Source organism: Delphinapterus leucas, chromosome 5 (assembly GCF_059928025.1).
Source record: "Delphinapterus leucas isolate spDelLeu-1000000601 "Yukka" chromosome 5, BTC_Dleu_Yukka2, whole genome shotgun sequence".
In the NCBI taxonomy this organism is placed as follows: Eukaryota; Metazoa; Chordata; class Mammalia; order Artiodactyla; family Monodontidae; genus Delphinapterus; species Delphinapterus leucas.
In genome coordinates this window covers 1757649-1985488 of record NC_143133.1, presented here as the reverse complement: position 1 = coordinate 1985488, position 227840 = coordinate 1757649, and the positions used below count along the sequence as shown (strand labels likewise).

The 227840-nt window shown below is 46.7% G+C and overlaps 2 protein-coding genes across 11 annotated transcripts; one reads left to right on the top strand and one right to left on the bottom strand.

The window, feature by feature from the left end:
- The first annotated feature begins 12714 nt into the window (after nucleotides 1–12714).
- On the top strand, nucleotides 12715–40582 carry TNIP2 (TNFAIP3 interacting protein 2). Of its 5 annotated transcripts, none has more exons than XM_089911410.1 (6): nucleotides 12715–12819; nucleotides 35380–35664; nucleotides 37494–37583; nucleotides 38375–38641; nucleotides 38739–38858; nucleotides 40200–40582. In XM_089911410.1, exons 2-6 carry the CDS (start codon nucleotides 35437–35439, stop codon nucleotides 40461–40463), a joined length of 969 nt encoding a protein of 322 aa, XP_089767536.1. In that variant the 5' UTR covers nucleotides 12715–12819; nucleotides 35380–35436; the 3' UTR covers nucleotides 40464–40582. The 5 variants fall into 5 exon arrangements, 4 of the variants coding, with proteins under 4 accessions (XP_089767536.1, XP_022410516.2, XP_022410515.2 ...); XR_016393180.1 differs by lacking the exon at nucleotides 12715–12819 and adding an exon at nucleotides 13544–13918 and having other exon boundaries at nucleotides 38739–39958; nucleotides 40200–40283; XM_022554808.3 differs by lacking the exon at nucleotides 12715–12819 and adding an exon at nucleotides 13547–13918 and having other exon boundaries at nucleotides 38739–38843.
- Nucleotides 40583–50341: 9759 nt separating this feature from the next.
- On the bottom strand, nucleotides 50342–224497 carry FAM193A (family with sequence similarity 193 member A). 6 transcript variants are annotated; one of them, XM_089911406.1, is made up of 21 exons: nucleotides 223935–224494; nucleotides 151251–151496; nucleotides 126024–126169; nucleotides 125517–125684; nucleotides 122005–122239; nucleotides 116534–116658; nucleotides 111399–111546; nucleotides 101389–101466; nucleotides 99684–99796; nucleotides 99307–99549; nucleotides 96783–96963; nucleotides 96515–96694; nucleotides 90956–91207; nucleotides 79878–80076; nucleotides 78639–78911; nucleotides 76820–77093; nucleotides 76048–76231; nucleotides 74788–75018; nucleotides 71285–72131; nucleotides 61017–61098; nucleotides 50342–51098 (listed from the first exon to the last, which is right to left on the bottom strand). In XM_089911406.1, the coding sequence occupies exons 1-21, from the start codon at nucleotides 224160–224162 to the stop codon at nucleotides 51005–51007; spliced, it is 4527 nt and encodes a 1508-aa protein (XP_089767532.1). In that variant the 5' UTR covers nucleotides 224163–224494; the 3' UTR covers nucleotides 50342–51004. The 6 variants fall into 6 exon arrangements, with proteins under 6 accessions (XP_089767532.1, XP_089767533.1, XP_022410588.2 ...); XM_089911407.1 differs by having other exon boundaries at nucleotides 126024–126166; XM_022554880.2 differs by having other exon boundaries at nucleotides 96810–96963; nucleotides 223935–224493.
- Nucleotides 224498–227840: the final 3343 nt, after the last annotated feature.

The window sequence follows — 227840 nt, the reverse complement described above, 5'->3', positions numbered from 1 at the left end:
AGCTGCTCCTTGGCATGGGGGATCTTCCCGGACCAGGGATTGAACCTGTGCCCCCTGCGTTGGCAGGCAGATTCTTAAACACTGTGCCACCAAGGAAGTCCCTGGCCTGACTCTTGAAATCAGGCTGTTTCTACTGGAACTGTGACAGCCTTCGATCCGACTCCTTTTGGAACTGGGTGGTTTCTGTTGGAGCTGTGCTGGTATTCAGCCTGCAGGCTAAGAACTATTATTATTATTTTATGCTCTAGAGAAAAACCTCTGAAAAATGGGATTCCAGTTATGTAAATGTTTTGAGAGCACCCCCCATTCAGGGACCCCAGCCAATTTTGTTTTCTTTTTTGGCTGCACTGCACAGCTTGTGGGATCTTAGTTCCCCGACCAGGGATCGAATCCATGCCCCTTGCAGTGGAAGTGTGGAATCCTAACCACTGGACCACCAATTCCTCCAGCCAATTTTATCTTCAGAAAATGCGGTCCCTCCTGTGTGCATTTCTAACTAAATTGACTGATTTAACCAAAAGTAATTTAAAATATCTGTGACCGAATCAAACTTGGGTTCGCTTGCCCACGCAGTAAAGCCAATCTACTCACACGGGGTCATGGTGAAGGAAACTAAAGCGTTTATCGCAGGGCCAAGCAAGGAGTCCAGGGCAGCTGGTGCTTAAAAGACCTGAACTCCCCAAAGGTTTTCAGGGAAAGGTTTTTGAAGACAGAGTGAGGGAGGCAGGTCGCAGGAGTTTGTGATCAGCTGGTGGACATTCTTCTGATTGGTTGGTGGTGAGGTAACTAGGAGTCAACATCGTCAACCTTCCTGTTTCAACTGCTCTGGGGTCTACGTGATTATGAGAAGCAGACAGTTAACTTCTTCCACCTGGTGGGGGTTCTGTATCTGCAAAACAGCTCAAAGGACATGGCTCAGAATATTGTCTATAGCCCTTGAGGAGGGACTAAAGGTCCTTGACTTTGTTTAATGGCTAAACTATTATTATTTTGTCTTGCTTGACTGTTTTCCTTTCTCTACATTTCTCACTTCTGTGATTAAATTTATTCTTTGGAACGGGGGGAAGGCCTACGAGGCTAAAGTTTTTCTACAAACAAGAGGCAGGTTGAGGACATGGGGGCGGGTGTGTCCCAGGAAGGCCCCACAGGATCCTACTCGGTTACACATCAATGGCTCTTATGAGGAACTTTTGAACTCCCCAAACTTAACTTTCTTAAAACTGTGTTAGATAGCCGTGGCTCGGAAAGAGTCAAAACTGAATTGGATGCCTATTTTGATTGGCAGTTTGAGGCTTCCAAACATTATCAAGAGTTTAAAATGGACTTTCTATAAAATGCCGTAATTAAATTAACTGAGGCAAAGAAAGAATTAAAGAAAGACAAGGGCTTCCCTGGTGGCGCAGTGGTTGAGAGTCCGCCTGCCGTTGCAGGGGACACGGGTTCGTGCCCCGGTCTAGGAAGATCCCGCATTCCGCGGAGCGGCTGGGCCCGTGAGCCATAGCCGCTGAGCCTGCGCGTCCGGAGCCTGTGCTCCGCAACGGGAGAGGCCACGGCAGGGAGAGGCCACGGCAGGGAGAGGCCCGCGGACCGCAAAAAAGAAAAAAAAAAAAAAAGAGAGACGAAATGGCTTTTCATGTTCAGCTCTCCAATTTCTTTGCCTCAGGCTCCACTCTGGTGCCGTCTTCCTCCTCGGAACCTATCAGAACCTGCCTTTAAAGTTAAATCTTCTTAGGATCCAAATAAACCCGAGATTACTTACATCCCCCGGCCTAAGGCTGAATAGCAAACCATAATTAAAGTTTCCTAAAGTAACTGAGGACCCTATAGGTTTGCTGAAGATTTTAACACGGTTATTCAAACCTACCAACCTGGTTCCTCAGATCTATATCGGGCAGTCCACGTGCTTTTTGGTGAAGGTCAAGTCAAATATTGGGTGAAATTAGCCCAAAGGAAACATTCTGGAGGGGACTTAGAAGAGCAAACCCCTAACTTCTGGCAAGAGGCTGGAACCCTTGCTGGAGAACTCCACCAGCACTTACAGTAACTGTTCCCAAGGCTGTTGATCGGAACAAAATTCAGGCTTGCACACGAAAATCTGATGAACCTTCTCATGACTATTATAATCAACTTCAGATTACTTTTAAAGAAAATTCTGATCTTCCTTCAGATGTTGAGTCCCTTAAGATAGCCTTTAACACCATGTTTATTAACGGGCTGAACTGGGATCATTTCTAATAAAAAAAAGACCAGGATGGAATGGGAAACTAAGTACACTCCAGATTTAGTTAATTTGGCAAATCAGCTCATTCCAACACTGGATGAGTCACCAAAAGGAAAGACCGCCAAAATTCTTAGTGTTCAACACCAGCAAATGAAGGCTCCTAAATGAAACCAAAATTCTAGTTTCTGCTGTAATTGCAAAGAACCAGGACATTAAAAAAAAAAGATTACTGGGGCTTCCCTGGTGGCACAGTGGTTAAGAATCCGCCTGCCATGCAGGGGACACGGGTTCGAGCCCTGGTCCGGGAAGATCCCACATGCCGCGGAGCAACTGAGCCCGTGCACCACAACTACTGAAGCCCGCGCACCTAGAGCTCGTGCTCTGCAACAAGAGAAGCCACCGCAATGAGAAGCCCGCGCACCGCAACGAAGAGTAGCTTCCAATCGCCGCAACTACAGGAAGCCCACACACAGCAGTGAAGACCCAATGCAGCCCCAAATAAATAAATAAATAATTTATATGTATAAAAAAGATTATTGTTACAAATTAAAGCATTTCAGGCATCTCCAGCCCTTTAACCAGCCTTTCCAGGGGCCTCTTAATGAAGGGGGTTTTTGAGAAAATACAGGGGCTCTTCTCACCCCTCCCTCTTAATCAGCTCAGAAAAACAACTCTCCAGATTGGGGAGGAATGTCTCTGTGTCCTTAGTGACACCAGAGCCACACTCTTGGTGCTCAACCCCCCTGCTATAAAACAGTCCCTGCCTTGAAGTACTAAAATGACCCAAATAGTGGGAGGTCTCCAATAAGCATCAACAGGTTCCTGTGTGTGAACCTATTCCCTTTCGTTTAGGCCCTTTGAGAGATACACACACCTTTTTCTCCTTAGCTCCTCTGCCCCTATTAATTTTTTTGGCTGAGACTTCTTGGAAAGATATCATGCTAGAATTTCTTTCTCCCAAAAGGGGAAAACAATTGTAGAATATGACAATAGCCATCAAAATAGCCAATCAGGTGAATTAAATGACCCTTCTACATCTTTTACTTGCTCTGTCTCTGATGGCCCTGGAGCTGATGGGAAACACCGATCATTTATCCCTACTGAATCAGTTACCACCCTCCTTATGGGCAAAATCCACAGTGCACCTCCCATTTAGGCTCGAATAGATCTCTCAAAACTAGAATTAATCAATACCCTATAAGAAGTCCTTCAAGGTATAAAGCCTGTAATAGAAGATTCCAAGGCTCAAGGTCTCATTATCCCTGTACTAGTCCCTGCAACACTCGTACTTTATGTGCAAGAAAACCCAAGGGCCAAGGGTGGAGGTTTGTCCAGGACCTCCAAGCAATAAACAACATTGTTTTCCCTCGACAACCTGTTTTTACCAACCCCGACACACTACTGACGTCCATTCTCACTGGAAGCGAATTTTTCACTCTAACTGATCCAGGCAGTGATTTTTTTTTCTGTGTTCCAGTTGATAAGGCTAGCCAGTATCCTTTCACCTTCACCTGGAAAGGATAACAATACACATGTACAGTAATGCCCCAGGGTTTCACAGAAAGCTCTTCCTACTTTCCATAGGTCTTGAAAGCTGATTTGGATGATATAAAGTTTTCTCCAGGTTCTATGTTCTTACAATATACAGATGATTTGCTTCTATGTTCACCTTCTCAAACCTCCTTGCAGGACGACGGCATCCACCTGCTAAAACCTTTGGCTTTAAAGGGACATAAAGTCTCCAAAAAGAATTGCAGTTTGCTCAAACTCAGCATGGATATTGAGGGCACTTGATCTTGGAACAAGGACGACATGTGGATCTGGACAGGCCTCATGGCATCCTGACCTTCCCCAAACCTAAAACTAAGTGCCGATTACAAGGTTTTCTCGGGCTAGCTGGCTACTACTGACGGCTTTGCCCCTGTGGGCCTTATTAAGACCCAGCAAACCTGACCCTAATTAAGAGATCAAGATGACACAGCTTTTGAAGCCTTAAAGAAAAGCTTAATGAGACCACCTGCCCTTGGGCATCCTAATTACCAGCTTTGCTTTTTCCTTTTTGCACGGGAGAGGGAAGGCAATGCCCGTGGAATATTCACCCCAAAACATGGGGAAGGTCACCCACCCATCCATTTCTGATTAAGGCAGAAAGACAGTGACAGGAATTAAGGCCTTAATCAGAAAGGCCACCGAATAGTTAATCATGGGATCCCCTTTAGCCATCTTCACACCCCATGCAGTAGAAACCCTTGTGAATTCTCATCACGTTTAACACTTTCCGGTCAGTTGCCCCAGCTCCTATGAAATCCTGCTGCTAACAGCTCCTCACATGACTCTTTCACGTTGTAACAACCTCAACCCTGCTATTCTTTTCCCCTCCTTCTCTGACAAAACACCTCAGGACTGTCTAACACTGACAGGTCACCTTCTGACTCCCCGTAATAATTTATAGGGGACTCTTCTAACCAGTGCGGATTCTTCACGATTTACTGATGGCTCCTATTGAAGATGACAAAGGTAAACACCAAGCTGGGTGTGCTGTTACACCTCCCCTTGAAATTGTCAAGCCGGCACTTTTACCTTTGGCTACTTCAACCCAGCAGGCTGAACTATACGCTCTCATTTGGGCTTGTACTTTAGCCAAGGGCAAAACCGCCAACATTTATACCATTAGTCAGTATGCCTTTGGGGTAGATCATGAGCTTGGGATGCTATGGAAACAATGAGGTTTCCTTACCTCTAATGGGGAAAAGATTAAAAATGGCTCTTATATCCAAAATCTATTAGATGCCATGCTCCTGCCGGCAACCTTGGCTGTTATTAAGATCCCTGGCATATAAGCTTGACATAGAGGATAAAAACCTACGTCACTGATAATCCTACCAAAATACTACTCTCAGGAATTCCCTGGCAGTACAGTGGTTAGAACTCAGCGCTTTCACTGCCGGGGTCCGTGTTCAACCCCTGGTCAGGGAACTGATATCCCACAAGCTGTGCATTGTGGCAAAAACACACACACAAACAAACAAAAAACAACAAAAATGCTACTCTCAAAGGAAGTAGCCAAACCTCTGTCATCCAAAGAGATGCTCCCCAAGATAACAGACTAGGAATGCCCAAAAATTGGCCCCAGAAAAGGAAAAACGATATTGGAGCTCTAGTAACTGTTGGTTTGATAAAAAAAAAAAAAGAACTCTGGTTCGGGCCAAATAACAAACTGGTCCTACCGGAAATTCTAAGACTCCCACTCCTTGGCACTGTTCATGCATTGAACTGTTGGTCCACTGACAAATGATGGCTTGCATGAACTAATATTGGTGGGAAATATATATATTTTTTAAAATATTTATTTATTATTTACTTTTGGCTGCGCCCGGTCTTAGTTGCGGCACGTGGGATCTTTGATTTGGCATGCGGGATCCTTTAGTTGCGGCATGCACGCAGGATCTAGTTTGCAACCAGGGATCGAACCTGGGCCCCCTGCATTGGGAGCACAGAGCCTTATGCACCGGACTGCCAGGGAAGTCCCTGGTGGGAAATATTAATAAGGTCAAAATGAGTGCCGGTCTCACCTGCCCAAGTACAGTCCAGGGCAACCTGCTCTCATTTTGAATTGCCTTATGGGTCATTCGAGATTTGGCAAATGGAATTCATTACAGCTGCCCCATCTCATGGATATACAGTCATACCTTGTTTTATTATACTTTGTTTTATTGCACGTCACAGATACCGCATTTTTTACACACTGAAGGTTTGTGGCCACCCTGTGTCAGGCAAGTCTACCAGCACCATTTTCCCAACAACATTATTTTTTAAATTAAGGTATGTACATTTTTTTAGACATAGTGCTATTGCACACTTAATAGATTATAGTATAGTGTAAACATAACTTTTATACGCACTGGGAAGCCAGAAAAATTCATGTGACTTGCTTTATTGTGATATTTGCTTTAATTGTGGTGGTCTGGAACCAAACCCAAAATATCTCCAAGGTATGCATGCAAATATTTCAGTCATAGTCTGTATATTTTCTGATTGGACTAAAGCTTTCCGTTGTAGACAGGCCACTGCTTCTCTGTGGTTAAATTTTTGTTAGAAAAGATTATCCCTACCTGGGGAAACTCTTTTGAATTTCGTAGTGATCAAGGAACGCATTTTACTGGTCAAGTACTTTGGCAAATTTGTGATGTTTGGCCGGTTTTATAATACTTTCATTGTGGTTACCATCAGCAATCCTCAGGGTTAGTTGAACGTGCTAACAGTGCTATTAAGACCCGATTGGTGGGACCTCCCTGGTGGTCCAGTGGGTAAGACTCTGCGCTCCCAATGCAGGGAGCCCGAGTTCGATCCCTGGTGGGGGAACTAGATCCCCTATGCACACCGCAATTATGAGCCCGCATGCCACAACCAAAAGATCCTGCATGACACAACGAAGATCCCGAGTACCGCAACTAAGACCCGGCGCAGCCAAAATAACTAACTAACTAACTAATTAACTAACTAACCCAATTGGAAAAATTTGTAGATACCCTCCAAAGACTCTGGCCAAAGCCATTGCTGTTGGTCCTTCTAAATCTCAGAGCCACCCGTTTCGGAGCTCGTAAACTCTCACCCTCTGAGATAGTCAGAGGATGCCCAAAGTACCAGACCCCTCCCTCTTTTGACCTGCAGCTGATAAAAGGAGACACGCTTCAGCATTGTAAAGGCATAATCGCTTCTTCTAAGAGTAGCCATGCTCTTGGAGAGCAATCTTTTCAGTCTCAGGAGACGAATACCTTCAGCATCACACCGTGCAACCTGGAAATTTCTTCTATTGGAAAAGGCATCTCCAGAAGGACTCTCCTCAGTCTCACTGGAGAGGCCCTTAGCAAGTACTGCTAACCCACCCTTGTGCCACCAAACTCCGGGGAATAGACTCCTGGATTCATGTGACACATCGAAAGAAAGAATCAAGCCCTGACTGGACCCATACACTATTTGGTGACCTGAAGGTAAAGACTTCCTGGAAGTGAAGCTGATGGCATCTGAAGAGACAGCTTTCCCAAGGTGTCGAGATCAAGCCTGTTAGAAAGTTCAGAATTCGCAGAAGGCTCTCTCTTTCATCTGGACTATAAACTGACTCTGGATTTTTATCCAAACTTACAGTCTTTGAATTTGCAAACTACAGGCTATATTCTCTGATAGAACATTTAGTTCCAAACAGTGTCTTTTGAGACAACACTACTGTTTACTTACTCCGTGTTTATTCCGGCATTGTCTTCCCAAAGTGCTTGTTTAATTCCTGCAGTTTTGGTGTGCCCTTGCTGTATTTACTATTCTAAGGTACAGACTTTAGATGAGAAATGCCCGAGAGATCTCTGTCCTACCCATCCTTGTTACTAAAATGTAACCACAATAGGTTTCCAATCTGTGCACTCTCACTCCTACATGGGACACAACACCACGAAAGGTCCTTCCTGGTATCAGTGGACAAAAGGCCACTGAATGTTGGTAAAAAAACAAACAAAAACCCTGATTCTTTTTTTTTTTTTAATTTAATTAATTTATTTATTTTTGGCTGCGTTGGGTCTTTGTTGCTGTGCGCTGACAGGGCTTTCTCTAGTTGCGGCAAGTGGGGCTACTCTTTGTTGCAGTGCGCGTGGTTCTCGTTGCGGTGGCTTTTCTTGTTGTGGAGCACGGGCTCTAGGCGCGTGGGCTTCAGTAGTTGTGGTGCACGGGCTCAGTAGCTGTGGCTTGCAGGCTCTAGAGCCCAGGCTCAGTAGCTGTGGCACACAGGCTTAGTTGCTCTGCGACATATGGGATCTTCCCAGACCGGGGCACGAACCCGCGTCCCCCGCATCGGCAGGCGGACTCCCAACCACCGCGCCACCAGGGAAGCCCCTCAGAGAAAGATCTTGATCAAAGGGGGGAAGTGGTGAAAATTAATAAAATGAAACTTACTAAAATAGAGTCAGGAAGACAGAAGGGGAAGCTCTCACACACGTAACACTTAACATCAATACAGGCAGACCTAGGAGATATTGCGGGTTTGGTTCCAGACCACTGCAATAAAGCATATAGCACAATATAGTGAGTAACATGAATTTTTTGGTTTCCCGGTGCATATAAAATTCCGTTTACACTAATTATAGTCTATTAAGTGTGCAATAGCATTCTATCTAAAAACATAATGTTGGAAAAGCGGTGCTGATAGACTTGTTCAATACAGGGTTGCCACAAACCTTCAATTTGTAAGAAGTGCAACATCTGCAAAGTGAAGTAAAGCAAAGCGTAACAAAACAAGCTGTGAGTGTACAGAGCCCAACAGAAAGAGGCTCAGCTTGCGTCTCTGGCAAGAAGTGACGCTGTTTTTCTACTGCAGGCAGGAGGAAGAAAGATTTTCTCCTCACCTGGCAACACCTCAGCTACTGAGAGGCTGTCAGAATTCAGCCAATGAAAAGTCACTTTACTTTGAACTCCCAGTTCCCTCCAATGGACTGCTTGTTTAGAACAGCCCCTCCCAACTTCCCCTTCTCCTCTATAAAAGAGTGTCCTTTCCTTTGTTTTACTAGACTTGCATGTGGTTTGCCATAGTTGCATATCCTGAATTGCAGTTCTTTGCTGCTCATGAGTAAACCCATTTTACTGGTAAAAATAACTGACTTTTATTGTTTTAGGTTAACAGTAATTAATCCATTACTTCTGATGTACAAAAGAAAGTTTATTGGTGGGTAATTTTTAAGTAAAATATATTTTGTTGTTTAAAAACAGGGGGGGCCAGTTTTTTCTTTGGAGTGAACAGGGTTTGAACACAACAAACCTGCAGAGTTGACGCTTTACTGCACAAATCCAAACACCGCAGAGTTGTAGGATGGGGAAATCCAATGCTCCCTGTATCAGCTCCCACCCAGATTCATTCTGGGTCCCTTTGTGGAGCAGGCTTCTCATATCTTTATCTCAGGTTAACTGAGGAAGGACAGTGGATTTGGTTCTGGACATAGGAGAACCTGGGTAGCAGGTGAGGAGTTGGAGAGGGTCGGAGAAAGTGGCTGGACTGGGAGGCCAACTCACAGAGAGGGTAAGAATGGTGGGCAGTGGCCAAGCTGTCCCTAGAACTGAGGACTCTTTCCTCAACCTGGTGCTCTTTCTAACTCTCCAGTGCACCAGAAGCAAGGACATCACACACAAAAAGCAAACGGTATAAAGAGTACCCAGTGGAACAGCTCATCACTTGTGCCGTCTTGGCTGGGAAGGCGTGGAGACACTTGGGAGACTGAGGTTTGCTTGTTCTTCCATTTGCCATGGCAAGTATGTCAGTTCCATACAGGAGCTGGAATGGGCTCCACCCAGGCTCTCCAGGACCACCCTCTGTCCCCTAGTCCTTCTCTGTGTTCCACCTCTTCCAAGGGCAGAGGGGACATACCTTCATATGTCAGAGACCTTACTAAAAATATCTTTGTGCTACTCGGCAACATCCTCTCTGTTAGGGACTGAATTGTGTCCCCCACCCCTGCCCCAAATTCATATGTTGAAGCCCTAACCCCCACTGTGACTGTATTTGGATATATGGCCTTTACAGAGGTAATTAAGGCTAAATGAGGTCATAAGGGTGAGTCCTAATCCCATAGGACTTGTGTCCTTGTAAGAAGAGAGACACTGGGGATGTGCACAGAGAAGAGGCCCTGTGAGGACACAGCAAGAAGGCAGCTGTCTGCAAGCCAAGGAGGGAGGCCTCAGGAGAGACCAAACCTGCTGGCACCTTGAACTTCCAACTTGCAGACTGTGAGAAAATGAATGCCTGTTGTTTAAGTCTCCTTGTCTGTGGCATTTTGTTATGGCAGCCTGAATTGACTAATCCATTCACTTTCCTACAACTGGGAACTTTGCATTGTGAATACCTTGGGACCCATAGAAGGGAAGAGCTGGGTAGGGGAACATGACAGCAGGTACATGCATGTGTGAGGGTGGTTGCTGGCATAGGTGTGCCAGGGGTCAACCTCACTGGCTACTATTCAGTGGATGGGCTTGGCTCCTGGGGAGGCCCCTGGCCCCTCCACCACCTGCTTCTTGGCACAGCTGCTTCCAGAGGCTGATCACAGCAAGGGCTGAAGTCCCAGTGTCCAGACAAAGTGGGGGAAGGAGGCCAGGAAAAGGCCGCAGGCCCCGATAGGACCGAAAGTAAGACGCCAGGGGAGGGAGAATTTTGGAGGAATTTATATTTAGTAGTTTTCCATCAGGGGAGGAACCAGAGTTGAAGAAGCAACCCATCCCCAGTCTCTTCCTGTACTTTTCACCCCTCTCCCTCCTTCCTGGTCACCTTTGCAGGAAACCCCGTGGTTCTCACTGTTCTTAGAATAAGACCCAACCTCTGTGTAGGGCCTGACCCCTCCAGATCTGGCCCCTACCCCCTCCCTGCCCACCCTAGGCCGCAGTCTAGGGCGTCAGCCCCAGCACTCCCCACCAGGCCGACTCACGTGTCCTCCCTCTGCTCAGGACCCACTGACTCAATTCTGTGTGGGCTCCTTCTCATCATTCTGGTTGCAGCTGAGAGTCCCCTCCTCTCTGTTTCTGTCCCATCGTCCTGTTTCTCCTCCTAAGCCTCTTATATGCTTACTTAAAAAAATTTTTTTATTTATTTATTTTTGGCTGCGTTGGGTCTTTGTAGCTGTGCATGGGCTTTCTCTAGTTGTGGTGAGCAGGGGCTGCTCTTTGTTGCGGTGCACAGGCTTCTCATTGCAGTGGCTTCTCTTGTTGCAGAGCACAGGCTCTAGGCGCATGGGCTTCAGTAGTTGTGGCATGCGGGCTCAGTAGTTGTCGTACACGGGCTTAGTTGCTCCGCGGCATGTGGGATCTTCCCGGACCAGGGCTCAAAACTGTGTCCCCTGTATTGGCAGGCGGATTCTTAACCACTGAGCCACCAGGGAAGCCCCTTTGCTTACTTTAAAAAAATATTTATTGATTGATTGATTTGGCTGCAATGGATCTTAGTTGAGGCATGTGGGATCTTCGTTGTGGCATGGGGGCTCTTTGTTGCGGAGTGCAGGCTTCTCTCTAGTTGTGGCGCACAGGCTCCAGAGCACAGGGGCTCAGTAGCTGCAGAACGCAGGCTTAGTTGCCCCAAGGCATGTGGGATCTTAGTTCCCCGACCAGGGATTGAACCTGCGTCCCCTGCATTGGAAGGTGGATTCTTAACCACTGGACCACTAGGGAAGTCCCAAGATTCATTTATTTGTTTTCGTAAAGAATTTTTACCCCCCTTTCTTTCCTATACAAAGTTTCCTTATCTTGTAATGTTTTTTTTTTTTGAAGGGAGGTCTGTCTCTGTCCCTAGAATGTTTGCCCATTAACCCTGTGCTTGATTCAGCCCCTGGGTATTAGTTGAAGGCACAGGCATGTTGGGTACTTCCTACCTTAACTTACCGAATCCTCACAATGCCCTGTAAGGCACATGTTGCTTGAATTCTGCCATCCCTCATCCATAATTCTGAAATCCAAAAAGCTCAGAAACCCAAAATGTTTTTCTCAGACTGGGTCGACATCTGACTTGAACAGCTGTAAGGCTTTTCATGGTCTTTATCGCACTTAGTTTGAATGGTCATCCTGTCTTTGCAGCAATGTTAATGTATATGGTTTTGGGGTGCTGTCCAATGCCCCAGTGGGAGCACTGAGCAATATACTATTTGCTGGTTGCCTATTGTTGTGTAAAAAACGACTCCAAATGTTAGCAGCTTAAAACAATAAACATTTATGATGTCAGACAGCTTCTGTGGGCCAGGAGTGTGGAAGTAGCTTAGCTGGGTGCTTCTGGCCCAGGGTTTCCCATGAGGTCACGGTTAAGATGCGTGCTGGGGGTGGTCCCAAGGTAGCTCAATTACTATGGTGGGGAAGTTGATGCTGGCTACCGGCATGAAGTCTCATGTCCTCATCACATGGACCTCTTCACAGGGCTACTTGAGTGTCTTCACGATACGACAGGTAGCTTCCCCCCAGAGGGGATGATCTAAGAGAGGGCGAGGCAATGTCTTTTGTGACCCAGCTGCAGAAATCACTCCATCATTTCTGCAATATCCTCTTGCTTACACGGGTCAGCCCTATTCACTGTGTCAGAGGGTGAGATCACAAGAGCATGAATCCCAGGAGTGGGATCCTTTCTGGATGTTGGCGACCCCAATTATATGTACCTATCTCAAATCCAAAGATTCTGAATTTCGAAGTACGTGTGACCCCCAGAATGTTAGAGGAGAGACTGGGATGCCCATTTTACAAGTGAGAACCAGGTTCAAGGGCAGTTGAGTGACATGTGGGAGGTTACACTCACATCAATAGCAATGACGACTCACCTATCTCTAACAGCTCTGGGGCCAGTGCTACTTGGTTTTCTCCATCACTGCTCCAGCCAACAAGAGTGTGTCATTCCTAACCTTAGTCACGTGGACTGTGGGCTCGCAGGGGCAGGCACTCTGCACTCCATCCTCTAATCCCTACAGCACACCTGTGGGGTAAGCAGGGCAACTGCCTTTGACCTTCCCTCTGCAGCGGAGGAAGTGTGAGCTGTCTTCGCTTATACTTGTCTGATTCTACCAGCCTGCGGGTGTCTCCCCGGGCTCAGCCCAAGCTTGGTATGGGTTACAAAAATGGGAAAAAACGCCACGCTGCTCTCAGGGGATCTGGCGAGGAAGGCAGCTCTGGGTAGGGGCCAGCAGAGGGGTCTGTGGGAGGGAACCTTTGAAAGATCACAGGTGTGCTTGGGCATCATTGCCGAGGACACTCAGACTTTGAAAAAGAAAATAGCCGTGGAGCCACGGAAAAACCCTCGGAGTTGGTCTGGGGAGCTGGGGGGGAAGGAAAGGGATGGAGAAACGAGGACGGGAAAGGGCCAGCTCCCTCCTGCCTTCCGCCCTAAGAATAGTTCTTGCGACCTTAGAGAGGGGATGCGGGGCTCAGCTCGTGGAAGGTCGCCGTTTTCCTGGTGCTCGGCGTGGCCAGCCGGCCTGCAGCCCGGGGATTCGGACCCACGCTCGGGACTAACACTTGGGGTCGTCTTTGGCCCCTTCTTTCCCTTCCAACAGTAACTACATCGCAGGCCGTTTGACCCCTCTCCTCGCCCGGGCCCGAGTCTCCGAAAGCTCCCTGACTCGAGGCGATGGGGCGGGTGGGACACGCCAGTCACCCGCGGGCGGAGAGGCCGCGGGCCCCGGGCGGGATAGGACTGGGGCGGGGCCACGTTCCCGGCGGCGGGCAGGGCCTGGCATCTCGGCGGGGGCGGGGCTTGGCCTTTCGGCGGGGGGGCGGGGCCTGGCCTTCCGGCGGGGCGGGCGGGCCCGGGATCTCCGCGGGGGGCGGGGCGCGCCGGGAAAAGTTCCGGGAAGGTGGGCCTCCCGCCCAGACCCGGCGCGGAAGTTGCCGGTGGTCAGTGCCCTGTCGGCCAGGCCCGCAGCCATGTCGTCTGGGAACCCGGGGTCCGGCGGGCGGGAGGGCGCCCCGCGCGCTGCTGCCGCGCTCTGCGGCCTGTACCACGAGGCGGGGCAGAGCCTGAGGCGCCTGCAGGACCAGCTGGCCGCCCGGGACGTCCTCATAGCGCGCCTCCGCGCCCGTCTGGCCGCGCTCGAGGGGGACACGGCGCCGTCGCTCGTGGACGCGCTGCTGGAGCAGGTGGCGCGCTTCCGGGAGCAGCTGCGGCAGCGGGACGGCGGCGCCGCGGAGGCCGCGCTGCGCCAGGTGCGGGGCGGAGAGGGCGCAGGCGGCGGAGAGGCCGCACGGGGGCCGCGCGAGGCACGCTTCCTCGGCGCGCAGGCCGCGTGCCCGCCGTGTCCCCGGAGTGTGTGTGCCCGTCGGGCGTGAGGGCTGTGTGGTCTGGTTGGGTCTGAGCGGTTTGTGTCTGGGGGGTTCTGGGCGGGTGCGCGCCGCGTTAGGCGTAAGTGTGTCGTGTCGGGTTCTGAGGGTGTGTGTCTGGGTTGTGTTCCGAGGGGTCTGCTCCCGCGTTGGGTCTGAGGGCTGTCTGCCTGTTTGAATTCTGAGGGGGTTGTGCGCTTGTGTTGGGTGTGAGGAGTGTGTGCCTGTTGGGTTTTGAGGGGTCTGACCCTTGTTGCGTTTGAAGGGGTGTGTATTGCTGCCTCGGGTTCTGAGAGGTGTGTGTGCCAGTGTTCAGTCCGAGGGTTGTGTGTCCTTTCCGGTTATAAGGGAGGTGTGTCGAGTTGAATCTGAGGGGCGTGTGCGCGTGTTCGTGTGTGTGCGGTGTTACCATGTTGGGTCTGAGGGGTGTGTGTCCATATTGGTTATGAAGGGTGTGTTTGGTCCAACGTTGGGTCTGAGGGGTGGGTGCGGCCATGTTGGGTTCTTAGTGTTGCGTGTGTCTGTGTTATTTCTGAGGTGTGTATTTGTGTGTTAGCTTCGGAGGGGTATGTGTGCCTGTGTAGGGTCTGCTGGTCGTGTGTCCACGAAGGTTCTGAGGAGCGTGTGTGCCCGTGTTGGGTTCTAGGCTGTGCTTTGCACCTGTCTTGGGTTCTAAGGGGTCTGTGCACTTGTGTTAGTTACGGGCTGTGTGTCATGTGGGTTCTGAGGGGTGTGTGTTTGGGTTATGTAGAGGGGTCTGCTCCCTCGTTGGCTTCTGAGGGTTGTGTCTGTCCGTGTTGGTTCTGAGTGTCGTGTGGGCTCGTCACGTTGGGTTCTGAGGGCTGTGTGTGCCTGTGTGGGTGTGAGGCTTGTTTTGTCATTGTCGGTTCTCAGGGGTGTACCTGTCGGTTTTGGTTCTGAAGGCTGTGTATTTCTGCGTTGGTTCTGAGGAGTGTGTGTTTCTGCGTTGGGCGCTGGAGGGTGTGTATGCCCATTCCTGTTCCAGGGGGTTGTGCACCTGGGTCTAAGGGTTGTTGTGTCCGCGTTGGTTCTCGGGTGTGTGTCATTATCGGTTTCCGAGTGATCTGCTCCCATGTTAGGTCTGAGGGCTGTGTCTTGCCGTGTTCAGTTCTGAGAGGTTTGTGCCTGTATGGCTTCTCAAGGGTGTGTGTCTGTGTTGATTCCGGATGTGTTTATCCCTGTTGGGTCTGAGTTGTGTGTGTGCCCCTGTGTAGAGTCTGGGGCTGTGTCTGCGCCCATGGTGGGTTCTGAAGGGTGTGTTTCCCCAGTTGTGTTGAGGCGTGCGTGTATGTGTTGATTCTGAGGGTTATGTGCTCATTTTGGTTCTGAGGGCTGTGTGCCTGTGTTGTGTTTGAGGGTTATGTGTGTCCATGTTAATTCTAAGGGGTATGTGTTTGTGTTGGTTCTGAGGTATGTTTGTGTGTGTTGGAGTCTGAGGGGTGTGTTTGTTTGACTAGGGTCTGTGGGTTGTGTGTCTGTGTTGGTTCTGATGGGTGTGTGTTCATGGTGGGTCTGAGGGATATGTGTGCTTGTTGGCATTGAGGATTGTGTTTCCTAGTTGGGTTCTGAGTGGTGTGTGCCCACTTTTGGTATAAAGGGTATTTATTTGTTCGTATTGGTTCTGAGGCGTGTGTGCGCCTGTGTTGGATCTGAGGGGTGTGTGTCTCTGTGTTGGGTTGATGAGTGTGTGTCTATGTCGTGTCTGAGTGTGTGTTGCACATATTGGATCTCAAGTTTTTGCATCCGTGTTCGGTTGAGGAAGGTGTGCCATGTTGGTTCTGAGGAGTGGAGTCCTTGTTGGTTCTCAGGGGTGTGTGTGTTCATGTTGTGTCTGTGGGTTATGTGTCTGAGTGGTTCTCAGTGGTGTATCTGTGTTGGGTGTTGAGGAGTGTGTGTCTGTGTCTGTTCTGAAGGGCGTCTCTGCATGTGTTGGGTTCTGAGCAGTGTGTTCCCGTATGAGTCTGAGGAGCGTGTACCCCGCTGGTTTCTGAAGGGTGTGTGCCTCCATGTTGGGTTCTGAGTGGTGTGTGTGTGTGTGTGTGTGTGCACGCCTGTCTTGAGCTCTGAGGGTATGTGTGCCTGTTTGGACTCTGAGAGGTGTGTATGTGTGTTGGGTTCTGAAGGTTGCCTGTCTCTGATGGTTTTGAGGGTTGTGTGTGTGCTGGTGTTAAAACTGATGGTTGTGTACCAGGTGAGTTCAGAGGGGTCTGCTCCCATGTTGGGTAGGAGGGGAATGTGTGCCTGTCTTGGGTCTGAGGGTTGTGTGTCTGTGTTGGGTTGTGGCGTGTGTACCTGCGTGGTATATGAGGTGTGTGAGCACTTGAATTGGGTTCTGAGGGGTGTGTTCACGTGTGTTGGGTCTTCAGTTTGTGCCCATTTTGGGTTCTGAAGGATGTGTGTGCGTGATCACTTCTGAGGGGTCTGTTGCCGTGCTGGGTCTTGAAGAGTGTGAGTGCCTGCATTGGGCTCTCAGGGGTGTGCGCGTGTCCATGCTGGGTCTGAAAGGTGTGTGTACCTTTCTGAGGGGTGTGCGCCTGTGTTGGGTCTTAGGGATGAGTGTGCATGTTATTTGTATTTGGGGCGTGTGTGCACCTGGAAGGTTCTGTGTAAGTGTGTGTTCATGTTGAGTTCTGCATTGTGTGCGCAGACATTGGGCCTGGGTGTGTGTGCAGGACATGCGTATAGGCTCCTGGTGTGTGTGTCTGAGTTGGGTTCTTGGGTGTGTTTGTGTTGTGTTGGGTTCAGGGCCACATGAGCCATAGTTATGTTCTGGATCTCCTTTAGCCCCAGCTGTGAATGTATCTTTCAGTAGTAACACTCCTGCCCTGCTGGGAGTGGTGACAGAGCGGGAGCCTGCCAGAGTGTCTGATAATAGACTTAAATCCTTACTTTTCCTCCTTTGTATCCTTGTCAGCGATATTATGTCTATCTGTGTGAAATATTAAACACCCAGATCAGGAGCGAGAGTAACAGTATTTTTCTACAACAGTTTGGAAGTGCCCCAAACATTTTGGTGAACTCTGGTCTGTTATCCCATTCGGTGCATAGCTATTATCTGGGTTTTCCCAGGAAAGGAATTAGGCCTGCAAAAGACAATTTTCACTTCCAGGCTTGACCCTGCAGCCGGATTTTAGAGTGAAAAAGAGGCACGCCTTTTTTTCTTCTAATAAAAGTAATTTTGAATATCTGAAATATAGAGGAAAGAATAAAGAATAGAATAACCACCACAATCCCACCACAGAGAGATGACCACAGAGCATAATCTCTTGGCATGCCTCTTCCCTGTCTTTCATTTAACTATAGGGTATGTATCTACTTGGCGTGTTTGAGTTCAAGCTGTCTATACAGTTTTACTTAATATCATGTCAATATTTTCTTATCTGCATCATTTTAAATGCCTTTAGAAGCCAGATGTCTTCCTCGCTCCAGCTCTCTCCCTTTTCCTGGGCAAGATGGATTATTACTCATCAGGGCAGAAGGAAGTCACCTGGTCTGCACCACTGATCTTAGTGTCATGGACACCGGGAGCCATAGATGAGTGTAGATTGGGGACCAGAGCACATCCTACCCAGAACAGGACTCTGCTTGCAGTCTGGTGGCCATTGGTGCTCAGTTGACATGTGGCCCCAGAGCCTCTAACCAAAACCCAGACAGAGCCAGGTCTGTAATCCTAGTACTACTGGTCCTTTCAGCGTAGGTTTTTTTTTTTTCTGTCTGCGTTGGGTCTTCGTTGCTGCGTGCGGGCTTTTTCTGGTTGTGGCGAGCGGGGTCTACTCTTCGTTGCGGTGCGCGGGCTTCTCGTTGCAGTGGCCTCTCTTGTTGCAGAGCACGGGGTCTAGGAGTGTGGACCTCAGTAGTTGCAGCATGAGGGTTTAGTAGTTGCGGCATGCGGGCTCTAGAGCGTGCAGGCTTCAGTAGTTGTGGCTCATGGGCTCCAGAGCGCTGGCTCAGTAGTTGTGGCGCACGGGCTTAGTTGCTCCATGGCATTTGAGATCTTCCCGGCCTAGGACTCGAACCGGTGTCCCCTGCATTGGCAGGCAGATTCCTAACCACTGCACCACCAGGGAAGTCCCTCAATGTAAGTTATGCTTTAGGATTTTAAATTATTTCAGGAGTAATTTAATATCTGATATCTTATGCAATTAAATATTTGTTGCTTACCCCTACATCTTTCTGGGGTTGGTCAGAGAACCTGGGGAAGAATGGAGATGTTTATCACCTCCCAGAGGCCCTGGATTCACTGAAGTAGCTGTGCAGAGTGAAAACAATGAGAGGAATTGGTCAACGGGTTGGTCTCATCAGTGGCCATGTCCGCCAGCTGGTTAGGAGCAGGGACCCTGGATTGGTGAGGACCGAGGGCTCCCAAAGAGGATGCTGAGGCTCACAGGTGTGGATGGACTGCCAGGTGACCAGTGCATCTGTGGCCAAGGTGTAGCCAGTGTGTGATGGGACCAGATCAGTCTTGAGAATTCTGGTCTTTTTTGCCACCACAGTGGGACTCAAGACCTTGCCTTATTTGTAACATGAGGCCTGAATGGATGACTCTGCAAAGCTCTTCCAGTTAAGATTTTCTGGAATGATGGCACTGATTCGTTGTGCAGGCTGAAACTGCTCAACCCCATCTCACCACTGCCTTGGGGACTAGCCTCATGGACCCTGCTTGGTCCTGATATAGCAACTTGTGGCTTTTCTTTCCCTATGCTGCCATGCTCTCTGTAAGTGGAACAGCATACACTCTTTACAGTAGGTTATATTAGGTTTTGCGTGTGTGTGTGTGTGTGTGTGTGTGTATTGTGTGTTTATTGTGTGTTTGTTTTTACCATATATCATCGTACCTCTTTTGATCTTGTACAACTGAAACTCTATACCATTAAACATAATTCCCCACCTCCCTACTTTGTCCCCTACCGACCCCTCCCCTCCCCACCCCCCACTGGCAACCACCATTTTACTCTCTGTCTCTATGATTTTGACTACTGTAGATACCTCCTATAAGTAGAATCATGCAGTATTTGTCTTTTTGCGACTGGTTTATTTCACTTAGTGTGATGTCCTCAAGGTTCATCCATATTGTAACATGTGTCAGAATCTCCTTCCTTTTTAAGGTTGAATAATACTCCATTATAGGTATATACCACATTTTGCTTATCTACTCATCTGTTGATGGACACTTGGGTTGCTTCCATGTTTTAGCTCTTATGAATATCACTGCTGCTATGAGCATAGGTGTGCAAATATCTCTTCGAGATCCTGCTTTTAATTCTTTTGGGTGTATACCCAGAAGTGGAATTGCTGGATTATATAATAATTCTATTTTTAATTTTTTGAGGGACTTCCATTCTGTTTTTCCACAATGGCTGTACCACTTTACATTCCCACCGACAGTGCACAAGGGTTCAAATTTCTCCATATCCTCACCAATATTGTTATTTTCTGTGTTTTTGATAGAAGGCATCCTAATAGGTGCATGCTAATTTAGTACAAAATGATTGTAGTTTTGATCTGCAATTCCCTATAATGATTAGTGATGTTGAGCATCAATTCATGTGCTTACTGGCCATTTGTATATCTTCTCTGAAGAAATGTCAAGTCCTTTGCCCATTTTTGAATTGGGTTATTTTGTTGTTGAATTTTATGAGTACTCTACATTCTGGATACTAATTCTTATCAGATATATGATTTGTAAATATTTTATCTCATTCTGTAGGTTACCTTTTTACTTTTACTTGTCTTTTGATGTGCAAAATTTTCATTTTTATTTTCATTAAAAAACTTTCCAATTTGTCTGTTTTTTCTTTTGTTACCTGTGCCTTGGGTGCCATATCCAAGAAATCACTGCCAAATCCTGTGTTATGAAGCTTTTGCCCTGTGTTTCTTCTAGGAGTTTTGTAGTTTTAGGTCTTACATTTAAGTCTTGGATCCATTTTGAGGTAATTTTCATGTATGGTTTAGATAAGGGTCCAACTTCATTCTTTTGCATGTGGATATCCAGTTTTCCCAGCACCATTTTTAAAAAAGACTGTCCTTTCCCCACTGAATCGTCTTGGTACCCTTGTCAAAACCATTTGACTATCTATGCAAGGGTTTATTTCTGGGCTCTCTATTCTGTCTCTCTGGTCTGTATGTTTGTCTTTATGTCAGTGCCACAGTGTTTTGATTACTGTGGCTTTGTAGAAGTTTTGAAATTAGGAAATGTGAGTCTTTCAGCTTTGTTCTTTTTTTTGTTTTTTTTCCTTCTAAGATTGTTTTGGCTATTTGGGGTCCTTTGAGATTCCATATGAATTTTAGGATGAGTTCTTCTATTTCTGCAAAAAAAATGAGCTTTTGTTTTTTGGGGTTTTTTTTGGCTGCACTGCACAGCTTGTGGGATCTTAGTTCCCCAACCAGGAATTGAACCTGGGCCACGGCAGTGAAAACGCCAAGTCCTAACCACTGGACCACCAGAGAATTCCCTGGGATTTTGATAGGGATTGCATTGACTTTGTAGATCACTTTGAATAATATTGACATCTTAACAATATTAAGTTTTCCAATCTGTGAACATGGGATATGTTTCTATTTATTTATGTTTTCTTTAATTTCTTTTAGTAGTATTTCATAGTTTTCATTGTACGAGTCTTTCAGCTCCTTGATTAAATTAATTCCTAAGTATTTTATTCTTTTTGATGCTATTGTAAGTAGAATTGTTTTTGTGATTTCTTTTGCAGATTCTTCATTGTTACTGTATAGAAATACAACTGTTTTTCATGTGTTGATTTGTATTCTGCTCAATTGCTGAATTCATTTATTCTCTCCAGCAGGTTTGTGTGTATGTGTGTGTGTGTGTGTGATCTTAAGAGTTTTCTCCATGTGAGAGCATATCACCTGAAAACAGATACCGTTTTACTTCCTTTCTTATTTGGATGTGTTTTATTTCTTTTTCTTGCCTAATTGCTCTGGCTAGAACTTCCAGGGCTATGTTGAATAGAAGTGATGAAAGCCAATATCCTTTTCTTGTTCTTTTTTTCCCCCCAGCTGTGCCATGCAGGATCTTAGTTCCCTGACCAGGGATTGAACCCATGCCCCCTCCAGTGGAAGTCCTCCTTGTCTTGTTCTTGATCTTAGAGGAAAAGCTTTCAGTCTTTTACTATGGGGTATGATATTTGCTATGGGTTTTTCTTATGGCTTTTGTTATGTGGAGGTAGTTTACTTCTGTTCCTAGTTTGTTGTGTGTTTTTATTGTGAAAAAGTGTTGAATTTTGTCAAATGCCTTTCTGCATCGATTGATATGATCACGTGTTTTTCCCCCGTCATTCTGTTAATGTAGTGTATTACACTGAACAATCCCTCCCTTCCTTTTTTTTTTTGATGAAATACGTTTGTGAACTTAACCACAGCAGAGCAGTATATTACCTAAATCTATGTGGAACAAATCTGGTGAAAAATTTTCTGATTAGAAAAGTTTAATAATATCACTTTCATTTCATTCCAAGGGATTGATGCTGAGTCACAGAAAACAAACATCAAACACAAAATTGTGCTTCATGTCCCTCAGAAGGCCTCATCCTCATATCATTATTGTTTACTAGATATTTATCAACAATTATCTAATTGTCTTCAGATACTATAAGTGAGACTCCAATGATAAAGTTAGGAATGTCAAGAACATGATCAATTTGCAACATATAGAAAGTAGAACCAAAGTACAGATGGAAATAATTCAAGGCCTATCATACATAATGAAACTGATGCTCAAGAATTGCCTAGTCACTTTGCTGAAATTGGTCTCTGAACCTTCTATACAGCTGCCCAGAAGGTAAATATGCTGCACCTCTTATTCTTTTAAAAAGCCAAGGATAGCCTTAGTCACGTATCTAGTATTACCTTTTCACTGTCTTTAAGAAGAAACCATGATGAAGCTTGCTAAAATTTTCTTGTGAGAAGTTCACAGGGATGTGTAGAACTACTTTGGGCAACAAAACTGGCTCTTTATTAGGCACCAATGAAAAGCAAATATTACACTGAATGTTGAGAAGCTGTGCACTGAAATCTGGTTCTGCCACTTTCTTAGCCATGTTAATTTGGGCAGTCATTTAGTATTCTAGTTTTGTCATCAGTAAAACTGAAGTAATAATACATAGCTCATAGGGCTATTCATTCATTCATTCAGCCAGTAGTTATTTGTTGAATGCCTGTTGTATGCCAGATGTTTTGGTAGGCCCTGGAAATGCAGAAAGGATCGAGAAAGGCGGATTCCTGTCTTTAGGAAGCTTACATCTTAGTTGAGAAAACAGACATTGGAGAAATAATCCATTGCCTTTGTGGAAAATACGACGTAGGACAGATGTATGGGATGTTGTGAGGAACACATGATTTAACAGGTATATATGTATATATATAATAATCTCATGCACATAATGGGGACTCAGAAGATGTGAATGTCACCTACCATAGCCACTCAGGTGTTTATTTACTGAGCTTGCATTTACTGGGCGTGCTCTGTATGTAAGGGGAATATGTATAAGCAGGCATCATGGGTTATATTTTTCCATTTCTCCCAGTAAGTATAGTACATTCATTTCACAACGACGTGTACACTGTCAGGGTCGCACCAGTAGCAGTGTTGTCAGTTCAGTGTAATTAGAGTGAAGAGTGCGTAGAGAATAACACAGGAAGCGGCTGTAAAATTAGATTGGGGGCAAATTATGATGGCCTTTACTACCTTATAAAGTTGTTAATTGCACATTCTGTTAACCACTAGGCTAGGGGAATGCAAAGATGATCAATATCCAGTTCTTGCCCTCAAATTGTGGAATCATACATGGACATACATGATCACTGCTTGAAGCAGGTTGTAAAAGTGCTGGTGGGATGTGTAGTGGGGAAATACTGAACATAGTGTAAGTATGGAACTAAGCCAACTTCAGTCTCCAAATCAGAACACCGGTATCATAGTGTCAACTGCTATTTTTTTCCTTTAGCTATAATTGACATATAACATTATATTAGTTTTAAGTGTACAGCACAATGATTCAATATTTGTATATATTGTGAAATGACTACCGCAATAAGTCTAGTTAACATCCATTGATCATGTTTTGTATGTTTAACCACCCTTGCAGTCTGTGAAAAAAAATCCCACTTGTTCATGGTGTATAATCTTTTTAATATGCCATTGAATTTGCCCGCTAGTATTTCATTGAGAATTTTTGCATCAACATTCATAAGGGATATTGGTCTGTAGTTTTGTTGTAGTGTCTTTGTCTGGCTTTGGTATCAGGGTAATGCTGGCCTCATAGAATGAGTTAGGAAGTGTTCCTTCCTCTTCATTTTTTTTGGAACAGCTTAGGAAGAATTGGTATTAATTCTTCTTTAAATGTTTGATAGAATTCACCGGTGAAGCCATCAGTTCCAGGACTTGTTGTTGTTGGGAGATTTTTAATTACTGATTCAGTTTCCTTACTAGTTAGAGGTCTTTTCAGTTTTTATATTTCTCTGTGAGCTGGGCTTGGTAGGTGTTACGTTTCTATGAATTTGTTTCATCCAGGTTATCCAATTTGCTGGTGTACAGTTGTTCATAGTACTCATTTTATAATCATTTTTATTTTTGTAGAATTGTCAGTAATGTCTCTACTTGCATTTCTTTTTCTTTTTTTTTTTTTTGGGCCATGCCACGTGGCTTGTGGGATCTTAGTTCCCTGACCAGGAATTGAACCCGGGCCCTGGGCAGTGAAAGCGTGGAGTCCTAACCGCTGGACCGCCAGGGAATTCCCTCTACTTGCATTTCTGATTTTAGTAATTTGAATCTTCTGTATTGCTTTTTGTAGTCTGTCTAGCTAAAGGTTTATCCATTTTGCTGATCTTTTTGACGAACCAACTTTTGGTTTCATCAATTTCTCTAATAGTTTTTCTGTTCTCTATTTCATTTGTCTCTGCTCAAATCTTTATTCTTCCTTCCTTTTGCTAGCTTTGAGTTTAGTTTTTTCTTCTTTTTCTAGTTCCTTAAGTTGTAAAGTTAGGTTGTTGATTGGAGATTTTTCTTGTTTTTAAATGTAAGTTTTATATATATATATATATATATATATATATATATATATTTATTTATTTATTTATTTATTTGCGGTACGCGGGCCTCTCACTGCTGTGGCCTCTCCCGCTGTGGAGCACAGGCTCCGGACGCGCAGGCCCAGCGGCCATGGCTCACAGGCCCAGCCGCTCCGCGGCACGTGGGATCCTCCCGGACTGGGACACAAACTCGCGTCCCCCGCATCAGCAGGTGGACTCTCAACCCCTGCGCCACCAGGGAAGCCCGTAAGTTTTATATCTTTAGATTTCCCCCTTAACACTGCTTTCACTGGATCCTGCAAGTTTTGGTATGCTGTGTTTTCACTTTGAGTATTTGCCTTTAAGTATTTTCTAATTTCCTTGTGATTTCTTCTTCGATCCATTGGTTTAAGAGTGTGTTTTCTAATTTCCACAGTTTTGTGAATCTTCATTTTACTTCTGTTGTTGATTTCTGACTTCATTCTGTTGTGGTTGGGGAGGAGATACTTTGTATGATGTCAGTCTTTTAAAATCTGTTGAGACTTAATATGTAACCTAACACATGGTCTGTCCTGGAAAATGTCCCATGTGCATTTGAGAAGAATGTGTATGTTGTTGGGTAGAGTGTTCTGTAGATGTCTGTTAGATCTAATTGATTTATTGTGTTAAGTTCTCTATTTCCTTACGTATATTCTGTTTGGTTGTTCTATCATTGAGAGTAGGGTTTTGAGGTCTCCAGCTGTTATTGTAGGATTGTCTATTTCTCCCTTCAGTTCTGTCAGTTTTTGCTTCATATATTTTGCCTGTCTGTTATTAGGTACATCAGTGTATATAATGGTTATATTTTCTTGCTGTATTAAAACTTTTATTAATGTGTAACATCCTTTTTTGTCTCTTGTAGCCTTTTTTGAAAAAAAGTCTATTTTGTCTGACATTAGTATAGCTACTCCTGTTCGCTTTTAGTTACTAATTGCATGGAATGTAAATATTTTTCCATCCTTCTGCTTTCTTCTTTATTTTTAAAATTTTTAAAATTTTATTTTTGGCTGCGTTGGGTCTTCATTGCTGCACGTGGGCTTTTCTCTAGTTGTGGTGAGCAGGGGCTACTCTTTGTTGCAGTGCATGGCCTTCTCATTGTGGTGGCTTCTCTTGTTGTGGAGCACGGGCTCTAGGCGCACGGGCTTCAGTAGTTGTGGCTCACAGTCTCTAGAGCGCAGGCTCAGTAGTTGTGGTGCATGGGCTTAGTTGCTCCGCGGCATGTGGGATCTTCCTGGACCAGGGATCAAACCCACGTCCCCTGCATTGGCAGGAGGATTCTTAACCACTGTGCCACCAGGGAAGTCCTCATCCTTTTACTTTCAATCTATATATGTCTTTGGATCTAAAGTGAGTCTCTTGTATATAGCATGTAGTTGGATCATATGCTTTTATCCATACTGCCAATCTCTGTCTTTTAATTGGAGATTTTAATCCACTTACATTTAAAGTAATTACTGATATGGATGAAATACTTGTTATTTTGCTGTTTGTTTTCTGTATAGCTTTTTTTGTTTCTCATTTTCTGCATTACTATGTCTTATGTTTTTTTTTTGTTTTTTTTTTGTGGTACGCGGGCCTCTCACTGTTGTGGCCTCTCCCGTTGCGGAGCACAGGCTCCGGAGCGCAGGCCCAGCGGCCATGGCTCACGGGCCCAGCTGCTCCGCGGCATGTGGGATCTTCCCAGACCGGGGCACGAACCCATGTCCCCTGCATCGGCAGGCGGACTCTCAACCACTGTGCCACCAGGGAAGCCCCACTATGTCTTAGGTTTGATTTTTTAAATTGTGAAATATTTAAATTCCTTTCTCATTTTTTTGTGGGTATATTCTGTAACTATTTTCTTTGTGTTTACCATGCGAATTACGTTTAACATCCGAAAGTTGTAACACTCTAATTTGAATTTATACCAGCTTAATTTCAATAACATACAAAACCCCTGCTCCCTTATAGCTAAACCCCACCCCTTTTGGTTGTTGATGTCACAGAATTAAATCTTCATACATTGTGTGCCCTCAAACATAAGTTAATCTTTTATATGCATTAGTCTCCTAAATTATGTAGGAAATAACGTGTGGAGTTACAAATCAAAATTACAGTAATACTAACTTGTAGACTAAAAATTTTTTAAATATATATATATATATTTATATTAGTCTCTTAAATCATGTGGAAAACAAAAAAGAAGAGTTAAAAACTGTTGTTACAATCATACTAGCTTTTATAATTGCCCAAGTCTTGACCTTTATTGACATCTTTATTTCTTCATATAGCTTTGAGTTACTGTGCTTTGAGTTAGTGTCATTTCATTTCACTCTACAGGGCTCCCTTGAGCATTTTTTGCAGGGTAGGTCTAGTGGTAACAAACTCCCTCAGCTTTGGTTTATGTGGGAATGTCTTAATTTCTCCCTTGCTTTTGAAAGACAGTTTTGCTGGATATAGGATTCTTTCTTTCTTTCTGTCTTTCTTTTTGGCCGTGTTGGGTCTTTGTTTCTGTGCAATGGCTTTCTCTAGTTGTGGCAAGCAGAGGCCACTCTTCATTGCGATGCGCAGGCCTCTCACTGTCGTGGCCTCTCTTGTTGCGGAGCACAGGCTCCAGACGTGCAGGCTCAGTAGTTGTGGCTCACGGGCCCAGTTGCTCTGTGGCATGTGGGATCTTCCCGGACCAGGGCTCGAACCCGTATCCCCAGCATTGGCAGGCAGATTCTCAACCACTGCGCCACCAGCGAAGCCCTGGATATAGGATTCTTGGTTGACAGTATTTTTTCTTTTTTAAAGTATTTATTTATTTATTTTATTTGGCTGCATCAGGTCTTAGTTGGAGCACGTGGGATCTTTGTTGCAGTGTATGGGCTTCTCTAGTTGTGATGTGCAGGTTTCTCTAGTTGCGACATGCGGGTTTCTCTAGTTGCAGCACGTGGGCTTCTCCCTAGTTGTGGTGCACGGGCTCCAGAGTGCGTGGGCTCAGTAGTTGTGGCACGTGGGCTCTCCAGTTGTGGCACACGGGCTCTAGAGTACATGGGCTCAGTAGTTGCTGCGTGTGGGCTTAGTTGCCCCACGGCATGTGGGATCTTAGTCCCCTGACCAGGTATCGAACCTGCGTCCCCTGCATTGGAAGGCAGATTCTTAACCACTGGACCACTAGGGAAGTCCCCAGCTGTTTTTTTTCTTTTAGCACTTGAATATATAGGCCCACTGCCTCTGGCTTCCAAAGTGTCTGATGAGAAATCTGCTAATCGTATTAAGGATCTCTTCTATGTGACATGTTGCTTCTCTCTTCTTTCAAGATTCCTCTTTTTATCTTTTGCTTTCTAAAGTTTGATTATAATGTGTCTTGGTCTTTTTGACTTCATCGTACTTAGAGTTTATTGAGCTTCTTGGATGTTTAGATTCATGTCTTTCATCACATTTGGGAAGTTTTCAACCATTATTTCTTATTTATTTATATGTATTTATTTCTGTGTTGTGTCTTCATTGCAGTGCACAGGCTTCTCATTGCTGTGGCTTCTTGTTGTGGAGCACAGGCTCTAAGTGCATGGGCTCAGTAGTTGTGGCTCACAGGCTCTAGAGTGCAGGCTCAGTAGTTGTGGCGCATAGGCTTAGTTGCTCTGTGGCATGTGGGATCTTCCCGGACCAGGGCTTGAACCCGTGTCCCCTGCATTGGCAGACGGATTCTTAACCACTGCGCCACCAGGGAAGCCCCAGCCATTATTTCTTCAAGTATTCTTTCTACCCCTCTCTCTCTCGCTTCTCCTTCTGGGACTCCCACAATGTGTATGTTGGTCTGCTTAATGGTGTCCCACAGGACCCTTAGGCTCTGTTTACTTTCCTTGAATCTTGATAATTTTCATTGTCCTGTTTTCAAGTTTGCTGATTCTTCTACTGATCAAATCTACCTTTGAGTACCTCCAGTGAATTTTAAAATTTCAGTTAATGTACTTTTTAGCTCCACAATTTTTTTGGTTTCTTTTTAGGTTTTCTATTTCTTTATTTGTATTTCCATTTTATTCCTACATTGCTTTCTTGACTTTCTCCATATCTTCTTTTAGTTTTCTGAGCATCTTTAACACGGTTGTTTTAGAGTCCTTGTCTAGAAGATCCACCATCAGGTCTTTTTCAGGGACAGCTTCTGTTGATTTTTTTCCTTTGAATGGGCCATATTTTCCTGTGTCTTTGAGTGCCTTGTGCTTTTTTTGTTGTTGTTTGTTTAAAACTGGACATTTGGGTGATTCCCTGGTGGCGCAGTGGTTGAGAACCTGCCTGCTAATACAGGGGACATGGGTTCGAGCCCTGGTCTGGGAGGATCCCACATGCCGCGGAGCAACTAGGCCCGAGAGCCACAACTACTGAGCCTGCGCGTCTGGAGCCTGTGCTCCGCAACAAGAGAGGCCGCGATAGTGAGAGGCCCACGCACCGCGATGAAGAGTGGCCCCCGCTTGCCACAACTAGAGAAAGCCCTCGCACAGAAACAAAGACCCAACACAGCAAAAATAAATAAATTAATTAATAAACTCCTACCCCCAACATCTAAAATAAATAAAACTGGACGTTTGGATCTAGTAATGTGGTATCTCTGGAAATCAGATTACTCTCCTTGCCTAGGATTTGCTGTTTTTGTTTTTCTTTGTTGTAGATTGTCTCTGTACCAAGGATCAGCCTGAGGCATCAATTAAGGTTTTTCTCAGACTGTAACTGGGAATGTGTGGTCACTTTCAAGTTTTCCCCTTTTATGTAGTTGCTTTTGAATATCATAATCTTTAATGTCTGGCTCCCTGAAGCAGAAAAAGAAAAATTAAAAGGGGAAGGAAAGGGCACTGGCCCTTTAAATCCAGTAGCACTTCAGCTGGAGTGGGAGGGTCCTATAGCAATGGGGGAGGTGCAACAATGGCCGCCTGCCTGTTTGGCCATACCTCTGTGATCAGAAGCAGGACGCAGAGGTGAGAGCAGATACCCAGTATTTGGAGGACAGGGTCTTTTTTGCCCACCTTGGCTCCTGCAAGCTGTGTGTAGGCTGTTCCAGAAACAGGTGTATGGCCTCCAGTGGCATGGCTAGGGGTGGGATGGGTAGCTGCTACTGTAGGAAGAGCTGAAATTGACTGAAATTAACCTCAATTTACTGTCCAAGTGCTCATATGGAAGTTGCAAGTCTTTAGGACTTGAGATCCAAAACAGTCACACTAGACAGATTTCTGCCAGTGCACTGTTTTTCAGGTGAGGAGAAGATTCTCGGTGCTCCCTCCTCTGCCATATTCCCAGAACCTTCCAGGCCGTGCTCCTTTTTGTCCTACCTGTTTGCCTGCTCCCGCCTGCACTCTTCCAGTGGGGAGGAGGTGTGCTGCGTCCTCATCAGTGCCTCCCCCGCTACACCTTCAGTGCACGGCACTTGTGGAGAAGGCCCAGTGAATTGACTTTTCTTAAATTCCCTGCTTGCCCCTGTTATCTCACTCCCCCTTCAGCTGCTGGTTTCAAGGTAACCATGGGCTTGGGCTGCAGTCTGCACATGGCCAGCCACTGAGAGCTGCCCGGGAAGTAGAGAGGAGAGGACTGTGCTGGGCTGGAGAGTGTCTCCCCCAGATTCCTTTCCACCTGGAACCTGTGATTATGACCTTATTTGGAAGTAGGGTCTTTGCAGGGGTAATAAATTTAAATGAAGTCATACTGGCCTGGGGTGGACCCTAATCCAGTGACTGGTGTCCTTATAAGACAGCCATGTGAAGTTGGGGGCAGAGATCGGAGTGAGGCATCTACAAGCCCAGGGTTACCAGCAACCAGCAGAAGCTGGAAGAGACGAGGAAGCATTCTTCCCTAGAGTCCCGGAAGGCACGTGGCCTGCTGACACCTGGATTTTGGACCTCTAACCTGTGAGAGGATACATTTCTGTTGTTTTAAGTTACCTAGGTTGTGGACTTTGTTACGGCAGCCCAAGCAGACTAATAAAGGGACGAAGTCCAAGAGGCTATGCCTCCTTTTTTTTTTTTTTTTTTTGCGGTACGCGGGCCTCTCACTGTTGTGGCCTCTCGCGTTGCGGCGCACAGGCTCCGGACGCGCAGGCTCAGCGGCCATGGCTCACGGGCCCAGCTGCTCCGCGGCACGTGGGATCCTCCCAGACTGGGGCACGAACCCGTGTCCCCTGCATCGGCAGGCAGACTCTGAACCACTGCGCCACCAGGGAAGCCCTACGCCTCTTATTTTTAAGGTTGAGCCACAAGACTATTAATAGAATTCCTCACACTTTTGTGTCCTGAGAGTGGAGCCATGGGGTTTAGGTCCCAGTGACAGGGTCTCCCAGGGGTCCTTGGCCACTTGCTGACTTCTGTGCATCACGTCTGTGTGTGTAATGCCGGGATTCTAGGACAGGCCTTGCTTTTTGACAACAGTGGTCTATGTTCTGTGTCCTAAGAACTGTTACTGATTGGACAAGGGCACTTAGCCAGATGAGCCATTACGTGTCTCTCCAATTTCAGAGCAAGCAGCGAGTGCCCCAAACCTGGGGGCTCCAGGGTCCTGGGGCCTCTCTCACTGCGGTGGGGAGGGCAGGTCAGGCAGCCCTTTTCGGGGCTGGGCTGCCCTACAGTGCAGGGCGCCGCCTCCCGGTGGTCTTACCTTGGTTTCTCTAGCTCTCCAGTTTCTCAGCGGTGAGGGAAAAAGCCAGCCCCAAGTATGGTATATGTTGCCACCCAGCAAGTCTCCGTGAGAGCCAGATCATTTCTAAACTGGTGTTTGAAACAAGATTTTTAAGACAGACAATAAGGGCCTGTGAGTCCTTCCGATTCAACTCATCTCACCACCAGAGTCAGCTGTGTGTTTGTGTTTTTCAGTCTCTGTGTTGTAAACAGGTTGAGAACAGGGCCCAGGTCCTGGCCATTGTACCCCCCAGTCTTCTTCTCAGACATTTACTGGGGATCCTCATGGGGCTGGGCTGGACCCAGGGCTGGGGTGTGGCGACGAGAGAGTGTGTCCTTGGGAAGCTCCATGAGCCCCCAAAGCCCAGGGACCTTCTGCCCCATTGTTTCTCTTCCTGTCTCCGTTTGACCCGCAAGGAAAGATGCTCGGAAATGAGGTGTTGCTTGAAGTCCCCCAGCCTCAGAGGGTGCGAGGGAGCTGTGGTAGGTGGAGGTGTCGAGGCTTGGGTGCCACTGCCTCCTTACCTGGGCACTCCAGCAGCCACCTGGATCCCGTGAGCCTCAGTTTGCCCATCTGTGGAATGGGAGACGTGATAGCAGCTGTCTCGTAGGATGTGTGGAGACTGAATGGTTGGTGCATTTGCTGCTGCTGCCGTCAGTGCGGTTATCGTAGGGACTTAGAAGTCTGTGAAATGTATGATTCCATGGGAGACCAGCCTTCACTGGTATTACAGACTTTCTGTGTTTGTATTGTACGTATTTGTATATATATTAATACCTCTTTTATGTGCATAACATGTATTTACTCTGAATACACTTCAGTATCAGACAAAGAGAAGGATAGAGACGTTTCTCTGTTGCGCTGCTGAAATCACAGCTTTTTTTTTTTTTTTTTTTTTTTGCGGTACGCGGGCCTCTCACTGTTGCGGCCTCTCCCGTTGTGGAGCACAGGCTCCGGACGCGCAGGCTCAGCGGCCATGGCTCACGGGCCCAGCCGCTCCGCGGCATGTGGGATCTTCCCGGACCGGAGCACGAACCCGTGTCCCCTGCATCGGCAGGCGGACTCTCAACCACTGCGCCACCAGGGAAGCCCTGAAATCACAGCTTTTGGTTTGAATAACTCTAAAATGTAGTGAAAGTCCACTCTCAGGGCAGGTCTCTCTTTACCATCCGTGTCTACTCCAGGTACACTTCTGAGCCACTGTGGAGGGCGACTAGGTCCAGCTCGGGGGAGTGTGGCATGTCTATCCCACCAGTAGTGACAAGGCCACCCCAGAGCTGTGATGCTGGCAGGGGAAGACGAGTCCAGGCGACGGGTGGGCCGCGGCGGGCCTGGCATCTGTGACACTGGAGGGAGGGGCTCCTGCTGCGTTTTCCACGGTAAGGACGTGGGACAGGGGCCTTGACCAGCTGGCACTGCCTTCAGAAGCGGCCAGTTTTTAAAGAGAACAAATAAATCCAAGGCCAGGAAACAATCAGCAGTGAGAGCCTGAGCTTTCGTTGGGGTTTGGCGTTCTTTTTCCTGTTTATGGTATTTTATGCTAAGAAGGCTGTAGTTGGTTCTCAGCTCTGTAAATGCCCCATCGCACTGTGTGGACGTGGCTTCACCCAGACCAAGTGACTTTGCACCAGCCGGCAGCCCCAGCTATGTGGACAGGCTCAGAAGGCCACGTGTGGTGGCCCCCAGCTCACCCTTCCCAGTCCTGCAGGTGCGGCCTGGTGCTGAAGGGTCGTCTGCTGGGAGGAGGTATGGATGCCGACCGGCCAGCTTGCAGAGAGAGGCCTCTTCTCCTCCTTTGGTTCAGGGGTGAGGTCGTCGGGGCCAAAAGGTGGAAAAATGAAAGTAATGACCTTCCAAGAGTGGGTCTCACCTGGCTTGACTGGTACCCCTGAGATTGTGACATCTGTGAGTCGAGGGCAGGGAGGTGTGATGGCGTGATGGAGTGCCAGCGCCACACGCCTTGGGGCGGAAGTCCCAGTTGACGGGCTCATTCCCAGTGATGTGTCACACCCGTCATCACCAGTCCTGCTACTTCTTCTGCACTTGGTGGTGGACATTTCCCACTTGCCGGGGCCTGACCTCCTCATCTCCCCCGCCGCCCTCACGGTCTGCCTCGCCATCTGCCAGGCCTCTGCTCTTTCCTGTTTTGAGTCCCTGTTGTGAAGTGCAGATCTAGAACAGCCTCTTCCTCTAGGCCTTTGCTAAGAGAGCCAAACCGGTCATTCTAACTGCAGTTTTTCTTCTTTTCTCTCTTTCTGTTCATTTCTAGAGCGAAGTCCAAGGAAAATGGGAAGGAGAGGAATCTTAAACATTCCCTGAGGGAATTCCCTGGGGGGCGTCCAGTGGTTAGGACTCGGCGCTTTCACTGCCAAGTGCCTGGGTTCGATCCCTGGTCGGGGAACTAAGATCCCGCAAGCCACGCAGTGCGGCCAAAAAAAAAAAAAAAAATTTCCTGAGAGAGGGAGAGGTTTCCAGAATGTTTTCTGGGTCACCTGGCTGGAGTGATTCGGTCACATGCTGGGCTTATCCATGGATTGGTTATCACAGGTGCACGGGGTGTCTGGGTGCAGGAGCGCGGGGAGCAGCCCTTGCCTCGTGGATGTGCGCGGGCCCAGGGAGCCAGGCTGGGACCCGGAGACTGGCTGTGTTCCTGAGGTCCACCACTTATTGTTTTATTAATTTATTTTGTTGAGGTATAGTTAATTTACAGTGTTGCATGAATTTCCACTATACAGCAAAGTGATTCAGTGACACGCACACACATACATATACACATTCTTTCGTGTATTCGCTTTCATTACGGTTTGTCACAGGATACTGACTATAGTTCCCTGTGCTCTACAGTAGGACCTGGTTGTTTACCCATTCTCTATATACTAATGTGCACCTGCTAATCCCAAACTCCCAATCCATCCCTCCCCCTTGGCCACCACGAGTCTGCTCTCTACGTCTGTGGGTCTGTTTCTGTTTCGTAGATAAGTTCACTTGTGCCATATTTTAGATTCCACATATAAAGTGGTATGATATGGTATTTGTCTTTCTCTTCCTGACTTTATTTATTATGATAATCTCTAGGTCCACCCCACCAATTACTTCTTAACCCCAGTCTTAACCCAGCCATCTGACCTCTGGGCATTTATCCCGTGGCTGTATTTGCATAAGGGCACAAGGAAGCAGCCACATGTCTGCCAGCTGGAGGTGTGTGTTCAGTAAATCTGGAATCTGTCGTGAAGCTCCAGGCTGTGGTTGAAAAGAACAAGGCAGGTTCTGTGCTGCTGTGGAATAAGGTATATTGCTGAGGAGGAGAAAAGCGTGTTGTAGCATCCGTTTGTGTAAAAGTACATGTGTTATAGATGCTTATAAACACTCTGGAAAGGTCCGTGCCCAAATAGTGAGTAGTTGCCTCTGGCGAGTGAAGCTGGGGGCAGAGGAGCTGCTGGGAGAAAGGAATTGAAGTTTTCATTTGCTTTCCTTCTGTATGTTTGAATTTTTTATAACCATGCACATGTTTTCATTTTAAAGCAGGTTAAGAGAGTAGTAATTCAGGGTTCCGTTAGTAATGTTGGCCCTGTATTCCATTCCACTGTGCTAAGAAGGTTCTCGGTTCCTGGGGTCCATCCCTCCTCGTGGGCACGCAGGAGGTGAGCTTGAGCGCCTCCCTGAGTGGAGCCCAGATCCTTCTCCTGCCACTTCCTCACGTGGAGCTCAGGCTCAACCTTGACTTTTCTGAAGCTGTTTTTTCATTTGTAGGATGGACTGGTTCATCCTGCTTCACCTCCCTTATGTACTGTTTATGCTGGTGATTACTTTGAAAATGGGAAAGCACAAAACTAAGGCTGGGTTTGAAGTAAATTGTAATTTTAAGGACTTTTTAAAAAAAATTAATTGGGGTTGGGTATCTTAGTTTCCTAGAACTGCTGTAACAAAGTACCATAAACTGGGTGGTTTACAACAACAGATGCTTCATCTTTCAGTGTTCTAGAGGCCAGAAGCCCCAAATCAGGGTGTTGCTGGCAGAGATGTGCTCCCTCCGAGGCTCTGGGGGAGGGGCCTTCTTTTTGTCTTTCGGCTTCCGGTGGCTGTCGGCATCCCTGGTTTTCATTGGCTTGCGGACACATCACTCCAGTCTCTGCCTCTGTCGACGTGCGGCCGTCTTCTGTATCTGTGTCCGTGTTTCCTCCTTCTTATGAGGACACCGGTCATTGGATTAGGGTCTATTCTAATCCAGTATGACTTCATTTTAGCTCAGTGCATCTTCACAGACCCTATTTCTAAGTAAAGTCACGTTCCCAAGTACCGGGGGTTAGGGCGTGGGCATATCTTTGGGGGCTACCCACTGCAGTGGAGTTTCCACCCTTCCCATCAAGAAGTACTCGGAATTGCCGCACTTAGTAACTTGGTGATGTAAAATCTAACATTACGAGTTTGCTCATGAAAATAGAATTTTAGATGAGGTTTCAGTTAGAACTTTATGGGCTGAAAACTCCAAAGTTAATTATTCGTTCAGAAGCCAACCTCCAAGTGAGCGCGTTGATCACCTACTGACGGGTGTCCGTGCTGGACTTTCTTCTGCTCTAGGAATGTTTGTTCCTGATATTGCTTCTTACAGTCAAATCAGCTGTGCTTCTGAATCTGCCCCTTAGGAAATCGAAAGACTTCCCGAGCAACTAGAAGAAAAAGAGAGGGAGACACAGCCGCTGATGAGCCAGCCGGAGCGGGAGCGGAAGGCAGTGGCCCTGCGGAGGAGAGGCGCGGCCCCGACGGGGCGGGCCCTGGCCGCCAGCGACGTCCTGTGCCGCTCCCTGGCCGACGAGACGCATCGGCTGCGCAGGACCCTGGCCGCCACCGCCCACATGTGCCAGCATCTGGCCCAGTGTCTGGATGCACGCCAGCGCGCAAAGGGGGACGTGGGGGAGAGGAGCCCCGAGGTAGGCTGTGGTGTCAGCACGCCACGGTGCGGACCGAGGTGCAGCAGGATCCCTCAGCCGTCACGGAGGTCGGGGGGCGCCCAGGGCCCCCCCTGCTCTCCATAGTGAGGGTTGCAGCAAAGCCCGCCCATCCAGGGATTTCTTCTAGCACGGTGGGAGGTGCAGAACATGACAGGGAAGCAGGTGGCCTGCGTCACCAGCTGCCACCCCCAGACCTGCAGGTGACCCTGGTCCTCGTGGGGAGATGGCACTGTGGTCTCGTCAGCCTTCGCCGAGGACGAAGCAGGCAGAGCAGGGGCGGGAGGGGTGTCCTGAGCAGGTGCTGGCACACGTGCAGGCGGGCGAGGGGCAGCGCCTCCAAAGGCCGCAGGTGGTGAGGAATCAGCCGGGCGGGCCGGGGCGGGGGAGGGCTCCACGTGTCTCAGCAGGGCTGTCCTCGCCGGGGCCCTCCTGCAGTGAAGGGAGGACACGGAGCCCTTCTGTGTACCTGGCGCTGTGACCCCTGGCCAGGCCGAAGGCAGGGTGGGGCCAGCAGGGAGGGAGCCGGGCGGGGGCCGGGGTCAGGGGCAGGCGGCCTACAGGACTGCGTGGAGCTGGGCTGTGGCTGTGTGTGCGGTCTGGTCGGGGAGGGGACAGTGTGGTTTCAGCATCAGGAATTCCCTACCTGGGAGGTCAGGGGGCTCCTGGCTGGGGGTGTTGGGAGCACGGGGCGAGGCCGCCTTCCCTGCCTGTCTGATCCCACGCAGTGCACACCCTGCCCCGCCCAGCCCAGATTACTCTTTTCCAGGCAGTTCTCTGATCCTCAGAGGCTGCAACCAGGATGACTCAGAAACGTGGGGGGAGGTGGGGACAGGCCCTCCAGCCCCTTAGCAGCAGCTCCACTGGGAAGCCCGCTGGGGAGAACCTTGGTCTGAGAACCGGTCTGAGAACTGCCCGTCTCCGCGGGTGGATTCCACGAAAAGGGAACCTCAGAAAGCACACAGGCACGTTTCAGGTACCACAGTGCTCTCTGGGGGCAGGCTGTGTTCTCGTCTGATTTTGAGTCACTGTGTCATTTCCCTCTGGGGACTTGAACACAGCCGCACGTCGTGTTTGGCCTGGGCAGGGGTGGGGCCGGAGCTCTTAACAGGCTCTACATCTGCGTCACTTCTCAGCCCTGGACTCGGCTGAGTCACCGGGGTTTCCGGTGCCCGCTGGGTTAGGACATGTAGTTCCTTTGTCATTCGAGGGGAATTCTCAAAAGTACGGCACCAGCATACAGCCCACTGTACGTACTGTTAAATGCACTGAATTCCTAGGATTCAGATGGACTTTTCGGCTAGCTCTGCCCACCGCCATTAGGGCTGGTTTGGCACGTGGGTTTCCAGGCATGAGTCCCGAGACCCCGAGTGAGGCACGGGTGGACTACCGTGTACAGAACCACTGAGGTCAACCCTGCTTGCGTGACGTGACACGACAGTGTGGTGGGCCCAGAGGGAGGGAGCCGGGTCCCTGGCCGGGCCTGCTCCTGGCGGCCCTGTGGCCCTGGGCTGGAAGGTTCTCTGGCGGACGGTGAGATTAAGCTTCCTGCCCTCCCGACTCCCGTGATGATGGAAAGTCTCAGGCATGAGAAGATTGAGCGAGGCTTGGCCCCAGCGTGGGGTGGGCTTGGGCGGGGCGAGGACCACCCCTCCCCCACCTTCGGGAAGGGGCCCGTCCCACCTGCCGCAGTGCGGGCTGCAGTGACCGTCTGCACCCTCGGTCTCCAGGTGTGGCTTCCTACCCTCTTGCCGCACACGACAGTCACGTTCGGTGACACGGTGTCTGCTCTCCGTTCCTTTCTTACGCAGCCAGCGTGTGCAGATGGGGACGGCTCTGTCCACGCGGTTGTTGAGAAGTTACGGGAGGAGAATCGACTGTTGAAGCAGAAGGTGACTCACGTGAGTGTCTGTTAGATGTCCCTCGGGAAGAACTTTCCCCTCACGGCCCGCAGATGAGGGTCCTCTCCTCGGCTGTGCCCAGGGGTTGCCCCTGCCCTCAGGCCACTTCGGCTGATACGCGCAGTCCCTATAGGCCCGACATATTTGCCTAAAAGGACGTGTAGAACACGCTTGTCGTTCTCCGGCCCCCAAGTTAATTCACATGTGGATAAATGAGGTACAAGAATTACTATCAAGTATAGCTTTTACGGTGGGAAATTGTAGCAAGTCTGCTTCTGTCTACGGTGGTTGTTTGTGGCCATTGTTGCCCACGTCCTAGTGTCCCCTCTGCACAGAGCAAACTGAGACTTCTTTTTTTTTTGGCCTTCATTCCTTTTATTTTTTTTAAATTAATTAATTAACGTATTTAGTTTTGGCTGCGTTGGGTCTTCGTTGCTGTGCGCGGGCTTCTCATTGCTGTGGCTTCTCTTGTTGCAGAGCACGGGCTCTACGCGCGCGGGCTTCAGTAGTTGTGGCTCGTGGGCTCTAGAGCGCAGGCTCAGTAGTTGTGGCTCATGGGCTTAGTTGCTCCGCGGCACGTGGGATCTTCCCGGACCAGGGCTCGAACCCGTGTCCCCTGCGTTGGCAGGCAGATCCTTAACCACTGTGCCACCAGGGAGGTCCCCTGAGGCAACTTTCATTTAAGGGGAGACTCACTCTGCTCCTTGTTGCTAGTGAATAGCTTCACAGTTCAGGTTGGCTTGAGAGCAGGTTCTCGGCCGCTGCCACCGTGAGCGTTCCGGCCTCCTTAGGTGGAAGACCTCAATGCCAAGTGGCAGCGCTACGACGCCAGCAGGGACGAGTACGTGAGGGGACTCCACGCACAGCTGAGAGGGCTGCAGGCCCCCCTCGAGCCCGAGAGGCCCTCCCCGCCCGACCTGATGAGGAAGGAGATCTCCCGGCTCAACACACAGCTGGAGGAGAAAATCAACGACTGTGCAGAAGCGAGGCGGGAGCTGGAGGCCGCGAGGAGGGCCCGGGATGCCGCGCTGGAGCGGGTGCAGATGTTGGAGCAGCAGGTGCCCCCCACCCCGGGGCCGGGTGCTGGGGGGCGCTGGGGGCCTTTCTCTGTGCAGAAACGGCGCTGCCGTCTGACGGTTGAGTGTCTCCTCACAGATCCTCGCGTACAAGGACGACTTCACGTTGGAGAGGGTTGACCGGGAGCGGGCTCAGAGTAGGATCCAGGAGTTGGAGGAACGGGTGGCCTTGCTGCAGCGCCAGGTACCCTGCAAACAGGTAGAACGGAGGCCCATCTCCTCCAGTCCAGGCTGGGCATTTTCTTCGTGTTTCTTTCATCGGTTTCAAGCTCTTTCTGCGTCTGCCGAGACCCTGATTCTGTGCTCCGGGCAGAGCCACGGTGCCCGGTGCCTGGGGCCTGGTGGCAGAAAACCTCCCTGTCGTACCGTGTGTGTCTGTAGAGGACGTTGGCGTGGTGGCGTGTGACCTCAGGGGTGGCTGTCGGGCCTGTCCTGCACCCAGAGGGCGCGTCCTGGGCCTCGGGCTCCCTACTGGGAGCTTCGTGCACGTGTGTCCCCTCCTCGCTGTGCGGCAGGGACCCTGGTCGCCCTGTCACACACACGCAGCCCCTGAGGCTCCAGGCGTCTGCTGGCGCCCCCCAGCTCACAGCCCCCGTGCACGGAGATGGGCCGTGCAGGCGGGCGGGCCGTGCAGGCGGGCAGGCCCCGCAGCTCACTCTGGGCTCCGTGCCGCCCTGCCACAGGGGGTGCTTCTTGGGAGGCCGGGCCTGGGTGGGAACTGACGGTTTCTCACTGCAGGACCCGGGCGCCCACACACCTCTTCCCTGCTCCTCCCTGGTTCCGCCCAGAGCACCCGATACACATCCTCCTGAGGGGCTAGCGCCCTGGTGGGGCGGGGATGCCGAGCTTACCCCGGAACCACCCTTCGTGGTTGGTGGGAGCCATCCTCAGTGCCCCATCCTGCGTGGCTGTGGACCCCACTGGTGGACAGAAGGGTGGCCCGGCCTGCTGAGGCCCGGGGCCTGTGCACCGAGTGGCCTCTGAGCCCCTTTCAAGCTGCGGCCTGTGGCCGTCGAGCTTTGGGAGCACTTGGGAGCACTGCTCGGCCCCTGGGCGACACCCCGGGGCGGGTGGTGGTGAAGCTGTGGGCCAGGAGCCAGGGTCCCGCCGCGTGGGCTGCGGCTCCCACACGAGGCGTGATGAGCACTGGGGGTCACGGCGCTTCGGGGCTGACGTCGGGGGCAAGCATGTCGGCCGTGCCACGGGCACCCCTGCTGCCTCTAGAGACACCCCCCCCCCCCCGCCCACCCAGGAGGGACGCAGTTTGCCAGGCTCCCTCTCTGCACGGCGGCGTGTGGGGTGAGTCTGTTGGGGCCGCGGCGGGGGTCGGGGTTGGGGGTAGTGCCGCCCCCCCCGCCCCCCCCCAGCTCGGGCCTGTTCCTCTGTGAGCACAGGCAGGAGGCTGTTCATGGGGCACGTCCTCATTTGGGCCCCAGCACCAGGCAGAGCGAAGGTGCACGTCCCACTGTGCAGCAGGTGTATCTCTAGTTGCTGGAGCCTGAGGCCAGCCTCGTAAGCTGACCCTTTGCCTTTTTTCCAGGATCCTCGAGAGCCAGGTTCTTGCCGGATTCACACTGGGGGCAAAACTCCCGGGTACTTGGAGACTGACGCTTCGGAGCTCGTGGCACCCGGTGGCTGGAGGCCTGGGACGGGATCCCAGCGGCCAGAGCTCCCTGCAGAGGGCGGGAGCCCTGGAGCGGCCCAGAGAGGCCAGGGGGACCTTCAGTGCCCTCACTGCCTGCAGTGCTTCAGCGACGAACAGGGGGAGGAGCTCTTCCGGCACGTGGCCGGCTGCTGCCAGTGAGCCTGCTGGCCGGCGGCCCGGCGGCGCTCCCAGCACGCAGCAGCGAGACGCGGGGCCGCCAGGACAGGCCGGGGGCGCTTCCGGTGGGGCTGGAGGGAGAGGTGGGGTTGGGAGCATTCGTGCCCAGGAGGGCTCAGCCTCGCCTCTGGTGTGGAGTTTGACGTCCGAAGCTGTCAGTCAGGCCGAGGCCGTGCGAGACGTGGCGCGGGGTTCTCCCAGGCCCGCAGGACAGACCTGTCCCAGCCGCACCTGGGGACGCTGCAGGTCACTGGGACGAGGTGGCTGCCCGTGGGAAGTGCGCCCACGCCCACCAGGAGGCGTGCACAGCTGAGCACTGTGCCTGCGCTGAAATAAGGCTGCACTGCAGGAGTGGGTGCTGCACATCCGGAACGTCAACGTGTTTATGTCCCGTGACTTATTTTTGTAATAAATGCACTTGCTACAGGGACTGCTGAGAGTGTGCGCTGGGGGCTGGGGTGCAGGGACCCGGCAGCATCGCCGTCCGGGCCTGAGTCACACCAGCCAGGGAGGAGAAACACACTTGCTTACTGTTGGTCTGTCACCTGTTTGTTTGTTTGTTAGGGCATCCCGAGGGGGGGGGGGGGTCGGCGGGAGTCCAGCCTGCCCAGCACTCTGCCGTCGGCCTGTTTCAGCTCCAGCCAGGATGTGAAGGGCTGGGGGTGAGGCGGGAGGAACCAGGCGCCTGGCGAAGGCAAGAGAGAGGCTTGCAGGGCAAGGACTGCGTGCATAGTCCTGGCGGGGTCAGGGCTGTGTGACTCAAGTTAACCCTCAGAACAGTCGCAGGAGATAAGTACTTCTATCGATCATCCTCAACACAGGTGTGGAAGATGAGGCACAGAGGGGTAAGGTCACTTGCCCAAGGTCACAGTAGCAGGGGACAAAGCTAGGATGTAAACCCAGGCCATCTGGCTCCTGAGCCCACATTCTACTTCCCAACGTGCAGGAGCTGCCGGCACGGTGAAGGGCCAGCATTGGGTGCATGTGCTGTCCCTCCTGCCTGGAACACTTGCTCACCCTCTCCGCTGGCTAAGTAAGTCCTCCTCCAGTTGTAGTTCAGGCGTCAACTCCTCTGTAGGATCCCCGCGCACCCCACTTTCCAGGAGCCCGACTGGAAGGGATCAGTCTGTGCAGCGTGGGTGCTAGAACGTCACAGGAAGCCTCCGTCTCACTCTCCTGAGGAGTTGGAGTTTGGAAATAGATGGGGACCTCCCGGAGAGAAGGGAGCTGCAGAAGGGGGAGCCCTCAAATCCTTGGCTGACCCCTGAACTGTGCGAGCTTAGCGTAGGACTCCAAGAATCCTGGGGCAGGAACAGCGGCTGGAAGGCAGGATGTGCTGAGCAGAGCTCCCAGCGGCTGTCCACCGTAGGGTGGCAGTTCTGAAGTTGAGTCCCTTGGGGTTAGAGGGGCTGGAAAACCTTGGTTTTCCTTTGAAACCCTCGAAGGGCCACATTTTAGGAGTAAAGTTGACATCTTAGGGCCAAAACAAAACAGCCCTGCTCTTCCAGGCAGCCAACCAGTAATTCACTGGCCTGTTGGAACAAAATCCGGCTTTCTTCAGAGCCAGTACCTTGTACTATATTAACCACAGTCCAATACACAGTAAAAAATACTAGACATATGGAAAAAAAGGCATAATGAAGATATATTCACACACACACAAAGATATATTCACACAAATAAATACAAGCTAACAAAAATTTATATCCAGCAGATTGTACGACAAGAAAAAAGTATACTATGGAAATTACTCAGGCTAGAGGGAAATGATTCTGGATAAAAACATAGAAAGGAATGAAAAGCATGGGAATGGGGACTTCCCTGCTGGCATAGTGGTTAAGACTCCATGCTTCCAATGTAGGGGGCCCGGGTTTGATCCCTGGTTAGGGAACTAGATCCCACACGCATGCTGAAACAAAGAGTTCGCATGCCACAACTAAGGAGCCTACGTGCCGCAACTAAGGAGCTGGCAAGCTACAACTAAGGAGCCTGCGACTAAGACCCGGCGCAACCAACCAGATAAATAAATATTAAAAAAAAAAAAAAGAGCATGGGAATGGGTAGATATGAATGAATATTGACTGTTTAAAACAATAATGTTGGGACTTCCCTGGTGGCGCAGTGGTTAAGAATCCGCCTGCCAATGCAGGGGACATGGGTTCGAGCCCTGGTCCGGGAAGATCCCACATGCTGCGGAGCAACTAAGCCCGTGCGCCACAACTACTGAGCCTGCACTCTAGAGCCCGTGAGCCACAATTACTGAGCCTGCGTGCCACAACTACTAAAGCCCGCGCGCCTAGAGCCCGTGCTCTGCAACAAGAGAAGACACTGCAATAAGAAGCCTGCACACCACAACCAAGAGCGGCCCCCGCTCGCCTCAACTAGAGAAAGCCCGCGCCCATCAACAAAGACGCAGTGCAGCAAAACAACAACAAAAACCCGATAATGTCTTGAGGGTTTTAAAACATGCAAACATGTGACCACAAGAACTTTCTAGGTGAGGGACGGGAGTGTTTAATGAACTTATACAAGTGTAGGGTTTTTGCATTGATTTGTGGTGGACTAGTGAACTAAGGAAGCATAATCTCTAGGGTAACCACTAAAGTAGTAATGAAAATATCGAATTAGAAAGTTAATAGAACAGAAAAATGTTTTTATTAATCCAAAGCAAGACAAGTTAGGAGAACCAAAGGGATAAAGGAGAGACGAGACAAAGAGAAAGCAGCTGGAAGATGGTAGACTTAACCAACTGTATCAGTAATTACATTAAAATAAAGGGACGGTGGGACAGGGAGGGTGGGAGACGCAAGAGGGAGGAGATAGAAATATGGGGATATATGTATAGCTGATTCACTTTGTTATATGGCAGAAACTAACACACCACTGTAGAACAATTATACTCCAATCAAGATGTTAATAAAAATAACTCTGATTGAAAGACAGTGACTGTCATACTGGATGAAAGTCTCACCTGTGTGCTCATTAGAAAAGATACACTTATGCCAACATTAACCAAGAAAATGAGAGTGATTATCAGACACAGTGGACTTTTAAGACAAAAAATATTACCAGAAATATAGAGCAACAGTGCATAATGATAAAAGGGTGAATTTATCAGGAATATACAATATACCTAAATTTGTGTAGAGCTAATAATATAAAGCAAAAGAACCAGACAAATGCATAATCATCGTTGGAGATTTTAGCATACCTTTCTCAGTAACTGATAGAAGCAGGGAAAAAAGTCAGTAAGGATACAGAAGATTAAACCTATCTACTTGGCCTAATTTCATATGTAGAACCTAAATTACACCCAAGGAAAGTTAACTATAATTCTTTTCAGGTGTACATGGAATGCTTCCAAAAGAGACAAATCTGTGGACCATAAATCAAGTCACAACATACTCCAAAGAACCTAATCATTGAATTCATGATCACTGACCACAGTGAAATGAAACCACAACTCAATAACCGAAAGATAGAACTACTAAATTCCCAACACAGTTCTAAATGATCCATGGGAAAAATAAACACAATGGAGATTAGAAAGTATTTTGAACTGAGTTAAAAATGAAAATACAACTTGCTAAAAATTATGGAATGCAGCTAAAGCAGTGATTAGGGGGAATGTATTAGCTCCAAAGGCATATATTGGAAATGAAGAGAGGTTAAACCTCAGGGATCCAAGTGTTCATCACAAGAAGCTAGGAAAAGAACCACAAATTAGGGACTTCCTTGGTGGTCCAGTGGTTAAGAATTCACCTTCTAATGCAGGGGACGCAGGTTCGATCCCTGGTCAGGGAGCTGATGCCAGCCACATGCTGTGGGGCAACTAAGTCCCTGCGCCACAACTACTGAGCCCGCATGCTCTGGAGCCTGCGCGCCACAACAAAGACCCGACGCAGCCAAATAATAAAATTTAAAAAATAAAAAGAAGTGCAGATTAAACCCAAAGAAAATGGAAGGAAATAATAAAAGAGCAGAATCAATGAAATGGAAAGCAGACAAAAATCAACAATGCCAAGAGTGAGTTCTTTTAAATAGTAATGAAACTGATAAACCCACAGCATGACTGACGGAGAGCAGGAGAAAACAAATTGCTAATTATCAGGAATGGAAGGTGGGCATCACCGTGGATCTCTCAGATATTGAAAAGAGTATATACTAGGAACAATTTATAAAACTGATAAATTTGACAACTTAGATGAAATGGATAAAATCCTTGAAACACACCACTTACTAAAATTGACATAATAGAAAACCCGAATAGCTCTATGTCCATTAAATTGAATCTGTAATTAAAAATCTGTTCACAAAGAAAATTACAGTCTCAGATGACTTCGCTGGTGAATTCTTCCAAACATCTAAGAAAGATATACCAATCTTACACTCAGGAAACAGAAAGTGGGAATGTCTCCCCATCTCATTTTATGACACCAAAACCCGAGAAGGACAAGGCAAGAAAGAAAATGACAGACCACTCTCTCTCCTGAACATAGAGGCAAAAGTCCTAAACAAAATATTAACAAATTGAACCCAGCAATATAAAATGGATAATACATTATAACCAAGTGGAATTTTTATTACAGGAATACAGGATTGGTTGACATAAAACAAAAACAAAGAAAACCCACAAAACTAATTCACCAGAGGAGAAACCATAGGATCATCTCAACAGAAGCAGAAAAAGCATATGACACGATTTAATACCCACTCACGAGAACACTGAGCAAACTAGGAATAGTAGGGATTTCCTCAATCTGATCAAGGTATATGTCCAAAAGACCTATGGCCAACTTTCTATGTGATGATGAAATACTGAGTGCTGCCCCTGCTGAATCCCATCAAGGCAAGGTGTTCACTTTTTAAAATTTTTATTTATTTACTTCTTGGCTGCGTCGAGTCTTCGTTGCTGCGTGCAGACTTTGTCCAGTTGTGGCGAGCGGGGGCTACTCTTCACTGCGGAGCTCAGGCTCTAGGCATGTGGGCTTCAGTAGCTGTGGCTCGTGGGCTCTAGAGCGCAGGCTCAGTAGTTGTGGCACACGGGCTTCATTGCTCCGCGGCACGTGGGATCTTCCCGGACCAGGGCTCGAACCCGTGTGCCCTGCATTGGCAGGCGGATTCTTAACCACTGTGCCGCCAGGGACGCCCCAAGGTGTTCACTCTTATTGCTGCAATTACACATTGTACAGGAGATACCCAGTGCAATCAGGCAATAAAAGGGAAAAAAGGACAAAAATTGGAAGAGAAAAAAATCAAACTGTCGCTATTCACAGATGACAGACTGTGGATATAGAAAATCCCTAGGGGATCTTAAGAAAAAAGTTTAGAATTAGTAAGTGAAGTTGACCATCTCAAGGTACAAAGACAATGTATGAAACATCTACTGTATTCCTGTATATCTGCAACAACTGGAAAAGCAAATCTATAAACCTGTTGCGGGTTGAATTGTGTCTCCCCCAAAAGATATGTTTACCCAAAAGATGTTGAAGTCCTAATCCCCAGAATGTGTGAATGTGACCTCATCTGGAAATAGGGTCTTTGCAGGTATAATCTCAGGTGATGTCCTGCTGGATTAGAGTGGGCCCCAAAATCCAATGACTGGTGTTCTTATAAGAAAAGGACAAGAGACAGACACAGGTGAGAATACACTGTATGAAAACAGAGGCAGAGATTGCAGTGATGCATGTATAAACCAAGGACTGCCAGTGACCACCAGAAGCCAGTAGTGAGGCATGGAAGAAATTTTTCCTCACAACCTCTAGAAGGAACCAATTCTACTGACACCTGGATCTTGGATTGTATCCTCCAGAACTGAGAGAATAAATTCCTAAGCCACCTAGTTTGTGGTACTTTTTTATGGGAGCCCCAGGAAACTAATGCATAACTCTACTTAGGTAATGTCAAAAACATAAAATGCTTAGAAAAAAATTATCAGAAGTGTGCAAAACCTTTACAATAAAAGCTGTAAAATATTGCTTAGAGAAATTCAAGAGCACACAAGTAAAAGATACCATGTTCATAGACTGGGAACTCAGTAGTCTTTAAGATGTCCGTTTTTCCCAAGTTGATCTATAGACTCAGTACAATCTCAGTCACAATCCCAGTAGGCCTCTATGACAAACTGATTTTAAAATGAGTACTTCCCCCATCCCCATTTCTTGGACTCCAGTTACATGTGTGTTAGAATGCCTGATATGGTCCCACAGGTCTTTATTTTTTGGCTGCACCGCACGGCACGCGAGATCTTAGTTCCCCGACCAGGGATCGAACCCGTGCCCCTGCAGTGGAAACTTGGAGTCCTAACCACTGGACTGCCAGGGAATTCCCTCCCACAGGTCATTTTTTTTCCCAGTCTCTTTTCTCTCAGTACTTCATTTCTGGTCGTTTCTATTTATATGCCATCAAGGTCACAGGTATTTTCTTCCAGCGTTTCTAATCTGCTGTTGTAGTGTTTTTCATTTTAGATATTGTTATCTTTTGTCCTTTGGATTTGGATCTTTTTTACATCTTTCAGTTCTCCATCTTGTTCATGTTTTCCTTTATATCCTTCAGCGTAGTCGTAAGATTTGTAATGGTCGTTTTAAAGTCCTTGCCTGCAAATTCACCATCTTTGGTTCTTTTTCTATTGCTTGTTCGATATTTCTTCCGATTTATGGTTTATATTTTCCTTCTTCTTGGGATGGCCTGCTAATTTTTTGCCTGGATTCCAACATTTTGAGTTTTACTTTATTTAGTGTGGGATGGTTTTGTATTTCTTTTAAAAGAACGTTGGACTCTGTTCTAGCAGGCAGTTAAGTTACTTAGGATCAGTTTGATCCTTCTGAGGCTTGCATTTAGCTTTAGATTCCATACTAGGGTAAGAGAAGCCCACTGCCGAGCTGAGACCCTTCTGAGGGCTCCACGCCAATACCCGTGTATCACCAGGTCTCTCCACCCTGGTTGGTGGAAACTTTCCCCCTGGCTTTATGGAACTTTATGCCACACGTGCACAGATGAGTAGATTCGAGGGGATTCTCTGCAGACCCGTGGGGCGCTCGAAGTGCAGCCCCTCCTGTCTGCATCTCTGCCCCACACACTCCAGCCACCCCACATGCTGGCCTCTGCTTCCTCTGCTCAGCAACCCTGCTGGGCTCCTCCCAGTGCTGGGGCCTGCAGGCTGCCTCCAGGCCGGAAGCTGGGGCCCTCGGAGGCTCACCTTGTTCCCTGCCCTTCACTCAGGAAACACTGCCACGTGCTGCCTCTGTTCCAACATCCAAGAACACCGGTAAAAAAACGTCCTTGGCTTCACAGTTGTTGACGGCAGGAGGATGGCTTCTGTAGCCACTCTTCCTCCACAGATGCTGCTGCTGCTGAGTTTAACGGTCCAGGCACATGGTTCTCACTCTCCAGACGACACCGCATTCTCCACCGAAGACAAGCCGGGGCTCCCAGGACCCAGCTGGCTCCACACACTCAGCTACGTGACTGGTCTTGACAGTTAAGTTCTTCACAGTCCAGAGCTGTCTGAAATCTCCTTCCGTGCTGCGTGTCTCCACCCCGCAGTGCTGTTTACTCTTAACACTTAGTATGGATCCAAAACGGACAGTGATCGCCTGTGACTGTCAAGATGAAGCAGCAGAACGTCACTCGCATTCTGTCATTCTCTGTGATGACTTGGAGGTTTTATTTTTATTTAAAACAGTATGAGCTGTGGGTTTTTTCTTCTCCTTTTAAAAAATATAGTAATGAAATTGAGAAGTATCAATCCTTTCTGGTACCATAACATTTTGATTTTTTAATGGCATGAGTATGTGGGCAAACTTCAATAAAAGAACATTTTGCTGTTTTTTTAGCTACTGTTATTTCATCGTAAGATTACTTATCAACGTGATCTGAAGAGGTTCCCCCAGAGGCTGACCCCAGGTCGGGGAGTGACCTCATCGGGAATCTGAGGGGCTCGCCTGGGGCTTTGGTGTCCCCATCTGTCAATGTATGGACTGGGGCGAGGGCCTGGCTCACACCTAGACCACAGTAACAAGTCACCAGAGCCCATGACCAGGGCCTGAGCCTCCCGGGGCCTGAATCCATCCTCTTTTTTGTTCCTGAGATGCCCCCTTGAGGAGTGATCCAAAGGAACATTAGGGTTGGGTCTTGCAGGTTGGGTGGAATTTCCAGGGAACTCGGGAAGTGCGTTCCCGGCAAGGAGAGAGGCCGGGTGGTCTGAGGGGCCAAGCGTGCAGACTCGGAACCAGGTATAGACGGCACGCCCACGTGCTGGGCGGAGCGGGGTGTGGAGGCAGCAGGGGCCCCTCAGGAGCCGCGTGTGGTGGGGTGGGTGGTGCTCAGTGCTGGGGCACACAGGGCTCCCCTCACCACGGCTCACCTCACAGCAGGGAACCTGTAGCTCTCAGCAGCCAACGCGGCCCACAGGGCAGACGAAGCGGAGGCCTACGGGTGGCTCGGCCCCCAGACAGCCTCAAGACTGTTCCCCGGGAGAACAGGGATGGGCACAGGCGGGTCTCGAGGCCTGAGCGGGAAGCTCCCCCTAAGGGGTCCAGCCTGGACTCGTCCCAGGGTTTGCTCCCTGGCCCTGCCTGTGCTCTCACCAAGTGCCCAGCCTCAGCGAGGCGGGGATGAGCCCAGCCCTGGGCTTGGGGTCCCGGGGGAACGTGGGGGGGTCTCTGCCCCTCCCGAGGACACCCTCTGGCGCGGTCGCGGCCCGGCCTCAGTTTCTTCCTTTGCTGGATCACCCCATCACCCAGAAAAACGAGCCGGCCTCTTGACCCCAAAGCCCCTCTGCCTGCTGTCCCTCCCCTACTCTCCTGTAAACCAGCTTCCACGGGGCGCCGGCCAAGGTCACCTCAGCAACAGAGCCACGTGGCCAGTCTCTCCCTGCCCCACAGCCTCCAGGCTGCCCTCATCCTCACCTGCTCTTGATGCCTGGTTCTGGGGCTCGAACCCTGGTCCCGTCTACACAGGTTCATGAACATTTCATCAGGCGCCTGATGGGTACTGAAGACGGGACCCCTCCAAGGACCGCAGCCCATCCTTCCCAGAGCTCAGACCACAGCCTTGGGGTCCTCCTTGCCCCCTCTCATCCTCCTACCTGCATCCCGTCTGTCAGGAAGCCCTGTGGGTCCAGCCGTCAGAATAATTCCGCAGGCCAGTCCCACTCACCCTCTCTCAGGCTAAGAGCCGGGCCGGGCACGGTCTCCACACAGAAGCGGGGCCCTCGCCGCTCCCCCTTCACTCAGGGACGAGCCATATCCTTGTATGTGCACAGAAGCAGCTTCACCAAGAGGCCGGGAACAGCAGGAGCTATGGAGTGTTCTAGGGGGTGAGTGGAAGCTAGGCTGTAACCAGGCGGCAGCTCCACGCCAGCTTTCTGTACACTGATGACAGAGCTCAGAAGAAAGGGACCACGCTGGGATTCCTTTTGTATTAGCACATTGTTGCCAGCTTACACCCAATTAAACATTTGTAGTTTTTCATTGCTGTATCAGAGATCACCCTCCCCGCGCCCCCGAGACTGGGAGGGGGCACCTGCCTACAAGGCCATATGGAAGCCCAGCCCACTCCCCACTCCCCTCTGCTGGGCCCCCCCAGCCCCTTCTCCACACCCCTGCTGTCCTCTTGGCACTTACCACTGTGGCCCACCGACAGCGCTGAGTCCCTGGCTGGGCTCTGTCCTGGGCACGCGAAGGCCCGGGTGACCTGCTAGATGGAGGAGGGTGAGGGCACCAGGAATCGAGAGCTGCCGCCGCCGGCGACCCTAGAGGTGCTCCAGGGCCAGGGCCCGGGGTCCCCTCAGGGGCACAGCCATCAGCTTGCCCGCCCCCTCCCCGCCGCAGCCCATCACAAAGCAACCAGACGAGGCCTCCTGCTGTACTAATGTATTCCATCTTTCAAAAAGAAAGACATGATTTTAATATTACTTAACAATATGTTAAAAAAGTAGCCAGGCAGGCCTCCGTGTTAATACAGCCGAACACTCTAACAGACTTGATGGTGTGAGTACTGGGTGGGTGCTTTGTGTTTGAACTTTCTCATTCTGCAAGGGATCTTACACAAGCTGGCTACAAGTCAGGGGGATCAGACACGGACAGCGCGACGTGTACACTCTTAAACAGTAGATTGTGGAGGAGAACGGAGAGTCCTGCCCTGCCCGGCCGCCTCGGGTGGGACGCAGGGCACAGAGAGCTGAGTGCAGCGACACCCCGGCAGGACAGGTGGCGGGACAGGGCGAGACACAGAGGCAACGGGCCACGTGGGGATGCGAACCCGTCCGGCCGCGGCCCAGGCCTCCGAGGCCGCGGCGGTGGAGAAGGTGGCAGAGCTACTGTTCCGATCCGACGGCAGAGCTACGGTCAAGGCGGCTCACTCACAGACTACACGCACACGAGCTAACAATGCGGGTCGAGCAGCAAGTTCTCGGTCGGGAGGGGGCTCGGGTGCGGCGGCCCACCCGCACAGCCCGGGGCAGGCACGGCAGCTCCGGGCCCGGCCCACCGCCCGTGTGTCCCTCTCCAGGCGGTCCTCGTTCAGTGGGCAGCAAAGGTGGCTTTTTTCAAGCTGAAATTGGACCAGTTGATGGACAGTCTCTGTCGGGTCTGCCTAGCGGAATCCAAACAGAACCTGTGAAGAAAAGAAGCCCAGCGGTCACGGGAGGAAGAGGCCCACACCCGGGATGCAGCCGGAGAAGCCCAGCACCCAACGGGGCTCAGCGTGCGGGACCCCGCTGGCGTCCACCGTCTCCCCACGCCTTGCTGCCGGAGGAACAGGTCCCACCTTCAGGACACTGGCCAGCACCCTGGACATCTCTGGGGCTCTGTGTCCTTTTCTCTCGTTCTTCAGGAAGCCGCCCGTCCCAGCCAAGCTCTGCCCACGGCCACCAGCCTGCCCTCATTTATCCACGAGGTCACAGTGAGTGTGATGTGAAACAAGCATTTGTATGAGACACAGTTACAACACTGGCCGGCCCCCCCCTTGCCCCCGCCCCCGCCCTCAGGGGCAGGTCGAATGCCCACAGGCCTCCAAGGCCAGCGCAGCCTCGCCGTCTGGCCGTGGAGCACCACCTCGTGCTGCCCCCTGCTTCCCAGGCAATGATGGCCGAGTTCCGTACTAGATGAAGCAAAGAACATTTTCTTTCAAAAGACTTTACTTTTGCCTAATTTCTGAAATTCTCACCCTTCCAGCACTAACGTGGGTAGCAGGAATTTGGATTAAACTAGAAAATGGCATTGTTGTCACTCGTCCAGCAGGTGAAATGAAGTGTTTCTGCTTCAGCTGTGGTTAAATCGCTGAACCAGTCGTCGGTGCTGTGTGCCTGGAGGACTGTGTCCAGGTAGATGAAGCCCCCGGCCACCCTGCCCCTCGGCGAAGGGCTGCACCGTCTCCCAGGATCCAAACTCTCTTTCCCTGGACACGGCTGGTCAACCCCAAGTCCTGGTGGTGTCGCCTTTTAAACCTTCTGGAAGCTTCTGCCTCCTCCGCCACTGTCCCTGCATCAGCACGTGGGTGTCCCCACCCTTCAGGCCGCAGCCAGAGCGCTCGGAAGCACCAACCACGTCCCTGCTCCAAGCCCGAGCCAAAGCAGGGTCTCCACGGGGCCCAGGCCACCTGGTCTGCGTCCTCCCCACACCCTGGCTCCACTCTAGACACCACCTCCCGTCAGGCCTCCGTACTGCCAGCCGTGGACTGGGTCACGCATACTTACATACACGTGTACAGAACACGCGAGTACAGGCAACTATAAGGCAAAAGCCCGGGTACCCGCCCCCCAGGTCAAGAAAACCAACACTGCCAACCCTGGGGCGCCATGCTGTACCCTCCCAAGCAGGGAGCCACCATCCCAGCCTTTGCAACCAGCAATCCTCATGGTTCTTTGTAGTTTCACGACTCGACGGTGGCTCGTGCTGATTCCTTTCTTTCTTTTTTTAACATTTAATTAATTAGTTACTTAATTAAGGCTGTGTCAAGTCTTTGTTGTGGCACGCAGGATCTTCGTTGAGGCACGTGGGATCTTTTGTTGTGGCGCACGGGTTCCAGGGCACGTGGGCTCTGTAGCTGCACCACACGGGCTCTCTAGTTGAGGCGCGCGAGCTCAGTAGTTGTGGCACGTGGGCTTAGCTGCCCCGCGGCATGTGGGATCTCAGTTCCCCGACCAGGGATCGAACCTGCGTCCCCTGCATTGGAAGGCGGATTCTTTACCACTGGACCTCCAGGTAAGTCTCTCATGTTGATTTCTAAACACACAGGAACAGAACTGTACTGTATGTTTTCATGTCGCTCCTTTCATTCAACAGTACGTTCGTGCGATTCCGCCGCAAGGCCACAGGCGCAGTGGGACTGTTTGCTGGAGTATGTGGGACGCACAACTTGGCCGCTGCAACTTCACATGAGCTCTTCTCCAAGGTGGTCTGACCTGCCCTGCTGCTCCTCGCCCGCAGAGGGAGTCGGGCCCAGCTGCTCCCCAGCGCCAGTCGGGCTGAGGCCCCCACAGTTAACTGGTCACAGGTTTTCTGTGACACCGACTGTTTCGTTTGCCCACTTGTCCACAGGTCTGTCTTTCCTTAATGGTCTGTAATGTTTACACATCTTGACACTAATCCTCTGTGATGTGCTGCAAATATTGTTTTCTCACTTTCTTTAAAGCAAGTTGTTGATTTTAATGTAGCTCAATTTATCAATCTTTTGTTTTATGGTTGGTGTTTCTAAGAAGTCTTTCCCTATGCTCAAAATTAAAAGGTTTGCATATGACACTTAAAATCTTAACCCATCTGAAGTCGACCCTGAGTGTGGTGTGATGCAGGGATAACACACTTGCACAGCTCCATTTATGGACACACCTTCTTCCCACAGTGATCAGCCAACCCATCTTTTGTCATACACCAAAGCTCAGTGTTCGTACAGGCCTGTTTCTGGGCACCAATGTCACCACATTTTAATAACCAGGGCTTTTCAAGTCTTTACAATGGGTAGGAAAAGGAGCCTTCCTTATTCTCCCTATTCTTCTAGGAGGATACTAGCGATCCTTGACAGTTTTTTTCTTTTGTGGGTCAATGTAACGCATTATAGCAGGGTGAATAAAACAAATGTATGACATGAAGAATCATTATAAAGCAAATAGTGTGGATCACCAGAGTTAAGCTGGGGACCCCCTGCCTGGTGTTTCCTCTCCTCCGAAGTAATCACCATTCTGGCTTTTTACGTTGATCACTTCCGTGTCTTTCTTTCAAGTCTTAACGCCTACGTACGCATCCCTGAACGTAGTTCACTTCTAAAAACATACTTTATTTAGGTATAATTTATGTACAGCAAATTGCAGTTAGTGTAGAGCCCACAGTGCTGACAAACATATACGTTTGGGAAACCATCACCTCAACCAGGACACAGAATGTTTCCGCGAAACCCCCAAGTCTCCTTGCCGCTCTGGCCCCAGGCAGGCAAACAGCGACCTCTTGGCCTGTGACCACAGATGAACCCGTGTGTTCTGGGATTCCGTGTCGGTGGAACGTCCGCGCGCATTCTGCGTCTGGCTTCTTGCACTAAGCGGGCCGCCTCTGAGGACGACTGTCCGTGTGCTGCGGCAGCAGCTCTTTACCGCCGAGGAGCATCCACTGGATGGACAGAGCACCGTTTTGTTTATCTGCTCATCTGTGTGGACCTCTGGGTTGATCCCAGTTTTGGGCTACAAATAAGACTTCTAGGAACATTCAGGAACAAGTCGTTGTGCAGGCATCCACTCTGCCTTCTCTTGGGCTTTTGGGCAGCCCCCAGCAGTAGAGCTGCTGGACTGAACAGCAGGCATATTAAACATTGTACTTTAGTTCTGCCTAATTTTTAGTTTATATAAACTGGATATCGCGTACATTCTTGAGCACTGGCTCTTGTTTAACGTCCAGTTTGTAAGGTGCATCTGTGCTGCGGACTGCTCTGGTTTGTTCCTTTCTGTTGCTATAACACTTCTCCTTTGACTGTACCACAATGTGTCCAACCCAACCAGTTTTAGAAACACTGTCTTAAGTTCCACAAAACCCTTCTTGGGTTTTTAATCCACAGATAAACTTACGGAAGCTGGAGAGCTTAAAGGTACTAATTGTTTTTTTTTTTTTTTTTTTTTTTTTTGCTGTGTAGTTCCATTTATATGAAGTTCAAAAATACGCAAAACTAATGTATGGTGAAAGATCACCTTTACTTTGGGGGTGCTGGTGATGACTGGGGACGTGTGAAGCAGGCTTCTGGGTGCTGATAACGCACACCTTGGCCAGGTGGTGGTTGCCTGGATGTGCTCACTTTGTTAAAGTTCACTGAGCTCAAAGGCACTAATTCTTCTATGAATGAACACGAAGAACCTGTGTGACCCGGGTCCTTCAGTGCTCTTCTGTGAAGTCTCATCGCCTTCTGTGCACGAGTCTTGTGCAACTCCTGCTAGATTTATTCATGGATGCTGCGCAGATCTTGCTGCCGTGATAAATGCTGTCTTCACGTAAACTACGTTTCTGAATTATTGGTGGTGTAGAGGAAAATAACTTCCGTACACTTATCCTACAGCCAGGCTCTTGCTAAACTGTCCTGTTTTCCGTCGTTTCCTATGTAGACAATGAGATCATCTGTAAAGTGAAATTCTACTTCCTCCTTTCCATGCCTCATGCCTTTAATGTCTTGTCTGTCTTACAGTGCTCGCCAGGAACCACGATTTAGGGTTGACCAGAAGAGGACATAAGAGGGCGGCAGGGCGGCTTTGTTTTTGCACATGCTTCCACATCTTTCCCATTTTGGAAAACGTTTCATGTAGCTTTCTTTTCTCTTCTTTCTCTCCCTCTTTTGGTAAATTCCTTTTTTAAGGTTAAAGATATTTTCTTCTATTGCTTACTATTTAAAAAAATAGTTATAAATGGGTGCTAAGATTTTAGCAGAGGTTTTTTCTGAACTCACTGAAATGATCACACGACTCTTCTCTACTGTGTTAATGTGCCAGGTAACACTGTGGATTTCCTACCATCAGAAACTCCTTGCATTCAGTCCTGGGTAAGCCGGTTTGGTAACATGCTGCTCTGTGAAAATACCGTACACTGTTGGATTTAGCACGTGAATATTTTCGTGATGATTTTTGCACCTAATATTCATGAGAGAAACAAATGTGTAATTTCCCATTTTTTTCTGGTATTGTTTTTGGCAGATTTTGGTATCAACATTTTACTTCTCTCATAAAACAAAGAGGGGAGCACGCTCCCGTGCTGTCTCATTTCAGTTCTCCGGTAGAATCTACAAGACCGAATAATCTTTCTTTGAAAGTCTTGGACAATTCTCTGTGAAACTGTCAGAATGTAGTTTTCTCACTGGGAAGACTCAGAACTGCTGCTTTAATCTAATAGTTACTGGACCATTCACGCTATTTTTCTATTGGGTTAATTTTGTGTCTTATTTAAGTTTTAAAGTTAATTGTTGTAAAGTTGCTTCCAGTCTCTGGAGTTACGTCCTCCTTTTCACTTACGTACTCACAAAATCAAAGAAACCTTTTATACTACAGAGAATTTCAAACACACCCAAAAGCAGAGAATGGTAAAATGAACAGAGCCACCATCCCACTTTGATAATTATCAACACTCTGTTTCTCCTTCCACCTAATTATGGTATTTTGGGTGTCTTTTTGCTACTTTTCTTGACTAGTCTCTCAAAGGTTTATTTATTTAATGTTTTCAAAGAATCAAATTTTGATGATCTTCTCTTTGTTTCCTATTTCATTATTGCTCTTATGTATTATCTCCTTCGTTTCACTTTCTTTGAGTTTATTCTATTGCTGTTTTCCTAATTTCTCAAATTAAATCCTAAACTCATTAATTTTCAGGTTTTTAATACTTAACTCCAGCATTTAAGGCTTCAGTGGAAGTGCTCCCAAGGGCAAGCCTTTTCTTTTTTTTTAAATTTTCTTCAAGTACAGTTGATTTATAATGTGGTGTTAATTTCTGCTGTACAGCAAAGTGACTCAGTTTTATATACATATGTATGTGTGTGTGTGTGTGTGTATGTCGTGTGTGAGTCTGTGTGTGTCTGTGTGTGTGTATGTCGTGTGTGTGTCTGTGTGTGTATATGTCGTGTGTGTCTGTGTATGTGTGTGTATCTGTGTGTGTATCTGTGTGTGTATATATGTATATATATATATATGTATATCCCTTTCCATTGTGGTTTATCATAGGGTATTGAATCTAGTTAGTTCCCTGTGCTCTACAGTAGGACCTTAGTTGTTTATCCATTCTCTATATAATAGCTAACATCTGCTAACCCCAAACTCCCACTCCATCCCTCCCCCAACCCCCTCCCCATCCCTCCCCCAACCCCCTCCCCCTTGGCAACTACAAGACTGTTCTCTGTGTCTGTGAGTCTGTTTCTGTTTCGTAGATGAGTTCATTTGTGTCGTAGTTTAGGTTCCACATATAAGTGACGTCATATGGTCTTTGTCTTTCTCTGACTTACTTCACTTAGTATGATAATCTCCAGTTGCATCCATGTTGCTGCAAATGGCATTATTTCGTTCTGTTTTATGGCTGAGTAATATTCCATCGTGTATATGTACCACATCTTCTTTATCCATTCATCTGTCGATGGACATTTAGGTTGTTTCCATGTTTTGGCTATTGTAAACAGTGCCATTACGAACATACGGGTACATGTCTCTTTTTGAATTATGGTTTTCTCAGGGTATATGCCCAGTAGTGGGATTGCTGGGTCATATGGTTGCTCTATTTTTAGTTTTTTGAGGAACCTCCATGCTGCTCTCCATAGTTGCTGTACCAATTTACATTCCCACCAACAGTGTAGGAGGGGTCCCTTTTCTCCACACCCATGAGCAAAACCTTTTCTGCATTCCACAGGTTTTCACATGCAATATTTTCCTTATCTTTTAGTTCTATATATTTTTAAATGTCCACTGTGGTTTCTTACTTGACCCATGAGTTATTTAAACTTACATACTTCCAGATTTCCAAATATTTAGGGACATAAAATGTATCTATTGTAAATATGCAACTTCAACATGTTGTGGTCAGAGAACACAAATTATACATCCTTCTTTGACATGTCTGAGCCTTGCTTTCTGTGGCCCAGCACATATCCCATTTCTGTGGATGGCCCCGTGTGTGTAAGAGCTCAGCTCTCTGTGTCTTGGATGCAGGGTTTCACCTACATCCGTTAGACTAAGCTTGCCGGTCAAGTTCACAGGGGGGCCTGGGCTGCTCACGCCAATCAGGACGCAGAGAGATGGTCTGAGACCTCCCACCAGGATGGTGGATTTGTTTGATTCTCTGTGAAGCCCAAATTGCTTTTTGTATCTTGAGGCTATTTTATTAAGTACTTGTGTTTAAAATTCCTATTTCTTCCTGACAAATTGAACATTTTATCATTATGTAGCAAACTTCATCTATCCCTTGTGTTAAAATATACTTCGTCTGAGAATAACAACTGTAACAGTTTCCTTTTTCCTTTCTCTTTATTTCCGCCTTTCTTTTCATTATAGTTTAGGTATGTTCTTGTAAACAGTATATATACATATGTGTGTGTGTGTGTGTGTGTGTATATATATATATATTTATTTATTAAAAAAATTTAACACAACCTGACAAACTACTTTTAATTTTGTCTGCTTACTGCCTATCATGGTTACTGACACAACTGGACTTGTGTCTATCATCTTTTTAAAATTTGTTTATTGTACTTTCTCTACATTTATTTTTTTTCTCTTTTTGTTTTGATTTTTTTTCCTTCTACTGATTAGCAATTTATACACCCTATTTCTATTCTTTTAATGCTTGCTCTTGAGACTGTGTCCTGCCCGTTTAGCTTAAAGTCTGAATAATGTTAACTACCTGAACAACAGAAGGACTTCAGGATGCTCAGCTCTGATGATTTCACACCTAACTGACATACTACTGCTGTTCAGTACTGGGGTTCTTTCAAACATAGTGTCAGTTAGATATTTACCTAGATTTATCAGGCTGTTTTTCATTCCTTCCTGTGTATGTTACAGTGATCTTCTGAGATCAATTTCCTTTTTCTTTTCTTTCTTCTTTTTATTTTTTTTGGGCCACGCTGCGCAGCTTGCAAGATCTTAATCCCCTGACCAGGGATTGAACCCATGTCTCCCGCAGTGGAAGCATGGAATCCTAACCGCTGGACCACCAGGGAATTCCCGATTTCCTTTTTCTTAAAGTATACTTGTAGATGTTTCCTTTTAAAACAGGTCTCTTTGCAGCAAGCTCCTACACTTTTTCTTTATTATGGGAAAGAACAGTTTTGTGGGATACATAATTACAGACTGACAATCTTCTTTCAACACTGTAAAGATCACTCCATGGTCTCTGGTTTCATATGCTATGTCTAGAAATGGATTTTTGTTTGTTTATCCTACTGGTATATGCTGTGCTTTTGAATTTGTAGATTCAAATTTCCCATTAGTTCTGCAAAATCCTCAGGCATCTTATCTCTTTAAATCCTGCTTTTCTGTGCTCTCCATTCTCTCTCAGAGGGGCTTCCGTTAGGTGTATGTCAGACTTAGCCACTCCTCCGTGTCTCTTAAGCCCTCTTTCACATTTTCTATTTTCCTTATAATCTTGGTGCATTCTGGGTACACTTTCCAGATATATCTTCCAGTTCATTAATTCCCTCTTCAGCAGTGTCTTATCTGTTTATCAGGTATCTATCTACTGAGGTCTTGACTTTAATAATTCTATTTTTCATTTCTAGATTTTTATTGTTGGTCTTGGGTGTTTGATAATCTTTGTTTATAAGGTCATGCATGATTTTAAGGTGTGTGAATCCTGCAGGTCTACCTTGGGAAAATATTCCTCCAAAGCTTTGCCTACATCCAAGAAATGCCCCTGTTCTATCCCCTGCTCCCCAGAATCCAGCTTCAGAGCAAACTGTGTTAATAATTCAAGTAATTTAGGGACCTCCCTGGTGGTCCAGGGGTTAAGAATCCTCCTTCCAATGCAGGGGATGCGGGTTTGATCCCTGGTTGGGGAGCCAGATCCCACATGCCGCGGGGCAACTAAGCCCACGCGCTCTAGAGCCTATGCACCGCAACTAGAGAGACCACGTGCGACAGCTACTGAGCCTGTGTGCCAAAACCAGAGAGCCTGCGCACTGCAACGATAGATCCTGCACGCCACAACGAAGATCCTGAGTGCCACAACTAAGCCCCGACACAGCCAAATAAAAAAATAAATAAGTCAATAGATAAATATTAAAAAAAAAAATTGGGGACTTCCTTGGTCGTCCGGTGGTTAAGAATCCACCTTCCAATGCAGGAGATGCGGGTTCAATCCCTGGCTGGGGAACTCAGATCCTACATGCCGCGGGGCAATTAAGCCCCCATGCCACAACTACTGAGCCCCCACATACCACAACTAGAGAGAAGCCCGCGCTCCACAATGAAGAGCCCACTCGCCACAACAAAGATCCCGCAGGCCGCAACTAAGACCCAATGCAGCCAAGTCAATCAATCAATCAATTTAAAAAAATAATTCAAGTAATTTAGCTACAGATTCTTTTGGACTTTGTACAAACACATTCACATCATCTGAGAATGACAATTCCACTTCTTCATTTGAATCCTTATCCCTTTTATTTCTTTAGAAATAGAAGTTGTGATAAGGGGCATCACTGTTATCACTTCTTTAATCTCAAGGAATGGCTTGTAATGTCTCACCATGACGTATGTAACATCTACTGATTTTATGGATGCCCTTCACCACGTTTAGGAGAGGCCCTTCTCATCCTAGTTAAGGGTTTTTACTATGAATGCTTAACTTTAGCAAATGCTGTACCATCTGCTAAGATTTAAACACACACACACATTATAAATATATTTAATTTTAAGAAACATTTAGAATTTTACAATACTTCATTTATGAATTAATGACTTTTTGTACTGCAAACTGCTTTTGTGAGTGTGTGTGTACACGTGTGCGTGCTTTCTGAAACCAAGAGATTAGAGTACTTCCAGAGAGAGAACAAGGCGCTTTAAAGAAAAATGTTCTTGTCATGACTCACATAGTAGATATTATTGAACATATTATGACAAATATTATTAAACAGGTGCTAATAAAGCCTGCATATCAGGAAAGCTGACTAAGTTAACCGAAGTGTTGCTTTTCTGCTCTAAAGCACGCCACGTCACTGTGTCCCAATGCCAGCGCATATAAAGCTCAGCTGGGAGGCTTGTGAGAACACGGATGTCGGGTCCCAAGTTCCTAGGCGGTGCTGCTGGTCCAGGACCACTCTGAGATACGCTGCTAGAAACCAGTCTTTACACACACGGGAAGGGACAAGTGAATGAAGTGTGAGAGTGTGGGCGAGAAGGCTAGTACGTGTGTGCTCGGGCTGTGGGTGGGATGTGCACGGCAGGCCTTCACGTGCTAGAATGCTACAAAGCAGCCAGGCTGCTTGGCTAGCTGACACAACTTCTGTCCAAGACAAGCAGCCGTGCTATGTGGGAGGGTCATGCGTGGTAACCACGAAACCATCCCTTTTTCGGACCACACTCCTAACAATTACCTTTTGAAATACTCCACTTCCCTCTCTGTCTCGTCCATGTCCACACTGTCTAGGTCGATATCTTTAGGCAGAAAGACGTCATCTGTAAGATGAAAGAAAAGAGGCAAGTCAGCTGAACAGCAGGCCACCTTAGCGGGACAGAGCAAAGCATCTGGTTTTACTTAATTTCAACAAGTTCACAAACTAAAGATCTTTTCTAAAATGAGATCTTGCATGGGACTTCCCAGGCGCTCCAGTGGGTAAAACTCCGCGCTTCCAACGCAGGGGACGTGGTTCCATCCCTGCTCGGGGAACTAAGATCCCGCATGCCGCGGGGTGCGGCCAAAAACAAAAAAAAAAGAAAGTGAGAACTTGTCTGATAAAATTTTTTTTAAAAATTAAAAAAATGAGATTTTGCAAATGGCCACAGGTGGGCAGACCTCTCTCATGCACTTGGGAACATCCAGGTCACGTGGAATTAGCGAACTCCTGTGCTGAGTGAAGGAACCACTGCTTCAGGTCCGAGAGAAGAGACGTACCTGCTGCCGCCGCCACCGGGAGAGCCCTTGAGAAGACAGAGGCTGTCTGCCCCAAGGCCCCGCTGGAGGCAGGGCAGGGGGGTGGGGGGAGCAGGGGCACGGCTGTCAACAGACGCCGCGGGCGTGTCTGTACCCAGGACCCAGATGTCAGCCTCTGGAGGAAGACGGCTCTTCTAGGCATTCAGTTTATCCAAGCAACATCCAGAGACTTCACCAAAAAGCTTTTCCGGCTGTCCCTACCAAACGCAAGGCTGTATTTCATTTTGCAGTTGAGCAACCCTCTTTGAAAATAGGCTACTGCAGGGAGAGACGACTGACGAGGGAGCCTCGGCACCTCTGAGGGTTTTAATGCCCTCTTCTGCTCTGCCCACCCTGTTTGGTACCTGCCAGGCGCTCAGAGGCTCCATCCGGGCACACATGGGTGCTGGGGGGCACTGGCGGTGTACGTACAGCACCCGGCTCCACTCACGGATGAGTGCAGACCACCGACAGCGCTCTGTTAAAGCCAGTCTCCATTCCCTGTCCCCACCTTAGCAAGGGACAATTTTTCGGAATCCTCGGTAAAGGACCCCCGTTCCTCCCATCACTGGGCATTTGCACAGCGGCGTAATGAAGGTGTGGTTTACCTGCATACCAGCAGCTAACACTGCTGAAGACTCCCAGCGCCATGCGGAGTGCCTTCACATCCACCAGCTCACGGCAACGCCGGCCACCGAGGAGACCCCGCACGCCCCCCTGCACGACCACAGCCCCTCCCGCACAGACAGCTCGGGGCCTGGGTCTTCCTCGACTCCGCCCCCTGCCGCTGTACCCCTGTGGTTTCAGCCACACCTGGATACCAACACCACCAAACCAACCCCGCCCCAGACCTCCTTCATGAGCGGCTCGTCCATAAAGCCACCTCCTCTGTACATCCACCCTTCAGGCAGCCGACCCCCAAGGCGGGCAAAGCCGCTGTGATCTGCTGCGGCCGCTCCCTTTCTGACAGTGATCTAGAAATGATCCTCCCCCCACCCCCTTCCTCACACTCACGTCCCACCTGTCGCCCCGTCACCATGTTGGGCACGTTCCTCGTCAACAGTTGCAGACGCCTGTCTCCATCCCACTGATGCTGCTTCTGGGATGCCCCCCCAGCCCCTGCCCAGGCTCCCTGGTCCAGGCCACCAGCCCGCACGAGTCACCCTCACAACACGCTCCTTCCCAGCCACTGAGACCGTTCGTTCATCAGGCCTCCGCTGCACACCTACCACAGGCATCTCCTGGAGGCCCACTGGCTGACCCTGATCAAGGAAACACTGATGCACGAGGAGAGGTGAGGTGGGCCAGGAGTGTTTACAGATGTAAAGAAGGTAAAGTCTTAGAAAGGCCAAACTCAAGTTATTCCATAAAAAAGTTCTAGAAGAGGCGTTGGTTCAACCACAGAAGCAAACACAGAGCAGACACATCTGCTGGGAGTGCTCTCATTATAAAGTGATTTCTAATACTCTTCTAATTAGAACTGATAACCGGTATTAAAAATCTTGGCACAAGAAAAAAATGGGACAGAACTATAACCAGATTCAGTATCAGACAGACATTTTTCACAACAAAACTGTTATTAACCAGCGTGGAAAGAAAGAGCGACCTAAAGAATTTCATACCCGCCAGGCTGTCTGTTCACTGTTCAGACCACAGGAAACAGCTTGCTTCGCCAGAGCTTGGAGGACTCTGTGCCCCTGACCCCTACTTGAGGACACGCGCCTGGGAACACCGCTACACGAGGACCAACACGGGCACCTAATGTATTCACGCGCAAACCTACAAATACTATGCGCTCTGACAAAGCAGAAACAAACGCAGCTGAAAAATGGGAAGAGAAAGGACAGCACAAGCGGGCAGAGGAGAGAAAACAGGGTCCGCGCACGGCTGTCCCCCAGGCAGTAGGTGGTGCCACAGGCCCCCATCTGGAGCAGGGATGGGGCACTAGAGGTGTAAGTGCAGGGGCAGCACCGGTACAGAGTCACAAACGTTCCTAAACACCAAGGATATACAGAAAGAAAGGCAAACATCTCACACAGAGAGAGAATCAGCGAATATAAAATATAAAATAGAGGACTTCCCTGGTGGCACAGTGGCTAAGATTCTACGCTCCCAATGCAGGGGGCCCGGGTTTGATCCCTGGTCAGGGAACTAGATCCTGCATGCATGCCGCAACTAAGAGTGCTCATGCCACAACTAAGGAGCCCACAGGCCACAACTAAGACACAGCACGGCCAAAAAATACACACACACACACACACACACACACATAATATATGTATGTATTAAAAAATTGATCTAATAATTACAAAATAATGTCAGGGCTGTCCTATCAATACATGGAAACAGGCTCACCTCACCTGTAGATAAGACTGTCAATGTGGCTCACACGGCAGGACTGAGGTGTCTCGGCTGTATGCAAGGGAATAACCTTTAAAACCAAGTGACTCAGGCAGACCAGAAATGAAGGGATGAGGACAAAGGTGCCCCACCAGGCAAACAGAAACAGAGAGAAGGGGTAGCAGTCACCATCTCAGACAAAGGAGAATTCGAGCCAAAAGTGTGAAACACAACAGAAAGGACATTTTTAAACAATAAAAACCAAATTCAATATAAGAAATTAGTTAGGAATATGTACCAAGTAACAAAGAAACCACCTTTATAAAGCAAAACTACAGGAAATGCAAGAAAACACAGAAACTCAATAATAAATAACAGAATATATGTCAAGAGGACAAAAAACAAGTAAGGATACAGAAGACCTAAACCTAAACCTAAATCAAAGATATATCATGGATATAAATATATATTTAGTTTAATACCATGATAGCAGAGAAAATACACTTGTATCTCAAGTGAACACAGAGCAGTCACAAAAACTAGTCACAAAGAAAATACCAGTAAGTTTCATGAAGCAGAAATATTACAAACAATACTCTCGGATCACAGTGTACAAAACGTAGAAATTATTAACATAAACGGGGCTCTCCCACCTGGAAACCTAAAAGCCACCTATTAAACTACTGGGTGAAAGGGGAAAAGAAAACCACATGGAAATTGCTGAATTTCTAAAAAAGAAACCAAACGGAAACATTATCATACACTGTGGGAACTACTTAAAGGAATGATCAGAGAAAATTCAAGGTGCTAAATACTTTGATCAGTAAAAATGAAGGAATGAAAAGAAATGAACTCAATTCCCAATCAAAAAGTTAGAAAGAACAATGAAGTAAAACAAAAGGAAGCACAGGAAAAAAAGATAAAAGTAGAGATTAATGAGGCAGAGAAACAAACAACAGTATACACCCAACTGATAAATCAAGAGCCTGGCTTTTGAAAATATTATATAGATAAACTATTAACTTTAACTGAGTCAAACAGAATAGGGAGAAAGAAGGCACAAACATACAAAATAAGAAATGACAAGAGGAAAATAACCACTGAAAGAAATTTTTTAAAAAGTATGTACTCGGGCTTCCCTGGTGGCGCAATGGTTAAGAATCTGCCTGCCAATGCAGGGGACACGGGTTCGAGCCCTGGTCTGGGAAGATCCCACATGCCGCGGAGCAACTAAGCCCGTGAGCCACAACTACTGAGCCCGCACGCTTACAGCCCGTGCTCCGCAACGGGAGAGGCCGCGACAGTGAGAGGCCCATGCACCGCGATGAAGAGTGGCCCCCGCTCGCTGCAACTGGAGAAAGCCCTCGCACAGAAACGAAGACCCAACACAGCCATAAATAAATAAATTAAAAAAAAAAAAGTATGTATTTTGCAGACACCTATGTGAACAAGCTGGAAAACTGGCTGAAAAGATAATTTACTACGGAAATACAGTTTAGCAAAATTAACCTCAGCGAAGAAAGAAATATTTAAATAGACCAATTACCATAGAGGACAGAGAGAATACCATCAGGCAACTTCCCCACGAAAAGCACCGGCCTGGGGGGCTGCACAGGAGATTCCTGTCAAATCATTAAAGCCTAAGTAGTCCCAATGGAAGGTGAATTGCTCTAGAATACTGAAAATGAAAAACAAACAAAAAAAGCTTCCTAATTCTTTACGAAGTATAACAGGTCTAAGAAGAAAAATTATGTTTAATCTCCGTAGATACTAGAAAACCTCTGACAAAATTCAACACTCATTCCTGATAAAATACTCAAGAAAAATAGGAATTGTTGGATATTTTCTTAACATGATAAAATATATAAACCTTACCCTAAAGCCAGAATCTTAATGTAGAAACACCAGACGTTTCCATTAAGTTCAAGAATGATGCAATTAAACAAGAGAAAACAAGAAGCATAAGAATTGGAAAAGGAGAAGTAAAGCTTTCTCTATTTGCAAGTAGATGATAGAGTAGCTGGAAAACCCCAGAGAATCAACAGTAAGACTCAAACAACGAAATAATTTGCTAAGGTAGGAGATATAAAGTTAACATACAGAAAGCAACAGCTGTCATACACACAAATGACCAGTTAGAGGAGCACCATCCAGCAGAAACACAACATGAGCCACATACATAACTTAAGATTTCATAGTAGCCACGCTGAAAAAATTGAAAAGAAACAACTGAAATTAATTTTAGTAATATACACTTTATTTAATTAAATATGTCCAAAAGATTATCATTTCAATATGTAATCGATGTAAAAAATTATACTGGGACTTCCCTGGTGGCACAATGGTGAAGGATCCACCTGCCACGGAAGACCTAAACAGACATTTCTCCAAAGTAGACATACAGATTGCCAACAAACACATGAAGAGATGGTCAACGTCACTAATCATTAGAGAAATGCAAATCAAAACCACAATGAGGTACCACCTCACACCGGTCAGAATGGCCATCATCAAAAAATCTACGAACAGTAAATGCTGTGGAGAAAAGGGAACCCTCTTGCACTGTTGGTGAGAATGTAAACTGATATAGTCACTACAGAGAACAGTATGGAGACTCCTTAAAAAAACTAAAAATAGAACTACTATACAACCCAGCAGTCCAGTCCCACTACTGGGCATAAACCCAGAGAAAACCATAATTCAAAAAGATACATGTACCACAATGTTCACTGCAGCACTATTTACAATAGCCAGGACATGGAAGCAACCTAAATGTCCATCGACAGATGAATGGATAAAGAAGACGTGGCACATATATACAATGGAATATTAGCCGTAAAAAGGAACGAAACTGAGTTATTTATAATGAGGTGGATGGACCTAGAGTCTGTCATACAGAGTGAACTAAGTCAGAAAGAGAAAAACAAATACCGTATGCTAACACACATATATGGAATCTAAAAAAAAAGGTACTGATGAACCTAGCGGGCAGGGCAACAATAAAGACACAGACGTAGAGAATGGACTTGAGGACACGGGGGGCGGGGGGAAGCTGGGATGAAATGAGAGAGTAGCCCTGACATACATAAACTACCAAGCGTAAAACAGACAGCTAGTGGGAAGCTGCTGCACAGCACAGGGAGATCAGCTTTGTGACCACCTAGAGGGGTGGGATAGGGAGGGCGGGAGGGAGGGAGATGCAAGAGGGAGGAGATATATGGATACGTATAGCTGATTCACTTTGTTGTACAGCAGAAACTAACACAGCATTGCAAAGCAATTATACTCCAATAAAGATATTAAAAAAAAAAAAAAAAAGGAATCCAATGCAGGGGACACGGGTTCAATCCCTGGTCCAGGAAGATCCCACATGCCATGGAGCAACTAAGCCTGTGTGCCACAACTACTGAGCCTGTGCGCTGTAACTATTGAAGCCCGCTCGCCTAGAGCCCGTGCTCCGCAACAAGAGAAGCCAACGCAATGAGAAGCCCGCGCACTGCAACGAAGAGTAGCCCCCGCTCGCCTGAACTAGAGAAAGCCCGCGTGCAGCAATGAAGACCCAGTGCAGCCACGCCCCCCCAATATATATACGTATATATATACTGAGTTATTTTACATTCCTTTTTTTTTCATACTAGGTTTTCAAAATCTGGTTATGTTTTTACACTCACAACCTGCACAATTTGGACCTTCCACACCTCGGTGCTCAGGGGTGACATGTGACTGGCTACTGCACTGGATGGAGTTGGAAGGTATGATTGTAGAAAACACCCCGTTAAAATTAAAAGCAAGGAAGATTAAATACTTAGGAATAAGCTCAATAAGAAATGTGAAAAACCTATAAAAGAAAATTTAAAATATTCCTAAAAGACATAAAGTAGACTTGAACAAATGGAAAAACTCCCCTTGTTCTTGGGAAGGACGAACAACATCACAGACACCAATTCTCCCTAAATTATCTTATAAATTTAATGCGATACCAATAAAAATACCAACAAGGTTGTTTTTTTCTTTTTTTTAAAGGGAGCTACGCACACTGACACCAAAGTTCTTATGGGAATACAAACATGAAAGAACAGCCAGGAAAACACTGAAAAAGGCTGTGAGGAGAGAAGAGTCCTGTAAGTCATTAACGTGTACAGAACCCCTGAAGTAGCAACTCAATGCAGTAATGGCGAGTGAATGAACACAGAGGGAAAGAAGAGAAATTCCAGAACAGACCTGAGGACACACGGTGCAGCACATGGTGGCATCCTGAGTCGCCGAGGCAAGATGAGCTTTTTAATAACTGGTGTTGGGACAACTGGCTAACTATTTGTAAAAGATAAAGCTGGATTCACGCATCACACGATACAAAAGAATAAACTCCAACTAAATGTGTCAGGGAGCTAAGTGAAACCACGCTAATACTAGAAAAAAACTTGGGCACATTCCTCCTTAACCTTCGTGTTAGTATAAACAATCACACCTGACAACTATTTAAAATCCAGAGTGAACTATGTAAAGTAAAAGAGAAAACTTGTGCTTGGCTAAAAAGCACTGGAAACAGAGTCAAAGACAACTTAACGACCTGGGGCAATATCCCCAATTCATAAGGAACTCTTAAAAAATGGAAGGAAAAGAGCAAAAACCCAATTAAAAAATGAGAAAAAGTTATGAATAGAAAATTCACAAAAGAGATATAGAAACAGCCCTTAAAAATATGACCTCACTATAATTAGAGAAAACTGCATATGACACTTCAGGAATAAGTGCGCCTAACAGATGGGCTCAAGTTACAAAGCCTGACAACACACTCTTTTGGTGAGGCTGTGGCCAAACAGGGGCTCGACAGGGTGGGAGTGCAATGCAGGGTTCAGAGGACCAGGCCACATCAACAAGCCCTGTCTGCACTGACCTCTGTGACCCAGCACTCCCGCAGAAACACCCACGCAGAGCACCTGCGCTCCGCCCCGCTGTGTGTCATTACAAACCCCGAGAGCGGGGCAGTGTCCAGCGGAGCCCACTCAGCACCTGAAAGCACAAGGAAGAGCTGCGGACGCACACGGAGGGCCTTTGGAATACAGGGTGTGGGGAAAAAGCCACGGGAAAAGGCGTCTCTAATATGCCAACCTTTTGTGTAAAGAACAGAAAAGCAAATAAGAAACTAAGTAGGAATGGGATAGGGAAAAAGAAATCAGGATTAAGGAGGGGAAACAAAACAAAATAGATACAATCAGAAACAAAGGAAGCCAGCTGCACTTCCTAGGAGTCCCCGTGGCTGTACTAAATGTGCCGCACTAGGTCCTGTGGGGGGAAGAGACCTACCAACCCTCAGGCTAGAGAAGGAACCCTGAACAGACACAGAGGGCAGGTGCACCGGCCGGTCTCCCACGCGGTGGGAGCAGGCAATTCTGAAGCTACCCGTGTGTCCCCCCAGGACCGCAAGGCAGGAGACACACTGTGGACTGCGGGGAGGGGGCTGCAGGGAGCGCAGTGGCACCGGAGCCGGACTGCAGTTGTCAGGGTGAACGGGTGGTTTTTACTGCAGAGATTAGATACCGAAAGACACAGATGTGTGTGTGTGTGTGGGGGGGGCACGAGGAGTGCACACGTGCCTGCGTACACACACTCGCTCCCCCTCCTAGGCCCTGCCAACCACACATCAGCTCTGGGTCTCAGAGCCGGGACATCTAACTGTGCACAGAAGTGCTCAAAGCACAACGGGGTGCAGAGGCCACGCAGAGGGGGCTCCCACCGACTGAATCTGGGGGCATCGAAATAGTGTTAGCAAAGGATTATAACCTATAGCATAAAGAAAGCATCTACTAACCCGCCCTTGTATAAATAATGAAGTAAATGAAAAAAATACGTGGGGAAGGAGAGCTCTTCCTACAGAATGCTGAGTAAGACAGGGAGAAGGAATGACATCAGAAAAGTCACCATTATGCAGGCAAAGAGCACAGTAATAATCCCCCTGGGCAACACTGTCGTCCACGGATGCTAAAAGTAGTGGATGAACGTCTGATACGGTGTAAGGGACTCGTCTCCCCATGAGACACTCCGGGTGAGCACAGGTCAGGTGTCAGCCTGGCAGAGGAGAGACAGGCCGACCGCACGCACCACGGCCCAGGAGGAGAGTTACCACCACCGGGCAGTGTGCCTCCTGACGGCAGGGCACCCACCAACACAGACCCGTCACCCCCAAGGCGCTGCCGCCAACGCTGCGTAATCTGAACCTGGCTGTGAAGGAACAGCACCAAACTGAAATTACTCCAGGTAGTCATTTACTCTAAAAAATGGATGGGTCATGCTCTCTAGAGATGTCAGGTTGTGAGAAAGTGAGGAACTGACCCATTAAAGGAAATTAAAGAGATATGACGCGTGACCCTGGGTTGGATCCTGTGTCAGGAGAAAACTTTGTTTCCTAGGACGTTAAAGGGATGAACGGAGAAACACGAATAAGCCTACAGCTAGGTAACAGTCTTGCGGCAGTGTTAATTTCTTGATTTTAACAACCACACTGCGCTCCCTGCAGCCCCCTCCCCGCGCTGCGCTCCCTGCAGCCCCCTCCCCGCGCTGCGCTCCCTGCAGCCCCCTCCCCGCGCTGCGCTCCCTGCAGCCCCCTCCCCGCGCTGCGCTCCCTGCAGCCCCCTCCCCGCGCTGCGCTCCCTGCAGCCCCCTCCCCGCGCTGCGCTCCCTGCAGCCCCCTCCCCGCGGTCCACAGTGTGTCTCCTGCCTTGCGGTCCTGGGGGGACACACGGGTGGCTTCAGAATTGCCTGCTCCCACCGCGGTGGGAGACCGGCCGGCGCACCTGCCCTCTGTGTCTGTTCAGGGTTCCTTCTCTAGCCTGAGGGTTGGTAGGTCTCTTCCCCACAGAGGACCTAGTGCAGCACATTTAGTACAGCCACAGGGACTCCTAGGAAATGCAGCCGGCTTCCTTTGTTTCCGACTGTAACCATTTTGTTTAGTTGTTAAAATCAACGACGACATCGTGCCCCCTCCCATCTGTATCTTGCTGTATCTAATCTCTTGTTTTGAGGAAATGCACACAGCAGTACTTCAGGGTAAAAGGGCACTCTCATTTGGTTCAGAAAAGTAACCAAGAGGGAGAGATAGGACACAGCAAGTGTGGTGACACGCTGAGCTGACGGGAGTATGTGGGAATCCTTCGTGCTCTTTCCTGTAGTTTGCGGGAAGTCTAAAATTATTTCAAGGTAACCAAATATAACAACAATGCCTACGCGTCCCTCATGGCTGGTGCAGAGGTCACACAAAGCACGAAGCCGCGACACGGACGGCAGCACCCACCTCCAGGAGGGTGGACCCTGAGAGGCACCCGACCCAGCGCCCTCCTCGTCCCACGATGCCCCAGCTACACACGCGCCCCCTTCTGCTCTGTGTTTATTTACCGATTGAACCGCTGCCTCTGTCTCCCTTCTTCTTCTTGCTTTTCTTGCTCTTGCCCTTGGGCTGCGGAGAGTCTGCTGGCACCGGCTTGCTGCTCTGCGGGTGCTCGCTGGGCGCGGCGGGCTCCGCGGGGCCCGGGCTCGGCTTCTCCTCCCGGACGTGGTTCAGCTGCTTTCTGTTGTTGTTGTTGCTGTTGACTTTCCTCTCCTCCCTTCTGTGCTCCGCCAGGGGCGTGAGGTCAAGCACTCTGGCCTTTGACTCAGCCTGGGGCCGGGGCCGGGGCTGGGCCTCCGAGGCTCTGGGCGGCTCCAGGGGCTTCCTCGCCGGCTCGCCGCCCGCTTTACTGCTGTGCTTCCGCTTCTGTTTGCTGTTTCCCTCCTTGTGCTGATGCATCATGTCCAGGAGGAAGGACAGCGGCTGCTGCTGCTTCCCGTTGACCCCCTTCGGCAGAAGGAGCCTGGAGTCTCTGGCGGCCACGGGGTCGGGGGCGTCCGCGTCGGCCCCCGGCCCCGGCCCCGTGTCTCTATGGTCCACGTGTCTGGAGGGGGAGCGAGAGGAGGTTTCCGGGTCTTCGCTCGGCTCCAGCGAGCCGTTGTGCATGCTCTCAGAGCCGGGCACAGCCTCCGCGGCCGCCTGCAGACTCCGAGCGAGCATGTCCAGCTCGGGACAGGCCTTCCTTGGCCTCTCCTTCTTCTTCTTCTTCACGGCCCTCAGCTTCTGAAGCTCCTGCAGCCTCTGGAGCTCCTCCTGCAGCCGCTGCTGCTCCTCCTCCCGCCGCCGCTCCTCCGCTCGCAGGTGCAGGTGCTCCCGGGCCCGGGCCTCCGCTTCCAGGCGTGCTTTCTCCTCCAGCTGCCGACGTGAAAGGAAAAGGCAACTTAGGACAACAGTAAGTGCTCTAAAAAAAGTAAGACACGCACACAAAAGTGAGATGAAACTGAATCGCGCGATAAGAATAGAAACACTGAAAGGGGCTGTGACAGGTCAAAAGCTTAAAACACACCTCCATCAAAGCAGGGGGTGGCAGTCAACAGAACATCCCTTGTAGCCTCCGACCTAGCCCCGGGCACAGAGGACCAGGTCAGAGCAGCTGCCGTGCTCCTGCCCTGCGTGGGCTCTCCCGTCGGTGCGCGGCGGCAGGCGGGGGATGAACTGGACAAGAACAAGACTGATCGCGAGGCAGCAGTTACACAGCCGCACAGGTGCCCCAGAACCTTTCCAGGTGGGGAATGCTGCTGATGCGTTCATGTGCGTCAAAGCGACATTCAAGAAAATGTGTACTGAAAAGCTCGAAATTTCTTTTTCCCACCCTAGCAGGTAAAATTCCCAATATATTTTCACTTGTGTGATAGAGCAAATGACTTCCTAAAATATTCAACATGACGTGGCAAATAGACAAAGGTTATTTCTGCTGTCCAACTGGCAGGAAATTAATTTTCAACTCAAGCGAAGATTGTATTTTTTTAGTGACACACATTGCAGGAGCACAAATGGAAAAGATTCCTTCTGATTAGAAAACAAACGAGGGACTTCCCTGGTGGTCCAGTGGTTAAGACTCCGCACTCCCAATGCAGGGGGCCGGAGTTCGATCCCTGGTCAGGGAACTAGATCCTGCGTGCCGCAACTAAGACCCGGGGCAGCCAAATAAATAAATATTAAAAAAAAAAAAAAAAAAAGAAAACAAACAAAAACCCACTGAGAATAAGGAGAACGGCTCCTCCATCACTGGGCTCCAGTAAGGCTCATGATCGTGAGAATCTCTGAAAATAACATTTTCCGTGGGAAAATGTAAAGGTCCTTCCGAATTTAAATATTTTTCATGATGTTTCAGAAGGCAATATTTGTTAAGAGACAGCTTGCTTGTTTTGCTAAATAACTTAAACATAAAATTAGGTTAAAAATTCAATGACAGGTTTCAGAAAAATGTAACTTGACAATTCAAGTAAAGATTATTTAAAATTCTTGCTCCATCTGTTAAAGGAAAGCTTTGCTGGAGGCAGCACCTGACAGACAAACTCCCACCGTGTCTCCCGCAGTGGCCCCTGCAGGCACTCCAGGGCCTCCAGTCTGCAGGCCCGACCTGCCACAGGACAGACTCTACAATGAATCCAACCCCGGGGTGCGCTGCCTTCATTTCAACAACTGGCCGGCCAACAAGAGACAAGGCAGCTTTGTGGGTCCCTCTGCAAACCAGGTGCTCGGCAGAGAGCACGAAGGGTGTGAGCGGGTGCCGAGGACGACCTGGGATGCACCTGCAGCATGGTCTGGATCCAGGCCGCCTGCAAGGACAGAGGATAGGAGTCCGGGTGGGGGCAGCCCTGAAAGCACCTGAGCCACTCCGGAGGCTTACCGACGAAGCCCAGTGGCGACAGTCTCCAGGGCCTCGGACCACCTGGGACCCCGGGCGCTGAAACACCCCTGGGTGGAGAACACACCTTCTCCCCACACCAGGTCTGGGGCAGAAGCAGGCCGCTCCCTCCAAGCCCCCTAGTTAGACCTGTGGCCAATCCAGACCTATCTCAGGACCGGGGGTGGGTACAACAGCGGCAGTGAATCCACTCAGTTCAATCACAGCTACCTTAGGGGTCACGGCAACGAAGTTGGAAGCAACACCACGCGACGAGTGGCCCGACCCTGGGTCCACTGTGGGCATGTCTCCTCCTTCACAGGGGCCTCACGCCCTCCCAAAGCAACCCATCCTACAGTCAGAGCCCTGTGGTCCTGACGAGTCCCCTCTGGGCACAGCCCACACCTGCCTGCTGAGGCGGGCTCGTGGAGCCTGACACGTCAGGGAGCTGAAACCGGGAAGAACCTCCAGGAGAACTGGCGGGGGCGGGGAGGAAGCCCTAGAGGAGATGCTGTTCCCATCACCTTCACCGTCGCAGGAAGTAACGGATACAATTTCTCGCCTAGCGGCACAGTCTGCGCATCACGCTCACGCGTTGAGACCACGCTCAGGTCCGGCCGCAGCTCACCACTGGGCCAGCCTGGCCAGTCTCGGCAGCTACTTGCTGTCGTGGCAGCCCCTGCCCTAACGGTGTGGTGGCCTCCTTACTCTCGACGTCACTGCCACGTGCAGGCCCTCCTTTGAGCGGTACCCCCGATCCCCCTCTGCCAGTGGGGCCGCTCGGGGCCCTGTACCAGCCTCGGGTCCAAGGCGCTTCTTCAGCCCCAGTCTCCAGAAGCCCACAGTGCCCCGGCCTCGACAGCCAGGGCTGCTTCCTCTGCTTTCCTGGGAAAGAAGTTCCTTCGACAGACAAGAGGCGGAGGGGCTGCTGCTGCCCCGACGCTGGCCAGCACAAGAACTGGAGGCCTGTTTTAGAGCCATTAACAAACCCCTGGCACAGGACGGGGCTCCACGGCCTGAAAATACAACCTGCGTCTTGAAGCAGCGTCCAGCTCAGGCTGGCAGGTGGTCAGGGGCTCTTGAAGCAACACTGGGAGGCTGTCGCCCAGCCCCGACCTCAGAGGCCCCCCGGAGGCCGCCTGGCGCAGACCCTCTGTTTACCTTTCTCTGCTTATGCCGTGCACGCTTGGCGGCCCGGGTGCTGCTCACGGGTTTGGTCTCCGAGCTGTTTATAAACTGGAGCAAGTCTTCCACCCTTCGATGGTCAACCACACTCTCCCTTTCTGAGAGCTGATCCGTTTTCTTAGGTTGCTCTTCTTTCCTCTTGGTCAGCCGTAAACGAAGCTTTTCCCTCATTTCTGCATAATTTCTACTTGTTGGCGCAGCGGGAGGCTAAGACAAACGGAAACATGACGAAATGCAAGTTTTAATGATTTTGAATATACCAAATTTCAGACCGTAGCATTAAAAGTGAAATTTTTATTGCTCAAGTGACACATGTTCATCAGGAAAAGTAACTAAGTAGAAGAAACAAATGGCGAGAAAAAGAAAAACCTTTCATCACCAATTACCCGAAGGTAGTATTTTGGCACTGACCTGTCAAGCTTTACATATTCACAAAAAAATCTGGCAGAGGATGTACAACTATGTACACAAATGGTTATTTTTAAACTAAAAAAGAAACTATTATACATGCTGTAACTGATCTACTTTTTATGTAATACGGTGTGACTATCTTCTCACATCAATAGATGTGTTTATAGCATTTTTCCATCCCCTCGCAGGTTTCCTCTTCAGAGCCGAAAAGCCTTCTCACTGACTACTAAAAACACCTGCGTGAGCTGAGGAAACGCGGAGAGACTAAAGCAGAAAAAGAACAGCTCCCGGCCCTGCTCTTCCCGCCGCCCAGCCCCAGACACCACGGCTGACACCTGCTTGTACGGATGAAGTGACTGTCCTGGCACACCACACAGCGTGGATGTGTCTCAATGTACTGTGCAGTCGAGCAAGAGGAATCCGCCTGTACAGGCTGTCCACTGTGTGGACTCAACAATTCCCACGCCTGGGCAGTTAGTAGGTCCTATCTAATCAGATGCAAAAATGCAGAGACGAAATACTCAAAACTACGTGTCATTATTTCTTTACGACAACTACAACCTAGAATTGGAACCACTGTTTTAGACCGTATCTTGATTTTAATTATGCTCGCAAATAACGCTTTACACACAGTGTAACCATACCCTGAATTCAACCTGGTACATTATTCTTGCAAAGGAGTTTGCACATTTTACAATTCTAATTTAAACACGCAATTTACAAACACCCATGGCGAAACACTAACTTTACGCACTTAAGTGCGCGCTCCGGCACCTGTCCCTCCCCCGAGGAGGCCCTCGGCAGAGGAGAGGCCAAGGCACTTACCCCGCCGTGCCCGAAGAACTCACAGTAGCAGCAGTCACAGTACTTGCCCTCCTTCTGGTTGGTGGAGGTGGAGGTGCTGGAGCTGTGCTCGGAGCAGCTGTCCTCATCCGCAGTCTCGTCTCCGTCGTCCTGCTGCGGGTCATAGACGCCGTTCTCGCAGCGATGCCCTTCACAGTCGGGGTCGCTGCAAAACCGCGCAGGGCCCGTCAGCAAGCAGCCTGCCCCTCAAGGGGTGCGAGCGTGGCGAGCGGTGGCCGAGGCGGTTCTTTCCAACCAGCCTGCCCTCGCCAACGAGGCGTGGGGCCTGCACGACCCAGGGGCCCCGCAGGCAGGACAGGCGCAGGCCGGCGGGCACACCCAGAGGGGCTTCTCAGGTGCACACACAAGGCCTCTCCACTGTCCCTCCCACCACCATTTCATCCTGGGGGATGTCAGGGCGGGGGAGTGGCGGCAAGTTCAAAGGTAACGAGCACTGACTTTTTAAAGAAAGCTGTTGAGTGTCCGTTGCATTGTTCTTTGCTCAGTGTGTAACAAACACGACTTCAAAACACCCACGGGCCCCCTGCCGCTGCCGGCGGTCTGCGCACAGACCCACAGTGGCCCTGTGCTCTGCGGAACCGGCCGAGACCGGAGCCCGCCCCTCCCCGCTGCCGTCCCCCGCTGGTGAGCTGCGAGGCCCCGGGCGCCGGAGTGTCTCCGGCGGTCCTGCAGGGTTAGGTCGCACAGCACCCATTCTGAAGCGCGCCGGCCTCCCCCGCCGGCCCGGGCTCACCTGCAGACGCTGGGAGGCGCGCTGACGGAGCCGTCTGTGGTGGGGGCCACGGGAGCAGGGCAGAAGCTCTTGCGTGAATCCGCAAACCCGGGAGAGGTGGCGGCCGTTTTGGGGAAGGACGGGGCTGCGAGACTGGCAAGGTGAGGCGCGGAGGCTGGAGAGAGGGCGGCGGGAGGGAGGGCAGGAAGCGGCACCAGACCTGTGGGGCTGTTCCTCGGGGCCGCCGGCACCCCGTGCCTGTGATCCTCCTTGTTGATGCCGTGAAAGACGTCACCTGCGTTCAGAGATGCCAGAGTCACTGCCAGTGGCCAAGGTCAGGCAGACGTTCAGGCTTCTCTAAGTTAAAACTTTTTTTTTTTAAACCAACTTTTGGTCTGAAAATGTTCAAATCTATAGAAAACTTGAAGGAATAGTACAAAGAATACCCATACACCCTTCACCTAGACTCAAGACTGTTTACTATTTTGTTATATTTACTTTCTGTCTGTCTCTCTCTCTCTCTCTCTCACACACACACACACACACACACACACACACACACTTTATTGGTGGCTTAACATGTGGAAGCAAGCTGCACTCACTCCTAAACATTCCAGCCTGGACTCCTGAGAACATGCACCCTTTGCCGTAAAACCTCGACACCAGCGCCAACTACAGACAGTTAACCTCGCGGTGACATTCTCATCTCACGTACAACCCCATCCAGACTTCCGGCCTCTCCCACAGTCCTTTGCGGCTTTTCCCCGAACCCAGCATCTTTTAAACTTTCTTGTTTTCCTTCCACAATACTGACATTTTTTGAGTTGAGGCCAGCTGTCCACAATTCTGGATTTACAGTCTCATGTCCTATTTAGCTGAAAATATTCTATGCATGAATCCTGCAAAGGTTACGTTGGATCTTCCCATCTGATTGCACAGGAAGCACCTAACGTGTTTGCTGCTGTCGGTGAGGCTACATCTGATCAGGTGTGCAGGGGGGCAGTCGGCACCTTATCTTCCCTTTGCAATCTGCCAGTCACCTGTGGGTGCTGCTCCCAGACACCGGCGCTACTGCATTCCCCAAACTGAGATCCAACGTCCTGACGCCCATGAGGACGCTTACCGGGCCCCCTGTCACCGGCTGGCTGCAGAGTGGCCTTCTATCTGTACCGGTCTTGCACACGTAGTCGGCAGCGAGCTTCCACCCAGACACCTTCCCACCCGACTCCCTCTTTTGAGGGTCCCGAAGGATTCTCGACTTTAGCTGCGTGCTACAATCCGTTCCTTTATTCTTTCTGATGCTCAGACGGTCCTAACTTTGGCTAGTGAGGTCTCTCTGACCCGGCTCCCGTGTCCCTTTGACATTTGCCACTGGTCTCTGACTGCCCCCCTTGCTTTCAAGCCCCCTCTTCGCTGTGCTCAGGGCAGTGTAACAGCGACACCACCTCCACACCAGTGACCTGCACGGCAGCAGGGGCTGCATCTCGGGCTGGTCAGCAGCCCCATCAGCTGACTCTCCATGAGGCTTCTACTTCCAGATGCCTAAAAATTCCTCCACGTGTTCAGGAAGCAGAGACCTCTCCCCACCACAGAACAAGAAGCGCAGAGAGCAAAGGCAGGACACACACAGTGTGGCAAAGCCCTGGAGGGTGTCAGTGTGACAGTAAAGTTCTCATCAGAGCCGCAGAGGACACGCTCTTTGTGCATGAGCGTTCTCAGGTGTTAATTACACTGACATCTCTGGCCAGGCCGAGTGAAAGGGAATTACAGAGCTGCTGAGGAAGAAGGAGCGAATACGCAGCGCCCACCCCGAGGGTTCCTGTGGGCTGGTGGGCCTTACCGAGGGAGGGCGGTCTCTTGGACGACACTCTGAACTGGCTGTTGCTCGACTGCACCGTGGTGGCCGTGCAGGACACGGAGGAGGTGGCTGACGACGTGGCCATCACAACTTTGTTTGCTTCCATAAAAGCATCTTGGAAATTGTACAAACATTTCTTTTTCGCAGCGTTTTTTTTCTCTTTACTATCCGGAACTGCAGGCGTTTCATTGCTAGATGGAGGTGGAAGAGCTTCAGGTCTTGTTTCTGAGAGTGTTGGCCCTAATATGTCATTCCCTTCAGAGAAGAATGGGAAAATTAAGGCTTCTAAAAGAAAGAGCATTTAGCTAAAACCTAAAGGACATCTGCTGAATAAACTATTAACACTGGGGCTGCTACTGAAGTTAGGATTCCAATGGGATGACACTAGTCAACTAGTTTTCATCTCAGAAGAAAAATTTATTGAGCACCTACTATGTGCCAATTCCTGTGCTAGGTGCTTTCCAAAAGTTATTTAATGTCTTAAAGTACTTTCTGAGCTTAGTACTATCATTCCTATCCTGAAGATGAAGAAACTGAGGCTCAGAGAGGCTAAGCAACTTGCCCAAGGTCACACAGTTAGAAACCCTTTCTAAGCACAGACCAGATGTCAAGTCTAGCTTGCTGTTCTGAGCACATGCAGGGGCGGGGGTGTGGGACCACCAGGGGCTCTGACCACATGAAGACAGAGATGAGGCAGAGGTACCAACCCCTCTTCAGGCATGCCCTGCCCTGCCACTGAAGAAACAGCTGCACCTCAGCAGTTGAGGCCGCAAGGAGGAAGGTGCTTGTTAGAGGGGACAGGTCCCATGTAGGGTCAGTGCAGAAAGAGAGAAAAGGAACGTAAGTCATAGCATTCAAGCCACACCACCCTGCTGCACCGGGTCGAGGTCTGCTGGTCACCAATGCTCAAGAACCAAAGGCCCAACACTGCACCCTGGAGCCAAGACGCTCAGCAGCCCTGGGGCGGGAAAGACCCAGTGTCCGAGGCCCGTCCGGCTCCTGTGCCGGCAATGGGCCGCCAAGCCCAGAGCCTTGCTCCGCTCCTGGCGGCAGACACGGGTGGCTGGAGCGGCCTGAAGGGGCCCAGGGGCCTCCTGCTAGAGGTGGAGGTGAGGGGAAGCAGCAGCCCGGGCCCCTACTGGGGAACTGCAGCAACAGAGAGGGCAATCCACTCAGCACAGATCATTTTAAACTTTAAGAAAGTTTTAATGAGTTCCTTACCAGAAATTGTATCTGGCAAGAAAGTGCCAGGATTCCAGTTCTTATCATTCATCACTTCTGATCCCCAAAGACTTATAAATTTAGAACTATTCCACTCTGGAGTATTCCCAAAACAGCTCGGATAAATATGGTCTTGAAGAGATGCATTGAATACCTGATGTTTATTTGTGTGATTCTGAACAGGTGCTGGCGGTAAAGCCTACAAAAAAAAATGTTCTAATCATATATCAAAATTAATATTCTATTTACCTAAGTAGTTAAACTACAAACAGACAAGTCATTACTGAAACCCTGTGGGATGCGCCTGCCGTGAACAGGTGTCCCGGGGAGCACATCCCGCAGAGGCTTCCTTGATTATTTATGAGGCTGTACGTGACGGGGCAAATCCGAACCACATGTAGATTTTAAAAGCAACTGATGCTCAAGGAATATATCAGACAAACTTCAGACAACTCAGTGACTTCTAACATTCCTCCCTAGTCACATTTTATTTTATTTTTTAAAATAAATTTACTTATTTGTTTTTATTTTTGGCTGTCTTGGGTCTTCCTTGCTGCGCGCGGGCTTTCTCTAGCTGCGGCGAGCAGGGGCTACTCTTCGCTGCGGTGCGTGGTCTTCTCATCGCGGTGGCTTCTCTTGTTGCAGAGCACGGGCTCTAGGCGTGTGTGCTCAGTAGTTGTGGCTCGTGGGCTCTAGAGTGGGCTCAGTAGTTGTGGCGCACGGGCTTAGTTGCTCCGCAGCATGTGGGATCTTCCCGGGCCAGGGATGGAACCCGTGTCCCCTGCATTGGTAGGCGGATTCTTAACCACTGCGCCACCAGGGAAGCCCCCAGTCTCATTTTAAATGAGGCCCATTTGCATGAGATCTGTTCCTGTGGTTTATTCTCATCTGACATTTTAAAAATCACCGTGCACCGCAAGGAAGAGTAGCCCCTGCTGGCCACAAAGTCAACTTTGGAATCACTCATAAAAATGGTCAGCTCTTACACTGTTCCCTCACACTTGGACAAAGTGCAGTGTAAGTGTGAAGAAAAGATGGATTCTACATTGAGCTCTAAACCCACCCTCCCCGGGGCGGGGAGGGGAAGACCCTTGTCTGAAGGTGCCAAGGGAGGGCGCTGGGTCCACACATTTATGGGGTGACTGGCCGTCAGCTGCTCCCTGCACACGTCCTGGGCCCTCCCTCCCCTTGGTCCCCCTGCTCCCGCCCCCCATACCCGCAACAGTCTTCCCCACCGCAGCCAGAGTGGGCTCATGGAATGTGAGTAGGAGGGCGTCACTCCCGCACTCCGGCTGTGCCACTGGTCTCCCACTGCTCTGACGTAAAACCCAGAGTCCTGAACGTGGCCGGCCGTCCCCGTCCTTCCTGCTCACGAAGCCCCTGGACACACGGGTCTTTCCTTGGTCCTCAAACTCCAAGCTACTTCTTGACCCACAACTTGGCTCACACTGTGTCCACTTTCTAGGAGGTCCTAATCTCAGCTCAGACCTTGCTGACTTGCATTTATCCTACTGGCTACAGCCTAGATGTCACGTCCTTGGAGAAGTCATCACTGCCTTTGCTCTCACCACCCAGCACCCAGACCACGGGGGGCCTTCCCATCAAACACACTGAAGTCCATTAGTTTTCCCTCTCAGCACTTACCACAGTCATAATTCAAGACTTATCTTTAACCTATTGGTTTAACGTCTGCCTTGCCTCGAGTTACATAAGCTGCAAGGGGATGGGGCCGCCTGGATCCTGGCCCTGCCGCCCCCAGCATCTCGCTGATGCAGCACACGGCCTCCCCTCTGCAGGTGTGTGCCCAGGCCCACCCAGAGGAGCTGCAGGTCTGTGCTGGGAGCGTCCCTGAGGACACAGGAATGAGCAGCGAGTGCTGTGAGCTCAAGTGGGAGGGTTTGGGGATGACTCCCAGGGGAGGTGATGGTCTGGCAGAACCCTGAGGGCCTGGCTGGGCAGAGGGTCGAAGGGAAGGGTCAGAGCACGGGGATGGCCAATGTCCAGGGACAAGTGTGCCACCACCTGACGGGCTGCAGGGGCCACAGCAGAGACAACCCCGTGTGACTTCCGTCCTGAAGGGGCTGGGAAGCCACAGAGGTTTCTGCGCAGCAGGGTGAGACGGTCTGGTCAGCTGATTAGAAACATGGATCTGTGGCAACCTGGTGAAGGAGCCAGAGGGGCAAGGATGACGCGGAGAGCAGTTAGTAAGGGGCCGGGGAGGGCTGGAGCGCTGGCGGGGCAGGTGGGGAGGAAGGAGAGGGTTCGGGAGCGCCAGGCCGGCCACGTCTGAGCTGAGACTGCGCTCAGGTCAGAGCTGCTGCCTCTGGCTCCACCCCTGGGAGGCGTGGCCAGTGACGGAGCTGGACGTCCGGGCTGCCCAGTCTGAGGGGTTCAGGGCCAGCCCGCCCTTTACTAGCTGTGTGACCTCAGGCAAATTACTCAATCTTTTTGTGCTTTAGTTTTCTCATCTGTAATTTGGAAATACCTACCTCCAGGGGACGCGCGGAAAGAATTAAACCAGACAGTGCATGTCAAGGGTTTAGCGTATGGCCGGGCCCAAAGGAGGCATTTCCCAAGTGCTAAGGTGGGTCTCCCTAGACACGAGCCAGGCCCCCACCCCACCCCCGCCCCCACTTCCCTCCCTCAGCTCGGGCCGCTGAGCAGCTTAGCGCACCTGCTGAACGGGCTCAGAGAGACGAAGGTGGAGGGTGAGGCTGGAGCGGATTCAGGATTTGAAAGTGGGAAGAAACAGGGCTAGACTGGACGCCCAGGACCAAAGCAGAAGCCTGGACCAGCTGTTCTGGCGGAGCAGCCCCAGGGGCAAAGGGCGAGGACAAGAAACCTGTATTTCAACAGATGTCAGTTTCCACAAAGAAGTGACAAACTAAGAGCTGCTCTGCTGAGAAGGGACGGATGAAAACTAACGATCAATTGGAAGAAGGTTTCTTAGTCTTGAAGACCTTCTGCTAAGGGCAGACATACCTGACAGGTGGGAAGCAGCCGCTTGCTCACCACGTCAGCTCTGAGAAGCAGCTCGGAACAGCAGAAGCACGTTGAGGGTTCGGAAGCTACTCAAGAACTTCGGAGACCCTCTGGGCACGGCCAAGCGTTGCTGGCTCCTCCCTCCCGGAGAAAGCCTGGCTGATGGCCGGGAGCCGCCGCTTGCGTCTTTCCAGAGAGCCTTTGCTCACCCTTCAGCACTCTGGATACCCGAGCATGACCTCTCTGCAAACCCACCCCCACAGGCTCGGGGAGTTCTCCTTCAGTGTTACTTTCCTACTCCGCATCTACAATTCCTATTAAGTTACGTCATAGTATTTTGAGTTTTCAAATTTGACTGTCTTTTTGTCTTCTCTTTAGACCGCGAGGTCTCTGAAAACAAGCACAAGGACTGACCAGTTTTATTTTTCTAGCGTGTAGCACAGGGCCTGGCACATACCGGATGTTCAATAAATGGGCAGAATTTAACCTGGCGGAGTAAGGGGATGCAGCCATGGAACTGTTATATTGGAGACATAAGTCAGCGATTCTATACATCTGATTCACACACTTCTTCAGAAGCCTGTCTACTCAAAACAGGAGGCCCAGCTGTAGAGAGCAAAGGGAGCAGGGGTCCGTAACAAGCAAGCTGTATTTGTACGAATGCTTCTGCACAAGACGCCTACTAACTTCCATAGCTACGGGTTTCCTTCAGGGAAAGAATAGGCACCTGTCACCCAGACCATTCTGGGGCCACGCCTCCATAAAAAACACTGACGACTTAAGCACCAAATCAGCCTCTCAATATGTGGCTAACGCTGTTAAACTGGAACACTGCTTTCAATCTTTACACAAATCCACATGGCTTCAATTAACAGAAGTTCTCAATTGTTCTCCTCTTTGAGACAAAACTGACTCACGGGAAAGCAAAATTTTGCTTCCAGTGGAAGCTCCGACACACACACTAACTGATGCCCTCACCACGCACGCCTCTGCGTTTATGCAGGAACCTAAGGCCCAGCCCGTCTCACACCCAGATGTCATCCCAGACGCCATGAGCACGGAGGCGAGAGAGCACAAGGCTGAGCCACTGAGCACGGGCGGGAGAGGCCGCTGACGCCCAGCGTGCAAACAAAAGGGTCCACTTATATCCCAGCGAACAAGAGAGTGACGACCCCTCTACTCTGCACTTCTTCTCAGAGGCTCTTCAGTACTCCTGCCAGAGGAGAAGAGGCAAGAGCCCCACCTCTGTTTCGCTGTTTCTTAGCGTCAGAAGAACTGAACTCTGCCTCCGAAATAAAACGCAGATCACAGGTCACAACATGACCCCCAGATGGCAATCTGTTTATGTCCCTATTTTCCACACAGCATTTTTCTCCCTCGAATTCCAATTGACCTTACACTTGTACCACGTTTAACTTTATGAGACACTTCTGCAGTGGTTGTACACAAGTAACCCGGTGAGGAGGTGACAGGTTCACAGGCCCACAGCCACGTGGGAGTCACGTCACCAGGCTCCGCTCAATGCACTGAACTCACTGACCGTTTCCAAATAACCCTTACGCTACCGTGGAGACTTCAAGACATGTGTCCACCTTCAGCTCCAGGCCCTCCCTAATGGGGCAACTGCTTCACAACACATTCTCCAGATGGAAAAGACACAGGACTTAAAGCTGGAAGCCTCGAGCACCGCTCCCGGGCCACGCGCAGCAGGGGAGCCTGCTCTGCTGGGGAGCAGGAGGTGTGGCCCATGCGCTCGTCTCCAAGGCCGCAAGTTCTCCCTCCCCAGGTGGGCGTGGTCCAGTGAGGGGGGACACTTCGCCCGACGTCCCAGATAACTGGCACCAAGCACTTTTGTAACAAAGGGCTGAGCTATGGAGAAAGCAAGGGAAACGGTCCACAAAGAACTGACAAGAACATGGCAAGAAAAACAGGACCCAGTGGAGGTGCGGGAAGGGATGGCTGCCCTGGGGACGTGTGCGCCATCGTCACCATGAGGAGGGGATGGGTCTGTGGTCCCACGGGAGGAAGGAGAGCTGGAGACAAGGGGAGCTGGAGGGTCCCAGAGGGTCAGCTCCCTGCTGGCACCTTTGCACCAGCAAATGCGAACCCTCTCTTGAGGAAGCATCCCCTATTCAGCACCTGCTGAACAAAACATGATCTCATGATAAAAAACAGATTTAGATCCTCAAGGTTTCATTCAAACACAGAATAACTGTGTGTAAAATGCTTAAAGAGAGGAAAGATGAAAGAAAAAGTGAGCAAGGAACAAGAGAATATAAAAAGTTTCTAACACATTTGAAAAATAAATAAATTAAAGCTTAGAAATAAGAATTACAGGTGGGATTAAAAACTCAAACTTAAGGGGCAGGTTAGACCCAATTATAGAGAACCACTTAACTGGAAGACTGATCCAAAAGAAGTTCCCAGAACAGACTGAGAGACACGGAGATGCATTTCAGGTACGGAGAGACCATCAGGTGTGACGTGCAGGATGAGAAGGTCTAACCAGAGGTCCAGGGAGAGACAGCAGAGCGGTTAAGAGGGAATACAAACAAGATAAAATGGCTGAGAATCACCAGACGGGGAATTTAAAATTACTCATACGCTGAGGGCTCTCACGGGAAAGGTACACAACATGCACGAACAAATGGGTAATATGGGCAGAGAGATTCTAAGAAAGAATCAAAAAGAAATGCTAGAAATAAAAAGCACTGTAAGAGAAACTAAGAATCAGTAGACTGGACACAGCCAAGAAAAGAATCAATGAGCTTCAAGATAGGTCAGGAGAAACTTTTCAAACTGAAATGCAAAGAGAAACAAGAATTTAAACAAACAAACAGAACCCCCAAAAAAACCACCACCAACAATGACCAAAAAAGTAGAACAAAATGTCCAAGAGCTGTGGGGCAATTTCAGAAGACATTTCAATGTGGTGCCTGGAGTCTGGAAGTAGAGGTGGAACAGGCAAGGAGGGACATCTGAAGGACTAACAGCCAAGAACGTCCCAAACTCACAACAGGCACCAAACCACAGACCCAGGAAGCGTGGAGGACACCAAACAGAATAGATGCCTGCAAAATCCACACCCGGGCATATCACATTCAAACTGCAGAAAACCAAAGACAATGAGAAAATCTTGAAAGCGGCCTAAGGGGGTGGAGTTGGGCGGGGTTAGAAACCCCTGCACCTACAGAAGGAGGAACGCAATCACAGAGGACATCTCATTTAAAACCATGCAAGCAAGAAGAGTGGAGTTAACTGTGTTTTAAGTGTTCAAAGAAAAAAAAACCCCACCAACCTAAAATTCTGTATCCAGCGAAATTATCCTTCAAAAGTGAAGGAGAAATAATGACTTCCTCAGACAAACAAAAACTGAGGGAGCTCATCTCCAGCAGACCTGCCCTGTGAGAAATGTTAAAAGATTCTCTTTAGGCAGAAGGAAAATAATATAGCTCAGAAATTTGGATCTACATAAAGAAAGGGAGAGCAATGGAGAAGGAATAAATACAAGTAAAATAAAATCTCTTATTTTTCTTATTATTAATTGATCTAAAAAATAACTTTGAAGTAATAACAGTGTACTAGGTGATTAATATATGGATAAATGAAAATAATGACAGCAATGTCACAAGGGATGGGAGGGAGGAATTGGGAATCATCTGTTAAAAAGTACCTATGCTACACAGAAAGCACAATAGTGGTCTCTGAACAGGGACTTAGATGAGTTAAAATGTATGTTCTAATACAACTGCTAAAATTGAAAGAAAGGCATAATCAATATACTAAGAGAAGAGATAAAATGGAATCAGAAAGTGCTCAATTAAAAGTGGAGAAGGCAGGGCTTCCCTGGTGGCGCAGTGGTTGAGAGTCCGCCTGCCGATGCAGGGGACACGGGTTCGTGCCCCGGTCTGGGAAGATCCCACATGCCGCGGAGCGGCTGGGCCCGTGAGCCATGGCCGCTGAGCCTGCGCGTCCGGAGCCTGTGCTCCTCAACGGGAGAGGCCACAACAGTGAGAGGCCCGCGTACCGCCAGAAAAAAAAAAGAAAAAAAAAAAAAAGTGGAGAAGGCAGAAAAAGAAGCCTCTGATAACAAACAGAAAACAGTTACAAACATGGTTGTTATTAACACGTAAAAGAATCACTTTAAAAGTGAATGGTCTAAAAAAAAAAAAAAAAAAAAAAAAAAAAGTGAATGGTCTAAATACACCAATGAAAATACAGAGATTATCAGTATATTAAACAACAAGAACCTTCCCCCCTCCCAAAAAACCCAAGATCCGAGGATACCTGTCTACAAGAAACCTACTGTAAGTGGTGGGAGGGGAGAGATACACCATGGAACACTAATCGAAAGATGGTGGAATGGCCATCATCAAAAAATCTAGAAACAATAAATGCTGGAGAGGGTGTGGAGAAAAGGGAACACTCTTGCACTGCCGGTGGGAATGTGAATTGGTTCAGCCACTATGGAGAACAGTATGGAGGTTCCTTAAAAAACTACAAATAGAGCTACCATACGACCCAGCAATCCCACTACTGGGCATACGCCCTGAGAAAACCATAATTCAAAAAGAGTCATGTACCAAAATGTTCACTGCGGCTCTATTTACAATAGCCCGGAGATGGAAACAACCTAAGTGCCCATCATCGGATGAACAGATAAAGAAGATGTGGCACATATATATAATGGAATATTACTCAGCCATAAAAAGAAACGAAATTGAGCTATTTGTAATGAGGTGGATAGACCTAGAGTCTGTCATACAGAGTGAAGTAAGTCAGAAGGAAAAAGACAAATACCGTATGCTAACACATATATATGGAATTTAAGAAAAAAAAATGTCATGAAGAACCTAGGGGTAAGACAGGAATAAAGACGCAGACCTACTGGAGAACGGACTTGAGGATATGGGGAGGGGGAAGGGTGAGCTGTGACAGGGCGGGAGAGAGCCATGGACATATACACACTAACAAACGTAGTAAGGTAGATAGCTAGTGGGAAGCAGCCGCATGGCACAGGGAGATCCGCTCGGTGCTTTGTGACCGCCTGGAGGGGTGGGATAGGGAGGGTGGGAGACGCAAGAGGGAAGAGATATGGGAACATATGTATATGTATAACTGTTCACTTTGTTATAAAGCAGAAACTAACACACCATTGGAAAGCAATTATACCCCAATAAAGATGTTAAAAAAAAAAAAAAAAGAAAGCTGGTGGAGCTACACTAACTGCAGACGGAGCCGACTGCAGAGCGAGGAAAGTTATCTGGGATAAAGAGGGCCATTACTTAATAATAAAGGGTCAGCTCTGCATGAACACATAACAATCCTAAACACGTGAGCGCCTAACAAAAGAGCATCAAACTACACGAGGCAAAGCCTGACAGAGCTGCCAGGAGAAACAGGCGGATCCACTATTATAGCTGCAGACCTCAACCTTCCCCCGTCAGAAATGGGGAGACCCAGCAGGGAGGGATCAGTAAGGACACACCCGAACTCAACAGCACCATCAATCAACTGCCGCTTCGTCCCAAACCAGCAGGCTGCGCTGCGTTCCTCTGAAGGAACACGGAGCATTCACCAGGGAGACCACTTTCTGGGCCACAAAGCACACTAACAAATTTGGAAGGACAGAAGTACAGTGTCTGCTCTCAGACCAGAATGTAATTAAAGTAGAAATCAGTAACAGAAAGATAGCTAGAGAATTCCCAAATATTTGGAAATTAAATTCCCTATCACAATTTTAATTTTTTTCTGGAGCATTTCATCACTATATTTACCGCCTGCAACTACTTTTAACTTTCAAATAACACATCTGAACACACAAATGAAATGTACCATTGGTACGAAGACATCTGAAAACAGAAATAGTCTTCAAGTTTTTCTAACTTCAGGAAAATAAAATTTTAACAGTGCTCATTCCAAGCATTTCAGGTCTTAAAATATATTTGCCCACGATGGCAAAAGTATGAATTAAAAGAATTACAACTACAGTGACATAAAGTCTTCAAGGCGACAGCTGTCATTTAACCAGAGCAGAAATTTCTAAAGGCCCTGACAACACAGAAACACCAGCCGGTCACACTCGGCACCACCTCCCTCCTCCCAGCTGTGCGTGGACCATCACGCTGAACGGTGCCGGCCTCTCTGAGAAACCTGCTCTGACGGAGCTGAGGATGAGTCTGTGTCCTTCTAATACAGCGCATTTCTTCTCTACCGTCTCCTACAGGGCTGGGAACACACGATGCATTTAGGTACAGACGCAGCCACAGTACTCAAGTAAGTCAAACTAACTCCAGTAACGCAAACCAACTTTGCAAAACCTGGTTAAGTGACAACGTAAGATTGTTTAGAAAAGCAAACATTTTTATACCAGGTACAAATGAAGTATTCTGTCAAATGCATCTCAGTTTTCCAAATAAAAATGGCATCCAACTAGTGTATTTTAAATGCATTTGAATAATCTTGACATTAATACTAAAGTGGCTGAAATACAGCTTAACGGCTTGTCCTCCACATTTGCCTTTCCAGCCACGAATCTTTCACACCTATCTACTGGATTACAGTTTAATTATTATCAAATAAATAGATCTCGATAGAGATGATGCTCCCCCCGAAATGTTCTCCTTCCCCTTTACCTTCTATAGACTACTTAAAATGTCCTGAGAAAAGGCCAAAATTCAGGGGCGGGGGGGAATATCAGTTTTAACTAGAGGTCCCAATAGCCTTTGGGGATAATCAATTTCACTACTTTACTTGAAGATTTTTAGGAACTAATTCTTGAACAGCTTCCACCAGCAAGAAAGTATGAGAGACCATTCTATACTCTTTTCTCTGGGTGGTTCCCTAGGGACTAGAAACTGGAGCTCTATTCAGGTAGGAACGGGGAGCCAACAGCTTCCCGAACTCATACCTTCACCCAGAGGGCAAGGGCTGTGGATCAGGGGGACCATGAAAATAGCCTGGCCTTGAATACATGCCTGAATAATGCTACTTAAAATCACCTGATTAACAAAGGTATCATTAAGTGTTCAAACTGAGCAATCCAACCTAATAAAATTTAAGCATAAACGTGAGGGGTCACCAAGCACTCATCATGAGAGAACAAGACAAGCTGATTACTCTGTTATAAACCAGTGGTTATAATCTCTCGCCTGTGCCCCTCCCCAGCTATGGCAACGTGTGGCCTTCTTGAGAAAGCCCCTTTCAGGCCACGTCCTCCCTTTCTCTCCCAGTGGAGAATCACTGCTTTAAGTAACGTTATCAGTAGAGTTTGGGGAAAATTCTACTTTTGACTGACTAGAACTAATAACACGAGGCAGAGTAAGTGACCAAAAAATAAAAATTCATGATAAGAGTCAATAAAGGTAAGTTCAAAATAGTTGGAGAGGCACAAAGAACGAAACTAACCTGAAAGTCTCACTGCAAAGTCTAAGATCCTGAACATAAACCTGAGGTTCTCGGAGAAGAAATGCACGCAAATCACACTTTCCCAGCCCCTCACTACTCTCCTGGCCAGGCCTCCCGGTCTGCCCCCAGCCCCTCCCACTCATCACCTGCCGGCACACAGGCTTGCACCGCATGGCACGCAGGGTCCCTCCTTCAAGCTTGTTCCTTTCTACATAAAAGTCCTCGGTCTCGTGCTTAGAGGACAGTCATTTTAGACCCTGTAGAGCCCAGCCAGTGTTAGAGAACTCATGTCACACTCAAATTATTTTACCCACCACACTGAGAAAAAGAGCCAGGCCTCGAAAAGCTGCTGGTAGAGAACTGACCTGCTCTCTGGGTGGGGAGAAGCCCTGTGTGGAAGGTCCCCGAGCACAACCCGTCACTCCGGCACCATCTGAAAAACTCTTCACGTACTAGTTAATTCTGGAGGAATAAACCATGACTTTCATGATTGTTTTTACAAGTGCAAAGGTTCAAAATTCTAAGAGTTGAAGGTATTACGGTAAAAGGAAACATTTACAGACCCTCCAATCAAGCGTGGATGCTGTCCTACACAAGCTGCCAATTTATGGGTTTCCGTTTGTTTCAACATGTACCCCTCAAGGTCTGAGTGACGGGTGAGCTTTCCAGCCCTTTCTGCCCTGACTTACCTTACTGTGTGTGAAGGGGGGCGCTGTGTACAAGGTGGGGTGGATGAGAGGGCGAGGCAGGTGTGGGACGGCGTGCAAGGGCACATGTCCATGGATGTGGGGGTAAAGATGCAGAGCGGGGTGTGTGGGCTTCTCGGGGCTCAGGAACTGGTGGCCGGGAGGAAGGGCTCCAGCCGTCACTGCCGACGGCGTCAATCCAGACGCCTCTTGTTTACAGACGTGACATTCACAAGTGTTTGGAGCTTGCTCTGCCTAAAGGGAAAGAAAAAAGAAGTATTTAGTAAATGAGTATTTAGTATTTAGGGAAACAAAGAATTGTATGGACTGAATTAGAGCCAGTCACACGGCAGATACAAAGGCAGCAGGGCCCGTCCTGACACCCCAGGTTGATGGGTCCCTCCTTGTGAGGTAAACGAGGGCCCCCAGGACTGGGACTGAAAAGACCTGAAAAGAGAAGGGGGTGCGCACCTCCCCCCAGCTGGGTGTCTGCTGAGCAGCAGCCACACCCATCCGCATCCCGCGCCTGTCTGAGCAGGGGCGAGGGGACTGGCAAGACGGCAGAGCGGAGAGAGGGGGCTGGGGCCAAGGACAACAAGACCACCGGTGCCACGCTCCGCCGGGCTCACACTGCTTAACGGACGGTTACACAGAGATTCTTCAAAATGCACCAGAGATGGGACTTCCGGCTAAGGTGGAATGAAGCAGTCGGTGACTCTTCTCCCTCAAAACAAGTGTAAAACTGAACACAATTGTCAAAGGCAATCGTTTTGAGGCTCTGGAAATCAACCAAAGGAAAAAAACAAATTGAGAAGCGTTTATTCATGCAAATCTGCTAGAACTTTCAGGTGAGAACAGAAGGGGTCTAGCCTTCTTGCCCAGGGCTCTTCCTGTTCCCAACTCCCCACACTCCTTAAAAAATTAAACTTTAAAACAAACAAACAAAAGAAACGTAACTCAAGAATCAATAGCAGAATTAAAATGGTACACTAAAATTTTCTTTGATGTGAAAAAAGGAAGTAAAGGAGGGACAGAGGTACAAAAAACATGAGACATATAGAAATAACCAGCAAAATGGCAAATGTAAATATTGTCAATAATTACATTAAATGTACATGACTCATTTCAAACAAAAGGCAAGGACTGATGGACAGGATAAAAATATGAGACCAAACTAAAGGACTGGAAGGCAAATTTTAGACTCAAAGACACAAAGAAGCTGAAATTAAGAGCTGAAAAAATATATAACAGTACTCCAAAGACAGGTGGAGTATTAGTATTGGACAGAACAGTCTAAGATAAGAAGTATTAGCAGGGAAACAGTTCATAATGACAAAAGGGCCAATATATTAGGGAGACAGAACAATAATCACATGGATACACATTCAACAACACTGCCCCAAAATGCATGAAACAAAAACTGGCAGATTTGAAAAAGGTACAGACAACCCAAAAGGTATACTTGAAGACTTCAATATGTCTCTCTCAAAAATTTTCAGAACTAGATAGAAAATCAGGAAGGATATAGAAGACTTGACTAACGCTATCAATCAACTTGACCCAACTTTCATTTACAGGCCGCTCCACCTAATAGGGGCAGAATACAAATTATTTTCAAGTGCACCTCTAGGACAGACCACGTGTTGGGCCATAAAACAAGTCTCAATAAATTTGGAAGCTCTAAAATCAGTAATCTAAGCTTTAGATTCAACAAGCTAGAAACAGAACAAACCAAACCCAAAGAATATAGAAAGAAACAATGGAGATCAGAACAGAAATCAATGAAAGAGAAAAGAGACAAACAGAGAAAAGTAACAAAACCAAAAATTGGTTATTTACAAAAATGGACAAACCTATAGCCAGACTGACTGAGGGGGTTAAAAAGGAGTAAACAACATTACCCAAATCAGGAATTAACATCACTACAGACTCTACAGAATTAAAAGAGAGTATAATAAACAACCATATGATATCAAATTAGACAATTTAGATGAAATGGATAAATTCCTAAAAAGACACAAATTATTAAACTCAACCCAAGAAGAAATAGAAAATCTGAATAAACCTGTAGTAAGTAAACAAAATTTGAATTAGTAATTACAAAATTTCCCACAAAAAGAGACCAGGCTCATGGGATTTCACTTGTGAATTCTATCAAATATTTAAGAAATCTCAATCTTAGACAAATTCCTTCAGAAAATATATGCAGAACAAACAATTCCCAACTCATTCTATGAGGCAGGCAGGTATCACCCTGATACCAAAGCCAGACAAAGACATCATAAGGATGGACAACTATAGACCAGTATCTTTTATTAGCACAGATGCAAAAACCCTAACAAAATAACCAATCAAGCAACATATGAAAAAGGGACTACATGCCATGAGCAAGTGGAATTTATCCCAGGAACACAAGGTTGGTTTAATATACGAAAATCACTTGATGAGATACACCACGGTAACAGAATAAAGGATGAAAACCACAGGGACATCTCAACAGATGCAGAGAAGGCATCTGAAAAACCCAAAGCATGTTCATGATAAAACTCCCAAGAAACTAGGAGTAGAACAGAATTTCCTCAACTTGACAAAGGACATCTATGAAAAACCTACAGCTAGCATCATACTTTACTGGTCAAAGACTGAATGCTTTCCCCCTAAGACTGGGAATAAGCAAAGACATCTGCTTTGCACCACTTCTATTCAACACTGTACTGGAGGTTCTAGCTAGCTCAATAAGGCAAGAGTAGGGAATTAAAAGAATCCAGATTGGAAAGGAAGAAGTAAAACTGTTTATTCACAGACAACATGATCTTGCATGTATCAAGTCCAAAGTAATCTACCAAAAAAAAAAAAACCCAAAAAACCCCAAAACCACAAAACTTCAACCCTTCTAAAACAAGTTTATTAGCAAAGCTGCAGAATTCAAGATCAATATATAAGAATCTATTGTATTTCTATATATTACCAACAGTCAATTGAAAATCGAAATTAGAAAACACCTTTACTATAGAATCAAAAGACATGTAATACTTAAGAATAAACTTAAGAAACATGTTTGAGAACCACAGACTAGAAATTTTTAAAAACTGCTGAGAGAAATTAAAGATGACCTAAATAAATGGAAGCAGCATGGTCACTGACTGACAGATTCAATTTTGTTGACTGTATTTTCCCAAAATTGATCCTTATCATCCCACAAATAAAAGATTAGGCCCAGAGAAGTTTGCTGATGAATTCTATCAAATATTCAAGAATTCAATGCAACCTCTATCAAAATCCAAGCAGGTCTTTTTGGAGAAGGTAACAAATTGTTCCTAAAATGTATACGGGGAATTCCCTGGTGGTTCAGTGGTTAGGACTCGGCGCTTTCACTGTGGTGGCCCAGGTTCAATCCCTGGTCGGGGAACTAAGATCCCACAAAGCCATGCAGTATGGCAAATAATAATAATAATAATAATAATAATAAATAAAACAAAAAATAAAATGTATATGGAAATGCACATAGATTTTGAATGCATTTAGACTTTGAAAAGGCTAAACAATTTTGAAAACGGCCCACCAAGCTGCAGGGCAGATCCTACCCGATTTCCAAACTTACAATAAAGCAATAGTCAAGTAGAGTATGGGTTTAAGGACGCAGAGATCAAATGAACAGGATCCTGAGTAAAGACATTAACCCATACATTTATAGTCAATTGATTTGCAATAAACAGCCAATGCAATTCAACAGGGGAAAGGATGGCCCTTTCATCAAATGGTACTGGGACAACTGGATACCCAAATATGCAAAAAGGTGAATTTGGACCCTAACCTCAGACCATAAGCAAAACTGAATCAAATGGACCACAGACCTAAGTAAGAGCTAAAATTATAAATATTATAGAGGAAACGAGAGTTTTGTATTAGGTAAAATTTTCTTGGATATGACTTCAAAAGCATGATTCATAAAAGAAAAAATTTATAAACTGGAATGCATCAAAATTAATAACTTCTGCTTTTCAAAAAACACCATAAAAATACTAAGACATACCACAGACCAAAAGAAAATATTTGTAGATCACATACTCGATAAATGACTTGTACCAATATATACCAATATATAAAGAACTCTTTTTTTTTTTCTTTTAATATTTATTTATTTGGAGGTGCTGGGTCTTAGTTGTGGCACACAGGATCTTCGTTTCAGTATGCGGGATCTTTAGTTGCAGTGTGTGGACACTTAGTTGAGGCATGCAGGATCTAGTTCCCCGACCAGGGATCGAACCCGGGCCCCCTGCATTGGGAGTGTGGAGTCTTAGCCAATGGACCACCAGGGAAGTCCCCACAAAGAATTATTAAACTCAAAAACAAGACAGAGAAGGAAATGCAACCCAAACGGCCCCTAAACATATGACAGAATGTGCTCACCTTTGCCCACAGAAAATGGAATGAAAACTGAAACCTCACGGGGTTACCATTTCTCATCTACCAGACTGGCAAGAGTTCAAAACTCTTCCAGGGGGAGGGGAGGGCACCACGCTCTGACCCGGTAAAGCCACTCCTGGTGACCGCTCCTAGGGACAGAACTGCCTACGTATAAAATGTCAGATATGTAAGGTTACTCACTGAATAGTTTATGATGGGGAAACAAACGGAAGCAAACACAAGTGTCCGTCAGCAGGGACTAAAAAGAAAAACAAAATGAAACTATGACACGTCCACACAATGGAATACAAAGAGACCAGCAGCGGAGCAAGAGGAAGTGCGCTCTGTACAGGTGAAGCTGGTCAGGACACACTGCTAGGCAGGGAAGAGAACAGAGTGTGCATTAGTATAAGCCTTTTTCATGAAAAGGCAAAGAATATTTGTATTTGCATAAATAAACACTGGAAGGACCTAGTTTTAAATAGGTAAAACTGGTTACGCATTGGGACTAGGGGCTGGGGGTGAGCAGGCGCTGCAGCCGGTAGATGAGGAAGGAGGTGGGAGCGAGACTTCTCAGGGTAGTAACACCTTCTGGTGTCCTTTCCTGCAGATTTACACCACCTACTAAAATGGTTTTAATCAGCCTGGACCTTCATTTGTTCTTTCTTTCATTTAAAAACTGCTTGAGTGCCTATTATAAAACTCTGAGTCTCTAAGAAAAAATAACAGTCTGGTAAGGTACCCGCACCTTTGGTTAACAGAAAAACAGATACCTATCAGGATAGAAAAGCTCCCTTACAAAACCAACCTTTTCTGAAATTTTAACATTCCACTGTTTCATTTTATTAAAAAAAAGCCCTTCCCTTGCTTCCCAGACAAGAAAACCTCCCCAACACTTAAATATCTGGAGCCACTGTGCGGTGCCGCAGAGTCAAGATGACATTGATCACAGATTCAGGAAAGAGGAACAGGACTGAAGTGAGGGTGCGAGTCACGTCTGCTTATTTGCAAGTATGCCTCGACTCTCTCCAGGCCTAATCTTCAGAAGTTTTTCGAAATAAAATAATTCTGTGTTCAATAACGCTCATGTTTAGAGAAACCAGAGGCAGAAAAGAGACCTCTGGCAAAACAAAGTTCGAAAAAATAAAATCATACCTGCTGAGTTGAGTAAGACGGGGGTGGACTGTCCACTTTACTTTCCTCCTTCCCAGGGCTCCCGTCTCCTAGAGCTGTGTCTTCCTTCGGGGCTCCCGGGGGCTCCCCACTACTTTCACCGTCTGCCTCCTCGTCATCAGCCTCTGAAGAACTACTGCTGGTACTGCTTACCTGAGGGGACTTTAAAAACAACCCTTTGTAATTTACACTTTTTGAAACAGAAGAATGGAGGCAACTGACACACCAGACACCGTCTGATGTCACTTACTGTCACTATGAAGACGCATGCCCATACCTCGTCCTTCAGGGCCATGTTTTCCCCGCCACCGTTCAGTTCGCCGTGGATTCCATTCATGCTGGCCACCACCTCGGCATCGTCATAGTTACTCAGCGGATAAATATCAGCAAACTTAGCTGACAAGGGCGCAACATCTTCATCGTCACTACAACTGAGAAAGCAGAGACGTCACCAGGAGGCCGCTCTCCACAAGCACAGTGAACGCACCACCCGCCAAGCAGACACCACGCTCGTTCACAGGAGTGCTGCGCTGAGTGCCACGCATGCCCCTCAGCATCTCCTCGTAACCTGAACGCACGAGGAAACGCCTGGAAGATTACCATTTGTGCTCTTTGGAAGAACGGAAAACAAGACTCCAGAAGGAGAAACATTAAGGAAACCACAAAATTTAATCAGATTAATTGATGTTGCACATCTATTCAAGTTGAAGTGCCCTGGTGTACAACTGTTCTCTCTGCCATTTCCAAGCAGACACAATTTTTGATTCTAATTAAAGGGGTACGGAGAACAACCGCAGGTCTTTACCGTTTGTTTTTATAACCGCCAAAATTTCAGACACAGCCAGCTCAACAAAACATTAAAGGCACTTATGTGACAAAATACTACAAGATTTTTCACTACAAGGCCAGCTGTGGCCAAGTCCAGTCATAATCTTAATTACCAGCTTTAGCAAGACATCCAAGCGATGGGCAAATGGAATATCTACCAAAAAAAAGTAAGAAGACTTCAAGGCTAGAGCCTATGAAGACCACTTAAGATGTATGACTTTCTGGTACATGAAAAGAGCTGGCGCAGAGCTCCTGGCTCAGTGTGCATGGTTCAAGGCATGACTGTAAATGGACACCCCACGGGTCCACGTAAACATGCCACCGCGTCTGCCTTGAGCCTCAACACTCAATGGCCTCCAGAAGGAACAAGCCTAAGAACTGGAGACCTTTTGGCTTTAGGGAAGAGTGTCCAGAATTGCCAAACTCAGGTTCTTTTCCACTTTTAGGAAAACAAGAGTCAATAGACTACAACGTGCTATCATCCGGAGCTCATCACAGCAAGCACGGACAGTGCCCAGCAGGCCTCCTGGGGTCCCACTGCACCTGAGGTAACAGCAGGCTTTGCCCTGGGCTGCACCCACACCTGCTCCCGAGGTGTTAGCATCACCACGACCCAGAGGAGGAAGCCAAGGTGCAGAGATGAAGGAACTAAACCACGTGCTCCATGCAATGGAGGCGACCCCAGAACCCGTGAAGTCCAGACAGCACTGCAGCCCAGCGACTAAACCGCCACGCTTCTATTTCACCAACTTAGAAGCGGCACCACGAGAGACAACACGAACCAGCGGCCACATGGAGCTCCTCGGATCACAGAGTGTCTACCGGGAAGACACGGATCACAAGGTGCTGGCGGCCAGAGGCCCAGAGCATCCGCACACGGCCCCGGCTCCGCCACTCAACGCAGCATGGGAGACCACGGCTGGCGCCAGCTGCCAGGACACAGGAGCTGGGCAAACTCTTCCAATGGAAGTTCTTATTCGACTGCACACGCTGAACTGCGGGATGCTCCTGTGATGAGCTAGCTGGCAGCTAGCTGTGAAGCCCTCAACACTCTGCACCGGCTCCGAGAGCACAGGGCTTCTACAGCTATGAAGCACCTTGAGTTCAGTGAAAGGAGTCACGGTGTTCAGGCCAATCCCTTTACTATTATTCTGTATTTGAGACCAAATCCATATTGAGAATTGAAAGACTCCGAAGGAAAGCCTCAGAGTCACCGTGCGAAATCCAGACGGGGGAAGCGAGAAGTCTGAGAAATGTGGGGCACCATCCCTCCACTGGGAGCCATGGCGGGGGGGCCGGTCACCTCCACAGGGCTCCCGGCACCCACACACACTGTGACATGCAGAGGGCATGTTTTATTTCTTAAAACATATACCCGCGTGCAGCCTGTCCAGAAGCTAGAGCAGGTAGCCTCAACACGAGACACGGCCACAAGTCCAAAGAAACATGGGCCCACTCCCCTCCCTGTGAACTGGCGACAGCTGCACAGCCACCTCGCTTGTACAAAACATCCTTCTAGGTAATGTGGGAACACGGAGAACAGAACCTTTCAGTCGCTTGCTAAAGTGATCATCTGAGTTCTTAGCAAGACATGGAACAAGCATGGATGCTGGGCTGACGATGAGGCGGAATGAGCAGCGGGCTGGCCACCCGTGATTCAGTGAGCGCGGGCCAGGCCGGCGATGGGAAACACTTCCCTGCAGACCAGCATGTGTTTGTTTGCCTCACTGCAGTTATTCATTCACCTTCTTTTAGGCAGGTCATGAAACAGTGTCAAAGTTTGGGCTTACTGATTCCATGTTTTAAAAGCTGTTTAAAAAAATGAAGGGTCCTTTTTCTTGAAAAGCACTATAATGCTATCCATACTTCTGCAGACATTACTGTCTCTATTTCTCATCACTGGATTAGTTAAATTTCTGAAACCTTATGACAAAGTCACGACTTACAAAGTTGGTGCAGAGCCATTGTCTGTGAGGATGAGTCTGGGATGTTGCTGAACTGTAATGGGAGAGCTGGAACCTGACCCTGAGCTTGCTGATGACACGCTAGGTGGGCGCATCTCAGAGAGATAGTCGGGAGCAGAGTCCACCTGGAGTGGTAGCTGGTGAATGTGGATGTCGCCAGTGACGGGGGGGTCCATGATACCACAAGTGAGGATGTGTGAGAGGCTGCAGTCATCGCAAGCACATCTGATTGGGAATTAAGGACAGTTACCGAGACAGCCAACAGAGAAGGGCAGACCGTGCTCTTCAGAGGTCGGTGCCGGCCCTCTGTGGGGTCAGCGAGGGTCCCGCAGGCCCGCTGCGCGCACACGCAGGCTCACCTCCTCCTGTAGTTGCAGTTGGGGCAGTCGGGCATGCTCAGTCGTGACGACAGCACGTGCCTCATGGTGTCCGTGAAGCTGTTCTCGCCAGCGACGGCCTTCTTGTTCGTCAACTGCAGGAAACCACGAGACAACGGGTTAGTTTTGTAAGACGCGCCGCCCCGTGACACAGCTTATATTTTCCAGTAATTGTGGTAGTGTGTGTCACACTCAGAACCAATGACCACAGCTTCCTAAGGTGGGGCAGGGCCAGGAAAAGGGGCCGCAGAGGTGTGAGGCACACAGCCGTGAGGCTGGGAGAGGCCCTGACACAGGCCAGGGACCAGTAACCCCTAATAGGCTTCCTCACCAGCAAACACGCTGCAGCACCCCTCACAGCAGACACCCAGCCTTTACCCTGAATCTGCCATGGGCTTTGTACTTGCTAGGTACCAGGAACGTAGAGATAATCACTGCCCTCAAGGAGCTTAGATTCTGGAAGAGGGGACAGGCAAGAAACCAAATTTGAAGACCGTGACGTAGAAGGTGACCCGGGAGATCTGCTCAGCATGCTGGAGGGGTGGGGAAGCTGCTCGGCAGGTGCCAAGCCTCAGCAAGGCCCAGGTGCAGTGCTGGTAATCCCGTCAGAGGCAAGGAGGGCGTCCGGGCCAGCGAAGAGCACTGAGCTGGGCATCCCCTCACGAGACCCTCGGCGGCTGCTGGGCCTGGGCTGAGCAGGAGTGCGTCTCGGGGAACAGCCTCACCGCCATCAGGCCTGTGCACACAGAGCCGTGGCACCCAGCGCCCACGAGTTGCACAGACGCTTATGAGGCACGATGGAAGCTGGACAGTCAGCACAAAAGGCTGCAGTGGGCGGGTGGGAAGGAACGCAGCAGTGAGGAAGGCCAGCTGGAGAGGACGCCAGTGGAGCATGGAGGAGGGGGGACCCGGGAACCACCTAGGAAGCGGCACCTCAACTTCCACTGGAGCGGGCGAGCCTCTGGATTTTAGAGAAGGAGCCTGTGGCCCGGCTTGGGCAATGGGATGGGTGGTGGCCAGGAGAGCCATGGGACAGGACAGAAGCCACACAGGTAAGCGAGCGGAGCACGGCTGCCCTCTGTCTACCTGTGGCGCCCAGAGGAGACCACGGGTGCGGGCGAGGCTGGGGCCACCGACACCTAGGGAAGGCCAAGGGAGCACACCCAGCAAGGGAGACTAACTGGGAGAGAAGCCAGCACATGCACGGGAAGCAAGTTTCCCAGTGAAGCCCAATGCCCTGAGACCACCACACCGCAGCCCCCGGGAGTTCTGCCAAAGCGGCAGGCAGAGGGGTGGGGGGAAGAGCCGCTGGAGGAAGGGGTGCGCCGGGGCCGCCAGCAGCCACGGCGAAGGCATGGCCCCTGGCACACGTGGCGCGCACCAAGTATCAGCCCTGCGACTTCACTGTATGCACCCTGGTGAGTAAACCGGGGACACGCCACCCGCCTAGGAGGAGTCCGTGGGGACTCCCGGGTGGCTGTGGCCCGAGCGGGTGGCTCTGTAAACGCGGGTGTCCCCTGAGGGATACAGGAGAGAAGGAAGTCGGAAGGAAAACCAGTTTACACCACTGCCACGCACAGTGAGCAGAACATGCAGTGTGGTGTTGAAGCGCCGGTCTTTTGGAGCCGTCCACCCGCAGGGAGCAATTCCCATTCCTGTGAACCGCCCCTCCGGCCCCCAGCCTCACCTGCTCTTCCATGAATCGCCTTTGTTTAAAAAGCTCCCAGTCTTCTGTTAGCATGCGCTGTTTGGTTTTCATTGTCATCTAATTCATGGGGGATGTAAAAAACAAAAAGTCTTAGTACCAGCAAGAGCTACCCCGGACATTTTCAAGGGGAGACTTTTAAAACGATACATACAAGAGACCGCGTCTGCGGACAGAAGCCGCAGCACTACAGAAACGCTACCTTATACTCGATCTCAGCGCCTCACGTGACTCGCTCAAAATCATCGCAAATACTTTTCTTGCATGAAAAACACAGCGAGGAGTTCAGGTTTTAAAGAGAAATTAACGTATCAGAGGTGGATCTGTCAATACGGTGAGTGGACAGTCACAGTTCACTGAACAACCACGAGGGGCCCTGCACGTGAAGTGTGAGCCCTGGGGAGGTCGCCCTGAGTGCCACAGCAGGCACCAGGGGCTGCGGAGGGAGGGGGCGGGGGCCGCTGTTTAAGCACGAGCTTCAGCTTGTGAAGATGAGAGAGTTCTGGAGCTGAACAGCGGTGACGGTCACAGCAATGTGAGCGCACTCAGTATGAATGAACTGTAGACGTAGAAACGGTTAAGGTAGTAAATTTTGAGTAACGCAGATTTTCCCACAACTAAAAAGAAATTGAGGGGAATAGGGAATTAAGAATGGGCTCAAGGCACTGCCTTATTTGAAGGAGGAGGCTACGAAATGATTAAATCTTGGTGTTTATATAAATGTATTCTTGTAAATTAACCACTGAAAGGATATGGGATACATATCTTCAAAATTATTAGAAGAAAAAAAAAAAACGGAAGAGGGCGTATATTCAGTCCTACAGGGAAGGACACACCACAACTGGCAGCGCTCCCAGCTGCTGGACAGAATGCTGCTCGACACAGGAACCACCTAATAAACAGCCTATTACATCTTCAAATTAAAACACACAAACAAAAAACTGCCCATTAAACCCTCCAAAATAAAACAAGAGTAACTTAATAAAATCAAATTCATGCACTTAAAATTTTTTAATAGTTTAAAAGTATTTGAGAAGAAACCAAAGTTGAAATTACAGTCTGTTTAGAAATAGCTGACAAGGAAAGCCCCACAAATCAAATTTTATAAGATGAGCCCAAGATGTAGAAGAAAATGTACAGTTTAGTGGCATTTATGAGAGAACAACAACAACAAAAGCCTGAAAAGTATGCGTTCAATGTAAGAAGCCCAAACAAAATGAAACAAGAAATCAACTAATAAGGAATTAAAGGTAAAAGCTGAAATTCGGAAAACCAAGAAGTAAATGTGATCAATAAACCCAAAAGTTGGTTCTCTGAACTTCCTCCCGGGCCGAACAAGGGAAGAAAAGGAACAGCAAAAATAGCGGGAGTGAGAAGGGACACGGACACATACAAAGATTTTCTAAAACCACAAGAGAAAACACCTGTACAATTCATGCCTTCCATATATAAAGAACAGCTGCCAACAGGTGGCTCGCGGCTACCTTGTTGGCCCTGCACAACGTGTTTTACAAGCTGAGCCAACATGAAAAACCCTTTGAGATTTCGCCTAACAGTCTAGGCTTCTGGCCTCTCTCGACGCTGGACAGCTCAGAGGGCAGGCTGTGGGCACAGCTGGGACGCCAGGGGCACTGGCCGGCCTCCTTTTAGGGGAGCGAGTGCTCTCATTACAGTGCGCAGTTAGAGGCAGGGGAGCTCTCCTGTAGCCGTCATGCACCCGTTTTCATCAGCTGTCCCATAAGCACAAGCTTAAGCCCGCCCTTTACATGAATGATGCGGATAATTTCCCAGGCAAGTATCAATCTGTAAACGCACTTAAGAAGTAGAAAACCCCAAGTAGGTTCATGAACACAATGTTTACTGAAAAGGCAGTAAAAGATACTGAGTCCTTGTTCCTTCCCCTGCAAAAATGAACCAGGCCCCAGAGTTTCATGGTGGGGTATCTATGCAAACCCTTTGTAGATTAGGAAAGTTGAACTATTCCTAAAAACTGGAAAAACATGGAAAGTTCTCAATTCATCCTATGAGATTAGCATAATTATCCTTTATACAAAACAAACAAGACCTCAAAGATGAAAACTCAGTAATACCTCAGAATACAGATATAAAAATCCTAAATAAAATACCTAATAATGGATTAAAGAATAATATATTATAATCTAGTAGGGTTTAATTCCAGGAACACAAGGATGTCTCAAAATTAGGAAGCCTAATCTAATTCATACAAAAACACGTAAAAAGAGAAAAAACATACAAATTTAATGTCTATTCCTGCTTTAAAAAAAATTTTTTTTTAATTAATTAATTTATTTTTAGCTGTGTTGGGTCTTCATTGCTGCACACAGGCTTTCCTAGTTACAGCGAGCGGGGGCTACTCTTCGTTGCAGTGCGCAGACTTCTCATTGCGGCGGCTTCTCTTGTTGCACAGCACGGGCTCTAGACGCACGGGCTTCAGTAGTTGTGGCACACGGGCTCAGCAGTTGTGGCGCGTGGGCTCTAGAACGCAGGCTCAGTAGTTGTGGCGCACGGGCTTAGTTACTCCGCGGCATGTGGGATCTTCCCAGACTGGGGCTCGAACCTGTGTCCCCTGCATTGGCAGGCAGATACTTAACCACTGCGCCACCAGGGAAGGGCTCTTTAATTTGCTAAAAAGTATCAAAAATTTGTATGGCAAGCATCAGACTTAATGTGAAACCTCCAAAGTGTTCCACAAAAGCCAAGAACTGAACAAGGATGCTGCTGCTAGTAACACTCTTACTCATGACGCTTTGAAGATTCTAGCTGAAGTGAAAAAACAAAACACAAAGTTCAAATGCTAATAAAGAGGATAAGACAAAACTATTATTATCTGTAAACGATGTCATGGTCTCCTAGAAAACTCAAAGCGATCAATTCCAGAACTATTTGAGAGATGATGACACGGTGGGATGACTGGACACAAAGCAGAACTCAGCTCGCCTATAAGGACCAGCAATAACTCCTTAGAAAATGTATTCCACCATCTAAGATGCCACTCGTGAGAGTCCCTAAGACTGTGAAACACCTACATATAAATTCAGTAAGAAATGTACAAACTATAAGACCATAATATAGGCTATAAAAGACAACCTGAAAAAGGAGATATATGCCATAGTTTTGGATGGGAAGATTCAATATTGGTGCTAATTCTCCCTTTACGTAACGTGGGTCTGCAGTTTTCAGGAGAAACATTTTTCTTTCGTGAGTAACTATTACTGTTGCAAATTTTAAATATGATTTAAAATGAGCTAAACTTTAGAAAAAGTAATCATTTCTTTATCTTATTACAGAGCTCAGTACAGAGTTGTTTGATAAATATAATCAACAGAAACCTCCTCTTTGACCTTCTCTTCGCAGCCTCTGGGATTAATTTTGTGGAACATTTGGGTACCTGTAGGCTTATATATGCGTCACACAACAAACAAAGGATAAATCTTTAAAAGCAAACAAGAACAACGGATTTCAAAGCTGTCAACTGTCTCCCCATGGCCATACTTATTTGTGAATACTAATTATTTTACAGATGTGCAACATTTTGCAATCTTGAATTACTATGTAGTTTCTAAAATGCGACTTGATTAGAAGAGACTGATATCCATTCCAAGGATTCTAGAATGACTGGTACCCTCTGGATGCAACTAAAATTGCTCGATTTCCCTAACTGGTATTAATGGCATCGTAGTTCCTTGACAAGTGAATGAAAATAAGAATGCACCTTTGGGTTGCTTTAATGAAAGAGGATGGCTTTCCACTGTGAAAAGACAGAGAGTGCTTTTTTTTTTTTTTTCCTTGTAAAATAAGTGTAACCTAAAATAAACCATCTGAACCATTTCAGTGGTATCCCCATCTCTCTTCATCTTGCAAAAGTGAAACGCAGTCCCCGTTAAACAATAACCGCCCGCCTCCCCTGGCCCCCGGCACCCACCCTTCTACTCTCTGTCTCTATGGACTTGCCTACTCTAGGGACCTCAGGCGAGTGGGATCAGACAGGAGGATGTCTTTTTGTGTGTCTGGCCTATTTCACTTAGAGAGTAATGTGTTTAAGTTCTTCCACGTTTTTAGGTCTTCCACGCAGGTCCTTGATTCACTTTGAGTTCCCTTTTCCATATGGTATTAGATAAGGGTACAACTTCATTCTTTTGCAGGTGGATACCCAATTTTCCCAGCACCATTTGTTGAAAAGACTGTCTTTTCCCCATCGAAGGGTCTTGGCACCCTTGTCAAAAATCACCTGACCATATACGCAAGGGTTTGTTTCTGGGCTTTCTACTGTTATCCACTGGTCTGTATGCCTGTCTTTATGCCAATACCACGCCGCTTTGATCACTGTGGCTTTGTAGTAAGCTTTCAAATCAAAAGTGTGAGCCTCCAGTTTTGCGCTTTTTTCCCCCAAGACTGTTCTGGCAATTCTGAGTTCCTTGAGATTCCATATGAATTTTAGGGTGGGTTTCTCTGTTCTTCAAAAAACATCACTGGGAGTCTGATAGAGATTGCACTGAATGTGTAGACCACTTTGGGTACTACTGACGTTTCAACAATATTAAGGTGTCCAATCCAGGAACACAGGAATGTGCTTCCATTTATTGATGCCCTCTTTATTTTCTTTCAGCAATGTTTTGTAGTTCTCACTGTACAAGTCCTCCACCTCCTTGAGTAAGTTAATTCCTAAGTATTTTACTCTTTTCAATGCCACTGTAAATAAAACTGTTTTCATAATTTCCTTTTCAGATTGTTCACTGTTTGTTTGTACAAATGCAATTAATTTTTGTGTGTGCACTCTGTATCCTGCTACTTTGCTGAACTCACTTACAGTTTTTAAATTCTAACAGTTTTTCTTTTTTGCAGAGTCGTTAGGATTTTCTACATATAAGATCACATCATTTGCGGAGACCGTTTTACTCTTCCTTTCCAATTTAAATGCCTTTTATATCTTTTTCTTGCCTAACTGCTGTGGCTAGATTTTCTAGTACTATGTTGAATAGAAGTGGTGAAAGCAAGCATCCTTGCCTTGTTCCTGATCTCAGAGGATTAAAGGCTTTCTTTTAATCTTTCATTTCTCTTAAAATTAATTTTTATTGGAGTATGGTTGCTTTACAATGTTGTGTTAGCCTCCACTGCACAACAAAATGAATCAGCCATACATATACAGATATCCCCTCCCTTTTGGACTTTAATCTTTCATTATTAAGGATGATGTTTGCTATAGGTTTATTATATTTGTGGCTTTTATTATATGGAGGTAGTTTCCTTCTATTCCCATTTTGTTGAGTGTTTTTAATCATGAACGATGGTGAATTTTGTCAAATGCTTTTGCTGCATCAACTGAGATGATCATGTGGTTTTTCCTTGTTGATGTGGTATGTTATATTAATCAATTTTCATACCTTGAAACACCTTTGCATTCCAGGAATAAATCCTACTTGATGATGGTGTATAATCCTTTAAATATGCTGAATTCTGTTTGCTAGTATTTTGTTAAGGATTTCTGCATCAATATTCATAAAGGACACTCACTGGTGCGTCGTTTTCTTTTCTTGTAGTGTCTTTGGCTTTGGTATCAGGCTTATGCTGGCCTCATAGAATGAGTTAGGAAGTGTTCCCTCCCCTTCAGTTTTCTGGAAAAGTCTGAGAAAGATGGGTATTAATTCTTCTTTAAATGTTTGCTAGAATTCACCTTTGAAGCCATTGGGTCCTGAACTTTTCTTTGTTGGGAGATTTTTGATTACTGATTCAATCTCCTTACTAGTTATAAGTCTATTCAGATTCTCTATTTCTTCATGATTTAGTCTTGGTTGGTTCTTTGTTTCTAGGAATTTGTCCACTTCATCTAGGTTATCCAATTTGTTGATGTACAATGGTTCATAGTACTCTCTGGTAATTCTTTTCATTTCTGTAGGACTGGTAGTAATGTCCCTACTTCATTTCCGATTTTAGTAATTTCAGTCGTTTTTCTTTTTCTCTTAGTCCATAAGCTAAAGGTCTGCCAATTTTGCTGTTCTTCTTGAAGAACCAACCTCTGGTTTCACTGATTCTCTCTTCTGTCTGTCTTTGTTTACCTCTGCTCTAATCTTTATTATTTCCTTCCTCCTGCTAGCTTTGGATTTAGTTTATCTTTTTCTTCTTTCTACAAGTTGCAAAGTTAGGTTGTTGATTCGAGATCTTTCTTTTTTAATGTAAACATTTATAGCTATAAGAACAAGTATTTTTAAAGAAATAAATTTGCTTTCAGTCTTACTTTTTAAGACCGTATTTTCCTTTTAGAAACAATATGTATATTGCTATTTTTACCCCCCCCATTTTATCACAATAGCAGTGATAACACTGTGTATTATATCCCTAATCATTATACTCCTAGCAGCAAGGAGATTACTGCTTACCACAGCGCCTAGCACACTGCACAGCAAGTCACCATTTATCTTCTTTCTCTTCCCCTGAATTATCATCTTAGTTACGCCGCTTTTCTGAAACCGTCTAAATAAGGCCACAAGCTATTGGTTATCATCAGAAGCTTCCACTGACACAGCAGGACGGAAAAGTCAGGGATAGATCGGACCCCACTCTAGTGGGTGGCACCAATCTCTGCAGCGGAAGCCCCTTCAGATCAACTCCGGACTGAAGGCTCCTCTGCGACAGACGGCGAGCCCCTGCTCGACACAAGGACCAGCGCTGCTTACATGCCCGCAGGCCTTCGTTTGCACTTGTACTCACGAATGAGCGTCTCCCCACTGCCACTATGGAACTCTGCAAACTCCCCGAGTAGCGCTCAGCATCAAACACAAAGTTCAACAAGCCCCACTGTCAGGGCCAGAGATGCAGGGGACCTCACAGGTCACCTAGTCCAGCCACATCTAAGATTCCGATGTCAGGACTCCCCTGGTGGTGCAGTGGTTAAGACTCCACGCTCCCAGTGCAGGGGGCCCGGGTTCGACCCCTGATCAGGGAACTAGATGATCCCACGTGCGTGCCGCAACTAAGAGTTTACATGCCACAACTAAGGAGCCCACATACCACAACTAAGGAGCCGGAGAGCCGCAACTAAGGAGCCCGCCTGCTGCAACTAAGACCCAGTGCAGCCAAATAAATAAATATTAAAATAAATAATTTAAAAAAAAAGACTGCTGTCAATTCACTTCTGCACGTCTCCTCTCACAGGGAGGGGGCAGCTCTGTCTTCCTGTGCTTCTCCCTGGGGTCAGACTTCAATCGCTGGGCTGGAGGCCTCTCTCTCCAGGCCTCCTCACAGCACTGAGGACAGGGGCTGCCCCAAGTTCCTGAGGCTGCACTGCCATTTCCTGTTGGGGTCTGGCCTGTTCGGAGATGCCTTGAGGACAGACAGCGCAGCCCTCACATCTGGACTCCAGAACTCTGTCTAGGACCCTCCCCAGCACAAGCTTCCAAGTGACAGTCTGTTTACTGCTGCCCATCAACCTTTCAGCATCTGATCTGCCCTCCAGCTGATTCGCCAGGACCCAGCTTCTCTCTACACGTCTGTTACTACTGTAGATACTAACGGGGTGGGAGAGGGGCCCAAGGCAGAGCTGCCAATGTCACTGTCCAGGCCCACAGCAAACACTGATGGGGGCGCCGTCTGGACGGACTGTCTGCTGTTGTCCTTGCAGCAGTTTATTGCCCACATGGACCCGGAAGGTTCTCAGGGGACGCGGCACATGGCTTGTGAGGTTCTAGGCTGTCCATACAAACGGTGCCTCCCTCCTCTCCTAGCCCAGGGACCCTGAAGACGAACTGGGGCCAGTCTAAGCAGCAACCCTTGGTGAGGACAGGCTCAGCCTCAGTCTGCTGGACGGGGGTATTTTCCTCAGCCTAACGCTGGGGACAGGGGTTCCGTGACCTGATGCAATCCACCCTTCCTGTAAGCCGAGCCGGCAGGACAGAGGCTTAGCAGGTGGCGTAACCTCGTGGGTTCCCACAGAGCGGCCCAGACCAGCTCCTGTTTCTCACACGTCTCTCTCCCTGAGAAGCCTTCGCACATCACTCGTTCTTTTAAAGCAAGAATGCCTCATCAAATTTCTTCCATCATCAGCTCGGACCCCGACGGCAAGAGTTTAGCCAGGGAGAGCCTGGCGTCTAGTCTTTGATTTTTTTCTGAAGGTCCCTCCTTCACAGAGAACTGATGCCCCAACGTCCCGGGAAACCAGGGCTCCCAATTCTCCCCTCTCCTCTGTACTCTGGATAAACCACCGCACTTAACTGACGTGGGGTTTCCTCTAAAGGTAACCCAGTAACCGGCTCGGTGCAGCTCAATTCAGAACACAAGGGACTGTTTACTGCGGTCCTCTTTTTAGTAACCACACACACACACAACTGATTCAGAATTATATAATACAAAGGCTCAAACAGAACCAAAATGTCATCTAATCTGATTCTGTCATTTCACAAGTGGGAGACTAAGTAAGGCCCAGGGGGAGGAAAGGCTTGAATGAGGCTCACAACCAATCTGGGGCAGGGCCTGGCGCCAAATGCCCCTCAGGGTCCTCCACAGGACCTGAGTCCAGAACACCCCGAGGAACAGGCAACAGCCCCTGTCCCCATGCAGCAGTCTCCCCTCCGGGCTCCTGTGCCCTCTGCTACCCGGACAGCAAACTCCTGCAAACGGGCTGGTGCACGTGCAGGCGGCAGGGGGGAGGGAGCTGTCTGCTCCCCTGCCTCGGAGTGACTCAGCTGCCGGCCGCCTGGCTGCACAGGCCTCAGGGGCCGAGCTGGCTGCAGGTCCAGGTGGAGGATGCACAGGTGGAGGATGCACAGCTCCCTGACCCCGTGCCTAGATTTGCCAGCCTCAGGCCAGCCAAGCAACCTGGGGCCAGCCCTGCCCCCACAGCGGCCGAAGCTGAGGCGGCAGTGGTCAGCAACGAGCCACAGCTGGAGAATTCGAGTGCCCCGGGGGCCCCAGAACAGCGGGGAGCGTGGGCCAGGCACAGAGTGGCTCCCGAGGCCACGTGCTACACATGCAGCAACTGTGGAAGAGGCCAAGCGCATGGCGCCGGCGGAGCCACCTGCCCAAGACAAGCTCAGCTCGACAGCGCCGAGTTGTCGCGTTGCCAAGGCGCACCTGACAGAGGGGAAGGCCAGGATCACGCGGGAGAATATGGTCGGAACCGCTCTCCTAGCTTCTGAATGAGAGACTACTTAGAGTAACGGTCCCTGAGGCTGCAGAGGGAGAACTGCCACACGAAACACCGAGCGAGGCTGGAACGAACAGTGACGTGGGCACACGCCAGTCCCTTCCTTCTTCCCAATCCCTCACCATGCTCAGGTGGCAACGCCGAGACGAAGCGTCACAGCCAGCGGCCAGGCGGCACCCAGGATCCCAGGCAGACACTGCACCAGCACCCGCCTTACGCCAGAACCAAGGTTCTGTTTTCCTACAGCCTCAAAAGTACAACACGGAGCTGTCACTGTTTCCTTATTACTCCTCACACCCTGCGGTAGCCTGGAAAAGATCCATGCTGAACGCCTCCCCTGCCCAACCCTCCTGGGGGTTTTAGAAAGGCGGGCTGGCCGGCCGGGATGCCGGCTGGAAGCCCTGCCCGCGGGCCCCATCCCCACAGCAGCGCCTGCCTTCTACCCTCCTCCACCCCTGCAGACCACCTGCCCAGCACAGCCGTGTGTGTTCGTGTCTGCGCTCCCGCTCGACATGCTTAGGGACGGGGGGAGAATGGGCTCTGAAGCTCACGTGTGGCCAGTGTTCAGTAAACGGGTCCTGACACGGCAAGGTTCAGCCATTTCCAAAGGCCTCAGAGGCCCCCGCCGGCAGCACCGAGTCTGGGCAGCAGCCTGTGCCCGTGACCGTGGCTGTACCCAGGCCAGCAGGGACCTGACCGGCAGCTGACCCTGAGGGCATGGCTGGGCGTCCCCTCCGGAGCAACAGCAGCTGGGAGCCCCCGCTCGCACCCCTCCCCTGGGCACATGGCCCCTCGCGGCGGGCTCCTTGCGGCCGTCCCAGCGGTGCGCACCCACCTGCTCGTCCACGTAGGCGTCGATCCTCTTCTGGCACTCCAGCCACTCCTCGGCCACCCCGCGCAGCTCCTCCTCGGAGCGCTGGTACCGCTGCAGCAGGGTGCTGTACGTGTCCTCGTTGCAGGTGTCGTGCGTCGTGGTCCCCAGCCTGGGGAGAGAGGCCTTTCAGCACCCTGGCCATCATCTCCCCTCCCGAGGTGGCAAATGGGGCACCACCACACACCCCACGAGGCTGCTGTGCGGGATGAGTTAAGCACACAGCCCAGGCACCCACGACAGAGTCTGGCCTAGAGAAGACGCTCCAGGAAGCAACAGCTCCTAAGAAAAAAAATGAGTGGTGAGTCACGCTGTTCTACAAAGACTAAGGTCCAGAGATTCAGTTCACTGGATGTGGGGTCGTAAACTGTTTTTCCCTACTGAGATTCACTGACACAGAGAGAACAAAACATTTAATGAGAAATACAAAATTTGCACCCGGTTTTCAAATCAAGTAAAACAGGAAATTCAGTTCAATAAAAAATATAATCATAGTCTTATTTACTCTGTGTATCTTGCTAAGAAAGATGGTAAGATGGCAGACGAGAAAATAAACAGAAAACAAAAGACACAAATAGAGGTAAACACCTGGGCTTCTCAAGAGGAGGGTGGCATGGGAGAGAAGCGGGAGAGTGGGGGAGGGGTGCAGGCTCACAGGCAGGTTATCTTCAGACACCGTTCCTTTTCCTAATACCTAAACGTGTCAACATTTGTACCAAAGCAATGGCGATAAAGCCCTCGTAACAAAGAATTTCAAAATCAAAGGCCCCATTTACAATCGCTGAGGAGCACCAAGTGGTGCGCAGGCTTAATAATCACTGCTGTTTACACGAAAGAACTGCACGTGACCCGCTGGGGTCAGCGATACCACACCAGACACGCCTTCTAATCACACACTAAGTTACACCTACGTGCTCACACTCAGACTCAGACACACATGCACTTACAGACACGTTTTGAAATGGAGACGCTCCCATGTTAAGTGAGGAGAGGACTACGTCACCACGTGTAAAGACGCACATGTGTGGGAGGCGTGGACACTGGAAAAAATCTGGAAGCAGCACCCAGTTGTTTATGGTACCTACCTTACCTACCTCTTCAGGGTTTCCTTTGCTTTCAGAATTGTATTGCAATGACAATCCAATAATTTTATAATGAAAATAAACAATAGCGATTTAAAAACAAGAACTTTTCCATGGGTGTAGACACCTTCCTTTCCACCCTGGTGACCACTGCATAAAGATGCACGTCGTGCGAATGGACTCATTCTTGCCGAAGCCGTCTACACCGGCTCCATCACTTCAAGGAGGGAGCACGCGGAAAACAGGGTCACTGAAAAGCTGTGCGGGAAAGCCCAGAGCCAGGAAAGGGCATGACGCGACCCACGCGGTGATGGGGCTGGCTCAGACACCGAGGCTGTCCCCAGGAAACAGAAGTCCTCAAGACCCAGAATCCAGGGCCTCTCGAGGCCCCCCTGGCTCCACCCAGCACGTGGGTGCCCCCAGGCCTGAGAGCACGGCAGCCCACGAGGCAGCGGTCTTCTCCTCAACCCCTGCCTCTGCAACCCTGCTTGTCACAAGCTGATTTCCACTCTTCGTGCAAACCCCACCTTGCCTGTTAGGCCACCCAGAAGACTGGGGTGGAGGCGGAGAGGACTCATGCTCTCCCCCGCTCCTGCCTGAGGTGAGAACCGCTCCCCTCCTGTCCTACGCGCAGACTCTACTTAGAGCCAGTGGAGGGCAAAGCAGCCGGGGGTCCTGGGACTTCTGTGGTGGGGCACTCAGAGCACAAGCTGTAGGCACAGGGCTGGAGTCCAGAGAGGAAACAGGGAGCTGCTAGACTGCAGAAAGTGTCCTCAGGGTCAACAGCATCAATGGGTCAGCAGACAGGTTACTACCTACATATTCACTCTGCAAACACATGACAGTTAACAGCTGGTAATATCTATTATGAATATTGTCTATGTGAAACAATAAGTGATAAGGAAAATGAGATAAAATCAGTTCAGGTACGTTTACTAAAAGCCTAATTAAACATTCCCCTAACAATGAATATATCAATATACTTAAAGACCAAATTGGGCAATAGCTACTAAAACCACCACAACAAATAAGGAGACACAACGGGGCTCCTGGTCTTGCCAGAGGGATGGAAGCAGAGTCTGACAGAGCTTCTGGTTTCACACGAACTCTCAGGCAGCACAGACAGTGGCCTGCTGGAGGACCCAGACCCTGGCATCGCTACACGACAAACGGAGCTGGTTCCTTAATGGGTAAGTTGTGAGGGAGAGTGGATAGGGGTGGGGGCCTGCATGTTAAAGCATCTCAAAAGGCACGGAGAAAAAGGGGCCAGGAGTGGAGGTCAGTGTTTAACGGTGACACAGTCTCTATCTGGGGTGACATCCAAGTTTTGGAAATAGTGGTGACAGTTGCCCAACGTTATAAATGTAATTAATGCTATTGAATTGTACACTTTAAACTAGTGAACTATATGGTGTGTGAATTCTATCTCAATAAAGCTGTTAAAAAACAGAGAGACATAACTTTCCTAAATTAAGTTAGTTCCTTGAATGAAGTCAACCTTTGGGTAGATCATCTGTATTTAAAAAAAGAGGAAAAAATACCGACAGCAAATAAAAAAGCAGGCAAGACTATGGAAATGCACATGAGTAATAAGAGAATAAAGAAAGGGGGACTTCCCTGGTGGTCCAGTGGTCTAAGACTCCACGCTTCCACTGCAGGGAGCACACGTTTGATCCCTGGTCGGGAAGCTAAGATCCCGCATGCCGGACAGTGTGGCCAAAAAAAACAAAAAGAGAGAGAATAAAGAAAGGGAATCACGGGATCGCTGTGCAAGACAACTGAGTGACAGCTCTGGGCGAGGCTCCTGGGCCCGGTGGGGCATGCAGACGGACTTGCTTCTAGGTGAGCACGCTGGGTTGGGGCTAAGGGATGTTCACCTGCTATCAATCCATTCAGCTTACATTTTATTTTGTGTAGTTTTCTGTATCTGTATTTTACTTTATAATAAAGTTAAACAAAATGCAGGCCCAGAGACAAAGTGTCAGTGTTAAGATACTCACAACTATGGATTTTGTGTGCCACAGACATAGTTATTACTTTAGGGGGTAGTGTTTGTATATAAGTTGTCACAAAATTTTTTGGAGTTGTTAACTAGGTATCTGTAAACTAGAAGCTCAAATCTGAATTGTTCTTGGGTCCAACAAAGGTGTCCCCTGGGGAACTCGAAGGAATGGCTCCTTCTGGCGCCCCAGACTCCTGGGGAACGCCCTGCTTGCCTTCTCCCCAGCTTCCATCCCCATCTCTATGCACCCTGTCCCTCACCCGCTCCTGGGAGCAACTCTGCAGCTTGGCCCCAGGATTAACACTGAAGACTCTAAACCGCTGCTGATCTTTGGAGACTGACCACCATTCGCAACGAGCAAGATGAGAAATCCAGAGCCAGGGCACAGGAAAAAGTGGGGTTCTACAACACGTTTCAGGTTTCTGCCACCCACCCATGGTTTGATGAGAGGCCCATCAAACTCCCTGGCTCACCAGAAAAAGAAAAAACAAGGCTAAATACCCTGGAATGCTGCTATGAGGGCCCCTACCCCCACCCCCCCACGCACACACAAGATGCACGTCTTTTTATAAGAAGTGTTCTTGCTGGATTTGAGCATCGTAACTGGGCACAATCTCCATGAGGGTCGCTCACGTCTCATGGAGACATGGACACTCGTACAGGACACGCATGTCTCTGTGCACCCACCATGGAACGTAACGGCGCTGTCGGAGTGGGCGGGACGCAGGCGGTGGTGCGGGAGCTGCTGGAAGCAGGGTGCGGGCCACACCAGTAACTCTTTGTCCTGACCACCTTGGCCCCAGTCCTCCTTCCCCAGCTGCTTTTAAGGTTATTCTTGCTCCGGAGGTAAGGGTGAGAAGTGGGAATGGCTAGGACCCCTCAAATAGGAGTTAGGAATACAGGAAACAAAGACTGGACTGAAACATGGATTTCAAGAGGAAAAAAGAAAAAGGTGACTACCGTGTAAGTTAACTACAACAATAATACAGTGACGTACAAATGAATCCCCTTCTCTGCGAATCTGGCCCAGCCGTATTTCGGTGTGGACCTTTACACCAAGATGACTGCAGTCCGTGCTGGTCTATGATGCGCCTACAGCCTGGGGACCTGTTCACAGGTGGTAGGCAGATGAGGAACAAAATGACCCGCTGCAGGGCTGAGGTAGCTCACACCTGGCTCTCTAGCACAGGGACAGCACATCCACCTGGGGACCTGTTCACAGGTGGTAAGCAGATGAGGAACAAAATGACCCGCTGCAGGGCTGAGGTAGCTCACACCTGGCTCTCTAGCACAGGGACAGCACATCCACCTGGGGACCTGTTCACAGGTGGTAAGCAGATGAGGAACAAAATGACCCGCTGCAGGGCTGAGGTAGCTCACACCTGGCTCTCTAGCACAGGGACAGCACATCCAAGGAGGGGCCCAATTTGCCAAGCCACCTCGGAGCAAGCACCCCCGGCTGCACTTTCCCCTTCCCCCTCACCAGGGCAAGCGACCTGAGGCTATACTTGGGACTCCGGGCTTGGCACACCTGATGAAGCCCCACGGAAGCTCTACAGCAGTAAGAAGAACCCAAGCCATGAGCCGCGATGTGGAGCGAATGCTTGAGAGACCTGACAGCGTGTCTAATACCTCCCCTAGCGGCCCAGAGCCCCTCAGCACCACCAGCCCTCCCTCGGCCCCCCAAGTGCCCCAGCACAGACCACACCACAGCCACCTGGCAAAGCCTGGGACTTGTCAAGTGAACTGCTATGTTTACCGCAGCTTTTCCTTATTCAGGAGAAATCTGTGATGCTAAACCTTAGTAGCAATGATACTGGGTTTATTATTTTAAAGTTCAATCGTATTACTCTTTGGGTTTTGAGCTTTCTACCCAAACTGTATTTTCCCCTAAGCCCGGTAATGTTCTGGCAAGAACTGCCCCTGCAGTGGCATTCAGGTGCGCACCTGCTGCACCCCAGGGACAGGAGCACGCCGTCACGCCAGCAGGACACATGCAGGTGAAGACCGAGTACCTGATCTGCGACACCAGTGCCGGCAGGCTGCTCTGGAGAAGCGGCTCCGAAAAGACCAGATCTTCAAAGAGGTGCTTATTGTGCAGCTCCCACGTCACCTGGAACTTTTTCAAGTGTTCATTTTCCTAGTTAGATAGATACACAGAAGATACATCCAATCAACGACTGAAAAATTCCCAGAAGGGTTTCTCCCCCCCGCCCCCAAACCCACATCCCTCTGTCCAGGCCCAGAACATTCTGCTCATGAGGGGTTGCTACTCCCTGTGCATCCAGCCTCCCTTCCAAATGACTCAACACAAAACAGAGGGGTGGCAAGATGCACACAGATGAGGGGACAGAAAAGAGAGAAACCAGCGCACACGTCCAGCAGCCATTTCTCATAACCATGCCTCCCAAATGTACTGCAAGCCCTACCTCTCAAACGACTTAAGTAAATGCATACAAATCCTCTACGCCGAAGGACCATCACTTCTGAGCCTGTCTGGAGAAGTCTCCCGTTCTGACAGACACAGTAACTTCCCTGCTAGTGACAATGCGTGGAAGGTCAGCTCTTTCTTTCCCTGCTAAACATGGGCAACCTCATCAGTTACTTTCGACAACAACTTTTGAACATTTGGAAGCATGCTGGCCATCACAGCGAGTGACCTCCAGAGAGGACAGGGTGACCGGGGCAGACAGCGCCACGACCTCCCCACGTGCAGCGTTCATATTCAACAGCTCTGGCCGCAACCACGCGTGTGTGAACCCACACGTCCGCCTGTCAGTCACACGTACACTACTCGTGGTGCATCACCTCGCACCTGGGGAAACATTCCTCACCTGAGTGACGGACAGTCTGGAGAGGCTTCACTGGGCATCACACTCCAGTCCCCTCTGAACAGGTGACTCATGCCACCCCATGTACTGGTCTGTTCCTATTTACTGTGTAGCCCCACTGAGCTGAAATTATGACACCTGGAGACGTCAGGACACGATCTACACGTGGAGAGCCCATTGCTCTGTGCCCTGATCACTGGTGGGCGGAGGGGCTGAAAGAGCAACTGAGGGTGAACACACACCTGCAGGACGCTGCCGAGCACGTGCGCTCCTGCCCTACCATGCACGCACACCTGCTCTCGGGTTGCACGCAGCCCTCTGCCTGTACTCAAGACCTGCACAGAGGCTCGGCAGGGCATCTATGACATCTGCAGGAGGGCATCTATGGCACCTGCAGGGAGCCTCAAGCCCTCGACTCTGGCAACGTTCCCAGTGCCTGTCCTCACTGCACGTTTAACCGAAACACCAGTGCCTCCCAGGTCTAAGTTTTATCATTCTTGTTTCACACACAGCACCTCTCGGAGCAATTACGATACAGGAAAGCTGGGTGGGGCAGAAGACCAGGGCCTGGGAACCGAAAAACTAGGCCCAAGGCCTGGAATGAGGCCTGATTACAAGCACATAATTTTAAGAACGGGCTTGTAATAATGACATAGCCACCGAGGCAGTGAGGAAAGGACATGTGTCACACACTTCAGCAGAGGCCACTCTGCACAGGCGCTGTGCCAGCACGAGGACACAGAGACTAGCGCAGCAGGTCCCTGACTGCCGGGAGTCCCCAGGGGACAGAGGATTGGCGACGGTCTGATTTATGATTTGTCTCCATGACAAAGGAGCTAAGGCAGCAGCCAGACTAGGCCCTCAGCCAGATGACAGAGGGTCCAGGGAAGGCGTCCAGGAGAGCCGAGGTCCTGCCTGGTCTCCCCTGCCAATCTCTGGGACAGAGCCAACAGTCCCTGCCCGCCAGCCTGTGAGCAACCCTGGGCACTGAGTTACAATACTTGCAAGGGTGGGACCACAGCTCTGGATTTGGGCTCACATTAACTAAAGGTAATAAAGGTAAAGACCGATTTATGAGGAAGATGTTTGACATTTTTTATGAAATCTGAAATTATACTTCCAGGTGAGTCATGCAAGAGCAACAGCAGACCCCAAGCTCGTTTCACAACCTCAGATCAACTTGGGACAACGACACACGCTAGTAGCGCGAGTACTTCCCGTGGGCCACCCTGAACTTGCTGCTGCCGTGCCCCATCCACAGGCCAGAAACAGTGCCTGGGGGGACGGGGTGTGCTGGGGGGGGGGGTGCTGCCACAGCTGCTACGAGAGACGAGACCCGGGGGTCGGCGGAGACTTGGTGCTGCCCCAGCCGGAGGCCAAAGAAAAAGCTCCCGGATGACCTGAGCCTAGGCACTTCCACCCAAACCACTCTCACTTCTCACTTCACCTGCAGGGAGGTGCTTGGGGGTTGGAAGAAGAAAGAGGAAGTGCGTACAGTCAAGTCCTACAGCAGAGCTTGAGAAACAGCTGGAGATTCAAGGTTCTTCTGGCCTTGTAAATGGAAATTCAGATTTCACAATTCTTACAGCCTGGGAAGGCATTTCCTAGGTGAATGGAGGCCTAACTTTGGTCCCAGCTTTATTTCAGTGTGTACAATCATTAGAAAACCTGTGGCCGGTTTGATGCCCAGGGGCACGAGCACATTTCCCAGGAAAGGCATGTGTTTGAAGACACCTCTCTACGCCCTGACACGGTCCGTGGTCCTGCGGCAGCAGGAGGGCCGGAGGGGCTGTCTCCAGAGAGGCTAAGGGAGTGAGCACAGCGTGAGCTGGCAAGGTGTGCACGGCGAGGGAGCTTGCTGCTTCAAGGACAACTGACCCCACTTGTGGCCAATCCCAAAATCCGAGCTCTCAAGCAAAAATCAGAACTTTGGAAAACTTACATCTGCCACTGTGGCCTTGAAGCTTCTCCACATTTAAAGATCTTTCTGAGGAGGGTCACAGGGATGGTGACAAAGGCCATTTTTTATATTGAATATCGTGTTGCCTAACATGATACTGAATATCTTCAGCAAGATCTGTGTAGCTCACTCAGTGAACCAGTGTTTTCAAAATGACCGAAGTCTGATGCTAGAAAACGACCTGAAGCGTGAGCTACACCAGTGGCCTGTGACGGAACAGAGCCGGCTCAGCTCAGTGACCTGGTTTCAGGTTCTACACTGCAGCCTACCATTAAGAAGCACTGGGACTCCGGTGTATTCTCTCAAAGAAGAATTTCCACAACAAACTGAAAAGTCTATTAGACTATTCTTCCAAATACATATCTGTGGGAGGCCCAATTTTCTTCAAAAACTTCAACCAAAGCCACCTATGAAGACACACGGAGCACAGAAGCAGATGTAAGAACACATATGTCCTCCGTTAAGCCAGACACTAAAGAGATGTGCAAACATGTAAACGGTACCCCTCTTCTTACTAAACGTTTTGTTTTGGAAAACAGTTTTTTTATTTAGAGATATGCTGTCTATGTTATGCAATGAGCTGTTATTTTAAAAGTGATTTAATGAATATCTTTAAATTTCTCCGTTTTAATTTCACCACAGTAAATATTGATAGATAAAATCTGCACAAACAAATGCTATTTGGGGCTCTCAGTTTTTAAACGGAAAGGCGTCCAAGTCCAAAAATGCTGAGACTCTGAGACACGGACTTGGAAGTTAAGCTCACCTCGGCTCTGTCAACTCCTACCCTGCTCAGATCACGGGGTAGACCTGGAAAGACGCTGTTATAAATCTGTGAACTGTTCTCAATCCGGTTTGAATACCCCAAACACAAAAAGAGATTTCTGAGATAACTGGGACATTTTTCTGAGCGCACAGAAATCACCATCAGTTTTCTCAGGTGTGACGACGGTACAGTGGTTACATGGGATGAAGTGAGCTCGCAGAGGGGATCTGCGTGTTGCCCGACTCACTGACTTCTAGGTTTGGGGGTTTTCACATCACATCAACAGCCCCCCACCCCTGCCAAGGTCACCCTAGGCACAGGACCTTGCTGTCCCTCCTGTCGGCAGGGTCTCTCCTGCCCCCTCACAGAAGCTGTGATCATCTGTGGTCCCAGCATTACGTGCTGGACCTAGGCTGTACCTCCTTTCTCCCAGGACGAGAAGAAATCTTTGGAGGGAATGCTGGCTTCTGAGCACATGACTTTCTCAGGATTCCACCAGCTTTCGATTTGTTTTTCCCTCCAAGGCTTCTTGCCTTTCATGCCAACTCAGCAATGCGTTTTAAAAGGTTCTACCTTGTTTTAGCCTGTGTTATCCAGAGCTCAGCTGTCTCCCCTGGAGGAAGGAAGAGTCCAGGTTACTGGTGTGGTGTCTCACTGGAAACCAAAGTGAGTATCTCCACGTGCAAAGCAAGTGAAATAGATCACTGACCAAACAGCTGTATTCTGAGCTTAGAGCTTATGCTCAATAAACACGGTTCAAATTATTTTCCGGTAGCTGAGTAAGATGGCGTGCACTCTAACCGGCCAAGGAGGGTGAGGCTGAGCTGGCCCTGGCTGGCTGGGGGGCAGCAGCAGCTCTCCGCACTGCTCTGTGCACCAGGCTCAGGCCAGTGCTGGCACAGGGGAAGCGGCAGGGGAGCTGGACTTCTGGAGGACGGGGAGACATTCAGTGAGCCAGGGGCGAGTGCTGCTTGGGACGCCCAGGAGTCAGCCCCTCAGGCTCGGTGCTGAAGAGGGTAGCCGCCCGCCCATGCATTCACCCGCTCATTTTCTCACGGTGGGTGCTTCCCTCGAGGTTTTCGGGACTCACTTGCGGGAACGGCAATGCTCTACTGAAGTGATGCCGCTTGAGGAGCTCTGTGAACCCCCCGAAACTACCTGCAAAATGGTTAATTTTTCTATCGAGGTCTCTCAACTTTAGAGTCACATAAAGACCTTATGCTTAAAACCTTCGGAACCACTGGTTACTGCATTTGTTTCAAAATGCAGTTTTACCACTAAGAAAGCGCCCAAAACCAGCCCAATGAACTCACTCAATAGTAAAATTTGAGTGATGATGAGAAACTCCACAGACTATTAGTAAGTCAAGAAAGCAAAGACGGCTCGTCCCTCTGTCCAGCCGGCAGGTGCACCTGAGGCTGTCGAGGACCAGGCCCAGGAGCTGAGTTTCTACCAGAGGCCTCCTTCCACCCCGCTGTGGTCATTTCCCTTCTGAGGCAGTCAGAGACCGCCCACAGGGGGTCAGCGTCTCACGTGGTTCTATGACCCTATCCTCAGTCCAGCGCTGGGCTGGTGAGTAGATCAGTAACAGCGAGCCGGGGGGCCGGACACAGGTGCCCTGCCGTCCCCATGCTCTGCACTCCACCTGAGAACACAGCCCCCATCTGCAGAATTCACAGCACAGCCACTCCTCTGTCTCCTTCCTACTGTCACCCACTCCGGCCCTCACCTCACACGGTCCCCACGCCGTGCCCCCAGGACCCAAGGTCCCCGAGCAGTATTTCGGCTTTCATCCAGCAGCCAAGTCCAGAGGGGAGAGAAAGAGGAGAGGAATCAGGCCCCCAGCCCCGCCTGCACATCTCGGAGGAGGGGACGGGCGTGACGGGCCTCCAGACCCCCCGCCCCGGGCAGGGGACGTAGCCGACTCACCAGGGTGCCGAGGAAGGTGCTGATGGTGCGCGCTGCCTGGCACAGGGCACCGTACTCCTCGAGGAGCAGGGAGATGAACTGGTGCGCTTGCGGGGGGCCCTGCAGGGCGGACGGCGACTTCACCCTGGACGCGGCCGACAGCTGCCGCAGAAGCCGGACCTTCATCTCTAGCACGTACTCTCTGGCCTGCTGCTCCAGCCGCTGGTACAGCTGGTAGGGGTCCCGCTCGCAGAGCCTGCACAGGAGAGAGAGTCACCACTCGCCCGCAGGGGGACCCTGGGAGCCTGGGGGTGCCCACCTAACGACGACCGCCATATTCTCACAGTCAGCCTGCTTGACAGAGGGGGAGCCCCCAGAGCCACTGGCCAAACGGCAGTGACCGGCGTCCACTGAGAGCTCGCTGTCAACCCCCGAGGCGACGCCGGGTCAGACGCGAAGCCACATGGCTGGGCGAGTCCCCGGACTCAGGCAGCCAGCAGGTAGCAGAGCAGGCACAGCGGAGCCGCGCAGGGGCCACAGAACTGCCAAGCCCGGGAGACCCCAGCACTCATCTCTGAACGCTTATATGCGGACAGCTGAAAAGCCACGGCCCCCAGAGGTGACACCTGGGCTGCAGCACGGGAGTGGGCTGCTCTTCCTTCTTCCTAGGAATTCAGTATCTGATCCAAATGGGCTTCTTCTACTATTTTCATAATCAGAAGAAACTTTACAGACAGTGTATCTCCTTTTAAATCATCCCACCAAAAGATAGTAAAGGCGGTAAGATAAAATGTGTAAGCTGAAGATCAGAGACAACAAATCAATACACGCCCCAATCAGGCCACACAGCAATGATCATTTTCATGAATTTCTTCCCTAACTTGGAGATCATCAACTTTTACAAACTTGTTCTATAGTAACTGGCATGACTGTGTTTCAAGTGACCACTCGTTTCAGCTATGCACTTCTGAGGAGCCTCCAGATGGAAACCTACATCGGATGAAGCGACAACTACAGCACCCGCCTGGAGCCCGTCACCAGGAGGAGCCGCTGAGACAACTACAGCACCCGCCTGGAGCCCGTCACCAGGAGGAGCCGCTGAGACAACTACAGCACCCGCCTGGAGCCCGTCACCAGGAGGAGCCGCTGAGACAACTACAGCACCCGCCTGGAGCCCGTCACCAGGAGGAGCCGCTGAGACAACTACAGCACCCGCCTGGAGCCCGTCACCAGGAGGAGCCGCTGTGACAACTACAGCACCCGCCTGGAGCCCGTCACCAGGAGGAGCCGCTGTGACTTCCGCACCCACGCTGTACAATACATTAGGCTGTAGCTCCTGGATTTGGGTAGTGGATCCTTTCACCCCTGGGCACCACGCTGGGTCAAAAGAGAAGACTGTAAGTTGTCACCTATTCCACTTTTAAGTGACCACACTACCTAGGTTGTAAAAGACAAGAGCTGAGTGAAAATGGAACTTGTGTAGCCTTACAAAAAACGTGGCCAGAGAAACAGTAAGAACTGATGGGACTCCCACTGTGGTGAGTCTACTTCACACAGATATATTAATTTTTTAGCTTAGCATGACAATCATAATTTTAATTACTAGTACAGCAACTGTTCTCTGAAACAGAAGGTATTTCATCTCTTAAAGGAAAGTCACAGAAGACTCAAAATGACACAGGGACAATCGAACTTACAAGGAGACTGGATGCCTCCTTCTTGGTTCTCTTCGCCTGCTGGAATTAGACATGGGTTGCATTTTATTTCTTTGTCCATTTCTGTATCTTATAAATTTAATGACTTGACCACATGGTACTTTTGCAAGTAGACTTGTAAAAAGCACTATGGCCAAGGGGCAGGAAGATGAAGATGCTGTGGAAGCTCACCCAGCCGTGCGTTCAACAAACACTGGGCCCAGGCGGCTGTGTCAAAGCCACAGCAGGAAGACGCCAGGAAAACAAACTCTCAGGCCGCTGGATGCTCGGAGCACACACACATACAGAGCGTAATTCCAGGTAGTGGCAGTAACACGATAAAAAAGAAGGGAAGGGTTGATAAGGAATGATGCGGGAGGCCCCTTGGAGTTTAGGTCAGGTGGTCTCTTTGAGATGGTGACTCTGAAGTCTAAAGTGAAGGATGGAAGGGAGGAAAAAAAACCCTGAGCAAGGAAGAACATTCCAGACCGAGCGAAGAGAAGAAACCAGCAGGTCTGTGGAGGACGGCATGAGAGCCAGTGTGGCTGAACGCAGTGATGATGTGCGAAAATGGGGGGCGGTGGGAGGGGGAGGCAGAGCGGCAGGATGCCAAGGGCCACGGAAAGGGGCAAAGGAGAATCGCCACCAGCTGTCAGGTCCTAGACACGGGCTTTACAGACGGCCCTTCCTGGTGTGTGCTGGCGTTCAGACAACATGAGAAGGATCCTTAGACATGGAGACCAGGAAAAGCGTAGGACGTGGAAAACACGCGACATACATATACCCGGACCTCAAATGGCGGCGTGGAATGTTTCCATTCTTAACGGTGTGTTTCGTTACTAGAATACTGCTGTTTCCCAAACCTCTCTGCCGTAACGTCCCATCTGAACAATCGTTTACTGAGCATTTCCTTCCAACTGTCTCTGATTTTACTCTGGCCTCTTCCGAAGCATTCACAAGCTGTGAAGCTCCAAGTGTGACATGCAGGTTATATGTACGTTCCTAATGTTCACTAGGAAACCTAACTTCTGAAAAAGGCACACACCACCTAGAGCCATTTCACGTAGTCAAACCCGAGACACACCGGCCGAATCACTAACTAGTTAATACAGCCCATAGCCAGTCACCACCCCCATCTGCAGGATGAACTCTACAGTACAGCGAACAAGAGGTTACAGAACCCCAAAGGGGCAGCATTCAAAACATGAAAAAAGGACCAAAATGAGAATCAGTTCATGGAACGTCTCGCTCAAATTTACTGCTTTTATTGGGAACACCTCCAAACAGAGGAAACAAATGGTACAAACTCTAAGGAAGAATAAAAATTACACCCACTTCAAACTCTGTGCCGTCACTGAGCACAAGGTCCCCGCCTGCGCGAGCGCCCTGCCGTGAGCCCCGCCCAGTGAGAAGCACCTGTGTGAACGGGCCTGTGACAAACGGCTCTCCATCCGCCACCGGACCTCACGGGGCCTGGGTTTCCTCATCTCCTAAGCGGCATAGCTGCCTCTCCTCCGCGGGGCAATAGAGCAGGAGTGCCTGAGAAAGTGCTCAGCGCCATCGCGGGCACAGCAAGTGCCCAGAAGGAGTCTTACTGTCAGCCTCAACACTAAGGAAGGAGACAAGTACGTCCGTTCGCTTTCATTACACAGGTAATAAGCCTTCCATCAGAATGAGAATCTGAGAGTTCACCCAGCCCGTCTGCTGCAGGCCTGCCACGTGCCCGGGGCCGAGCTCGCGGGACAAGCTCTCCCAACCCCGAGAGGGGAGTCCCCCCGAGCAGAGGGGAAGCCCGGGTGGGCGGCTGGTGGGGGAGGGCCGCGCCTGGGCAACACGCACCTGTCCACGAGCTCCTTCACCCCCTCCTTGTCGGGCACCAGAGACTGGTCCTGGTCGTCCGCCAGCGGGGTGCCCGCCTGCCGGTAGATGCAGCGGACCGTGTAGCGCACTTCCGACCAGTAGTTCTGCAGCTGCTGAGGTTCCCGCTCCGCCTCTGCCGAAATCTCCCTGAGGACAAACGCCCACAGGACCGGCGCCATCAGCCCCGGCACAACCCCCAGGGCCCTTGGCTGTCAAGGCTCCCATGGGCCCTGGTCCGCCTCGGCCGAGCCGGGACCCGAGACCAATCAGGACCCGCGCGTCCGGCTCCTCTTCCCAGGCCTCTGGCAGCGGCAGTGACGGCCTCCCCAGCCTCCAAGTCGGAGGCATCCATTGACCTGAGACCCTAACTATTTCGGGGAGGCTCCCGCCCTCTGTGAGGACGTGCCTCCTCCCACCAGTCGTCAAGGGCAGCAACGAAGGAGGACCCCACCCCCCGCAGGCGGAGGGCCCCCCCCATACCCGTACCTGCGCTCGCTGCAGGCCTCGCAGGCACACGCGGTGTCCGAGGGGGCGGCTGTGGGCAACGGCTGAGCGCCCAGGGTGAGCCTCCCGCCACCGGCCTCGGGCTGCGAGCTGCCGAGCGGGGAGTGAAGAAGGAAGTCTTGACCCTGCTTTAGAGAAAAGAGAACAGACTCATTATGAGTAATGCTCACGGCCCAAATTCGTTACTAAGTATTCAGGACAATGCCTTTTAGAAAAAACGTAAAACCTACACATCAAAAAGAAAATATTTCAACTGACACTACATAGGAAACTTTCTCTCTGACACCCAAGAATTTTGTCTGGAACCGATTATTTTTCTACCTTCTGATAGTCACATCATAACCACACGAGGACGGTCCATGAATCTCCTTCATACATTAAAAAAGAGCGATTCTACTCCCAGTGCCCTAACTGGTACCTGCAACCACCATCCCGGGGGACGCCGCTCAGCAGAAACCCGAGCCTCTGCCCCACAACGTCCAGGAGGAGGTGGGCTCAGACCTCGCCACCCAGCGGCCGCCATGGAGATCACGACCCCTCACCTCCCCCTGCCTAAGAACATGGTCCCACGACCCGCACAGCCGCCACCTGGTCCCTCGGGGACGTGGGCTCCAGGTTTAGGGCCGAGGACCCACACACAGTGCAGGAAGGTGCTTGCACGTCCCCCCAGGGCTCGTGAGCAGGGCAGCCAGCTCCGGCCAGCGCCCCAGTGGCCTGAAGAGAAGGGCCAAGTCACAGGAGAGGCTCCTGAAGGGAGGACAGCATCGCTCCTCCTCCCGTCACCGTCAGGTCAAGTGCAAAGGCTCTGAGACAAGCCCGGCTCAGCCCTCAGCCGGGTGCCAACGCCCCCACATGCGGCCCCACCCCACCACTGCTGGATGAAGCGCAAGAAAGTCCTCCAGTGGAGGGGCCGGGAGCAGGGGAGCCACTCCCAAGCCGAGGGTAGGGCTTGCGCCATCATCAAAGAACACCCCCAGCCCGAAAACGTTCCTGCTGGGTGAGCGGACCCCGGAGTTACACCGGGGGCAGAGGCAGAGTGGGGACGGGGGTGTCACACAGTCCCCAGCAGGCAGTCCAGTGCAAGGTCTCGACTGAGGCCTAGGAACACCTCGACAGGGCCTCCTATGGGCAAGAGCCACCCGCCATGGATGACCTGTGAGGACCGCAGGGCCTGGGCACCAGAGGGGACCACAGGGAGACCAGCAAAGAACGGAAGAGTGGGGGGGCGGGGGTGGCAAGGGGAAGGCCGCAGGACAGGCACCGCTGCCCTCCAGCCCCGCAACATGCCCTTGGGTGACGCCGACGTCACTCATGGAAGCTGGGGGAGAAGCTCTGAACCAGATGAGACACTTGCGTTTTCTGCAGATGGGACATGCATTCCTGACAATGAGACAATGCGGATTCTAACTGTGCCTGGAGAGGCCACGGGTCTGACGGACAAGTCAGCGAGGGGCAGGAACGGGCGGTCAGACGAGACGGGTCTGAGGCAGTGGTGGAGGAAGCAGGCTGCTCCCCGAGAGCAGCGAGGCCACGCATCCTACCTCCACCCCCCACGCACCCACACTCCACCCCACCCACGTGTCCAGCCCAGCCGAGGCCACTGTCACCCACCCCAGGCCTGGATACCACAGTGCTACAGCTGCCTTGCACACCGAGGGTCCGTTCTCCAAGCAGCAGCCAGGGTGGTGTTTAAAGCACGAATGAGACCATACAGATCCCTGCAAAGACCCTCCCACACCATCTGAACAGACTCTCATGTCTTCCCGCTGTCTTCAAGGTTGGCCAGGACCAACGTCTGCTTTTATTTCACTGCACTTGCTCCCTTCACCCAGAGGGCTAATCTACTAAGCCTTTGAGTGGCTTCCGACAAAAGAAGAATTCTCTCCATCAATCACGCCTCAGCAAAAAGATACCTACTCAGGGGGGCTGGTCGGACCAGTTCTCAATTCTTGCGTCTCAGCTCCAAACCCACCACTTTCTGCCCTGCAAACACTGCTCCTCTGCTGTGGTCGGCATCTGGCCTCTTCGGCAGAGGCCTCCCTCCTGGTCCCCGGCTGCACTGGCCCACTCCTACCACTCGGAGGCCGAGGGACCGGGTGCAGCCCCTGCTCCGGCAAGCCCGCCAGCCGCTGCTTCAGCCTCCCAGCAGCCCCTCTGCTCCAAATGTGTCCTCGAGCCCTCCCCTGACCCAGAGTGGCTGCTCCCTGGATGCACCACAACTGTATCCTTAGAGCTCCCTTCTCGGGTCTGGGCATGGGTCTCCTGTCACTAGCTCACCACCCTCCACATTCAAGTGACCCTGTTCACATCAGTGGTGCGCTGCCGCCTCCTGACCTTGGTCACCCTGGCTAATCTCTGACATCACAAACTGCTATCTGAATTCCTGGGGTTTCCCTGTTTTAGACCTGTCTTCACCACAAGAAGATCAGTTCCGTGAGAGCAGGACCCGTTCTGACCCGCCTGCCACCGCACACGAGCACCAACGATGCTGCCTGGTACCCTGGGCAGACTCGGAGCAGCGGCCAAGAACCTGAAAAAGTAACCTTTCCTACTGACATGGGAGGAAGCTTCAGACCTTTCAAAACAGGGCGCGTGGCGACCATATGGTAAATCCTTAAACGTGTCACCTCACGGTGCGCATCTTAGACAGATTTAACTTCAGCTACTGCGTTATGCCCAAGTCCAACACAGTTTAAAAGAATACAACAAAATCCAACACTTCAACAATGTGAAATATACAATGTCCAGCATCCAATAACAAAGCCAAGAGGCAGGAAAATACAACACATAACCAGGAGGGGAACCAATCCATAGAAACAGACCCCAAATAACAGAGATGATGCAACCAACAGACAAGGACCTGGAACTGGAGACTATGAATAAACTCCATATGCTCATGAAAGTAGAGGAAAACAAACATGGTGAGCTGAGAGACCAAAGATGCAAAAATACGCAAATGGAACTTCTGGAGTTGAAAAATAAAAACTATCTTGAAAGAAAAAAATACATGAGATAGACTTAAGAGCAGATTACACCCAGCGGAATATCAATAAACCTGAAGACAAGTAATACAAATAAATATCCAAAATGAAGCACAGCGAGAAACAGGATTGAGAAAAACAAACAAAGCATTTGTAAGACAAAATCAAGATGTCTAACACACAGGTAATTGTGTCCCAGGAAAAAAGGGGCTAAATGATTGAAGATTTCCCAAATTTGATGAAACTGTAAACTGACATATCTTAAAAGCTCCTGCAATCCCAAGCACAGTAAACCAAAGCTAACAACCAAGGCACACGGAGCAAAACTGTTAAACACCAGTGAGAAGTACACAGCTGAGAAGCAGGCAGAGGAAATCACCCCTTCGGTCTACAGGAGCAAAGAGAAGAACGCCGCCGCCACTGCGCATCAGAAACAGGTTGGGCGGCAGAGACCTGACCTACAGCCTAGAATTCTGAACAAAAGTAACAGTTAAAAATGAGGGCAAAATAAAAGCTCTCAGTCAGACAAACAGGGGCTTCCCTGCAGGACAAGAAATGTTAAAGGCAGTTCCAGTTAAATGGCCCCAAGTGGAGATGTGGGGCTCACACACGATGAAGATGTGGGCCAAAGACCCCCTCATTTGTAAACTCTTTTAAAAAGGTAACTAACCTGGGGGGGTGGGGGGGGTGGGGAGAGGGATAAATTAGGAGTTTGGGATTAGTGGATACAAACTACTATATATAAAATAGATAAAAAACAAGGTCCTACTGCATAGCACAGGGAACTATATATTCAATATCCTGCAATAAACCATAATGGAAAAGAATATGAAAAAAGAATATGTGTGTATAACTGACTCATCTTTGCTGTACACGAGAAACTAACACAACACTGTAAATCAACTCTACCTCAAAAATAAGAGAGAGACTAAGCAAACTATGATATCAGAATGATGGAATACTCTGCAGCCATTAAAATACGTATAGAGTCTATACAGAGATATGAAAAAAGCAAGTTAACTATTTAAAGCAAAAATAATAAAAATCTATGGTAAAGTTTACAAGAGATATGCAAAAAATATATGACTACACTAACACAAAAAACGGTGGTGCTCTGAGTACAATATTGAAAGGTTCTTACACTACATATTAAGTACATAATATTCTTTGAAAGTAGAGGCTGAAAAGTTGAAGATATATACTGTAAACTCTAGAACCATTAAAAATTATGAAACAAGGTGATACAGGTAATAAGCCAAGAGGAGGTAAAACAGGGTCATAAAAATATTCGGGGACTTTCCTGGTGGTCCAGTGGTAAAGGATGCACCTTAAAATGCAGGGGACGCGGGTTCGACCCCTGGTCAGGGAACTAAGATCTCACATGCCACGGGGCAACTAAGCCCACGTGCCATAACTACTGAGCCCACGCACCTCCACTAGAGAACCCACGTGCCGCAACTACAGAGCCCACACGCCCTAGAGCCTGCACGCCACAACTAGAGAAGAGAAAACCTGCACACTACAACTAGAGAGAAGCCCATGTGCCTCAACGAAGATCCTGCATGCTGCAACTAAGACCCAATGCAGCTAAAAATAAATAAATAACAAATCTTAAAAAGAAAGAAAGAAAGAAAGAAAAATATTCAATTAATCCAAAAGAAAAGACGGAAAAGAAGAACAGCAAACAACAGATGGGAAAAATAGGGGGGAAAAAAAAAAGCAAGATGGTATATTTAAATCCAAACTATCAATAATTACATTAAATGGAAATAAATATTCCAATTGTTAGCAGAGATGGTCAGACCGGATTAAAAAGCAAGAGCCACTATGTTTTCTACAGGAGATTACAAAGACACAAATAGGTTGAAAATCAAGGTTAGGAGACAAATTCCATGCAAGCACTAACCAAAAAAAGCTGGGTGGTATCAGCACCAGCAAAAGTTGGCCTCAGAACAAGGAATATTGGCGCCAGTGAGGGGACGATGAATGTGATGATGATAAGATAATGACGACGACGAGACTGATCCAACAAGAAGCAATAACAATGCTAAACGGGGAAGCACTCTAAAACGGGGAAGCCCAAAATACGTGAGGCAGGAACTAAAGGGATAAATGTAAAAGTCCACAATTACGTCTGGACATTTCAACACTCCTTTCAATTACTGGACTAGACGGAAACATCAGAAAGGGTGTCAACGTGACCACCACCGTCAACCAATCTGATCTAACACTCACAGTACACTCTTCCCAACAGCAGCAGAACACAAATTCTTTCAAGTGCACATGGAACACTAACCAAGACTGAACACAAAACAAATGTCAACACGTTAAAAAAAATTCAATCATATTAAGTACGTTCTCTGATTACAATGATAATAGTAATAAAAAGGTCAAAAGGTACAAACTTCCATTTATAAAGTAAATTAAGTCAAGAGGGTCTAATGTACAGCATGGTGACTACGTCAATAACGCTCTACTGCATATCTGAAAGGTGTTAAGAGAGTATATCTTAAAAGTCCTCATCACACACAAAAAAACTGTTTTTGTAACTATGTATGATGATGGACGTTAACTAGACTTACTGCAGTGATCATTTTGCAATCTATACAAATACTGAATCATTATGTTGTACACCTGCAACTAACAGAATGTTGTATGTCAATTATACCTTAATTCTGGGAACTCCCTAGTGATCCAGTGGTTAGGGCTCAGCACTTTCACTGCCAGGGCCCAGGTTTGATCCCTGGTCGGGAAACTAAGATCCCACAAGCTGTGTGGCACAGCCAAATTAAAAAATACATATATATACATATACCTTAATTTAAAAAGATATCTAGAAAACACACCAAATTACAAGGAAGTTTAAAAACACACTCTAAATAACCCATGGGTCAAAGGATAAATCATGCTAAGAGTAAGTATAAAATATTTTGAACAGAATGAAAAACACAACATATCGAAATCTGTGGGATGCAGCTAAAGGAATGCTTAGATACAATTGTCGGGAATAAAACACATATATCAGAAAAGAAGAAAGGTCTCAAATCAATGATGTAAACTTCTACCTTAAGAAACCAAGAGGGCTTCCCTGGTGGCGCAGTGGTTGAGAGTCCGCCTGCCGATGCAGCGGACACGGGTTTGTGCCCTGGTCCGGGAAGATCCCACATGCCGCGGAGCGGCTGCGCCCGTGAGCCATGGCCGCTGAGCCTGCGCGTCCGGAGCCTGTGCTCCACAACGGGAGAGGCCACAGCAGTGAGAGGCCCGTGTACCGCAAAAAAAAAACAAAAAACAAACAAACAAAAAAAAAACACAAAAGAATAATAAATTAAGTATAAAGTAGAAAGAAAGAAAGAATAAACCTAAGAGCAGAAATTAATAAAATAGAAAATGGAAAATCAATTAAACCAAAATGTGGTTCTTTTCCCTTTTATTGAAAAGATCAATGAAAATGATAAACCTCGAGCCAGGCTATCAGGGAGAAAAAGAGACAAAAACAAAACCCAAACAGGAATGAAACGGAGGGCACACAATCACTACAGATCCTGTGATAAATTTAAAAATAACAAGGGAATATTCTGAACAACTTCACACCAATATATTTGACATAAAAAGGGCGAATTTCTTTCTCTCCCCAGTTTTACTGAGATACAATTGACATATATCACTGTGTATGTTTAAAATGTACAGCAAAACGACTTGACTTGCATATACTGTGAAATGATTATGCAAATTTCTTTAAAGACAAAAATTAACAAAGCTCACTCATGAAGAAAGACAATCTTTACTAACTAAACTGGACTCACAGTTCAAAACCTTCCCAATAATGCCAATTCTAGGTCAAGAGAGCTTCACTGGTGAATTCTACCAAACATTTAAGGCAGAAATAATACCAATTCTACGCAAACTTTTCCGGAAAATTAAAGAAGAGAGAATACGTCCCAGCTCATTCTAAAAGGCAAATATTACCCTGACACCAAAACCACACAAAGATATTGTCAGACAAGAAACTTAGACACTAATATCCTTCATGAACACAGATGCAATAATCTTCAGAAAAACAGTAGCAAATCCAATACAGCAATCTATAAAAAAGATAATACACCATAACCAAGTGTGGATTATCCCAGGAATGCAAGGTTCATTCAACATTTCAAAAATCACCATGATTAATTTTGTTAACAAACTAAAAAAGAAAAGCTCTATGATCATCTTAATAGATGTAGGAAGAGAATCTGTCGAAATTAAATATCCATTCATGATAACTCTCAGCAAACTAAAAACAGAAGCAAACTTTTTCAACCTGATCTACAAGGTTCTTCTTCTATCCTTAATGGTGAAAAACTAAATGCTTTCCCCTTAACACTGGGAACAGGGAAGGATGTCTGCTCACACCACTTCTATTCAACATCATACTGATGGCTCCAGCCAACGGAATAAAGAAGAAAAAAAAAGACATACAGATTGGAAATGAAAAAACACATTATTTTTAGATGATGTGATCAACTACGTAGAAAACCCTACAGAGTCTACCAAAAGACCACTAGAATTAATAAATGAATCTTGGGACTTCCCTGGTGGTCCAGTGGTTAAGAATCTGCCTTCCAATGCAGGGGACACAAGTTCAATCCCTGGTTGGATAACTAAGATCCTACATGCCGCGGGGCAACGAAGCCCAGGCGCCACCAACTACTGAGCCCACGCAGCACAACTAGATAGCCCGCATGCCACAAACTACAACTCTGCAACTAAGCCCGTGCGCCATGACTACAGAGCCCACGCGCTCTGGAGCCCGCGTGCCACAACTAGAGAGAAGCCCACGTGCCGCAACAAAAGATCTCGTGTGCCGCAACTAAGACCCAATGCAGTCAACAAATAAATAAATAAATAAATGATTTTAAAAATAAATGAATCTTCACAGGATATAAGGTCAATATACAAAAAACAGTTACACTTCTATAGACTAGCAATAAATGATTGGACACTGAAATTTTTTTAGAAGTGCTATTTAAAATAGCAAGAAAAAGATGAAATGCTTTGGAAACGTTTCAATACACTGTGTGTAAAGCCTACATATTGAAGACTACAAAACTACTCTAAGAATAAACTTAAAAACTAAATAAATGAAAAGTCATATCATGTTCGTGGACTGGGAGACTCAATATTACTTTGATGTCATTTCTCCCCAAATTGGTCTATAGACTCAACACAGTGCCAGTTAAAATCTCAGTGGGTTTTTCTGTAGAAACTGGCAAGATGATTTTAAACATTATATGGGAATGCAAAGGACCTAGAACAGCCAAACACTTTTTAAGAAGAACAAAGCTTGAGGATCTTTACTACCTAATTTCATAACTTACTATAAAAAGCTTCAGGAATCAGGACAGTATGGTACTGGCAAAAGCATGGGTATACATGTAGAGTGGAAGTCCAGAAGCAGACCCACACATACAGCATCAACTGATTTTTGACAAAGATGCCAAGGTATTTCAATGAGGAAAAACAGCATTTTCAACAATAGTTCTTGAACAACTGCATGCCCATATACAAGGATGAACCTCAACCCTTACTTCACAAAAGATACAAAACTTCACTCAAAATGGATCAAGAATCAAACGCAGAAGCTCAAACTGTACGACATCTAGAAAAAAACACAGGGCAAAAAAATCTTTATAAACTTTGGGTAGCAAAGATTTCTTATACAGAACACAAAAAGCCCAAATCATTTAAAAATTGATGAACTGGACTTGACCAAAATTAAAATTTTTTGATGTTCAAAACACAGTGTTATTGGGACTTCCCTGGTAGTCCAGTGGGTAAGACTCCACGCTCACAATGCCGGGGGTCTGGGTTCGATCCCTGGTCAGGGAACTAGAGCCCGCATGCATGCAGCAACTAAGAAGCCCGCATGCCGCAACTAAAGGATCCCGCATGCCGCAACAAAGATCCCACGTGCCACGAGTAAGACCCAGCGCACCCAAAATAAATGAATAAATAAATGTTAAAAACAACAACAATAACAGTGTTAATGTAATGAAAAGGCAAACCACACTGGGAGAAAACGTCTGAGAAACATACCTGATAAAAGGCTTTGTATTCAGAATATATAAAGATTTCTGGCAACTCAATAGTAAGACAAACCACCCAATTAAAAATATGCAAAAGGTTTGAACAGTCACTTCACTAAAGAGACAGAAAATAAGCACATGAAAAGATGCTCAACAAGTCATTAAGAAAATGCAATTTAAAACCATAATGAGATAACACTATGAGCCATTATCAGACTGGCCATAATTAAAGGCTATCAATATCCAACCTTGGTGAGGATGGAGATACAAAGGAGAACTCTCATACGCGGCTGGGAAACAGTATAAGCGTTTTGGAAAACAGCATGAGAGGTCCTTACAATGTTAGTCACACACTTACCCACAACCTAGCAATTCCACTCCTAGGTATTTACCAAAGAGAAATGAACTCTGTCCAAACAAAGACTTGTACTCACATGTTACCAGCAGCTTTATTCATGATAGCCCAAACGAGGAAACACCACTGTCCCTCTATTGGTGAATGGATAAACTATGGTTCATCCATACAGCGGAATACTACTCAGAAATAATTAACTACTGATACATGCAAGAGCATGATAAGACTTAAAAGCATTATATTAAGCTAAAAAAGGCAAAGACTACCATTCAGATTATCTTTCTGTGAGGCTGACTCAAGTTCTGCCCTCTTGATCTGACAATTCGTGGTAGCAGTGACACATTTTATTAGCACAACCACTTTCATGAGGTTCATTACAAAGGAATTTTATATGTTTGCATTATGAACCAAGACTCAACAGAGCAAACATTCGCGATAAGGACGACTGTTAACAAACTCTTAAATGGTTGGTTTCAATTGGAACTACATGCCTTTGATTAGAACTGTGGTCATGGTAACTATTAAGAGAACCTGGCTACTTAGTGGAAAACGCAAGACTTACATTTTAACAATATATCGGTGAACACAGACACAAATGCTAATGTCCACAACCAAAAGCCTTTATACATCAGTCAACCCTGAAAACAGAAAAGTAGAATATTAATTTGCTAAGTAGTCATCCTTGTGGCAGGATGCCTGAGGGCTACACAGGCCCCTTTAAAGAAAAAATAGGGACTTCCCTGGTGGAGCAGTGGTTAATAATCCACCTCCCAATGCAGGGGACAGGGGTTCGATCCCTGGTCCGGGAAGATCCCACATGCCATGCAGCAACTAAGCCCGTGTGCCACAACTACTGAGCCTGCGCTCTAGAGTCCACGAGCCACAACTACTGAGCCCGCGTGCCTAGAGCCCGCGCTCCACAACAAGAGAAGCCACCCCAATGGGAAGCCCACGCACCGCAACAAAGAGTAGCCCCCGCTCGCCGCAACTAGAGAAAGCCCGCGCACAGCAACAAAGACCCAACGCAGCCATAAATAAATAAACAAATAAATAAATAAATAAAATAATAAATAAATAAAAGAAAAAATAATTCTCCAGAGTACCATCTCCCACTCCCCCACACAAGACTTAAAACTATTTTTGTTACTTAAACAAACACAAATGTAAAATGCAACATAATTTATGTTTTTAAGGCCTTTTTACAACTATAAAAAACCAAGCTGGTCTACAACTTAAATACAAAACCCCCTGAAAATCATTAAAATTCAAATTAACATTATTTTAAAGACACAGATGGAGGAATTCCCTGGCGGTGGTCCAATGGTTAGCACTCGGCACTCTCACTGCTGAGAGCTGGTTCAATCCCTGGTTGGGGAAATTAAGATCCCACAAGCCTCACAGCAGGGCCAAAAAAGAAAGAAAAAAAAAAAAAGGATGATTCGTTGAAACCAAATTGTTAAATTCAACACAGCCTGGTTCTGACAACTAAGTGCAGGCAGGCTCTCCTGAGTCAGGCCTGCACCCCGTGGGTCTCTGCACAATGCTTCAACCATCCCACCTCTTTGCCTGTCTGAATTTCTCCTGCACAGAGCGGGTCACACCTTTGATGGGTCTTTGCTTGGCTTCAGCAGAGAATGTGAATATCAAGACAGCTTCTGCTGCTGCCTCAGTAACCCTGAAAAGCAGTGCACCCAGGCCCACAGAAGTCAGGGGCAAAGCCCTCCACACGATCTGAGCATGCCCTGCCCCATTACCAGAATACAAGCCGTCAGAGAACTCACAGATCAGGAACACACGTCCACAGCCCCAACAAGGTGTGAACTCTACTGTACAGGATGCATACTGTAAACATTCTTAAGTCCTGAAACATTACCTGTGGATACAAATCAAAGGAAGCCTCGGTCCTTCATTCAAAAATCATTCCCAGGTACCTGCTCTGTGCCAGGCCTGTGTAGACACCCTGAGATGGGTGAGACAGGAACCAGGGCAAAGGAGTTGCAGTAGAAATTCGACGTGGGGTTAGGGGGTGCCAGCAGGTCGGAAGGGCTGAGGTGCATGCTGGCGGTAAAGGGTAAGCGACTCTGCTCTCAGTTACCCTGAGGCCAGGCCTCTGCTGAGCCTGTTCAGCCAAGCCGCCCTGCCTGGCTCTCTCTCCAACACCGGATGCTGCTGAGGGGGAAGGTCCTTGCCGATGGGCAGGTCGGGGCCACTGCTCAGTGATGTCTCCACCTTCAACAAGCACCTCAGGCTGTCCAGCAACCCGGACGCCCCGCCAGCTCACTGTTCTTACTGAAACCTCACCCACTCCCTTGCTCCTTCCCAGTCCCCTCAATCCACTCTCGCTCTCAAAAACAAGTTTATAAAAAAGTCCTGGCGGCAAGTTTCTCAACTTCTACACTCCTCACCCGACCTTACGTGCATCCTCTACAGGCTTGCCTGCAAATCTGTCTCTTCCAGAAACAGACACTGGCTCTCCTGTCTTAGTGGGACCTCATGAGGGCACCATCTGTCTACCTTACTGCTCCCCCACCCCAGCCTTAAGCTCTGCCTCCCTGATGCCAAGCCGAGGTGAGAACACAGGCGACCGGGGCTCAAGTGCTGCTGGCGCTCACTCCAGAAGCTGGGGCTGCCTTACGAATGTGTCTGAATTACCTGTAATCCAGCAACTCCACTCCACAGATGAACACTCTGTGATGCCTGGGCTCAGGGATGCCCGGAGAGCTGGTAAAACATCACTTCTGGGGGTGTTTGTGAGGTGTCTCCGGAGAGACCAGCACTGGAATGGGCAGGCTGAATACCGAAGCCTGCCCTCCCCAGTGAAGATGGATAGCGTCCACTCCTCCAAGGGTCTGAACGGAGTAAAAAGGCAGAGAGATGCCCACCTTCTGCCCTCGGACACCAGCGCTTCCGGCCCTCCGGCTTTGCAGAATGTGCACAGTGAGACTTCTGGCCTCCGTAACCACTTGAGCCAGTCCCTACGATAAACATCTTCTTTTCTTTTCCCTATCTATCTAACTATCCATCCATCCATCCATCCATCCACCCACCCACCCATCTCCTGTTGGTTCTGTTTCTCTGGAGAATCCCGACCAAAACACACCCTAACAAAACTCTTACAAACGAGTACCAAGAGATGGATATATAGATGCCCGATGGCATTTTTTTTTTTAAATAACTGCAAAACCCAGAAAACAACTCTGTATCTTCCAACAAAATTTGTTTAAGTAGTATTTTTTAATGGGCATTTTGTTTTCGATACTGGGCTTTAATTTTTTCCCCCAGTTTTATGGAATAATTGATGTACATCACTGTAAACTTTAAGGCATACAGCATGATGGTTTGATTTACCTATACTGTGAAATGATTACCACAATGGGTTCAGCTAACACCCATCTTCTCATACAGACAGAGGACAACCTTTTTCCTTGTGATGAGAGCTGTTAGCATTCACTCTCTCAGCAACCTGCCTATGAGTCATACAGCACCGTCGGCTACAGTCACCATGTTGTACATCACATCCCGGGGACATGCTTATCTTGTAACTGGAAGTTTGCACCTGTTGACCACCTTCTTCAATTCCCCATTCTGTCACCCTCTGCCTTTGGTAACCACAAGCCGATTCCTTTTTCTCCAAGTCTGGCTTTGGGTTTGTTTTTTGTGTTTTTAGATTTCACATGTAAGTGAGATCATACAGTATTTGTCTTTCTCTGTCTGACTTACCTCACTAAGCATAATGCCTTCAAAGTCCATGTCTATCCATGTTGTCCTAATGGGAAGGCTTCCTCATTTTTTATGGCCAAATAACATCCTATTGTTTTTATATATATGTGTGTATACAAACACACACACACACACACCCCCCACATCTTCTTTATCCATTCATCCAACAATGAACACTCAGACTGCTTCCACGACTCGGCTATTGTACGTAATGCTGTTATGAACATGGTGTTGCAGGCACCTTTTCGAGTTAGTATTTCACTTCCTTTGTATATGTTCCCAGAAGTGGAACTGCTGATGCAGATGATAATTCTATTTTTAACTTTCTGAGGATCCTCCGTACTGTTCTCCACCGTGGCTCCACCATTTTACGATCCCACCAACAGTGCACGAGGGTTGCTTTTCTCCACATTCATGCCAGCATTTGTCATCTCCTGTCTTGCTGATGATACGCCCCTTCTAACAGGCCTGAGATGATATTTCACTCTGGTTCTGATTTGCATTTTCCTAATGACAAGTGATGTTGAGCATCTTTTCATGTACCTGTTGGCCTTTTATGTATATTATTTAGAGAAATATCTATGGGTCCTTTGCCCATTTTTTCCCTGGCTTATTTGTTTTTTTGCTGCTGAGTTGTATAGAGCTCTTGAAATATTTTGGATATTATCCTCTTATCAGCTATATGGTTTGCAAATATTTTTTCCCATTCTGTAGATTTTCTTCTTTTTTTTTTTTTGTTTTTGCGATACGCGGGCCTCTCACTGCTGTGGCCTCTCCCGTTGCGGAGCACAGGCTCCAGACGCGCAGGCTCAGCGGCCATGGCTCATGGGCCCAGCCGCTCCGCGGCATGTGGGATCTTCCCGGACCGGGGCACGAACCCGCGTCCCGTTTATCGGCAGGCAGACTCTCAACCACTGCGCCACCAGGGAAGCCCTGTAGATTTTCTTTTTCACTTTGTTGATGGTTTCTTTTGCTGTCAGAAGCTTTTTAATTTGATGTAATCCCAGTTGTTTATTTTTTATTTTGTTGCTTGTGCTTTAGGTGTCAAATCCAAAAAGTCACTACTAAGACCCATGTCAAGGAGCTTTATTCCTATATTAAGTCTGTAATCCATTTTGAGTTAATGTTTTTGAGTGGTCTAAGATATGGGTCAAGTTTCATTCTTTCACACGTGAATATCCAATTATCTCAGAACAATTTATTGAAAAGATTGTCTTTTCTCCACTATTCAACAAAATTATTGATGAATAAATTAAAGTATAGCAACATATTGGATTATATGTGAATTGTATTATGTGAAAGATGAATGAATTACATCAGGGAAAATGCACAAACTGCAGCTACCCAGACAGCATGAGGAATCATAACCAGAGAAGACAGCATAAGCACACACTTCCATAAAGGTCAAAAACAAACAAAAATAAATAATTTATTATTTAGAGATACACATATAGGCAGTGTAACTTTTTTTTAAAGGGTTTAATAAAGTAAGGGAATGATCAATACAAAAGGACAGCATTTACCTTGGAAGGGGAGAAACAAAGATGGAGAAGGGAAGGGCACACAGGCACACAGGTGTTAGGGATGGCCTGATTTTTAATGCTGACTGGTGTTCATTTTATCATCCCTCATAACATGTATACTGTAGACATAATTCATATATATATCAAATATCACATAGTAAAAAAATAAAATTTAAATGGGAGGAAAAACCTCTCCCCACTACCAGCTCTTTTCTTCATTATTTCAACATTTCCAAGTCCCTCCTGCAGCTGGGTCTGTACTCTCCTCCCCTCACAGTCAAGCATCTGAAAGATCAGCCCCTTAACTGGACTTGCTCAGCTTCCTCTCCACTGAGTTATTCTCCACACAGTTCAGCCGGGCTTGTGCTCCAACTGAACACAGACCTATCTAAGGTCAGATACCACTTCTCTGCTGCCACACCAACACTCTATGTCCTCTCGCAGCTAGCTTTTCTCAGTGTCTGTCAGGACTGCTGGCACAGTGTCCTCCAGGGACCTCCCAGGCTCTCCTCGTCCTGCTGAGGTACCAAAGCTACAAGGCTCTGTCTCCCCTGCCCACTCCCCACGGGCCACTTCTCAGGGCTGTTTATGCAGCTGAGGACCCTGAGACAAAAGGCAGGCTTGCTTACTGCTTACAATAAAAGGGCCAGATCCCCGCCCGCACCACCACCCCCAGCCCGTGCTCCTGAGCTGGGACACAAACCCCCGGTACCCCCTGCACCGATGTGGGCCTTGAGGAGGGGAGGGGGTGAGGAGAATGGGATGTTTCTGCTGTACCGAGTAACAAAGTCCTTCGTCTCTGACTCAGGATTCTCAAGTCTTCTGCCAGCACCCATGCAACAGGAACAAGCCAGCTTATTACCTTCAGGCAGGGTTAAAAAAAACTAACCCCAGACCCAACGACAACGACCTTGTGCTTGTCACACTCCCTTGCTTTTCGTTCTACTTCTCCGCCGACTGCTGCTCAGTCATCTCTACCTCCACTGTCAGGTGTTCTCTAGAACTCCTCCTCAGGATTCCACTGCTCCCTCCACCCGCTGACTTGGGTATCGTGCCAGGGACCAAGGTGGAGAAGAGGAGTAAAAGCCATCTGTTTGCTTGTTTTTTAAACTGAAGTATATAGTTTTGACTTACAATGTTATGTTAGTTTCAGGTGTACAGCAAAGTGATTCAGTTACACACACACACACACACATATATTCCTTTTCAGATTCTTTTCCATTATAGCTTATTACAAGATATTGAATGTCGTTCCCTGTGCTATACAGTAGTTCCCAAAAGCCGCCTGTTTTAACGACTGTTGCATGAATGACCAGCAAAGGACATCTGAGACAAACAGCGTGTAACCTAAAATTGCAGATCTTGAAAAAAATTTGGGATTCCACTGACAGAAGTAAAGTCAAAAGGCCTGTTTAATGTATATTCAGATGGGGGGTGTCTAGCAATGTCCCATTAACAACTTAAGAAGAGAAGTCAATTACACCTATACCAATAAAGTTAGAGGAAGAAAAATTAAAAGATATCATTTAAATAGTATAAATAAGGGACTTCCCTGGTGTTGCAGTGGTTAAGAATCCGCCTGCTAATGCAGGAGACATGGGTTCGAGCCCTGGTCCAGGAAGATCCCACATGTCGCGTAGCAACAAAGCCCGTGAGCCACAGCTACTGAGCCTGCGCTCTAGAGCCCGCGGGCCACAACTACTGAGCCTGTGTGCCACAACTACTGAAGCCCACGTGCCTAGAGCCCGTGTTCTGCAACAAGAGAAGCCACTGCAATGAGAAGCCTGCACCGCAACGAAGAGTTGCCCCCACTCACCGCAGCTAGAGAAAGGCCACACACAGCAATGAAGGCCCAACGCAGCCAAAAATAAATATAAGACAATAAATAAATTTAAAATAAATAAATAAACAGTATAAATGAAAGTATCTATGGGTAAATGATTTTTTTAAAAAGGTGCAATGGGGGACCTCCCTGGTGGTCCAGTAGCTAGGACTCTGTGCTCCCAACGCAGGGGGCCTGGGTTTGATCCCTGGTCAGGGAACTAGATCCCACATGCCGCAAAGAAGATCCTGCAGGTGGCAACTAAGACCTGGTGTAGCCAAATAAACAAATAAATAAAAGGTGCAATGGCATAATACAGAAAAATATGAAACGCTTATAAATGGAGAAAGACCCCATACTTACGGGATTAGAAAATTCAGTATTCAAAAGAAGTTAATTCCTCTCCTACTGACTTACAGTCAGTGCAATCCTGGTCAAATCTCAACAGGGTTTTTTTTTGGGGGGGGGGGAATTGATAAGATAATTATCATTTATACAGAAATGTAAGGAACCAAGAATAACCAAGACATCTTTGATGAGTACAAGGTAAGAGGGCTTTCTCTCTGAATACATTTGTTACAGAGTTACAGTAATTACCACAAAATACACAGCAAAGTAGACTTAGTAGCCACTGTGTTCTTCACCACCACGTGCTTAGTTAAAAAAAGGCCAGTGCCACTTAAGAGTGTCCTAGATGCTGCAAAATCATTAATTGTATTAAATCTCAACCTTTAAGCACATGGCTTTTGAATATTCAATGTGATGAAACGGGAAGTCTGCATAAAGCATTTCTGCAATATTCCAGAGAAAAGCACTGTGCACTGTGAGCTGAATGAGCCACTCTGTCCATGAAACATCAATTTTACTTGAAAGAATGCCTGACAGACCAATCTATGTTTATTCAGACTTGGATACTGTCAGACATCTTCTCAAAAATGAATGAAATAAGGCTGTCCCTTCAAGGAAAACAGCTGATGCTACTTGTGGCCAATCATAAAATCTGAGCTTTCAAGCAAAAATTGGAAGTTTGGAAAACTTGTATCCATCACTGTGGACTTGAACACTTATCCACGTTTAGAGACCTTTCTGATGAGATCGGTGGTGGCAGTGACAAATGTGACTTTAATAAAACAACAACCTGAATAATGAAAGGTGTCACTATCTCAAAGACCTCCCTTACTCAGTAAATGGCTATTTTACAAATGACCAATGTGCGGTGCAGAATCATGTGTGGGTAAGAGGTTCATTGAGAGTGCAAGACAGACAATGGATTTCAGTTTAACAGTGTAGGAAAAATTCTCTGCTATCATTTCAGATTCTACATTACAGCTAACCATTAGGAAACTATTACCTGTCATGGTTTGGTGTGGTATCAAAGAATATCCACAGTTATCTGAAAAAGCCATTAAAATATTTTCTTCATATAACTTCAGTCAAAACAACCTATCACCCAGAATGAACACAGAAGCAGGTATGAGAATTCAGCTGTCTTCTATTACCCAAACATTAAGAAGAGTTGCAAAACAGTGCTATTCTACTTACTATTTTTGTTTTGGAAAATAGTTTTCATTAAAAAATATGCTATTAATCTTAACCCCATGACTCTGCAATTCCTTTCCTACATGTACATACAACAGAATGTGTGAACGTGTGCTCCAAGAGTATCATTCGTGATAGCAAAATTTGGAAAACAACCAAAATGTAGTATAAGTTCACAAAGGTGAATAGTATATAGTAATGAAAATGAAAGAACTACAACATTTATGAATCTCAAACATAATGCTGAACAAAATAAATCAGACACAAAATAATGCATACTGCATGATACCTGTATAAAGTTCAGAACTCCAGAAGAACAGGACAACACTGCTTAGGGACGGAGGTGTGGGTGCTGTAACTAAGAAAGAGGAGCTGGAAAGACTGCGAACTCTGCGGAGAGGTGGGGGGGGGGGGCGGGAGAGACACAGAGGGGATCTAGGTGAAGGGCAGTGCTTGACTTGTGACCTGCACCGTAGCAGAAATAAACCCAAACAGATCAGCAATCACAGGAAGCGACAAAGATTAATTTCACCATTAAGAAGTAGCTTCTCGGGGCTTCCCTGGTGGCGCAGTGGTTGAGAGTCCGCCTGCCGATGCAGGGGACACAGGTTCGTGCCCCGGTTCGGGAAGATCCCACATGCCGCGGAGCGGCTGGGCCCGTGAGCCACGGCCGCTGAGCCTGCGTGTCCGGAGCCTGTGCTCCGTGACGGGAGAGGCCGGCGTACTGCAAAAACAAAAAAAGAAGTAGCTTCGTGCCGCGCACTAAAGATACCAGACATGGCAACGAAAATCCAGCGCAGCCAAATAAATAAATAAATAATTTAAATTAAAAAAAAAAAAAAAGAATCAGAAGAAGAAGTAGCTTCTCAAATGCAAATCAAAACTACAATGAGGTATCACGTCACACCTGTCAGAATGGCTATTCTCAAAAAGGCCATAAATAACAACCACTGGTGAGGCTGTGGAGAAAAGGGAAGCCTTGTGCACTGCTGGTGGGAATGCAAACTGGTGCAGTCTCCGTGGGAAACAATGTGGAGGTTCCTCAAAAAACAAAAAATAGAACTACCATACAATCCAGCAATCCCACTCCTGGGTAGATAGCTGAAGAAAATGAAAACACTAATTTGAAAAGACACATGCACCCCAATGTTCACTGCAGCACTATTTACAATAGCCAAGACAAGGAAGCAGCCTAAGTGTCCATCGAGAGATACTGGATAAACAGCGTGCGGTATACAGATATACACATATACAATGGAATACTACCCAGCCATTAAAAAAACAAGAAATTTTGCATTTGCAACAACATGGATGGACTTGGAGGGCATTACGCTGAGGGAAATAAGTCAGAGAATGACAAATGCTGCATGCTATCACTTACACGTGGAACTGAAAAATAAAACTACCGAATATAACAGAACAGAGAAACAGACGCGCATATACAGAACAAACTAGTAGCTGTCAGTGCGGAGAGGGAAGGGGGAGGGGCAAGGTAGGGGCAGGGATTTAAAAGATACAAACTACTATGTATAAAATAGATAAGCAACAGGGATATAAGGATATACTGTATAGCACAGGGAATATAGCCAATATTTTATACTAACTATAAATGGAGTATAAACTTTAGGAATTGTGAGTCTCTATGTTGTACACCTGAAACTTACTGTGTATCAACTTTACCTCAATAAAAAAATAAATAAGTGGCTTCTCAAAGGAGACCAAATTGAGTATACTTCTATGCTGGCTGCACAAGGACACTTGCAAGATGCAACACAGAGCAAATGAGAACAAGAGGCTACGAAAAGGAGAGGAAGGAAGGGAGGGAGACAGCTCAGCGACCTGCACAAACAGTAAACAAAAAGCCCTGAGGAGGGGCCACCACAACCAAACGAACAATGTACTGAGATTTAATCAATCAACCTGTATTCATCCAGCACAGCCTTAAAACCTAGAGAGCAAAAATGGAAACATTTACAAGAAAAAAGGACAAATACACACGCACAGTGGGAGGTGTTAACTGACCTTACTCAGAAATCAACAGATGAAGCACAACAAAATTAGTTAAGAACACAAAAGGATCTAAGAACACAATTAACAAGGGGCTGATCTAATGATAGTACACAGAGTCCTCTATCTAAACGCTGAGAAAACATTTTCAAGCACACATGGAACTTTTATAAAAACCTAACCACATATTAGTGTAACTGACTGATAAGGGGTCACTGTAATACATGCCATGATCTCCAACTGTAACAGCACTAAATTAAAAGTCAATGTGATTAAAGGTGATCCGAGAGATATATGTTTGGATATTTACAGATACTTCAAAACAATTTATGGTTAAAAACAGAAATAATCAAAATTGGATAACACTTAAAATTGAGCCAGTACAACTAGCAATTCAAAATCTAGAGCAGTAATTAGAGGTTTCCAGCACACATCAGGGCAGAGTAAGAAAAACTGATGAGAAGAACTGCAGGTAGAGAGACAGGAGAGTGGCCGCAGAGAAAGAAGAGACGAGGCCTGTGGTGGCCTCAGCAGGGCTGCGTGGTGAAGGTCGCCTGGCAATCAGTGAGTGGCACTGGGCTGTCTCCCATTCTCCCCCCAGCAGGCGGGCTGAGCAAGGCCAGGTTCCCGCCAGGTCTCTGGGGTGAGATAAGCACAGGAATGCAGCTCCCAAGGCAGCTGGTACCAAGCTCAGGCTCCCCAGACACTTGTCAGCAGCCCTGAGAAGAGGCCTAGAAAATGGAGAGCCCCCCACACTGACACGCACCCCACCTTGTCACGGCATCTGTACCCCGCTCCCAAGAACAAGAAACTGGGAGAACCACATGTCTCAACTTACTGACAGCGTCCGTCTGTAATTCGGACCCTGTGGTGCTTGCCATCACTACCTTTCAGCACACTGAACAGAAAAGAACATCTGTGGAGGGATAAACAAGAATCTGCCCACAAGCGAGCCTCTGGGAAGACAGAGAGGATGGTGAGGAGACAAGGTAGAGGGATGGACTCTGCACCACTCTCTCTGTGCCCCGGAACTTCTATCGGAGGCACCACAGCGTTAACCAATCAAATACTGCCGTGTGCGCATGTGTGTGTGTGTGTGACACAGCAGTAATTATTGAAATAGACAAAGTGAAAGAGATTTTAAAAATTAAAAAAAAGTTCTTTGAAAAGACGAAATCAACACACTTCTAGAAAGAGTGGTTAAAAAAAGAGAAAGAAAAAGCACAAATATGAGGAATGAAAAGAGCTGTATCTACAGGTACGGCAGGAACTGAAAACAGACCACCCACACACAACTTCATACCCCAAACTGACAATTTCTAAGAATACAATTTACCACGAGTAACTCGAATAGAAATGGAAAATCTCTTATCACTTAAAGAAACTGAACCAAAAGTTTAAAAGTTACCCAGAGACATGCCTGTCTGTGAAGGGAACAGGAGGAGGCTGACAGCAGGAGGGGCGAGGCCACAGGCAGACGACGCTAGAGCATCTGCACTCTGCTGGGCGCGAGCCGGACAGGAGCAAAGAGAGGGAATGAACAGCAAAAGCAACAAGGCCCTGCAGAGGATGGACAGGGGTGGGCACCTGGGAGGCGACTTCCCTCGGCCACAGGGGTGGGAGACCAGCCCAGCAGGGCCAAGTGGGTGGGGGGTGTTTGGGAAGAGAGGAGAAGGAAGGGTGTGCTCCATCTCTGCATCTGGGGGCGCAGTGACAAAGCCAGGGCGACACGACCTGGCACCTCGCAGTCGGGAAGCAGGACCCCAGCGGTGCTTTTCTCCAGTCACGTTCTGCCAGCCAGGGGCAGCACTGAACCAGGCCCCAGGCAGACGAGTTAGCGGCTTTCCAAGAGAGAAATGACAGTGAGCTCAGAGGGACCTGACGGTGGGAAAGGGACCGAGGAGCTCCAAGAACTATGGCAACGGAGGACACTCAGGCAAGTGACCTAGAAAGACAGGATCCAGTCGGATGTGATGTGTGAACCGAAGTCCTCATAGGTGTGTGGGCAGGACAAAGGTCTAGGCACAGAAGAGGAGGTCTCTGGAGAAATGGACAACGTGGAGCTGGGAGGCACGGAGCAGGGAGAAACGTCAGTGCCCCACCACGACTTCCGGTAACAGAATGTGTATCTGCAAGAGAGCAATTCAGCTCCGGGTCCACTGTCCGTGCTCAGAGCCCTTACCCTGAAGATCAGAGACAGCGGGACAACACACAAACTCGTAACTCTGGGCCCACCAGAGAGCACAAAGGACCGGCTGAACGGGACAAGTGTGACAGGCCACCTGGGGACAAGGCGAGGAAGGCAGGCAGCCATGAGTGGGTCAGAGGCCACAGCGCAGCATGTGACAAGTCCTTAAAGGTTGGGTGTGGCCGGTGGGACTTGCCAGGCCGGGCCCTTCTCTGGGAGCCAGCAGAAGCCTTCACTGCTGGGGTGGTGGGCGGTCTCCACCCGAGGCCCAGGCTGATCCTCCGAGAAGAGGGGACCGAGCCCTCCAGGAGACAGGCCCAGGACCCACACGGACACGAGCACAGGCCACACCCCGAGGCCTCTACAGATGCAGGCAGAGTCTGGCTGCCACGCGGCAGGGGCAGGATCACCAGGAAAGCTGCACCCCGAAGCCTGGGCACAGGACTGCCCAAGGCTCAGGCCGGACAGGGGAACCGAGGAAGCACCAGGCAGGAGGCTCTCGCCGCCGGCACACGGCGCGGGCAGAGTGTGGAGAGAGACCCCGCGGCCCGCACAAGCACAGGGGGCAGCAGCCGCCAGGGCGACGAGCCACAGCAGCCCCAGGGCCCGTCAGACTGGCCGAGCGGGCCCCCTGCATCTGCACGTGCTGCCTGGCACTGCCCCCAGCGAGAGCGAGGAGCAACAACACTGAAGGGAGAAGCAACACCAACACTACACAAACTCTTCCAGAAAAGAGGAGCAGGAACACATCTCAACTCACTTTACGAGGCCCTGAAAGACACAAAAGACAAGAAGACTTTAATGAGCCTCCATGGGCAGACCCTCTTCACAAGCACAGACGCGCAGTTCTCAACCAAACGCGACACGGACAAAGCATGTCCACGGAAGGACATGTGCAAGGACGTTCACAACAGCTTGACGCAAAAAACAGTCCAAATCTGGAAACAACAGAAACGTCCATCAACGGTGAACAGGTAAACAAACTGTGGTATATCTCTACAAGTCATTCAGCAATAAAAAGGCACAAACAACTGATGGACAGCTCTCAAAGCACAACACCAAGAAGTCTACGGGACACTCCAGAAAGAGCAAATCCACAGGGACAAAAATCACGTCCGTGGTTATTACGAGGGGTTGGGAGGAGGGGAAGGGCTGCCTACCGAGGTGAACAAGGGAACTCCTGGGGGTTCTGTATCTTAGCCATGGTAGTGGTGTTTACACAACTGTATAAATCTGTCAAAACTCAGTGAACTATATACACTTTAAAATGAGTGAGTTTTACTAGGTGTAAATTACATCTCATTAGTTTAAAAAGTTCAGCAATTTTAACCAGCTTGAGCAAAGAAGCTAACTGTACAAAAGCAACAGAAGGTTTACGTCTACAAACATAGGTCAACATTATACCTCTGTGGTCCCTGGGGTCACTTTTTTGATGAGGAGAGAAAGCCTCGTGTGTTGATCCATTATCCAGGACAAACTGGGAGTCAGGAAATGAGACTCCCCTCGTGGCAAGACTAGTTATGGGAAATGACAGGCATTTTCGCTTTTGCCTCCAAAACCAGGATAAGCAACAGCAACCCTTCTCCCAAAGGCACAGTCAGGCCAAAACACAAGAGCGGGACTGGAAACACGAAGAAGAGACAGCAAACTTCAGGAAGCAAAGAAAATGCGCTAGCCAGGGGAGACTCAAGAATGCTGACTGGAAGTGAGCAGGGAACAAATGGGTATCAGTAAGCTAAACAGCCTTCCATTAGAAAATGGAAAAAAGACCAAATACTTTAAGTGGACACAGGAAGAAAACAAAAGTAAAATAAAATGATAAAAGCACAAAGATCTGAGGGTGAAAAAACTTCAGACCGACTATGCCATCTTTTTAATCCCTAATTCCAGATTTATCCATTGCTTTGTTCATTCATTTATTTATTCATCAATTCAAATATTTTGGATGCCTAAAATATGCCAGGCTAGCCCTGTTCTTGGCAAGAAAATACACAAAAAGAGCTGCCCTCTTGGAGTGTACAGTCCAATGAAGGAAAAAGACAAACGAATAAGTAAAATGCACAGTGTATTAGAAAGAAGTGCTAAGGAGGAGAACAGAGCAGGAAAAGGGGTGTGTGGGAAGAGGCTGAGTGAGAAGTAAATTTCTATTTTGATAAACAACAGATTTTGAGTTTTAGCTACTAAAGCACTACTATAGAAACTGGCACGTGAGCTGGGGTGCTGCCTTCAAGGAAACCCTAAAACAGAAGCCACTGGCTCAGTGGCGGGCAGCAAGGGGGCTCAGGCGAAGGGGCAGCAAACTGTCGGCGACCAATGTGGAAAGCAGACCCAGGTCAGGAAACAGAATGTGGTGCTGGGTGCTGCTGTCATCGGCCACGTGCAGAGTGGCATTAGCAGAAAGACAACAGCTCAGAAAACAATCATCAAGCAGAAATCAAAGGAACAGAAGAGCCCTAGAATGCGGGGCCTCAAATGGCTGCAAAAGCCAACTCCTTCCAGAACCAAAAGAGCAGGTTTGCAAGCCCTTTCAGAACCAGGGCCCATGAAGACACCGTCTGGGCTAAAGATCCTGATGTTCTCAAGAAGGCCTCATTTAGCCGAGGCAGGAAATCAATGGAAAAGGGGGGGGGGGCGGGGGGGGGAGTCCGACTTTAGAATTGCATCTGGGAAAGAATTTCAGGCGAGTTACCAGCGCACGGAATTGTCTAGCACTAATAAGCACACGAACGCCTCTAGCTTTTCACCAAGCTACACTGCCAAAGACATCCCGAGAGCAGACTTAGAAAGCCAAAACCCACCCTGCAGGCCCCCCAGGCTTGCTGACGGGGCTGTCTGACCAAGGAGGGCAGGGCCTTTCCTACTGACTGCAGGTGTCATCAGGAAGAGGGGCGGGGACCCCAGCCGCTGGAGCCAGGGACAAGGAGATGGCGCGGGAGGGAGTTCCTCCAGAAAGCAGACCCAAATGAGCCATCTCGCGCGCCGTTCCGCTCCGCCGGGCCAGGCACTCACCGCCGGCGGGTCGAGGCTGCCGCGCCGCTCCTCGTTCTCCACGGTGCGCCGGCAGTCCGGGCACACCCACAGAGGCAGGTGCAGCACGCTGTTGCCCTTGGGCGCCATGGACAGGGCCAGCTTGCTTGCAGTCTTTACTCCACTCTCTAAGAACGAAGAGTCTTTCCGCTCGCTTCTGCACAGAAGACAGTAATCCCCAGCGGGGTAGGGCGGTGTTCTATGATTCATGCCAAAATTAAAAGGAGTCTGGAACAGAAAAAAGATTTGTATTTTCAAAACATGAGCCCGAGAAGGGTCGTCTGCACCGTAGAGAAATCATCCTGAAAATCCTGAAGATAGGTTCGAGAGAGGGACACCTGGGCAACAGGTGAGCAGGGAAGCCAGAGTACACATGGGATGGAGCTGTCAGGACCCCCAGGCCTCTCTCCCATCTGGAGTGCCCCTACCGTGAACCCATCGGGTGGGAAAGTGCACCAGGACCCATGCCAAGCCTATTCTGGCTGGAACGTTGCCCATATGCTTCCCCAGCCCTGCCCAGCCAGCAGCCCAGCTCTTCCCTCAGCCCATGGCTCTCTCCCTGTCTTCCTGTACCCAGGCTCGCACAGGCCATTGGCTGTGCTTGTTACCTGGACTACGTATAAGCATGTACACGACTGGTGCCACAGCTGACAGAGTGCTCTCAAATGGGCCCCAGGCTCCATTATCAAAGCCTTGAATGACCAGGTATCAGGTGCTTAAACAAGGGGGCTGAATGGATAAATGAACAAATGAGTGATTCAAAGAATGAATAACGGGACTTCCCTGGTGGCGCAGTGCTTAGAAATCTGCCTGCCAGTGCAGGGGGCACAGGTTCGAACCCTGCTCCAGGAAGATCCCACATGCCACGGAGCAACTGAGCCCGTGCGTGCCACAACTACTGAGCCTGAGCTCTACAGCCCGCGAGCCACAACTACTGAAGCCTGCATGCCCTAGAGCCCTCGTGCCGCAACTACTGAACCCATGTGCTGCAACTACTGAGGCCTGCGCGCCTGGAGCCCGTGCTCCGCAACAAGAGAAGCCACTGCAATGAGAAGCCCGCGCACTACAATGAGGAGTGGCCCCCGCTTACTGCAGCTAGAGAGAGCCCACGCATAGCAATGAAGACCCAACACAGCCAAAAATACATAAAATTAAAAAAAAAAAAAGAATGAGTGACAGCACCACTAAGACGCCAAAGACCTGCACGTATATTCTTACCTGCTTTCATAAACCAGTGATCAAAACTGCTTACACCTGTCACATCCACAGGGTTCCCTGGATTTAACCAAACCCAGCTCAGCAGCCATCTGAATGTCTGGGGTGCAAGGGGAGAGAACTGAGTACTATCTCCCATGGAAGTAGCTGTCTTTCTCTGTCCCAACAAATCCAAGCAGCCTGTCCCCGACAGAACAGCCACAGCCTTCAAACCTCTCTAGGCCGCCTTGCTTACCCAGAGCAGAAGATGATGGGCCCCAAGGTTAGAAAGGTCCCTGAGCAGAAATCATAATGCTAAGAGCCAGAACTGTCTTGCGAGCACCCAGTTCATTATCCACTCATCTGTCTGTCTGTCCATCCGTCCATCCATCCAGTGTTTACCGGAAGCCCACCGTGTGCCAAGGCACCAGCCCAGGCACTGGAGACACAGTGGTGAATAAAACAAAAATCTCTGCCGTTAGGGAGGTAATTCTTGTCAAAGACAAAGTAAAAAATACAGAACATTAGATAGTGGTAACTGAGAAGGAGAGAAGAGCAAGAGAAAGTGTCTGGGGCCGGGGACGATGCCCTTCATTCACCGTGGCCATCAGGGCCTCCCTGAGGAGACATCTGAAGTGCGGGGCTGCTGGAAGCCGCACGGACACCTGAGAGCAAGCGCACAGGCCCCGGGGCAGAGATGGAGGGGAAAGGAAGCAGGGAGCCAGGCATGGCCTGGCCCCACTCGTGTCCTAATGGGGAGACAGGATGTGCGTGGAGAAGAGATGCGATGGCAGAAAGGAAGGGGCCCAGGAGACCGGGGTGAAGCCGCTGTGAAGGCAGAGCCCACAGGACGGCCGAGGAGCCCGACGTCAGGGGAGAGGAGAGAGGCCAGACAGCTCCCCCGACTGTGGACTGCGCGTGTGGAACAGCTCCGAGGTGAGGAGGACCTCGGCCGTAGGCATCTGGAACACACTGCATGTCAGGCATCCTTACAGGTCAGGTGACTGGGTCCTGCTGGTCCCAGAGGGACACCAGACAAGCACAGACAGAACCAGCCGGCGCCCCATGGCAGTAAGTGCTCCTCCACCAAGAGGAAGAAATGAAGCCTCCAAGGGTGCAGAGTGGGACCAGCAGGAGAGCATGGCTTCAGCGAGAGCAAAGCTAAGCTGAGACCCAAGTGCTAAGGAAAAACAAACGGAAAAGAGCCGCGTGAAGATCCTGGAGAGGAGCGCTGGCGCAGGAGAACCGCTGCGAACGCGGGCCTGTCTGGGGCAGGACAAAGGCCGGAGGCTGAAGCTCGTGCCCTGTGAGGGGCTGAAGATTGCTCAGAAGGGGATGGCGTGACCCAATTTTCATCTTACAGGGAAAACCTGTTGTGTGAACAATGGACTCTGAGGAGGTGACCACACGTGAGGCAGTTCCAGGTGCAGGCGGCCCTGGAGGAGCAGAGTGGTCAGGCTCGGGGGCTCACCCGCCCGGGGGCTCGCCTGCCCGGGCAGCAGACCCACCAGCAACGGGGGACAGGCTGCAGCGGTGGAAGGAGCAAGGGTTGGTTTTGGCCGCTGTGCGGTCAAAGTGTGCGTCAGCCACCCAGACAACGTGGAGCACGACACCTGCTGGAGCAGCGACCGGAGGGGTGCAGCCGGATATGCAATTTGGGGTCTGTAAAGCCAGAGCCAGATGGGATGATCCGCAGAGGGCATGCAGCCAGTGTCCTGAACGGAGGTCAAACTTCTCGAGGCTTGACCACTATGCTCAAGAAGCAAGCGAGTCCTCTCAGGGTGGTGAAGCTCTACTCTGCGAACCTCTTTCAGACAAAGCAAGTGACACTCACACAACAGCAAAGCTTGACTAAACCTCAAGCTAACCACATACTAGTGCTTGCCACATGGTCACCCTCCCGTGACTAAGCGTGAGGGACAAATATAAGTCCCACTGGTTCTCGTAAAAACATTTTACAGCTGCACTGAGGTATAACTGAGGAACAATAAGCTGAAAAGATCTAAAGTATGGGACGTGAATAGTTCAGACATGTGAACACGCATGAAACCATGCGACAACCAAGATAGTAGACATCGTCCTAACCACCAAGGTTCCAGGAGGCCCTCTGCTCCCTCTTTCTCCCTGCTGCCTCTTCCCTCCACCCTTCAGAGGCCACCACTGGACTGAGTTCTGTCTCTGCAGATCACTGGGCAACTTCTACAACTGTTTATAAATGATATCACATAACATATTCTCTTCTGTCTGGCTTCTTTCACTGAGTGTCATTACCTGGAGATGATTCCATTCACAAGTCTCTTCTAGTCCTGAGTGTAGTCCGTTGTGTGGGTGAGCCACAACTTGCTCATCCATTCTTCCCCCCACCCTTAATTTTTATTTATTTATTTATTTTGCTTACCGATTCTGCTGCTTGGAAGCATTCAGGTGATTTCCAGTTTTCAGCTATTACAAATAATAGTGGCTATGAACATTCATGTATAAATCTTGCTGTGAACACATGTTTTTGTTTCTCTTGCATAAATACCAAGGAATAGAATGACTGGGTTGTCTAACTTTTAAGAAAATGCCAGGACTTCCCTGGCGGTTCAGTGGTTAGGACTCCATGCTTTCACTGCCAAGGGCCTGGGTTCAATCCCTGGTCGGAGAATTGAGATCCCACATGCCACGTGGCACAGCCAAACTTCTCCCAAAGAGCAGTGTTAAAGAGTCCCGGCTGACCTATATCCTCATCAGTAAGTTTTTAAATTGTAGCCACTGTAATGGGTGTATAGTATTGTCTCAATGTGGTTTCCCTAATAATACGTTAAATATCTTTTCACAGGCTTATGCAGTATCTATTCAAACTTTTGGCCTGGCTCAAGGTTTATCAATTTTATTATTCTTAAAATAATCAGCTTTTGGTTTCATGGATTTTTCCTTATTAAAAATCTTTCTTTCACTGACTTCTGCTTTTATGTTATTATTTCATTTCTTTGAGTTACTTTGGGTATTCTCTTAAGGTGGAAGCATAGGTCATCAAGCCCTTTCTCTTGCATAAAGGGGTGGTCCGTGCTGTAAATCTCCCTGGTAAGCACTGCTTTGGCAGCATCTGACAAGTTCTGATGTGCTGCGTTCTCATTCTCATTCAGTTCAAAGCACTTTCTAATTTCCGTCTTGATTTCTTCTTTGACTCATGAGTTGTTTGAAGTGTGGTTTAGTTTCCAAATATTCGTAGTTTTCTAAATATCTTTCTGTTACTGATTATTTATTTATTTATTTATTTATTATCTTTTTTGCGGTACGCGGGCCTCTCACGGTTGTGGCCTCTCCCGTTGCGGAGCACAGGCTCCGGACGCGCAGGCTCAGCGGCCATGGCTCACGGGCCCAGCCGCTCCGCGCCATGTAGGATCTTCCCGGACCGGGGCACGAACCCGCGTCCCATGCATCGGCAGGCAGACTCTCAACCACTGCGCCACCAGGGAAGCCCTCTGTTACTGATTTTTTAAAATACAATTCCACTGCAGTCAGAGAGGATATTCTGTACTATTTTAATTATACCAAATTTATCAATACTTTTTTATGGCCCAGAATATGGTCTATTTTAGTAAATGTTCAATGTTTACTTAAAAGAATGTGTATGTATGCTGCTGTTGTTGGGTGGAGTGTACTATAAATGTCTGTTCGGCCACGTTGGTCAATGGTGTCATTCAAGTCTTCTTTAACTTCACTGATTTTCTATTTACCTTTTCTATCAATTATTGAGAGAGATATTAAAATCTCCAAACACAACTATGATTTGTCTATTTTTCCTTGAAGTTCTATCAATTTTTCCTCCATATATTGTGAAGCTTCGTTATTAGGTTCAAAAATGTTCAGGACTGTTATGTCCTCTTGATGAACTGACCCCTGTACCAGTATGACGTGACTGTTTTTACCCTGGTAACATTCTTTATTCTTTGCTCCTGTATTGATTTGTCTGACACTAGTACAGCCACTCCAGCTTTCTTTTCACATAAGCAATGCATATCTTTCTTTATAACTTTTTTTTTTTTTTTTTGGCTGCACCACAGGCCATGTGGGATCTTAGTTCCCCGACCAGGGATCAAACCCGTGTCCCCTGCAATGGAAGCCTGGGGTCTTAACCACTGGGCCGCCAGGGAAGTCTATCTATGACTTAACTGTTAGCTTACCTGAGTCTTTATATTTAAAGCAAGTTACCTGCAGAAAGCATACAGTTATGTCTTGTTTTTGTTCCAATCTCACAATCTTTTAAAACTGGGATATTCAAACCATTTACATTAAATACAATTACTGATATGATTGGGTTTTTTAAATCTACCATCTTATTCTTTATTTTCCTACTGATTCATTTTTTTGTTTCCTTTTCCTTCTTTTTCAGCCTTAAAACTTTGAATAATTTTTTGTGATCCTATTTTATCTCTTCTGTTGGCTTGTGAGCTATACCTCTTTTCTTTTTGAATTGGCTGCTTTAGTGTGTACAGTATACATTTTACCTTGTCACAATCAGCGATCAAATAAAACTTTATCACCTTATGTTTCCCATCTCCTGGTCTTCTTTATGCTATTGTTGTCATACCTTTTACCTCTACCTAAAAGCCCCATAACTCATTGTTATTTTTGCTCCAGACAGGAAATTATATTTTAAAGTAATTAAAAAAAAACACATTTACCCATATATTTACAATTTCCAGTGCTCTTCATTTGTTTGTAAAGATTCAGATTTCCATCTGGTGTCATTTTTCTTCTGCCTGAGGACTTCCTTTAACATTTCCTGTGATGAAGAACCCCTGGTCATGAATTCTTTCAGCTATTTATGTATGAAAAATCTTGATCTCATTTTTTTTTTTCATTTTCATTTTTGAAACATTTTTACTGGTTTAGAATTCTAGGTTACCTTCTTCTTCCTTTTACTATGTTAAAGCTGTCCTCCTTCTATCCTCTGGCTTGTACTATTTGCCATGAGAAGTCTGCTATTAGTCTTATCGCTGAAGTTTTCTTTTAATCACTATTTTCAGCATTATAAAATTATGATGTGACTGGGTGCAGTTTTCTTCATGTTTCTTGTGCTTGAGGCTTTTTGAACTTCTTGGATTTGTGGCTTAGAGTTTTCATCAAACTTGAAAAGTTTTCAGCCATTATTCCTTTAAATATATAAATTTTTATTCCTCATCCCCACTCTTTCTTTCTTTCTTTCAACATACATATAGTGTGCTGTTTGAAGTTGTTTCACAACTCACTGATGCTCTGTTCTTTTTATTTTTTCTTTTTATTTTTTATTGCAGTACACGGGCCTCTCACTGTTGTGGCCTCTCCCGTTGTGGAGCACAGGCTCCGGACGTGCAGGCTCAGCGGCCATGGCTCATGGGCCCAGCCGCTCCGCAGCATGTGGGATCTTCCTGGACCGGGGCACGAACACGTGTCCCCTGCATCGGCAGGCGGACTCTCAGCCACTGCGCCACCAGGGAAGCCCTGTTCTTTTTAATTTTTAAAAAATTTCAATCTTCAACTCCCTCATGGTTCTTTTTGGGTAGTTTCTATTGCTAGCTCTTCAAATTCACTAATCTTTTCTTCTACAGTGTCTAATCTGTTGCTAATCTTCACATAATGTATTTTTTATCACAGACTGTAGTTTGCAACTCAAGATGTTCATCTGGGTTTTCTTATATTCTGTTTCTTCTTAACACACTCATGCTTTCCTCTATCTTCTTGAATGTGGAGAACATTCAATAGCAATAACAACTGTCCTTATCTAGTAATTCTATCATATGTGTCATTTCTGAGTCTGTTTCTATTCATTGATTTTGCTCCTCATTGTGGACGGTATTTGCTTGCTTCTTTCTCTGCCTGGTAATTTTTGACTAGATTACAGTTTTATCCTGTTAGGTACTATTTTATTCCTTCAAATATTTCTGAGCTTTGTTGTGGGCCATGGTTAGGTTATTTGGGAAGAGTCTGGTTCTTTGAAGGCTCACTTGTAAGCTTTGGGAGGCAGGATCAGAGCACCTTTAATCTTCCCCACTACTGAGGCAATACCATTGGGAGCACAAACTGACTGCTGGGAACACTAACTCCTTGGGGCCCTATATGAGCTCCAAGGATTGTTCTACTACTCACTTCCAGGGTTCTTTTCCTGTGCTCAGAGTTTCCACATATGCACGTGCTCATCAGTACCCACATGAAGATTTGAGGGGAACCCCGTGTGTCTCCAGAGCTCTATTTTTCTCTTTGCAGCTCTCTCTCTTCTCTGGTATTCTGCCCTGCAGATTCACTTTGGCCTCCCCAAATTCTCAACTCGGTCTCCTCAACTCTGTTTGGGCTACTCCTCCTTCCTCCTCGAACCATGGCCTGCAAACTCTTTCCAGGTAGTAAGTTTGGCCAATCCTAGGGCTCACCTAGCTTATCTTCACTCAGGGATCACGGTCCTGCACTGTCTACTGTCCAATGTTGGAAAACTGGGATGTTTATGTCCTTCATTTAGTTAAGGTAGGAGGATAAATCCAATCCAATTACACTGACCAAAATATCAATTTTGAAAAATGTACCAGAATGAACATAACCAAACAAGCGCTTTCTCCCAAATCCTATACACACAGAGAAAAGATATTTATACAAATATATAAAATGTATATATATTAAAGTAAGGGACTAAGGTAACCAAGAAATTTTTCCCTAAGAGCATGGACATACTCCTAAAATGGTCATACTGCTGAAAAAACTTGAAAATGCACTACAACTGAGTCCCTACACCTACGATGTAAAATATTTTACCCTTTCTGAGTATACGGATTTTCTACTCTGAGGTAAAAGCTACCATTTGTGGCCAGCATTTGTGTGTACCAAATCACAAGTATTCACTTTCTTACTAAGCTTATACTCTAGCTCTGAAAGTAATTTCCAAAAGAAATTCCAAATTCAACATGAAAAACTCAAACTTACTCTTTAAAGACCTTACGGGTAAACTTCTTATAGACAAAAAGAAAACATGGCATTTTAGGGCATTAAAGACACTAAAAAGCCACAGCTTCGCAGGTGATAACAGCACATCTCAGATCACACAGCCAGTGAGGGCTAAAGCCAGGACTCTCCTGTACACAACACACAAATGTGTCTGTTTTCATTGCATTATCATCTCCTGCCCAGAACACGACACGATTATCTCCTCCTGACTGGTCCCCAGCCTGCAGGTCTGTACTGTCTGCCTTCCACACATCCTTTGCCCCTTGCAGAGTGACCTTACACACTGCACGTGACCAGAACATTCCCCTGCTTTGAACCCTCCAGCAGCTCCTACCGCCGAAAAGGATCAAGTATGATCACTGAGTCTCTGCCTCATTACCCAGGTGAAATTCCTTCCAATTCTACTGGGTGGGCCAAAAGGTTCCTTCAGTTTTTTCCATAAGATGTGGCTCTAGTAGCACTCAGTTGTCTTTAACTTCATTCGAAACGTTGTTAGACTCTATGTACATAGACAGCTGTCATATCAGCATGCGTTTAAAAAAAAAGACCTATCAAAACTGGTGAATTTTTGTGTAGCTGTTTTAATACTGAAGATGAAAGAAAAAAGCAACATTTTTGGCATATTATGCTTTATTATTTCAAGAAAGGTAAAAACGCCAACTGAAACGCAAAAAAAGATTTGTGCGGTGTATGGAGAAGGTGCTGTGACTGATCAAACGTGTCAAAAGTGGTTTGTGAAGTTTCGTGCTGGAGATTTCTCGCTGGACGATGCTCCACAGTCAGGTAGACCAGCTGAAGTTGATAGCGATCAAATTGAAACATTAACTGAGAACAATCAACATTATACCATGTGGGTGACAGCCGACATACTCGAAATACCCGAATAAAGCACCAAACATCATGTGCGCCAGCTTGGTTACGCTCATCGCTTTGATGTTTGGGCTCCACGTAAGTTAAGCGGAAAAAACCTTTCTTGACAGTATTTCCACATGCGATTCTCTACTTAAACATAATGGAAATGTTCCATTTTTAAAACAAATTGTGACAAGTGATGAAAAGTGGATACTGTACAATAATGTGGAATGGAAGAGATCGTGGGGCAAGCGAAATGAATCACCACCAACCACACCAAAGGCCGGTCTTCATCCAAAGATGGTGATGTTGTGTATATGGGGGAATTGCAAGCGAGTCCTCTATTATGAGCTCCTTCTGGAAAACCAAACGATTAATTCCAAGGAGTTCTGCTCCCAACTGAAAACAGCACTCGACGAAAAGCATCCAGAATTAGTCAACAGAAACGCATAATCTTCCATCAGGGTAACGCACGACCACGTGTTCCTTTGATGACCAGGCAAAAACTGTTATAGCCCGGCTGGGAAGTTCTGATTCATCCGCCTTATTCACCAGAGATTGCACCTTCAGATTTCCATTTATTTTGGTTTCTACAAAATTCTCTTAATGGAAAAAATTTCAATTCCCTGGAAGACCGTAAAAGGTACCTGGAACAGTTCTTTGCTCAAAATGATAAAAAGTTTTGGGAAGACGGAATTATGAAGTTGCCTGAAAAATGGCAGAAGGTAGTGGAACAAAATGGTGAATACGTTGTTCAATAAAGTTCTTGGTGAAAATGAAAAATGTGTCTCTTGTTTTTACTAAAAAACCAAAGGCACTTTTTGGCCAACCCAATACACCCCTGCCCCATTCAGCTATGGGGCTTTAGTACATGCCATTTCCCACCCCAAAACACCAATCCCCCCTCCTTTAACCAGGCAACTGTTAGGCATCCTTTAGAACCCCACTGTGGTATCCCTTCTTTTTCTGTGAATCCCAGTCTCCTCCAACATGCTCTCCTCAGCCAATACAAGCCACCACATAGCTAATCACTCCAACTCCTGTAAACCTTTATGCTTACACAGGTTTTCTTATACTTTCACATGTCCATCTTCTCATTAGACATTAAGTCCCATAAAGCACCCAGAATACAGAAGGCATCTAATAGATACTCACTGAAGGAACTGAAACTACTCCAAATCAGTAATTCACATTTTGTCTTCCCTATTTCAACTACAATTTTTCTTTCCTTATTTCACACACAATCTTTTATTAGCTGCCTGTGCTGAAGTCCAGGGATGACTCCATGTGTGGTCAATCCTTTCTGCTGCTTTCCTGAACTCAGCTCTCCCAAAGCACATGCAAATGCCTTGAGCAAGTGGCACTGCTTGGGAATAATTACTAACATTAAGACTTAAGTTCCCTTCTAACTGGTTACAAAAAAACTGTTAACAGAATCATACCATGAGTTAGGTGCAAAATTACCTTAAGTATTTAATGCTTTGTAATTTATAATTTATGCAACCTTACAGAGTAAATATTTAGCAATTTATAGATTTCAAAGTTGTTCCATTTAAATTCAATAAAATTCAATAAACATTAATTATTGATTCCATATTATTACATTATTATAGCATCCTTCTTATAGTTAATGTAAAAATGAGTTTTCTTTAGGATTTTTCATTTCAGTTTTTATGTTAAAAAAAAAAATACAGAAAGCCTAGAGAAAACTGCAACCATTTTTTCTTACTGCTGCAAGTTAACTTCCTGAACTGGCCCAGCTATTAACCACTAGTGGGCGTACAGAAGTAAATAGGGTGGTTCTGTGAACTAATGAGGCAAAGTGGTATTTGCTATCTGCCACAACCATGGTTATAGAAAATGATTTTATGCATGTAACTGTTATTAACATGGCTTTCCTTTACAAATGTAGTTATGTTTAAAGTCTAGTAAACAATGTAATTACTGTTACTTTTTTTTTTTTTTAAAGAATGGATCATTTTTATTTTATTTTTTGGCTGCGGGGCATGTGGGATCTTAGTTCCCTGACCTGCATCCCCTGCATTGGAAGCACGGAGTTTTAACCACTGGACCACCAGGGAAGTCCCTACTGTATGTTTTGATGCTACTTATCTGGAAGAAAATAAATGTCTAAGTAAGCCTCAGGATGCCAGGACAAGTTTAGTATCACTCACTGCTCCTTCATCTGACGGCTCAGCAATTCACCCATTCAAATATTTACAAAATACTTCAGGTCTCTGCATTCAAGCTCCACATGGCAAAAGAGAAACATAACTTGAATTTATTAATAGCAGCAAATCAGACAGTTAAAAGACTTACAACTCTGGAAATATGTACTTCTTACACTTCTCTTTACCAATCTTTAAAATACAACTAATCTACTACAGTTAAATGAAAAACTGATTATCAGAGTACTACTAACTTCTCAGACTGCAGTCTGCATCCCCTTATAAATCTGAAGGTACCTGAAAATCACAGCAGCCAGTCATTTTGTATAGGATGTTAACAGTATTTACAACAATACATCAGAAGGGGGGGGGGAAACCACATAGATAGAACAGAGACTGGGGAAGGCTTTTGGTCAGTCCCTAAATGGGTCATCCACGTTTGAAAACTGAGTGACCTGGAGTAATTCCAAAGGTAGCCACTCACATGTTGGTGAACCCCAAGTCATCAACATGGCCCTGCTGACATGAGCAGAGAGGCCAGGGCCGGAACCCTTCATCCACCCCTCCCCCCGACCATCACCACCACTCACTTCGCCACAGGGAGGCAGCTGGCTCAAGGACAACCAAACCAGAGGCTGGCCAGGGACCTTAAGTACTGATGCCCACAGATGGTGCCTGCTTTTTGCAGGACCCTCTGCTCCCGTAATACAGAATTGATAATGCTGAGTCAGCCTCCAGCGGGGTTGTTACTAAAATTGTTACGGTCCAGGGACTTTCCTGGTGGCACAGTGGTTAAGACTCTGCACTCCCAAGGCAGGGAGCCCGGGTTCAATCCCTAGTCAGGGAACTAGATCCCACATGCTGCAACTAAAGATCCCGCATACTACAACGAAGATCCCGAATGCCACAACTAAGACCCAGAGCAGCCAAATAAATAAATAAATTCAAAAAACTGTTATGGTCCAAAAAATTCACAAGGCTGGGAGATGATGAGTTAGGGCGAGGGGCACAGGAACTGCCATCAGAGGGTTAAGAGTGTTAAGGGAACAGGGAGGGGTGCCTTTGGGCAGGAGCTGGAGAGAATGGGGAGCAAAGATGCAGACACCCAGCTCGGGGAAGGTGGAGCAGAGGCTTACACATGAACCACGGGCAGGGCGCACACGCGGGCAGCAAGAGTAGGTGGGCTGGGCTCTGGGCCCCCATACAGACTGGATGTGTCTGCTTCAACAGGGGATCCTGGCCAGGTGAGTAGGCGCCCGCCAAAACATTTGGTCTCCTCCAGTTTCAGAACAAGGGGAAACTCTGAAAACATTTACTGAAGATTACAAGGGCTCTTCGTGCTAGAGAGGGTGAAAGAAGATGGGTGTACTCCATATAGCTGATGGTGGCATGAAGGTGCAACAACCTTTCTGGAAAAACCACTTGGCAGTATGTTTCCACAGGCTCCCAGCCATCTACCTGCACCTGTGTCCTCAGGCATGCCTACGCTACACGTGCCTCGTCACTTAGGTGAAGCCTTCTGCTCAGGTACCAGACCCTGCCAGCTGCCTGAGGACTCTGTTCCACTAATCGTCCCCTCTCTTTTTTAAATCATCGATTTTTCCTTCTTCCCTGCATCGTTTCCATTAGGATAAACAAAACACCCTCCTCTTAACCTCACTTCCACCTCCAGCTACTAAGTGCCTATCTTTTCCTTCCTTTTCAGGAACACTCCTTCAGAGCTCTCCACCCCAGCTCTGTCTAAAAGAAGTATGATGCAAGTCACAAACACAAGCCATGTAATAAGTTAAAAACAACAACACAGGTAAAAACAACAAGATGATAACATTCCACACTGGTCAGTACGGCCAAAATCCAGGACACTGACAACACCGAATGCTGGCTGCCGAGGGTGTGGAGCAGCAGGGACCCTCGTCACTGACGGTGGGAACCAGAATGGTGCAGCCACGCTGGAGGACAGGTTGGTGGTTTCTTACAAAATTCAACATACTCTCACCATACAACCCTGCAATGTGCTCCTCAGAATTTACCCAAATGAAATGAAAACTTGCATCCACACAAAAACCTACACACAGATGTTTATAACAGTTTTATTCATAGTTGCCAGAACTTGGAAGCCACCAAGGTGTCCTTCAGAAGGTGAATGGATACATAAACTGTGGTACCTCCACATAACAGAATAGTACTCAGTGCTAAAGAGAAATGAGCTATCAAGCCATGAAAAGACATGGAGGAACCTTCAATGCATATCACGAAGTGAAAGAAGCCAGTCTGAAAAGGCTACAGACTGTATGATTCCAACTATACGACATTCTGGAAAAGGCAAAACTATGGAGACTGTGAAAAGATAAGCAGTCGGCAGGGATTGCGGGGGAGAGAGGGGGCATAGGCAGAACACAGAGGATTCTTAGGGAGCAAAACAACTCTGTGCGATACTACAAAGATGGACACACGGAAAACCCGGACTTTGGGTGATGATGATGTGCCGGTGAAGGTTCACTGACTGTGACAAGCCATGGTGGGGACACTGACACTGAGAGGCTGTGCACGTGTGAGGATATATGGCAACTTTCTGTACTTCCTGCTCAATTTTTCTGTGAACCTGAAACTGCTCTAAAAACAAAAAAAAGTCTATTAAACAACCCCCAAGAACACAGGTGAATTCTAGTAAGATTTTATTTAACTCAATATATGCACAACATTATCACATCGAAGGTAACCACGCCCACTCTCCAGCCGCCTCCCTCCAGTAGGGCTCTCGGTCCCCACCAATCTTCCAGCATCACACTGCTCTCCATGGACATACGACACACAGCTCACCTCCTCCTATCTGATATTCTTTCTTCGACCGGCCTCCCAGCTGTCACACCCTCTTGGTTTTTCTGAGAACCCACTCCAACCCCAGAGGCTGTGCCCTAAGCAGAGACGGCAGATGCGCTTCTCCGGACGGGATTCCTAACTGCAGGGTCAGTCCCAGCCCAGCTCCTCGCTCTCTCTTCAGAGTTTGTGCCTCGTTTCCCTTCCCTCCCTGGTAACTTTCAAGGGAGAAGAGAGAAGAGAAGCCTTCCCCTCAAGTCCTCGGGGGTCTACAAATGGTGCCGTGGATCAGGAGGTGCAGGACGGGGGCCCACAGAACGCCCGCTTCAAGTCCCAGCTACATCTCAATGAGCGTCAGACAAAAAGCAAACTATCCTCAAAAGGGGAGTTCTAGAAGCTGAAAGGGCTAGCCAGCTGGTGACCTGACGAGTCCTGAGCTCGATGCCCTCCTGCCAGGAGGCGGCCACCTCCCCCGTTCAGTTAGGATCAAGACACCAGCTCCTGTGAGGAGGCGCCGGAGGGGACGGAGGCCAGGGGCCAGGGGCAGGTCTCCAGAGGACAGTGTCGCGCGGACAGCAACACACCTGCACCCGGAAGGCCCTGACCTCGGCCTGCGAGTCCCCGCCGCGTGGACCCCAAGCCCACAGAGAACGACGTCTCCCATTGCCGACAGGGCACACAGGCCACCTGCACCTGTGGCTCCCAGGCTCAGGGAACAAACTCCACGGATTGACAAGCAGTGACAACCAGTAAGGGCCATCAGGTGAGGAATGCGAAACCAACCTTCCCACAGGCAAGAAGGGTCACCACACCCTTACCTGAAGCCTGAGGCACAGACATTGTTGCAGGTAGAGTGAAAAGCTAGTATATCAGAATTTCTAGAAAGGTACTGTATGTCATTTTCAGTATTTTCCTAACTGTAATCTCATATTTTGATTGAAAAACACAGACTGTATTTCCTTTAACTATATGCGTAAGCATTGTTTCTGGCATTAAGTATGAGATCCACAAGGTTATACATAAAATTGTACCTACGACACACAGTGCTCACTATTATATATAAAACAATAAAACGTTTAACAAAAATCTACTCCAAAGAACTTGAAATCTGTTTTTAACCCTAATGTTCTCATCTCAGTTACCAGTAACAGCTTATTTCGAAAAGAGCAGAGTTATCATCTCACACCCGTCAGAATGGTCATCACCAAAAGACAAGAAATAGCCAGTGCTGGCGAGGCTGTGGAGGAAGGGGAGCCCTCCCGCCTGCACCGTTGGTGGGAGTGTAAACTGGCGCCGCCACTACAGAAAACAGTACGGAAGGTCCTCAGAAAACTAAAAACAGAGCTACCATACGATCCAGCAACCCCATTTCTGGGTATTCATCAGAAGAAAACGAAAACGCTAACTCAAAGATATATACATCCCCATGTTCACTGCGTTATTATTTACAATAGCCAAGAAAGTTATGGAACAACCTAAGTGTCCACCAATAGATGAATAAAAAAGATGTGTATATACATACATATCTGTATCCACACAATGAAATATTACTCAGCCATAAAAAAAAAAGGAAACCTTTGCCATTAGAGACAACATGGATGGACCCTGAGGGCATTATGCTAAATGAAGATTACATCAGACAGAGAAGGACCAATAGTGTATGATCTCATTCATATGTGGAATCTAAAACAAACAGACAAAATCGAGCTCATTCAAACAGAGAACGTATTGGTTGTTGCCAGAGGTGGGGGGGTTAGAGGATGGACAAAATGAGTGACGGGAATACAAACTTCCAGGTGTAAAATAAGCAAGTCATGGGGATGTAATGCACAGCACAGCAACTAGTTAATACTACCTGCATATTCAAAAGTTACTAGAGTACACAGGAAAAGTGCTCATCACAGGAAAAACATTCGGTAACTGTGTGAGGTGATGGGTGTCAACCAGACTTACTGTGGTGATCGCTTTGCAACATACACAAATATCCAGTCATTACGTTGTACACATGAAACTAACAATGTTGTGTCATTATACCTCAAAAAAAATTTTAAGAGCAAAATCAAAAGAAATATTAGATAGCTTTAAGATAATCGCCAAACTAACACAAGACTAGAGGTGCGCATCCAACTTAGTAGCCACCGGCCACAGCTGGCTACGGAGCACTTGAAATGTGACAAGTTCAAACTGAGACATGCCGAAGTATAAAATGCACGCCAGGTTTCACAGACTTAGCATGAAGGAAGGAATCAATTCTTTAGTAATCATTTTTATACTGATTCCATGTTGAAATAATCTTGTAGCTACTTGGGCCACAAGTAATAGATACTAATAAAATTGATTATACCCGTTCCTTTTTACTTTTGTAATATGGTTACTGCCAAATTTCCAGTTACATACGTGGCTTGCGTTCCACTTCTATCGGGCAGTACCGGGTTGGAGTGTCACTACCCTCTTTTCCCATCTCCTGTGAGTGCTATCCAACACTGGGCACAGGAGGGAAGGAAGCCACAAGGAATAATTAATTTACAAACAGGAAGAACAGCTAGAAAATCAGGAGTTGACTACAGCCGACAATAACTCTCTACACCATGCTGGTTTAAACCCCAAAGTCTTCTAACACAGAACCGTAAAACTTCTGTAAAACAAAGTTTTTTTCGTAAATACCAAACTTAGACAAAACGTCTGCAACACAGAGGCAACAGGCCAATTTCCTAAATAAGTACAGCAGCTTCCAATCACCCCAACAGCCCTACACTGTTAGGGTAATTATCATCCTCGTCTCACTGAGAAGGAAACTAAGGCATGGAGTTCATGAGACTTGTTCAAGCTAGTAAGTATCAGAGCAAGGATTCAAACCCAGGCAAACTGGCTCCAGGCCACTGGAGGGTGTGCTGGGGTCACTTCCTGGGCGACGCAGCTTATTGGATGAAGGTCACCTTCCCAGAGAAAATGCAGCTGTGAACCCTAAAGCTCATGTTAGCTGGGACACAGGCACCGCAACCAGGTAAAGGAGGCTGAGCCTAAGCGGGCACCAAAGTCAAACACACATACATTAGAGAAGATGAACAAAGCCAAAAGCTGCTTCTCTGAAAAGACCAATAAAATGGACAAATACTGGTAAGAATCATTAAGGGAGAAAGTACAAAACACCAAAGTCAAAAATGAAAAAGACATCATTACAGACCAAACGAACACTTAAAATAATAATAAGGATATTACCAGCATCTTTAGGTCAAACTTTAGGTGAGAGCTTGATGAAGTGCTCAAAGAATTCCTAGAAAAATATAACTTTCCAAAATAAATAAATAGAAACTAGAGTGATACTATAATTATTAAATAAATTCAAACATATGTAACTCCAAGCCTAGATGGCTTACACAAAAAATTGAGTAAGAAAGAAATCTAATTTTAGACAAACTATTGCAGACGATAGAAAAGAGTACACACTAAAAATTAACCATAATCTGTATACCAGAATCTGACAAAGAGAAAGGAAAATCCCAGCTTACTCTCACTCATGAAAATAGATGAAAAATTCTAAAGGAATTTATGAGCAAACCAAATCTAGTAATATGCAGAAAAGGATATTACTATTACCAAATGGGTTTACCCAAGAATGCAAAGTTAGTTTAACACTGAGCTGATTTTCTAATTACTGTCATATTACAGAATAAAAGACAAGTTATCATGTAATTAAAACAGATGCAAAAAAGGCTTTTGATAATATCGAACATCCATTCATTAGTAAAGAGCATTCTAGGAAATCAGGAATATAAGGTAACTTTCTTAAACTGATAAAGGCTGTCTTAAAAAAAAAAACCCTATTAACACTAAACACAGTTAAAGATGAAACAATGAAAGTTTTCCTCTTGAGATCAGGAATGAGATGACGGTACCTACGATCGTCATTTCTATTCAGCATTATAACAGAGATCCCAGCCAGTATAGTAAGGTAAGAAAAAAAATAAAAGGACTAATGATTAGAAAGGGGGAAAAGAAGTGCCATTATTTGTAGATGATACTATTGTACACACAGAAAATCCAAAAGGATGTAAAGATAAATAAGGAGAAGTAATAGTTTTCAAAGGTTAACTTTTAAAAAATTTCAGATACCACTTAATTATAACATCTAAAAGAGAAAACTCAAGCACTGCCCTCTCCCCCTTGGAAGCTTTGGCCATCTTAGTTGGTGTGAATGAGTGGTGCTGAGGGGGAAGGACAGTCCTGGGTAGGATGCACCTGTCTGAGGTGCGCCAGGGCTGGGAATGTGGCTGGCAGTTGGAGACTGGTACACACAACAGGATTGAGTAAATAAGTAAACATGTTGAAGACAATGTAGCCAGGTTTTCCCTGTAGGAGAAGAGAGGTACAAATACAGAAAGGAGGAAGGCTAATAATAAACTCCAAATGTTGGACTGGAATTGAAAAGATTCAGTGTGAACTCCTGGCTTCAACAGATTAAAAAACCTGATGAGGAGTGTGGGTGTCCACACACACACACACACACACACACACACCCCTACTTCCTAGCTCTTATACCTGTGAGAACATTTAGCACCCAAATTTTTACTTGTAAATACTACTGTCCATTAAAAGAAACCGGAACTCCTTGATTGCATGGCTGATTTCAGGACTTGAGAAAACTCAAGACGAGAATGCAACATCTGGTACCATAAAGTAAGGAAATATTCAAAGAACGATGAAGACATGTCAAAAGGATTCGGCAGTCAGCCTGAAGGGGCTCCCACTGACTAAATCTGATATACACTGCATAAAACAGGAAACCACACCAAAAAAAAAAAAAAAACCAAACAGGAAGCCATAAGTCCATACTTATACAGGGGATATACAAGAAGAAAGGAAAGTTCTAGCTCACTACAGAATCTCAATAAACGTAGAAGGAATAATGGAATTAGAAGATCACCATTTGGCTACCACTGAACTAATGGATTCAACCAAGAATTATCAATGGATGCTAAATTAGAGGGAGAAAGTTTGATGAGAAACAGGATATTTATGGTAAAGTACTTCTCTACAAAAGACATATTAATTACTTATTATTAGTAAGTACAAAATATTACTAATTTACTTTACAGTGAAAAAGCTGGTCAGACACCACCTTAACCACGTGATAAGAGTTACCACCACCTGTAACGGAACAAATCAATGTCACAAACTCCTAAGATGATGTGCTGCAAAGAATACAGCATGACTTGTGTGGAATTCCCATCAAAATGCAAAATTTCAGTCCAATCATGAGGAAACATCAAATATACCCAAATTGAGGGTCATTTACAAAGTGTGTGGCCTGTTCTCATAAAAAATGTCAAGGTCATAAAGGACAAGAAAAGACGGAAAAACTCTTCCAGATTCAAAGGAGACTAAAAAATATGACAACTAAATGCAATGAGTGATCTTGGAACTTATTCTGGACTATAAAGGAAAGGGTTGAAACAAAGGTCTTTTGTTTGTTTTTGCTTTTAAGAACATATTTTGGACAAATGGCAAAATCTGAATAGAAACTTTGGGTGAGATGCTAATACTGTAATAAAGCTAATTTTCTGATTTTGATAGGTATACAATATATACAGAAAAGAGTGTCCTTGTTTTTAGGAAATACATACTGAGGGGTAATAGGCATTATGTTTGCCATTTTTCTTCAAGTAGTTCAGAAAAAAATTAAAAGATATATGTGGGGGAGGAAGGAGAGAAAGAAAAGAAGTGGGAGAGAGGAGAGAAAGAAACAGACAGAATAATAAAGCAAATGGGATAAAATGTCAAAAAACTGGGGAACTGGGGTCAAGGGTATATAAAAGTTTTGTACTATTTTTGCACTTTTCTATAAATTTGAAATTATTTCTAAGTTAAATCATTTAAAAAGTTATCAAGCACCAAAGGATAAATCTAAAGCAAGAGAGAAACCATACATACAGAGAAGATTATAAACCTTTATTGAGAAACGATGTCCCAAATAAATGGAGAAAAATACACAGACTAAAAAAACTCAAGGTGACAAAGTCAACATTCCTCAGAATGATCTATATATGCAATGCAATCTGAATCAAAATCCAAACAAATTTTCATGTGGTAACTGAGAAAGAATCCAAAGTTTATATGGAAATACAAAGGGCCAAGAGTAATGCAGCACTCTAGAAGTGTAAGGAGGACTACTGAGACTTACCAAGAAGCTGCAGTAACTGAGAGAGTGTGGTGCTGGCCCAAGAACAGACAGAGGAAGGAACAATACAGAACCAAGGTACATATGGACTCTAAAACTATAACAGAGATTGCATTCCACAGCACTGGAAACAGTCTTTTTAAATCATGATGCTGGTTCAACTAGATATCTAAATGGGGGAAAAATTAAATTGAACCCCCATCTCACACCATACACAAAACTCAATTTCAGAATTATAGATCTGAATGTGAAAGATAATACTGGTATCCTCATGATCTCAGGTGAAGAAAAACATTTTTAAGCAAGATATCAAAAGCACTAAAACATAAAGGAAAAGTCAACAGATTCAACTCAAAATTAAAGCTTCTATTCAAGACAACATTAAGAAAGTAAAGGACTTCCCTGGTGGCGCAGCGGTTAAGAATCCGCCTGCCAACACAGGGTACACAGGTTCGATCCCTGGTCCAGCAAGATCCCACATGCCACAGAGCAACTAAGCCCGTGCGTCACAACTACTTAGTCTGCGCTCTAGAGCCTGTGAGCCACAACTACTGAAGCCCGCGCACCTAGAGCCCGTGCTCCACAACAAGAGAAGCCACCACAATGAGAAGCCCGTGCACGGAAACAAAGAGTAGCTCCCGCTCGCCACCACTATAGAAAGCCTGTGCGCAGCAACGAAGACCCAACGCAGCCAAAAATAAATAAATTTTAAAAATAAATTAAAAAAAGTGAAAAAGCAAGAAAAATATATACAACCCAATAGAAAAAAATAGGCAAAAGACCCAAACATCACAAAAAAGGAAACCCACATAGTCAATTAACATATGAAAAGGCAGGGCTTCCTTGGTGGCGCAGTGGTTAAGAATCCACCTGCCAGTGCAGGGGACATGGGTTCAAGCCCTGGTCCGGGAAGATCCCACATGCCATGGAGCAACTAAGCCCATGCGCCACAACTACTGAGCCTGTGCTCTAGAGCCCACGAGCCACAATTACTGAGCCTGAGAGCCACAACTACTGAAGCCTGCGCGCCTAGAGACTGTGCTCCACAACAAGAGAAGCCACCACGATGAGAAGCCCGCGCACCACAGCAAAGAGTAGCCCCCACTAGCCGCAACTAGAGAAAGCCCGCGCTCAACAACAAAGACCCAAGGCAGCCAAAAATAAATAAACAAATAAATAAATTTATTTAAAAAACCAAAAACCTGTTTAAACATATGGAAAGGTAAAATTTACAGTGAAACACCACCATAAACCAAGCAGAGTGGCTAAAATGAGAAACTGTGACAAAACCATATTTAGTCAAAAATATGAAACAACGGGAACTTACAAACTGCTGGTGGAGTGGAAATATGTATAACCATGCTAGGACATAAGCATTATATTACGACTCTGAAAACACACACACACTATGACCCAGTAATTTCTCTTCTAAATATATATCCTTCCTGATATGAAGTCTTACATGAGCCAAAATACGTGTACAAGATTATTCATAAGAGTTCCAAACTGGAAATAACCCAGATAAATTGTGGTCTAGTCATACAGTGAAATACTATTCAGCAATTAAAATGGACAAACTGTAGATCTGTTCAAAACAAAGATCTGTTCAAAACAAATCTTAAAAATACTGAGTAAAAGGAGCTATACACCAAAGACTACATGTAGTAAGCTTCCATTATGTAAAGTTCAAAGACAAAAAATTCCTATAGTGCTTGGGAATGTATGTTTAGCAGCTACCCATGGAAGGAAAGAAAGGGAACTGTAATCAGGATGTAGCCTTCGTGGGCTTTTGGAGTCCCCAAAATGTTCTATTTCTTTATCTGAATGGCGCTTATACCACGGATCAAATTTAAGTGATCTGCAGAGCTGTAAATTTTTGTATGCACTTTTATGATATTTAACAATAAAAAAGTTTTGAAAAAAGAGAAATAAATATTTGACAGAGGAACAAGGTAATCCCATGGGGAAAGGAGAGGCTTCCCAATAACTGATACACAACTGGATATCCATCTGGGGGGGACACCTCCAACCTTACCACACACACCATACATAACAGCTAACTTGAAATGGATAACAGACTTACACATGAAAGCTAAAATTATAAAACTTCAATAAGAAAACAAAGAATAAAATCTTCCTAATCTCAGAGTAGACAAACATTTTTTCTACTTAAATTAGACAAGATTTCAACCTTGGGGTGGAGAAATTTTGGGGGACCCCTAAAGCACTAAGCATACTTGATAAACTGGACTTCATCAAACTTAAAGATATCTGTTTCTCAAGACATGGTTCCTCTGGCTTCAGCTCCAGGATGGAGACGGCCAGGAGGAGCACTGCTCCCACCTGTACAATAAAAACCAACCAGCCTACCTGCAAATCCATGACTTTTTTTGGAACCTATCAGGAAACTAATGTCACAGAGCAAACTGCCCAAAACCTAAGTGCCTGCAAGAAAAGAGAACACACACTCAGCCAAGGCAGACGCAACCACACACTGGTAAGAAGAGTTCATTGAGAACAGATGACATATTGGTGAAGGCTGAGTGCAGGCTGGCAAGACAATGTCTGGGGTAACAGAAGTTGGTGGAGTCTGTATCCTTCTGCAACCTCCCTATGAAACCCCCCAGACGGTCGCTGGGAAGACCTGCAAGAGCCCTAAGAAGCATCGAGGGAGGTGCAGAACTGGGGAGGGGAGCAGCAGCCATGTGCGAAGGGCAAGCAATTCCACCCCATCCTTCTCCATATCCTCTAAACCCACAAAGGAAAAAGCCCTTCCCGGTACAGATCATACAGGGAAAGGCGTTGGTGAACACTCACTGCGAGCTGGGAAAGGAAAAAGGGGACTGGGGGAAGTACTCCTGGAGAATGAGCAAGATTACACAGTGAGCCCACAACTGCCGCCAAGGAAGGACAGGAGAGCTGAGAGGGCTGTATGTACCCCAAGACTCAGGGGCCCCATACACACCTAGGACTCAGCCTTACTCAGAATAAGGAGCCAGCACCACACCACTACCACACATGTCCAAGTCAAAAGCTTCAAGTAGGGAGTTCCCTGGTGGTCCACTGGTTAGGACTCTGTGCTCCCACTGCCAAGGGCACGGGTTCAATCCCTGGTCGGCGAACTAAGATCCCACAGGCCACAAGGCATGGCCAGGAAAAAAAAAAAAAACCTTACAAAAAGCTTCAAGTGGGACTTCCCTAGTGATGCAGTGGTTAAGTTGCCTGCCAATGCAAGGGATACAGGTTTGAGCCCTGGTCCAGGAAGATCCCACATGCCGCAGAGCAACTAAGCCCGTGTGCCACAACTACTGAGCCTGTGCTCTAGAGCCCGAGAGCCAAAACTACTGAGCCCGCGCACCTAGAGCCCGTGCTCTGCAACAAGAAAAGCCACTGCAATGAGAAGTCTGCGCACCACAATGAAGCGGAGCCCCCGCTCGCCGCAACCAGAGAAAGCCTGCGCACAGCAACGAAGGCCCAACGCAGCCAAAAATAAAAATAAATAAATTTATTAAAAAAAAAAAAAAAAAGAATGCCCACTCTAAGGCCAGACTGCCCGGTTTCACTTACTAGCACGTCAACATGGGTGTTACTTAACCTTTTGTCTCAGCTTCCTCATCTTCAAATACCTGCCTCACAGGCCTGCCATGAGGAGTGAGTGAGTGAACACAGGTAAGGTGCTCAGAGCCCCTACCTGGCACATAGTGAAGGAACACCATGTGTTAGCTAGCGTCACACAGAAGCACAGAGGTCTGATCCTCGAGGGGGAGGTCACTGTCATCTGACCAAAGACTATCAGACTGAATTCTGAAAAATCACTGTGAACCAGGGAACTCCCTGTCACTTCAGCTCCAGGATGGAGACGGCTGTCACTACTGAGGGCCTGGGTTCAATACCTGGTCAGGGAACTGAGATGCCACAAGCCGCACAGTGTGGCCAATTAAAAAAAAAAAAAAATCATTGTGAACCAGAGAGCTCAAAAACATTCCACCTAGGCACTGTATTCATATTCTCTCAAGATACATACATTTTAAATTACTCTGTTTTGGGAGTTAAGATACAATTAACTTTAAAAAATATTCACTGCATTTACGTTTCTCTAAGTGAAAAGAAACTAGATGATCATGAGCTGAGAGCCCTGGAAGCACCCCTCAGAGAGGCTTGCTCTTCTGGAAGCACATGGTAAGGGGCTGGGGCCCTAGGACTGAGCACTACCCACTCAAACCCGTGCCTGAAAAATCTGGGCCACATCCCGTTGAAGAGCAATCATAATGGTGCAAAACGGGCTGCCAAGCAATCACCCAGTGTCTGTTCTCACCTAATGGTCTATGGTGAATGCAAGAAAAGGTAAATGCAAACAAAGCACATCACCAGAAATATACTCACAGAAATAAACCTCATGGTTAGAAAATAATCCCTTTCTCCTACACTCCTACTACTTCTGTGCAGTACAGGCAGTATTTACTGAAGATGTACAAGGTGCTGGAGACGGCTCCAAAGACCAATCTATCCTCTGGCCCTTGGGAAAATGGCATGGGAATGAACTGTTCCAGGAAAATGAAAGCCAGAAGAAGAGGAGATGACTCACCAGGCCACACAGCTAAGTGCCGGGCACTGTGCTAAATGCACTCAGCTACTTCCTCCCCTAACTGGTACAAGGACTCCAAAGGGAGGCACTATTACCTCACTCTAAAGTCCTTAAAGCTTAGTAACAGGACCATAAAGTAACCGCACCTAACATCACAGAGCTACGATTCAAATCCAGGCAGTCCGGGGCTTCCCTGGTGGCGCAGTGGTTGAGAATCTGCCTGCCGATGCAGGGGACACGGGTTCGTGCCCCGATCCGGGAAGATCCCACATGCCGCGGAGCGGCTGGGCCCGTGAGCCATGGCCGCGGGGCCTGCGCGTCCGGAGCCTGTGCTCCGCGGCGGGAGGGCCACGGCGGTGAGGGGACCGTGTACCGCCAAAAAGAGTGGCCCCCGCTTGCCGCAACTGGAGAACACCCTTGCACAGAAACGAAGACCCAACACAGCCATCCATCCAGCCATCCATCCATAAATAAATAAATAAATAAAAATTAAACATGAATATCTGCTTTAAAAATAAAAATCCAGGACCTGAACTCACAACACTGTGATTAACTGCCTCTGCTGGTCTACTTCCTGGGAGGGTCAGGGAGGGCTTCCTCCTCTCATGACCCACCTGGATAATGGCTCTCATCTTTCAGTATAATTCATGCATCATCTTCTCTTTAAAACCTGACTCATTTGACTCCCATTCTCTCCCAGTCTTATCAATTAGTAATATCCTCTTTCTGCTCACACAACTTTCTCACTAGGTGTGCCTGTCTCTCTCTCCCCCAGTGAATTGACGGCACACTCCTTGAGACCAGAGAGTTTGTCCCAATCACATTCCTTCTACTAACACCTTCCATAACATCGCTCACAGGGCAGGCAATGTCCACGGAATGAACAAGCAGAAGAAGACCCTTCAGTCTTCTTGAGCTTATCATCCATCACACCCAATGGTTTTCAAAGTGATGGCAGCAGATAGGAAAAGGCTGACTGCCTGACATGAGAGTTACCTGAACTTCCCATCAGGATAACGTATGCAAGAAGATCCTGAAATCACATGTATATTGTACAATCAAGTTGCTACACTGCAACTTCTTTAAAAACTACACCTAGGGCTTCCCTGGTGGCGCAGTGGTTAAGAATCCGCCCTGCCAGTGCAGGAAACATGGGCTCGAGCCCTGGTCCGGGAAGATCCCACATGCCACGGAGCAACTAAGCCCGTGCGCCACAACTACTGAGCCGGCGCTCTAGAGGCCGCAAGCCACAACTACTGAGCCTGCGTGCCACAACTACTGAAGCCCATTGCCTAGAGCCCAAGCTCTGCAACAAGAGAAGCCACTGCAATGAGAAGCCCGCACACCGCAACGAAGAGTAGCCCCCGCCCGCCGCAACTGCAGAAAAGCCTGTGCGTAGCAATAAAGACCCAATGCAGCCAAAAATAAATAAATGAATAAACCAATTAAAACAAACAAACAAACTACACCTATGGCCTCCTGGTGAGTTCCTTATGACCAATAACGAAGGAAGAAAAATTTAAGTCCGTGTACAGAGAGTGGTAAATGATGTCCTGGCACTAGTCAGCAGTGGATGGCTGCAGCAAGATGCTGCACTCAGAGATGGTCCTGAAGGCTCCGATGAGGAGGTGAGATCCAGCCAGTGAGCAGACATTCAGTTAGTATGCGTGGTTGTACCCCTGGTCAGGAAGGAGAAATGGCCAGAGAGGCAAATCCACACCGGCTCACTGACAGCAGTTAATGTTTGGCTGGAGGGTCAGGAATCTGGAAAGAACAAGGAGGGATAATCAGTGACAAAGAGATCTAGAGAAGGCTCTGAGAATGGGCAGGGAGTGCAAGGACGGCTGTGTCCTACACGAGTGGCCACAATGACAGCCACTGCAGAAGCAGGTGGACAAGATGGCCTGCCCTGTGTGTCTCTCTCAGCCTCTTTCACCAACTCTCAGTGAGCTCACGAACAAAGAGACATGGCAGCAGGGACTGGAGTGATGAATCTGCTCAATGACATGAACTTCCACCAAGGATGATCTGGATTTTCCAATGTTAGGTATCCATCTGCAGGGCATAGCTTCTCGGGTATTTGGCATTATGTGCTTTCTCCAGCTCTGGACTTGGGAAGCAGCAACGTAGCTGGGAGCCCCAGAGATCTGGGACCTGTGCCCCAGCCTCAGTTACTGCTTTCTGCACCCTCTCCTCGGTGCCATGCCTCCACACACCAGGGGTCCTTCAGGGCTGGCTGTCTAGTGAGCCTGCTACCCAACCTTTGTCCCACACAATGCCCTGGAGCTGCCCTGGCCCAAGCGATATACAGAAGTGTAGGAGTTCCTGTAGAAGGGGACTACTGCACCAGCAAGCAGCTCCAGCAGTGATACCCTGACTCTTTCCGTGCACCTGTCCACCAACCTTGGCTCACGTGAGCCCTAGAGGTGCATTTCCTGTGGCCCATCCAACACAGAAAACACACACCCCAGGACTCACTAAAAGGGTATCCTAACTGCCTCTGTAGGCCCACCCACCAGTCTCAGCTCACCTGAGCCCCAGATTGCTTCTGTGTGCCCAGTAACTGCGAACTAACCGTGGCCCAGGCCATCCAGATGCAACCATACCTGCTCCAACAAGGTATGAACTCCAACCCTGGGAAGCAGTCCCCTTCCAAATGTGTCCTTCTTTAGGTACTATCCCTGAGCTCTAGAGTATAGAGTTCTCTTTCCAGTTTACAGTTATTCTGGGACTTCCCTGGAGGCGCAGTGGTTAAGAATATGCCTGCCAATGCAGGCGACACGGGTTCGAGCCCTGGTCTGGGAAGATCCCACATGCCGCAGAGCAACTAAGCCCGCGCACCACAACTCCTGAGCCTGCGCTCTAGAGCCTGCAAGCCACAACTACTGAGCCCATGCACCACAGCTACTGAAGCCCGTGCACCTAGAGCCTGTGCTCCTCAAGAAGAGAAGCCCGTGCACCGCAACAGAGTAGACCCCGCTCACCGCAACTAGAGAAAGCCTGCGTGCAGCAGTGAAGACCCAACGCAGCCATAAGTTAATAAATAAATAAATTTACAGTTATTCTCCTATCACAGCTTAGTAATTCCTTAATATATTAAATTTGCCTTGTTTAAATTACTAGTATATGGTTTTGTCTCCTCGTTGGGCCCAGACTGACACACTGTGTCTGCTCCCCAACGTCACCATCTATGGACTCGCTGCATACGCCTTATTCACTGTCATGACACCACAATGACCAAGGAGTTTGTTTCAGGGTAAAAGTGAGGTGATGAGCCCATGATCACTGGATTCACTCATCTGTCACATACCTCACCATTCAGAAGCAACTGGCTCCAGAGTATGGTGGAATGGCCTACTGGGAACTCACTGCACCAAAGACGGGACCCTGGGGTTAAAGAGCTGCCCCTCACGCTGCAGCTGTATACACTCTGCACAGATGGCCAACAGACGCTGCTAATCTCCTACTGTCCAGGAAAGAGGGGTCCTAATGAGAGCAGCATCTCACTGACACCTAATGACCAATCCAGGAAGTCTTCCTTCCCGCCCACTCAACTCTGGTTCTGACAGGTTAGAAGTCTTAGTACCCAGAAGCTGAGTGCTCGCCCAGGGTGACACAGTCTCAGGACACCAGAAGCCTGCCCGACCAGCTGGACTCCTAATGCCTTTGAACCACCAGACTAAAAAAAAATGAAACAAACAAAAAAAAGTGACTAAGTACAGTGATGGTCAAGGATAAAGAGCACGTGAAACAAGCAGTGAATCCCCAAAAATATGTCTTTAAAAAGTATATTATTTCTAGGGCTCCCCTGGTGGCGCAGCAGTTGGGAGTCCGCCTGCCGATGCAGGGGACGCGGGTTCGTGCCCCGGTCCGGGAAGATCCCACGTGCCGTGGAGCGGCTGGGCCCGTGAGCCATGGCCGCTGAGCCTGTGCGTCCGGAGACTGTGCTCCACAACGGGAGAGGCCACAGCAGTGACAGGCCCGCATACCACACACACACAAAAAAATATATATATGTATATATGTGTGTGTGTGTGTGTATTTCTAAACTAAGCTTCCTTCCAAAATGTTAACATGTCTTCCAAGAATAGTAACATTAATGCTGATAAATTTTTTCTAACCCTCTGACTTCGTCATGAAACAGAATGAAGAAAAATTAATAAAACATCACCCCAGAACCATATTCCCTCCCCCCAAAAAATTCAGTCAGCTATGTTTTTGTTTTTCTACATACACATGCTTCTAAATAAAATATACCTAAAAACCTATGAAGAATGTAATGGAATAAATCAATGGGGGCAGACTAACAGAATGCCTTCAGTGTCTCCCTCAGCACCATTCACTGTCAAGGGCCGACCAGCACAAACAGATGAAGCATCGGTGTCAACTAAAGAAGAAATGGCAGGAAGACAGTCTTTTGGTATGAAGAGCCTGGGACTCTGGAGTCAGAATGCCTGGATTTGAATCCCAACTCTATCTCCTAACAAGCTACCTAACTTTGAGAAGTCACTCAACCTTTGTAGAACTCCTTTTTTATCTTCTGAGAAACTGACACCCCATAGGTGTTAAAAAAATATTAAGTTTATTTTTTAAAACAACACTGAACTCTAAAGCTGCTTAGAAAATATACATGCAAAATAAAATATAGTACAACAGTGGTTGAAGGCTACTCACTGTTTACCCTTAAGCAAGTCATTAAGGCCTCCAAGCCTCAGTCTCCTTATCTGTAACTGGAGGATTCTTTAAAAATCCACTCAGAGGGTTGCCATAGAATCAAATGAGATATGACAAGTAAAGTACTTAACAGAGAATCTAGCACATAGTAATCATTAAGTCGAATAGCAGCTATGTGTTACCATAAAAATGACAAAAATTTTAAATGGGCAAAATAAAGCAGGTAACTGCAAATAAAATAAATGCATGGGTAGCAATATTAAAATCAGAAAAAATATAAGTAACAAAGATTACTCTGTTAATAGGAGGTAAAGTTTTAATGAAGACATGTTTATTTTCTGTATCAATATAAACATGTTGAAATACATAACGCAAAAACCATTAAAGTCTCCAGATAAAAATTAACAGAATTTACCAACAGTCATACAGGGTACCTATCAATATGTGACAAACCAAGTAAACAAAAACATAAATGACAAATTTAAATAAGGCTTAACGGTTGGATTTATGTCAAGATTTAAACTCCACTGAATACTTTTGTTAAGCTCCAGAAATACAAACCAATCAAACAATATTCTACCAACAAAACAAACAAACAAAAACCTACATTTCAAAAGGCACAAGCTGTAGAGGCCATATTCACTTAAAAACAAAAAAACCGATGAAATATAAAATTCATAAAGTTGAAACCATATACTTCAAAATCCAATTCACTTCAATATTCAAAGCTCTCTCAGATAAATACTGTAACAAAGAAGTAATAAAATCTGTAATTACAGTCCCACCAATAATTAATACTAGAGAACAGAGATCATCATTGAATTCTCAGTAACAGCTGTAGTAACTAGCAAACAGTAAGTACTAAATGAACATTTGCTGAGTGAACAGATTTCGAGTAACAACAAAACTGAGAACAGTGTATCTCAACACTTTAGGTGTTAAGTTCACGGCTTTAACCACCAGTATTATTTTGAAGGGAGGGAAAGAAAAAAAAAACTTTGGCTAAAGATTAGAACCAATTCAGAAAGGCCCAAAAGAAAACAAGGACAAGTTACTTTAAAATACGAAAAAGTTAATGACATATAAAAGAGAATTGTTAAACAGTAAAGAGTAGTTAAAACTTGGCAGTTCTCACTGAATTCTATACTTAAAAATGGTTAAAAAGGCAAATTTTATGTTACATATATATTTTACCACAATTAAAAAAATAATTTTTATACCTGAAACTAACACAGCATTGTAAATCAACTGTATTTCAATAAAATTTTAAAAAAGGACTTCCTTGGAGGGCCAGTGGTTAGGACTCCACGCTTCCATTGTAAGGGGTGTGGGTTCAATCCCTGGTTGGGGAGCTAAGATCCCACGTGCCATGTAGCACAGCCCCCCAAAATTTTTTTTAATTAAAAAAAAAAAAAATCTAAAAAATTAAAAAAGAGGGAATTCCCCTGCTGGCCAGTGGTTAGGACTCTGTGCTCTCACTCCCGAGGGCATGGGTTCAATCCCTGGTCGGGGAACCAAGATCTTGCAAGTGCGGTGTGGCCAAAAAATAAAAAAATAAAAATAAAAATCTCATAAAGTGAAAAAATATAAATAAAATTAAAAAAATAATTTTTTAAAAAGGGCAAGTCTAAAGGGGGGGAGGTTATTGAAAATAAAATAATATTAAAAAACAAAGAGCACAAACATTAACTAAGCACCAAGTCCAGAAATAAGTCCCATTACATCAAGTCAAAATATTTAAAAGGAAAATGAAAGGAATAAAGATTTTTAAATTTTAATTAAACGAAGGATCAAAATTGACTCAGCCAGAAACATTAAACCTAGACCAATGACCATGAAGAAACTGAAAAATTTGCAGAGAATCACCTCCTTTAAAAGTTCCAGACCTGGAAAATTTAACAAGTGATTATCCTTTAAGAAACAGAATATTCCTGGGGACTTCCCTGGTGTCCAGTGGTTAAGAATCTGCCTTCCAATGCAGGGGACGCAGGTTCAATCCCAGGTTGGGGAACTAAGATCCCACATGCCGCAGAGCAACTAAGCCAGTGTGCCGCAACTACTGAGCCCGCACGCTCTAGACTCTGTGCGCCACAACTAGAGAGAAGCCCGCACGCCCAACGAAAGATCCTGCGTGCTGCAACTAAGACCCAACGCAGCCAAATAAATAAATGAAACAGAATATTCCTGAGCACAAACAACATGCTTCCTTAATGGAGTTAAAGGTTAAATACTCTTAAAAACATCTTCAAGTTATGAATGGCACACGATAATTAACATTTACTGAGTCCTTCTAAGATTATCACTCTCTCATCTACCTCAAACTACCAGAGCCATGGTTTTAAATAAATTTCTACCACTGTTCCACTATTTATGGATGTTCTGAAGTCAGTTTATCTTGTACAACAGACTCCTGACATTCTCAATGGACACATCAGGACCTTCAAGAACACATGATATGACAAATAGCTAAAACATTTAAATGACCTCATCAGACCTTTTAAGAAATATGTAAGATTAAACCACGCACTGCTCTTTTTGACTTTACTGTATTAATCTCACAAGATGGTCACTGTTCACAGGGCAGAAAAATCACAAAAAAGCTTAAATGAAATAGGTGTGGGGGGATGAGCAGTCCCCAGATAAGCGACTTTCAGGAAAACCTAGGAACTTCAAGGTCTTCTCCATTCAAATTCATGCCTTTGTAAAATTAAGAACAGAATGGTACCAATTAGTTACACCCAAAATAATGAACATCTCTAAGAAATATTACATGGACTCCTTATATCCTCAATATTTTGGGGTATTTTAGTCTTCACATTAACTAAAAACCTTAGGTAATGTAACAGTGAGATCAATCCCTATACAAAGAAGTCTAATAACACTCAAGCAACCACATCAAGAAAGCTGTACGGAAATGACCCTCCAAACTACAGAGACTGCTCAGAGAACAGCACATCTCCAGCCTAGGTTGCCCACACCTGTTACAGTACCTCCCCCAGGTACTGTACAGGTACAGGTACAGAGTCAGCTCCCAAAGCTCAGGTACTGCCTGGCTCTGGCCCCTCACTCCTAGCTGTGCAGCTGGCCTTGAACTAACCCTTAGGCTTTCCATGCCTATTTTGTCAACATAAAACGGGGATAACAGCACCTCCACTTCAGACTACTGAGGGCAAAAAAACATACAACCTAAATGGTTAGAACTTTGCCTGACACAGAGTAGGTGCTATATAAATGCCAGCTAATGTTTCTGCTGTTGTTTTGTTTTCGGCTGTGCCACACAGCATGCGGGACCTTAACTACTTGACCAGGGATCAAACCCGTGCCCCCTGCAGTGGAAGCTCAGAGTCTTAACCACTGGACTGCCAGGGGAGTTCCTAAATGCCAACTAATGTTAATATATACTAATAACTGGGTTTGTGGCAGAGCTACTCAGCGATTACTAGATACACTGTAAATTAATGCCAACAGACCATATAAACTAATTTCTGATCTGTCTTCCATTATAATCCTGGACAGCTGCTACTTCTACCTCTCACTGCGGTCCCAACTCACCTAAAACATAAGCCTCCTGGGAGTTCCCTGGCGGTCCAGTGGTTAGGACTCAGCATTTCACTACTGAGGGCCCGGGTTCAATCCCTGTTCGGGAACTAAAATCCCGCAGCCAAAAAAAAAGCGTCCTGAGAGCAGAAACCGCTCCACGTGACACTTGCTTGCAACCTCACCACGCCCAGCAACACCCAAGATTTATACATGTTCCTCCAATGTTACAATCCCAGGATCTAGCATGTACCCAACACATCAAAAAGCCTCAACAAATGTTTGCCCAGTGAGTAAATTTGCATTCTTTAAACTATGCCAACTTGCAATCCAAGCTCCTGACTTGGCAAGTCTGGCCCTTGTTGCCACTGACCAGATTCTACTCATTTGTTGGGCATCAACCCTGACTTTGCTCACTCGGTACACTCACTCCAAAGCTGGCTCCCAGATGGTTGCTGTGGTTCTCTGCTCCCACAATGACGCGCTGTCCTTGCTCCCTCCCCTCCCGACAGGTCAGCCATCTCTAACCCAGGGCCCAAGCAAGAGGCAATGCAAGTGTTTGGGGTTGGGGCTAGAGGAGCATGACCCAGCAGACCGAGGGGGTGGGTCATGAGGCCTCCTTTCCCACAGGTGGGTCATGAACCCAAAAGGCTAGAAAGCTTTTATTCCCCATATTTTTTAAAAAGTTTAGTTCAGGGCTTCCCTGGTGACGCAGTGGTTGAGAGCCCGCCTGCTGATGCAGGGGACACAGGTTCGTGCCCTGGTCCGGGAAGATCCCACATGCTGCGGAACGGCTGGGCCCGTGAGCCATGGCCGCTGAGCCTGCGCGTCCGGAGCCTGTGCTCCGCAACAGGGGAGGCCGCAACAGTGAGAGGCCCGCGTACCGCAAAAAAAAAGAAAAGAAAAGAAAAAAAAGTTTAGTTCAGCTTCTCAATGCTTCCAATAGGGCAAAAGGCCTACTTCCTACCCAAGTAACTAACTATTCGGTAGCCAGACTTAAATGATGAGTTAATATTGCTTCTGATTTTAATGTTTGTTTCTAAATTAGTGCAAAATAATTCATATAGTAAAAGATGTCGTGCAAGTAGTATTTTTTAATATAAATTTTATTTATTTATTTATGGCTCCGTTGGGTCTTCATTGCTGCACACAGGCTTTCTCTAGTTGTGGCAAGCGGGGGCTACTCTTCTTTGTGGTGCGCGGGCTTCTCATTGCAGTGGCTTCTCTTGTTGCGGAGCACGGGCTCTAGGCACACGGGCTTCAGTAGTTGTGGCGCGTGGGTTCAGCAGTTGTGGCTCGTGGGCTCTAGAGTGCAGGCTCAGTAGTTGTGGTGCACAGGCTTAGTTGCTCCGCAGCATGTGGGATCTTCCTGGACCAGGGCTCGAACCCGTGTCCCCTGCATTGGTAGGCGGAGTCTTAACCACTGCGCCACCAGGGAAGTCCCTGTGCCTGTAATATTGAAAACTCCCGTGTTCAAATTTATTACGGCAGTTTAGATGTAAGCATTAATACTAGGAAAGAGGTCTCAGCTTCTGAACGTTAGAGAAACCTGAGGCCCTGGTCTTGGCCTCTGCTCACTCTATGCTGTCCCTCTGCCAGCCGCATCCACTACCATCAATACACACACAATTCCCAAAAGCTGGTTTGCGGGGGACTTCCCTGGTGGGCCACTGTTTAAGAATCCAGCTTAAACGCAGGGGATGCCAGTTAAATCCCCGGTCAAGGAACTAAAATCCACATGCCGCCGGGCAACTAAGCCCACGCACTGCAACTACCGAGCCCACGCACCACAACTAGAGAGCCCGCGTAACACAACTACAGAGCCCACACACTCTGGAGCCCGCGTGCCACAACTAGAGAGAAGCCCACGCACCACAATGAAGAGCCCACGTGCTGCAACGAAAGATCCCGCGTGCCACAACTAAGACCTGGTGCAGCCAAAAACTAAATTAATTTATGAAAAAAGAAAAAGAAGTTGGTTTGGGGGCTCAAATGTCTATGGTACAACTGTCTAATCTGCACTGCCCCCCCTTGGATGTCTCAAGGCACTTTGAGCTCAACATGTCCAAACCCAAATTTACATGCCTCGGCCTCTGTGGCAATGGTGAGCCAGAGCCCCTGGCAGCGTCCACTGCAAAGAAAACAGCAAGAGAGCAAAGGGACAGCCCTGCCCAATACAAGGAAGACCTGTGCCCTGATGAGACACCCACAGCCCGTTCTCCACATCCATCCCCCCATTTTCCACATCCCATAAGCAAAATTCAAGTAGGCACACCACATGCCCTGTCAAATGCCCACCCATGCCTGACACCAGGCCACTAACTAGTCTTCCTGCTTCAGCCTCTGCCCTTACATCCATGATGCATCTGCAATCACTCTTCTAGAACCTAAGTCACAGCACTTCAGTCTTCTGCTCAAAACCCTCCCATGCTCCCATCTTAACAAGATAAAAACCAATGTTGTCAGAGAGACAGACAAGACCCTCTGTCTAGAACAGAGCCCGACAAGCAGGCACTCAGCAGACACTGGTGGGACGGAGGGACAAGCGTGATGTACATATGGCAACATCGGAACCCCAAAATGAAGCTGCGGGCCAAAGTAAGAGTAGGACCCGCGCCCTACACCATTCGGTAATAAACACACAAATACATACAAGAGAATGAAGACCTGTCCCCCAGACATAGCCCTTCTGCAGTATCTCCTATCAGGAGAAATCCTTTCTAAAGTCAGACTCCTAAGAATTTACTTTGGCCCTCCCACATTCAATGCACCTCATTCGCCATCTCCACTGCCACCGCCACCTCTCACGTGGGTTACTGAAGTGCCTTCCACCCGTCTCCCTGTAGCCACTGTCACCCAGCAAACAAACCATTATCCTTACTGCAGCCAGAGAGCTCTTCTCTGCTTTTCAAAGCCCACCAAGTGTCTCCAGGTGCTGTTAACCAAAAGAGCAAAACCCTCTGGCCCAGCCCTGCAGGCCCCACCCAGAGCTTCCCAGTCTCCCCCTCCAGGCCCCTTGCTCCAGCACACCTGGCGGTGAAGCTGGGCATGGCACAAGTCTTCCCTCCTACCCGGCCTAGTGATAGTTCTAACCCACAGGCAGCCGCGAGGCCCAGCCTGAAACCTTTAATCCCACCTAAATCTCTCATTTTACATACCAGAGGAGGACAAGAGACTCTCTGGGTCACACCGTGAATTCCTAGCAAGGCTAGAAAAATGCCCAGGTCCCCGGTCCAGCCAGTGCTTGGAGGCTACATCCTCAGACAATCTGGTTTCCAGTAGGTGCCATACAGGACCTCATTCAGGGGGGAAAGGTATTAGAAAGAAAGCTTGAAATGTTACTTTCAGCTTAACTTTTAGCTGAAACTCAGTCTTCATACTCTGTTTTGCTGTCCTGACCAAGATTTTAGAAAGTGGTAAATAAACAGTTCTGCTCTAGAATTTTACTTCTAGAGGTAAATTTTACTAAAGTTTACCTCAAAACTTTCTTCCGCCAAGACACCTTTAAATAAAATTAGGTTTTCTGCCTCGAAACCACTAACTTCCAAACTCATATTGCACATGTGAATTTTTTACAAATAACTCAACACAAGCGCACTGTCCTATCAGATGTGCATCTCCAAGCTTGCCTGCAAGGTGGCCCTCATCAGGGAAAGTGTCCCCACAGTCCCCCTGCCCTGTACTTCAGGCCCTGCCCTCTCCTTCATGCCTCAGAATGGATAATAAACCCACGGGGGAACAGGTAGCCCATCACAGCACGGTCGGGGACCCACAATGAAGCCTAGCATAAAAATATGATCTGGTCCACTTCTGAGAAACGTGAACCAAAATACAAAGCACAATCAGCCAGTAGTCATCAAAGGCTACCAGGAGGAAGAGCTGGGGCCATGGCAAGCAGAATGGTCCAAGAGCAGAATCTATGGGTAAGGTGGGCCAGCCAGAAGAGGGAGGGGCTCAGGGAAGCTGCCCCACAGCAAGAAGGACCTACAGGACAGGCAGGGTGCCCGTGCGTGCGTGGCAATTCTTATCTTAAATTAAGCTGAGCGGAGCAACTTTCTGTTTCATGCAATCTAAAGATACCTAAATACAACAGAGAGCGGGGGGAGGAGGGAAGGATCACAGTGAGGAAGAGGCACTGACGTGGTAGCACTTAGAGCACTCGACTTCCATCTGGGAAACACGACCAAAGGCAGCCCACCTGAGACTGAAGCCTAACAGAAACAATTATTCTCCTAAACCGGCAGCACAAAAGCTCCCAGCCCTCAGAGTGAGGGCTGAAAAGTCGCCTGGGCTCCTCTAGCCAAGCCCTGCTCTAAGCAGGAGCTCTCCAAGTGCTGCACACATGGGGTAATTTGCACACCTTCTTCTAAATGGCACACAGCCTTACATCTAGATGTGGGAAGGTTTATTTCCTGTATCACCATGGTATTTCAGCGATGAAGGGGAGAAAAGAGTTTCAATTATTCCAGTCACGAGAGAGGGCTGGAAGGCCCTTTAGTGCTGTGTGATACACCAAAGGACTGTGTGGTGACCCCTGCAAGAAGGAATAACAGGAGGTGACCAAGAGTATTACTGTTCTTCCCCAGTACATGAAATACTTAGGAAAAGTTTAAAAGGTACTGAGAAAAAAACATAAGAGATTTCGTTTATTCTGATACCTCCTAAGCATATCATCAAAGCTGTTTAAAAGAGATTTACAGAGATGCTTCTTCAGCTCAGAATGACCCTCTCAACTTAATAAAATGCCTTAAGAAATCCAGATGACCAAATCCACGATGGCTCCCAGAATGTACTACCTTCTTACAAATGGAAGATCTGAACACACTGAATCCAACGCTGCAGGCAGAAATAAGGCTAAGGTGATTTATCCAAGGGAGCACAGACCCAGACTGGTCCCAGGCCGAGCAGATGGCAACCAGAGACTCCAAACACTCAGTGCTGCCTAAACGCCCAGAACTAATTCTGAAGAACTCCTGGGCTATTTCGTGGAAGAGGGTCACAAATACAGAAGATATTCCAAAGTGAACATTAGAAGTCATGCTTTAAGTTTCTGTTGCTTAAATATTAGTTGTGAAAACCTCCAGATGTATGTGAATTATCCAGCATCTGACTCTAAGAGTATGGCTCCACTTTCAAGGGCATCTGAATGAGATGAAATCAAATTATGACAATACACCAGTCCTAAAATTTCAAGGATGAATGTACGAATCCCAAGACCATCCAGAAATTTCTGTCATCTTTAACTTCTTTTATCAGTGCCTCATAGTTTTTGAAGTACAGGTCTTTTGCCTCCTTAGGTAGGTTTATTCCTAGGTATTTTAGGATACCTTTTTGATGTAATGATAAATGTGATTGTTTCCTTAATTTCTCTTTCTGATCTTTTGTTATTAGTGTATAGAAATGCAAGCGATTGCTGTGTATTAACTTTTTTTTTTAATAGGAACTTTTTTGTTTTTTGGCCACATTGGGTCTTTGTTGCTGGGCAACGACTTTCTCTCCTTGAGGTGAGCAGGGGCTACTCTTCATTGTGGTGCACGGGCTTCTCAACGCAGAGCATGCGCTCTAGGTGCACGGGCTTCAGTAGTTGCTGCACGTGGGCTCAGTAGTTGCGGCACGTGGGCCCTAGAGCGCGTGAGCTTCAGTAGTTGCAGTGTGTGGGCTCAGTAGTTGTGGCTCACAGGCTCTAGAGTACAGGCTCAGTATTTGTGGTGCACGGGCTTAGTTGCTCTGCAGCATGTGGGATCTTCCCAGACCAGGGATCACGCCCATGTCCCCTGCACTGGCAGGTGAATTCTTCACCACTGAGCCACCAGGGAAGTCCCTGTGTATAAACTTTGTATCCTGCCACTTTACCAAATTCATTAATGAACTCTAGAAGTTTTCTGGTAGTGTCTTTAGGATTTTCTATGTATAGCATCATGTCATCTGCAAACAGTGACAGTTTTACTTCTTTTCCAATTTGGATTCCTTTAATTTCTTTTTCTTCTCGGATTGCCGTGGCCAGGATTTCCAAAGCTACATTGAATAAAAGTGACAAGAGTGGACATCCTGGTCTTGTTCCAGATCTTAGAGGAAATGCTTTCAGCTTTTCACCCTTGAGTACGATGTTAGCTGTGGGTTTGTCATACGTGGCCTTTATTATGTTGAGGTAGATTCCCTCTATGCCCACTTTCTGGAGAGCTTTTTTTTTTTTTTTTTTTTTGCAGTATGCGGGCCTCTCACCGCTGTGGCCTCTCCTGCTGCAGAGCACAGGCTCCAGATGCACAGGCCCAGCCGCTCCGCGGCATGTGGGATCTTCCCAGACCAGGACACGAACCCGCGTCCCCTGCATCGGCAGGCGGACTCTCAACCACTGCGCCACCAGGGAAGCCCTGGAGAGCTTTTTTTTTGATCATAAATGGATAAAATACCTAGGAATAAATCTACCTAAGGATGCAAAAGACCTGTACTCCGAAAACTATAAGACGCTGATGAAAGAAAATGAAGATGACACAAACAGATGTAAAGATATACCATGTTCTTGGATTGCAAAAATCATTATTGTCAATACTGACCCAAGGCAGTCTACAGATTCAATGTGATCCCTATCAACTTACCAATGGCATTTTTCACAGAACTAGAACCAAAAAATTTTAAACTTGTATTTTTATGGAAACACAAAAGACAATGATAGCCAAAGCAATCTTGAGAAAGAAAAATGGAGCTGAAGGAATCAGGCTCCCTGACTTCAAACTATACTACAAAGCTACAGTAACCAAAACAGTATGCTACTGGCACAAGAACAGAAATATAGATAAATGGAATAGGTAAGAAAATCTAGAAATAAACCCACCCACCTAAGGTCACCTAACCTATGACAAAGGAGGCAAGAATGTACAAAGGAGAAAAGACAGTCTCTTCAATAAGTGGTGCTGTGAAACTGGGCACCTACAGGTAAAAGAATGGAATTAGAACATTCTCTAACACCACACATAAAACATAAAAATAAATTCAAAATGGATTAAAGACCTAAACGTAAGATACTACAAAACTCCTAGAGGAAAACACAGGCAGAACACTCTTTGACATAAATCACAGCAATATATTTTTGGATCTGTCTCCTACAGTACTAGGAAAAAACAAAAAATAAACAAATGGGACTTCATTATACTTAAAAGCTTTTGCACAGCAAAGGAAACCATAAACAAAATGAAAACGCAACCTACAGAACGGGAGAAATATTTCCAAATGATGTGACCGACAAGGGACTGATCTACAAAATATACAAACAGTTCTTACAGCTCAATATCAAAAAAGCAAACAACCCAATTAAAAAATGGGCAGAAGATCTAAATAGACATTTCTCCAAAGAAGACATACAGATGGCCAACAGGCACATGAAAAGATGCTCAACATCACTAATTAATAGAGAATGCAGATCAAAACTACAATGAGGTATCACCTCACACCAGTCACAATGGCCATCATCAAAAAGTCTACAAGGACTTCCCTGGTAGCACAGTGGTTAAGAATCTACCTGCCAATGCAGGGGACGCGGGTTTGAGCCCTGGCCCAGGAAGATCCCACACGCCGTGGAGCAACTAAGCCCACATGCCACAACTACTGAGCCTGCACTCTAGAGCCCGTGAGTCACAACTACTGAGCCTGCGCACCGCAACTACTGAAGCCCACGTGCCTAGAGCCCATACCCCACAAGGAGAAGCCACTGCAATGAGAAGCCCATTCACCACAACGAAGAGTAACCCCGCTCGCCGCAACTAGAGAAAGCCCGTGCACAGCAACGAAGACCCAACGCAGCCAAAAATAAATAAATACATTTATAAAAACCAAAAATCTATAAATAATAAATGCTGGAGAGGGTTTGGAGAAAACGGAAACACTGTTGGTGGGACTATGAATTAGTACAGCCACTATGGAGAGCAGTAGGGGGATTCCTTAAAAAACTAAAACAGAGCTATTACATGATCCTACAGTCTCACTCCTGGGCATCTATCCAGAGAAAACCATAATTTGAAAAAATACATGCACCCCTATGTTCACTGCAGCACTATTTACAATAGCCAAGATATGGAAGCAACCTAAATGCCCATCGGCAGATGAATGGATGAAGAAGATATGGTGTCTTTATGCAATGGAATATTACTCAGCCATAAAAAAGAATGAAATAATGCCATTTGCAGCAACGTGAGTGGACCTAGAGATTATCATACTAAATGAAGTAAGCCAGACATAGAAAGACACAAATATCACAAAATATCGCTTATATAAAGAATCTACAAAAAAAAGGGATACAAATGAATTTATATACAAAACAGACCCACAGACATAGAAAACAAACTTATGGTTATCAAAGGTGAAGGGGAAAGATACATTAGAAGTTTGGGATTAACATATATACACTGTTAATATAAAACAGATAACCAACAAGGACCTACTGTATAGCACAGGGAACGATACTCAATATTTGGTAATAACCTATAAGGCAAAAGCATCTGAAAAAAAAGAGATATATATGTATGTATAACTGAATCACTTTGCTATACATCTGAAACTAACACAACATTCTAAATCAACTACACTTCAATTAAAAAAAAAATTAGTGGGACTTCCCTGGTGGTCCAGTGGTTAAGACTCTGTACTTCCACTGCAGTGGGCTTGGGTTTGATCCTTGGTTGGGGAACTAAGATCCCACATGCCACGTGGTGCAGCCAAACAAACAAACAAACAAACAAAAATTTGTGATTTTGTGAGCAGATAATATTTGAGTCTAACTGATTATGAAAGCATATTCATTTTAATTTTAATGGAATTAGCTAAAATAAAAACTGGGAGTCACAGGGCCTTGATTGACACTTGCTGTTCCCTCGGCCTCTTACCCAGATGTCTGCACAGCTTTGCTCTCTCACTGTCGTTGGGTGTCTGCTCATTGTTACCTTCTCAGGGGGGCCTTCACTGACCCCGCCCCCCACCACTTAACACTGCAGGCATCATGCGCACATGCCCCACCCCATCACCCACCACCCCACACCACCCTACCTAATTTGCTGTCTCTTCCCATGCAAGGGGGCAGGGGGATCTTCAACTGCTTCGTCCACTAATGTATTCTCAGTGTGAAGAACAATTCCTGACACATAATAGATGCTATAAATATACGATGAATGAACCAGTGATTCAATGACGCTAGATCTCAGGTGTGCCTCTCAAGCTCCCAAGAGTATTTCAGGATGGTAAACACCAAAATTCGCACTATTAACACTGACAAAGAGCAGTAACCTCACACCTGCACAGTTATGTTTAAATATGATGGAATAAACTACCTCTGGACTGCTTTTGTTTTACTGTTAAATAAAACCTAGTTTTTAGAAAGTTATGTTCCATCACTCTTAGCAACAGAATTTCCATTACAATTTCTCAAGCCCACACATGGATTTCTAATCAACCTGGCTCTTTACAAGAGTCTGGATGAGTAAGCCCATGAGTGTTTCAATAAATAACTAGGACGATATCGAAACAAACTGTGTTTAACTTCCTGAACAAGCTAAAGACTTAATCCTACCAATCATGAGTTTCCATGCAACAGGAAAGGGAAGAAAACGATCTTAAGATTCTCCTATATTCCAGAATCAGAATTAACTAAATCTGGAATCAACTTTGCACACAAGGAAACATATTCAAGGCATTATCTCCTAAGACCTAAGTTCTAACTCTCCAAATAACCAACCCCCCCCCTTTTAATTCCCCCCTCCTGTTTTGCCCCTTACCCTGTAGTCGATATACCTGGTAGTAACACACACTCCTTACTGCAGGAAACGCTGGCCTAGAATGCTTTCCTGTATCTTTCCGTTTAGCACTTTTGAACGTCTGGACTAAATTGGCTATACTGTCTAAACTCACATCATGGAAAATTTCTGCACTTCAAATGTGATACTGAAATTTTCAGATATCTTTCTAAAAATTCCTAATGCTACATTTCATTTGATCCGTTCAACCAACACCTATTGGGGGGGCGGAGTCAAGATGGCGTACTAGGAGGACGTGTAATGCGCATCTCCTCACAACTAGGGCATCTACCAGGCACTGGTGGGGGACCACAGACACTTAAGGGGCCGGGCGGAACCCCCAGCGACAGGCTTGCGGGATCATGGTTCCCAGGCTGGAGGTCAAGCCCGAGCTCTGAGTGGGACCTCCAAGTACAAACCGCTGTACTAATAGAGAACCTCAGATCCCAGGGTATATCAATCGGAGTGAAGTTTGAACAGGTCCTCATCTCAGCGCCAAGACCCAGCTCTATCCAACTTCCTGAAAATGCCAGTGCTGGACATCTCAGGACAAACAACCACTAAGACAAGAATACAGCACCACCCGTCAAAAAATAATAATAATAAATGAAACGACAAAAAAAAAATGTTACAGATGAAGGAGCAAGGTAAAAACCCACAAGACCAAATAAATGAAGACGAAATAGGCAACCTAACTGAAAAAGAATTCAGAGTAATGATAAGAAAGATGATCCAAAATCTCAGAAACAGAATGGAGAAAATACAAGAAACATTTAACAAGGATCTAGAAGAACTAAAGAGCAAACAATGATGAACAACACAATAACTGAAGTTAAAAATACTCCAGAAGGAATCAGTAACAGAATAACTGAGGCAGAAAAACAGGTAAGTGAGCTGAAAGATAAAATGGTGGAAATAACTGCCAAGGAACAGAACAAAGAAAAAAGAATGAAAAGAATTGAGGACAGGGCTTCCCTGGAGGCGTAGTGGTTGAGAGTCCGCCTGCTGATGCAGGGGACACGGGTTTGCGCCCCGGTCCAGGAAGATCCCACATACCGTGGAGCGGCTGGGCCCGTGAGCCATGGCCACTGAGCCTGCACTCCGCAACGGGAGAGGCCACAACAGTGAGAGGCCTGCGTACTGCAAAAAAAAAAAAGAGAATTGAGGATAGACTCAGAGACCTCTGGGACAACATTAAACACACTAATATTCAAATCCTAGGGGTCCTGAAAGAAGAAGAGAAAAAGAAAGGGTCTAAGAAAATATGGAGAGATTATAGTCGAAAACTTCCCTAACATGGGAAAGGAAATAGTCAATCAAGTCCAGGAAGCACAGAAAGTACCATACAGCATAAACCCAAAGAGAAACACGCCAAGACACGTATTAATCAAACTATCAAAAATTAAACACAAAGAGTGATTATTAACATTTATTAAAAAAAATACACACTTTCTGAGTTTGCCTGAAGATGGCGGAGTAGAAGGACGTGCCCTCACTCCCTGCGACAGCACCGGAATCACAACTCACTGCTGAACAACCACTGACGGGAAGACACCGGAACTCACCAAGAGAGACACCCCACATCCACAGACAGAGGAGAAGCCACAACGAGACGGCAGGAGGGGCACGGTCACAGTAATATCAAATCCCATAACTGCTGGGTGGGTGACTCACAAACTGGAGAACACTTATAATACAGAAGTCCACGCACTGGAGTGAAGGTTCTGAGCCCCATGTCAGGTTTCAGTCTCTGGCAACACGAGGAGGAATTCCTAGAGAATCAGACTTTGAAGGCTAGTGGGATTTGCTTGCAGGACTTCGACAGGACTAGGGGAAACAGAGACTCCACTCTTGGAGGGCACACACAAAGTAGTATGTGCATCGGGACCCAAGGGAAGGAGCAGTGATCCCACAGGAGGCTGAACCAGACCTACCTGCTAGTGTTGGAATGTTTCCTGCAGAGGCGGGGGATGGCTGTGTCTCACCATGAGGACAAGGACATTGGCAGCAGAAGTTCTGGGAAGTACTCCTTGAGGTGAGCCTTCCCAGAGTCCGCCACTAGCCCCAACAAACAGCCCAGCTAGACTCCAGTGTTGGGTCGCAACAGGCCAAACAACCAACAGGGTGGGAACCCAGCCCCACCGGATCAGGAGACAAGTGGATTAAAGTTTTACGGAGCTCTGCCCACCAGAGGAACAGCCAGCTCTACCCAGCACCAGTCCCTCCCATCAGGAAACTTGCTCAAGCCTCTTAGATAACCTCATCCACCAGAGGGCAGACAGAAGATTCAAGAAGAACTACAATCCTGAAGCCTGTGGAACAAAAACCACATTCACAGAAAGACAGGCCAGATGAAAAGGCAGAGGGCTATGTACCAGATGAAGGAACAAGATAAAACCCGAGGAAAACAACTTAATGAAGTGGAGATAGGCAACCTTCCAGAAAAAGAATTCAGAATAATGACAGTGAAGATGATCCAGGACCTCGGAAAAAGAATGAGGCAAAGATCGAGAAGATGCAAGAAATGTTTAACAAAGACGTAGAAGACTTAAAATACAAACAAACAGGGCTTCCCTGGTGGCGCAGTGGTTGAGAGTCCGCCTGCCGATGCAGGGGACACGGGTTCGTGCCCCGGTCCGGGAGGATCCCACATGCCACAGAGCGGCTGGGCCCGTGAGCCATGGCCGCTGAGCCTGCGTGTCCGGAGCCTGTGCTCCGCAACGGGAGAGGCCACAACAGTGAGAGGCCCGCCTACCTCAAAAAAAAAAAAAAAAAAAAACACAAACAAACAGAAATGAACAATACAATAACTGAAATGAAAAATACACTAGAAGGAATCAACAGCAGAATAAATGATGCAGGAAAAGGGGTAAGTGACCTGGAAGACAGAATGGTGGAATTCACTGCTGCGGAACAGAATAAAGAAAAAAGAATGAAAAGAAATGAAGACGGCCTAAGAGACCTCTGGGACAACATTAAACACAACATTCACATTATAGGGGTTCCAGAAGGAGAAGAGAGAGAGAAAGGACCCGAGAAAATACTTCAAGAGATTATAGCTGCAAACTTCCCTAACACGGGAAAGGAAGTAGCCACCCCAACCCAGGAAGCACAGAGAGTCCCATACAGGATAAACCCAAGGAGAAACACGCCAAGACACACAGTAATGAAATTGGCAAAAATTAAAGACAAAGAAAAATTATTGAAAGCAGGAAGGAAAAAACAACAAATAACATACAAGAGAACTCCCATAAGGTTAACAGCCGATTTCTCAGCAGAAACTCTACAAGCCAGAAGGGAGGCGCATGACATATTTAAAGTGATGAAAGGGAAGAACCTACAACCAAGATTACTCTACCCGGCAAGGATCTCATTCAGATTCGATGGAGAAATCAAAAGCTTTACAGACAAGCAAAAGCTAAGAGAATTCAGCACCACCAAACCAGCTCCACAACAAATGCTAAAGGAACTTCTCTAACTGGGAAACACAAAACAAGGAAAGGACCTACAAAAAGAAATGCAAAACAATTAAGAAAATGGTAATAGGAACATACATATAGATAATTACCTTAAACGTGAATGGATCACATGCTCCAACCAAAAGACACAGGCTCACTGAATGGATACAAAAACAAGACCCAAATATATGCTGTCTACAAGAGACCCACTTCAGACCTAGGGACAAATACAGACTGAAAGCGACGGAATGGAAAAAGATATTCCATGCAAATGGAAATCAAAACGAAGCTGGAGTAACAAAACTCATATCAGATAAAACAGACTTTAAAGTAAAGATTATTACAGGAAACAAGATATGACACTACATAATGATCATGGGGTCAATCCAAGAAGAAGATATAACAGTTATAAATATATATACACCCAACACAGGAGCACCTCAATACATAAGGCAACTTCTAACAGCTATAAAAGAGGAAATCAACAGCAACACAAAAATACTGGGGGACTTTAACACCTCACTTACACCAATGGACAGATCGTCCAAACAGAAAATTAATAAGGAAACACAAGCTTTAAGTGACACAACAGACCAGACAGATTTAATTGATATTTATAGGACATTCCATCCGAAAACAGCAGATTACACTTTCTTCTCAAGTGCGCACGGAACATTCTCCAGGACAGATCACATCTTGGGTCGCAAATCAAGCCTCAGTAAATTTAAGAAAATTTAAAGCATACCAAGCATCTTTTCTGACCCCAATGCTATGAGATTAGAAATCAATTACAGGGAAAAAAACATAAAAAACACACATACATGGAAGCTAAACAATACGTTACTAAATAACCAAAAGATCACTGAGGAAATCAAAGGGGAAATAAAAAAATACCTAGAGACAAATGATAATGAAAACACGATGATCCAAAACCTACAGGATGCAGCACAAGCAGTTCTAAGAAGTAAGCTTATAGCAATAGAAGCCTACCTCAAAAAACAAGCAAAATCTCAAATAAACAATCTAACCTTACACCTAAAGGAACCAGAGAAAGAAGAACAAACAAAACTCAAAGTTAGCAGAAGGAAAGAAATCATAAGGATCAGAGCAGAAAAAAATGAAATTGAAACAAAGAAAACAATAGCAACGATCAACAAAACTAAAAGCTGGTTCTTTGAGAGATAAACAAAACTGATAAACTATTAGCCAGACTCATCAGGAAAAAGAGGAAGAGGGCTCAAATCAATAAAAGTAGAAATGAAAAAGGAGAAGTTACAACAGACACCGCAGAAATACAAAGCATCCTAAGAGACTACTACAAGCAACTCTATGCCAATAACATGGACAACCTGGAAGAAATGGACAAATTCTTAGAAAGGTATAACCTTCCAAGACTGAACCAGGAAGAAACAGAAAATATGAACAGACCAATCACAAGTAACGAAATTGAAACTGTGATTAAAAATCTTCCAACAAAGAAAAGCCCAGGACCAGATGGCTTCACAGCTGAATTCTATCAAACATTTAGAGAAGAGCTAACACCCATCCCTCTCAAACTCTTCCAAAAAATTGCAGAGGAAGGAACACTCCCAAACGCATTCTACGAGGCCACGATCACCCTGATACCAAAACCAGACAAAGATACCACAAAAAAAGGAAATTATAGACTAACATCACTGATAAACATAGATGCAAAAACCCTCAACAAAATACTAGCAAACAAAATCCAACAAAACATTAAAAGGATCATACACCATGATCAAGCGGGATTTATTTGAGGAATGAGAGGATTCTTCAATATACACAAATCAATGTGATACACCATACTACCAAACTGAAGAATAAAAACCATATGATCATCTCAATAGATGCAGGAAAAGCTTTTGACAAATTTCAACACTCATTTATGATAAAAACTCTCCAGAAAGTGGGCACAGAGGGAAACTACCTCAATATAATAAAAACCACATACTACAAACCCACAGCAAACATCATTCTCAATGGTGAAACACTGAAAGCATTTCCTCTAAGATCAGGAACAAGACAAGGATGTCCACTCTCACCACTATTATTCAACATAGTTTTGGAAGTCCTAGCCACGGCAATCAGAGAACAAAAAAATAAAAGGAATCCAAATTGGAAAAGAAAAAGTTAAACTGTCACTGTTTGCAGATGACATGATACTATATACATAGAGAATCCTAAAGTTGCCACCAGAAAACTACTAGAACTAATCAATGAATTTGGTAAAGTTGCAGGATACAAAATTAATGCAGAGAAACCTCTTGCATTCCTAAATACTAATAATGAAAAATCTGAAAGAGAAATTAAGGAAACACTCCCATTTACCACTGCAACAAAAAGAAAAAAACACCTAGGAATAGGGAGACAAAAGACCTGTATGCAAAAAACTATAAGACACTGATGAGAGAAATTAAAGATGATACAAAGAGAAATACACCACGTTCTTGGATTGGAAGAATCAATATTGTGAAAATGACTATACTACACAAAGCAATCTACAGATTCAGTGCAATCCCTATCAAATTACCAATGGCATTTTTCACAGAACTAGAACAAAAAATCTTAAAATTCGTATGGAGACACAAAAGACCCCAAATAGCCAAAGCAGTCTTGAGGGGAAAAAAACAGAGCTGGAGGAATCAGACTCCCTGACGTCAGACTATAGTACAAAGCCACAGTAATCAAGATAATATGGTACTGGCACAAAAACAGAAATATAGATCAATAGAACAGGAGAGAAAGCCCAGAGATAAAACCACGCACCTATGGTCAACTAATCTATGACAAAGGTGGCAAGGATATACAATGGAGAAAAGACAGTCTCTTCAGTAAATGGTGCTGGGAAAACTGGAGACCTACATGTAAAAGAATGAAATTAGAATACTCCCTAACACTATCCACAAAAATAAACTCAAAATGGATTAGAGACCTAAATGTAAGGCCAGACACTACAAAACTCTTAGAGGAAAACATAGGAAGAACACTCTGACATAAATCACAGCAAGATCTTTTTTGATCCACCTCCTAGAGTAATGGAAATAAAAACAAAATAAAACAAATCAGACCTATGAAACTTAAAATCTTGTGCAAAGCAAAGGAAACTACAAACAAGACGAAAAGACAACCCTCAGAATGAGAGAAAATATTTGCAAATGAATCAATGGACAAAGGATTAATCTCCAAAATATATAAACAGCTCATGCAGTTCAATATTGAAAACACAAACAACCCAATCCAAAAATGGGCAGAAGACCTAAATAGACATTTCTCTAAAGAAGACATAGATGGCCAACAAGCACATGAAAAGCTGCTCAAAATCACTAATTATTACAGAAACGCAAATCAAAACTACAATGAGGTATCACCTCACACCAGTTAGAATGGTATCATTAGAAAATCACAAACCACAAATGCTGGAAAGGGTGTGGAGAAAAGGCAACCCTCTTGCACTGTTGGTGGGAATGTAAATTGATACAGCCACTATGGACAACAGTATGGAGGTTCCTTAAAAAACGAAAAATAGAATTACCATATGACCCAGCAATCCCACTACTGGGCATATACCCAGAGAAAACCATAATTCAAAAAGACGCATGCACCCCAATGTTCACTGCAGCACTCTTTACAACAGCCAGGTCATGGAAGCAACTTAAATGCCCATCGACAGACAAATGGATAAAGATGTGGTACACATATACAATGGAATATTACTCAACCATAAATAGGAATGAAATTGGGTCATTTGTAGAGACGTGAATGAATCCAGAGACTGTCAGAGTGAAGTAAGTCAAAAAGAGAAAAACAAATATCGTATGTTAACAAATATATGTGGAACCAAGAAAAATGGTGCAGATGAACCGGTTTGCAGGGCAGAAATTGAGACACAGATGTAGAGAACAAACATGTGGACACCAAGGGGGGAAAGCAGTGGAGGGGTGGGGTGGGGTGGGGTGGGGTGGGGTCATGAATTGGGAAATTGGGATTGACATATATACCATATGTATAAAATGCATAACTAATAAGAATCTGTTGTATAAAAAATCAAATAAAATAAAATTCAAAATAAAATTAAATACAAAGAAAATTTTTAAAGCAGCAAAGGAAAAGCAACAAATAACATAGAAAGGAACTGCCATAACGTTAACAGCTTATTTTTCAGCAGAAACTGCAAGCCAGAAGGCACTGGCAGGACATGTTTAAAGTGATGAAAGGGGAAAACCTACAACCAAGATTACTCTACCCAGCAAGGATCTCATTCAGATTCGATGGAGAAACCAAAACCTTTACAGATAAGCAAAAATTAAAAGAATTCAGCACCACCAAATCACCTTTACAGCAAATGCTAAAGGAACTTCTTTCTCTAGGGAGGAAACACAAGAGAAGGAAAAGACCCACAAAAACAAAGCCAAAACAATTAAGAAAATGGTAATTGGAACATACATATCGATAATTACCTTAATTGTGAATGGATTAAATGCTCCAACCAAAAGACACAGGCTGGCTGAATGGATACAAAAACAAGACCCATATATATATGCTGTCTACAAGAGACCCACTTCAGACCTAGAGACACATACAGACTGAAAGTGAGGGGATGGAAAAAGATATTCCATGCAAATGGAAATCAAAACAAAGCTGGCGCAGCATTTCTCATAACAGACAAAACAGACTTTAAAATAAAGACTATTACAAGAAAGAAAGAAGGACACTATAAAATGATCAAGGGATCAATCCAAGAAGAAGATGTAACAATTGTAAATATTTATGCACCCAACATAGGAGCATCTCAATACATAAGGCAAATGCTAACAGCCATTAAAGGGGAAATGAACAGTAACACGATAATAGTAGGGCACTTTAACACTCCACTTTCACCAATGGACAGATCATCCGAAATGAAAATAAATGAGGAAACACAAGCTTTAAATGACACAGTAAACAAGGTGGACTTAATTGATATTCATAGGACATTCCATCCAAAAACAACAGAATACACTTTCTTCTCAAGTGCTCATGGAACATTCTCCAGGATAGACCGTATCTTGGGTCACAACTCAAGCCTTGGTAAATTTAAGAAAACTGAAATCGTATCAAGTATCTTTTCCGACCACAACGCTATGAGACTAGACATCAATTACAGAAAAAAAACTGTATAAATACAAACACATGGAGGCTAAACAATACACTACTAAATAACCAAGAGATCACTGAAGAAATCAAAGAGAAAATAAAAAAATACCTAGAAACAAATGACAATGAAAACATGATGACCCAAAACCTATGGGATGCAGCAAAAGCCGTTCTAAGAAGAAAATTTATAGCAATACAATCCTACCTTAAGAAACAAGAAAAATCTCAAATAAACAATTTAACCTTTCACCTAAGGCAATTAGATAAAAAAAGAACAAAAAGACCCCAAAGTTAGCAGAAGGAAATAAATCATAAAGATCAGAAATAAATGAAAAAGAAATTTAGTAAACAAGAACAAAGATCAATAAAACTAAAAGCTGGTTCTTTCAGAACATAAACAGAATTGGTAAACCATTAGCTAAACTCATCAAGAAAAAAAGGGAGAAGACTCAAATCAACAGAATTAGAAATAAAAAGGAGAAGGAACAACTGACACTGCGGAAATACAAAGGATTATGAGAGATTACTACATGCAACTATATGCCGATAAAATGGACAACCTGGAAGAAATGGACAAATTCTTAGAAAAGCACAACCTTGCAAGGCTGAACCAGGAAGAAACAGAAAATATAAACAGACCAATCACAAGCACTGAAATTGAAACTGTGAATAAAAATCTTCCAACAAGGACTTCACTGGTGGCGCAGTGGTTTAGAGTCCGCCTGCCGATGCAGGGGACACGGGTTCGTGCCCTGGTCTGGGAGGATCCCACATGCCGCGGAGCAGCTGGGCCCGTGAGCCATGGCTGCTGAGCCTGCACGTCCGGAGCCTGTGCTCCACAATGGGAGAGGCCACAGCAGTGAGAGGCCCGCGTACCGCAGGGAAAAAAAAAAAAAATCTTCCAACAAAGAAAACCCCAGGACAAGATGGATTCACAGGCGAATTCTATCAAATATTTAGAGAAGAGCTAATAACACCTACCCTTCTCAAACTCTTCCAAAAAATAGCAGAGGGAGGAACACTCCCCAACTTGTTCAACAAGGCCACCATCACCCCGGTACCAAAACCAGACAAAGAGATCACACATACAAGCAAAACCACAGGCCAATATCTCTGATGAACACAGGTGCAAAAATCCTCAACAAAATAGTAGCAAACAGAATCCAACAGCACACTAAAAGTACCATACACCATGATCAAGTGGGGTTCATCCAAGGAATTCAAGGATTCTTCAATATACACAAGACAATCAATGTGATACACCACATTAACAAATTGAAGAATAAAAACCATATGATAATCTCAATAGACACAGAAAAAGCTTTTGACAAAATTCAACACCCATTTATGATAAAAACTCTCCAGAATGTAGGCATAGAGGGAACCTACCTCAACATAATAAAGGCCATATATGACAAACCCAGTTAACATTGTTCTCAATGGTGAAAAGCTGAAAGCATTTCTTCTAAGATCGGGAACAAGACAAGGTTGCACACTCTCACCACTATTATTCAACAGTTTTGGAAGTTTTAGCCACAGCAATCAGAGAAGAAAAAGAAAAGTAATCCAAATCAGAAAACAAAAAGTAAAACTGTCACTGTTTGCAGATGACATGATACTATACATAGAGAATCCTAAAGATGCTACCAAAAAACTACTAGAGCTAATCAATGAATTTGGTAAAGTAGATACAAAGTTAATGCACAGAAATATCTTGCATTCTTATACACTAATGGTGAAAAATCTGAAAGAGAAATTAAGGGAACATTCCCACTGACCACTGTAACAAAAAGAATAAAATACCTAAGAATAAACCTACCTAAGGAAACAAAAGACCTGTATGCAAAAAACTATAAGACACTGATGAAAGAAATTAAAGATGATACAAACAGATAGAAAGATACACTATGTTCTTGGCTTGCAAGAATCAACACTGTGAAAATGACTATACTAACCAAAGCAATCTACAGATTCAGTGCAATCCCTATCAAACTCCCAATGGCATTTTTCACAGAAGTAGAACAAAAAAATTGCACAATTTGTATGGAAACACAAAAGACCCTGAATAGCCAAAGCAATCTTGAGAAAGAGAAACGGAGCTGGAGGAATCAGGCTCCTGGACTTCAGACTATACCACAAAGCCACAGTAATCAAGACAGTATGGTACTGGCACAAAAACAGAAATATAGATTAATGGAACAGGATAGAAAGCCCAGAGATAAACCCATGCACATAAAGTCACCTTATCTTTGATAAAGAAGGCAAGGAAATACAATGGAGCAAAGACAGCCTCTTCAATAAGTGGTGCTGGGAAAACTGGACAGCTACATGTAAAAGAATGAAATTAGAACACTCCCTAATACCATACACAAAAATAAACTCCAAATGGATTAAAGACCTAAATGTAAAGCCAGACACTATAAAACTCTTAGAGGAAAACATAGGCAGAACACTCTATGACATAAATCACAGCAAGATCCTTTTTGACCCATCTCCTAGTGTAATGGAAATAAAAACAAAAGTAAACAAATGAGACCTAATGAAACTTAAAAGCTTTTACACAGCAAAGGAAACCATAAAAAACACGAAAAGACAACCCTCAGAATGGGAGAAAATATTTGCAAACGAAGCAACTGACAAAGGATTAATCTCCAAAATATACAAGCAGCTCATGCAGCTCAATATCAAAAATACAAACACCCAAACGAAAAATAGGCAGAAGACCTAAATAGACATTTCTCCAAAGAAGATATACAAACTGCCAACAAACACATGAAAGAACGCTCAACATCACTAATCATTAGAGAAATGCAAATCAAAACTACAATGAGGTATCACTTCACATCAGTCACAATGGCCATTATCAAAAAATCTACAAACAATAAATGCTGAAGAGGGTGTGAAGAAAAGGGAACCCTCTTGCAATGTTGGTGGGAATGTAAATTGATACAGCCACTATGGAGAACAGTATGGAGGTTCCTTAAAAAACTAGTATGACCCAGCAATCCCACTACTGGGCATATACCCTGAGAAAGTGATACTTCAAAAAGCGATACCCATATACTGCGCAAATGCCCAGTATATACTGAGGGTATATACTGGGCATATACCCTGAGAGAGCGATACTTCAGAATATATATGCTCTAGGCAATCCCACTACTGGGCATATACCCTGAGAAAGCGATACTTCAAAAAGAGTCATGTACCACAGTGTTCACTGCAGCACTATTGACAATAGCCAGGACGTGGAAGCAACCTAAGTGTCCATCGACAGATGAATGGATGAAGAAGATGTGACAGGGCTTCCCTGGTGGCGCAGTGGTTGGGGGTCTGCCTGCCGATGCAGGGGGCGCGGGTTCGTGCCGTGGTCTGGGAGGGTCCCGCGTGCCGCGGAGCAGCTGGGCCCATGAGCCATGGCCGCTGAGCCTGCGCGTCCAGATCCTGTGCTCCGCAACGGGAGAGGCCACAACAGTGAGAGGCCTGTGTACCGCAAAAAAAAAAAAAAAAAAAAAAAAAGGAGATGTGACACATACATAGAATGGAATATCACTCGGCCATAAAAAGAAACGAAATTGAGTTATTTGTAGTCAGGCGGATGGACCTAGAGTCTGTCATACAGAGTGAGGTAAGTCAGAAAGAGAAAAACAAACACCGTATGCTAACACATATATATGGAATTAAAAAAAAAAAAAAGGTTCTGAAGAACCTAGGCACAGGACAGGAATACAGACACAGACGTAGAGAAGGGACGTGAGGACACGGGGAGGGGGGAAGGGTAAGCTGGGATGAAGTGAGAGTGGCATGGACGTATACACACTACCAAACGTAAAACAGATAGCTAGTGGGAAGCAGCCACTTAGCACAGGGACATCAGCTCGGTGCTCTGCGACCACTTAGAGGGGTGGGATAGGGAGGGTGGGAGGGAGACGCAAGAGGGAGGGGATATGGGGATACACGTATGCATAAAGCTGATTCACTTTGTTATACAGCAGAAACTAACCATCACTGTAAAGCAATTATACTCCAATAAAGATGTTAAAAAAAACAAAACAAAACACTTATTGGGCTACGAACAAGGTTACAATGCCCTTAAAACTTTTCTGCATTTAATAAACTTCCAATCTAGTAAAAGACAATAAATGTGCAGGTACATACAAACATGTTACATGTCACAGAGCTAACAGCTGTAGCTGAGAGAGGATCAGGGTACGCAGAATGGAGAAGGAAGCATCAGGTTCGCCCTGAAGAACCGTAGGAGTCTTCGGAGGCAGAACTGGAAGGAAGGGTGAGGGTGAGAAAAGAGAGGAAGTGAAAGAAAAGCTTTCCTGGAGAGCAAAAGTGGGGAGCCAAGATCCAAATGAGGTGTGAGAAAACACAGGATGACGGGAGAAAGGAAGAAGGGACCCAGCTGGCGAAAGGTCCTGCCTGGTCACCAGCACGTGGCACTCCTGTGGGAGGAGTCCAGTCAGGAAGACCTGAGCAGCCACATAACAGCCTGTATGTCCTGGAAGGGCACAGGGTATGGCTTTGAGGTCATCCTGCATCTATTACCAGAAGCAAAGAAGGCACTCAGACTCAGTTGATGAATGTAATTTACATGTAATAAAAAATACACTCAAACCTAGAAACATACAATAACATAAAAACAAAATTGTATTTTTGCAAATTTGTCTTTCCTTATTAATACTGAAAACATTTTATATCACAAAAACTCATGAGAAAAAATTTTAAGAAAACCAGTGTGACTGAATGTACTTTATTATTTTTTAAAATCTTGGTATGTTTGTGTTAAAACCAGATTTCTGGAGCACTATAAATTCAATTATTTAGAAAGCTAGCTTTACTGCCAGTCTTCACTGAAAATGGTGCTTCTCCCTTATAGACACACAGATCTAAACGGAAGAAATACACTGCTGGCTGTATTTACTAAATCATGTTAGTCAATTTTCAATCCTATCAATCAATTGCACAAGGATTTTTGTTGAAATTCAGCTAGTCAATTTCCATCTTAATCATCGAGTTCTTTGTTCTTACACAGAATCAGGAAGCAAAACATTCTTGTATTTTTAAAAAATAAGGTTAAAATTAAGTGTTAACAGGAAATTTTAAAACAGGCTAAAAGTTCATTTCCAAGTTTGAGGGTGCAGTAAAATGACTATTTACATTATTCTTAGCAAAACAAAACAAATAACAAAGACAACTCTATATATCCAATTTCAAAATGCTCTCTAAAGCAAGAGTTTCTTTCAAAAAGCAATTTTCTACTCATTGTTAAAATGTCACCTTTACTTTGAGAAAGCAGATTAAGTATTTATTTTCTCAAAAATACTAAATTTGCTAGGTAGCTTTCCACTGACAGCCGCTCATTACAGAAAAGGTCCGCAAATTTAGACCACTTGTCCTTAAGTAAAAGAAAAACACTCAGTTCACCTCAGAATAGGCAATGCTTTCAATTTTGCCACAAGATAACCAGCAAAGCTCTGTGTCTTGCCAAGTATTTTCATAGTTACTCCCCATCTCATCATAAACACTGTAAAGATTTACTACTTTGTAAAGGTCTCAGGCTGATCCCTTCTGTGCTTCTGGCTTCAATTCGTTGCTTTAAGAACTTCTCTATGCATCATGCGGTGAATAACCTTCACGTGTGCTGTTCTTGCTGCAGTCCTACCCTATCCAAGAATTTTTTTTAAATTACAGTGGCTGCTCCATCACTGGTTATAGCTAGTTTTCCCACAAAACCCTGCTTATTAAAGAAGTCGTTTCAGAATATATATGCTCTAGGCTATTCAGCAGCTCACACACACACAAAAGTACTCAATCTGAATCTACCAAAAAGCATAAGCTGAAAACTGTTAAGAAACAACGGTGTTTGCATCATCCCAGGGCAAACCCTCCACACATCATTTATTCTAATAATTTACTTCTTGCAAATCTTCTGCAATATATTCTATGAATACCCCAAAAGTATTTGCTATCAAAGGAATGTGTTTATTTTGTTGCCATTTTGCTTCCCGGGAATTATTCAGCCCTTCTGCCTACTCCTTCACTCCCAGCTGGAAGAGCTGGATTTCCCAGTGCGTGCGTGTGGCCCTTTTGTCTGTTAGTATTAGACAAGTACAGAAGATGCTCTGGATTAGCTTGACCAGCTCCATGGCTGAGTAAAGTACTTTTGTTCTGCAAATCATTCTCAGCAGCGCAGCCTAGAGACCCTGTTCCACCAGCCCTTTCCAAAATGTTGTATGTTCCTGATTCTCCGTATTAAATGCCTGTCTGTGCAAAACTGGCTGCAGTTGCTCCTGCAACTGAACCTTATAGAAATGTAAGTTGCCTCAGAAGGAGTTTATCCTTAAGCTTAATGAAATTTTATAAAGTACTCGATGGAACATTATATGACTTTAAACACTGCTGCAAAATGCATAGGTGCTGTTTCTCTTCCAGATGCTTAGTCTGTAAATATTCTGCTGACTGTGAAGGCTATATACTTTCCTTCTCTAAATCTCAAGACAAGATAACCACTTTGGGGCTTCCCTGGTGGCGCAGTGGTTAAGAACCCGCCTGCCAATGCAGGGGACACGGGTTCGAGCCCTGGTCTGGGAAGATCCCACATGCCGCGGAGCAACTAAGCCCGTGCGCCACAACCACTGAGCCTGCGCTCTAGAGCCCGCGAGCCACAACTACTGAAGCCCGCGCGCCTAGAGCCCATGCTCCGCAACAAGAGAAGCCACCGCAATGAGAAACCCGCGCACCACGACAAAGAGTAGCCCCCGCTCACTGCAACTAGAGGAAGCCAGCGCGCAGCAGCAATGAAGACCCAACGCAGCAAAAAATAAATGAAATAAATAAATTTTTTAAAAAGATAACCACTTTGGACATGATTAGTCATTAATAAAAGTGGATATAGGGCTTCCCTGGTGGCGCAGTGGTTGAGAGTCCACCTGCTGATGCAGGGGACACAGGTTCGTGCCCCGGTCTGGGAAGATCCCACATGCTGCGGAGCGGCTGGGCCCGTGAGCCATGGCCGCTGGGCCTGTGCATCCGGAGCCTGTGCTCCGCAGCGCGAGAGGCCACGGCAGTGAGAGGCTCGCATACCGCAAAAAAAAAAAAAAAAAAAAAGTGGATATAACTCCACACTTCTAATAATCTTTGAGAGTCAATTATTAGTTCTGCTGAGATCATTTTCTCAACCTCATTACATGGTTAATAGTTTGTGCAGGAAGTAGTAGCGGTGGCTCTGCCATCAATTTCCTTGTTGTTTCATATGCTTTCATTATGGGCAGTATCTCCAATCCAGGGTTTCTTTTAAGACTGCCTGTTTTGTGAGGACCAGTTTAATTAAAACTAGACAGCAGAAGTCATGAACGTACTTAGTGAACACTCATTAACTGTCATAGGCGGCAACACTCCGTTAAGTGAACAAACATCCTCTATTGACTCAAGGTACCTCAGAAACCACGCAAGACTCATGATTCTGAAGTGCAGATCAAGTGAGGGTGTCGGTCTCGACACACATACAAATATCCGTGAAGTGTGATGTCTTTACACTAACATGCTCTTCCTGCAGCACCAAGGAGCACCTTACTTACTCCGCGTGGGCCTCTGACGTATACCACACGTTAGAGACCCTTGCAGTGGGCAATGCGTGGTCTCTCAAAGTGTGTGACCAAAGGAGTGACAACCAGAGAATCATAAAGTTGTAAAGAACGTCAAGATTATCTAGCACAATCTTCTTACCTGAGAGATGTGTCCAATGTACAACCACATACAACTGGCCTGAGATCTTTAGAAAAAAGCTTCTCTTGATAAACTTTCTAGCAAACAAACCAGTAATAGCTAACCACTACTTTGTAATGTGGAAAGAAGAGTTTAGTCTAAACGTGGACAAGCTGAGTTCACCTGGCACAGACGAGGGGAACACAGGCCTCCGCCATCATTCTAGTGAGCACAACCATAATGGCAGACTTAATCAACCATGTGAGTTTCTAACTATGATCAGAAATCTCTACCAACACATGGTAAAAATATCAAGTGTAAGTCTGAACTTGAGAGGAAGAACGGGACATAGACTCACCTGTAACAAGGTGAGTGCTGTTAAGTGTGGGGGGAGAAGAACCAGGACACGGCCATACAAAGAAAGGCAAAAGAGAGTTCCAGAAAGGTATTATGATCAAGGTCAGATGCAACAAGCTCAAAGGCTATCAGAATTTAAAAACAACTACAGCATTTTTTAAGTATGATCACTTAATGACCTCTGGGAAGGCTGATTAAAGTGGTAGATGAAAGAGCTAGATCAGGGAGGAAAACAGGAGTTGAGGGTGAAGGAAGTAGAAGCAGTATTAACCAGTATCATTACCCATTATTTCAAGTGATTTGACAGCAATGGGTAGGACAACGCCAGACAGAAATGTGCCTAAAATGGTTAAGCAAGGTCAAGAGACAGACTGAGGGGAAAGGGAAGACGGTAAACTCAAAATCTGAATGGAAAACAACCCGGTAGAGGAGGAAAGATTCAAGACCCAGGAGAGAAAGGACAGAGAGCTTTGGAAAAGACCCTCAAGTAACATATTCACACACAAATTTTGCCCTGAGTTCCCATGGGTTAACAGACTCACTCAAATCTATCAGTTAAGAACCTCTGGAGTATAGGATTAACTTTGAAAAAAAGGACAAATGCTTTCTTCCAAATTAGAAGACAAGGACAACACATTTCAGAAAAAAGGGAAAGAGGGAGAAATCGCAGGAGCTCACATCAGCTGGCCTGGATCCCAGAGCAGCGTTTTCTGAGTATGTACTATATACCAAGTAAGCCACAGAGCACGGTTTACAGAAAACATTCCAATAACCCAGGGAGTGCAATCCAGCCTAAGCCAGGGCTGTGGCCAAGCTAAGGACAGGTACCAAGGGAACCCAGAGGGAGGCAACAGCCTGGCCTAGGGTGCTGAAGGCAACACTTCCCACACGGACGGACGGCACATGACCTCCTCCTGGAGAGACGGCTTGTTAACTGGGCAGTGAAGGCAGAGAAACACTGCTCAGAAGCAGCACCGGGAAAGGCACAGCAGACACGGCCGTTCACACTGTGCAGGCCGCACCGTACAGGCAGAGCAACATGGCTACCGTGGTGCCAGACAAAGGTGGCGGCAGCAGCGGAACAACAAGGCAGAAGGAAGCTAGCTAGGAGCAAGAAGGATGAGAACCTGTCCGTCAGCCAGTCTGGCAGACGAGGCGCCGTAGGAAGAGCAAGTGAAGGTGGCATCAAAGAAAAGGGAAGGCTTCCAGCTACTCAGGCCAGCGGCAGGTTTATGTGTAGAAAAGGTGAAGAAAGTAGTAGCAAAGCCTGACTTAGAGACAGACAAGACGTACAGACTGGGATGAGAATAAGCAAGACTAGAATAACAGGAGGATTTTATATCTTGGGTGACTACTGATAAGTAATGAACGCCACCAGGAGCTGAAAGGTACAAGAGAGGACCCTCCCTAGGACAATTAAAAGAAGTTTTCAAAGTCAACTCTTTGGGCCTCACTTTCCTCAGCTAGCAAATACTGTCTCAGCAATAAATGTGTGTTCTGCTGTTGTCCCGCCCAGTTCTAAAGTTCTATGAGTCTATGATTTGCCAATCCCAGCATTCCAACTGGAACACTGGTACGGGCATCAGTAAATGTGCAAACGCATAAAGGAGTATCAAATCATGGTTTGCAGAGAGGCATGTAATTGGAATGACTGGTTGACAGATCCAACCTTGCTATTTTTCTTTTTAAAAGTGAGATACAATTGTTCTTTTAAAGGAAAGGAGTATATTGGGGAGTTCTCTGGTGGTCTAGCAGTTAGGATCCGGCGCTTTCCCTGCTGTGGCCCGGGTTCAGTCCCTGGTTGGGGAACTGAGATCCTGCAAGCCACCCAGCGCAGCCAAACGAAAAAAAATAACAGAGAATATTGACAGTAACTACAATTTAAACCACTTAATGAGTAATGCTGCTTTTTATGCTTTTAAAAACAGAAACCAACAACAATATTATAAAGAAAGTCAAGAATTCACTTATGGAATGTCTTTATCCAAGGCAACCAAACAGCTTTGGCAAAGGGCTGGTAACTCCCTTCTCTAAGCTGTCCTGAGCATCAACTAGGGATGTACCTGCACTGACAGGTCACCCCCTTCAGTAATCTCTAAAGAGGGGGCTAAGCTCTCAGCAGGAACTTGTAGACAGTGTTTCCCTTGCTGGGCTACTTTCACCACAGTGGAATAACAGCCAAGCACCTCTAGAGAAAAAAATTAGCTTGTCGCAAACTATTAAATAGTTAACGATCTCACTGAATTTTAAAATAAATATAGGGACTTCCCTGGTGGCACAGTGGTTAAGAATCCGCCTGCCAATGCAGGGGACAGGGGTTCGAGCCCTGGTCTGGGAAGATTCCACATGCCATGGAGCAACTAAGCCCGTGCACCACAACCACTGAGCCTGCGTTCTAGAGCCCGCAAACCACAACTACTGAGCCCATGCACCTAGAGCCTGTGCTCCACAACAAAGAGAAGCCACCGCAATGAGAAGTCCGCGCACCGCAACGAGGAGTAGCCCCTGCTCACCGCAACTAGAGAAAGCCCGCGCGCAGCAACCAAGACCCAATGGAGCCAAAAATAAATACAATTTAAAACTAAATAAAATTAATATAATATTACTACTATATTTTAAACGTAAGTACTAATTTGCTTTTGTAGAACATTCTTGAGGAAAATAAAAACCAATATTCCCATTTCATAGATGAGGCAGCTAAAAATAATTAAAATTCTAAATCACTAAATGCAATGTGGTGTCCTGAATTCAATCCAGGAACAGAAATAGGTAATTTGTGGAAAAATCAGTGAAACCCAAATAAAGTCTGTAGTTAACAATATTGTACCAATTTTAATTCCTTAGTTTTGACAAATATACAAAGGTTAAGGGAGACGTCAACATTAGGGAAAGTTGGTTGAAGGGGCTATGAGAACTCTCTATACTAACTTGGAAACTTTTCTGTAAGTCTAAAATTACTCCAAAATAAAAAGGTTGTTAAAAAAAACCCTGGGCCATCGGAAGTTAAATTCCTTAACTTCTCATTCAGTTTCAAGATGTAACTAATAATGTACTCAAATCAAGAGAAAAATGTTCTCTGTGTTCTATGAATGAGAAAAAGTTAATTTCCACAGGAGGTGTGATAATTCAATGCCACAAATATTACTGGAATTACTCTAAGACAACCTAGAAACTAACATTGATTTGGACTGTTAAAAAAAAAAAGTCTCGTAGGCTCATGAAATACAAATTATTCAATTTCAGCTCATTCTGGTTATATGGTCTCTAAAATAAAGTCACCTTGTGTCTCCATCTGTATTCAGAAAGCCTACAGAGTCAAAAAAAAGTCCAACAGAGAGAGTCATACAATGCAGAGAAGCACCCCACACTAGCACCAAATAGATATTCAATTAGTAATCAAGCCAGGAAAAAAGGCCTCAAGTTAATAAACATATTCCAAGTAAATGAAATACAAGTAAAGATGAAAATATGAATATGAATGATTAATGAAAATCAAGCAGCTGTCTATAAGAAACTCACTTCAAATAAAAGTATATAGGTAAGTAAAAAGGAAAAGAAGAACATATACCATGCAAATACCAATTAAAAGAAAGCTGGAATGGCTATGCTAGTATCAGACAAAGCAGTCTTCAGAGCCAAGAAAACTACCAGGGATAAGAGGAACATAAATGAAAAATAGGGTCAAGTCACCAAGAAGACACAACAAACATATATGTATATGCACCAAACATGAGATCTTCAAAGTACATGAAGCAAAAACTAAACAAACTGTAAGGAGAAATGAAGACATCCACAATTTTAGCCAGACTTCAGCACTCCTCTCTCAGCAATTGACAGAACTAGTAAACAAAAAATCATCAAGAATATAGAATTGATGCATAACTGATTCACTCTGCTGTACACCTGAAATTAACACAACATTGTAAATCAACTATACACTAATACAAATTTTTAAAAGGAAGGAATATAGCATTAAACAAAAAAATCTACCTGACATTTGAGAGATCATTCCACTCAATAATAGCAGAATAGGGACTTCCCTGATGGCGCAGTGGTTAAGAATCCGCCTTCCAATTCAGGGTACACAGGTTCGAGCCCTGGTCCAGGAAGATCCCACATGCCGTAGAGAAACTAAGCCCGTGTGCCACAACTACTAAGCCTGCGAGCTGCAACTGCTGAGCCCGCGTGTCACAATTACTGAAGCCCATGCTCCGCAACAAGAGAAGCCACCACAATGAGACGTCTGCGCACCACAACGAAGAGTAGCCCCCACTCACCGTGACCACAGAAAGCCCACGTGCAGCAATGAAGACCCAATGTAGACAAAAATAAATAAATAAATAATTTAAAATAATAATAGCAGAATATACATGTTTTAAGTGCATAAGTAATACTCACCAAGATAGACCATAAAAACCTTAAAATTCTTCAAATAATTAAAATCATAAAAGCATGTTCTCTGGCCATACTGGAATTAGACTAGCACACAGAAACATGATAACAGGAAATTCAAGAACATACTTTTAAATAACCCGTGAAACAGAAAGATTCAAGGGAAATTAGAAAATGTTTTAAACTGAATGAAAATGAAAGTACAACATACCAAAATTTATGGGATGAAGCTAAATTATGGCTAAGAGGGAAGTTTATAGCATGTGTATATATACATATATATATGTATATATACACACACACATATATATATAAAGATATGTATATTGAGAATATGTATATTAGGAAAGAAAAATAGTTTCAAATCAATAATCTAAGCTTCTACTTTAAGGAATCAGAAAAGAAAAATCAAAATAAACCCAAAGAAAGAAATAAGGCAAAGAATAAAATAAAAATTTAAAAAAAAAATTTTTTTTTAATAATGAAATGAGGGCTTCCCAGGTGGCGCAGTGGTTGAGAGTCCGCCTGCCGATGCAGGGGACACGGGTTCGTGCCCCGGTCCGGGAGGATCCCACATGCCGCGGAGTGGCCAGGCCTGTGAGCCATGGTTGCTGAGCCTGCGCGTCCGGAGCCTGTGCTCCGCGGTGGGAGAGGCCACAACAGTGAGAGGCCCGCGTACCGCAAAAAAAAAAAAGAAATCAAAAAAGAAAGATAATAGAAAAAAATCAACAAAACTAAAAGTTGGTTCTTTAAAAAGATTAAAAACTTGAGGAACTTCTACAAGACTGGCAGAAAAGAGAGAAGACAAATTGCCAATATCAGGAATCAAAGAGAGGACACAGACCTCCACAGACATTAAAAGGATAAAAGGAACACTACCGACAATTCTGCACACATAAACTCAGCAACTAAGTTGAAATGAAACAATTCTTTGAAAAGCACAAACTACTAAAATAGAAGGGAACGATTCTTAATTTGCTTTATGAGGCCAGCATTATACTAACACCAAAGCCAGGCAAGGACAATATAAGGAAACTACTTACGTATATCTTATAAAAAATAGATACAACAAAGCACAACAAAATATTAGTAAAGTGAATCCAGCAATTAATTTAAAACGAGTAATATACCACGATCAAGCAGGGTTTATTCCAGGAATGCAAAGCTGGCTCAATATCCAATAATCAAAAATGTGATCTACCCCATTAACAGACTAAAAAAGAAAAAACACACGGTTATATCAATAGATTCAAAAACCACTTGGCAAATTTTAACACCTATTGAGAAAATTCTCAGCAAACTAGAAATAGAAACTTCCTCAACATAATAATGGGCATCTACAAAAAAATCTACAATAGACATCACACTTTATTATGAAAGACTGAATGCTTTCCCCCTAAAGTCAGAAACAAGGAAATTGTACTAAAAGCCCTATCCAGTGCAATAAAGAAAGAAAAAGAAATAAAAGGCATACAGAATAGGAAACAAAAAAATTCACTATTCACAGACACAATTACCTACACAGAAAACCTAAACAAATCCACAAAAAAACTCTTCAGAATATGTGATTTTAGCAAGATCAACAGACAGAAGTTGAACACAAAAATTAATCACGTCTTTATATACCAGCAATGAATAAAAAATAACTGAAATTCTTAAAAACACCATTTACAAAAGTTGAAAAAAAAATGAAATAATTTATGAATCTAAAAGACATGTACAGGATGTGTATGCTGAAAACTATGAAACACTGATGAAAGAAATCAAAGATGTGCTATACATAAATTCTATCTCAATTTAAAAAAGAATCAAAGATAATCAAATAAATAGAAACACACACAATGTTCGCAGACTGGAAGATTCAACACTGTTAACGTGTCAATTCTCCATCAAATTGATCTACAGATTTAAGGCTACTCCTATCAAAGCCCAGCAGAATTATCTGTAGACTCAGACAAGCTGATTCTAAAATACCTGGAAAAGCAAAATGACTAAATAGCAAAAACAATTTTTTTTAAGTTGGAGGAATCACCTTGTTAATTTTTTAAGACTCACAGTAATTAAGACAATGTGGCATAGGCAATGGGATAAACCCATAGATCAATGGAACAGAATACAGTCCAGAAATAACCCACACAAATAAGGTTAACTGATTTCTGACACAAGTGAAAAGTCAATTCTATGGACAAAGGGTATCCTTTCAACAAATGGGTTTGGAACAAACCTGACAACTATATGGGGGGAGAAAAAAAAGAACCCCTACCCAAATCTGATACCTTATACAAAATTAACTCAAAATAAATAATAGACCTAAATGTACAGCTATGGCATTTTTAGAATATAGGAATAAAATCTTTATGAGGTTTTACAAAAGAAAGAGTTCTTAGACATGATACCAAAAAGTAGGACCCAAAAAAATAACTAGGAAGCCGAACTTCATCAAAATTTAATTTTTTTTCTTCGCAAAAAAAAAAAACAAACCCAAAAAACAGTTAATAAAGTATAAAAACTAGCTACCGGGACTTCCCTAGTGGCCCAGTGGTTGGGACTCTGTGCTCCCAATGCACGGGGCCTGGATTCTATCCCTGGTCGGGGAACTAGATCCCACATGCATGCCGCAACTGAGACCTGGTGCAGCCAAATAAATAATACATATTAAAAAAAAAAAAAAAGACTAGCTACAGACTGAAAGGAAATGTTTGCAAATCACAAATCTGACATAGGACTCATAACCAGAATTATAAAGAACTCTCAAAACTCAAAACTAAGAAAATAAAACAACTCAATTAAAAATAAGCAAAGTCCTAAAATAAATAAATAAATAAAAATAAGCAAAGTCTTAAACACTTCACCCAAGAGTATACAAGAATGGCAAATAAACAAGTGAAAAGTGTTCAATAACAGTAGTCACTAGGGAGGGACTTCCCTGGTGGTGCAGTGGTTAAAAATCCACCTGCCAATGCAGGGGGCATGGTTCAATCTCTGGTCCAGGAAGATCCCACATGCTGCGGAGCAACTAAGCCCATGCGCCACAACTTCTTAGCCTGCACTCTAGAGCACGAGAGCCACAACTACTGAGCCTGCGCACCTAGAGCCTGTGCTCCGCAACGAGAAGCCACCGCAATGAGAAGCTCACTCACCACAACAAAGAGCAGCCCCCGCTTGCCGCAACTAGAGAAAGCCCGCGCAAAGCAATGAAGACCCAACGCAGCCAAAAATTAATTTTTTAAAAATAATTGGCACTAGGGAAATGTAAATTAAAACCACAACACCACTACACACCTATTTATTAATGGTTAAAATAATATCTACTGACAATAACAAGTGCTAGCACGGATGCAGAGCAACTGAACTCTCATCATTGCTGGTGGGAAGTCGAAATGGTGCAGCCACTCTGGAAAATAGTCTGGCAGTTTCTTATAATGTTACCACATGACCCTGCTCCCACTCCTTGGTATCTACCCTAGAGAAATGAAAATTTACTGTCACACAAAAACCTGTACACATATGTTTTATAGCAGCTCTATTTATTATCATCAAAAACTAACAGAAGCCCAATGTCCACCAATGGGAGAATGGATAACTGTGGTACATCCATACAACAGAATACTTGACAGTAAAAAGGAACAAACTACTCATACCTGCAACAACCTGGATGAATCTCAAAGTGACTAAGCTTAGTGAAAGGAACCAGCCTCAGGAAGTTACATACTAGGGACTTCCCTGGTGGTCCAGTGGTTAAGACTTCGGGTGGGGGTTGATCCCTGGTCGGGGACCTAAGATCCCACATGACTTGCGGCCAAAAAACCAAAACATAAAGCAGAAGCAATACTGTAACAAATTCAATAAAGACTTTAAAAATAGTCCACATCAAAAAAAAAAAAACTTACATACTGTATGATTCCATTTATATGACCTCCCCAGAAGACAAATGCACAGTAAGTGGCTGTCCAGAGTTTAGGGGTGGGGGAAGAGTGTGACTGCACAGGAACAGCAGGAGGGAGCCTTTCTGGGTAATGAAACTGCTCTGTATCCTGACAGTGGTACATGAAATCACGTGTGTTAAAGTCCAAACAACTGCACATCAAAAAATATAAATTCGGGAGAGTTCCCTGGTGGCCTAGTGGTTAGGATTCCAGGCTTTCACTACTGTGGCCCAGGTTCAATCCCTGGTCAGGGAACTGAGATCCCACATGCCACAAGCCCAATATATATACATACAAAATATATTTTACTACACGTTAATTTTTTTGATTAGCGTACAGTAAAACCCCTTAGAAAACCTCTCTGGCAGTATCTACTAGAGTCAAACCACATGTATACCTAGCAAATCCACTTAGGGTATATGCTCAACAAAAAGGAACACTCTTATCCACCAAAAACATGTACAGGAATGTGCATATCAGCTTGATTCATACCAGCCATAAAATAAAATAAGCCAAATGTCCATCAACATTAGAATGGATAAATTGTGGAATATTCACGCAATGGAAAACTGCATGCCATGGAAAAGAATGATGACTTGCTACATCAACAACACGGATGCATCTCAAATATGATGTTCAGCCAAACAGCACCAGCACAGAGTACTTTTAAGTGAAATTCAAAAACAGGCAAAACACATGAGAAAGTGGTAGGGATGACGAGGAAGAGAACAAGGGCACATTCTAGCATACTGGGAATATTCTTTATCTATATTCTGGATGTTGAAATATTGGTCCCATGGGTGTACACATACACAGAATACTGCATCACAGGGATGCTCTCTGCAGCTTTACCCACTGTCAAACTTAGCTAAATCACATAAGGTTCTAGATCTTTACTTCCTCAGGTCACTAAGGCAAATGTGCACTAGACAGTAATGACTAAACCTCATTTCGTCACGGCAGCTATCTCTACAACACAGGGAAGGCCTCTAAGTGCATCCCAGTATACCCCAAGATACATAATCACACCAGCTGACCACAGGATACACTGTATGGTGGCCTTTAAACATTAATAACATTATCTCCTTCTTGCCACCTTTTCAGCAATGAAAGAGGATTTACGTTATTACAAATGCTCCCTACACTACATGTTTCTCTGACTGTAATATCACTGTTCGAAATGTACTTTGATCCCTACCCCAAACAGTTTCCTTTTATAAACCTCTAACAGCATTACAAAAATAGTCCTAAATTCCCATTTGAGCTCTCCAAAAGTGTAAATTTTATGTAATTTGATATCCCAACAGCTAATAACATGGATCAATTTCCACAATACAAAAATTTTGGTAAATAATATGTGTATGACTTAATTTTGCACACCGATTCAACTACAGAATTCTGATGGTATAAATATTTTTATTGTGTGTAAATACCTAAATGTTTAACTGTTAAAGAGTGGGAAAAGCCAAAATCAGTTTTATTTGAAAAACTGTTGGTAATATCAGGTTGTAAAAGTATCATTCACCTTTTTGGCCATAAGTAATATTCATTGTAGAAAAGTCTTAAAGCTTGAGGCATGTGCCAAAAGGAAAAAAGAAAGCCATCAGAACTTCCACCACAAAATATTTTGATGTGTATACCCTATTAGACCTTCCTATGCAAATATATATACACACAGACACTTTACAAAAATGGCCATGCCATGCCGCCTGCAGGATTCAGTTTTCTTTTTTTTTTTTTTGGCCATGCCATGCGGCTTGCAGGATTTAGTTCCCGGACCAGAGATTGAACCTGGGTCCTCAGCAGTGAAAGCGTGGATTCCTAACCACTGGACCCCCAGGAAATTCCCACAAACACTGTTTTCTATTTTGTAAGCTTTTCTCTTTCTTAATACATCATGAACACTATGCAAATTACATTTTAAAATAGAAATGCAAAAAAGTAAGATATTTTCATGATATCCTTCACCTACCAAGTTTCTACTCAGGGCTAACCCTTTATTGTCACATTAGAGCAGACCAGCACACTAGGCTGTTAAGAGCGGGACTTGTCCGAGACGCATGTCATCATTTTTACGTCATCATTTCACAAGTGGGAACGCTTCAACAATAACATCCTGCAGCAGAGCCCTATAAAGCAAGCCAGGCCAGCCTCCTGAAAACAGCCATCAAGCACATGCACAGCGCTGTGTGCCACTAGGCACTGTGTAAGCACCTTCCAGCCTCCACGTGCTTAATTCTTCCAACAACCCTAGGAGCCGGAAGCCAAACCACCTAGAAAACCACAGCCTGTGAGGCTCTGCCTGAGGGCACAGAACCTATCAAGTTTGTGTCCCCTGAGCTTTGTACACCAGAGTTTTGTTGTGGGCCAAGGACTCTATAAGCTAAGTTACGTTTTCCTACTTATCCTACAGCCCTCATTTCTTTGTAGAAGCCACCTACATGCAAAAATGCCCTCTTTGCCTCAGAAGCCGCCTCTGATGAAGGTGGTCCTGGGTCTAACGCTCAGTGCTGTGCCCAGCACACTGGGCAGTGGGCCTAAGACCCCTCCTGAGAATCAAGACAGTCCTTACACTCTTACTTCTCTTAGACACCTTCTGCCCCGGTGACCCAATATGAAATGGAAACATGCACCCCAAGAGTCATAAGCCTCTCTGGGAAATGCAGGGCCAGCACCCATTCACCATTACTTGTTGACAAACACTGTCTTGGGTGCCTGTTCTGCCCTAGATAAGGTGTCCCAAAAAGCTCACCATCTGTAGGGAAACAATTCAGAGGTTTCAGAATTACATGAAGAATTTTTGTGATTGGCATCACCCTGTTACCATAAAGAGTATCTTTGATGCACTATTATTAAAACACTTGTGAAGAAATTTTAAAACTAAAGACATAGCTTTAAAACTTTAAAATATAGTAAAAGAGAATGTTTTTAAAGGTTCAGGTCACAACTCAACAGTACATAAGTAAAATAATGTTAATAATTCATTAATAAAATACAACCAGCATTTTATTAATGAAATTGAACAAAAAAGAAAAGATCAAAAAGTATCAGAGTATTGTTCTGTAAAACCTGCTGTGAGTGTGTCTGGTATATTTTACTGCTGATAGTGGGTCATGGTCAAAACCCTGGATTCGTAAGTTTAATAGAAAACAGTCTTGTCAAACAAAAATAATACTAGGCGTATGGTTATGTGACTTCAAAAGTGTGATTAGAATAATAACTGAGGGCTTCCCTGGTGGCGCAGTGGTTGAGAATCCGCCTGCCAATGCAGGGGACACGGGTTCGAGCCCTGGTCCGGGAAGATATCACATGCCGTGGAGCAACTCAACCCGTGCGCCACAACTACTGAGCCTGCACTCTGGAGCCCGTGAGCCACAACTACTGAGCCTGTGCTCTTGAGCCCGTGTGCCGCAACTACTGAAGCCGCGCACCTAGAGCCCATGCTCCACAACGAGAGAAGCCACCGCAGTGAGAAACCCACGCGCTGCAACGAAGAGTAGCCCCCGCTCTCAGCAACTAGAGAAAGCCCGCACACAGCAACGAAGACCCAACACAGCCAAAAATAAATAAATAAAAGGAATTATGAAAAAAAATTAGAAAAAAGAATAACTGAACGGTTATTTTAGCCAAATATTGCAAAGTAATGGGGAATTATTAAACCTGAAATAATGGTATGAAAGGCTAGCATAAGAATTTTTACTAAATCAATAAAAAGGGGTGTATTTTACACCCAACTACAGCCAATATTATAAACACTTTTGTAAAGCATTTGTTTGGGCAGACCTCCCAGCCTCCCCTCCCCAGCAGCAACAAACACTGCCCTTAATTTACACTCCATCGATGCAAATGCATAAGCCTCACCCTGGATCCCAAGAACTACACCTGTTTCGCTCTCCAGTGTACTGGAAAATGGCAACCTCCAGGGCTACAACCCAGCACCCAAAACAAATCTGACAACATAATCTAAAGGAAGCTCCAACTGCAGAGAACACTGTGTATTCGTATAATAGTATAAGCATCAGAGAGCCATGCCATATACAATGATTCCTTATCTGCTCTCACTACATATCGTTTCCAACACAACATTTAGAATCCCGCATAAAACAATTTCTATCTCGGAATTTGGCACACAAATAAATACTCCTGATGAGGCTTTTGTTGTTACTGTTGCAAATGTCTTTAAAACAACTTAATTTAACAGTCCTAACAACATAACTTTTGAAAAAAACCCATTATCTTTCAGGAGACAACTGAATGAGTGGAAATGACTGCCAACTGCATACCCACGTACCAGTACCGTGTCTTGTAAAGTGTTGTGACCAAGAGCGGAATAAAAGTGGCAGCAATCCACAACTGGCAAAGGCAGTGTGTGCTAGCTGCCTTCAAAACCAAAACAGAAAAAATTACTACTCAAATTCCTTAAGTTCAAACCCTAAATATATACCTGGGTAACCAGACCACCAATTACCTCTAAAAACTTTTTAAAAGCAGAGGCGAAGAGCCAGGGCCGCCACCTCCGAAGACTGTCAGGTATCTTTCAAATGACCGTTTGGAGAAGAACAAGAAAACTTCTAGGAGGCACTTCCCGATGATCATTCGCCAGGCGTGGAGGAGGTGGGCACCGCGAGGGAAGCCCCGCTCGTCACCTGACTCACAATTATTCTGGAATTGCACCCGAGTAACCTCAAGGACGACCTCGGCGCGGGGCGACACGGCACCAGCCCGGATCCGTGACAGCGCCGTGCAGGTGGGCAGGCGGCGCCGCGCTCCCGGGAGATGCGGCACCTGGCGCGCTGCAGCCTGGCCCGAGGCTCGGGGTGCGGGTCGGCGGCGCCTCCCACCCCGGCCCGCGGTCCCCGCCGGTCCCGCAGGAGGCTGTCAGGGCGCCACTCGCCCGTGGCCCCCGCCCCCGCCCCACCGCCGCTTACCTCGAAGTAGCCTCCGGGGGCGGCGCCGCCCGCGCCCGCGCCGAGGGGCCCGTTGGCCGCCGCCGCGCCGCCCGGGGCTGCCAGGCCCGTGGCCTGGGAGCCGCGCAGCGCCGCCGCCGGGCCGGCCTTGCCGCCGCCCGCGCCGCCGTTGCCACCGCCCGAGCCGCCGCCGCCGCCCCGCTTGTTCTTCCGGCGCTTGGCCCCGCGCTTGGCGTCGGCCGGGCTCATGGCGGGCGGGCTGGCGGGCGGGGAGGGCGCGGAGCGGGCGCGGGGCCGCGGGCGGCGGCGGAGGGCGGGGAAGGCGGGGAGGCTGAGGCAGCGGCGGGGCGCTCCGGCCGGCCGCGGGCGGGGGGCGCTGCGCGGGGTCGCCTCCGGGCGGGGAGGGCCGGGCGGGTGGGAATTGCGGGGCGGCCGCTGGGCGGGAGCAACGGCGAGTCCACCGGGCCCGGCGCCGCCGCTGACCAGAGTTAGAGTCCAATATGGCGGACACAAGGGGAAAGGGATCCCAGTTTACGTCGGGGGAGGGGGAAGGAGCGGCGGGGAGGGGGAGGGGTGTGGGCGCCCTCCCCCCCCCGCCTTACTCCGCCCTCCCGAGCGCCGCTCCCCCTCTGCCGCGCCCTCCCCGCCCGCCGTTATCTTGCGCCGGCACGCAGGCACGCCGGGAGCTGGAGTCCGCGCGCCCGCTCTGCTGCTGGGGGCGTCCAGCGCGGGGACCACGATTCCCGTCAGGACGCGCGCGACCGAGCGCCCGGACGCCGCGAGGGGCTGCGGCAGGGGAGCTGGATGCGGCGGTGACGTCACCCCGCGCTCGCGCCACTCGGCCCCACCCGAGCCGCGCGGCCTTCTGGGACCTGTAGTTGGGCGGAGTGGTCCGGCCAGCTCAGGGCCGCGTCGCCCGCGGTGGATGAACTACAAGGCTGGCGGCGAGGAGTTCCGCCTCTTTGACAGCCTCCCAGACGCCCCGCGCCCCGCGTCCCCGCCACCGGGTCTGTAGGCCGGTCCTGTCCCTGGGATGCGCCGGGCGGGCAGCTTCGGCTTTGGCCCGCCAGGAAAGGCCCGGTGACCTTGGCCCGGATCCGGGTTCGAATACGCCTCCTCCACTGGCTGGCTCGGATCTTGGGCCGGGCCCCTCGCCCGTGTCCAGGTGACTCATTGGGACGAGAATGACACTCCTCGTGGGCTAGGCGGTTCCGGAGGGCGCCTGGAAAGCACTGGCCCGGGCCGCCGTCGGGTCGGGGACCGCCCTGGGCGCTGGGGCTGCCGCGAACCGGCAGACCTTGCCGTTAGCTTAGAACCCCTGGCCCGGAGGCACCCTTCCGAGCTCGCCCTCTCCCGGAGGTCCCGTGCAGCCGTCGCCCGGCCTCCCGGTGCCTTGCGACCCTGCACGGTCCCAGGGCGGCCTAGCCATGTCTGACGACCTCGCAATCACCCCACCACAGAGGCCACGAACCCCGTCAGACCCTCCCGGGCCTTCCAGTGGGGCCGCTCCGTCTGGACCCTCCTCCTCCCCGGGCCCCTTGCCCATCATCAGCAAGCCCCAGGTACAGTTTTGCCCTTAGACCCGGGCCACAGGAGTCCCTCGCCTGGGTCCCACCCATCACAAACACCGAGACACAGAAAACATGTATGTGTTCCCCTCTTTGGTTCCATGGCTGGTTACGGGACCGAGATGCAGAGGAACTTGGTGCTAGGATGTGTAGTACGAGGGCCTCCATTTGCACTGTTTCCTGGGCCCCCCACCGTTAGCGCTGGGCCTGCCAGGTGCCACTGCCTGGCCGTTACCCTTGCCCCAGCTGCAGCCGCGGCCTTCTAATCCCCTGACCCCATTCTTCATTCCACAACCGGAATGAGTCAATGTGATCAAATTAACCCTCTCTTTAAAGCCTTTCAGAGATTCCATGTTATGTAGGCAGAATAAGACCCCTCACCCCTCCTGAAGTGTCTTGAATGACCCTGCTGCTGAAGGTAGAGTTTGAGAAGGTGGGTGGGGTGCCTGCCTTAGCACCCCACTGGGAGGGCAGTGTTTTGGGCTGCCCCCTTCCCCATACAGGCTGCGTCAGGCACTCCCCACTCGCACAGCCCCTGTGACTTCGCCTGTCAGAGCACATTGCACTGGATTGGGGTTCTTGGTGCTCACCAGTATCCCCAGAGAAGTCAAGTCTTGGGCCGGGGGTAGCATGGGAGTGTCTGCATCCTGCACCTCTGAACCCCAGCTCCTGCCAGGCAAGGGCTGGGCACACATCAATCCAGTATTTGCTGGATGAATGAATAATAATGACCATTTGTCAAGCAATTATGCACCAGCCATTCTGCCTCCTGCTATATCATCTCATCTAATCCACACAACCGTTCTCGAGATAGGCACCATTAGCCCTATATTATGGATGAGAAACTAAAGTTCAAAGATGGTGAGGGATTTGCCCAAAGTCACCCAGATAGTCAGAGGCAGGGCCCAGATTCCAATTCAGATGTGGCTCAGGTGTGACTTTTGTGTTCCAGCAGAGCACAGGGTGATACAGTGAAGAGTCCTTCTGGCACCTGGGGACAGGAGCAGCCTCTCTGAGGAGGTGAGCTGAACCAGAGTCAATCACCGTCAGAGCAAAGGACTTTGAGCAGTGCGAGACTCAAGCAGGGGGAAACTCAGCATGTCCCAGGAACCAACAAAAGCAAGGTTGGGTTTTATTCTAAGTACAGCTGAGAGCCATGCAGCGTTTTGAGCAGGGACTGTCATGGTAGGATGTATGTTTCTGAGAAAACTCTGGCTGTTATGTTGAGAATGGATGTCAGGGTAGCAAGATTGGAGGCTGGCGCAGCAGGTGGAGGGGGTGCTCCTGGCGGACAGAAGTTACGAAGCAAAGGCATAAAGCAGCGGTTCTCAACCTTTGTTTTTCATTATCTCCCCCCTAAGGAAAAATTAAGATACTAAGGAGAAAATACTAAGGAATAAGATTTTGTCTGGTAGAGTTGAGCTTTGGGAGGGCCACAAACCACTGTAATATCTACGATTTGTTTCTCCTCTTAAGAATCAGTTTTCACCCCCTTGAGAACCAATAGGAGATATATATATATATACACACACATATATATACACACATAAATACATATATATATACACACACATATATACACACACATATATACACACATATATACATACATATATATACATACATATACACACATATATACACATATATACATATATTTATACACACATATACATACATATATATACACACATGTATAATACACATATACACACATATATAAATGTATAAATATATATATATATTTAAAATAAGGAATTGGCTCACACAGTGATGGAGGCTGACAAGTCCGAAGACCTTCAGTCAGCAAGCTGGAAGCCCAGGAGACCCAATGGTGTAGTCCAAGTCCAAGTTCAAAAGCCTGAGAGCCAGGAGGGCCAATGGAGTTGTTCTAGTCCAAAACCCAGCAGGTTTGAGACCCAAGAAGAGCTGATGTTTCAGTTTGAGTCCAAAAGGTAGGGAAAAAAATGATCCAGCTCAGAGGCACTCAGGCAACAGGAGCTGTCTTTTTGTTCTATCCAGGCCTTCAACTGATGGTATGAGTCCCACCCACAGGTTTTTGTTTTTGTTTTTTTAAATTTATTTACTTTTGGCTGTGTTGGGTCGGTCTTCGTTGCTGCGCGTGGGCTTTCTCTAGTTGCAGTGAGTGGAGGCTACTCTTCCTTGTGGTGGATTCTCTTGTTGCGGAGCACAGGCTCCAGGCGTGGCCTTCAGTAGTTGCAGCACGTGGGCTCAGTAGTTGCAGCACACGGGCTTTGTTGCTCCTCAGCATGTGGGATCTTCCCGGACTAGGGCTTGAACCCGTGTCCCCTTCACTGGCAGGCAGATTCTTAACCACTGCACCACCAGGGAAGTCCCC

Coding starts and splice junctions, on each gene's coding strand:
- TNIP2 (XM_022554807.3), top strand. CDS start 13,640: ATGTCGTCTGGGAACCCGGGGTCCGGCGGGCGGGAGGGCGCCCCGCGC. Junction 13,919..35,379: donor CGGAGGCCGCGCTGCGCCAG/GTGCGGGGCGGA, acceptor TCTGCCCCTTAG/GAAATCGAAAGACTTCCCGA. Junction 38,859..40,199: donor GCCAGGTACCCTGCAAACAG/GTAGAACGGAGG, acceptor CCTTTTTTCCAG/GATCCTCGAGAGCCAGGTTC.
- FAM193A (XM_089911406.1), bottom strand. CDS start 224,162: ATGAGCCCGGCCGACGCCAAGCGCGGGGCCAAGCGCCGGAAGAACAAG. Junction 116,659..122,004: donor GCACCTTCCTCGGCACCCTG/GTGAGTCGGCTA, acceptor CTATCTAACTAG/GAAAATGAACACTTGAAAAA. Junction 77,094..78,638: donor CAAGAGACCGCCCTCCCTCG/GTAAGGCCCACC, acceptor CTCTGAACGCAG/GTGACGTCTTTCACGGCATC.